This window comes from Gambusia affinis, linkage group LG13 (genome assembly GCF_019740435.1).
Source record: "Gambusia affinis linkage group LG13, SWU_Gaff_1.0, whole genome shotgun sequence".
Classification (NCBI taxonomy): Eukaryota; Metazoa; Chordata; class Actinopteri; order Cyprinodontiformes; family Poeciliidae; genus Gambusia; species Gambusia affinis.
This window is the reverse complement of record NC_057880.1, coordinates 17,977,240-18,265,597: the sequence shown is the minus strand read 5'-3', so window position 1 is coordinate 18,265,597 and position 288,358 is coordinate 17,977,240. Positions and strand designations below refer to the sequence as shown.

General features: G+C 37.7%; 12 protein-coding genes and 3 long non-coding RNA genes across 26 annotated transcripts in view; 6 read left to right on the top strand and 9 right to left on the bottom strand.

Moving 5' to 3' along the window:
• Nucleotides 1-62,412, bottom strand: part of LOC122842754 (cAMP and cAMP-inhibited cGMP 3',5'-cyclic phosphodiesterase 10A-like) — a 74,637-nt gene extending 12,225 nt beyond the window's left edge. Inside the window, exons 1-2 of the mRNA XM_044136895.1 lie at nucleotides 62,281-62,412; nucleotides 10,032-10,163 (exon numbers count right to left, since the gene is read on the bottom strand). Of these exons, the coding sequence (XP_043992830.1) occupies nucleotides 10,032-10,163; nucleotides 62,281-62,356 (208 nt within the window). The 5' untranslated portion in view covers nucleotides 62,357-62,412. The remainder of the gene's footprint in view (nucleotides 1-10,031; nucleotides 10,164-62,280) is intronic.
• A 1,855-nt stretch (nucleotides 62,413-64,267) lies between these two features.
• On the bottom strand, nucleotides 64,268-67,346 carry LOC122842904. Of its 3 annotated transcripts, none has more exons than XR_006372640.1 (5): nucleotides 67,265-67,346; nucleotides 66,122-66,213; nucleotides 65,534-65,592; nucleotides 65,203-65,396; nucleotides 64,268-64,564 (listed from the first exon to the last, which is right to left on the bottom strand). It is a non-coding gene; the product is annotated as an uncharacterized LOC122842904 (long non-coding RNA). The 3 variants fall into 3 exon arrangements; XR_006372639.1 differs by having other exon boundaries at nucleotides 65,213-65,396; XR_006372642.1 differs by having other exon boundaries at nucleotides 65,213-65,370.
• Nucleotides 67,347-68,285: 939 nt separating this feature from the next.
• On the bottom strand, nucleotides 68,286-74,025 carry LOC122842897 (T-box transcription factor T-like). 2 transcript variants are annotated; one of them, XM_044137192.1, is made up of 8 exons: nucleotides 73,803-74,025; nucleotides 73,454-73,718; nucleotides 71,397-71,531; nucleotides 71,112-71,173; nucleotides 70,983-71,044; nucleotides 70,721-70,897; nucleotides 70,234-70,366; nucleotides 68,286-68,556 (listed from the first exon to the last, which is right to left on the bottom strand). In XM_044137192.1, exons 1-8 carry the CDS (start codon nucleotides 74,006-74,008, stop codon nucleotides 68,286-68,288), a joined length of 1,311 nt encoding a protein of 436 aa, XP_043993127.1. In that variant the 5' UTR covers nucleotides 74,009-74,025. The 2 variants fall into 2 exon arrangements, with proteins under 2 accessions (XP_043993127.1, XP_043993128.1); XM_044137193.1 differs by lacking the exon at nucleotides 70,721-70,897.
• An 11,931-nt stretch (nucleotides 74,026-85,956) lies between these two features.
• On the bottom strand, nucleotides 85,957-88,616 carry LOC122842900 (proline-rich protein 18-like). The gene has a single exon (XM_044137196.1). It carries the CDS (start codon nucleotides 88,482-88,484, stop codon nucleotides 87,729-87,731), a length of 756 nt encoding a protein of 251 aa, XP_043993131.1. The 5' UTR covers nucleotides 88,485-88,616; the 3' UTR covers nucleotides 85,957-87,728.
• Nucleotides 88,617-91,219: 2,603 nt separating this feature from the next.
• Nucleotides 91,220-102,226, bottom strand: LOC122842903 (vesicle transport protein SFT2A-like). Its single transcript, XM_044137198.1, has 8 exons — nucleotides 101,799-102,226; nucleotides 101,192-101,278; nucleotides 99,599-99,684; nucleotides 97,691-97,772; nucleotides 97,363-97,398; nucleotides 97,210-97,268; nucleotides 94,926-94,955; nucleotides 91,220-91,937 (listed from the first exon to the last, which is right to left on the bottom strand). The coding sequence occupies exons 1-8, from the start codon at nucleotides 101,862-101,864 to the stop codon at nucleotides 91,898-91,900; spliced, it is 486 nt and encodes a 161-aa protein (XP_043993133.1). The 5' UTR covers nucleotides 101,865-102,226; the 3' UTR covers nucleotides 91,220-91,897.
• A 6,015-nt stretch (nucleotides 102,227-108,241) lies between these two features.
• lhcgr (luteinizing hormone/choriogonadotropin receptor) lies at nucleotides 108,242-118,173 on the top strand. Its single transcript, XM_044137191.1, is given in 12 exon segments — nucleotides 108,242-108,371; nucleotides 108,373-108,462; nucleotides 110,540-110,611; nucleotides 110,871-110,945; nucleotides 111,039-111,113; nucleotides 111,721-111,795; nucleotides 111,925-112,002; nucleotides 112,074-112,142; nucleotides 112,242-112,316; nucleotides 113,157-113,342; nucleotides 114,745-114,813; nucleotides 115,918-118,173. Coding segments are annotated over 12 exon segments (2,133 nt in total). The 5' UTR covers nucleotides 108,242-108,312; the 3' UTR covers nucleotides 117,128-118,173.
• Nucleotides 118,174-119,637: 1,464 nt separating this feature from the next.
• On the top strand, nucleotides 119,638-138,818 carry mertka (c-mer proto-oncogene tyrosine kinase a). Its single transcript, XM_044137190.1, has 19 exons — nucleotides 119,638-120,120; nucleotides 121,539-121,848; nucleotides 121,931-122,031; nucleotides 122,183-122,359; nucleotides 128,300-128,386; nucleotides 128,465-128,580; nucleotides 128,653-128,842; nucleotides 129,943-130,088; nucleotides 133,128-133,266; nucleotides 134,020-134,170; nucleotides 134,631-134,719; nucleotides 134,838-134,933; nucleotides 135,852-135,932; nucleotides 136,019-136,111; nucleotides 136,204-136,322; nucleotides 136,420-136,529; nucleotides 136,618-136,777; nucleotides 137,550-137,686; nucleotides 138,064-138,818. Exons 1-19 carry the CDS (start codon nucleotides 120,039-120,041, stop codon nucleotides 138,509-138,511), a joined length of 2,832 nt encoding a protein of 943 aa, XP_043993125.1. The 5' UTR covers nucleotides 119,638-120,038; the 3' UTR covers nucleotides 138,512-138,818.
• A 736-nt stretch (nucleotides 138,819-139,554) lies between these two features.
• Nucleotides 139,555-148,872, top strand: tmem87b (transmembrane protein 87B). 2 transcript variants are annotated; one of them, XM_044137187.1, is made up of 19 exons: nucleotides 139,555-139,773; nucleotides 140,501-140,561; nucleotides 141,065-141,156; nucleotides 141,244-141,369; nucleotides 141,461-141,511; nucleotides 142,326-142,473; nucleotides 142,587-142,648; nucleotides 143,002-143,185; nucleotides 143,471-143,570; nucleotides 143,660-143,753; nucleotides 144,258-144,329; nucleotides 145,615-145,723; nucleotides 145,898-145,956; nucleotides 146,047-146,150; nucleotides 146,232-146,305; nucleotides 146,382-146,452; nucleotides 146,633-146,685; nucleotides 146,788-146,818; nucleotides 147,028-148,872. In XM_044137187.1, the coding sequence occupies exons 1-19, from the start codon at nucleotides 139,627-139,629 to the stop codon at nucleotides 147,067-147,069; spliced, it is 1,680 nt and encodes a 559-aa protein (XP_043993122.1). In that variant the 5' UTR covers nucleotides 139,555-139,626; the 3' UTR covers nucleotides 147,070-148,872. The 2 variants fall into 2 exon arrangements, with proteins under 2 accessions (XP_043993122.1, XP_043993123.1); XM_044137188.1 differs by lacking the exon at nucleotides 144,258-144,329 and adding an exon at nucleotides 143,932-144,003.
• A 1,489-nt stretch (nucleotides 148,873-150,361) lies between these two features.
• On the bottom strand, nucleotides 150,362-162,501 carry LOC122842893 (fibulin-7). 2 transcript variants are annotated; one of them, XM_044137185.1, is made up of 8 exons: nucleotides 162,260-162,501; nucleotides 160,156-160,321; nucleotides 156,487-156,663; nucleotides 154,485-154,610; nucleotides 154,258-154,395; nucleotides 153,731-153,868; nucleotides 153,212-153,350; nucleotides 150,362-152,781 (listed from the first exon to the last, which is right to left on the bottom strand). In XM_044137185.1, exons 1-8 carry the CDS (start codon nucleotides 162,335-162,337, stop codon nucleotides 152,409-152,411), a joined length of 1,335 nt encoding a protein of 444 aa, XP_043993120.1. In that variant the 5' UTR covers nucleotides 162,338-162,501; the 3' UTR covers nucleotides 150,362-152,408. The 2 variants fall into 2 exon arrangements, with proteins under 2 accessions (XP_043993120.1, XP_043993121.1); XM_044137186.1 differs by having other exon boundaries at nucleotides 160,156-160,318.
• Nucleotides 162,502-163,886: 1,385 nt separating this feature from the next.
• Nucleotides 163,887-174,922, top strand: LOC122842888 (zinc finger CCCH domain-containing protein 6). 3 transcript variants are annotated; one of them, XM_044137183.1, is made up of 12 exons: nucleotides 163,887-164,150; nucleotides 165,861-166,074; nucleotides 167,149-167,271; nucleotides 167,358-167,601; nucleotides 167,694-167,836; nucleotides 167,933-168,061; nucleotides 168,143-168,257; nucleotides 168,870-168,979; nucleotides 169,320-169,552; nucleotides 170,229-170,587; nucleotides 170,685-170,867; nucleotides 171,677-174,922. In XM_044137183.1, the coding sequence occupies exons 1-12, from the start codon at nucleotides 164,101-164,103 to the stop codon at nucleotides 173,188-173,190; spliced, it is 3,417 nt and encodes a 1,138-aa protein (XP_043993118.1). In that variant the 5' UTR covers nucleotides 163,887-164,100; the 3' UTR covers nucleotides 173,191-174,922. The 3 variants fall into 3 exon arrangements, with proteins under 3 accessions (XP_043993118.1, XP_043993117.1, XP_043993116.1); XM_044137182.1 differs by having other exon boundaries at nucleotides 163,887-164,385; nucleotides 167,358-167,580; XM_044137181.1 differs by having other exon boundaries at nucleotides 163,887-164,385.
• Nucleotides 174,923-175,372: 450 nt separating this feature from the next.
• Nucleotides 175,373-182,392, bottom strand: LOC122842887. Its single transcript, XM_044137180.1, has 7 exons — nucleotides 182,283-182,392; nucleotides 182,029-182,212; nucleotides 177,701-180,964; nucleotides 177,436-177,615; nucleotides 177,189-177,361; nucleotides 176,600-176,717; nucleotides 175,373-175,815 (listed from the first exon to the last, which is right to left on the bottom strand). Exons 1-7 carry the CDS (start codon nucleotides 182,372-182,374, stop codon nucleotides 175,615-175,617), a joined length of 4,212 nt encoding a protein of 1,403 aa, XP_043993115.1. The 5' UTR covers nucleotides 182,375-182,392; the 3' UTR covers nucleotides 175,373-175,614.
• Nucleotides 182,309-187,386, top strand: LOC122842891. Its single transcript, XR_006372638.1, has 3 exons — nucleotides 182,309-182,395; nucleotides 187,066-187,210; nucleotides 187,303-187,386. It is a non-coding gene; the product is annotated as an uncharacterized LOC122842891 (long non-coding RNA).
• itga9 (integrin, alpha 9) lies at nucleotides 183,037-247,963 on the bottom strand. Its single transcript, XM_044137184.1, has 28 exons — nucleotides 247,508-247,963; nucleotides 247,180-247,307; nucleotides 243,621-243,727; nucleotides 241,611-241,734; nucleotides 239,596-239,663; nucleotides 236,239-236,368; nucleotides 235,196-235,281; nucleotides 235,061-235,123; nucleotides 234,473-234,610; nucleotides 234,177-234,282; nucleotides 231,533-231,627; nucleotides 229,702-229,792; nucleotides 229,364-229,409; nucleotides 229,098-229,252; nucleotides 226,070-226,230; nucleotides 205,315-205,467; nucleotides 203,817-203,893; nucleotides 203,086-203,233; nucleotides 197,271-197,357; nucleotides 197,093-197,172; nucleotides 196,150-196,233; nucleotides 195,284-195,392; nucleotides 195,084-195,191; nucleotides 192,894-193,019; nucleotides 192,689-192,808; nucleotides 192,511-192,606; nucleotides 187,296-187,415; nucleotides 183,037-185,402 (listed from the first exon to the last, which is right to left on the bottom strand). The coding sequence occupies exons 1-28, from the start codon at nucleotides 247,681-247,683 to the stop codon at nucleotides 185,304-185,306; spliced, it is 3,081 nt and encodes a 1,026-aa protein (XP_043993119.1). The 5' UTR covers nucleotides 247,684-247,963; the 3' UTR covers nucleotides 183,037-185,303.
• On the top strand, nucleotides 217,519-229,654 carry LOC122842890. Its single transcript, XR_006372637.1, has 3 exons — nucleotides 217,519-217,711; nucleotides 227,911-228,166; nucleotides 229,088-229,654. It is a non-coding gene; the product is annotated as an uncharacterized LOC122842890 (long non-coding RNA).
• Nucleotides 247,964-249,270: 1,307 nt separating the features above from the next.
• golga4 (golgin A4) lies at nucleotides 249,271-274,530 on the bottom strand. Of its 5 annotated transcripts, none has more exons than XM_044137176.1 (25): nucleotides 274,297-274,521; nucleotides 271,971-272,048; nucleotides 270,728-270,829; nucleotides 267,880-267,948; nucleotides 266,941-267,267; nucleotides 266,420-266,467; nucleotides 266,288-266,344; nucleotides 266,105-266,203; nucleotides 265,714-265,864; nucleotides 265,344-265,534; nucleotides 264,249-264,332; nucleotides 262,831-262,978; nucleotides 262,563-262,741; nucleotides 262,303-262,401; nucleotides 262,053-262,208; nucleotides 257,333-261,054; nucleotides 257,128-257,249; nucleotides 256,207-256,328; nucleotides 255,877-255,963; nucleotides 254,223-254,243; nucleotides 254,024-254,092; nucleotides 253,642-253,717; nucleotides 251,766-251,863; nucleotides 250,004-250,090; nucleotides 249,271-249,918 (listed from the first exon to the last, which is right to left on the bottom strand). In XM_044137176.1, exons 1-25 carry the CDS (start codon nucleotides 274,375-274,377, stop codon nucleotides 249,904-249,906), a joined length of 6,288 nt encoding a protein of 2,095 aa, XP_043993111.1. In that variant the 5' UTR covers nucleotides 274,378-274,521; the 3' UTR covers nucleotides 249,271-249,903. The 5 variants fall into 5 exon arrangements, with proteins under 5 accessions (XP_043993111.1, XP_043993109.1, XP_043993110.1 ...); XM_044137174.1 differs by having other exon boundaries at nucleotides 256,198-256,328; nucleotides 274,297-274,520; XM_044137175.1 differs by having other exon boundaries at nucleotides 256,198-256,328; nucleotides 265,344-265,531; nucleotides 274,297-274,520.
• Between the last annotated feature and the right edge of the window lie 13,828 nt (nucleotides 274,531-288,358).

Here is a 288,358-nt window from a genome sequence, read left to right as displayed (position 1 = left end):
TCTATGAAATAGTTTTGTCTTATTTTCCAGGCAGGGATTGCTCCTACTGTTGTACTTAATGTAAAACTCATTACAACTCAATGCTCAAAACAAGCATCCTTCGATAGAATTATAAACATATGCCATTCAGGTCTTTTGTCATCTACAGTCGTTTATCATAGCTGCCAGTTTCTGATAGTTTCATTTAATAATCCTAATAAATGTTTATCCTAAACAAAATTCTAAAAGTTTAAGATGTTTTCTGAATTAAAATCTCTGAAGCTGAACAGTCATGTGTCTTGACTATTTGAAATCTGGGTGTGTGCTTTTCTGCAAATAAGCACCATGATAGATTACAGTGAGCTGACAGCACAAGCTGTAAATAAGCAAAAGCATATGTGGTCCTCCCAACAGTAGCTGAATTGAAACATTTTGAACATAACCAAAAAGTGTGGGGTTGCAATACGACAAAAAATATATCCAACCAGATTTTGTCACATATTTCATGAACTGTGTAACTGCACAAATCAAGTTCTTCATCTTGTGTCTGTCGACAGAGATAAAGCTATGACTTCACCAGTTTAATTCACTGTATGAAGGTGATTTTGTAAAATTTGAGAATGTTTCACAGTCCACAATCAGCTAATCAAGCACTTTTAACTTTCTTTAACAATTACTTACAAAAACCACAATTAGTTTTGGTGTCAACTTTTAATTTAAAACAATTTTAATATATGCTACAGGAAAAAACTCTACATAACGAACAAAAATCTGAAATAGTTTATTCTTGTTTTTCTAAAAAGAAATACTTTTATTGTTAAAACTGACATATTGGGGGTTAAAGGTTTGTAAAACTGTAAATGCCACAGATTCCGAAAAATTTTAAAAAGAAAAAAATAATAAGCACACATGTTCTGTTAAACAATTCACCTGAAATATATACAATATATCTTGGCTCATACTCGGGAGGTATTCAATAAACTCAAATGTTAGCCTCCTAGAATATGCATTTAAAAGGTATTAGCTAGCTCATTATCTCTCAGTTTTGATATGACTCATTGATAATTCAGCTCCTTTTTTGTTGTTTTTCACAATTCAAGCTAATCATGTGCGAACAAACCTTACAGAAATTAGTTTTTCTCATGCTTCAGAAAGTAGGTGCTTTACTCTAAAGCCATTTTTTGATGACTACTGTTTCATGCTCACCCACACAGCTTTCGGTCTGAAGTAGAGATTAACTTTGGCTGACAAGGTGACACTTCAGAGACACCAAGCTGCAGCGGCCATTATAGTCTTTCCTTCACAGCTTTTCCACTATGAGCATTAGTGTGAAAGGTGACAAATACTGTGGTCGTCAGGGGAAACACAAATTTGAAATCACACTCCATATAGATGCTAAAACTATGTTATATTCTTTATATGTTCCTTCAAAGCTAACATGGTTATATCGCCCAAAATGAGCCCAGTATGCACTTTCACTTCATTATCAGCTCTAAAACACTGTCTGAATAACTTATGAAGGAATAAATCTGAAGAAAGAAAGAATATGAACTGTAAAACTTTCTGGCTTCGAGTGAAATTTATTCTTGCGATTTCCAGCTGTTGAAATTGGATGAAAATACTTTCAGTGACAATAACAAAAGTTTCAGCCAGTCCTAAAAGTTTCTCACATGGAGTCTTGGAGAGCTACTTGGGATGGAAATCAAACAAAACGGCTCCAGGGGCTCTTCATCAAATCAGGGTCAACAGCACACCAGAACAGTAACTATTGAGACCCCTTTGATAATATTTCATTTGAAAAATACCATGCACAAAGGTTTACACGTTTTAGAAATACAAGCTAAAGTTCTGACCAGAGTTGGTAAAACAAATCCCTATGAAGATGTGAAGAGGGCTTTTACAGCCAGCCACATTGTTTGCTGTTTTAAACATTCCTCCAGTATGCTATGAGTTTCCTAACTTAGCCATGAGACTTATTTTAGAGTGAACCCCTGGCCAGGCGTGACGTCAATCAGAGGACTGAAAGCTGCACTTGAAAAAGACTTCAAATCCCTTTATAAAGGGAGCGTTTGTTTTAGACACGACCTTTTCTGACTTCTAGAAGTCTAGATATTTCACAAACAGATGGCTTTGAAGACTAAATCTGACCAAACTAGTGACTGGAGAGAGACTGAAAGCTGTTAAACACCAGTAATTACAGCAGAAACTAAACTGTGTTAATAAACTGATGCATGCTGTATACATAATAAACACATACAAAGATTGAAATTATTTAATGATATATATGTGTTGTTATTAACGGCAGCTGAGAGCAGTATTTGTTCTCCTTGCATAAATGTCATCCGCCTTGATAGCCTCATTGTTTATACAACTAAAGGTACAATTTATACAACCGAGCTAAAACAAAAATATCAGAAGATATTTAGGATATTTAGCAAAATATCCTGATGCAGAGAATACGGTCTGTATCAGAGGACGCAGGGCATATTGTCGCCTTGTTGTTAGGGAAAATGCATTATTAATTGAAACGTTTGCACTCAAATCTCGTTTCTGCTAATTTGTGTGTTCTAACATCATTCCATGCTGGAAAATAAATATTGAAATGCATCACTAAAAGATCCAGAATAGTTTGATATTTATGATAATAATCCCTTTTGAATTTCTAGAAGATTCTGAATTAAAACTTGTTTCAGGAGCATCACATTTAAAATGCTTAGAGGTTCTTGCTCAGTACACGTTTCTCAATGGTAATATACAAAGCCCTCTTGTCCCTTGAAACCTCAGAGCTATAAAACCTGATGGCCTTTAAATTTGAGCTGTTATGCAGAAGCAGGTGGCTGCTTGGACAACTTCCAACGGTTTTCTTAAGGTTTGCATGCACAGCCATGCCCATTTTGCAGCGGCCACAGTCTCAGCATGCTTTTCCAATCACTGTTTTTCCTGGAAACCAGTAAAGCTTCAGTGTGTTTAGTTGGTTTTGTTTGGTGTGGGTCAAAAGGTCTACACACCTTATTCCACTTAGATGAAAGTGGGAGAAAATGACAATTTGCTCAACTTATTCAGCAAGAACAACATCTCTGTTTCATCAGATACGTTGGTGAATTAATCCCCACAGGGCCGCTAGTCCTCAGGGGCGTGCCTCAGGTGAATGCGTAGGTCATCATTTGAAACACTCAGCTATGCAACAGTCGCTTAATACCATCTCATATTTGCATGGAGTTGTTATGCTTTCAGTAAATATGAAAAGAAAGCACTGACACGTTCTTAGAAAATATCCTGGCAGCAGAGTTGGCAGTGAACACCAAACAGGACTGTGTAGCAACTCTCCAGACCTGTGGGATGTGCACTTCTTCTAACTTTATGGAACTGTTTAAACTTCTTGTGAACTTTTTGTTAGAAGATTTGTATGTGTTGTGTCACACTGGTTTAAAATTTATTACACAGTGTTCAGTTTGGAGGTCGACTTTGACATTTAACAAAGTTGTTCAATTCAAAGAACTTATTCATTAGTTCCTTTAAAACTGCCATTTTATAGCACAATTAAGTAACTATGATACTCAATTGGCATTAGTGTTTGTGAGAAAGTGGAAAAACTATGAATACTGTTGTGTCTCTTATCAATATTTCTTTAGAGAAATAAAAAATCTCCACAAAAGCTTCCATATGTTGTACAAAATAATACTTTCTTTTTCTGTTTTTAGAGCAATTTCCTCACACTGATGTCACATGTCAGCTGAAGGATAAAAGCACAGATCTGATGCATCAGCTCAGAGTTAATGATTTATAATGAGAAGTTGTAACCCATGATGTATAGATGCACGCAGAGGATATGAACAGCTCCATACATGTTCTTTAATGGTTCACAGGAAAACGAGCATCTCAGTCAGCTGGGTCTAATGTGCACAGCGCTTAATGGGAGCTTTATTGATCCGCCGCCACAGATCCACAGCGTCCCACAGGACGGTTAACCAGGAGTGACTCAGCGGTCAGCACCTCGTGGTTGACCTGGTGGTTGCTATGCTGCCATAGCCAAAGCTGGTGCCTTTGTTTTATGTAACGTTATATACCAATATGGCTATTATACTGTTATTAAAGCTTTCAATTAGGGCTCTGAGCTAAAAGCCTGAAAAAAAACAAACAAAACTAATTGGGACATTGTTTAATTGACATTATTACATGGCTTCTGTTAAACATCTTGCTACGACTGTACAGCCGATGAATAATGAAAGGATGTTAAGAGCAAACAAGCAGAAAATAATTGACTAGGTCACTAAAGTTCCACAGAGAGCAAGTGATTTGAGCTCTTGAAGCTGCATCCTCCTGATGGAAAGCCCTGCAGGTGAGCCAGGTCTGTTATCACAGTCCTGAGATGTGAGCTTCTGGTACACAAAACCAGCTTTGTGTGCTTCTGATCAGCCTCTAAATACAACTCAGGAAACAGCATCAGCTGCTAAAAAGCTCAGCCAGGCTTTTTCCCTCTGGTATTGAAACAAAAAAAGCCCAAGCCCAGTGATTCACTTATCCTCAGAGTTTTCCATTACCCATCCTTAAAAGCCAGTTAACCATTTGTTGCTTTAGAAAATGATAACAAAAATCAAAACATAAAATCAATTTTATTATGTTTAACTGAATTTCTAATAAAAGTAACCAGTATTTATCCTTCATATAAACAAGAAAGTAGTTTAAAAAATAAAATAAATGGTTCTTTATAAATGTTTTAGAGACGCTGCTGTAATAAAGTATTGCAATTTCAAACGTAAGCTTTTCGTAGTTCACAATCAGAATCCAAAACCAATAAAAATAAATTTTTCAAACAGAGATTTTTGAACGTCAACCAGATTTCACTGAGTAGCTCCACCTTCGTGAGCTGAAATTTCAGAACTGAAGCTGAACGGAAGCAGGCGTTAGATTTCCTCTATGAGCTTGTGTCTGTGTGTGAGGCTGCAGTCAAGTACCGAGGCGTTTCTGGATGGACGCAGCAGAGAGTTTGGAAGCAATTAATTATCCCACGATACATCGAAAAGCAACGTAAACAAAGTCAGTGACACATAAGCACATTCTCATTTGGGCTATAATGTTCTTATAACATGCCTAAGTTGTGTTTTAAAAATCATTTTCATGAAAAAAGTATGATGACCAGAAGGAAAAAAAAAAACAGATGAAATTTTGCCATTAGGAGAAGCTAAATTTCTAATAAAGACAGCTGCATAAAAGTGGAGGCTTTTTCTTGAATTACAGGCAGTTATATAACCTTTCTAGACACACACATACAATAATCTATTTTTACAAGGACTTTCTATTGACTTCCATTTGTTTATTTTTTATTAATTTCTATAGCCTGATCCTGACCCAAAAACAGCCCTTCTTATTAGGCTCAAAGCCTGGGTAGTGGGTCCCCACAACGTAGTATTTATTGCAAAATTGGACCTTTTAAGGTGAGAAATGCTAAAACACACACACACACACACACACACACACACACACACACACACCAATGCATGCAAACACACACAACTCGTGTGTTCATGCTCGGACAAACTGATTTATGTAATCCAATGTTGTCTGTCACATGATAAGTGAGAACAAGCCCGGCTGCAGGGATTGCTTCCAGGAAGCAGCGGTTATCTCAGTGACGATCACATGATGACAAGTCCTCCTCCTCCTCCTTTTGCTGCTGGTGGTGGTACACGCATAAAAATATCAGATCAATCGCTAAAAGACCTGGCCTAAAAAAACAATAACATATAAACAAGATATTGAATGTATCTTGTTTTTCCTCCCACCAGTGCCATCATGGACTGAACTAAACATGGCTGCACAACAAAAGAAAAGGGAAAAGTCTTCAGTTCATATATTTCCGTCATCAGTCTGACCTTTCAGGCTGTTTGAGGAACCAAAAATTAGATGTAACTTGTAATGTGAGTGGTTATGGCCAACGAGAGGAACCTACAGAGACCCGTCAGAGTGGAGCCGAGTGGTCTGCTCATCGTAGTCTAACAGAGGAAGTACAGTGAGTAATATTACTGAGGAGAGCACAGAGACAAACAGATGGTGCAATACTAGAGCTGCTACTCTGATTTAGCACAAAACTTCCCTCTTCTTCCTGAATAATAAACACATATGTATATGGTATTTATATGGTCATATAATGTGATTACATACATAAATCACATCTCATCTATGGACTGATTACATCTATAAACTAATTACTATGAAAATGGTACATCTTGCCATTGTAAATGCAAGAAAAGAACAAAATAAGAGCAATTTAGTGCAAGAAATAAGCTGTTGAAAAGAAGTTCACACAATGATCATCTCTAGCTAATGACCAGCTGAATGGAAATTAAAAAATCTTTTTCTTATCAGTGAAGGCAGGCTGCAGAGTGATGCAGTTGGTAGCACTGTTGCCTTGCAGCAAGAAGGTCCTGGGTTTGATTCCCGGCCCGGGGTCTTTCTGCACGGAGCATGTTCTCCCTGTGCGTGTTCTTTCTGGGTACTCTGGCTTCTTCACACAGGTCTCTCTCTACGTGTGAGTGTGTGTGTGCATGGTAGTTTGTCCTGTCTGTTTCTGTGTTGCCCTGCAACAGACTGGCGACCTGTCCAGGGTGAACCCAGCCTCTCGCCCGGAACGTTAGCTGGAGATAAGCACCAGGTCCCCTCCCAAACCCACTAGGAACAAGGGCGTACAGAAACACGATGGATGATCAGGGAAGTCACCACACAAAGAACTAAATAGCAACAAGCACTCGTGGAAAGAAGGCTCTTATATCTTTTCATACTATAATTCTGAAAGAAAAAAACATGACAGTCTTTTGTTGTCCTGGGATGGAGTGACCACCTGTCTGGTGGTACTCCTGCCTCTTAATGAAGGCTAGAGAAATATTACATATGTGCCGAATTCATATTAGTGAATATCTGTCTGGTACTTACCGTACTACTTTGTGATATCAAAAATGCTGAATATGTAAAATATTGCAGTGGGACTTGATTAAGACTCTTAATAGAGTTAATTTAATTAATTGCATCATATATTGACAAATATGCAATATTTTCATTCAAAAAGCCTTTATGCAATTATTGAATAAATAAACATATGAAAAAAACAACAAATATATTTGTGTTTTGAATCTGTTATTTAGGTTACTCAACCATTAAAGTGCTGTTATGCCTGATCAGCTATCAGGTTGTTTAGGATCATTCATGTAACTTCCTTTAAAAAAAAACTTCTTTAGAAATGTGGCCTGTGTTTGTTGACATTAGCTGTGATGCTGCAACACGTTTAGCAATGAGATTGCATTTTAGGCATAAACAGCTTCGTTGATAGAGCCAACTCCTTTTAGCACAACTTGCTCACAACATAAAAAATGTCAACTTTCATGTTGGGAATAAGACATTTCAAGACTGGAATAAAAAACTTGCATTTCTTAAGCTATTATACAAAGGTGTGAATTATATACAAGTAACTAATTTAATGGCACCAACTAAAAAATCTTCACTATTTTTAGTTGATTTATTTTTAATGAATTTAACTTTTCTTTTATTTCTCTAAACTTTTTGACAAATGTTTTGAAATCCTAATGAAATCCTGCCGCGGTACTTGTCTTAGTCTTTGCCTGTTGCACATCAGTTCGGTTCGGCTGCATTCATTGGTTGACTCTGTCTGAACAACAGACCTGCAGGATAAAATGTCCACTTCACTGCTGAATGAGAAATATTATGAAAGTTTTTCATGGTTTCCAAAAGTGATCTAAATTCAGGAGGCAGTTCAAGTCAGGTGAGGTTCACAGCACCAGATGCTACTAAAGATGCTACTTACGATAAAGCTGCTGAATTTCCTGTATGAAAACAAGTTGTCTGTTTGCCATATTTTCCCCTAATAACTGTTTTTGGAAACTTTGATATGTTCAGCTTATTGAATAACTTCATGTCTGCACATGTTGTGCAGACTTGGAGCAGGCGACCAAATTAATTTTTTATTGTCTTGTTCTCACAATTTATAATAGAGAACAGACAAGCTTCTGAGCTGCACGGAAATGTTAACAGTTTTCGCAATCATATTTTGTTACACTCATGATTCTTTTTTTTTTTTCCTTTTCTGTACAGTCCAACTCTATTTGCCATTCAAAAAAATAAGACTTCCCTTTTTTGTGCAAACATAAATCTCAGGAACTGTTTTTGTCAAGCTGGAGGTGTGATTCATACTTAAAAGTGAAAATTTCTGTTCAGATTTTATTTTGTAATTTGCAAAATTATTGTTCAAAATAAGAAAAACTAATACAACATAAAATTTCTTATGTTTTAGAATGCACAATCTGACTTAAAAAATTATTAACCTATTAATTATATTAAATTAGTTAAAAGGGAAAGCTATTAGTAGAAGCCCAAGACCACCTTCAAAATACATGCTTGTGATTTTCACGACGTTCAAAAAACTATAATTAACACAGACATTTCTAAGTGAGCTGTATGTTTCTTACATTCTTATTAAAACTATTATATTACTTTTACTTAAGTTTTTGCTATGTCTCGCTATTTAGCTAAGTAATCTTGAAGGCAGCTTCATTGTTGCTGCCAAAATTAAACTATAATTGGTTTATGACACTTTATTAGCTCTATTTGTTTGTCTTTTTCTAGTTCAGCCTTATTATATTTGAAATTCAATGAGTATTTCTGCTTTCTATTTTAAGTACTGAAAAAAAAAACATAATTGTATTTTTAGCTCTCTTAAAAATTAGATGCTACATCTCAAGAGGTTATCCCCGAAATAAATAAATTGAAATTAAATAAACATAATGGAATTAGTACTTTATACTTGTAGGCTACTTTTTTAATTAAAAGTGTTTCAACTTGCAATAAATATCAAATTCAGGTATTTAAAATAAATAAACAAAATTCTTGCTTATTATTTTTGGAGCAACATTAGTGGTTTTAATTACTTAAATTAACTGAAATATTAGACAATAGATTGATTTAAAAAAATCATACCATAAACTTAACTCAGTATAAATTTATCACAATTTCTTAATTCTATTGCTAACCCATAAATAAATAAAAAGCAATAGCAGAAACAATGAGCGGATTTTATCTCTGGTAATTTGAGTGTGTGTGTATATATATATATATATATATATATATATATATATATATATATATATATATGTACTTAAACCCATAAATAAAAGTTTTTACCATGTGAATATATCTTTTGTGAATCAGCGGTGTGATTTGAACAGGTTTAAACTGCGTTCATAAAACTTGGCGGGAGCAAGAGTTACTAACATGATCGTCTCCGTTTGGGATCAGTCAAACCAAACACGGACTCACACAGCATACAGGAAACTATTAAAAACACATTCCCAGACTCTAAACACCAGGCTCCCTACATGGCGGCAACAAACATGGAATACCTCATGTAGAAGGCAGCTCCGAAATGTGACAAATCTGTCCTATGCCAGTTTCCTCCTCCAGCAGGGCCCACGCCCCGAGCCAGCACAGCCTCCTCACCACCGCCACCGTCCCCACCCCTCCTCTGGGCCTCCTTCAGTAGGCTGCATGTCTCTGGAGGTCGCCTCTGACGTCAGCAGCTCGACTGGGCAGAGTGCCAGCCCTGTGGGCCCTTGATAGATGTGGTCGGTCTGAGAAACAGTCGGCTGTGTGTGGAGCGCGCACAAACTCAATTCGGCCCGCTCAAACACATGTAATGACCTGTAAAGACCCGACAGGCCCCGCGCACTCTCCCTCTCTTCTGCGTGTCGCAAATTCCCACAATTAAACAAAAAGACGCACGTGAAGTTGAGGTGTTTGAGCTGTAGAAGATCAGGGTATTGAAAAGACCTGCCTCCACCTTTGAGTCTGCTAAAAGCTACCTGAATGATCCCATGCGCTGCTGACGGAGAGCGAAAACCTCCAAACAGGCAAAATTTTACAGAAATTACAACTGTGCGTCAGTGAAGCCGAGTGAAATCTGCTGATCCAATCAGAATGTTACAGTGATCCCAAGAGCTGCAGCCAGCGTCTCTGCATGTGTCGTTCTGCGTGTGGGACGGCAGTACCTGCAGGCCTGCTGCTGGTCTTCCTCTTCAGCCATCTGTCCAACGTCTCAGCACTCACACTCTCCAACACAAATTCGTCCAGCATCTGCGGGTGCAGCGAGAGGTAGGCCTTCACTTTTTCATCTGTCAAGCCTGAAAAAAACAAAACACCAAACACATAAACATCTGCTAGTTCTTGAATTGTTACCAATTTTCTCCCGACCAACAGATTGTTTGGGCATGTTGCATAAAAATCACGGAAGTGTATGAAAAGTGCAGATAAGAGACACAACAGTATTCATAGTTTTTCCACTTTCTCACAAACACTGATGCCAAACTAACACAACCTATTGCATAACTAGGAAGTGAAGGGAAAGTGATGCAATATTTTTAGAGAAGAAATTTGCTAAGTGTTTCTGAAATGTGTCTTCTAGCCTCTGATAATTATAAGAAGATGAAACTGAAAGTTTTGCATATTGTTCTTTACAAAATAGTTCCCAGTGAGCAACTGAATTAATTTGTGACATATTTTCCATTGAATTTAGGCCTAACTATTTTCTTCCTCTAAACAGATTCTTGATTTCAGAAAAAATTATAATCAAAATTTTGATTAAAAATGGCTTTTTTATTCTAATATGATCAATATTAGAATCAACATTGTTTTTTAAAGGCATAGAGTATGGAAAATCAACAAATTTGTTGCACTTGGAAAATTAATTATATTTATATTTTAAAACTTTTACATTGCCCTCCAACACCTTCCTGTTAAACATTCACTCAAAATATCCAAGAAATTACTAATGCAAATGTGGAATACTATATCAAATTATATAAAAACTAAATTCTTCATCAATACTTAAAATTATTTAGAAAAAATAATATTCAAGCTAAATTACAATACATATCACAAACAACAAATAAATAAATAAAATTGAGCAACAAATTTGACCACATTTTAGTAAGATATCAAATATATTGAATAAATTCTCTCCCTTTCTGTGCCATTTTGTAAAAGATCCTTCCACATTTAAATTTCAGACGGTTGAACAGACTTTTTGTATTTTTTAATCCATGTTTGTGTGTTAAAATCCAGAGTTTACTAGGCACTGTTGCTGCGTTTGCTGGTCATTTCATGCTTCCCTCATTTCATGCCTTTGCAGTTTTGATTGTTTCATGTCCGACTGGCGCTGTCTACTGCGGGTTGTTTTGGACTGAGCATGCGTCGGTTCACACTCGCCAGGGTGACGCTTGGCCACTGCTCCTCTGCTCTTTATTGCTTTTTTGCAGATGCTGACGTTTCAAAGCAAGACCACACATCACATGTGGGTTGAGCCATCCTCAGGGGTGGGAGTGTGAATCAGTAGGGAGATGATACAAAGACAGCATATTTTTATAAAAACAAAATATACTAAAATGTTAACTGAAAATTTGAAAATAATTTTGATTCCTTACAACAGCTTGACTCTATTGTTGTCTTGCTGAACATTTAGGGTTATTATCCTGCTGGAAGGTAAAACGATTCTCTTTTGCAATCCCTAACAAGTTTTTGTTTTTCAGAATTTCTCTATACTTATCTCCATCCATCTTCCCATCAAGTCTTTCCTGCTTTCAGGATTGTGGGTAACTACAAGTGGAATTCCTTTAACATTGATTTTTATCACTTTTCCATTAATGAGCTTCCTTGGACCTCTTGGCTACTTCTCTAATAAATGCTCTCCTTGCCAGGGCTTTTCTAGTACTTATTTTGGTCTGTCACATAAAATGTAACCCAAAGGCACACTGCAGATTGTGTTGGAAACTTTACAAAATATGTAGAAGGTTCAAAAGGTATGAATAATTTTGCAACCAAACTGGATTCCAGAGTGTATCCTTAACCATCTCATCAGAAAACTTTTGTGTTGCAGACACCAGGTTTCATCTAAAACCTCAATGGGCCAGCTAGCTCTCTTATGTTTCCTGTAAAGCCTCAAAAGCAGGGCATAACAATAAAGGATAACTCGCATGCGCTCAATAACAAATTATGTTCTTGAGAACTCACTAAGTGCTGCTGTTTACTGACTTTGTTGTTAGAAAAGAGCCATTTGTCAGATCATTGATGAGAGAAAGTTGTTTTAATGGAAGGTTTGCCTGTGAGAAGAATTCGCACTCAGAAACCATGACCATTTGGGTAATTCGTGCAAATAGACAAAATCAAGCAGAACCGCGGCTCCATCTTTAAGTTTTACCATGTTACTGAGACAAGAGTGAAAACAACCACTTGGTCCATTCATTGTCATTTACTCAGCTGTAACTTAGCCAAAACACTAACGCAGACTGTGTGTTCGTGAGACGTCATAACTTTACTAGAACTGACAGTCAATCTGTAACACAAATTTGTGTCAACACAATAATAACCTCAGGGAAGCAACTGTTGCTGCTGCCAGCATGAAGGAAGGGTTTATAAGGCCATTTGCAAACGATTTTTAGTACTACATTTTATAGCAAGAAAGAATGTTTATAAGTGGAAAATACTGAACCCAAATGCCAATTTCCTCAGGGCTGAATGTTTCGGGATGTTCACCTCAAGTCAAACCCAGCTATGTGTGTTTGCGTGTGAGTGTGTGTAGGCCATGACTCCCACTTCTCAATTTTCCACCAGTCTTTGGTGGGTTTACTGGTATCTTTGGGAGGTATTGTCCAGTTCTGCTTCAATTGTAATATTTTTACAGATATTCTCACATGTTTTTCCAGCACCCTCTGATATGACAGATGATGGATTCTACCCATGATGATGAGCTGACAAGGTTCTGCTTCAGCAAAGCATCCCCAAAGCATGACACTTCCACCTCCATGCTTCACCGCTGCTATATGTTTAGATCTGTTGTCTAAATAATCCAGTTGTAGATTCATCTGTCCAAAGAAAATTATTTCAGAAATTATGCTTCTTTTCTACATTCTCACATGCAACCTTCAGGCTGGCCTTTGTGTTTTTCTTAGAGCGCAAAGGCTTCATTCTTGCACATTTCTCATGGAATTCAAAACTTGTGCAATTTCTTTCTAATTGGACAAGAATGAACTTTCACATAAACAGACTTTCAAAGACTTTGAATGCCTTGACAGAACATCACAGCAGCAATTGCTAAGTCAACTGATTAGTGTCGATTGATTAATTCAGATGCCTTTCCAGGCGAGGTTTATCTTTTGATTCAAGGTTAAATACATTTACTATTTGAATTTACAATAAAATCCTACAGAGTGGCCCCAACTCATACATTTCATAACTAAATAACCATTAACTGTATTTTTTTGGGGGGGCAGAAAATACATGATTTTACTCAGATTAAAAGTTAAACACTGCAGGGCCTTTTTTAACCATGGCAATGTCTCTGGTTTTGTTGTTTAATATTGATTAAGATCAGAAAATTTAAAAGATATAAAATACCTCTTGTTTTATAAACCCAGTATCATTCTATCGTTCGCTTTTGGAACTTTAATATATTTTCGAGACTACTTACTACCCATCCCTAATTTAGTCACCATGAGTTCCTCTGTAGAGAAAAGTAAGGCTAATGTAGCACCATATGTCTCAGCTGGAACTGGATCATGAAACACCACAATCATTGCAGAGTGACTGAAAATTTACAAAAACAATGCTGAAAAATAATATAAAATACCGGTACAGAAAAAGTTCTAAGTTAGTTAAGTCAAAACCCAAATTTCAGACTGGTTGAAATAATATGAAGGAATAATCAGAAAAGAATCAAAGAAAAAAAAATAAAATTGTTGTTTCTAACTAAGAATAAATGAAGTGTCAAGTCTTAGAAAAAAGTAGTATAAAAAAGTGAAAATTGCTCAATGAACAAAAACAAGTCAGATGTGAGAGCTAAAAGAGTTTTAATTTAAGGTGCACTCCTATTGTATGTGCTGTTAGATAACATAAATATACTGACTGCTGTGTTCAGACGGCCCTGATTGATGTTATGACGCTTTCTCACGGAAAGCCTGGTTATCAGCTGTATCAGTGCAGACTCAACCTTTGCTATGATTCACAGCAGAACAAGCAGCTGGAAGCCATGTGTCCTGACAGAAAACACACACATGTAAAGTGAAGCACTGCAGATATAAAGGTACGGGCGCTTGCATAAAGCAAAACTGCACGAGGGACACAGACAAAACAGAAGTTTTAATTATCGGATCAGATGACCAATTGAAGAGGAAACTTCAATTGGTGGCAATAACCTCTTCAGACTAAAAACAGATTTGTTACATAAAAAACTAATAAGGGATGCTTTTAATAATCTGAAGAACCAAAGTTTGACCATTTCACTCAGTCCATTGCAAATATGCTAACACACGCTTACTATTGCACTAATTGAAATAGATCATAGCTACACAGCTAATACTACCACATTTAGTTGTAGCAATAATGGACCAGAAAGTAAGCTCATATTATACTGTTTTGAAGCATGTACATCTTAGAACAGAAGTTAAAATGATAAATAGGTTTAGTTTAACTTAACTTAACTTACCAGCCATAAAGACTCATAAGATTTTTTAAAAGTAAATTATATAAGTGATTTTCTTAGCATGGATTTAATTCAGACTTGTTTAATTGACGATGCTTTAGCTCTAAATGTCACCAAAACTACTGAGTTGTGCTCTACAAGCAAGAGTAAATAATCAGATTGTTCTCTTAAGCCTTTGATCACCCAACGCCAGGCAGTGGAGCAGGTTAAGTCCTTTAAATACCTTGGCATAGAAATGGTCAATTGCTTCTCTTTTCCCAGCATGTGGGCCACGTTTACAAAAAAGCTACGCCTGCTGAGGAAAATGAATGCATTCCATGTTAATGAAAATGTTCTGGAATTGGTTTGCCGGCCATTGATTGAATTCATTCTCATATTGACTATCTCCACCTGGTACAATTTCATCACAATGAAGAAAAAAAAAAGAAATCCTCTCGTCATGGTTAACCAGTCTAGCAAGATTACTGGTTCGGTTCTAAGGCCTCTGAGTTCTATAATGTCTTTTTGGTCAGGAAACCAATCACATTCCCTTCCAGCTTTAGAAAAGGAAATACATTTATAAAAAGTCATTTGTTCCTAATGCAATTACCCTATTTAAGCTATATTACCCATTTTAGGACTGTTTTAATTTGGTTGCTTTGTATGATTGCGGGCTTTATTAGTAGTTATTGTGTCCTTGTCTATTTTCTCTTTATCTTGAATATATGTGTTTTTAAGGTGGAGCCCAGTCAAAGAAGAATTTCTGTCACCTTTGGGAAAAACCTTTTTATTCCTATTGCACAATTCTGCACTGCTCACATAAAATCCAAAGAAAATTTATTGAACTTTGTGGATGCAACATCATAAAATCCAAAGATGTTCAGGATTTTTCCAAGCAAAAATGATTTGATTTATTTCCTCAAAAATATTTTGATCTGCAAAAGACATCTCAAACTGCACTGAATGTGTGTGACGGTGTATGTGGCAATTTTGTGGCTGCAGGCGAATGAGGCGAATAGAGTATGGGGTAGGACAAGAGTCAGGAGGTGGAGGAGGGCGATACAGTCTGACACTGTCCAGACACAAGGCACCGCTCTTTAAGTGTGCAATGCCTCACGAGACTCCTGGCTGGCTCTGACGCACATCGAGAGAATTAAGCTTAATAAATCAGAAAAAAGTTCACGGGGAATGGGGTGAAGGTAGTTGCAGGGGACAGAGAGAAAGACTAAGAGAACTAGAAAGGGAGCCGTGTATCGCTGTCCTATTTTCAAATGTTCAACACAAAATTTTGCAAGGTTGTAACGTGCATTTATGATTACAACTTTTGTACATTTAAAGTAAGTATCTATCAGTACACATGAGTAAAAACAGTCAAATGCCTCATACCCACATGGAAAGGACAAGCAGTTGTGCAGAAGGCTATCAAGCCCTCATTTCTTTTTTGACCCTTAAATCAGTTATGACCTGTGAGCAACAAACACACGACATCAGTATCAGTATACTCAGTTACAAAAACAAATGACATTAACGTGTTTTATGACAGGTAAAAAAGTAAAACCCCAATTCAGTTTTTTTTTTCTTTTTGTTATAGGAATATGCTGTCAAAAACATAAACAGCAAAAAAAAAAAAAAGCAGTTGTACATTTCCAAACTTGACAAAAACCAAAGACCAGAGATTTGCAACAAATTTCTGGTCTATGGATCTCCAGCTGTAGGCCCATAGTTATATCTTCAGCTGGACAGTTTGCAGGCTGCTGCTTTTTGTGCTGTTCATTGTCTGATGAATATCTGACTGAAACATGATTTAAATGTGACATGTTGATTCTGTAAGGCAGCAGTAATCTGCAGCCTTTTTTTGCTTATCTATTTATTCATGCTTAAATCACCTCAATTAAAATAAGTCGCATTTTTAAATAAAATGCATATCAGAATTTAATTAAAAAGAATTAAGATGCTCTAAATATTATGCAGTTGTGAAACAACAATAAAAAATCCTTTCTCTTGGAGATGAAAATACCATAAATCCTGGTATTTTTTCAGGAGTGTTTGACAAAATTAAAGAAATGACACACCTCAAATCACAGACCATTTTTTTATGTTCCGTTTATGACTATTAAAGGCCTTTTTTAATGTGAACACCAACTAATTAGATGATATGCTGAGGTACAAGCAGATCTGTTTCCCAGGCTCAAATTGGTTAATGTTTGGAATCACAATATTGTAATTCCTAACAGCAAAGCCATGACCTGTTCTGGAAAGATCACCTTAATTGTTTTAATCACTAATTTTTTTAATACATGAAGAGGTTTTTGTATGTTCAGATCTTCCGATGGGCCTTTATGAAGATGTTTATGGTAGGACAATCATGAGTAAAAATGGCACTTTTACAAAATTACATTATTTATGCTTTAAAAAAATAATTCTGTCATTTCACTACAATGGGAGAGAAAAGCTGATATAAGCTAGTTAGCCAGTTGGGCTGACTACTCAGCTAGCCAAGATGCAATTAGCTGCATAAAAACAGACATTTAGCTCATAGCTTTCCAATGTTAACCAGATGTTAAAAACTGTTAATCTCATAAACATAAGTCGGTTTCCACACCATGGCTGTTTTGTTTTTTTTCCGCAAATGTGAGCAAAAAAGTGGAGCAGCCTTGTTTCAGTCAGTGTATAACAGCCGGTGGGGAAAGGGCAGCTAAGCTACGCATAAACAAAAACTTGGTGAAACTTGGACATTAACTTTTATTTTTTATTTTTTAATTCAATGTATTCGTCCCTTTCCAACATACAAGAGGAAAAAGTTCATTCTACTTATGCAGCTGGAATCATCCAATGAAATTAGGATTTTACATCCAATAGGTCAAAAGAAACAAATATTAACACCAGTCTTTACCTGTTTTTTTTTTTTTTTTTTTGCAGAAACCTTTATTCCTGTTAGTTTCTGCCAACATCTTTCCACTCATTCATCAGAGCCTTCTAAGCCACGGCTCAAGCTAATGTGACCACAATGACACTACGAACTGAGGAGTAAATGTCAGTTTGCTGGGCCAGCAACTGTGGCGACTAATCAAAAGGTGCAGCCAGATCCGTCTCGCATGCTGTGTTCCTGAGTGGTTGACCCCACTGGGAACCACATGTACTCACTCAATCACAGGAGAGACTCCTGTGGTAGGTGCCATGACTTGGTCACTGGTTTGAGCTGGGATTTTCCTTTTATTTTCTCAGACCTCAGTCAAATTTTCCTTCCCACTTGGGCAGTGCTTCAGAAGGGAAAGGCGTCATCATGATAAGCAGAAAAAAAATGTTTCTGAATTTAGGAAAAAATGCTGAGATGTTGAACAAACAAGCGAAGTATAACAGTAAAAAAAACAAAAAAAAAAAAACTGTTGTAAATCTAAAATGTTTTTTTTTTGTTTTTTGTTTTTTTTGTCACGTTTTCAAATTTTCTACATTCGAAAGTCAAGTATTCCAACTTTCTACCAGTTCTTGGAATGCTTTTTGTGTTTACACAAGCATAAAATTGTCTGTATAATTTGGACTGTCTAAAGTACACAGCAGGACATAATAGTCATTTCGCTGATAAAAGTTAAATAATGGTGGAAAGGATTAAGCACACTATCTTCAAGTAAAAGATGTGCTGCTTTTGTTGTGAATATATTTAAAGTTTAAGGAAAAGCTAAATTAAAAAAATAAACTTCATGAGGAGACAAAAATCACGGCAGGCTTAAAATAAGTGTAAAAATAGTCTTGAACATTAGACATGTGGAACTGTGTATTTCTATTTAGAAATTGGACTTTATGTTAGACTTAATTATTGTTTGCCACGTTTTGCCTGAGTGTTTGGAAAGAGGTTTGAGGATTCTGACCAGCTTTGTTTGGGGAGGTCAGGGAAAATAAAAATACAGTAAACATTTAAACAGTTTCTGCTCTGCTCTGCTTCATGTCTGCATGCCACATCAAGGCTACACAAACACTTCTAATTTCTCATCGGAACCATCTAATGGGTTTGTGTGGTTGCATGGTTGTTTTTGTTTTAGGACTCTGGTTTAAATCCAGCCGCTTTTCTCTGGGCATTACAGCTTTTTCTTGGCACAGTTCATAATAATGGACTTGTTAATGTTAATTAGTGACTCTAAATTTACTTTCTCAATTAGTGTGAGCAAGCGTGCATGGTTGTTTATTTGGTGTGTACCTGGGTCGGGCCTACGATCAGTTTGCAACAAGAATCGGACAGTTTTCATCTGAAATAGTCATGACGGGTTAACGGCCTGTCAAAAACTCAAAAATCCTGTCTTTTTCTAATCAGCATGATTCCTTAGCGCATCCAAGTCTTGTAAACAACACTTTTCAGTGTGGAAGTTGTTAAGGAAATAAATCTCAGTGGTGGCATTTTCATAATCAGTGAGAAGTTAAAAATAAAGTTAGATGAAGCACAAAAGGTGGGAAATACTATTTGAGGGCAAATTATTTTCTCTGTGTATATTGTATACTCAGTGTGCTACACTAGATCGCTAAACTTTGGTAGGATTTGGTTTCTTCGTATCTGACTAATTTCGGTACCAAAAGGAAACTTCTGCCACCCTAGTTTGACGACCTTCGAGACTTACATGAAGCCAGTGACCTGGACTGAACTCCAGTAGATACTAAAAGGCTTTAGGCTACAGCAAACTGAAACTTCAAACCTTACACTGCAATAAAGCATTGCTGATTTGGAAATGTTGACACCTTTCTGAAAATAAGGTCGGTTAGGATTCTCTCAGGAATTCACACCACATATATTGTTTAGAATTACTAATACTAGCTGTGCTAATTATGCTAATTAGTAATTAGCAGAATTAGATAACTTCTAAGCTACAAGAAAATGTGCCATGCAACAAGTGTTGCTTTTCAGCATTGCTGTAGCACAGAAAAAAAACTTACTTAATTTCATAATTAAGTAAGATCAAGGTGAATTCAACCAAGCTGCACTGATGAAGTCCTAAAAACTCTATTTTATTTAGGAACACAGGCAACAATTCACATTCTTGAACAGGAATCCACACCAGGAGTGGCAGCAAAAGAAGAGCAAACATAACATTCATCTTTAAATCTGGATAACATATCTTGTGTGTAGCTGTTTAAGTATAACTTTGATTTCATCCAAAAACCATGTCACTAATCACCAACACTCATTTAGACAAGTGTTATGTAATGTGTTTGATTTATATTTAGAACATGGACTTTCCTAATTCTAACTTAGAAAATTAGAAAGAACAGCAGAAAAAGTCTGAATTCCAACTTGGAAACCATTAAAGGTCACAAGCCATCTTACACTTACTATCCAACATGGCTGCCACATATACAAAACATATCAAAGTTGGAAGAGTAGATGTTTGTTTTTCTCAATAAGCTAGAGGAAAACATAGTAGCTACTATAAAATCTCAACACGTGAACATGCTCCTTTTGCGTTTAAATGCATAAAACAGAAAAAATATATACATCAGCTAGCAGTTAGCCACAACTATTAACAAATCCCATTGCTTTTCCCACTTGCAAATACAACTTGCTCGACTTGGTTGTGACATTGAAGACAGGAAATATGATCAGCCAGGAAAACCGCAAACGTAATCCTGAAGTTGAATAAGAAAAATGCAAATAAAGAAAGTTTTAGTGTGAGTTTGATCATACATGCAGAAATCAGTGTGTTGAGCATGCTTAGAAGTGCCTGGAGCCCAGTTGGCAGATGTTTCTATGGCTGACTCGAACTTGGGCTTCCTGAATAAAGGTCTGAGTTCATGCAGTGAGCTGTTGTTGCACAACACTTATCTTGACACCACACCCTGGGACTTGGAAGGAAAGGCCAAACCAGTAACAGTCCGTCTGGGTATCTGCCTGCTCGCATCCAAGATTCTTAATGAACCCGCTTTTAGTTGGACAAAAATACATTTGTAAACAGCGTAGTTGGTATTTTTTATACTGCCAGCACCATTTTGTAGTGTGAATGTTCCAATAAGAATGTTCCAGAATGGTAAAGTCAGTATATATATAAATTTATGAGCATTTTCATTCAGGAAATCAACTTAGAATAATTTTATTTTACATGGAAAACTTAGTAGTTTGTAGAGAAGCTGTGAATGGAAATTTACAATAAAATCGTACCTTAGTAACTTTTAAAAGACTTCTTTGTTGAATGAGATCTTAGTGTTTTTTTGTTCTTGTCTAATTCTAGAATGGCTAACAAAGCATTAAAGACATTTTGTGTTTTCGCAATTAGGGTGAAAACAAGCAGCATCTCAGTATTCTTACACTATGTACATATCAGAAAAAGATAAATTAGTTTTTCAGGCCAAGAGATTTCACACTTGGCAAAAAACTCGAAGGCAAAACTCCTGAAAATACTTCAAAAGAACCTTACACTGTAGCTGATATTATATGTAGTAACTACAACTACTCAATTATTATTTATAGAAATAATTGTGGATGTCACCATCTATGGATTGATTTTTAAATTGATGAGCAGTGGGAGCCGACAGTATTGTGACAAAATCAAACAAGACAAAGGGAGCTAAAAAAAGAACAGCTAACAGCAACAGCACTTTAAGCTAGCAGTGACTGCAATTTTTGTAGAGAAGTCTCTTTGGATGTGTAATCAAAGCCAGGAAAGGTGGGATTGTAATGTGATGTGTGTCACTATCGGCACTGTTTGCTTCAGCTGTTGTTTACGTCTCGATTTACTGCGTCTGGCTTTTCTGGTGCAGAATTATGATGCATGTTTCACGTTAAGATGTAAAAGTTGGATGAAATGCAACACCATTGTTCAAACTGCAGATGCTTTGAAAACTATACGCTACATAGAGATTTAGTACCACATATGGAAGTGTTTGGGGGTGAAAGATCAGAATTGGGACATTCACACTGCCATTAAAAAGTCGGATATGGGACACATATGGACGGGGGAAAACAAATTTGGGTCACATTCGCCTGCTTTGTGAACGCAGCAATATTTTTTATTAATGCAGCACAAATTTGTAGTTCTAATTTTACAATGGATTTGTGTCTTAAATCCACAGATTATCAAAATGCTTCCACATATCAAAGTTATGGAGGCTTCTTTGGCAACCAAGCTTTGTCAGTCGGTCCAATGTGGAGTATTTTCCCCACCTAGCCTTTACTTTCACTGTCACAGCTGTAACTTGCACCATGTGTGCATCTTAGACATTGCTGCCTTAAACATACACAAAAGGGAGAATTTGTGTATCTCTGACGTTCGTCACATATTATCACCTCAGTGCAGTGAGGTCTGGCTGTTACAGCATGACGGTGCATCTTGTGGGGTGGGTTTAGTTGCATGTGCCACATAATCTGCTTCAGAACACACACATTATCAATGCATGTATGCAGTGTTTGTCGAACTAGGACATGTGTGAAAAATACTTTTGGTATGACAGGAGAAAAGAGTGAGCTTTTATGAATTTTAATTGTGTAACAAGTTTCTTCTTTTGCTTGAGCCTACTGTGCTAATTTTAGAAAATATGACATAAATGGATTAGCTGGTACAGTCTTTTTAACTCTAAACACTACAAAATAAAAACATTGTCAACATTTTTAACTATAAAGGCAAATTTCATCTGCAAACTTTAAAATATTCTAATAAACATATGACAGCCATACAGGAAAAATAAGCATTGATTAGGACAACCTGAGAGCTAGCTAAAGCTGTATAATATTTAAGAGATTTTCTTCATCTCATCTAAACAAGATTATAAAAATGAAATTACATTTGTATAAAAAAGTACATGTGCATGCTAGCAGCTGTGGTTGTACTTAAGTTTGGAGTGGTTTGCTGAAAAGCAGCTAGTGGTTTGAGGAGTCGTTCCACCATAATGTCTTCGCTAAAAGACACAAGAGTCATTTCAGGTCTCTGTGTGAGGCAGCCCACATGCAGCACAGAGGTCTGATGCTCCAGAATGTGTGCACTTATAACACATGACAAGGCTACTTTTCAAAAAGTGTCACAGAGGACAGAACACAAAACACAAGCATGAGTGCAAAATGAAGCATCAGAAATGCTTTAGAATGACGTTTTTTGTGAATTATCAACACACTCTCACCTCCTAAAGGACTGGAGAGGGGGTTGAAGGTTAGTGATACATCCAGAAATGTTATGGTGACAGATGAGGAACCATATCACTGTGTCGTAACAAATAAAATAAATTTATCCACTTGATAAAGGATTTTTTTCTGTATGATTTAAACATCTTTATGGTAAAAATCTCCAAATGTAAGGATCAATTGTTCAAACAGAGGGAAGGTGTGAGGTAAGGCAGTGAGATGTTGTGCTTCACCACTGGTTGCGGTGTGCCACACACACGCAATGAAGCAGGCAGTTGGCGAAAGGCCATTGCTGTTTCTTTATATCGCCATTATATATGTCTTTTTTCACATTCATTTTCAAACATATTTAATGAATGTAAAAAACATATTTACTATTTCTGTTCATCCACAAATAGTGTGAAAATGCAAAGTGAGGCAGGAAGTACCATGCCGCACTCATAGAGGGCAGTGCTGAATCCCCTGAGGACAATTTTAGACAGGTGCTTTTCTTATTGAAAAAAATGAAAACAATCAGAAAAATACAAAAATTACACTCTTGATGGAACCAGTCTAGGAAGATTTATCTCCACTGTTCATGTAGCTGTTTTGTCGAAGTATAATGTAATTTATTTGTTTTCTTCAAATCTTATCTGTTTTTATTGTAATAATATGACTCACAACAGCACTCATCAGATTTGTCTGCTGCCCTCAACTCTCCCACATTTTTCATGGAAACTTTCAATAGGAACATATTTAAAATTAATATTTTAATTAACAAATATTTGAACAGAATTGGATATACATTTGATGATAAAAATTAACTAGCAATGTTTTACTGACTTTCAGTTTCTGAAGCCAGTAGAAACTAAAGAATTTAAACTAACTAAAAGCATTTAACAACTAAAGCCTGCATGAAGGCTTGCAAAATGTAGCTGTTTAAATATAACTCTGATTTCATTAAAAAACCACGTCACTAATCACCAACACTCATTTAGACAAGTGTTTGTGAATAAACCTGAACAGGATGAAATAGGAACAGGAAAGGGTGACCAGATATGTAATGTGTTTGATTTATATTTAGAACATGGACTTTCCCAATTCTAATTTAGAAAATTAGAAAGAACAGCAGAAAAAGTCTGAATTCCAACTTGGAAACCATTAAAGGTCACAAGCCATCTTACACTTACTATCCAACATGGCTGCCACATATACAAAACATATCAAAGTTGGAAGAGTAGATGTTTGTTTTTCTCAATAAGCTAGAGGAAAACATAGTAGCTACTATAAAATCTCAACACGTGAACATGTTCCTTTTGCGTTTAAATGCATAAAACAGAAAAAAATATATACATCAGCTAGCAGTTAGCCACAACTATTAACAAATCCCATTGCTTTTCCTACTTGCGACTTGGTTGTGACTTTGAAGACAGTAAATGTGATCAGCCAGAAAAACCGCAAACGTAATACTGACATTTAGTAGAAACTAAAGCATCTTTATTAAAGCCTGCATAGATGCTTGCAAAATAGTCTGATTAATATAATAAGAGAAGCAGAAGGCAGAATTTTGGCTAACTGAATATTAGCCAGTTAAACATTTCATACCAACTCTTCTGAAAGGATCTTTTGTGTAGTTGCTTGTTTTGACACTGTTTCAATGGACGCTTACAATCTTCTATGATGTCAATAATAACTCCACACATACAGGCAACATACAGTATGTTTTTAACTTGTCGCTATTCTGTCTACTTCTCACCTTGGTCATCATCATGTACAGTCTGTTTCTCTCTTTTTCCTCTCTCTGTCTTCTGAGTGTCAGAAAATATGTTGTAATTAATTATTGAATTATATACATAGTAAAAAAAACAACAACAACAACAAAAGAACAAGCTAACAAAAAGACCAAAACATAACATCAGTGAGTGAATAATTAAATTCAAGCACATTTTATCACTGGATTTCACAATGAAGTCTGAAGTTAAAGCACTGCAAACTCTCCTGACATGACAATCAATTTGTGGCCTCAACTCAGATCACCTGACAACTTTCTCACCTGCTTCCTGACTTTCTTTCCTCTCACTTGAACCGGCCTTTTCTCTTCCATTGTGTTCTATTGGTTAAAAAAATAAAATTAAATTAAAAATAAATATATGTATACGTATATACATATGTATGCTTAGATATAAAAATATTATTGGTAAATATTCTGATGAATAAATGAAAATTACCTTAATAAAACTGAGTTGCGACAGGTCACACGATTTAAAGCTCATTTATAATCGCTGACCTGTTATAATTATAAAATGTTTACAGAATATGAAAATATACCTAAAAATCTCCCCTTCAGTTCAGCCTTATAAGTGTAGACACATTGTTGATGTTACCATTATAAAATAGCTTACAAATAATATACATATATATTATATATATATATATATATATATATATATATATATATATATATGTATGTATATATATATATATATATTTATATGATATATATATATAATATAATCTGCTATTTCAAATCCAGTAGTCAGACTACAGCTATACTTGTTGAAATCACTTTGCGTTACTGTGCGTTACTATCTGCTTTTGGAATTTAATTTTATTTCCTCTACGCGTCTTGGGGAGTGATCGCCGTTTTCATGCGACAGTATGAACGGCGACAGAAACATAAACAATGGAGGGAAGAGGGAGATGCATTTTGTTGGTGGAAAAATAGGAACTATTTTGAGTTTTTGTCGCCAAGTCCGATTATTATAAGCAGGGGCGCAACTACATATTTTTGAGGTGTATGCAACATCTCATCCGTGCCCCCCGCCAGCCTCCAGGACATAAATTTGTACAAGTGAGCCAAAGAGCCGCTACTGTTAGCCTGTGTCTAGAACCTCCTATGAGCTGCAGGTCTGAAGCTTTTTGTTAGCTTGTTTTCTATCATTCTTATAGCTCAATAGGAGGCCTTATCCAAACTGGCAACCCAGATTAATAAAATGGTGAAATAATATTGACCACAAAACACTATTTAGAAAAGATATCAACATTTTTCCTACACAATCCTAACAAACGTATTTTATGTTCTCTTCACAATATTTTTTTTAAGTCGCTTGCAAATTTAATGAGTCACGGGTTGCGCCTTTTTCGGCTCGTTTTTAAACGTGAAGTTGTTCATTTGGGCTTGGAAATAACCAGAGACTCATAATAAATCCCAGAATTTGTCTGACATCCATTTAGTGTTAGTGCATCATTTCCTGGGTAATTAGAACCGCTGTGTCTTTGTTAATGTCAAGTTAATATATTTGCTGTGACTGACGTCAAGTTTCGCGTTGCGCTCCAGAAAATTGCAAAGCACAAAAAACGTGAAAACAGCCACAAATGAACGAGTCCGTAAAGTTGTGCAACTAAACACCATAATAATCATTAATATTAAGAAAAGTGTCACAAATCTGTGCATCTGAATTGTGGAGCTGCAGGAGGAGCGCTGTGTGCTGCGCTCTGACACTAAACGCAGGGTCGCTTTCAAATCCTTCTTAGAGTTTTCCAGACAATAGTGGAACACACAAAAACACACACAAATTACTAACGTGTTTTTTTTGTTTGTTTTGTTTTGTACTGTTGTAACCATTAAACAATCTCCCCTTCAGTTCAGCCTTATAAGTGGAGACACATTGTTGATGTTACCATTATAAAATAGCTTACAAATAAGTATTGGCAAAGCTCAATGTAATTTTCACAGCGCTGTTGTTAGCAGCTGCTGAAAGTAACTAAAAAAGTTACTTTTAATGTAACTTAGTCACTTTCCAAATCAAGTAGTCAGTAATCTAACTGAGTTACTTTTTCAAGGAGTAATCAGTAATCCGATTAAAGTTACTTTTTAAAAGTAACTATGCCATCACTATGGGTGTGTGTGGAAAAGACAAAAGGCATTGTGACTGGACAAAAATACAGACTTCTTCCAACCAGTGGCAGCACACAGCTGCATGCTAGCATGTTGCGCTAACAACTGGAGGAGATTTAATCATAATCAGCTTTATCCTTTGACAGGAGACCAACAGAGACTAAGGTTATACAAGGGTGTCAAACTGTTTCTGGTTATGGAAAAAAAGTACTTTCTTTACACAACCTTTAAGAACCAAAACTTTAACAGCTTAACATTGTTTTTGCAATATAGTCAAGTTATTGTTTTAAAAAAACACAAAAGAAGCTTTAGAAACAGTTTTGTAAGAATTTTCATTTTTCTTGTTTCAAACCCCCCAGAAAACTAAACAAGATGTACATCGTGTACAAAATACAGACAACATTCTTGAGAAAGCAGTGGCAGATGTAACACTATCTGAATCAAGTTCAAATTTACTTATGACATTTGAAAATTAAATGCCAACTCTTCTTTTGCAGAGTACTTAATTATCCCTATGACTCAAGCTTAAGTCTCTTTAGAATGAGTGACAAATTAATCCCACCTTTCCACACGACTAAATTTACATTTGGTCATCTCCCACCAACATTTTCATCCTGTTTTTATTAGTTGAACAAATATCAAACATTTAATTGTTATAGTCATATGGGGTGGCTTTCTATTTACTGTTTTCTAGTTTTCAGTGGACTAAAAAGGCTGTTGATGAGAAATATAAAAAAAATTCTTTGCCAATGAAAATTAACATTGTTGCCAAGGGCGCCTCGCTTCCTCCGAACGTAGGAGGAAGACAGTTTTTAAACTCCTCAAGCACAAAAGCATGTAGTGTGAATAAAACCCGTCTCAGCCTTCGCTATTTTCTCCTTTTGAGAGAGTTTCTTCCTTAACTTTCACTGTTTTCCTTACAATAAATCTATGTTCAGGTTAGTGTTAACGTCTGTCTGGTTTTGAAGACCTCTGCTCTAGAGAATACACACTTAAAGAACTAAATTGTGAAATCCCAAATACATTTGCCTTTATTAAAAATATTAAGAGAAATTAGAAATCATTCAAAAATGTCTAATTGCTGCATCTTTACTACAGATGAAGGATTCAATTGCTAAGGCTATGTTAGCCCTTAAACAGTGTGAATGGGTTCATCATCACTGCAAAAAGACAATTACACGTTTTTACCATCCTGCTAGATCTAGTCAAAAATTAAATGTTAAGAAAAGCTTTTATTTTGCAGCGTGAGACTGCAAATTCCCCTTCATCTGCTTTTTTTTTTCTCATGACACAAAACTGACACATGCAAACAAAGGATTATTTGCTGCACATCTAAAAACAAGTTCTACTCTTCCTACATCAGTAATCCCTCTCCCCATGCTGAAGTATTTAGCCAGGCGACAGCGCTGAACAGAGATGAACATGGTGCTTTCAGGAGCCCCGTCACACAATATCTAGGGCAGAAAAAGATCCCAACAGTGGCGACATTTAGCATTCAAGTTGTTCCTCCTTTCCAACACATAGATGAAAAGTGCACATGAGAAGAAAAAGGGAAAAGACCACTTCTTCTGCAGTGCACTCCTTCTGGCGGCAAGTCAAGGGCAAGCTGCCAAAGCACTACTTTTCGCTTTCCTGACATGAGGCCGAGGCAGGAGGGGAGGGCTTGGGGAGGTGATGGGGGACTGCTGTTGGGTGCGTGCGTCAGCAGGTCCGCCTGGGACTCCCTTGCCAGAAGGTGGGAAGAGCATGTGTTTCTTATCTTATCGATGGCAGGGCTGGATCGCAGCGTCCAAAACCGACATTCGGAGAGCAGCCGCTTAAAATTACGGCCCCTCACCTCCCGCCACTCACTTCATTCACTCGCTCGCTGAGGCTGTGCAGGTGCACATGTGTGTGTGAATGTTTGAGTGATCATCATTCACCCAACGCTCTGCACATTCCAAAGCCAAGCCATTACACGAGTCAGTGGGAATGTGTCAAATTAGAAAAATGCTGTTTCACTGAGGTCCTGTCATTCTTTCTAGACATGCAGATTCTTCTCCACAAACATGCAAGCTCACGTCACACTCGAGAAAGGGAGATTTCCACGGTATTTCGATTTGAATTATTTCCATCTGCACGGTTTAGGTACAAAGGGAAGAAGCAAAAGAATGGTTGACTGTAAAGTAGATAATACTTGTCCCTTAAACCACAGCCGAACAACAGCGGTGCACCCAGAAATCAGCTGTTGCCTGGAATAGGACAGTTTTCAGCTTCAGTGGAAGTGACGGGTTAAGGCGAGCTGGAAACAGAAAAATCCCATCTTTTTCTGATCAGAGAATACGCGATATCTAGGCACGTCCAGGCCTGTTTGTTACAGAGTAAGAAAGATCCAAAGTTAGCTACATTAAAAAACATTGCCCTGTTTAAAAATTAAAAAAAGATGTAGCACAGCTACAAAAAGGAAACAATCCACTGAGACATATATATGATTCATTAAGGCTCAGGAGAGATTAAGATTTAAAGCAGCTAACAGAAAGGCTAAACAGAGTACCGCAAAGATCCTCGGTATTATTCTTATAAGTTATTGATTTGTTATGGAACATTAGAGCTAAAAATAACATTTCAGGAATGCTAATGCCGTTACTGAAACATCTGATCCTACAATAAATATTTCTGCACATAGCTCCTTTAAAATAAACACTGGCTCTCAAATGTCCCTCTGTTAGAGTGCCAGATTTGGGTAGTAACTTTGTTTAATTTTTTCAAAACATTCTCCACCGTTCATTTACAAAATATCCTGTACAATTCAAATAAGATTCAAGGGACATTTTCAAAAAGAAAAAATTATTAAAAACAAGTAGGCTAACTCTTAAATTAATGCTAAATAACTTGAAATAAAGTTAACCAGTCCTAGCAGGGTTTTCCATACTTTGTTTGCCTCTTTTAGATGCAGCTATAATAACTAGAGAGATTTGAAAGAATAAAGAACACTTCATTGCACGAAGGTATCAGCCAGGAGAAGAGCACAAAAAACTCCACAGTATTACATAACCAGGACACAGTGAACGAAGTTGCCAGTAATAGTAAGGAGATTACAAAATTGGATTTTCCCAAAAAGTAATTAAAAGACCAAAATGAAACTTGCCAACACTGAAAGAGTTGCAGGAACTTCCATTAAGCAATTGTTTTGTTCTAAATATCACAATGATCTCCTGTATTCTCCATTTTCTCCAACGAAGAAGCAACGTCTAAAGAAAACATCAAGGCCAGGCTAAAGCTTCCCAAAGCTGATTTTAGAATGTGCTTGGGTCTAATAAAAATTTACTTTATCGTTTTTTGCCTCGCTTCCAAAAAAAACACCCTTGGTGAAACATGGGAGTGGGAGTTTTATGATCTGGCATTTCTTTTCTTGAAATGGAACAGAGGTTTATGTCAATGTACAGAATGTTATAAAAATTTCAAAATAACTTGAGTTTATTTTCAGCTAAAATGCTCAGCATGAAAAGGGGTTTTAGTTTTTAGTATTACAGTGAATCAGAGGATTCATCAAAGTTAATGTAAAATTGGTTCATCCGGAGGACATTTTAAGTTCTGCTATGGTCTTTGACAGCAAATTTGCAAATTAATCTGCTCAAGAAATGCTCCATCATATCTGGAAAACTTCAGCATCGCAGAGCGAGAAAATATGACCAATCCAAGAGGTAGGATGCTGACAGACATCTATCAAATATGAACACAAATCAAAACGTGATCAACACATTTTTAATTTAAGGGTGTGTACACTTATGAAAACAAGTTGGTTTTTTGTTAGTTTTAGTTTTTTTTTTTTCCTAACAGATTTGCCCTTCTTAAGATTAACTGGGCATAATATTTTACTTAATCAGTGGAAATTATTTACCATGATTTTGCATTCTGACGGGTTTGTGTAAATGAGGGTGGCATCTTTAGTGAGAGTGATAAAAGAAGGAATAGAGATAAAAAGAAGCTGAAAGTGTGACCAGTGGTAGATATTTTTTTAAAACACTACTTTGATGCAGCGCTGCAGCAGGCCCCCCGTCCCCAAACATTATCCAATACCACATCAGTAATATGGGGTCATGTTCCCCACTCCACATCTGGTCTGATGCTGAACTGAAGTGGGGCCTGTGGGGACACAATAATGAGAACCACAGATCTGTGCTCCTTCTGCAAAGCCGTTTTCTTTTATGAGCCTTTTCACAAGGACAAGCTGCACAAAAATCACTGAGCAAGGGGCCTCTTTCCCATCCTCTCTGATACCAACCCAAGACGAGATGAGGAAGGGGTCAATGGACTTGAGGAGAAATCTCATCTGTTTTGCTGCTCAGAGTGTGCCCTTTGCCCTGGCCCGCTCTCATCATAACGTATAAAAAGACTTCAAACTGCAAGAAACAAGCTAATTTTTCTTTGGCTTGAATTTCCTGAATAGGGTTCAAATCAACACTCAAGTCAAACAACAGTGAGAACATATTTGGTATGCTTTCCTGTAGTCGAACCTAAATCAGGCTTTTAATTTCTATATCAAGCACTTTACAGAATTATATATATTTTGTCACTTGTGCTGGGAGAAGTTCTCAGAGTGTGAGAGATGGCAGGAAATGTCTAGCGTGAGCACTTCCTGCCTGACAATGCAGCCTTCTTTTCTGAGTTGACAGTCGACAACCAACTGCACTTAAAAAGGCCTGACAGATTGCATTAGGGCTGACCCTGACCGACCTATCCACACACGCACATACGGATAGCTGCATTTTGTCCTCAAGAGAAACTTGCAGCTACAATATGTCAAAATTGACTCATTACAAATCAGAAGTGAACACAGTTAGCACTTAGATTGAGCTTCTTTACCATAGACTGAGTTTGAACAGCTTGTACTATTTCATAAATGACAAATGAAGAAAGATAAGATAACAAAATACCACTATTTTACATTGTTTGAAGTCCTGTACAAAAAAGACAAAAAAGTAAAGCAGATATTTACACCAAGACGTATTAATCCGGCATTAAACCCAGATTAACTCGGAACTGTAAAGCAATTTCAGAAGGCTGTTTCTAAACACCAACACAAACATCCACACCAGATGTGGAACTGGACAGATGATGATGAACTTGTGCTTACTTCCTTTCATGAATGACTCATTCATTAAAAAGCACACGATACACGTAATTCTTATTCTTCTCAGTGAAGTTATTACACCTTAATATCTAAACCACTGCTTTGCATATTTGATAACATTGGGAGCTTGAACAAGCTTTGAAAAGTATTCCTGTCCTTTTTTGAAAAAAAGGGGGAAGCCAGACAGTATCATACTGGATTAGTGCAGTTTGCTACGATCTGTATTCTTTTGCATCAACAACTCATGTCCCAAATTACACTGTAAAATGAATTTTGAGGGTATTAAATGTAAGCCATTTAAATTGTTTACATAAAATTAAAGATATAAATTAGTTTAATGTCAAAGTCAAACATTGTGTATTTTATTTTGACATATGTCGTGGCAAATTACATTTTATCACATTTTAAACATTTTGTTTTAATCAAACTGAAAATGTTGCTTCACTTAGCTAATTATCATATTCCAGTGGAGGATGAAAGGAATAGTTTAAGATGTACGTTTAGTAAAGATTGAAAACTGTTAAACATGAAGTATTTTTAATTATTGTGGTACAACAGTTTAAATTTCTTCAGCTTTCACTGATTTATCAACAAATTCAAACTAGCTTGCAAGTTGAAATTTGCAACCAATAAGGCTTGCAGCAGGAAGAGTTATTTTGTTGGACTGAGAATTTAAGTTTGTATCCTCTCTCTAACTTGCTTAGCAAAAGCACTAATGCTAAATTTAAACAAGTTAGCAAGCCAGCTGATGTGAAAGTAAAAATTGCAAGCAAGCTGAGCTTAGTGAGGTTAAATAAAGAACTGGTATAAAACCTTTAGTTGAGAGAGTTTTGGTGTTGAATTGAAAATCTAGTTTTGTATGTGTGCATCTTTTTCTCATTTAGTGACAGAGCTAATACCAAAGCCAAACTTACTAGCAAGCTAAGATTTGTAAAACCTGAGGTATCAGTACCAATCAAGAGCACATTTTGCTGTGATTATGTTTATCTTGCTTGAACAGATTTAAAAACTTTATTACCATTTCAGTCGCATCTTATCAAAAAACATTTCTTCATATTTGCTTTTTGTTTGTTTATTTGTTTGTTTACATAAGGGATGAGACAGAGGAGCAAGACAATACTATTATTTCAGAACTGAACAAATTTAGTTAAGTCAAAAGTGGTTGCAGTTACACCTAAACAATTTCTAATCAGAAATATTAGATCAAATTTATTCAAATAAAATAACTGCATATTGTTACACTAGCTTTCATGTTTCAAGTTAGAGAGGCAATAATCAGGCTTTTCCTGGTCAATGCCGTTTTCCAGCTTTCTTTGAGGTTGGATCAGCCTATTACAATTTTGATTTATTCTAAACAGACGATACAAAAAAAAAGAAAAACATGCAGGATGTTCTTTAAGCAGAATAGAAGTTTTGAGTTTAACACATAATGAGCAAATTACAACCTTTATCTATCCAACTAAGCTGCAACTGATGACTGTTTGTTTAATTAAATTAAAAAATTGCATGTTAATAAACATGTTAATACATGTTTTTGCACATTTAACACAAATTTTTCAATATTTGACCTGCCCAACTCTGTTCAGAGCAAGAAATGTATGAACAATTTCACTCTAAACCTATACGTGCCTCTCCAGTTAAAATCAGTACAAAAACTCATTCAACAGCAGCTACTATATTAAATATCCCCAAAACACTCAAGTGAGATGTAACAAAATGCAGTTAATCTCTAGCCAGAAGTCCAAAGGAGTGATGTAGACACTAAGCAGCAACATATACTATTAAAAACCCCCAAAACCCTGGCAAATTTAAATTAAAAGTATTTTCATTTAGACAAAAATAATATAATACTGGATACAAAATGGTGCAGACATACCTTTCAAAAGTAATAAAACTACATAAAAAGAGTATGAATTTTAAATTAAAAGGCATGTCAGAAACTAAACCCTTGATAATCAGTAGTAAAGCCTGACCCTTCTTATAATTACTGATCAGCTTTTTGTATGTTTCCTCAAGTATTTTGATTAGGTTTTTTTTATAATTGATGAATTTGAGGTAGAAAGGCCACCTTGCCATCACCCTAATCTTTACCTCCCTCCACAGATTCGCAATCAGATTCAACTTGGGACTCTGACTGGGCCACTCAAAATCCTCAGCAGCACTTCCAGCGTGTTTCTGGAAATACTGCTGGTAAAATTCAAAGACTACTAATATTAAACCTAAGCCTGCCAAGGTATGAATCATTTTGGGGTTAAGATTATATAGTACACCGTTGTACTGTGATTGTGGGGTAATTTATTTTAAATATGAACAGTAGGTATTTATGTTACACTGTAGTACTGTATGGATACAAAGTGCGATGTAATGCAAGAGTGGAGGCTGGGGGTTAAAAAAGTTAGGAAGTTGGGTTTGAAAGGATACAGGATATAAGTACAGGTTTATCGTTTGGTTTTAATGGCTTTTTTATTGATAGGCAAATTTATGATAAGGATAAATAAAACGACTATTTAGTTTCAAAAGCTGTAAAAATTTAAAAATACTTGCCCTACGATGTTTTTAGCAAGCTGAATAAAATCAAAAACGAGCAAAAACGTTTTGAAAAAAGTTGTTAGAGAAAAGTTATCATTTAGATAAATCATATTTCTTACATTTATAATATGGATATTGTGGTAATATATATGTTTCTAATTACTCTAATGAATATTATATTTTGCCCAACTTAATAATCACTTTGATATTGAGACACAGCTCAAATTTTTAATGGTGCATTAAAAGGTCTATTTTCCCAGGGGATTTCTGCGTAATTTATCCCTGTAAATGTTCTTATAAGCACTCTGCCCGGCTCATGCTGCAAACCTGGCTTTGCTTTCTTCTTGCGGAACTGCTGATTGTCCCCCACTATGATACACCAACTTCAAAGCCGACATCAAACCCGTCACCATGCTCTACATGCTGTTTAAAATCCCGAAAATATTATCTGACGTCCCGCTCCCCGTCTGTCCCCACTCGTCTAGTTCAGCTCTCGGTCTGTCATTCATAAAGTTGAAGGGAAATACGGTCTGCCTGCAGTCCCAAACATCCCAGCTGAGCCCCTTGTGTCTGCGCCCCGTGCTGACACACACAGCAGTTCATTTCCTTCGCATGTAAACCTTTGGTTTTCTCTTTCACGCCTTGTTAAGTGACTGTCAGTCAGAAACACCTACTTGCACCCAGGAAACAGTCCGTTAACCTTCTGAAACAGCTTGTTGAAGACGGACCATCTTCCATGTCGGATTTATGAGCGCAGAAAGGAGGAGAAGAGCCTCGGAGAAAAGTGCGTCTCTGCAGCTGCAACTTTGTGCGTCTTCTGGAGCACAAAAAAATGTAAAAAAAGAAAGAAAAAGAAAAAGAAAAAGAAAAAAGGGGGAAAAAATGGACGGAAAACAGCAAAAAACTATTCCAGGACGCGATGAGGTGATGATGTCCTGAATCCTTGAAGCTGTGCACGGTTTCAGGAGGGGGAAAGAAGAGAAGTGTGCTGCCGCTCCCCTCCCTCCTCCTCCTCCTGCAGCAGCAGCGCTTTGACCCAGCACCGCTGGCCGAGCTCAGCTACGATCAGTCCGCCTCAGCGGCGTGGTGGCTCCGCGGTGGATGTGCAGCGGCAGACTGAGCAGAGCGCAGCCGTCAGCGCAGAGCCACAGAGGGAAGGGAGTGAACACACCGAGAGGAGGGGGCGTACCGGTGGAGGATGACCCACATTGATCCGCCATAATTTTCAAAATAAAAGCTCCATTTAAGACTTACAACACTAGATGAAGCATCTTGAAATGAGTCAAGATTGAATTATCTTTATCATAAATCTCCACTTACTCTTTCAATTATGACTGAAATGCAAAAAGACACGCAAAAAGAAACTGATTGTAACCTAAACAGGCGGCTGATTGAAAAACCAATCGGTCCTGTTTCCGGTGTTTCTGAGCACTTCACGGAGTGTGGCCAAACTCACAGTTTGACGTTACTAGTCGCTGTTCCTGTTCCTGAATTTGGCTGCGTAAAAAGGGGGGCCGAGCCAGCCCCAAACCGAGCGCTCTCCGGGGGACGCTTTGCTGTTTACTCAAACCGCGATCAAGTGGGAGATGGCGACCACCTCCACATTTACAGCGGAGCAGGAGCACGCACTTTTAATTCAATTAGAATGTTTAGATCATTTATTTCATTTATTCAATTCAAAAAGTTGAACTGACAGGTTTCAGCTGTTATTATTTTTTTTAGATGATTGTGGTTTGAGACCTATGGAAAACAAACAGTACAAAGCAGATATGTCCATGATATGGCCTACGCAAGCTTGGTAAAAACTGCTGACTTGACAGTTGTCCAGAATACAATAACAGACACAAGAAGACAGAAGTTCACCGCTAAAAGAAGCTGTCTGTTCAGAAAGTGCAACACCAGCTGATTTTAGCTGTTTGTCCTCCTCCCAGAAGGTACAGGCTGAAATATGGCTAAAACGGTAAAAACATCAGCAATAAAAAACAGATAAAACAAGATAAAATACATAACATGAAAACAGGAAAAAAGAAGAAAACTTCAGGCAAGCTGTCAAGTTTGATGTATAAACTTAAAGTACAAAACATCAATATTTTATATTGTAACCAAACATTCCATAAAATCATAAGCGCACCCCCCCCCCCACACACACACACACAGCATCCATAACTGAACTCTGTTAGTTTTACTGTTTACTAATTTGTGTGCCTGATCCAATCCATCCATCCAGCTGTTGGTGGCCAAACTATCCAGTACCTTTTACATTATGCGTCCCCCTTTTAAAAACAATAAGATTACTGAAACTTAAGAAGCTGTACTTATCAACTCCAAAGTCAGCTCAACCATCTCACAGGAAATATTAGAGCACTTCATGCTTCCTTCTGCTGACAAGCTTTATGGAGATGCTGATTTCATTTTTCAGCAGGACTCGGTGCCTGCCGACATGGCCAATACCTGCTTTGCTGTGATTGATCGACCAGCAATCTGACCTACCCAAAGCCCCACGGAGAATCTGTGGAGTATTGTCAAGAGGAAGAAGATGCCTGACTGCATTGATCCAGTATTTTATTCAAGAGGACATACATTTAAGGTGGCTGGCACTTCTGTAGCAGTCCTCCCATTATTGGTCTAATTAAAAAAAATAAGTAAATAAAGAAAGGATTTGCAATTTTTACTAGTTATAAGCCATAATATCTGAAACAAATCAATGTGTGTGTAGTAAATCAAAATTATAGTATTGCTTTTAAATGATCAAAATAAATATATTTTCTCACTACAATTGTAATTTATTTAAATGTAGCTGGATTTTGATTCAACTCTCCAAAAAAAAAGAAAAAAAGAAAAAAGAAAAGAAAAGAAAGAAAATCCGGATTTGGGATGAAACATTCAAACCTAAACCTAGAGAAGAACATTCCTATTTACATTTTTATAATGTTGTTAGACAGGGGCAAATAATTTGATATAAAAAAAAAATAAAAGTGTTTTTTAAAGTAGGACCGCATAAAAGACACAAGAAAATGACAAAAGGATAAACAAATATCTTAAGCAAATCTTGCAACTTATTGAATTCTTCAGGTTTCTGATCCGAACCTGAGTTGTTCTGACCTGTAAACGAAATTAAGCAATAAATTAAATAATTTCTATATTTCCTTTCCTATCTGACACCTGAATGATTTATGTCATTTATTCAGAAAAACCTTTTATATACAATCAAGAACTGTGAAAAGAAATCTGTCTAGTTAAAAATATACATATAAAAAGGTTTATAATCAATTTGTATTGTTTTCTTTTATCCAAAAATACTTGTGTCTATCCATAGGAGTACCTGCAGAAACTTCCATTTTCAAATTAAGTTTAATTGATTTATTTCACCATCTTCCCTAGTTGAACATTTACATAAATTATAATTGTAAATATTGCCTGGAATTGGCTCAGTAAAATAAATCAATGTAATCCACTCCTTAAAGCACAGGCCTGAAACTCTTACACTATACATCTGCAGTGGCACTAACAAATTTAGACTCTCTTTCTCACTCTTGGGAATTAGAAATGCAATTCTAGAAGAAAAAAATCAAAAATAAAAAACATAAAAGAATATTCAAAATGTAGGTGAGCTGAGCTCCATGAACGTCCGCCATGTGGAGGAGAAAAAACACAATTCAGATGTGGAATGTGGAGAATGTGAAATAAATTTATGACTCCCAGTGAGCAAATTTTCCCCAAATCAGCAGCATCTGATGTGTTGAAATTGCATTTATAAGAAGGACTAGATCAAAGCATAAAGCACGTATTTTACCTCCGTTGTCAATAGTTTTATTGACCCGTACTCTTATCGCTCTCCTTGAAGATGAATATCAAATGCAGTCCCATGAAAGAAAGTTCATACTGCTTGACCTTTTTCACATGCTGTTATGTTGCAACCGAGAAACTCATTGGTTTTCATTGGTGTTCTACACAACGTGTAATAAAATAATATACAAATCTCTGAACACCTTCCAGTTGGAAGACAACAACTGAACTTCAAACCAACCAAAATGTTGCTGTTCAACTAAACTAACAAGGAAGTAGGAAGTCAGAAAAGTAACCATGAAACTCTGTAATGATCTACAGCTCAGGTGGGAAACTCTGACAAATAGAAGCAAAAATGGTACTGTAGAAAGAAAAAGCCAAAAGAGGTTTGGCATAATCTATTTATTCACGTATCCACATTGTAAACAATTCAAAATCACAGTTCCCATGTACCAGTGGTGTCAGTGTTTTCATGGATAAAAATCCCAATTTAGTTCAAGTAAAATATCCAAACTTTTTGGGATTATTATTAAGATTTTTAGTTCAGTTTACCAGAAGTGCGTGGTAATGTTTTTTTATGGTTTGATTTTTTTCTTACCGCATACACTGAATACTGAAAAAATTGCCAGGCAGATAGACATTACAGATGTATTTTCAAATTGGCAAACTATCATTTTTAAATACACCTACATTATGACTGATCTGCCTTTTCAAATATGCTGTCATCTTAAAAAACATCTTAAAACCCCAAACGTTTGTTGACAATACACACAGAATGTCACTGATTGCCTCACTTTTTAGAGCTTTTTGATTGGTCCAGTCGCCAGAACCATTAGAGATGTTTTCAGGCTATTTCAAACATGAGGCAAACAAAAGGTATTAATACTTTTGGAACATTTTCAAATAACTCCTGAAGATAATTCCTAACAAATTCATGGTAATTGCTAATAATTTTCTGATTGTCCCTGATCAATTCTGGCAGTCTGTGATATTTTTCTGAGCAGAGACATATGGTAGAAAATATTTTTCATTTTACATAAGACATATGTTGTATTTTATTTATTTATTTTTAAATATTCCAACAGATAACTACTGATTTTTTCATAATTATGGTCTTCAAAGGCCAGCAAGCCTGCACAAAGACCGCAGACCCAACAACACCCGGCCCTTCACCCCAAACCGCACACAAAAACGACACTGTCATGAATGAATCAGGTGATGATGGCGATGATGACGCAGGATATAAGATCTTTGACTATATGGACTTTGAGATTAACAGTAAGAAGTACCAGTTTCCTACTACAGTGTCTCTTTTGAGTAAGACTTTATGGTAGGTTCCTGCAACAATGTGATGTAAGGTATCGGTAATAAAAGTGGCATGAGATCACACTTGTATCTTTATTGTATCCGTAAAATTCTTATCCATGTATAAAGTACAGTTAAAATACGCAAATACCAGAGGTCACTATTAAATAGACATAAAACATTTACATAAGTCTGATAAGTAGATAAGCTTCACTTTCATTATTGTGTTGCTAAATGGGGTCAAGGTTTTATTCATTATATTAAGTTTTTTGGCTTTCTACGGAAAATGTATATACAAATTGCAGTTCAATTGCAATCTGTCTTAATAATTATAAAGATAAACTTGGGAAACATCTCTTAAATGACACACTGCAACAAGATAAATAAAATAAAATAAAAAACATCTAATTTATGGTAAAATACTGGCAGTTGTGATAGTTTACTACACAATTTTACTGTATAAATACAAGTTTTTAAAATTCTGGAAACCACAGCTGCTGGTATTTTACTGTAAATTACAGACAATTTTTTTTTTTGACATTGTAGTTTTGACAAATATTGCTTTTATTTTGGGGTTTATACTTTGTTAACATAGCTTTATTACTAGTCCTGTTTATTTAATTGTTCTTATAGTTGTTGTATGGTTAAATTAATCTATTTCACTCTTAAATTTATTGACTTGATTTTTTAGGCTAGCAGTGGTGAGATTGCTAGTTTTTTTTTCTTTTTGCCTCATCTACATATTTTGTTTATTTCTCTCTAGATTTGAAGTGAACTAATTCTGTTGAATATTGTAAAAAAAAAAAAAAAAAAAAGGAGCAAACCAAAAGGGAGAACAAATTTTAATATTTAAGTTGCTAAAAGCCATGTAGGACAAACAGCAAACATGTTTTAGAACATCCTCAAGTCAAATGAGATCAAAATGTAACTAAGGCTTCATGGATGTACAGCAGGACAAAGGAGCAGACAGAAAAGGAGGAAGTTCAAATAGTAGGCAATAATACAGCATCTCTGTTGCCAACTTTCTAACCATTCAGCCAGATACAGATTTAAAGAGGAGCAGCAAAAGCAAATGAGGGGGATTAGCAGTAATTGCCAACAACTGATGTTGTCATCCAGAACATGCTACTGTGGAGTATTATCTCTGCTGCCTGGAAATTGAGCTGTTAGTATGTTATGACAGTTATGAGGCTGTCATAATAGCAACGGTCTTCAGTCAGAGGCTTCCTCAGATTCATCGACGATATGAGTTACAATGTTTTATTTCCACTAATTACCTTTGAATTAGCCTAAGTAGCTTTATAAAGGCCACAAAATTAACACTACATCACTCTTAGCCCACCATCCTCATGATGAAAGATAGCGGAGGCAGCATCATGCTGTGAGAAGATGGATGGAGATAAGGCGGGGCAGCTTAGGATCTGTAGCGATACTTGAACGTAGATGTTCACAGACGTTTTCCATCCAACCTGATATTTGTTCTCTCAGTGGGTTTAACTATAAATGTTACAAAACGTTTTAGGGTTTTATTTGTTATAAAAATACACCTTGCACTTCTCCTTTTACTTTGCCATCTTGTACTTCTTTATGTTGCGAAATCCATTTATGTTTGTGGCCAAATTGCAAAAAAAGTTAATAGGGTGCAAATACTTTTGCAATTAAGTACGTTAAGGTTAAAAGTCTTGGAGTTTCATCCATCTTCCCTCAAAGCACCACTGCAGGGCTTTGTGGCCTACTAAGAAAAATAGTCCTTTTAAAAAAGAAAAAAAAAAAAAAATCCTAAAATTTATAAGATGGAAGCATCATGTTATATAGAGTGTTACCTTTGTGTTTACCTGTTGTTGCCTGTGGTAGCACCAGTCTTCTGAAAGCCCCCAGGGACCATTTTAAAGAGATTAACTAATTGATAAAGTCATGGGACGTGCAGGACTGGAGGTTCAGATTACATGATCAACTACTATCAGTATAAATGCTAATTAAATTTGCTTCAGAGGACAACGTCTTTCCGTTGGAGCTGTTGAGACAAAGGCTCAGCATCAGGTCCCCAAATGAAGTGAGTTTCCTATCTGTGCAACCTTTGCAGATGTGCTCTCATGCTATCAGCACTCAGAGCAGCTGAACGGCTTTGACTCTGCAACATGATACGGCGTAAAGCGTGTCAGACTCCCTCACGGCTGCAGCCTCACATACTGATCATATCGAGACACAGAGGGAGAGAGAGGTGTGTGAGCTGCGACGGGCTACGTCAGCAAGTGCACTATCAATCACCGGCATTCCTACACTTGTGAGCAGCTGGCCCGTTTAGAGGTCATGCACAACATTATGGATTCTCTCTGACAACCGCAGACATTTTTTCCTCCATTTTAACCCAATTAGAAGAAATCCTTAGAAGGAGAAAGCATCTTAAGTCATTTGTTAATAGGGATGTTGCCTTTTCTTCCTGTCTGTAAAAACCAGACGTGTTCTAATCTAACAAAAGTTTTTGATGTTACAGTGCTAGAGTAAAAGTAAAAAAAACAAACAAAAAAAAACAAAACATGAAATTCAGAAAACTGTTGCAAGAATTTCCTTTGCGCTCTGTTTCGCAAGTCTAATGCAACTTTCTTCACAAATTTTGGCACCTCTGCTATAGTTGTGACTCAAAGCAACAAAATAAATTGTTTCTACAGCCATTTGCTGTTCTTAAAATGCAATTCTTTGCTGCAGTTCTCCAAAATCTAACTTTGTAGGTGACTTTTTAAACCATCTTGCTTGCTGTATATGGTGGCAAGATACATTTGGCTCCTCATCCAGCTTTTTTTTTGTCCCATTTCAATTAGTTTTGACTCTAGATATTAGACACTTCTAGCAGCTATTATGCTGACTTCAGGCAATTACACTAAAGTTTTGTTTTTGTAACCAACATCTGCCTTTTTTGAACAACATGTTCTCTTGTTTTTCCCATTTTAAAGAGCCACTAACAGAAGCTGCCTTCTGTTGAAACTTCTTACACTTATACTTTAGCGAAGAAGGAAGTTATATATTACTAGTTAAAGCATTTTCAGGACTCTGATCTAATGATCATACATATATTACAAAAAATGATTGGGTAGCGTTTATAAATAAAAAAATGCAGATAAGAGCAGTTCTATGGATTTTCCCTCAAGTATTTTATTTTCTCTACATGGGATTACTAAAAATTATCCTAAATCAATGTTTCTTCAATCAGTTTCTTTTGGTAGTGTTTGACAGCAATAAGGACTTTATTTGTTTTGAGGCTTTTTACTTAGTCCAAATAAACAACCTCATCAAATCTACATCAGATAAACAAAAATGTTTTTTTATATTTTTTTTTAACACAAATTAAAGTGACAATCAATGAACTTCATGCCTTCTGTGTGAATCATAGTTTTGGAGTACTTTTGAATGAATTCACCTGAACAGTGACAGATTTTCATACAAAAAGAGGTTCTTAATGAAGCTCTGCAACAAATATAGGTTAGAAAATTTTATGTCACATTATGGTCATATCTTAGTTAAACAAGAACTCGTGGATTACTAATTTAAAGTTGCTAAACATTCTGATTAACCTAAAAACCGAGAGTATACACTACAAAAGTTTTGTTTTTAAACATAAATTGTTAGTGGTGCTAAAAAAAATGTATCCCTGATGATTATGTTAAAAAAACCAACATATTTATTTTCTTTCCTGAGTAAATTATATTCAATACAAATAAAAAAATATGCTGTTGCAATAAAATAAAATTATTCATATTACAAAAATGCAAAACAATCTACGACCTTTGTTATAGATCTCTAACAAAGGTTGACAATATTGAACAGTTTACTGTTCATCCATTCATTTTCTAACACCCTTGTCCCTTGTGGGGTCGGGAGGTGCTGGTGTCTATCTCCAGCTAATGTTTCGGGTGAGAGGCGAGGTTCACCCTGGACAGGTCGCCAGTCTGTCGCAGGGCGAATAGTTTACTATTTAGAATCAAATGCTTTGCAAGATGTGCTCCATAGTCTTCAAATGCAAGTTTCTGAAAGAAGATGTGTCAATTCTGGGTCCAATTCCCTGATGAACCCCCCACTGATCAGCAACTCTCCAGACGGACCGAACCACCATGTTTCCACTTGGATGAATGAAGATACATTGCGTAACAGGAAGAACCTGACCAGCCTGACCTGCGGATAACTCGGCTGTTGACGTGTTACCATGATATAGGAACTAAGAAGACATACAGTCACAACAATATTTCACTAGTAATAAAAATGTCCAACAAATAAAAATCTTTGGGTTCAGGTATAGATATACATTTACAATTAATAGCCATTATCTCAAAAAAAAAAAAAAAAAAATTGTGGGCATTCAGTTTATATCACACAAAAGACAATGAGAAAATATCAAAATAATTACTAACAGACAAACTTAGAAAAATCTTTTCATATAATTCAACAACAACAAAAAAGTATCTATTTCATAAATATTTAATTATTTGTTTTTAGACAAAACAAAGTCAAAAAAATAAATGTAATCAATTTCTGTGATAGATGGAAAAATATCTGTACTTGCTTTTATATCACAGTAAATTACAGAGTCTTGCAAATGCATTGACACACTTTAAACTTTTTCACATTTTGTTTCATCAAACCTCAAGAGATCAACACAATGAAGTGCAGAATCCAGGCAAATTTTACTCTGACACCCCTAAATAAAACCCAACACCACTAGTTGCTTTCAGAAATCACCTAATTATTCAATGTAGTAAAAACCTCAGCATGGATGTTCTGTTCTGCGAAGGCCTCTGAGGTTTGTGTTGCTCTGTCCCATAAAATCCAACTAAAAACACACTGAAATGTGTGTTTGCCAAGACAAAATGTGTCAAGGGGTATGAATTATTTTGAAAGGCGATCTGCTTGTAAAGTTGAAATCAGTCCAGAATTTTTCTCTTTGTGTTTTGGTCGACCACAGCTGCCAGGCTGATAAATGTTCCTCTTTTGAATTAGGAAGAAAGCAAAGGAAAACGTTCAACAGCCTTGGATGAATCCAACGCTGGATTTGGTTGCTAGACAAGCCGTTTTTAGGGGGGAAAAAAAATAAAAATAAAAAAAATGAGAGGAACGGTTTCCAAGACGGTTTTTCTTCCACCAAATTCAGAATACATCTTCTTATGATGCGCAATAGGCTAAAAAGATCAACCATAATCTCATCCCTCTTAATACGAGACGGTTCTGTTTGTGCTTTTACTTCTGCCCCAATCAACAGCTGACTGCTGGGCGAGGGGTCGGCCGCCATGCTTAGCTGTTCCCCCCTCTTGGCTACTTTTGCAAACACAAAGAGGCTGCACACCTTCAGACATGTGTGTGCACGCCTAACCCCCACCCCCCCCGGTTACACCCCACATGAGACCTCATCCACTTAAACCCATTTCAGATGCTAGGCACTATACATGCTTTTTGCACAATACGCACACACCGGATAAAACATTTACAGATCACATGCACACATGAAAACACACACACACACAGGAGCACACATACATCTACATAGACACACACACTCACACACATCACATGCAGCAGACACACCACAGAGACTTGCAGTCCCCTCCCCCCCAACTGAATAGTCTGTTCTGACAATCCACAGGACAGCCGGAGCATTGACGTCAGAGGCAGGCCCATGAAAATACAGGGTCCCTGGGGGGTTGAGGGAGTTATGCACATCTTCACAGCTTGGCTTGCAACTAGCTCAACAGCCAAAGAGCATATAACCGCCTCTGTTTACTCTTATAGACGTACGTAGGAGAACGCCATGGTGGAAAAAAACAAAAAAAACAAAACACACACACAGAAGGGTCCACATTTACACAAAGCCTGCCGTGCACAAATTTGTATGCGACTGCAATGCGGCTCATCTCAAATGTGACGTCAATGGACGTCACTGCGCTGTAATCCATTAGGACAAATGTGAGATAGGTGCATAATTTAGGTTAATGGAAATACGAATCACAGCACACCATTTACCTGCCCCGTGCCGTCTTAATTACTGCCGTTTTGAATAACTGCTGTCAGACCGTAGTAGACGCACCGAGAGGAAAGGTTTGTTTCTCCCTCAGACGTCCCTGTACCCCAGGGAGAAGATGACATCTTTGTTTGTTGGTTAATATTATGAAACTTGTTCTGTTTTTTCTTCTTCTTCTGAGACATCATTAGGACATGATGTCCAATAATCTCTTTGTTTTTATTCCTCTCATGAATTTCAAGCTTGGAACAGGTGAACAGTAGTTGCAGTTTGCCTGCAGGAGACCAAATAGTATTTGCTGCAATGGCTAAGGGAGAGAAAAAAAAAAAATTAAAGAATTACAAATCTAATCCAGTGGATAATATTAGTGTGTGAATAAAAATAAAATGCTTAATGTGTTTTGGATTAAAAAAGAGAATAAAGACATTTTCTTATTTTGTTGTAATGAGACACATTCTACCTACAATAAGGGATGCTTTTTATTTCAGGCTCCTTTTAAAAAGGTATTAAAATGGTTCATTCTGAAGTCTGGAAAAGATCAGAAGTCTGGCTTGGAAATGAAGAAAGCAACAATGCACCCAGCTGCTCTGACTCAAATTTACGCCTACAGTTCACAGACAGAGCAGTGAGGTTACAGCGGAGAATCAGCCCCAGAGTTTTGAAAACCTCCTGCAATATTGTGCTGATGCGTGGGAGCTTTTATTTGTTCTAAGCAAATGATTGAAGACGAATATTTTATAGATAAATTATATGTCATCATCAAATACCTGAAACAGATAATATATGAATTTGTGTTAATTTCCTGTGGTTTCCTCTCTTCTCTTGGGCTCTGTAAAAACCTTAAATGCTAAATACTGTAATGTGAAAAAAATGTGACATCCTACAACATCCCCCTGTGAGTTTTGCAAACATATTTGGATTTATTAATTTGAACAAAACAGAGAAGGTTCATTAAAACCGGAGGAAACATTTTTACCTTCCTTTGATATTTTTGCTAAATTTAAACAAACAATGCAATCACTGGAAAGGAATAAATTAGTACACCCTCACATTTATTCACACTTAAAAGAGGTCAGAAAATAATTAGAAATAAGCATTTCTACTGTATAGAAAATACACAGTCAAAGTAACTGCTAACATGCCCAGGTCCGGTTGACAAAAAAACTCGCTGAAGGCAGACTGTGAGATGCTAAAAGAAGTCTCTGAAATCTCTTCAGGAGACCAAAAGCAGTAACCTTTTTTGGAGGAGAGCAAGAAGGAAAACTTTACTTTCTAAAAAAACATGAAGGCATAATGTAAACAAATGTATAAAGATTGGAATAATGTACTTTGGACAGATGAGTCTAACACTGAATTTTTCGGACACTAGAACGGATAACCTGACCAATCCATCAACATGCAATCTGAATTGAATTCAATTCTTTGAATTGAAAAATGCTGCCAGTAACTGAAAATGTTTTTTCATTTATTCTTATAAAAGGAAAATGATCCAAAAACAATATAGATGACACAAAAAACAGAAAACAAATCTTCTCAGTCCTAAAGAAAACGTGTGGGATGAGCTGATGAGAAGGGGGCAAACCTGCAGAAAACAGCACATGATTGTTTATGGTGAAAAATGTTGCACTTCAAATTGCAGTTGCATTTTTGTACAAAGATCATGATTTTCAAAAAGCAAAAATTACCTATGAAAATATGCATGATCATGTTTGGCAACACTATGTAGATAAACAATGGTTAAACTCATCAGTGAGGTCATTAGATTGTTGTTAAATTAAATAATAAAATCGAGAACAGATGAACATACATAAGTCTTGCTTTCAAGCAAATGAAATGTTTAAAGATCAACTCAGAAAGTGCAGCTCACCTCACTCATTCACATTTGTTAGGACTGTCTGCCAACTGGTTTTGTGCTCCCTGCAGTCTGGAGTATTTCCATTACTAATTTGAAGCTTGTTAGCTAAATCAGCTCATTGACACCGTTTGGTCCTCACATGAGCATCTCAACCAAGACCAAAATGAGAGAATGGAAGGGATTAAATTGATTTCTTCTCATGCAAAATGTTACAGTATAGCTCTAAACCTCAGTTGAATGCATACAAATCTGTATAAACCATCATGCTCTGCATCGTAGTAAATATAGAGGATAAAATGTCTTCTTCTTTTAGAGTTCATTATCAGGACAGTTGTAGCTAGCTGTTCAGTGCACAGCACATTGGTTGTCCCTTTCCTGCCCTCCCCAGTGAAATCTTTACCAAACATGATTAACTGACCGCTGGTGTATTGATAAATACTTTTTCCCACTTTGTAGCCATTAGCTCCAAAAGTCAAATCAATGAGTGGAGTGACAAAAAAAGCAGCTGATGTTAGCCATAATGGTACTCTAATGGTTATGTATTGTCACAACTGTTTGCAACACAGAGTTCTTTCAAATTTAATAAAATTTAAAAGAACATGAACGTATTTAAAACCATACAAAATGTCTTTGGTGAACCTGCTCTGCACTGTGAGCGTAGCATAAAATGCTAAGGTTTACAGTGAATAGTAAATCTCTTAAATGGATCAGTCCACAGAGAAGTGGACCAAAATGTCTCATTTCTCATAGGACAAAGTTATTATTGTCTTGTAATAGATATATAATTAATATGAACAAAACTGTGTATGTGTAAATACTGTTTTTGGACCAAACTGTATCTACAGAAATAATGTAACAGCGGTATGAATGATATGAAACATGACGATAACAGGAATGTGTTTACCTTTAATAATTGCAATTTTTATGCATATTGTCCTAATAGGTATAGCAACATCTGAGGTGGAGCATGACAACTCGAGCTCCTACTGTCTGATTACAGCAGGACTGTTGCTCCTTTGTTGTTGTTGGCCGCTCTGATGAGGTGAAATTGGGGGTCTAAGCTGATGCACTTCTGAGTCAGCAGCTGAGGGTAAGAAGTCAAATCTCTGTATGTGTCTGTGTGCGTGCACGCGCGTGGGTGCCTGTGTGTATGTGTGTGATGGGAAGGTTTGGGTGTACAAAGGGCTGGCATGGTGGAGCACACATTTACAGACACCAGCTGCACACACTGATACAGTGCACAGTCTCTGATTGACAGAGACAAACTTGTGACACACTTAGGATTTTTTTTTTAAGAAAATGCTTTCGTCCATCTTCTAGGACTTGGCTTTTTTATTTTGGCTGCTATTATTTGTTTTTTTTTAGCAAAAAATAGCTTTTATAGAAATAATAAGATTTAAGAAATCCATTATTTCAGAAGTTGTTGTTTTCTCTGGAGTACTGTAACATTTCCTAAGTTGCTGCTAATTTTGGCAGTCCACTATTTCACAGGTTTTGTCTTGTGGGATGCTTTCAGGTCAAAGTCAAAGTTTATTTATATATTTAAAACAGCCTCAGCTTCCCAACAAATGACATCAAAACTAAATGGACTGAACTTATATAGTGCTTTTCCAGTCATTTTGACCACTCAAAGCGCTTTACAGTAGAGTCACATTCACCCATTTGCACTCACAAACACATTTATACAATGATAAGCAGATCGGTAGGCAATTTGGGGTTAAGTGCCTTGCCCAGAGGCACATCGACATGTGGCAGGAGGAAGCTGGAATCGAACGTACAACCTTCCGATCGCAAGACAACTACTCTACCATACAGCCACAGTCACCCAGATAAATTATAAAACAGAAAATAAAATGAAGTTTAGAAAAACTGGCAGACAATATGAAAAGTTGACAACATGAAGAAAAACCAAAACAGTGTTTAATTTCAGCTGCAGCTATCCATCATTTTTGAACAAACAATGGATCAATCTATATGTCCTATCAGGCTTAATGAACCAGTGCTTTTATGTAATTTTCTAAAATATACTCATAGTCAACTGGTTATGTGCCTCAAGTAGGTAATACAGCAGTGGTTTTGCTCAAATGTAGGTCATATATAGGACCAAATAAGGATCAGAACCACAATCAATAGAATCAGTATCTTCAGAAAATTGCTGACAACTAAATGGCATCACATTTGTGCCACATTTGTCATTATGCATCGCTATAAAATACATTACATTGCTAAAAGTATTCGCTCGAGTGACGTCCCATCTTCAATCCACAGGGTAAAGAGTGGAGCACATTCTCTAACTTTTGCATCTGGGCTGTTTAGCTAATAAATTTGCAATGTATTGGCATCTCAAAAAGCTTAAAGAATTTATTGACTAAATCCGATGTAATATGAAGCTTCCTGCATGCATGCCAGACGTAAAAGACAGGCTCATACGGACAAGGAATATAGGGAACCCATAAAAGGTTTCTCCAACTGAAATGCATCAGTTTGAAACCTGAGCTTAGCGTCACATTAAGTCATAACCTGCTTTCCCTGGAAAGAATGCAGCGATTTTATTCACAAAGCCTGAACAGGAAATGTGAAAGGTGTGAGTAAAGTAAACAAAAGCATCCAAACTTACTTATAACTTATAAAGAGGGATACCGCATGTCAGTGTTGTAATTCCTTGATGCATGTTTGATGTAAAATTGTTGAAGGGCAGCAGCTGTATTCATCAACACCAGAAAAAATACACTTTTAATTATGTTTTTCCTTTGAGTTCATATTTGATACCTGCTAGAGGCTGATGTGTTCTGGGAGCTATGTAAAAGTTCATATGTGCATCACTAAAAAGCAGAAACAGGATGAGAAGTCGCATGAGTGCGCACTCTGATGTCAATGTACCGCTACAAAAAACACTGTGGGTATCACAGCTCATAAGCTTCATTTCTTTTGAAAAGTGAGTCAACTAAAGCAGTTTTCAAGTGTGCAAATGCATGTCTTTGGTATGTTGTAGGGTAGACAAATAAACTGAAATGAGTTATTTTATCTTGTAATGTACACCTATAGAAAGCATGAGTGCTTGTATTCTCAAGTTTCATTTTTTTATGAGTTTCAATAAAAACCTGAACATTGAGTACAAATTATTACATTTTAGATGCTTCAATTGCAATAAGGTCTTTCGCACATTATGAAATACAATCCTGCAGTTGGCTTCAGATTTTTGGGGTGTTATGTAGAGGCATTTCAGTGCCCCTTTGGCATGGCAACTCAAATGGATCAACACCATTTCAAAATCAATTCATACTTGTCAAACAGTGTTAGTGTAGCGTCCTGCATTAAAAGCACATTATTTACACTATATTGGAAAACTTGCAAGGTTCTGCAATTTCCAATAAAACCAGTTTTAGTGCCTTACCTGGCATTTCAACCAGAACCCGATGAAAAAGAACAGGTCCAGTTCAGATGAATTTAAAGCCAGTAAAGTGAAATTATATATTTTTTATTACTGAATATTTTCTTTCAGATGTTGAGTATTAAATATATAAAAGCAAGTCATTTAAGGTATAATAAATCAATGTAAACATCAGTGCTCTTACTATGCAATGTCTTTTGACTCCGATTTGTGTGTTTGGTACAACAGGCACAGGAGATAAAGTAATCAGTTTACATAGACAAATATTATCCCGAGCAAGCTTTTTTTCAGAAGGATGGATTTTATCTCAATTAAATGATTATTTATGATAAAATAGCAAAGTCATCTTATAAACTGACCATGGCATCTTAAAGTGTTTAATTGGTTTTACCGGATACCTTTGCAAGTAGCTTTAATGTAAGTTAGTGGTATAAAATTTTCACCGGCAACAATATTAAGAAGCAAAATTTGCTTTGTGTTAAATTTTGAATGAACAAGAAGGGATGTGATGAAACAGGTTTTCTTTGGTTCATAATGGAAGTGAATAAACACATTAGTGCAGGTCTGCAGATGTTGAGCACTGTAGATTTCTTCAGCTGTAAATCAGAGCCTTCAGAGGGAATAGAAAATGCCAGTTTTTTGTTTCCATTACCTTTAACAACCCAGAACTCCGTGTCTTGAATTAGTTAATAATTTTATAGCCCAATAAATGAGAACTGCTCAAGCAGGGAAAATATTTTCTTTCTTCCTCTCTTTCCTTCTTTTTTTCTTTCTGTCTTTGTGTAAACAACTTAGCAAAGCTAAAGTGTGCAGTATATTTCATATAACAATGTTTTCATTTAAGGACTGTTCAACATATCATCACACAGAACCTGGAATAGCAGAAAATTAAAGACATAAAGAATTTAACTGTGCATTTCAATAGTAATTCATCACTGAAACTTATAAAAGTATTCATTTCCCTTCATTTTACCATTTTTTGCTGAGTTGCAACCCAAAAAAATTATGCATTTAAATAAGAATGTGCAGAGGGGAAACTAATGGTAGTGTATCCAATAAGTGCGCTAATAATTTGTTCAAATTTTTCTACTTACAAAGAATGAAAAGGTCTGTAATTTTAATCACCTCAACTATTAGAGATAGAATAATAAAAATAGAATAGAGATAGAATAAATAAAAACAAACAGAATATCGCATTGTATAACTTTTAAATATTTATTGCCAATTTGCTGCATATTAAAAATATTTGATCACAACCAACTAGCAGTAATGTTGGCTCTCAAAGACCTGCTAGTTTGTCTTTAAGAAGCCTTTCTATCCTCCGCTCATTACTTATATTAATTGCCCCTGTTTGATCTTATTGTCTGTGTAAAATACACCTGTCAATCAGACTCCGACTTCTATGGAACAGACCTTTGCAATGGGCTACAGGACACCGGAAACAAAATGACAGGAGGCCGCAGTGGTCAACAGGACAACAGGCAAACATGTTGCTGCTGCAGCAAATATTAGAAAATGGAAGAAACTCAATCTTAAAGGTTGCCATAGCAACACACTATGCATAGATTGAAATGCTGCAACCCAGTGCATGTACAGGCCAATCTGAAGCGTGTCAGGAGGTAATAGGAGGCATGGGAGAAGGTCACGGGGTCAGATAAGAACAAAGTAGAACTTTTTGGTGTAAACATCACTTGGAGAAAGAAGAAGGATGAGTACAGCCCCAAGAAAACCATCACTATGGTGAAGCATGGGATAGAAGCATCATGCTTTGGTAGTGCTTTTCTGCAAAGGGCACAGGCCGGCTGCACTTTATCAATTAGAGAGTGGATGGGGTCAGGTTTTGTGAGATATTGGGCATAAATGTCTTTCCCTCAGACCGAAAACACACAGCCAGGTCAACTAAGAAATTACTCCGTAAGAAGGATTTCAAGAAGCTGGAGTGGCCTAGCTGGTTCCCAGACCTGATTCCAGTGGAAAACCACTGGAAGGACTTGAAGCTCTGTGTTGAAACCTGAAAGATCTGGAGAAGGTCTCTACGGAGGGCAAAAATATCCACGCTGTGGAAACCTGGAACAATTTGAACTGGAAACAAAGGTTTCTGCACCTAACATTAGGTTTTATTTTTCTATTGCATCAAATACTCATTTTATTCCATAAAATGCTTATCAATTGTTTAAAAATTATACATTTCAGCAAGCATTTGTACTGCATTTGATTTCAGAAATGAAATCAAGAACAACTACAGTAGTTAAACATAAAGCAGTACCGCTGCAAACCTAGGTAGACATGAGCGCCCATCTAAACTAATGAGTAGGATAAGGAGAGCATTAAACTCTGAAGCAGCCAAGAGCCCCATGGTGACTCTGGAAGAGCTGCAGAGATCAACAGTTCAGGAGAGATAATCTGTTGGCAGAAAGTAGGGCTGAAACGATTAATCAGATTAATTGTGATGAATATTCAACTAATTTAGCAATCAATTCACCATTATCTGGAATTTCAGTGATTTGCAGAGCTGGGAGATGCCATAAAGAGGATGACAGCATATGTTTGAGTCTATGTTTGAATACTTTTGGAATCTCATTTGCATTCTGCGATGCTGACAATGCAGTTATTTCAGGAGCAAACGGGTTCAAATAATGCTGGCAAGTAAGAAGGAGAACTGATTTTGATCACGGCGGCTGGGAGAGAACACGCTCACAACACCGGACAGGTGGTGCAGCTTTCCAATGCCGTGTGAGTGGAGCTGCAGAAAGCACATAAATCAAAGGGAAAGAAACATGCGAAAGAAAAAAGAAAAAAAACTCGATGAAAAAAAGTGCACAGGGGTGGCGGTGGTTGTGGTGATGGCTGGTTGTAGCGGTGGTGGTGGTTGTGTTGAGTAGGGAGGCGAGGGGGGGGGGGGGGTTCATTTGCGTCAGAGCCGTAGCCAATGAAGTCAGAGATAGGGCAGGCTCGAGAAAGGAGATGCTGTTACTGCCACTCACAGGAACCCGCTCGGGCCTCATGTCCTCCACATCACAGCGCTGGCGCAAATTATGTCTGCCTGAGCATCTGTGACACATGCATGCACAGTAAAATGTAATTTATGTGCATTACACCCATGTTCTGCATGGCTCTCCTGCACTAAAATCAGCCTGCCGGTAAATCTCTGTGGAAGATTTTACCCGGAGTTTGTCTGGGGAAATTGATGAGAATTAGCTCCACATACCCTGAGTTACATGAGTCTTCATAAAGCAACACATTGTTTATTTATTTTATTTATAAGCAGCTAATACAATGTAAGATTGTTGCTTCATGTTTCAAAAAAGCAGCAAAGACACCAGTGTAACAGTAGATATGATATTAGTGTTATACAATGTGTTTTGTGGGAGGTGTCTCAAATGGAAATGATCAAATTCAATTTGGCCAAAAATGTAATTGCTACAAAAAAAAGAAAAAGAAAAAAGAGGGAGGAAAGAGACAGCGGCATAGCTATATAAAAACCCCACCCTGCTTTCATTTTTCTGTCTTTGACGTGCGTCTCGCCACACATCCGTCACAGATGTAAATTCTGGGTTTTTAGATTAGCAGTTTGAGTTTCTGTTGGCACCGGTGCTGACCCAGATTATTACAGCTGTAATTCTAGAGGATGATGAGATGATGATGATGAGCATGTGGTCAGAGCTCCGTGTGGGAAGGGGAGAAAGAAAGAAAGAAAATTTGCTTTGCCGATGTCATAAAGTCAAGCAAAAATGTCTCATTGTGCAAATCTTAAGCTGCAAAAATAAAATAACATAAATAAGAGGAAAACACGGAAGTCAAATTTGCTTCCTCTAATGTGCTCAGAATGTGCTTCACCAAAAAGGATCTGTGGCTGATCTTGAACAAAACGTGGGATTAAAGTGTGTTTCACTTTGCTTTTTTTCTGTGGCGTTAACAAAAGAGAATCAGCTGCAGCTCCACTCGCAGAAAACACATCGTGCAGCTGATGACGCAAGCAGGAGACATGAGCCGTGACCTCATCCGCTCCTCATCAAACCGTTACTCTGCTCTCTACCTCACATACACACACACATGCACGCCCACGCACGCACATGTGATACTGAGTTAGTGTTGGCTTCAGAGGCATCCATTCTCCTTCAGTGCTATATGATGCAGTCGCTTTGCTTGCTGAACACACACACACACACCAACACACACTGATGTGCTAACCATGACTTGGCCTGCAGCAGACCTTCTGCTAAACACATGCTGGAACCATTACTGATGCACATGATTGTTGTGTATTTTAGTGTTTTACAAAGAAAATGTGAGCACACCGAGGTACATGTACAAAATTATTCCCGTTAATATTATTATAATTATTATTGCTGCAACAATAGTTAAATATAATAATAATTCTTAGTAATAGCAATAATTAATAATGATGATGCAATCATAATAATTAATCATTTAAATAATATATTAATAATTCTGATTAGTTTTATTATATTATTGTAGCAGTGGTGCTTTTTTGAAGCAAAAAAGAAAAAAAAATACTGATTTTATTTTAAATATATACTGTATATATCTTGGCTGAATAGGTTTACTACAGTTAAATGTAGTTGAATACATTGTTATATATTTCTTGTAAGATATTAATGACCCTCAAACTTGATCACACTTAAAGTATTAGATTTAAGAAATATATTGTCACAACAATCTGAAAAGTGTGCTGTGCTGATGTATTCAGTTATTTTTAAAGTGAGATCCCTAAATCAAATCCAGTAGAACCAAAAAACTAAAATTTTATCTGAAGGAACTGTGGAGGAGCTGCACACATTTACAGCTCAGGGTGGAGAATCTGCCAATACATCAACTATACTATACACAAATCTGGTCTTTATTAAAAAATGTTAAGAAGTTATTTATAATTATTTCTGTTTGCAGAGGGACACAGCAAACAAACATGTGGAATTAGGTCCTCTGCTCAGAGGAAACTAATACTAAACTTTTAGGGCTACATGCAAAAGGGCAGGCCTATCAGAGCACATCACCCTGAACACACCATCCAAACCATACAACATGGTGGTGGCAGCATCATGCTGTCACTTCACTTTTCTTCAACATGGCAGAAAGTAAAAAGGGCTGAATACAAAACCATGCCACACATGTCAGATTTTTATTTGTATTATGTTGAAAATTATTCGACATTTCCCTTTAACTTTATACTATTTTTCAAAGGTCTAATAAAAAAGAAAAACATATATTGTAATTTGTGGTTGCAAATGGGTCAAAACTGAAGACAAGACAATTTCTGCAGGTCAAAGTTCTGTTTTAAAATACAGAGCTTCGTCAAATAATAAATTAATTTCGGCTTCAAAAATTATTGGAAACAAAAGAGAAAAAAACAAAAGAATTAGTTTTGCAGCTGCTGGTGTGAGAAGCAGCTGGTTTCCTGCAACCCTCATCCGAAACTAAACAAAGTCCGTATGAATCATAAGTGAGAATGTTGGTGCTGACGTAGAGGCCCGTCGATTTCTCTGCACAGTACACATCAGCACAGGCTGAGGTGGCCAAGCAGCCAGACGCCAGGTCTGCCTGTTTACTGATAACACATGGACACAGTCCATTCATGATGTTAAGCCTACCACACTCACACACACACACACACACTGACCAGCCTCGTCATTTGCCCCTGCCTCAACCTGAACTCCTTTGATAAGCTGTAACAACACTTTTATAGCTCCGGCTTTAATTGCTGCAACTTTGTGCTTGCTTATTAATAGAGTCAAAATTAGAAGAAACAAACTCAACATTATGGGTCAACACTTTTGTCAGCAAATCAATAAAACTTTTTATCTGCCTTTTATTGATTCATAAAAACTCAGATAATAAAGCTTCATTTAAAATTAGGGCACATATAAATCTGTCACATTGTGGGAGACTTTCCACATTTGTTACCAAGATTAGAAATAAAGCTGTTAATAAAAACAATTTAACAACCATAAAGCGCGAATGCCCTGCTTTGCTTTGATGCTAGCCTCAGCTCCGAGATGCTTCATCTTTATACTTTAGCACCACCTAGTGTCGGTCTGTGGAAGGACATACAATGAAGAAGTTAAAAGCTTTTAATTACACACAAAAGACACTAAATATAGCAAAACAGGAAAGAAAATGCTCTTTCCATGTGTAACTTAATTCTTGGATCTGCACTGAACTCAGATTATTCTAACCCCAGACTGTCAGAAACAACCATTTTTCTGTTAACGGGAACCATTTTGAAATTTATGGAACGACATATAAAGCAACTATTTCTCAACTATCTCTGGCATTACTTAACAAATATGAGACAAAATATTAGGAATGCTACACTACATAGCCAAAAGTATTGACTCAATGCAACAAATAATTGAATCTGGGTGCCCCAATCACTTCCATGGCTGCAGCTGTATGAAATCAAGCACCCACAGCTACAAAAACACATCTGTGAAAGAAAAGGTCGAACTTTGATGGCATCCTGCAACTTTTAGAAGTCTGATCCAACACACCTGAATCAAATGGCTGAATCAGCATGATAAAGCTTTTCAGATTAATACTTTCTGATAAATCTGTTTTATTCTGTTTCACTTATAAAGGTAAATCTTTGGGTTTCATTGTTTGACATAGACATGAAAAACTGCAATATGCTGAAACAGACAATAATCCGTACAATTTATGCAGGAAATTAACATTAAACAACATTTTTGAATCTATTACCTGTTTAACACTCTAAATAGTTTCAGAACTAAATAAAGAATATCAATTTTAAATTATTCTGGTTTGTAAAACCTTAAGCTCGGCTGGGAGAGCAGGTCATTTGCACAGCTGTGATGATTATTAATGAATAAGGAGTCGGGGGGACGCAGTCGGCACCCAAGGGTGGCCCTGTAATTGACAGGTTCACTCTGCACAATCAGAGGAGAGACAAAAATGCTTTGTTGTCCTGATTGGAATCTGAATGCCCCGGCCTCTACACCTCTCCATGGCCCAGGCATAAATATCTGAGCAAACAAAAACCATCGCTGTGAGAAGATATGAGCTTGAGTGTTCAGATGTTCTGGTGAATGAGGCAGCGAGACAACACAGCAACTGGCCTCATTTTACATGCAGATATAAAGGATCCCTCAGTAAATTAAGAAAGCACCAGGCTGTCATTTATTTCAACAACTGATTCAAACAGTAAAACCCATTTTTTATTTAATAATTAAAGCATTTTATTATTAAAACTTATATTAAAAACTCAAAATTAATAGATTTTACCGTTGAGGAAAGTTCAGTGGAAGGCAAAAATGTGGTAGATAAATGTATTTTGGTAGCTACATGCCGTAATTATGAACATTATCAACATTAACAGAAATAAATGCTCAAAATTAATGTATGAAACATATTAGTTTCACTTTTTGAGTTAAATGATTGAAATATTTTTACAATTATGAATACACTTGCATTTGCAATGTCCACAGTTTGTTTTTTTGATTTAGCTTGAGCAAATCCAATTTTTTTCTTAAGGATACTGTTATTTAAATAATTTATTTAGCATACTGGATGTGTGATGGTGCATTTTTAGTTTTCTCACACATTCTCCAAGCGACTGCACAGTGGCGCAGTTGGTAGAGCTGTTGCCTGGGTTTGATTCCTGGCCCGGAGTCTTTCTGCATGGAGTTTCCATGTTCTCCCTTTGCATGCGGGGGTTCTCTCCGGGTTCTCCGGCTTCCTCCCACATTCCAAAAACATGACTGTTAGGTAAATTGGTCTCCAAATTCTCCCTAGTGTGTGTGTGAATGGTGTTTGTCTTGTATGTCTCTGTGTTGACTGACTGGCGACCTGTCCAGGGTGAACCCCGCCTCTCGCCCGGAACGTAGCTGGAGATAGGCACTAGCAACCCTCCCGAACCCTCTACGGGACAAGGGTGAACAGAAAATGGATGGATGGATCGATGGATATTCTCCAAGCATTTGCTCGATACCACATTTAAGTTCAATTTAAAATCCGAAATTGCTATATTATTGTGCTTCTTTCAGTAAACCGCAGTGACGTAATCAACATAAAAGCACAGAAGAGGCCAAACCTTTGAGTGGGAGGGGTTCAATAGCTGTTTACCCGCTGAGGAGTCACAGATGCCCCTCACAGTTGGAGAAGGAAGCTCTTTGCTCTTTCCTGCGTAAGCAAGGGAAACTCTGATTTGGGCAAGGAGCCCAGCAGCAAAACACAAAACCGAGGAAGCAGGTCTATCTTCACCGCAAACCGAAGGCAAAATTGACCAGAAAGTCTGCAAAGTCCAGAATGGCATCTGTCTAAGTAGGTAACAACGTACACAGAACATCAGATCATAAAGAAAAGCTCTGCTAGGTTTGTTAGAAATGAATGCTTTTACTGCAGAGTTGATTCTTGCATTGAAATTTAAATTTGATCCAACAAGCTACCAACCTTACAACGTTCAGCCTCTAATTATTAACCTTTAGTTTATGAAACTACAATTTATGTTAATTTACTGATTTGTCTAATTTTTTAAAAGTTTTCTGGGTACAAAATTAGCGCTTGAAGCAGTAAGACAGAAATAAACATCAATATAACACTCCGATTAATGACTCATGGGCTCATTTTAATTCTAATTTCTAAGCTGCACGATTCAAGTTCTGTTTTTTCTTTTGACTTTTCCTCAGCAGGCTTCTGTGTGCTTTCTAGTTTATTTTCTGTAATGATCTGGTGAGAACTTATTTAGCCTCTTTGGGGCTTTTTAGATTTGTAATTTGAGCTTTTCATGCCTGACTTACTGTTCCCTTTTAAAGACCTCACTGGACTGTATTGATATAAGAAATCAGGGATGGCACAGTTTCTCTTTGTCAAACTCAAATAAAAACATCTTCTGCTGAACCTTTACACTTAGATTAAACATCACTGAATATATTTTTATCTAAGTAAGATGTACATTTGTTTACATGGTGATGAAGATGTTTGTTCTCCAATCTGGGCTCTTTTATATTTATTTATTATTCATGCCAAAATGTTACAACTCATATAGGTTTTTAAATTTTCTCAGATTCTCCTAAGTAGTTTTGATTTTTTGTAGAGCAGCAAAATCTATAAAAGCATAGCGCTAAGAACCTCCTATTGCTATAGGAGCAATAGGAGGTTCTTGGACATTGCTCTTGATTTTGAAGCACCTCTTAACCAATATGGCTGGTCTAACTGCAGAGATTTGTCTAAAGATGCAGATTGAAAATGAAAAAAGATTACACTTTAAACCCATTAAGCAGCTAACGATGATGCGCCACTGTGTTTCATCAAGTCAACAGGAAGTTAACAGAAAACAGTGACATCTGGTGGTCAATTAAAGCTATAGCAGCAAGAACTGACGCCTTTGTCTGATTGTGGTGGTTTTACTCTGATTATGTTTTGTTCATTTATACAACCTAATTATTATGTCATAATTATGCATTATGCATGAGGATGAGCTACATGTTATTTTTTTTTATAATAATTTTAATTTAAAAAAAAGCTTCATTTCTGTATTTCAAACCAACTGAGCATAAAGTGGAGTGACACTGACATTCACTTATAACTTATAGATGTTTTCTCATATGTGAAATAATCTGTCAGAGAAACTAGAACTTTTTGAAATCAATGTTGAGGAATTGATTACTTAAAACAAGCTTCGGTATCTTGCTCAAAAGTTACTTGTTAGTTAGTTTTGTCTTATTTTAAGTATAAGATATTTGCAATAAAAAGTAGAAAAAAATTCTTGATAAGAATTAGTGTTTTTCTCAGTATCTACACCTGCTGTAAGGCAAAATAAATGCAGTAGAAAAACTAACCAAAGAAGAAGAAAACACCATATTTGGTTTGAAACAGCCTTACATATCATTGACTGTTTAGTTGTTACTTTTATTTTAATCAAACCACCAAAGACATTCATCAGGAGTCTGAATGTAACTCCATTAGATGGTTCGCAACGTGAATCCCACCTTCACAACTGAGTAAAGACAAACTCATTCTCCAATTTAAAACCAGTTTTCCACTTCAACATATTTTTCTCCAACAGAATGAAGACCAAACTGAGCCGACCTCCATCTTCCTCTTTAACTCTGCTGACACACTGAGGATTTCTGTTTTATTCTGTAGCTAAAATCTAAATCGGTTGTCTCACAATTGTGACCCCACAGGCGACTAAGAGGAGATTAAAAAACATAATCCTCTGCATCAAAATTTATTTTTCCAGAAATAAAGTTGCTGCTACCACTTCCACGTATCTGTAGCTCCTATAATGAACATGCTCCGACTGCATGGGTTTATATAAGACATTTTGGAGACACCGGATTACTGAATTGACATGATTAGTGTTGGGTTATCTGTAAATTGATCAAATGACTACATCCTTTGTGGCTTTTATTCATCTAAACCCATAATATGTCAAGTTGGCAACCTCTGTTATTTTTTGTTTTAATTTCTCAATTCTTCTTTTCACAATTTATCACACAACAACCAGAAATGTATTTATTAGAATGTTATTAATAAACTAAATACAAATAAAAAATGACATGTTTCTGTATCCATCTACCCTGAATTAATATTTTCATAAACTAGCTCCAGTTTTTAGTGTGCCGCTACAAGCTTTGAACATCTAGAAACAATTTTTTTTTTTGTCCATTTGCCGATAGATCAAGTTCGCTCAGATTGGATGGAGAATGTTTGTAAACATCATTGTTCAAATCCTGTCACAGATTCTCAATTGGATTTAGGTCTGGACTTTGACTGGACCATCTTAATTTATGAATATGTTCAGATATAAACCGGAGGTGATAACTCAAGTCTTAAAGAATTTAGATTGTTGTTCCTTTAGGGAGGTAAACCTTTGTGTAGATTAACACTTGCCCTGAGTTATCTCCATGCATCTAAACATCAGCTCTGACAAGCTCTCCTCTTCCTATTGAAGAAAATCAACCCCAAAGCATAATTCTGCCAGCACCATGTTTCCCCATGTCGATGGTGTGTTCAGGCAGAATATGACAGGATGTGTTTGCTTTTTATCTCATTCTTGAAGACCAAAAAGATACATTTTTGTCTTTTCTGAGAAGGTCAGAAAAGACAAGGTTTAGTGGGTGGGTGTGGCTGCTGCTCATGTAATGCTTGATTTTATTTATCTCTGTGAATCAGTTACTCTTCTGTGCAATGGATTGATCCTTAGGGATGATACGGTACTCAGAATGAAATTTAATTGTGAAACTTCTCCATAAACTTAGCTGCTGGTTCCTTTCCAGTCATGATGGCATTTGTTCAGTAATTATCTTGATAGACATAGTTAACCCCTTAATTGTCACAAATTCACCTCAAACCACCACACAACCTAAATGGCTGATGTATAACACTAATGCCTGTTGATGTGTATCTAAAACATACCAAGGAAGTTAATGTGAGCCCTTTGGCTGCAGAATCGTCTTAAATTCTGCCAGATTTCGGTAATTTGCATATTAAATGCTACAGATTGTGAGTTGAATTCAAATAAACAATCTCTTGAATAGCAAAATCTGATGAATGTTTTTATTCTTATATGGACTGGTGGAAGGCGGTTCAACTACAACCATCTGAAGGCAATTAGCATGTATCAGAGCTAGAAGGGGGATGAAAATCAATGCATGCCACAATTTTCTGATGTATTTGCAAAAAACTTTTTGGAAAATTATGCATAATTTTTATTCCACTTCACAATTACGTGCTACTTAGTGATGATCTGTAATATTCGGCGAAGTACGTGGCTCTAACTCGCTCAGGTGTTAAGAAATGCAAACACATGCGTTCTCCCAACAGTTTAACTTTTAAACAGCCGTCTCTCTTACCCTGCTGCTCGCTGCTGCGTGCCGGGGGGGATTCCTGGATGCCCTGGTCATCAGGACCTTTCCGTTTCTTCGACATCTGCCGCTCCCCTGTTCGAGTGATGGACCGATGCGCCGCCGAGTCTTGTGTTTATCTACCCGTACAGCTGCTAATAGCACGAGATACGTTCAACCCGCGGGATATAAAACACATTCAAGAGTCTTGGGGAAGCGAGATAAGAGATGCGAGGAAATTTCAGCCGCATTCATTCAGATCCCGTCTCTGTTGTGAGCCTCTTTCGGCGCGCAAAGTTGCCGAGCACCGGCCAAGCGGGCATCTGGAGACGCGGTGAGGCATGGAGCCGATCAGCTCTTGCAGCTATTCACTAATAATCGGACAAGATGATTTCACAGGATTGTCCACGGCTTATTTTTCCCCCCTTCGTCTTCTTCTAGTCAGATGAGATGGGGAAAATTTGCAACCGAAGAGATTTTGTGGATCACGTGTGTCGCTCTCGGATTATGTTTGGACTCTGGTCAGATGGAAATTACGCACTGACTGCAACTTGTTGATCCGCGTCTATTAAAAAAAAAAGAGTGAAAAGAAAAAAAAGAGACATCCGTCACTCCGGATGTGATTAAAAAAAGATGTTGGACTTTAACATTTCTGTGAGGTATTTTCTTCTTGAATGCTGCGCTGGCGACGTCAGACTCCAAGTCTAATCAGGAATGACGCACGGGAACTCTTGGGCATTTTTCAGTAAAGAAAAGGCCAGTGTAATAGTAGATTATCTTGTTGCAGTCTTCCTTCTTAGCGCACACCAAACCATGGGAGGAGTTTTTCACCTCTTCCCAGATGAGCAGCAGGTAAATACGCAACGTTTGTCAAAGTGGTGAAAGAGCAGAAAAGAGCTGTTTTGTCTATGACTCCCTGAACAAGCCTGATCCGAAAGTCAGAGTAACATAAAAGGGAACAAACAGGCAGCATTGTGTTGTGAGCGCAAGTCCTTGGACGAACAGGTTTGTTTTCACTTGAGCCACATTGCAACTTGAGAATAAGCTTTGAATAAATGCAGCAAGACTCCAGAAAAGAGCCAGTGACGTCACCAGCCTGGCTCTTACAAATTGCCCTGATGTCAGTTTTCCTTCCCTTTCGCTCCACTCATCTCTCTAATCTATTTTGAAGAAAAAAATACCCTTTTTAGAGTAAAACTCTACATATCTCCACAGATTATTTCTTTGACACGTTAAATTTGCTGTCAGGGGGACATATGGGTGCCTGAAGCCTCTCTTTCATTCTCTCTTCTGCTGATTTATTTATGAGCACCCCCAGGTCAGAGGATCGTTTTTCCATTTACTACAGCTGGTTTAGATATCCGAAGCTGCAGCACCTACGCTGTTTCTCTAAAATGTGCACGTCTGGACGTCAGGGTGAATGTTTTTCGTTGCTTTCTTGCAGTTGCATTCATGCATTTGACGCTGGTATTTTCTGAAGGGAAGGTAAACACGCCTTTCTGTCCCCCCCCCCCACCCCTCCCCTCTAACTCTACCCTCCTCCCATCCCTCATTCACTGCAGCTGCTGACGTCAAGAAATGCTTGCGTCAATGCGCCGTGCTTTGACTGAGAGCTTTTTTTTCTCGTTGGGATCATAATGGGATTATTAGGCTTAGTGAAATACCCTGCCTTCCTAGCTTTTATAGATTTTTTTTTGACGAATCTCTCCATTTTCCCTCCTCGCTTTGAATACAGAAAAAAGATACATAATTAGCTCCAACAGAAAGGTCGAGTTATTTCCTCAATCTAATGATAATAATGTTTCCTTTGGCTATAAAAGCAATGGCCATACTTTCAGAAAGAACCTACTGAAATAATAATTTTCAATAATGCACCAAGACAACATGGTAATAGGATGAGAGTAAAAAGTAATCAGGAACGTCATACGTTATTCACTTAGTCTCGCTCCACCATTGAAAGCAGATATTTGCACATATTGTACAAAAACACAGTGTGTTGAAATAATGAGAGGTATTTTATTTTAGATATATTTTACTTGCATTATTGATGATAGTTTTCTAAACTGTATCTTTTGCTTCCACCCGATTCACATAGACGTTTGCTGAAATTTTGGCCCATTCCTCCTGACAGAACACTTTTCTATATGAGTAATATATCAGTGCTTTGTGATGGGCAGTGTGTAATTAATTTGGCAGTATTCTTAGTCATTTGGAAAATCCAGTTGCTCTGAAGCATTAACTTCTTGACTGATGTCTTCAGATGATGCCTCAATCTGATAAGATGTAGTGAACCCTGCAAAAACACAAAATAAATAAGTAATTTTGACTGAGTTTCTTGTGCAAATATCTTAGTATACATGAAATAAGAGAAAAAAAATTTTCAAGTAACTTATAAGCGCTTGTTTTAACTCATTAAGTTTTTAATATTGATGAAGAACTGCTTGTTCCATTGGCAGATTATTTCACTTATAAAAAGACAATTTCCCATATTATAAATGAAATAATTTACCAAAGGAACAAAATCAATGTTGCTTAACAGTGATTTTTAAAATCAATTTTAAGGAATTATTTACTTAAAATAAGCTCCTATTTCTTGCTAAAAAGTTTCTTGTAAGTTAGTTTCATCTTATTTCAAGTGTACTAAGATATTTGAACCAATCCTTGGTAATATTTTGTGTTTTTGCAGATTTGTGTTTTGAACATTCAACTTTTGTGAAGCCATCTTGTCTATATGAACCAAAATATTTGATGTAGTTTGTTACAAGAGGATCCAACCAGGTACCATTAATGTCCACCAAGAGTAACCAATGTTACTGGATTTACTGGAGCAGAGTGGAGTCTATAAAGACTCCAGTGAATAATGTGGGTGATTGGATTTATGCTCTGTTCTCTGGTGACTGCCTGAATGTGGGGGAGGATGTCATAATGTACCATCGCTGACCTTGATCCCCCGGGCTGAATGGGTTCTTGTGCCTCTCGGACAGCCTTGGAGCACTTCAGACATAAAGCTTCTTTTCATGCTCTGTCAAGCTTTCAGTCGCAGCACATTTGTGCTTTTCCTCAAACAGTAAACCCGCTGCAGACATCAGCGAGTTTTATCTGTTGACAGATGGCCAAAATGTTATCTGAAGAAGGAAAGCAAGGACAGAAATAAACAGAAATTAATGAAATCTTAAAGGTGGCATATTCTGATCAGACATAACATTATGACCACCTGATGTTTTGGTGTCAAAACAGCCAACAGGCATAAAGTCCACCTTACCTCTGAAAGTGTGTGGCGATATCCGGCACCAAAATCTATTAACAGCAGATACTTCAGTCCTGTAAATTGTCATGACTCAGTTGAAATTGGTAAAAGTAAAGAGGATAGCTTGTTTTTTTGTTACAAATTGTCAGTATCTCCTTACAGTCACTCAGAATGAACTCAGTTTACAAAATAATTTCGGTTTTTGTATGAATATGTAAATTTGAGATGCTGAGATGATGTAGCATATTTAAAAAACACAGATATGACCCTGAGTCCTAATCTCAGAGTTGGATAACAAATTCAACACCAACAACCACCCATGGTGTGCAGAAATGTTTTCCTCCAGTAAGTAAAGTGTTCATACCACACAGGGTCAACATTTCCTGCTCTCAGGTCATGTAAAGAACAAAAACAAACAAAACAGAATACCACTTTGCTTCTGATTGCTCTTTAGACATAAATTTTGCTACAAATTTAACTAAAAAGCATCTGTGACACTAAACATGTTGTGTGGCCAACTTGTTGTGTTTGATTCTAACTATTTTTTCTCATTCATAAAGTTCTTAACACAATAATTACGCTCATACTTAATGCTCTACTCACATGTTTTGAGAAAGATTTCCCCAATTTTCCAGTGGAACATCTTGATCAACATCAGATGTTGTGAGGACAAATCAAATCAGTGAGATTTCATTCTGCAGTTAAAAAAAAGAATCATTAAGAGTTTTGCATTATGATCCTTCATAAAACCTAGAAAAATATGAACAGTGACAACATCAATCATGTCTTTTCAGGATTTTGATCAACACTTGTTTTTTTCCTCGACATTGTTAATAAAATACCCTCTTGCTCTCTAAATGACTGGCTGGTGGTTAAAAGCTGTAGCAGGAAACAACAGTGAGCAATTACATTCAGGCCAGACAGACTGTAGAGCCTTTTGTTTGTTCAGATAAGAGGGTAATAAACATTCAAATTACACATATAATGATTTATGTCACCACACTGTCTATTGGAAATTTATGCATGGTGAATTTAAGCATTTTGGTGTTTTTGTTTTTACTTCTTTATATATTTTTCCCAGACTTGTGTTCCTATTTGCTATTTATTTAAGAAATCCCTAAAGAAAATGACAAATAAGCATTTTTTTTTAACTTCATTGCTGTTTTACTGCAGGATCTCCACTTAATGAACAAAATACTATAAACCTTATCTGCTGTTAGTCTATTGCTAAGTGATGCATTTTATTTTTATGCTGTTGACAATCATATTGTTTCAAATATATGCTCTTTATGCCCACTGGTACAATTTTTACTTCCATTATCATCTCCTGCACGCACAGCGGGGAAAAAACAAAACAAAACAAAAAAAAACAATCCACCTCCAGCCATTTCTTACCCGTGTTATATATTTTGTGCAACAATGGAAGTCATGGCCTCTTAACTAAATAAAGTACTGTGTGATTTATAAAATATTTAAATTATTTGTGTTGGGAATGATTTGATAAGGGTGCCGATAATTGTAAAACAATTATTTCTTACATTTTCCAGAAATGTTTCGTCTGGGAACCGATGGCAGACATTAAATATCAATTTGTTTTCTAGCTTCTTAACCAAAAGAGACAGTTATTGTTTTTCTGCGCAAATAGAGAAGTTTATTGTTGTTATTCATTCGTATTCCATCCAAACTTGTCCTGTCCATGGTGGTGTAGGAGCTGCTCAATCAGCTAATGGCGGAAAAACAACTTACCATGTCAGAAACACTGCTAATACGTCGTCATTGGTCGCCATGCTAGCAAGCATTAGCATTTACGCCAGGCTAATAATGTGGCGAACCAGCTGTAGCGCAGCAGAGCACAAGGGGGATTGGCCAACCGGTGCATAAGACCCGCCCCTGGCTCTGATTGGTTGCCTTTGACCTAGCAGCGTGCACTTTCTGTACGCATAGGAGCTTCATATTTTATCAAATCAGTGATTAAATATGAAGCTCCTGTCATTACAGGTCTTGTCATATTTTTACAAATATGTAAAAATATCCCCCCCATTACATACTTTATGAAAACAACATACTGCATCTATAAAGTTAATATGTAAAGCTATAGAGTTCCTGAAGACCTGTTAGTAGAAATAATAATAATATAAACCACCCAATGTACATATTAATGCAACCGGAGGCTTGATTTGTGGGAATAAAAAACTGGTTGGGATTAATTTACAAACAAATTACATTAAATGTAATCTGAATGCTTCCTATTATGTACCCACAGATCCAAACATTAGAAAGCCAGAATAACATTTTAGTCATCTTAAACACAAATCTGTTTTGATGTAAAGGGGAGAAGAAAGAAAAACAACAAACAAAAGAAGTGTGTTCTATTATTAAATCACATCTTTTTAAAAGGCAACAAAAAACAAAGCAAAACAAAACATAGAAAACATTTATTTACAGAGCTTAAAAATGATTTCCCATTTACAGTATAAACATTCTTAATTCCTAATTCATATTATTTGAGCTTTATGAGTCCCTGCTCTAAATTTTTGCAGTTATGCTTAATATAAGCAGATCTAACAGATCAACTAATTTAAAAAAAAGCATGTTATTCTTTAGTAATAAACTGAGATTTGTTCAGAGGCTGATTCAAGCCTCTGCTTATTCTTCTTATAACACCGTGAAATACTCCACACAATTTGTTTAAAAAAGTTTATTCCTTCTTAAAGTAACAAGAGGTTACTCAAGAGAAGGTCTCAATCAATCCTCAGTGACCCTCTAATCAAAGGGATGGAGGCGTGACGGGGGTCCAAGCTGAGGACAGCCGGCCGTGGGGTGAAGCTTCATACTGGACAGCGTCCTGCACCTCTGTGGCAGAGCTGCTGTCATACATGGGAGAGACAGGGGGAGGCGCTGTGGCGGAGTGAGGCAAACTGGGATAGTGACTGGACGATCCTCGGAGAAACTGGGAGCCGAGGCAGCTGCTTAACCCCCCGTTCTGGGACACTGGAGTCAGCGGGGAGTTACTCACAGACCACAGGCTGGTGTACTGACTGGAAACACAAACACGCAGCAGCAGCTTCAGTTTCAGCATCAGATGAAACATTTTAATACAGCTGATGAAATCCTTTTTTTATTTTTTATCTCACTCTGATATATTATCAAATCTTATGGTCCAGATCTCTTTTTGTTTGTATATTTGTTTGGATATTTCATTTATTTACAATTTTGTAGACACAAACAAACGTTTTGAATGAAAAGAAGTTGTTAGAAAACAATATTGATTTATACGGCTGTTACCTCATCTCTAATAATATTACACATTTCATATTATTGTTTAAGTTCCGAAATTTTGTGCATTAAGGGTGAAAAGACAATTTTTTTACTTGCCTTTCATAGTCACACTGTTGTACCTGTTGTTGTTGCACCATGTATTACATTGTCTTGAACTGAAGTGGGCAGAGTAGCCTACTCAAAAATAACAGCACCACTTCAACACAGTTTTACTCAAGTAAAATTTAACCATCCAAGATATTACTTAAGTAAGACTAAAAACGTTTGGCAACTCAAGTATTGAGTAACTGATCGAAACATCATTTAGTATTTAAAAATACATCATCTGACATCAGAAAATATAAAGCTATGTGGAAATGTTGGTATTTTAAAGACTAAAATGAAAATAATTCAATTAACAAAATCAGGCAAAAGAAACATTTTTGAAAATTAGATCCATTCAATTAAAATAAAACTTATAAAACTTTATTAAAAATTGCAGCTATATATTTTTGTCTGGTGAATTTTAGATCTTGTCATGACAATCTGAACAATACAGGTCGGATTCTTTTCGAATGCGATCCAGGCCACCTGGGTATCCGATAGTATCCGATTCAAATGTGACCTAACGTCCAGGTCGCATTCATCCGACCTGATACTCGACAAATGTCTCTATTCTTCGTCTTGATACTCGCAAGCGGGAAGAAAAACAACAACCCTGACGGAATATAATGAGGATTAAGTTGTTAATATACTGGCTCCAGTCGGACAACAACTTCAAAATTGTAAGCTATGCTTCACCGTTAGCATCCATGTTTACTTCTGCAAAAACTGAGCACTTCTTTTCATGGCAGTTGGCAAAATACTGAGAACACTGACGTTATTGCGCCCTCTACTGCGGATGAGGGACACTTTCAGGTCGTTTGCCCATTCGCTCTGGAGAGAACACATACAAGTCGCACATATTTGAAAGTGTGAACGGCCACGGCAAAAAAAGTCAGATTTGACAAAAGATTCGAATTGGGTCATTTCAGGCTGCAGTGTGAACACATTCTGAACTTAAAGGTGAGTGAGCTTTGTGAAATATCCGTTAGTAACAGGATAATGTTATTTGTAGTTGTGAAATCTAAACATATTGCTACATATTTTAGAAATTTATTTTTCTATCAAAAAATACATTAAAGTTTGTGGTTATAGTATGCCATCGTGAGAATATTACACTGAAGTTTGTTGGTTCAAGGAGCATAAATAAAAAGTTTAGAAATATTTTTAAGCTTCATGTTTTTATTTTGTAGTTTTAACTAAAGCTGCACCGCTTGTACATAAATATTATTACTTATGTCATTTGTAACCATCATTGCATATATTTTTCTTTTTATTCATTTCCCTTTTCCCCTCTGACTTAGCTGGTTTATGTTTCAAAGTATAAATAAGGAAATAAAGATGGGGAGCCAGACCTTGAGTTGGCTGCACAGGTGGAGTTGTGGGTCATGGGCATCATGCTGGAGTGGGTCGGCATCTGCAGACTGGACCAGTTATCGTGGCTGGGGAGCATCGACAAGCAGGATGATGAGTTATCTGAATATCCGGCTGCAACACAAACCCCCCCCCACAGTTTTACTGGTTTCAGCTTCAGCTCAAAACAAAGAATATTTTATCTATAAGTTCAGTATGGTTTAGTTTTATAAACACCAGTTCAAGATAGCTGCTGTTTTTTCTTATTGATTAAATGTTTTATTTATTTCAGTTAACGAAAATGTTCTCTCAATTTCAATTCTTTGTTATTTTGTTAGTTTTAGTTAAGTATAATAACCTGAAGACACACATTTTACAGCTCTGCAGTTTCAAACACACAACGGTAGGAGGAGTGTGGACAATTCCTCGGCTCAGAAACATTTTGTTAAAGTTTCTTGTTAAGTACGTCTGGATGCAGGAGGGACTCACTGGGGGAGTTGGACCGATGGGCGTACGGGCTGCTGTAGGGCGCAGAGCGGTGGCTCCTCAAGCTGGAGTAACGCTCACAGCCATGGGAGGGTGACAGGGCGATGGGAGTCCCATACTGGCTGTGTGGACTGGTGGGGGGGCAGAGGGTTCCCGTGCCGTGAATAAACCAGCTACCCACTGGCTCCACAGAGAAGAGGATACATATTATTAACACTACAAAAAACTGAAAATATAAGTTAAAAACGTAATTTAAGAAGATTACACTGGGAGTAACCAGACTGGGGATTCTCATTAGCTTCTTCCCTCATGTCTTTGTGATCATTCCTGCAGAAAAGAGGGAATAGTTTGCATATTTTGCCTTTACATCAATATTCTTTAGTCTCATTCTTACCTTTCCTTTGCATCTAGAAAGGCCTTGGCAAAAGGGTTGTACTTTATTTTTAGAGCTGTTATCTGAAATTCAAGTGCATATGAAGCTCTTTACAAGCATTAACTAAAAGTGTGTTTTGTGCAAATACTGCTAGCATGATTTCTGATTTCTTCCAGTGACAGTTTTTGTTATATGAGATATGGCTGACCGCTCAGGGCACCACGGAAAAATAAAAAGGCAAAAATCAAGATACAAGAAACTGCTTCAAAAATATGGGATTAAAGCAAAACATGTATTTACACAAACCTCTTCATTTTGATATGCTGTTACTGCGATGAACTGCGTCTCTGGGAAGGAGTGGCTGGTGATCATCCTACGTGGGCCTCCAACCCTAACGATGTGGATACGTGGCTCGTATTTGTGCAAAGAATTTAACATAATCTTAAGAAAAGTGAACAAAGCAAATAGAAATTACTTTCGATTAAATCATCATTTATTCTTGTATTTCATTTTTTTTATTCTTGCATTTTAAAATGGAAAAGAGAAAGTATACTAAAGAAGTGAATTCTACGGACAAATTTTAGAATTGGTAAACTTTAAATCTAGCATATCAACTAGATGTAGCACATCAACTTGTAAATATAATGTTAAAACTGTTTCATTTCTTAAATTTATAACCAAACCAGCATAAGATGATTGGGCTGCTTATGTACATTGTATTGTGTGAAAATTAATGTAATAAATGTAAGAATGATGATAAAACTCATAAGAAGATTTCGGTCTTGAGGCAAAAAAATTTGATTTATATACACTATTGCCAAACTTAGCCGCAGTGCTAATGCTACAATTAAGATAAGCTACTGCTAAGGTTAAACTCGTTACCAAGCTGAGATTAGTAAAACTCAAAATCTATATTCAAATTTTGTGGTTTAAAAATTTTTAGCGTTGAAGCAAGAACTTAAGTTTGTACCCAGTACAGCAATAGTGCTAATGCTAAACTGAAACTTTCTTGCTAACACTTTAGTCAAACTGAGCTCAGTTCAGCAAGAATACTGCTTTCCTACTAGTTAACGACAGCATTAATACTAACACCAAACCTGCTAGCAAGCAAGCTTAGTGAAAGTTACAAATGTTAGTAAGACTGATTAGAGAAGTGTCTGTGTCAAAATTGATGGCAAGCTGGGCTTTGTAAAACTACAAGCTGCATCAAAAGTTGTTGTGATACAGCTCAGTAAATTATCTCAGTATGCTTTGCTGAGATAATTAAAGTTTTTATTCTGCTTTAGCTATCTTATGAACCCTGTTAATGCTAAGGTCAAACTTCCTAAGAAACCGAGCTTCTTCACCCTGAGGTAGAATAAAAACATCCATGGCAGAAACTGTGAAGGAAAAGCTTTTACTGCCACCTTGTTAGGCTTTGATAGAAGAGGGTAGCTTTATGAGTATTTCTGTAATGTTTTAGGCCTCTAAAGTAAAAAAAGAGCAAAGGTGATTTAATGGAAGAAACAAAAATAAACAAACACACAAATTAACAAACAAACAGAAAAATAATTGTAGCAAATCAATGAAACCTGCCTTCTTCTCTTTTAAATTCATATTTATACAATTATAATATATTTAATTAAGACTATACCTGCACTAAATACTGCAGCTGTGAAACTGCGTAATTATTGGTCAGGTGTATTGATTTGAGTTTGAAGGTTAGAAATAAAAAATCTAATTCTGGATTGATTAATTCAGAATTGCATTGTTGTTTATTAACTCTTAATTGTGCAGAATCTTATTTATAAAGTAAAAATAACAAAAACTATTGTGTATGTTTATATCTTCTTTTCTGATTCTTTTTAATTTTTATTTCCACTATTTACCTTACATAACAAATATTTTGAACATTTAAAAAAAATTAACCTATGAATGCCAAATTTTAACATTTCAAGTCCTTCTCTCTATATATTGTTTTTTTCTTTTTTCACAAAAAGTTCCACATTTGAATTCTTTTGGGAGTGATGGGTCATCCGATCCCAGCAGGTCAAAATTGTCAACATTTATTCTGGGATTAAAAAAGAAATTACAGCAAAAACTTTAGAAAGTCGTGAACAATGTGTTTTTGCCCTTTCCCTGCATGATAAAAGAAAAACATCACGAGTGGAAATCAATATAACAGAACATTTTGAAAACATGGCAAGAATAGAAATCAAATTGTAGTAATCAAAAATGTATTGTGCGAATCAGAGAAACATAAAAGTCTCCTTAATTTAACAAATAAAGAATGATTAAAAATGCTCAAATAAATCAATTATATCCAAATGGATAGATCAATTTAATTGATAAATTGCAACAGTTTGCTTCAGCTCCACGTTTACCTGACCTCCGCCGTTGAGCTTGTTGGTGAGTTTGACTTTGCTGAAGGAGACCGGAGCCTTCATCCAGTGAGCCCCGAAGTTTGGAGAGTCTGGGTGGATGTACACGCAGCTGGGGGTCTGGGGCTCGGGTTTACCTCCCGGCACCCACTCCCCGTTCACGTACTTCCACCTGTGGTTGTCCGCCGACACAAAGTCCAGCAAGAAGGAATACATGGCGTTTGGATCCAGTCCAGAGACGTTGACTTTCAGAACCGGGAACATGCGCCTTAAAGGAAAAACGACATAAATACTAGTAGAATAGTTTGATTGATTGATCTATCATCCATCCAGCCATCTATCTGAGGCTCACCTGCCGTTCTTTGTAACTATCATCTCGTTTGTGAGGTCCTTAAATTTTTGCCACAGCTCCCGTTCATCCAGTGACACTTTCAGGTCCCTCTCGGTGGGGTCTCCCTTCTCGCTGCCGGCCTGCAGCTCACTCTCCACCGCACTGAGGAGGTGGTCCACCCGGTACTGAGCGGCCTTGCTGGGACACTCACCAGCTCCAGTCGCCATCAGGTCAGACAGCTCCAGGTTTGACAATAGCTGCGACTTTATGAGGAAATATTTAATTACCTAAGCTGTTTTGTTTCCCAGGATGAGTTTCTGAATATATAGTCGGATGAGCGGCTCCATGGCTGGACAGCTGTTTGGGGCAGAGGTGGTTGGCTCGTCTCTCCTTTGATCTTTGCGGGCTTGTCGCTGATTGGCTGAGAGCAGCCATATTATTCAGGGCCCACAGGATGGCAGCGATTTGAATGAAGCTTTATTACATCGACCTGTAAATATTGACACTTAGATCAAAGCCACACCTGCAGCAGCCAGGCCACTGCAGGGCTGACCAGGGCCAGTCTTCAGCCGCACAAGGCCCGAAGTTAGCCCACTTTTATTCATTACTTCCTCAGCTTTTAGTTAGCATTAAAAATAGTTCTTAAGGAATAGTTCCTCTTTTAGCATGAGCGCAACCCTAAGCATACAGCTAACGCAACAATGGTTTAGATTAAAGCATAATCATTTTACAGAATAGTCCAATCAAAGACCAGAACTAACTACAACTGTGGGAGACATCTCTTTTCATCCCAAAATTATGCATTGCTTTGTGCAAAATACCAACCAATCACATTGCAGTTTGTAGTTGTAACCTGAAGATGCAAATATGTCAGCAGTGCACTATTTTTTGAGCGTAGGGACACGACTGTTTAGTCCAAGTGTCAAAGACTTGTTTTAAATCACCGGATAAGAAAGAGGGTGGAAAAAATCCTTCCACTGACCACAATAAAACATATGACATAATTTACTTCTGAGTAACACTGCAGTGTCATCCTCATAAATAACAACTGCGTTACCGTGGGGACCAGCAGAGGAAAAAACAGAAAACAAACATTAAAACCAGACATTAATGTAACGGCTACATGGCAGCCTCCATAGAGCTCTGAGCTGTTGTGTTGTGGCTGGTTTATGTTACTAACCAAACCTTGGACGTCCTGTTCATCCTGTCAGCAGAGCGAGTCTGTCTGTCTCTCTGTCCAACTGTCTGGACAGGAGTTCACAGCAGGCGTAAAACAAATACCACTCAGGTCAAACTCTGAAGTTTTGGGGCATTTTTTCAATTATGTTTCAGGCTAGTATGCAGCCAGTCTATGGAAAAGTAGATAATCCTACATTTAAAGTTATTGTATATTTGTCTCAAGTATCCTGCTCTCCTCAAGAATCTCCCTGATTATCCAAGCTGAATGTAAGAGTCCTCTGGTATTTTCTTCTCCACTACACACACAGCTCACTCGCAAATCAGGATTCCTGATCTCCCGGGGTTGTAAAGTTGTAAATGTGAGGGCTTTTATCTGTGGGTGGCAGATATTACGATTATTTATCATTTCCTAATCCATTAATCGTTTTGTCATCAGAAAAGAGACTCCTTTGTGTTGGAGGTGAAACCACAGTGTAAAAATCAAGGGTGTCATAACCAGTGCCATTTCAACAGTGCTGGTGTCTCAGTCGGCACCTGAGTCTTTTCCTTCAACACCATCACCCAACACCCCCACCATGAGCCAGCCCTCACATGTTTGCAGCATCATAAATGAACATTATTGATCTATTTCTACAGCGTCAGCCAAAACCAAGAGTGCTTTTATTAGGATTTTATGTCTTTAGATTTTATGACTGTTCAGGAAGAAAATAAGTAAAGTGTTAACTAAAAAAGTAGTATGGATTTTTATTATTTTTATCTTTATTCAGCCCTTAGCAATACTTTGTAGAATAAACTATTTAATTAATTAGCTTGGATTATAGCTATACCAGCAATATCATAAAGTTTTACTAAACATTTTTGTCTACTTTCTAGTGCAAATATCTTTATACACTTGAAATAAGATAAAACTAACTCACAAGTAGCTTTTGAGCAAGATAGAGTATGCTGTTTTAAGTAGGCAATGTCTTAATATTGATGTTAAAAAAGTGAGATTATTTCAACAAGACATTTTCTCAAGTTATAAAAAAAATGTTTATCAATATTAAGTACTAAGATAATTGCACAAGAAACTAGACCAAACATATTTAGCACAAGTTTGTGTTTTCGCTATGCATGACATATGGAAAGTTTGGTATGCTGTTTTATAACAGCTTGAAGTTCTCATCAGCTGTTTTAACTGGTCTTCATGATGCTGTTTGTTGGCTGATGTTTTCTGTAAAACCTCTCTGGCTGCTAAGGAAAGGAAAAGAGTAAAATATTTAATAGTTACAAAGACTAGAAAACACTGGATCTCTGAAACATTTTATTTAAACTCACAGAGGATTGAATGAAGGAATAAAGAAAAACTCAAACACCCATACCTGGAGCTCAACCCTGGATGACAATGATAAAGGGAGCAGAGCGACTGAACTGTCCAACAGTTTTTAGTACACACCTGGGATAAGTAATATGCCTGCATGCCAGCTGGCTTTGACCAACATGTTTGTCTTCTCCAGCGCTCCTTCCAGCTCTTCCCTGTTTGCCTTTGGTCCATCTTCACACAGAAGTGAGAGAAGAGAGGACTCCACTAGCTTGCCCATATCTCTGCTCAGAAACATAACCCATTCTCTTATGCCTTTTCTAAAATGATCTTTCTATTTAGTAAATATTTTGGGTCAAGCAAAAATAAATGCATAAAAAGTATTCCAAAACCGTGAACACTGACCTTAACTGAGGTGCATAAGGTCTGCAAGGCTTCAGTCACTGGTTTGGGTTTGTGTAACCTCCTAGATAAATTGTTGATTGTCCCTCTGGGAGTTATTTTTCAGATGGAAAGGCCTACTACTTTAACATATTTTCTTCCTTTGTGGATAATGACTCACAACAGTTAACTTGAGTTACAAAGACTTAGAAGTGTATTTGTAACCCTTTCCAGACTGAAACGTGAATATGTTTGATTCTCATATTTTCTTGAATTTCATTACATTGGGGCAGCAGGTGTTGCTCTTTTAGATATTTTTAACTTATCATCAGACAAATCATATTTAAGTTTGCTTACTTAGTGCTAAGTCAGTTTAAAAACTCTGTATTTGTATTTACTCATATTATCTTTGTCTGATATTGCAATTTTCTTTGATGATCTGAAACACTTAAGTGTGACAAAAAAGTTTAACAGAATAAATCTGCAAGTGGGCAAGCACTTTTTCACAGTGCTGTATTACTTGTAATTAGCAAGTGACATAAAGCACGTCTCTTACTAAACACAAGATTGAAATATTTCTGTTTTTTACATTTAGTTTGGGGTTTGAGCCTTTCCCAGTCTGCAGCAACCTGGCTAACTTGATTTCTGTGATGTGTGTCACCTGTGCACACAATTTGTTGTGTTGTTAAGATATTCTTAACAGTGTGCTACTTCTCAAGAGCAGCCATAGTCGTGCCCGACAACACAGCACACTCGGGTGACAACACACTTTGCCTGCTGGGTGCAAACTTGCTTCAGGGAGGACTCTGTAGCGAGGCGCGTTTACTCACCAGACAGCTGCAGCAGACCTGTTCAAACCCCATCAGCTGCAGACAACACAGGACGACATGTGTTTCCACATGTTCAATACTAATGCTAACACTTAGCCTTAAATTGTAGACTGGTATGGAAAAAACTGCCTTCAAATATAGCTAGCTAGCTTAAGTAACTATCTTAAATCTTCCTCTCATTGAAGTTTGTGTGAATAGACATGGTGTGTTCTAGTCTAATCTCATTTCGCAGACCTGTAAAGCACAGTTGTGAAATTCAACACATTAAAATGACTATGACCAGATGGCCACGAAGATAGCAAATTACTGCACCAAGTGTCCCATAAATCATCCCAGCTAATATTGAGCAAATAAAACCCGGGCAGGTGGGATGAATTGGCTTGTTATTTAAAAGCCCAACCAGGGGATTCGCAAACTCTCCATTTGACTTCATCTCTAATTGCTTTTATTTTCGGTATTTCTCATGGATGTGGGGAATGTGCTTATGGTACAGCCGGACGGTAGAGGCAGGAGAGGCCGCCGTCTCGTCATGTTTGTTTGTGGGGTCAATGGGATTTCACACCGAGAAGTTGCCAGATCAGCTCTTCTTTTCTTTTTTTTTTTACATTTCTTTTCTTGCCTTAAATTTGACATGCAGGTTCATAGCTCATAGAGATTTCTCACTAAAAAGTTCATGTTATAAAAACAAAAGACGTTTACCCTTACAAATTCACAACGTATGAAGTCCCATTACGATTTAACACCTATTTTTCAATTGAGGAAGCAACAGCTATACAACAATAATAACAAAATTAAATCCCATACAAATAAATATGTGATCAGGTGAATCCTTTGGGGATTTTTCCAGGTGAGTCCCATTGGAAGGAGACTCAGGTGCTGTTCTTGGTTGAATGGGAACATCTTCGATCCCTCCCAGAATGAGCAGGAAAGTGAGACTGGAGGAAGGTATGGATTGGATTCGCTTGAATCTTTAAAAATTTCTTTGTATGAAAAGCAACTGGGTGGAGGTGAATTGGGAAGACGATGGTAGATGTTGGTTGGGTGGAAAAGTCTGTATAGCCACCATCAGAAATCAACTTCAGTGGGTTGTAACATCAGTTTATTTATTTTGCCTAACTTCATAAGTGAAAATTCACATTATTAGGATGAACACATTAAATGTTTTCCCTCCTGTGTCAAACTGCCCCAGCGTGCCCATGTGGTTAAGTCATGAGCTGCAGAGCTGCAGCTTTCAGAAATCCTTTATTTGAGAGACAGTCGGAGTAGGACAGAGACAGAAAGTTGTGGGAATCAAGATTTTAAAGCGACCCTCTCTTGTTTCAGGGGCTGGGAAACAGAGCCCACAGAACAAATGAGAAGTAAACACGCAGCCACAGGAAGCCATTTACTGCAGCAGGGGCCAATTAGGCCCCAGCAGGTGTTCTGGACTGGGTCCTCTTTGGTCCTGCCTTACCTCCGTCTGGCAGAGCGCCGACCCAGGCTGAGGAAACAACGGGCAGTTTCATTTGCTCAGCAATTTGAAGCAAAGTATTCCTACAGGAGGGCCCCTAAAATCCTTTATTATACCCCCTTTGTCCTCTGCCCCACCCCCTCCAAGTGCAAGTCATTAGAGAAGACAATTACATCCTCCTTATGAAGCTTGACTTTTACAGGAGGGGAATATAAGACAGGATCTCTCTCATGGAAGACCCCCGGAGCGTATTGCTGTCTTCACACCCAGACAGAAGTGAGACGAGACGGTCAAAATCAAAGTCAATCCTTAGGGAAGAGAGAGCAGACACAACAGGGGCTGAAATTAACATCCATGAAGAACCTAAATGATACTGTCTCTTACAAACAAATGGCCCTCCAGCTGTTTATTACATCTTCATGCGCTGTTCTTCTTGAACTAAATAAACAAACCTTGACTATTGCCAATTAGCTTGGGGATCATTTATTTGATTTAATTATAATAGCAATTTTAAAATGTATATCCTTTTGTCAATTCGAAAATACTTGAGTAACCCCAAAGGGAGATTGAAAGTTGTTGTAACTCAAATTATTTAAGATTCTTCAGAGTTGTTGTTGGAGATGGTGATAGGTGTTGGCAGGAAGAATCTCCTGTAGCTTTCAGTTTTACAGTGACTTTGAAGAAGCCTCTGACTGAAGACACCGGTTTTCCTACAAAGTCTCATTAAGACGATGCTCAGGGATGTGAAAACATCAAATGTAATTTTATTTCCATGAAATAAATTGAACTGAAATTAGTCTGACTAGTTGTTTCTTATTGAAAAAAAAATTCCCCCATTTTATTGATTCATTTTTACAGTTTTTATCAGTTTCTCTTTAGTCCAGTGATTACTTTAGTCAACTTGCAAATAAAAAAAATGACATAAAATATTCTTCTTTCATATTTTTCAAAGCTGTATATCATAAAAGCCATACTGTTTCGTTCATTTGGCAGCTTGATCCTGCTGTGAAAACGGTGAGGGGCCAATTGTATGGCTACAGAGAAGAATCTCTGCTGCCCCCTTGTGTTCATTCCGTCAAAGAGCGACCATAAAGCCCCAATCCAATAACGTTCAGTTACATTTCCACCATATGGTGTCCCCAAAGTTTATTTAAATGGACCAAAATGTGGGCACAGATGGAGAACACGCAGCTACGAACTGAACTTAATCTGCATTTGGTCCAAGAGTCTCTCAGTTATTGTCCTTCTATAAGTTTACTGTGTTTTCTGCATCTTTAAGATAAATTTAAAAGATGTTTGTGGGACAAGGGACCATTATCTCATTTATGACTCAGTGTAACAATGTCTCACTGAGATGTAACTGTATTGCTAAAAGAAACAAAAAATCTAGCGAGACTGAATTAAGTAACAACAAATTGATTTTCTCAATGTCACAATGAGCAACCAACAGCCTAAAAATAAACTTGACAATTTAAGGATTGAACTGTATTAGTTGTGTCTTTGTGTTTGCTGCATATTACCTTTGTGAGGAGAGAGCAAGTCTTAGGTCGTGTATCTTCAAACATTCCTCCAGGTGGCGCAGGAGGACTGGAAACGTCAGCTGAAGACAGCTAGAAAAAGAAAAAGAAAGTAAACAGTGGAAACAGAGATGAGTATGAGCAGACATACTGTTGAAACCAAAAGTTTACATACATTAAATCAAAAGACACTTTTGTTTTTTTATTTTTTACTCACTGTCTGAAGTTGAATCAGACTAACTTCTCTTGTTTTTAGGTTGGTTAGAATTAACAACATTATTTCTATTTGGTAAATGCCTCAATAATGAGAGAATTTATTTCTTAAAACATGGTTTTTCTTTTTTGATAATGATTTGAAAGTCAAAAAAAGAAAAAAAAAAAAGAAGAGAGAACTGTGGAGCTGCACACTTCTGGTTCATCTTTGCTGATAATTTCCAGATGCTTAAAGGTGCCTCATCCCTCTGTTCAAAAAGTTATATGCAAGTACAGACATGATGGGAATGTCCAACCATCATGATGTTCAGGAAGGAGACAGGTTCTGCGTCCCACAGAATAACTTGTTTTGGTCCAAAATGTGCAAATTGACCCTAAAACAGAACATAAAGCCCTAGTGAAGATGCTGCTGATGACATCAAGCTGATGTCATCATCCACAGTGAAACGTTTCCTGTACCGACACGGGCTGATAGGCCACTCAACAAGAAAGAAGCATTTACTTCAAAAGAAACATAAAAATGAACACAGGAATAAAAATCTTCATTTTTGGAGACTTGTCCTCCCGACCCCACTGAGGGACAAGGGTGAACAGAAAATGGATGGCTGGATATGGCCAATGGGTTCCATTTTGGTTTTATCAGACCAAAGTGGAACCCTTTGGCCATATCCATCCATCCATTTGATGCAAGTAGAAATACTTTTGATAATTTTAACCAAAAGCAAGAGAAGCTTGGTCTGGTTTAACTTCAGATGGTGGGGAAAAAAGGCAAATTTGTATTTTTATTTAGTGTATGCAAATTTCTGGTTTCAGCTTTAAGCACAGATTACAGATCAGAGGATCTTAAAATTATACTATGGAGATCAGTAAATGCAGACTTCTTGCTTCATTATTCGGCCATTCCTGTAGACTATGAGGTGCTTCAAATATACCTGCTCCGGCTGTATTTTTAATAAGCTGCTTTGAAAGAGCAGCTTGGGATGTGTAGTCGGAAAACGGCTATGAAGTGTCAGTATTTGGGGATTTGGGCTGCTATCTTGAATTGGCCTCATTCTCTGTCTCCAGGGTCCATCTGTGCTTTCATTAGCTGTCTATCAAAAGACGCTGTTGAAGAGAGAAAAAAGAAAAAAAAAAAAATCAGGAACCCATCTTGTTCTTTTTTGGTAATCCCTCTCGTCAGCCAAGAGCATCCTCCCACACCGCAGCTATCTTCAGTTTTTGCAATGAACAAAAAAAAGACAAAAATAAAGGCAGGAGGAGTGAGTCCACCTACTCTCCCACAGAGCTACCATCCTACTACCTGATCCCCAACACACCTCAGATTTTAGAAGCAAAAAATGACTTCAGAAACAGCAAGGAAGGAAAGAAGCAGCAGATGCAGTGACTGGCAAAAGTATTCATACTCTTGGAATATTTTCACATTTTATCATTTCACAACCACAAAAGCAAGTAAATTTAATTAAAATGTGATGTAATAAACTGTACATCTTTGTAAAAAAAAATTAACAGCAATATTTTTGGTTCATTTTGCCCAACATAAAGACAAATAAATGTGGCTGTTCATGTTTCAAAGTCATGTTTTCACCATGTTATATGAACATTTCGAACAGGTCAGACGTCCAAACTAAATATTTAATTCACCAACAAAATATTTAGTACTTAGAGGTATTTTGCTCACAAACTAAATATTTAATTTGGAGTTTACATAGAGATCTGAAGCACTTTTATTTTCATAATCCACTTCTGCTTATCTGTAAGCCAAATTTCATATTACCGTAACTAAATATGTAGTTTGAACCTAAACATTTAGAAACCTAAATGTTTAGTTAGCTAAATCTAAATGTAAACATTTAGAGATCTAAATGTTTAATTAGCTAGCTAAATATTTAGCTTGCTAAATATTTTCAGCCAACACGATGGAATGCTTTAGAGTTTAGACCAATGTTTCCTGAACTCTTCCATTTTCTAACTCACAAATTAAAATATTGGAGGCTTGTAACTCTCACTCTTAACTCAAAAACTAAATATTTCATTTGGAGTTTACATAAAGATCCGCAAAACTTTTATTTTCATATTCCACTTCCACCAATTTTCATATTAATTAAATATTTAGTTTGTAGCTAAATTTTTAGCTACAGGCTAAATATTTAGCTAGAAATCTAAATGTTTAATTAGATAGCTAAATATTTAGCTTGCTAAATATTGTCCAGAGCTAAGATGGAATGGTTAGACCAATGTTTCCTGAACTCTTCCAGTTTCTAACCCACAGATTAAAAAATTGGACACTTGTGACCCTGACTCACAACTAAATATTTAATTTGGAGTTTACAAAGAGATAACTGAACACCAAACCAAATATCAAAATATACAACATGGTGCTTTAATTTACTTGAAAGTCCTGTTTTGAATTCTTTTCAACATTTCTGAAATGCAAACACTTTCTCGTTATCATTGCTGGTATTTAGGTTAATTTCTGACCCCAGTTCTATACATTTTGGGTCTGGATCTGAATGTTTTGAACTGGTTCAGATCACAAGTGACAAGCTAATTCCCAAGAGTCGATGACCACAGCTTTTAAGATGTGGCTCTGCTTCAACACATCTGACTCAAATATTTATGTCATTAGCAGGACTCTGTGGTACTGGATCAGGGACGCATGTAAAAGTTACAGAATGCTGACCCAGGAGGACAGGAGTTTGACAACTCTGGTTCAAAATAAAAATGGTCTAGTTAAAGACCATTTTAACTAGCTCTGGTCTGATTTAGTTCAGACTAGATTCTGAACTACACCAGTTCAGAATCTGGAAGGCTAATTAAGCTTTTATTTTTGCAAAGAAGAAAGTGCTTAAATTTTCTTCTAGACATGCAAAGTGGTAGAGATCTAATCCAAATGATTTACATCTGCATCTTCTGTGAATGGTGGTTCTAAAACCCTTCAGATTGAAGACAAGTCGAATATCAATACATGGCGCAAATTTTACATTTTTATTGTTACTGAAAATCCCAGTAAAGTACATGGAAACTTGTGAATCTAGCATGATTAAATGTGAACACTTTTACAGCGCTGTAAAAAGCTAATATAGATAAAAGTTGTATGAAACAGGTTAATTCTTCTTTTAATGATCCATAAATGAAGACGAGTCATGGTTCTGATTTCTATTGGAAGACTCTGCTCTCTCATGCCGCTCTGTCCTTGAGAAATTTCTCTGTCACGGAACATTACAGAGCTTTTTGGGCCAGGTCCCTGCAGAAAACATTCATTTCTTTCCTTTCTCATAAAGGTGCCGCTGGTTTAACAGTTCAGTTGCCACAAACAGAAATACTATCACTTCTAGGGCAAGAAGGACTGGCAGTTCTCTTCTTAGTGCTGCAAAGTGTTAACGATGAGGCGGAGGCAGGACCCATCTGTTCTTCTCTCTGACACTATAAATCAGCTCCAGATAATGTTGCTGTGTCACTGACCTAGAAAGTGATCTTAGGGCTGAGGAGGATTACAGCGATTTCCTTTTCATTTGTTATCCAAAAAAGGATTTGAATTGCAGACAAAAAGTAGCAATAAAAGCACAAGAAAATGATGAAAACAACTGTAAAAGTAAGAAAATGAACAGATTGTTGCTTGCTCCTTGCTGCTGAGATAGTAAAGCCGCCCATAGAGAAACAGAGTCATGAATAGCTTGGCTTCAGGCTTAAATCAGTCCAACAGACAAGGCTGCAATTGAAAAGACACAATAGACAAGGAGATTACATAACTTTTGGTCAACAAGCCAGATGATGATATCTGTACAGGAGCCACTGAGGACCAAACAGGCCCTCGTACAGACTGGTTCGGTCCTGATATGATCCGAGTCTGAACCCATGTGGAGCATCTGTCCTGCAAGTTGCTTTGATTGTAACAAGGTGTTTACTGTGTGGACATGCATGAGACAGAAAGTGAAGTATTACACTGGACCACATTGTGACAAACTTTGTGGCAATGTCTGAATATTTACAGTACTGCTTTCCAAAACTGTTGGTGAAGAACAGAAAATTCCAGTTGCCAATGAGCAGAGTTTGTTTCCAAAACCAGCAGGTCGTTCCTATGCATCTAAAATACAGGGAATCGACTGGAATCTCATGGAAAAATGCAATCAGATTTCATCCTTGAGTAAAAACCATGTTGATGCTACTGCCATTTTTTTTATATTCAAAGAAATCAACTAGGCAAATGTTACCTGAGGATTAATGTGAATGTTTTTCATACAACTTTGGTAATTATCAATAACAAAACCCTGGATGGATTGACCAGAGTGATAAAATGGTCAATATTATTGAATTTTCAATAGTTTAATGGGTTTTATTAATACATTCTGGTCCTTTAAGAACATTCAGATCTTGGATAGGGCCCAAAATGACAGAGTTTGACACCCCATTCTAGTCATGATGGGTTTTTTTTTGGCAATCCAAGTTTCAAGCAGCTGACCCAAATTGTCCAGGTCAGATGAAATCAAAGTAGTAAGGATGTTCAAGATCAACCCAGGAGCCACCGAGGCGTTGGTCGATGTTGAAAACATTGAGAGTGTGAAGACTGAGAAAGGAAAATCGCCACTAAAACAATCACCTTCAAGCATCTGCTGCCAAATGGGACAAACTCAGTGCACTTCAACAGAAAATGTTTCATAACCAGAAGAGATAAAGATTCATCTTGTTGATAAGATAACTTTCTCAAGGAGCCAAGGTGAGAGTTTACCAACTAGCAAGCATGATAGAGGAAGCATTATGATATCAGTCGATTAGCTTCTTGTACTGTTGGTGCGTTGCACAAAGTAGGTGGATTAAGAAAGAGCCACTATTTCTAAATTATTCAACTTTACATCATATAAACAACTAGTCAGTTCAAAGAATTTAAGCCAGAAGCTTATTAGTGGTTACCAAAAGTTTTCCTACAAATTTCCTACAGATATTTGGTCAAATATTAGTCAGGTGTGGTTAATATAATTGAGCAAATTTTGAGCTCCTGTGGAAACACTTGATCAAGCTGCAGTCTGTCATTTGTTTTCTGTCCATCTCCCAGTCGAGAAGAGCTCAAATTAATCGATAAAATCTCAAGATTCTGAATAAAAATCCAGATTTTATGGAAGCATTTACAACACAACAATGTAACTCATTCATTCTGATTGTTTCAAACAAACCACAGATGACAGAAACACCTTGTTACCCAGTTACAGAAAGTGCCCGAATGAACTTCCAGTTGAATGTAATTATTGTTTGGTGATCTAATATGCACAAACACACAGGATAAGGTGAAATTAATCAATACAGAAGCGCAAAGGTCCTTCTATAACTTTATTTCTCTTCCACTGTGACATTGACTGTATTTCATTTCCTGATCAGCTGTTTTTCCCTGAGTAAACACTTCCAGGGTAAAAACAAAGTTATTGCAGAAAACAATGGAGAACATCAAGGCTGCAAAATACCTAACTCTAAAAAAAGAGATACAGGAAATAATAAAGTGTCATTCTTGTACAAACATTAGTGGCATGTTTAGTTTGATGTATCGACATATTTTGGAGGTAATTTCCTGCAGGAATGGTGCACCTGGGAACGCATGCAGCACTCATTGGTCAACCCTGCTTAACAGGAAATCTAAGAAGCTTAAAACGCTAATGCCCAAATGGCTCTAGGTAGCTGCACGGCAGAAACAAAGAGCCTTTATGAAAATGCTGTCTGGGAAACAGCGACAAGAACAGACCTAAAGACCACAAATCAGCAAGAGAACAATACACAAGAAGAAACTAATAAATCTAAGCAATTTAATATGGCCAGTTTGTATAAGAACTTTTTTTTTTTACGTCAAAATGAATACAAAATTTCAGCTGATAAAATATTTGACCGTATCAATATTTTGTGATAAGGGTGAATTCAGGTAAATTGGGGCACTTTTTTTCTTTGTAATCAAATTTAACAATGAACCTATAATGTGTTTTATAGCTTTGAGTTCTTCAGTTTGTGAGAAAAGTTAAGTATGTTATTTTATGAAAGCATGGCTCTCTGCTTTTATCATAACTGAGACAAAATTATATTTGACACGTTTAGCAAATTGGCACAATTTAACTGTAACTGTGATACTTATTATGAATGCTCACCAGTTTGTTAAATAAAAATAGTAAACCATATTTGCGTTGATCTGTCACTAAAATGGTCAAAGTTTTACAAGCTCTGTAAAGCGCTGATATAATTACCAACAGCTTGACTCTTTTCTCATAACTTTAGATAAATGTAAATTCTGTTAAATAAATAAATTCATTTGAAAATATGATCCAGTCTTCCTTGCTCTTTCTTTTCTCTACCTACCACGACAACCCACATAATAAACTTTTACTGCGTTCAAAAATGTGTAAATTTAAATCTTTATATCAGATCTTATGTGCTGACAACAGTGATATATTTCGTTTAGAACGTCTCAATTTACCATGTCATTTGGTAAAATGGGACAAAAAGGTACTAATTTAGAAAATATATTTTACCGACTAAAAGGGGTTTCGTTTTGATGCTCAGATCATACATTTTTTCCTGTCCCATTTTTCCTGAATTCACCACATCACTGATTGATCAAGTGAACCCAATTAGCAGAAGATAAAAACCAAAGAATCCGCGCTGGGTTTCAGTCAGTCTGTGCTTGAGTCGCTGATGTTCTCCAGCAGTTTATTGTTCTCCAACAAAAGGAGAAGAGCGCTTTGGCTGCCTCCGCTGACCTCAGCCAATCCACAGACGCCCACTGGAAATAAATCCGTGTGCAAAGAGAAACTGAGAAGAAAGTGAGAGCAAAATGGCATCTGAACTTGAACCAAGACGATTTAAAAAGAAAAAAAAACGTGAAAGAACGTGACTCTTCTAAACCTGAACTGTATTATTGAATGTTTCTTATCTAAAAGTAATCTGCCCTTTGTGGCATTTTAAACTTAGTGACATCTTTTTAAATCCTGACATCCTCTTAGAGTAGATCTCCTTCACTTGTCTGAAGTCTTGTAAATAAAACGAATTAGTCCGTCATGCCTTTCTTCCAACTTAATAATAATGATAAAGATTTGAAGTCAGGTGTCAGCAGCCTTTGAGGTGCGGAAGTGCTGAAAGTTTGTCTGCTTTCACCAAAGCAGCTGCATTTTCCACTCCTTTCAGCCACTCTTTGCATTTCCTCACAACGGTCTCATCCACATCCCCGTCCTCATCCTCGTACTCCACATCATCGTACTTGTATTGATCGTTCAGCAGAGATATTTTAACAATGGCGGTAATGTCCTGCTGTTCCGCGCTGTCCGTCTTGCCGCCCGGAGCGCAGCACTTGGACGCTCCGTGCGCCTTTTTGGACGGAAAAACTCGCCGGTGCCGAAAGTCCGCGGAGGCGCAGCACTTCTGCTGCTTGGCCATCATCTGCTTCTCCAGGTTCCGCTTTTTAATAACTAGAATGGCTTCAGGAGTGAGGCTGAGCGAGAACTGGATCTCCTTCTTTGTTTCCTCTTTCCCACTGAGATGTCTGGCGGAGTCCATTGAGCTGGAGCGCCTTATTCCCAAGGATGGCTCCTGCGGTTTGGGCACCGACAGCCAGGAGGACTTTCCCTGAGTCTCTTGCCCTGAACTGGGCTTCTGAGCTTGGCTTTTATTCTTCTCCGGCTGCGATCTTCGCCCCAGATTCCGCAGGTTTGCTGATGCCCAGGAACTGGGCTGTTTTCCCTTTTCGGATCCAGATTTGCCGGCTTGTGCAGCCTGAGAGTGGTCTGCGTTGCCCTTCTTTTTCCCAAATAGTTCCCTGCCAGGAGAGGAGATCCGCTGTTGGAGGCTGATCGGAGGAAAAGGCATCTTTACGGTCAGAAATAATGAAGAAAATCAAGACATAAAAAGCAGCGAGTGTATCCTGAAAAGCCCAGCGCAGAGCGAATACAGGCGCTCTGTAGGCATTATTACCGGAGCGGTGGTGCACCTGTTGTCCACACACGCTCGAGTAACACACACACAAAGACACACACACATCCTGGCTCTTTTATTGTGGATCTGGTGGAGGAGGGCGTGGCCAAGAGGCGAGCCAAACAAAGAAACGGAAAACCTAATTACGTCATTTAAGTTTTTTTAGGGCCTTCCCTAAAACAATGAATCACATCAACCTCCTGATGGTCACACTGTTCATATAATACACTGTTTCTATTTATTCTCCCTTTTTGGGGATAATGCAAAGTTGTGCTTGAAACAATCTCATGTAGAATAATTCATCTGTTTGTATTTGTAATTTTAACACTTAGGCTATCTCAATCTTAAATTTCTCAGATTGCAAAATGACATAAAACACTCTCTAATTTTAATGTCAAATAATCAAGTTAATTTAGACCAGAGATAAGATTCAAGCTACCTAAAAAAAAAAACAAAAGAAAATAAAGAAACCTTTTTTTGTCAAATCTATTTTAGATTATTCAACTCTAACAGCTGCATTGCACAGTTTTTTTTTTTTTTTTACATTGCTTTCATCTTGCAGTCCCCATTGACTGGACATGCAAATAAGCAGTAATTGTATCCAAGTTATTGAATTGGATGGCGGCACCATTTCTGGATCAATGGCAGAGAACCATGTCACCCTTATCAAAAACCACGGTTACCAATTCGCCGGACCATGATTGGTTTAGACTTAATGGACAGTTTTGACAAAATGAGTCATTTTTCCAACAGTTGTGGTTTGAATTTTCAAAGGACTTTTTAATGAGTTCAGAAGTGGTGTTTTTTTATTATTATAATTTTCCACATTTAAAGCAACATAAAATGTCTGATTGGAAACCTCAACAGGAGTTAATATGAAAAGTTATGAATATAAATCAATCTTTCAAAAATGTATATGTAAAGTTGAGTGGAAGAAAACGGACTAGACTTTATCTTTAAGACATACTCCATGTCTTAAAGACATTATGATTATGTAGGAAGGTAATTAAATATGGTGGTGGACCTGTGATGATGTGAACTAGCGTTCCTTTCTTAAAGCAACTGGTGACATCACAAACTCTTTAAAACCCCACAGCATTTTAGATAAAACTGAAAGCAGTTTCAGTTTCCCAAATTTACACAGAAACAAACTCCTTCTACCATGACCAACAGAGTTCTCAGATAGAAATCCTATAGAAAACCTGTGAGATGAAGAGCAGCAAGAACAGGACAGGCAGGATCTAGAGAGGCGTTTTGAAGAGGAATAGTCAAAGTTTATTGTGAAACATGAAGACAGGGAAGGGCTTTCAGGTTGAGATGATGTTACTGCACTCAAAGCTGAACTCCCTACTTCCTACAAATTGGTTTATGCATATAACTGTACTTTATATAAAGAAATGATTACACTTTAAATCTTTAAAATTTGTTTCTAAAAGCATGAACATGAAAATGAGTGACATTTTCTAATAATAAACTTGCAAGTTTGACCTTGTGTGATTAAAAGGATTTAAGGTTCTAACACATTTTCACGAAGACTTCCAGACTTTTCCAGGTTCAACTTTCAGACTTATTTTTTTTAATAGTAATCAGTGTTTAAACATGCAACCTGAAAGAAAGGATAAGGAAAGAGGAAGGACACAAGGGAAGCAAACAAGAGGAGGAATAAAGGGTACAAGTTAAAAAGATGAGAGGAAAGAAGGAGGTAAGCACAAGATTAAGAAAGGACAGAGGGAAAAGGGAAGGACAATGACAAGGATTTTCCAGAATGTGAGACCCTGGTTCACTACATTGGAAGAGATTTAAATTTTGTTGGAAAAGTGTAACTGTAGCTCTGAGGTCTCCATTGATGCTACAATATCACTACTGAGAGCAACATAAGGGAAAAACTAACAAAAGTAACAAACAAATAAAAAATGACAAACACACAGGAGACTGGCCAAGTTATTTATTAATCTTTGCAAGAAGATTTGGAGCACTAATCTAAAGAGGAAGCACAGGCGTGTGGGCTCCCTCATCTCTGACATAACCGCAGATTAAAAACTGGAGGAAACAGCTGGGCCTGAAGCAGATTGCGGAGGTCAGAACGCTTCGCCCCCTTCAACCTCAAACTTTACAACAATCCAAAAATAGCAGGCAGATGAAAACAATCGCAAAGACACCCAACGTAGAATAATTTCATCCCTGAAATCACAATGACGGATTTTAGTGGATCCCTGCCAAATGAGAGGAGATTGCCTGAATGCAAACCGTTAGCGGCCGTGTGGGGGATTACAGAACGAGAAAAAGGAATGAAGTGAAGAATCGGATGTATCTGGAGAAGACGGCGTCTTCGTCGTGTTGAGCTGAAGAAACTGTTGGTCCAAAGGATTCCCATTTAACAAAAACCCACATCGGCATAATGTGAACATCTGCTCTAAAAAAAGAAAAAAAAAAAGAAATGGGGGTAGGCAGAGGCACTGCATCCTTCAGAGGAGGTTGTCAAGGCAACCACATCCTCAAAGGCTACATGCCAACGCAACAGAGGGAGTTGGGTTATTAGGTCATGTCAAAATCACAATGCTCAGGGAAGCGTAATTAACTGGGTCATCGCTGCATATGGCAGGAAATCACATCTGAAAGCAGAGAAAAAGTGTTTCTTTAACGACATTTATTAGTTGGGGGTGCAGCGTGTTAGAATGCACACACTTAAGACCAGTAGACAAGAGAAAAAGGCAGCATTTACAAATCTCATTAGCAGCTGAGAAAAAAAGGAAATCTTTTATAGAGATGTAGGTACTATACATCTCAGTGCATAATCAGTAAAGCATTGACTCAAACCCCCCCCCCCCAAAAAAAACAACCATCAGCACCAAACATCCAAGAAAATGCTTCTAACTTCTTCTAAGTCTTTAACATCACTTTAAATATTCAGAAAAACGAAAACAGAAAGCTTACAATAATCGAAAATGTGTGTTTGGTATAAATACAGTTATTTCATCAAGGTGTTAAGGCGCCATTGTTACAGTTTGTTGTGCATAATACGAATAATTTTCCTGCATATGACTTGCATAAAAACTTTAGAAAGCATAAGAATCTCACAGAATCCCCTTTTCTTAAATATATCAGGCATTAGGCATGATTGGAGAAAAAAGATGATTTACAGTTACATTATAGTTAAATTGCAACACCTCTAGCTAAAGGTGAAAGGCAAGAATTCACAGTATGAGGCAGAAAGAGGTGAAAAGTGAAACCGAATAGTGTACAGACATATTTAACAACTGCTTTGCGTTTTGGGGCCAGCTTTCGTGGAAACCGCAGCATCCAGAGCTTTAATTCAGGCAGGTAGTGAAGCACTTCATCACTGCATCTCTGCAAAAAACAAATCACACAGAAACAGCAGGAATACATGTTTAAAACATCACTTTTTTCTGAAATAATAACCTGAATAAACAAATCAACTGAGTTCATCTCCATGAGACTAACATCCTTTTCCACCAGCATTTCAGGTACGGTTCGTCATGAATAAGTTAGCATGTTTTGACGGGGAGGAACTCCACGCTCTCAGTCGTGGGGTTCTCCCCAGCTCCAGGTGCGCCATATTGAATGGTGATGCAATGTGGGAGCCTCACCATGGCAACCACGCATTGTTGCCAAATCCATCTCCTGCCTCTTTGCTTTTCCTATCAGTGTGTTGCTATGCAGACTTCACCTGACCAAGCTGTAAAACGCCATCAAGGTGAACCCTCCAGGCGCCACCTGGAGGGTTCAGGGGTCGAGAGGAAACCAGTGGATTGTTTCAACATGGAGCTGTTCTTAACCCACGGCTCTTTACAGCAGCGCTCAGCCATCATGGTTTCACTATTTTTAAGCAACTGAAGCTAATTTTAGATCTCTATAAATAGACACATCTCAGCTTAACAGTTTGTCAATTTCAACGACTTAAATGTTGAGATGTTCAGTAACATCTGAAAACTGATATGTAAATGTTGTTTTGGCATTTAATTTAACTCTATTTCAAAATAAATATATATATATACTAAACATAGACCTGTCACTACATCAAATTTGCTGGACAATAAATTGTCCCAGTAATTACTGCCATCAACAATAATGTTGCTTTGGGGGCATTTTCAAATAATGTATTTATAAGGAAATAATAATGCAAAGATTGGTAAGCACTAATTTGTAAAGAACAGTTTCAACTGGAAATTTTAAATATTTATGAAAATCCACATTAATGTCTAAAACAAGCTTTTAAAAGCAACTAGCTTCAAACTATGCAACCTATCTTTCTTTATTTTCCATATTTATAGAAAACCCTCGCCTCATCTTCCATGTGTTTTAGTAATAGAGGAATTATTTTATTCTAAAATCTGAAACTAGAAATAAGTTTTAGTTTACCTTTGTTGGCTTTCATAATTTAACTTCATGTAGCATATATTTAGAAAATATTTTTTTGCGACTCGAGTTTTGCTTTGATTTAGATGATTTAAACCTCAGTTTGTGATCTTTGACACGTTTACTGTGTGAACTTAAAAGTTTACTGATATACTTTTCATTGAGATCAAGCATTTTCATAAGTTATGGGGATAAAATTACTTAAATCATTACACTCTACAGCTTCCCAGGATGTCAGAGCTTAACTTCATATTCACAAAGTCAAATTTTAAAGTTTGGTTTTAGAGTTTGCTATCTAAACAAACAGAGTCTGAGTCCAACATTTACATTACAAAACTATTTTTCCATTATGTTTGCGATTTAAATTTGATTGCTTTGGGGGATTTTGCAACTCCAGTTTTTGAATGCCACTGTCCTGAAACATTTAGATGCTCTCCTGCTCCGACACACCTTAATCAAATGAACGGTTAATGACCAGGCCTTTGGAAAACTTCCTAACACGTCAAGGAGATTCAGCCTTTAGATTCAGGTTTGTTGGATGAGAGGAGGACTGAAGTTGAGGACTCCTGCTTTCATGACCCTCAGAAATTCAGATTTTCAGTTTTTCACACACTAGAATAATGAATAAAATCAGAAAATTCTTTTCAATTTGCTCAGCTTTCCACTCTTGAAAAATGATCAAATCTAATTCTGTCCTCTACAAGTTGAGTCGAGCAACAGCAGCCTAACAAGACTATAGGAAGTGCACATGCAGCAGGTTTAAGTGCCTCCATCTGTAAACCTTAGAGGTTATTCAAGGTAACAAGGTAAAACACATTAAGGGATCAAGCATATTGGCCATGTGGTGCAGAGTCTCGACAGGTATGGGTTCGCGGGACCAGAGACGGGAATGTAAAGGTTTAATAGGCACTCAAAGGAGATCAGTGCATTCTGCTGCTCTACAACAACAGTGAGGATGACAAAAAGCCAAGTGATCGAATCAAAATTAAATGAAAAATGGATTACCGTAAGCAGCTTAGGGAGGGGGAAAAAAAGGCTGACAAATAACAAAAACTGATCACAAGGATTTAAATAACTAACAAATAAATATGTATTTCTTCAAATGAATCTGCTTTTCAGGAGGCTGCTGCGGCTCCTTTGTCTTGGTTTTGTTTTGTTACGTTTGTGTTGGGGGAGGGGGAGCTCAGGGTGGTTACATGATGTCTCTCAGCTGTCAGGAGAGATTATAGGGGTCACCCAAACACACAAGGCACCTAATGGGGATGGGGGATCCAGACTGCTCACCAAATGAGACGTAACCCCGCTTACAGCTGGACTGACAAAACGACATCACACCTTCTGCTCGGCGCACTCAGAAAGAACGACATATGGCCAGTTTTAAACTGGAAGAATAAAATGCATTTTTACACTGAGAATCCTTTAAGTTATCCAAAAGAAAAGCAAAAACAAGGACTTAAATCCAGACTACGTCTAATCAAAAATTTGCCTCGAGCGTTAACCCTCGAGAGCTTACCCTAAGCTCATTACACGCATAAAAGCTGAACTGAAGAAAAATATTTGTCAAATCTGTCAGAAAGAGCTTTACGCCACTAAAAATCAATTTATTTTGATATTAGGAACATATTAACATTCCAGGCCTAATACCTAGAAAGACAAAGAAACAAACAGCTGCCATTTGTTTGACAGACTGGTCACACTGGCTATAGTGGGCTGGATTAGAGCCATATGGTGGAAGCAAACAGTGGTAAATAAAAACATGTTTTCAAAGACGACTCTAATCAAATTCCTCCCATTTGTTGTGTGCGCAATCATTGGAGAATATCCATGTTGCATCTGACAAGATTTCAATCAAATGACGTGAGTGGGAGGCTTATTTTTAACATTTGAGGAGCGTTCAGGAAGGAAAACATTAATATTGACATTATGAAAGGTCACATGCAGACGGAGCACTGGTCTTACCTGGCGAAAGGAATGTAAGAGATGCTATACCTGAAAACACAAAAACAGGACATAATTATGATTATAGTTATTGAAGCACTTTATACTGAAAATTTATTTTGATTATATTAAGTAGCAAATCCATTTTTACAGAATGTATCTAATAAACTAGTATTAGTTTTATTTTCCTGACATTCTGGAGTCGGCTTGGGATTTTAAAATAAGGATTTAAATCTAAAATGTAACTTTTATAAGTTGCTCAGCCTCAATAAAACAGGTCCTTGAAATGTAGTTTGTAGCAAACTATTAATAGAAGAAATCTTTATTTAATCATAAAGCATCGCAAAAGTATTCACACCCTGTTAATTTTGTAACATTGTGACACTTTACAGCCATAAACTTCAACGCAATTGGTTTGGATTTTAAGTATCACCAATACAAAATAAAGTAAGATTGTAAATGGGAGGGAAAATGATACATATTAGCAGAAGTCTGAATAAAAAAGGTTTGCATATAGATTCAGTCCTCAAGGATTAATTAAAAAGGTAGACAAGAGAACAATGACCACTTTGCTGGTCAGACAATCCACAAATCTGGCCTTTGTCGAAGAATGGCAAGAAGACGGAAATTGCTTAAACGCTATGAAGTTCATTACAAACCATATAGGATACGCAGCAAACTGGCCAGCTGACAAAAATGCTCAATAACTTCAAAATTATTCATCAGTTTGTAGCACAAAATTCTCCAACCAAATATATATACCTGCAGTTCAATCAAAGAAACCATGAAAAACTTTAAGGGTTAAAAAGTAGTGCGTTACAAACCCAAATGTAAAAAAAAAATAAATAAAATAAAATATTAGATTTAGCAGTTAGTTAACTCTTTTCAGAAAACAATGATCAATAAAATGTGTTGTCGTATGATTTACCATAATCACTGCATTAAGTGTTTGACAGACTTCCACTGCAGCCATCATTTGAGCTCTTATTTTAATCTTAAGCTTTTATATTAAGCCTCTAAATATGTGAGCAAATGATAAAATAATCAACCAAAGACTGGACGGCTTCTTAACCGGTCTTGTTAAGTAAATATTTAACCTGTAACAAAAGAAAAACAAAGAAAGATTTTTTCTTTAGCAGCTCCTTTTGCTGAATTGCTCTCAAGCTTCTGACTCAGTCATGAATTAAGTTCAGTTCCCAGCCTGACAAATGGACTTTACCCACTTTTCTGAGGGTCAGTGGTGACTTCTTACAAAACAACGGTCACACAAATGTCTGAGTGTCTGTGTGGGAGCTCGCCAAGCACAATATGTGTGACTTGTGGGTGCCATGGCAACAAATCTGAGGAGATATGCTGACAGGAGATGAAGGTAGGAGATGCAGGTTGGGCTGAAGCATTTGTAGCTGTGAGCTACTGGAGTCACACTGATTGTTAAACTATTGGTGAAAAATCTTCTTAATTCCAACATTTTAAATGCTTAATGTTCTTAAATCAGACATTTATTTAGCACATATCACATCAATATGTAGCTGCAGTAAATATAAATCTGCATTGTTGTAGGAAGGTTTTGCTTCTGTTTTTGTTTTTGTGTCTTTTCATAATTTCTGATCAACTTCTGTTACATCACAATATCCAAACCAGGCAGGATTTATGTGAAAAAGTAATCAGATTACTTATTTAGAACCAATTTGACAACATGAAGTAGGTTCCAATATCATCATAAATGGTGAAACATCCTGTCTCAATCTTACAGCTTACATCTGAATGCTTCAAAAGAAATTAATAAATAGTTTTAAAGACTAATGAACTTGTATTGATTAGGATGATGTGTCATGACCTTAAACAGGATGTTCATATTCAAAACCCCTCCAATGTGGCTAAATTAAAACCACTCTGCAAAGAGGAGCATGCATTTTGTACTCATTCTCGATATATTTCTCTAAAATTAAAACTTCAGTTGTGAAAAATAAAAAATATGTACAAAGGAAATCACTTTTTTTGACCTTATGGCAAAGATCTTACCTATTTTAAAGAATCCATACTTTCCCAGAATCAAGTTGCTAGAGTGCATTGTGTTTTTTTTATTTTAAGATAAACAGATTAATACTAAACCCTAAAGTTCACAAATTAATTTCTATTCTGTTTTAGAGACAGAATAGGCAGAAATGATAAACTATATGGATGGACGGCTGGAAAATTTCACGGCTTAAACTAAAGTTTTGGACATTTAGTTCAAGTAAACTCAGACAGAGCAAAGTTTGTTCTGATAAGAAACAGCTGAGACCAAATTGAAGGTCAGTCTTACCAGGTCATTGCCAAAAACTGCAGAATAGAGAAGAGGATTGCCAGCACATTTTTATGCCACTGTAAAACATAAATGTGTAAGAACAACAGTTTCAGTGAGAGAAATAAAAAGATCTGTACGTTTTCTTTGGCTCTGAATCTGCTGAACTCTCACCCAAAACGCTGCACAAAGTGTTAAGACAAAGCAGAGCTGGTGGGAGGAGAATACAAAAAAATCATCACTGTTGTCACATTTACAGGAAAAGTAAACTTCAACACACAAAATTTACTAAGAGAAAGCAGTAAAATAGATGTTATTTGCTACAGCAAATGTTTAACTGTTTCAAAAAAGATCACAAGATAACAACCACCAAACCATTAATAAACTTTGACCTACTAAACACAAACTGGATATTATTGTAAGATAGTGTCAATATACTGAAACATATTCATTTTATTTGATTTTATTGGATAAAAATCGAAGAGCAAAAGTGGATATTTACCAGCATAACAATGGTTGCTATGAGTCTTGTTGGTTCAAACATCCTCTTCAGTTGTTTTAATGGTCCCATCAAGAAACAGGTGCTTTAAAAATAAAAAGAGACATGTCTGTAGTTAATAGGAAGCACAATAATTTAAAGGTACATTGTGTATGGTTTACTTTTTAATTTGCCGAAATAAGGCAGCACACATCTTACCAATTTAAACTTTTATCATATCTTGTTGTATTTATTGCAATAATGATAAAAGTGACTAAAAGTATTTACCACTACTTTAAATCTGAAAATACTGTCAGTTTTGGGATGTATGACACCTCATAAATTGGAATATACCATTTGTTACAATAAATTGTAATTCCTATCAAAACACAAAAAAACTTTGCAAAAGACGGTGAATGACACTAAAATTGGCTGCCCTTATCTTAATTAATAGTCCACACAAGATTTACTGGAGCCTCAAGCAAACAAGTTATCATCGAAAGATCAACAAGGCATATCAAAATAGAAAAAGCAAGCCAAACTCAGCGCAAGTGAGATGCTTACTATAAACAATTTAATCTTTTATGGGGACTTTTATGAACATATTAAGATTTGTAGCTTAAGGTGAAATTACATAATTTTACATTTATATCTGAAGTTTTTGCTTTGTATTAAATAAAGGATTTTAGAATTTTTTTAAAAAGGACCCATAATTATATATACAGTACAGACCAAAGGTTTGGACACACATTCTCATTGAATTCAATGAGAAAGTGTGTCCAAACTTTTGATCTGTACTGTAAATAAAAGACAAACAATAAAAACCACTTATTTTTCTAATTCAGCATCAATCAGAATTTTCCAGAATACTCTTATTGTTTAGGGTAGCTCTTAAGTCGTGTTTCCAAAAAGTTAACTAGGTTATAAAAATCCAATCAATGGTTGAAAAAGTTTTTTTTCTTTAAAGGTGATATCCAAAAGAACAATTAACTTTAAGTCCATGCCTGCAGGAGCTTGTTGTTGGAAAAAAGTATTTTCTCAACTGGACTCGATTCTTGACTGAAAGAATATAAAAGTGGTTCAGGTGTAAAAATGTCTCATTCCAATTAAGCACAGAGATAACTCAAATTTCTCTTTCCAAGAGCTGAGAATACTCCACAACAGGAGAACTACTCTAAAATAAACACACTATCAGTATGACTAACATTAAATGGTTTGTCCAAAGGGTTCAATTTAACTCAACATGCTGTGGTAATTATGGGTTCGGCGCTTCCTGTCCATCAGCACGATGACGCAGTTAGAGCCGCCTTGCACATGATGGATGTTTTACGTCAGTGTAGTTAAATAGATGAAGGCTTTCCCAACTGGAGAGGCACAGCTGAGTGGGTAGCAGGAATCACTTGGGTGTCACATCTGTTAGATGAGACATTAAGAGCATGTTGACGTAGACTGTGTAGACTGATCAGAAGAGAGGGTCTGCTGCTGTCTTTCCCTCGTTACTCCAACTGTTCAGTGTGACAGAGACACGATGTCCACGCACATGCTGCTCCTGCTTACTGACAGAAAGGAAATCTGTCGTCGCCGAAATCTACGGCTGACTGTAAAAAGGACTCAGACATTCAGCCATAAATGGGGTTTGCTCGGATGAGAGGAAGTGTTTTTCTTTATCTATTTTTCTAGACACAAAAGAGGACTTTTATAAACATATTTTATTAAAAGAGAAAGAATTTAAAGTAGTAATTTCACTGTAAACTTTACCATACGTGCACTTTAAACTCAAAGTCTGATGGGATGAAAAAAAACTTACTTTCAAGTTTTTTTTTCCATCCCTACCATGGATAAAATCTGAGCAAATAAAATGGCTAAACTTGTCATTAAGTGAAACAAGTCATACTTTTAAATTGATATGCTCCATTACCTACAGCGCCTTACCTGGACAACGCTGCAATATTTCCAAGTGTGTAGAAGACAGCAAAAAGCTTGATGCCGGCACCAGGAAGGAAGAGCAGTGCTGAGCCCTGGAAAAAAAAAAGAAAAAAAAAAAAACTGTAGAAAAATATGCGCGAGCTGCAGAGAATAACATCCTCACACATTCATTAGAGGTCAAAGACAAAAGAACACAGTCATACTGCTGAATCAACAATTAATAATTAGATTATAACATTTTGGAAACTTTGTAAGAATGTAACTAAGTTAAAAAATGTTTGGTGTGTTTTATTAATTCATAGCAGCATGGCTGGCTCCCTCTAGTGACAGAAAAACAAAAGATTGGTATTGAAGTGTTTATATTTGTTATTATGTAGATATCTAATGGACAACTATCCATAATGAAAACAAGGAAAACAGAGCAACTAAGCACAAACTTAATGTTCAATTTCCTTCAAGGTTTGTGCAGTAAGTTTAGATCTTACTAAATTAAAAATATATTAAGCTATTATAGTGTCCAGCAAAAGTATTCATGCGTCTTCACTTTTACCTTACGGTCACATTGTCATGGATTTTACCTAAATTTTCACTTTTTTCTTCAGTGTGTGACAAACATTTGTCAGTTCTTATAAATGAATATTTTATATAGCCACATTTTATTGCAATTGCAGCTGCAAATCTTTTGGGATGTTTCTTGCATTGAGCATGTAGAGACAGAAATTTTGGCCCGACCGTCTCAGCATAATTATTAGCCCAGTCAGACCGGATAGACAACTCACATGAATATAAAGTTTCAAGTCAAAATGTCAGCTAGATTTGGGTTTGGGCTTTGATTGGGCCATTTTAACATAACTCTGGCTGTATGTTTAAGGCTGAAAGATGAGCCACTGTCCAAGTCTCAAAACATCTGGATCTTCTAGCATTGCCCACTACTTAGAAACATCCATGCTTCCATCAGCTATGAGTAACCTTGTTTCTCTGCTGAAGAAAAAACAGAGAAACCAGGCTAGCATTCAGGGTGAAGTGCAACGTTAGTTTTCTGTCACATACAGCATGTAGGTCAAAAAGTAAACAGTTGGTCTCTTTGACCAGAGCACCTTTGAATTTGCTATGGATATGGCTTGTGGAAAGCTGTAAACCTGGTTTATGGGTTAGCTCTATCTAATAACTATATCACTAAGGTATTTGTTACTTTAGATATGTATTTAGTGGTATCAGAGTAAAGAGGGTTGAACAGAAAACAAAGTGTAAAAGTATGTGAGAAACAATGCACTAACTATGAGAAACTATCACAGATTCATCTGTCATAAAATCCATTGAAGCTTGCAGTTTCAACAGCAAACAGCTGCTTTTGGAGTCAATGTGAATTATCACAATTAAGTGTGTAATACCAGACTTCCTCTATTATGAACCACATGCACCAACTGATTATGTCAATGTATTTTAAGTATTAGTTCCTGGTGTGACAATCTCCAATGCAATGATTAGAAAACAATTGCCATTTTAGCTGATTTTAGTTTACAGTGAAACAAAAAGAACAGGAACATAAAGATTGTGTGCATTCTCTGTGTTTCCTCTCAGAGCTGCAGAGACACTCACGAGTATGGAGCACAGGATGCCTCCAGCAAATAATATGGCAAACCATTTCACCCTAGTGCTGAAGCTGAGAGAGCTGGCATCAAGAACCTGGTGAGAACAATGGGAGGATGTCACGCGACAAAAGTAATGACCTACAGTGAGAACCGCAGGCTTTGCACGGATATTCATGTCTTGTTGGCTGAAGCCAAGCATTTTTACAGCTACAGAGCACACAGCGGCGCTGTTTTTCAATAAAAGTCAAAGCAAAAATACATGAGCAAATGTACAGGTTGTAAAGTAAAACTTTAGCTGGGATCAAAGTGAAACCAAGCAGCAACTTACCTTGTATCCTCTTAAATGTGAAAGCATGCAAAAGTGTAAACGAAACAGTTAGCAAGTAGAGCTAACAAGAACATGGAAGCTAATTTAAAAGCAATATGGCATACAAATAATGTGGGAAACACGTATAACTAACGACTAAAAGGAGAGCATAGGCTCTTAAATTCATAAACCGCAAACAATAAGAAAACTAAATTCTAAGAAATGCAGTGTTGATAACGCAAATTTAAATGTGCTGTCTGAGACAGGAAACTATACTTTCTGAACGGAGTTAGCATTAGCAGCTGACCTGTGCAGTTAGCCCCAGTTCTTCATTATCCTCCCGGCCGCTCAATACACGTCGAAGCTTATCCATCGCTAAAACTCAAATATGTAAACCTGTTAGGAGATATATTCACGTCCTATTGTCCAAACTAAACACTGTCCGTCAGTACGTAATGACTACTATCGCTGACATCAGTAGCATTACACGCTTCCTGGCTTCCTGAACGTCTCCTCAAATAGCTGACCGGGGATCAGTTTAAAGACAGTCATTATGAGACTTGTTCCGCAAAGAGGTATTTTGCTAACAGACCCCGGACCAGACGCTTACAGCAACTAAACTACACTTCCTCAGAGCTGTTTGCTGCTGCTTTTTCATTGTGCCGGGGAGAAAAACGGTGTTGAAAAACTTTCTGAAGATGAATTAGCGGAAGGTTTTTTCAGCTTCGTCGAAAACTGTTTAGATAAAGTAGTGACATTTTGTTGACCCTGCATAACCTACTGTTATAAATGCAGGGAGACGTCACACATTTTAACATGAAAAAGTTTCACTTTTCACTAATATGACAGTTGACAAAACTGTGTTCTCCTTTTCCATTGTCGCCATCTACTGGAGATGTTACGAAAATAAAGCACCACCGACGGATAATCTTCTATGGCGTTTACTGACAGTTTGTAAATTCTGGATTTAGCGTAATCCAGAATTTCAATTTCCTATTGAAAACTTATATCTTTAATACGCTAAAATAACTATGTGACCCTAAAATAACTACCTATATGTAAACATGCATTCACATACATGCTAAATCCTCTCAGCTAATTTTGTGTCTTTAAATATTTAATAAGTGCTTGAATGAAATCTTGTTACTTATTAATAAGTGCTTGAATGAAATCTTGTTACTTATGTTTTCCTCAACAGATAATCCATTCTTAGAAGTCATGTGTATGGCAAGATGATTGTGTGTTTACTTGACATTAACAGCTGATGAAAGCAGTCAAATAAACTTTGCACTCCTATTTTTGTAATCATGAGTTCTGATTTCATGCCAATAAACTAGACAATTTGTTTTTCTTCTCGATAGACTTTATGGTTCAGTATTCATGGATATTTCGTATTGACTGATGTTTTTTTGTACAGCATATGTAAAGTATATTAAAAATGCAGCTTGGGCAGCTGAGATATCTAGGTGGAATCCTATTTCTTACAATATTTGCTGATGTTTACAAGGCAGCCGATCTTTTTTTTTTTTCTTTCTTGATACTGATCGGCTGTATTCCCAAGAGTGGAAGTAAGGCAAGTTACGTTCTGCAAAATGTCCCTTTAAATTCTAGGGGGCCACAAAAAATTATGGAAGGGCAGATTTGAGATTGGCACATGCGCTCAAGGCCAAGACTTCCAACATGAACACTTATGGTTCATTTGGGGGCGCATGGGAAATCGCATATACATTCCTGTCTTCTTGTAAACCCACTGAGTAAATAAAGTGAAAACAAAAATGAATAATTCTTGCTTGGGGAGCAAAATGGAATGTAGAGGAGCTTTAATGGAAAGCAAATTTAACATAAATTGTCATTCAAAAGAAAAAATTGTCCAGATAGCAGTCAAATGTCCAAACTAATTGAGTAAAATGTTAAGTTACACAGTGAAAACAAGCCTAGAATTTATTTCCCCACATTTTCTCTCTCTCCCTCTCTTTACCTGTCTCTCTCATTCCCTTTCTCTCTCTCTCTCTCTCTTTCTTTCTTTCTCTAATACATTCAGCTCTTTGCCCTTATTTTAGTTTTTTTTCTAAATATATTTTTTGTCAACATAACTCTTGTTAAAATGCACATTGCTTTATCAATCTAGTGCTTCTAAAATTTCAGGTATTGAAGTAATGGGTAATGAGAATCTTGGGTTAAATTTTGAAAATTGTTCCTGCAGAATGGAAGTTTGTAATGATGATGTCACTGAAGAAATGATACTCTAAAGATGTTATATGTCATAGTGATGTCACAAAGTCTTCTGTGACATCTCACTTCTGAGCTGCTTGAATAAAAGGAATTCCACTGCATTTCATTCTACTTTGGATCGTGGTGACCTGTACACACTGAACTGGGAACAGTCTGTGAGGTGAATTTATTGGATTGATTATAGTAGACATTTCTGGATTTAACTTAGACTTGCTTTTTGTGTCAAGTACCTTGAGATTTAGATCATTGTGAAATAGCTTCACCCTTACTGAGAAAGAAAATGGAAAGAGCTATTGGAATCCTGCCATCATTTTGCTGGGAAACAGTCCAGAAAATCTCGGCGGCACATAACAAGGTAGCAGAAAATACCAGAAAAGGTTTAAATCGCTTGCGACCAAATCTTCAAACTTTACAGGAAGCACGGACTGCACTAAAAGAAAAGAAAGAAGCACAGAGACAAGAAAAGGAACGGCAATTTGAGCAGATTGCTGCTGAAGAAAGGCAGGTAAAAGAACAGGAAAGAAATGCCATACTCGAAGAGAGCAGATACAAGATTCTGCTACGAGACAAAGACGTGGAAAATCTTAACAGAATACTCGGTGAACAAAGGCTGAACAAACAAAACAAGTTGTTGGCCGCAAATCAGAGAGAGAAGCACGTAGCTGCACCTAAAGACAATGGGAAGCTGAATCCTTGGTACCACATTGTTGAAGAACGCATTATGACTGAAGATTTGGATCGGAAGAAGAACCTAAAGGCTGATGTTGAATTTTTTAATGAGGTGGTAGGCAAAAAGAAACAACTTGCGGCAGAGCGACTGGAACTTGAAAAAGAGAATAAAAAGAGAGTTATGCTCGAAGATGCATACACAACCCAACAGCAAAAGGAGGAAAAAGAGAAAAAGAAGGAAGAGCAAAAGAAATTCATCCAACAAAACGTTATAAAGCCCAAACTCTCTAAAAGTGAGCAGGTGGCTAAAGCCAGAAAGGAGCAGCATTTCAAAGAAGTGGAAACTTTTTTCAGCAAAACAAAAGAGGTAAAGGCTGAGAAATTAAAGAGGAATCAGATGAAGATACAAACTGCGTACGATCATCTGGCAAAATTAGGAAATGAGGAAGCCTCCAAATTAGCGTCAACAGAGAAAGAAATGATCAAAGTCATTGGACTACGGAGGGCCAAAGATAAACAGCAATCAGAGAAAGAAAATGAGAAACGGGCTGCAATGACAAAATCAGTTCTGGAAGCAAATGCTGAGAAAGCAAGACAGAAACTGGAGGCAAAGCGGATAGAGAAGGAGAAGAGCAAAAAGAGGTTGGATGATTTGATGGAGGCAGACAAGATGCATGCAGCTGAAACAGAACAAAAAAAGCAAAAAAGACGACAAGACATGCTTGAATTTTCCAATTTCAACTCTGAAATGGCAGCAAATAAGCGCGCCAACAAGATAGAGAAGAGAAAAAGAGAGACTGAAGAACAGCAAATGAATGTTTTGGACATTATACCAGAGCCAGTTCAGCAGTACATAACGTCTGAAATGCAGAAGGCTGAAGAGGAGGGGCTGAATGTGCCATACGTAAAAAAGAAAATGTCAAAGACATTGTCAAAGCCAGCTTGCTCAGGGAATGTCAAAACGCATTCCAAGGTTTTCGATCATTGTTCAGATCTGACAGATATAAAATTGTCACAGACAGAGATGCCTAAAAATAAACCTTATTTCCTGCCACCTTTATCTTCTCCTCATAGAGTGGAGAAAACAGCTCTCCTGGATTTACAAAAGCCTATAAAAGTTCCACCGATTGAGCAACTTAAACAGGAGCAAAAAACTGAGACTTAGATGTAGATTTGCTATATTGTCATTACACAAAGACACTACAGCAAATTTACACAAAGTACACAAAAAAATTCTAAAAAAACAACCAAAAAAATCCATGAGCGTAACCATAAATACATAGACAAACAAGTGCAGGTAAGAGAACATAAAACGAGACAAATTTCCCAATACTTCTCATGCTGCCTGCTCCACTTAAAAAGCCACAATACAACACCCTCATGAAGTTCCTGGATTTAAATCCAGTCTTTGTACGTGGAGTTTGCATGATCTCCTTTGATGTGAGGTTTCTCTCCGGGTGCTCCGGCTTCCTCTTCCAGTCCAAAAGAGCAACATTTAATTGCTTACTTTAAATTTCCCCACTCACAGGGTTCTTGTCATGTTTTAAAAGAAGTATGGATGGATTTAAAAAATGGGTTTAAATCCAATCTTTCTGCGTGGAGTTTGCATGATCTCCTTTGATGTGAGGTTTCTCTCCGGGTGCTCCGGCTTCCTCTTCCAGTCCAAAAGAGCAACATTTAATTGCTTACTTTAAATTTCCTCACTCACAGGGTTCTTGTCATGTTTTAACAGAAGTATGGAAAATAAATGGATTTAAAAAATCAACTTATACAAAATTGGACAAAATAGAGGTCACAAGCATTTCATTAGCTTCTCTCCGGTGCTCCGCTTCCTCTTCCAGTCCAAAAGAGCAACATTTAATTGCTTACTTTAAATTTCCTCACTCACAGGGTTCTTGTCATGTTTTAACAGAAGTATGGAAAATAAATGGATTTAAAAAATCAACTTATACAAAATTGGACAAAATAGAGGTCACAAGCATTTCATTAGCTATACAATGTTTTAAAACACAAACAAAAAGTAAAATCCACAGCTTTAATTCAATAGACAAATTTTAAATATGCAGCAAGTTTTTTCCCCTTATGATGGAAAACTACTTTGGATTTGGTGTTCACTCACCCGGACGCGGGTCACTGGGGCCCTGGAACCAAGCCTGAAGGTAGGGCATGTTGGCAAGCTCCTGGTTGCCGGACTTTTACCCATGGAGTCCAACTAGGCTCAGCCCGAAGAGGAGACATGGGTCCCCTTTCCTATGGGCCCACCACTTGTGGGTCCCTTAGAAATAGGGTGAGAAGCTCGGCCATTCTTCACGTCGAGAGGAGACAGTTGAGGTGGCTCAGCCATCTGGTCAGGATGCCTCCTGGACACCTTCCCGGGCATGTCCCACCGGAAGGAGACCTTGGGCAAGACCCAGAACACGCTGGAGGAACTATGTTTCTCGACTGGCCTTGGAACGCCTGGGGATTCCCTGGAGGAGCTGGAACAAGTAGCTGGAGAGAGGGAAGTCTGGGCCTCCTTCTTAAGTTACTACCCCCGCGACCCAATGCCAGATAAGCGAAAGATGGATGGATGGATGGATGAATGGATGGATGGAAGACTACCATCTCATTATAACAAGATAGTGTCTCATTATAATGGGAGAGTATCTTCTCATTATAATTAGATACTTGAGATGCTATTATTATCATTATAATGAGATTCTAGTTCATTATAATGAGATGCTATAATCATATCAACATTAATATATCTTATATTATTGCTGATATGATTATCAACATACCAACATGTTGATAATCATGTTGATATCAACATGTTGATATCATATATGCATGTATATACTACCATCTCATTATAACAAGATAGCATCTCATTATAATGGGAGAGTATCTTCTCATTATAATTAGATACCGGAGATGCTATTATTATCATTCTAGTTCATTATAATGAGATGCTATAATCATATCCACAGTAATATAAAATACCGTTCTTCTATAATGAGATGATATAATGGGATACCATTATATCATTATCTATTATAATGAGATGCTATTATATTGAGCATCTCAATATAAGGCATTGAATATTGATTAAATTATTAAATGTATTAAATTTGATTAAATACGGTTTTACTACATTGGAAACCTTTTTGAATCAGTTGCTCAGACTATAGTATTTCTACGGAAGAGGATTAGGGTCACCGAAACAAAATAAATAAATAAATAAATAAATAAATAAATAAATAAATAAAGTCAGAATTCTGAGATGAAAGTCAGAATTCTTTTTTTTTTCCGGTGGCCCTAATCCTCTTCCATATATTTCCATTTAAATATCTTTTCAGCAAGAATGGCATCTTCTCTTCAAATGTAATATTTGTCAAAACATCTTTTGTGTCAAAGTTCAATAAAGTGAAAAGCAAAAGAGAAATATTTGTGGGAAGATTTAGAGGTCACGCTGTCCTTCTTAGTAACTAGATTAGGCTTCTGGTTGCTGCAAGAACGTTATTTCAAAACAATAAGAATATTTTTTCTGTGGACATAAAATTTCTCCAAAATTTGTTATCTCCAGTTTGCTGCATATTTCTTCAGACGCAAACTGCCCCAGATTTTCAGTGAAGTGCAAACTTTTCTGAATCTCAAATAATCTAACTCATTCAAAGTATTTAATTTGTGCAAAAATGACATGTCAATGCATCAAAAACCCATGCGTAATATTATAATGCCGTGCATTACTGTAAAAACAGTAACATTTATACATTTTTAACAACTCCTGGTTAGTTCAGGAGGTTCCGAACCCCCTTTGCGCTGTCAGGATGATGCGCTTCGACAGCAGCAGGCGCAAATAGCCTATCTCCATGCGCACTGAGCGTTGAGTGGACAGCCCACCTTCTGGGTGTTCGGACGTTTCACAGACGCCAGCAGCGATGCGGACGCCTCTCCCAGTATTCTCGCTCTTGTTAGTTTCGTTCTTTTATGAATGCACAAGTTTGCCCGAGGATCTGCCGATGTTCCTCCGAGACGATAAGATGCAAGCTTACAGCAGAGGCGGGAAAGGACCAGCGGAACAAAAGACTGTAAGTACATACTGTCTTAAGGAATCAAAGTCAATAAAAACACGTGTATGTGCCCGCGTATAATACAATTATATCTGATGTTAAGGCGCTGTACAATCATATAACACTACTTTCCAGATCAGTCTGCGCGTAATTACGCACAAAATGTTTAATTTTGGGTTAAACATCATTTATGTGGTTTGTTATCAGTTTTATCAGTTTTCAAAGAAAAAATTTTTACTTGATTAATTTTTTTCTTTGGCAGAATAATGTCTGAACATTGCCATTTTTAGCAACGTATTCTTGTAGAATCTTCTGAATTAGATGCAAGGCTGCTACTAATTTAGAAAAAAAAATGTAAATACCTTATTATTTATTGTATTCCACCTAATATGTATTTGTCTTACATTTATACATTACATAGACAGCCATTGGCCAACATAATGAGCACAAATATGATATCTTATTGTATAAACAATAGTCTTAACTTTGTTCTAGAAGACTTTATAGCAACTGTGCAGCTGCCTCCCACACATTGTTTATGTTCATAATAAGAACAATTTGGATTTAAATAACAGCTGAATAAAAACATATGCACAGACCTTCATGGCCGCTTCAGTCAACAAAAAGAATCTCAATGTGTTTTGAACTTAATTACTTCTGAACATGTCAAGTTGGCCTCACAAGGTCATGTACATACAGCATCCTCTCATCCTATGTCTTACCCGACGGGCCTACCAGACTGTGACGAACCTTGAAGGTTGGGAGTCTTGACCCCTGCTTTTAGAAATCGCAAGACCTTGAATCTGAGCTGATAAGTGCCTGCACACCAAGGCTGGCAGTTTCATGATTGGATCAGATGCCAAAAACATTCCTAAAGCACACACACATACACGCATGCAGAAACTTTTCTACTTGGCCAATTAATTGTTGCCAGGAGGAAATGATGAGACAAGAAACAAATTTGTAGAATGATAACAGCAGAAATGGAATTCACAACATTGGATTTTCTAAGTCAACACTGTCAGATTTAAAATAGCGCATTCAAATCAAAACCATTTTATTTATCTCAACTGGAAATTAAATGTCTTAATTCATATCCACAAAGCGCCATTGTGGATGAAGATACTGTGGGCATAGAGGCTCTTTGGTAGGAGTCAGTCTTACAACAAATTTGTAGATGCCTCTGACTGAAGACTGTTGCTGTCTGACAGTCTCATGACTATTATGACATGCTAACAGCTCGATATCCGGGCAGCAGAGAAGATATTCCACAATAATATGTCCTTGATAACATCATCAGTTGGTGGCAAGCACTGCTAATCCACCTCATTTGCTTTTGCTGCTCCCCTTTAAATCCTTTTCTGGGCATATGGTTAGAAAACCGGGTGGTGATTAGAAACTCTTCAGCTTCACAGTTGATGAAGCTGAAGAGTTTTTATTATTTGTCCAACGACTAATACACAAGATTTGTCCAATAGTGTGATGCTCCCCCCACCAAGCTGGACAGTAGTTACAGGGATTTCACATTTGAAAGCCTCATTTCTCTCCACCAAACATTCTTCATGTCATTGTAGTCAAATGCTTTGTCGTTGTCTTATGAGATCGAACAGTTCTTTTCTCCAGAAGGAACTTCTTGTACTTTGTGCAACTGCAACTTTTAGATGAGCTTTAAGGTATTGAGGTAACGTGGAGCTCTTCCTTCATCAGTACTTTTTCATGATGTTAAACTCACTTCTCTGCAGACAGTGAAATGATTTGTTCCAATTCCTGGAAAATATTTTGTTTTTAATAATATTATTGCTTTTATATTTGGATATATATTTATCTCCTGGAAAACCAAAAGTTTTAATGTTCTGTAAATCATTTAAACGGCCAAAATTTTAAAAAAGGGTTCATGTCCTTTATGATTCTCTACATATTTATTACACCAAGTCAAAACTGATCATTTTATTTACAAAATAAAATGTTTTTATTTTGTAAATTGAAGCATCTAATGCTTTTATTTACTGAAATTTTATTGACATTAAATCAAGGTGATTTGTCGTTTTAATGGTCGCTGTATCATAATCTAATGGCCATCTTCCATCTCTTGTAGGTTTCTTTATCACCTTTCTTTTAAAACTATATCAAGCCATTCTTTTGAGGATTTGAGAGGAGTTCAGAGGATGTATGTATCTGTCTTTTCTTTTAGTGCACCAACAATAATCAGACAAATTTAAAATGTGAACTGTATATTTTTTAAATTTAGTGGGAACGTGCTGCATTACTAATTATGCATCGTGTTTTTAGCTTTAAATTTCTGCTGTTTTTGTTTTAGAATAAGGTATCCTCCAGTTTTAGAAGTCATGTTTAGTTGGCACTTAACAACTATGGGCACACTGAGTTAAACTAACATCTTAATCATGTTGTGTTTGTGTTATTTGCAGTGCGATTGCTCAAAGTGTAACCCTGGAAACCATTGAAGCGTTAGCGTTCAGCAATCTTCTCAACCTTTCTGAGATGTAAGTCATGTCTTTGTGATGCTATGAATGAATTTCTGTCCCGATCACCGCAATGCACCTCAGCTGCTCTTCTTTTTCCTCATGACTGAACAGTTCAATTCAAAATGCAAGGAGTCTGATGCACATTGACAGAAGAGCCTTCAACAACCTACCAAATCTTCGCCTCTTGTAAGACAACTTGAACTTAAATACACAACTGTTCAGGTTTAATACCTAAATAAGTGGGATTTCATTTAATTGTGAAAGTACTCATCCATTTGACTTTAACATGTCAGATTACAATCACAAACTTCAGTACATTTTATTAGCACTTTAATTAACACAAAGTGGTGCATAAGTTTAAGCATCTTTGAGGTATAGGTTGAAAAGATTGCTTCAGTCCTTTAAAACCAAAACCACAGTGATGGCAGAATCATGACGTGGGGATGAATTTCTTCAGGAAAATTTGAGAAGATGGTTGGAATTCTAAACATTTCAATTGTGGAAGAAAATGTCCAGATATTTACAAACATGGCTTCCATTGAACCCAGATTCAGACTCCTCACATTTTCCTTTGTAGAAAATGTTGAAATCTATGTATCCCTTTCCTTAAACTTAATAACCATACAGGTATCTCAAATAAAACCCACTTTGAGTTTCCTTGAGTATGAATAGTTTTGCAGAATGCACTACACATACTATGAAAAAGGCAACATTCCAAGAGATTTTTTGATGTTTGGTTTACAAAAAAGTCTAAAACTATTGCAGAAACATTATGTCTTCTTTATCACTGTAGGAGCATCTTAAACACTGGAATAACCCTCTTCCCTGATGTTACATCAATCACTTCTTTCAAATCAGACTTTATTCTGTAAGTCACAGTAACATGAAAATCAAGCATAACAATGATTTGTTAACCTCATGCAAAATACAGAGCTATGTTCTGTTAGTGTCTGTAATGATACAGAATGTTCCAGTCTGGACTTTGCTTCTGTTGCAGGGAAATATGCGACAACATTCATCTGCTTGAAGTGCCTCCAAATGCTTTCACTGGAATGACTGAGGGTTATGCTACATTGTAAGTGTGCCTCTGCATTCATGATCACTTAATGAAAATCTTTTTTTTCTAACATACCCTGTTTATTACAGGAATCTCTACAACAACGGTATCAGAGGAATACACAATCATGCCTTCAATGGGACAAAGATAGATAAGCTGTATTCAATAGACTCCTACTTTATAATCTTTTTTATTTAGGAATTTCTGTACAGGCAGTGAGAAATGGGCTCACTGGTCCTTTACTGTGTCTTGTCTAGGGTGCTGAAGAATAATCGAAACCTTGAAATAATCCACAGAGATGCTTTCCAAGGAGCCACTGGTCCGGAGGTCTTGTAAGTTATACTTTGTGTTTTTTAAAGGCGACCTATTATGCTTCCTTGAAGAAGTTAGGATAGGTCTATGGGCTATCCAAAGCATGTTCACTGCATTTTTTTGCACAAAATCTTTCTTAGATAATAAGATTTTATCCTGATGAGTTCCACCATTGTGAAGTCCCTTCACAATCATCTGTTTTAGGGCGTCTTGTCACTTTAAATCCAAACAAGCTGCTGTTGGCCATGGCTTCTAACTCAATGTTTACAATCATAAATTTGAAAATGGTCAATTATACAACAGTATATCTTTGAAAAGCGTAAGTTGATCCTCCTGTACAACCAACAAGAATGCAGCAAGTAGTTTCTGGATGGTAAGCCAACAGCAAAACACTTGTTTTTTCCAGCAGCCACGCAGCATTAAAAACAATTGACCAAACGTGGTGCAGCTTCACTTGGGTTGCTAGGCAACAGGCTGACCTCTCTGGGGTTGCTAGGTGATGGGCCGTGACTCCTGATTTATGAGGCTATATTCTGGAAGTTTTCAAAACACTTTAACATACAGCTGGGGGGTTTTGTCTTAAAAAAAAAAACACTTGGGATGTTTTTTGAAGCAATAGAAGTACAAAAATTTGCTAAATGTAAATTTTGGACAACACGTCCCCTTTAACTCAGGTGACGTAAGAAGAGAAACATTACTCACACTCACTCTTTAGATAACAAACCTTTAACCAGTTTATCACTACTCATCAAGTGCTGGTAGCAGGAGCTTTCTGACTGCTGCTGTGAACTTTTACAAGCCAGTTTTCTCGTGCAAAGGTCCAAAAATAAAATGTTGCTCATGTGACGCTGTTCTCACAGGGATGTTTCTGCAACAGCTCTCAGAAGGTTACCTGCTCATGGACTGGAGTCGGTTCTGGTGTTGTTCGCTCAGTCAGCGTACGATTTGAAAAGGTTGCCTCCTCTGAAGGGAATGGGCAGCCTCCGAGAGGCCCATCTCACCTACAATAGCCACTGTTGTGCCCTTCTGAGCTGGAGCCCTCACAGGTGACCTACTCTGTGAATTGTGAAAGGATAAAGTGCCCTGCAAATGTATCCATAGCCATTGTAGCTTTATGTACAGAGCTGTTGTCTTAAAAAGTGAAAAACCTTCTGTAAATTGGGCTGAATAGAAATCCAAGCCACACTTTTCAGACATATAACAATGATGTGCTAACTTGTTAGATTCGCTCACTTAAAATCTCATTTGTTTATTTATTTATTTATTTATTTTTACATAAAGAATGGAACATTTCACTGAGTTGGAATACTTTTGCAAGAAATAAATGTTTTCTTTCTTTCGTCCCAAATCATGAAAATAAATAGCGGAAAATTAGAATGCTCAATATGGTAAAAGCAATTTAAAACAACAGAGCCGCTTTTTATCCTCATCTTCTTTCCCACGGTTGTGAACTCTATGATCATACTTAGAAAAGGCCTAATTACAGTATGAATGGTTAAACTCATGAACAACTATCCCAGAGTGTAACTCTCTAAAAGTACTTATCAGACAGTGCTCCTGTATGTTTGCAGAATATCCATGAGCAATCTTGGTGGAACAATCAGCAGCCAACATCATTGCAAACAGACAATGAAAAAAAAATGAGATCGCACATCTATATTCACTTTTCTCCAAATAAATAATAAAAAAATATCCCACTGGAAAAATTCCCAGAAGAAATCACTCATGCATCCTTGCAATAAAAATCACCGTATTTTTATATGACAGATACGATTTAGACACAAGTCTTTAAGCGTCTCTAGATGCAATCAAAACAGAACTCTTTTTTTAGAGTAAAAAGTATCCAGTTTCTATAGCTCACTCTCCTAACTTTTCAGCACAAAACTGGACAGGTGTAATTTCTGGCAGACCTTTCAACCTGAACAAGTAAGAAGGCTGTATTCCTCATCTGTGTTTTTACACAACATTTGTTTGGTGGAATGTGAAGAAAACCAGAATCTCAAAAATGGTTCCCATCCCTTTCTAACACATTTGTGTTCTTCCTGTTTTGTTTTATTTTCTGATTTCAGACTGAATTCAGATTCAGTCTTGAGCTTAAACTTAAAACTATTTTAAAAATGTAAATACAAAAACTTTTTAAAGCTATATTTGTGGTTAGCACTTGAAGAAATCCCCATAATTCAATGGTTTGGAGCCATTTTGTTGTAAAAATGATCAAAAACACTCCCAATTTGACCTGGCATATTTAGCTGATATGAGAACCCAAATGATCATCTGAGCTTACAGGGTTTGTTGCTGTTGCAAAAAAGAAACAAATTCAATCTCAAATAATCTTTTTTTCTGTATTGCACATTTTGAAATTTGGTGGGGTTTTTTTACACTCTTAGCTATTCCGTTCAAAACAGGAAGTATGTAAAATGAGATTATAGATTTCTTCTGTTTTTCTAGGGACTTCTCAACTAAAGCTCCATGGGATAATTTTTCTACATCTTGTAAAGAAGGGAATCCATCAGCAAGGTGAGATATTTTTCTGTTCATGCTGAACTCATAGTTCATACCAGTTTCTTTGTATTATCTTCTTAAAGTCATCAACTTTCTGAAAATGTAATTTAAAGGAATGGTTCGGATTCTTTCAAGTGATGTTCTGTGAAACCTAAATCAGTAATAATTTCTTTATTTGTAACAGAAGGAGGTCACATTTCTGCAAGCTTTTAAAAAGCACTGCTTTTAGCTCATGTTAGCAATTTCAACCACTCACATGGACAATGTTCAGATCTATGGGACGCAGTGCTGTGTCAGTGGGTATTAAATAGCTACACTTACCCTAGCAAAGTGTTTTTCAGCTGGCAAAAAAAGCATTGACCAACAGTAAGTAAACCATCACAATATAGATATAAAAACATAACTACTGGCAAACAAAAATATTTAAAAGGACCATAATAGCAGGTAAAAATGGATTGTTAAATCTGTTGGCTCTGCAGCTTGTTAAAGCAAACCTGTATCCTGATGTTAAAAGAGAAAACTCTGAGAAAATGTTAGGTTCAGCTAACATTGCCTGAGTTTTTGTTAGGGATCTGCTTTGGTGGAGAGTAGAGCCTGACAATGAGGTTTATTATTTAATAGTTATTTTGCATAATATATATTTCATTAAACCAGGGTCAAACATAGTGCTGTAAGATATTTGCTGTGGGTAGAGAAACTACAGTGTGTTTGTATTCGCTGAGTTTTGGGTCCACAGCCACATGTAAATTGCTGAAATACGTGAATAACTGAGACCCCCTCTAAAAACAATTACTATTGCGTATTTTAACCTTAATATACATTAATACACACAGTGGAAAGCGTGTATTAATGCATACAGGTAATATTTACAGTCTTTCTTATTTCCACTCTGTGGGGTACAACCAGTCAGATAAAAGGAAATCAAATGGTGCTTCTATGGAAGTTTTGGCTGCTTTCGGTATTTCAGCTTCCCAACCTGCATTTTTGGGGGAGAATATTTTTAGATGCTATGCTATATGTAAAAATCTGTGAACAGGCAAATTTTCCATGAATAATTTAGAGAAAAATAAAGTCTAGAGTCTTTATTATCTGTGATTTGTCTTTTGGTGTCTCTTACAGATTTCAGAGGGTTATTGGAGGCACAGGTGACACACCTCCGCTAGGGGGTTGGTCGTTTTATTCTGACTCTGACCTGCAAGACACCGCCTTCCAAGATGTGGATGATCTCTATTCTCAGCTGGTGGACTTCTGCCGCTCAATCATCTGCACCCCTGAAGAGGACGCCTTCAATCCCTGCGAGGACCTTGCTGGGTTCAGTTTTCTCAGAGTTGCTATTTGGTTCATCAACATACTTGCTATCACAGGCAACCTGATGGTGCTGCTGGTTTTCTTTAGCAGCCGAAACAAGCTAACCGTGCCTCGCTTCCTCATGTGCCACCTGGCCTTTGCTGACCTCTGCATCGGTGTCTATCTTCTGGTGATCGCTACGGTAGACCTGAGGACTCGTGGTCATTACAGTCAACACGCCATCGAGTGGCAAACCGGACCTGGCTGTAATGCTGCAGGCTTCCTGTCTGTGTTTGGCGGCGAGCTGTCAGTTTACACGCTGTCCACCATCACCTTGGAGCGCTGGCACACCATCACCAACGCTCTGCATGTAAAGCGCCATCTGGTCCTGACAAAGGCTGCAGGTATAATGGCAGCGGGTTGGTTTCTGTGTCTGGGGATGGGGATGCTACCCCTGGTTGGCGTCAGCAGCTACACCAAAGTCAGCATGTGCTTACCCATGGACATAGAGACCCCTCTAGCGCAGACTTTCATCATCATCATCCTGCTCCTCAATGTGGGGGCCTTCATCGTCGTGTGCGTTTGCTATGTGCTTATTTACTTGGCTGTGAAGAACCCAGAGGTCCCTGAGAGAAGCGCGGACACCAGGATAGCAAAACGAATGGCTGTGCTCATCTTCACCGACTTCCTCTGCATGGCGCCCATCTCCTTCTTTGCTATTTCTGCTGCCTTTAAGTTTCCTCTCATTACTGTCACCAACTCCAAGATTCTGTTGGTCCTCTTCTTCCCCATCAACTCATGCGCCAACCCCTTCCTGTATGCTATTTTCACAAAGGCCTTCAGAAAGGACGCCTATCAGCTCATGAACGCAATGGGATGCCGTAAAAGCAAGGCCAACATTTATCATTTGAAGGCCTGCTGCTCCGAAAATGCAGTGAATAGCAACTTGAGATCCAACAATAAAGACGCACATACTGGAGTGAACATGGCTCCCGTATCACAACAGGATCTGCAACGTAAGGATGAGCAGGAGATAACCTGAAGACAGAAAGGGACAAAAATATCTGGACATGAAGGACCTCTGGAGGTTAGGGAATGTTTTGATTTTAATGGGATTCCTTTCTTGTTGTCATAACTCTGTATATGACGCTCCACTGTTAAATACTTACTATTTTTATAGGTTACTATCTAAAACATCAATGTAATCCTCTGACATATGATGGATTTCTTCTCTGTCAGATCAAAAACCATGCAAGTCTACAATGAAATACCAGCAATTCATTATTCATGAACCTTCTCGTTTATCAGATCTACAATGCCTTGCAAAGGTATTTAAATCCCTCAGAGATTTGTTAAATTTGTCATGGTTAGACTTAAAACTCGACTTAAAACAGCATTATCAGGATTGTATCTGATAAATGAACACAAAGAAGTAAAAATCTTGGTTTTATAGTTTTAGAAGTAAAAATCTGAAAAGTATAGCTTGCATTTGTTTTCAGTCCCCCTTTACTTTCATATTGCTAAATAAAATCCAGTGCACTGAGAAGTCAGCTAAGTAACAGAGTCCAGTATCGTCGAATTTAATGTCAGAGTAAAGATGCCTGTTGTGTGAAGGCTTCAGATATTTGTTTCAGAAAACTAAAAGAAAACTGACAGAGCTGGGGTAAGACTGGAGGAGCTGCATCAATCCACAATAACAGCTGTCCACAGAAAATGGGGGATTCATATGAGGAGGAAGGTGCTCTGATGACATGAGTCCAAAACTGATCTTACTGAGATACAAGGTGGTGGCAGCAGCATGCTGTGGGGACAAAGTTAGGTGGTAATTAGTTACATTTACTTGAGTAACCTATCGAAAAAAAAAAAAACTTTTCCAAGTACTACTTTGTACTATTACTTGACTTTTATTATGAAGTACTGCTACTCCTGAGTAAAATTTCTGGATACTGTACCAGTAATCTCACTTTTTGTTTAAATCAAAAATTCTCCAGACACTGACACACATCTGCAGTGTCTGTTAAAGTTTTATATAGAAAGAAACTGATTTGGAAAAATGTTTATTTTGCCTGATTTTTGTTATTTTGTATGTTATTTATATGCATTATTTCATTCTGATCTTTGAAATACCAAAATTTCCACATGACTTTGTATTTTGGTGATGCAAATTTTCAATATTAAATGATTGATGTTTTGATCGGTTACTCCGTATTTGAGTAGCTTTTTTAAATTTTATTTTATTTTTTTATCAAATACTGTTTTAGTCTTATTCGAGTAATTACTTTACTATTACTTGAGTAAATATGTTGAAGTAGTGAGCTGCAAAGTGTCACAGTTGATAGCACTGTTGCCTTGCAGCAAGAAGGTCCTGGGTTCGATTCCCGGCCCGGGGTCTTTCTGCATGGAGTTTGCATGTTCTCCCTGTGCATGCGTGGGTTCTCTCTGGGTTCTCCGGCTTCCTCCCACAGTCCAAAAACATGACTGTCAGGTTAATTGGTCTCTCTAAATTCTCCCTAGGTGTGAGTGTGTGCGTGAATGGTTGTGTGTCCTGTATGTCTCTGCATTGCCCTGCGACAGACTGGCGACCTGTCCAGGGTGTACCCTGCTTCTCGCCCGGAGATGGGCACCAGCAACCTTCCTGACCCCACTAAGGGACAAGGGTGAACAGAAAATGGATGGATGGATGGATGTTGAAGTAGTGCTACTTTTAATTGAGTGCAGTTTTTAGATACTTGGTTTTCTTTGACAGAAAGTTGGTCAGAGATGATGGGAAGATGGACGAAGCTAAATACAGAACAATCCTGGACAAAAAGCTGCTATGAGTTGCAAAATACTGATATCTGGGTGAAGAATCAACTTCCAGCAGAAAAATAACTCTAAAATCCAGCTGGAGATACCATGACACAATTTAAATCAAAGAATTCATGTGATAGGATGGCCGAGTCAAAGTCCAGAGCTAAATCCCATTGAGAGCCAGTGGCAAGCTCTAAAAAGTAACGTTTTCAGGCATTCCTTGTGTAGTTTGACTCAGCTGAAGCCATTTTGAAAGTCTTTCAAAGTTTGTCTGTCTCCAAATTACTGACTCAGGGGAGCTAAATGCAAATGCACCTCTGATGATAATAATAATAATAATAATAATAATAATAATAATAATAATAATAATAATAATAATAATAATAATAATAATAATAATAATAAACTCTGCTAATAACTAATTTTAACGTGACAATAATTACGAAAATAAAAATTTATTTATGGGGGGAAATCACCACCTCTTTTTTCCAAAATTTGTTTTAGACGAAAATAATCGCTTTTAGGGAAAAAATTACATTGTTTTCTTCTAAAAAATAAAACTAACGATGCATTACTACTTCTTCAAAACTTAAAATAACATTTATTTGTAAAATTTGGTGTATGTTTTTTTTTTTTAGCTGTTCTTTAGACTGAAATACAATTAATGTCAGCAACTTATAAGAATCGGAGGAAAGTCCATAAAGTCTGACAGCGAGGGACATTTAAACATTTAAATGCGGGGAGACGGAAAAACCAAGGTTGTCATCTGAAAGTGGCCACGTGGTGGAGCAGTTGAGCGCAGAGTTTTATTGGCTTTAATGTGTTTAGTAACTGTCAGGGAAAGGAGCAAAAGTTAAAATTAAGTATATACTAAAGCTTTTGACGGACAAAATGATGGAGTCTGTGTAGCTTCACTATTTTTAGTTCCTCCTGTGTTCAGCGGCTCCTCAGTCCCGCCTTTGTGGGCCACATCTGCGGTGACGTCCCAAACTCTGAACTTTTCTCTCCAGCTATCTAGCCCTTCAGTCAACAGCTCCACTCAGACAGCGTTAAACCCTCTCCTCTGGGGAATGTTGTCCTTTCTCGGAGTTGAACCAACGCAGTCTGCGTGTATTTGATAACTTTTCTCAGCCTGTTGCCGCTGCGCTACCAAAATATTGTTGATGGAAAAGATGTTAAACTCTGGCTGGTTTGTTGTTGTTCTCCTGGTGATCACAGCCTGTCTTCTGCGGAGCTCTCTTAGCGGTAAGTTGTTTGTTTTCTTTGGGGGAGAATACGTTTTCCTGAGCTTCTTCAAGGACCCTGAAGTAGCCGTAGAGTTGATTTACTCTTGATTTAAAGATAAGGACAGGAGTCTTCGCTGAACAATGCTGCTCAGGTGCGATTAAATTCAGATTTTAATGGGTATATAAAGCATTTAAGCCCTCCAGGAAGCCTTAATTGATTAGATTAGTCTGGGTTTGGAGGCTACCTGGCACCGCTTGTACAGGTTAGTGCAGTACAAAGTACATTGTCAGTTTCTGATAAGACATAAGCTGTAGTGGATGAGTAAATTACCTTTTGGAACTTACAAGCTTTTAGACTGAAACAACTTTAAATACTATGTATATATGTTTACTTATGAAAGTAGTGAAGCCCTTAAGCTTTTTGCTTTTTGTCACATTGCAACTACAAACTTTAACATACTTTATTTGGATTTTATGTGTAGTTCATAATTGTAAAGATTAGGGGAAATTAGCATATTTCTACAAATAAAAATCTAAAAAATTTGACACTGTGCATATTTCACCCATTCTTTAAGCACAGCCATTTTGGATGTAGAGTGAATGTGAACCTATTGGATCTAAGTCTGAACTTTGACTGGGCCACTCGCACATGAAAGCTTTGACAAAAGCCATTCCATTCTATTTCTGGCTATGTGTTTAGTGTCATTATCCAGCATTTAGCTCCATCCATTTGTCACATTTATGTCCAGCACAGCATTACCACATCATGATGCTGCTTTCTCCACCATCCACTATAGGCATGTTGTTTAGGGTGCATTCCTGGATATCTTCCGCACAGTGTTTTGAATGGAAGACAAAAAGTAAATATTTGATCCCATCTGATCAGAATACCGTGTTCCACGTTTTCACCACTCCACACATGGCTTTTTTACAAACTGCAGATGAGACTTCACACGATAAATGTTTTTTTCTTGCCGCTCTTTCGTAAAGTCTGGATTTTGACGATCCCAACCAATAATTGTTCTGAGGGCTTCAGATGATAATTTGTAAAAATATTTGACAACCATCTATAATTATTATTTCCCTTTACAATCATGAGCTGCTTTGTGCTGAACTGCCACAGAAAGTCAATGTTTCTGGCTGGAATGTGATCAAATTTAGGGAGTGTAAATATTTATGCAATACATTACATTTAAAATACAGGTGGGAATAAAAAAGAACAAGATTAAAATAAGAGAAGAAAATAGAAATATACATTTTATAGAATTAAATAGTGTTTTTCAACAACAATAAAAACAAAACGAAAACGAGTATATTATATTAGTACAATAAGATTTTGTTATTAAATGTGCCCGACAGCAAAGCAGCATTTTTCTCCTGTCTACTGCTAATGTAGTGTGGTTCAGAGCATCCTAACATCTCGTCCTCTGTGCACAGTCCCACAGTCCAACGTTCGCAGATCAACTAGGAGCTCAGAGGCTGTTGTCATTCCACGCCATCTTTCTCCAATTCACCTGAGCAAAGATCAGCTCAGGCAGCTGCAGTTCAAGCCCACCATCCACTCCATCGAGCTGTCAGAGGGACACCAAACTATCTTCAACTGCTCCATTGACATCCCCGATACGAGGCTGGAGCCCATCATCGTCTGGAAGAAGAACGATAAAGACCTCTCCGCTGATGAGCACATGGTAATCAACGAGCTTCAGACCTTCTCCGATGGAGTCACAAGTCTCACGTCCACTGTCATGTATGTTGCACTCTCAGATGAAAGGCAAAAATAATGAATTACGAGACAAGTAGGGAGATTAATATGTCACTATGTGCTGCAGCATTAAAAAAGTACAGAGAGCGGATGCTGGCGAGTACCACTGCACACTGAGTGTCAACAATAAGACAAGGAGGTCTCAGTCCATCGTTCTAGGGGTGGAAGGTGGGTTTTAGTAAGATTGTAACAACAGATGCTTCTGTGTCATTATATCTGTACTTCAAGTGTACAAATATATTAACACAAAGATAAGTTTTATGATTTTATATTTTTGCAGTGTGATCAATTATTGCACCTTTCCCCTGCCCCCTTGCAGGTCTGCCAGGATTTATACACGAACCAGAGGATCTGAATGTGACCAGGAATACAAATTTCACGCTGACCTGTGTGGCAAGGGGACCTCCAGAACCAGTTTCTATCCGCTGGTTCAATGATGGAAAACCTGTTGAGGGAAAAGAAGAGGAAATGTCTCCCAGCAGGTTAACTGTGGAAGGTAAGCCCCGTCAGCATGCAGTCCAGCCAGTCTGCTTTATTTTTCTCTGAGATGTGTGATGATCAGCATCTTCCTGTTCTAGCTGCTCGCTTTATATTCTATCTAATAAAAGGTTTAATATGACAGCAGAATATCTTGGTGACTCTGTGAATGTGTCAAAAAATACAGATAGTGACTTATCCCTTTCCCGACTGTTGTTTTTTAAATTAGAACATTTAAATTCAGCATTTATTTAGAAGCTCTGATCCATCCATATAAATTAAATGAAGCGTGTTTTAATGAACCTCTATTTGTTGGTTTCCAACCAGTAAAATCCAAATGACTTTTCAAAAGGATACCCTGGTTTCTATGACTGTGATGCAATTAAACCAAAGCAAGCTGTATAATCCTTTAATGACATCTAACTAGTTTTGCTTTTAATTGTTCCCCTTCTGGAACTCAGAAGGGGAATCATCAGCACATATAGATATTCAACGTTTCTGGACAGCTGTGTTTAGTCATGCCGTCCCTACCCCGTCTTTGGTTTCTGTTCTGCCTCGTGTCTGCTGCATCAGCAGCTGCACCTTGCTTACGGCAGTCAGATTGCTCACCGCGTTGCTCTGCAGCACGGTTAATAGTGGTCATTCACATGCGGTTGACACTTTTTGTAATGCTGCTCAACCAGTGCAACATTGGACAAAGAGCTGATTGCAGGAATAGCATACTTCCTGAAAGCTTCTTGAGACTGTGCTTGATACCAGTGCATGGTTTGCTTATGGAAGCAACATTGGAAACTTGCACAGTAATGTGTAAATAAGGTAAAAGTTTTCAATGGGAAGAGGGCTTGGAATATTGCCTGAGCCTTGAGGGGAGTTTAATGTTTTGGCATCTTGTTAATAAGGAAGCTTTCAGATGCAGCAGCTGGTAGATTTTGTTGGTTAGATGTGTTTTCCTGCTTTGTGTCATGAAACCAACTCAGTCAGTCAGCTTCTAGGTTTATCATGTTTTTAAGAGACGACTGTAGGGGTTGGCGACACCCTAACTTTTTAACGTCTTGTAAGACATCAAAGGTATGCAACTGTAATTGCTTTAAAAGAAACTTCAGCAAGTCATCCATCACAGTTTGAGGTTTTTTGTGTATAATTGGTTTCTTTTCAGCCCCTCCACCATTTCTCAGGGTGTTATGATACATTAGTAATCTTCCTGGGAATACCGCAACTTTCAGTGCATTTTACTGGGATTTTAGAGTTTTGTAACTTATAGAACTTTATCCCTGAATGGTTCGTCACCAGGCCTCTGCAGAGCTGAATCACCTGCTGATCATTTAATTCAGGTGTGTTGGACAAGACATGCATCCAAAGGTTACAGTATGGTGTTTCTTGAGGACTAGATTTGGGCACCTCAGTGATACATCAACAATAGCTACAGTCCCATTAATCATAAAATTCTCCAAATGGAAATTATGGAAGTAATTTTGCTAAATGGAAATTTGCTCCAAAGTAAGAGGGGTTTGTTGCTGCAATGCCTTAATAAGTCACCAACGTCTCCTCTGATGGCTGATAGATGATGAGCTCACGGCCGAAATCTGAATGTATCTCATGTAACTGTTTACATCCATTGCTAACCATTACGTTTGATAACTTATTGCGTGAACAAGCGTATTCGTGTGTGATTTTAATTTTGTTTCTCATTTCATGGACTCTGCAGTTGCAAAATTTTGTTGTTTTTTTTGGCAGAATATTGACAACTATTCACATTTGTAGTGGAAAAACAGCTGTAGTAGATCTGAAGAGCAAGTGAGATGCACTTTTTAGATATTTTGACATGTGTATCTGAAAAGTGTAACAGGCATAGATTTAAGCCTTTCTGTAGACTTGCATTCAGCTCCCTTGAGTAAATACTTTGAAGAACCAGATGAAGCCTTTCTGGGTCTCTACCACCTTTTCACATCTAGAAATAGAAAGTTTGACTTTTCTTCTTCACAAAATAGCTTGGTTGAATTGGATGGAGACCATGTGTGAACAAAAATTTAAAGTTTTTTTCCATAGATTCTCAATCAAATTTTGAGCTGGACTTGGACTAGACCATTCTAATTATTAATTGAACTGATAATTAAAAGAACCTCTGATTGCCATGTATGCTTTCCATCAGCTCTGTCCAGCTTCACTTTTATTGCTGAAGAAAAAAATTCCCACTGCATGATGCTGCCACCGTCATGTATCACAAAGTGTATGCTGGGTTCAATGTGATGTGGAATGTTGGTTTTTTTTACCACATTCCACATCAATTTCTGCATGAAAGCCAGAAATTTCGGTTTTGGTCTGATCTGACGGCAGATGTTTTTGTCCCTCACATGACCTGTGCCTTTGTTTCAGCAATGGTTTTCTTCCTGCCACTGCTTGCTAGATTTGGGGAAGCCAGTTTAGCAAAGCAGTTTATATGCATCATCAGATCCAAGTCAGCTTTTTTCAATTTTGCATTTGTTTTTGTTTTGTAGTTTTAAGAGTCTGATTGATTTGAGAGGTAATTTTTACCTTCAGAACAGTCAAGTGACATTTAGTGTCTGATATTAAGCTGGAAATTAGACCTGATTTCTCAAGTCCTTCCCCAGGACACATTAATAAACCAGGTTTAAATTAATGACCAAGTAACAGCGAAACACTAGATTACATACAGAGGAGTCACTCAGATCCATTTGGTGGCAGCAGTTAGACTGAAGGCTTGAAGTACAGAGCAGTGGGTTGAAACAACTGCTTCAGAGACACAGCCATAGATAAAGTATACAGATAGCAGATTTTAGTCCATGTTCCTGTAGAAGTTAAGTGAAATCTCTAACTTATGATAAATACAATGCAAAAAAACCTTATGTTTCTGAAGTGTATGCTACAGAATCTATCGCTACATTTCAAAAGAAATGAAAACACAAGCAGAAGTGTGACTAAGAGAGTTCAAAACAAAAGTACTAAAAAATATTAAGATTAATTTTTTTTAACATGTATCCTGTCAAATCTAACTGAAATATCAAAAAGATGCATCAAAAGAATTTAATAATAATTGAAGTTAGCAACCATACTGAGAGAATGTTTTTATTTTTTTGTATCCCAAAATTTTCTTTGAGTCTGATTCAAAGTCGTGAATTCTTTGAGACAGTAAAGGTCAGAAGAGTATCTGCTTAAAGAAAAACAGAGCTGAGAGAGTAAACGAAATGACCGCTCTGCCTGTGACTTCTGGGCCACTTTACAAGTTTCAGGGCAGCGTTATTGGATATTGTTGTGGCTAAACTGGCTTCTATAGCCTGCTGGTTTCTACATGAGATGTGATATGACTTCATTATGACATCAGTGCAGCTGGGAATAAAATGCATATGGATAATTTTTACTTCCTTGGTTCATATTGTGCATATATTTTTGATTGCTTTCCATATGTTGACTCTCGGCTTTGCTCTTGTGCTGCAGTAAAAAGCTGTGGTTATCTGCATTACTCTGATGTTGTGTCCTGCTCTCTTGTCAACACAAAGTAATGTCCTCGAATGTTACACAAGAAGAGGAATACAGACATTTCTGGTATCTTAATGTCTCAGTTTCCCAACACACATGCAGACTTTATGAACCCTTCTGTGAGTAAACATTATCAGAAGCATAAGATTTAATCTATAGGCTGTAACTCTGCGGTTTGCTACAGGCAAAGCAGATCCACCATTGCCAGAAGCTGAGGGGTTAAAGGTTTAGAGCTGTGCTTTGGTCCGGCATGTGCAAGGGGCCTGGCTGTTCAGAGGTTGGATCTGCAGACAAAGGCCTCTTTCACAGGACGGCCCACTGCCCGGTAAAGAGAACACAGAGGCTGGCAGGCTGCAGGCAGAGCTCTGTGCAGGACCAAATACTGGCAAACGTAACGTAGCTTGCTGCAAACTCAACCTCATTGTACATAATGAGTGGTTAAGGGCCTCTCATCAGAAACAAATTTGGTCTATTGATGTAATTAGAGTGGTGTTAATACAGTTGTGAAATATGATTTGCATGATTTCAAAAAGTTAGAATTGCAATGCAGGCTCACTGTCATTCATAATGTCTGTTTTGTTAAATATGGAGGCTTTTCACAACAATCTAGAGATAAAGACAAGACAAATCCATTCTAGCAGAGTTTCTCAGTTCCCACAGGTATGTGGAGAGCTTCTGGTATCAAAACAATGAAAACTTCCTTTAATATGAGATTGTGGCTGAGCCATGTGACCAAAAAAAAAACGAAACAGTGATTTTAGGATCTGGTTGTTCTAGTTTTATGAAATGATCTCCAGAAAGTATTTTTTGTTTTCTTTTCCATATTTGGCATTACTACTCTAGATTTGAAGCCCTAGTGAAAAACATTAAAACAAATGCATCATGTTCAGAGCAACATGTGCCTCAGAGGATAAAGAAAAAGTCCATCCAGCATCTTAAAAATGAAAGGCGCAGTTTTCAGAGGATTTAAAGGGAATGGTAGAATCCATCTGTGTGGAAAAATACATATTCAAAAATAAGTTTTTACCCTTCAGATGTATGTGAAGCCTTTCTCACCTGGAGGCTTTACCATTGTAAGGAGTAAAGTCTGAACTACTTTACTTTGCAGTTTTAGCTATGTTAGAACTGAGTATACTTGTTATTTGAGATTAAAATTCTCTAAAAGTTTATTACAGAGAGAAGTATAAACACTGGGAATGGACTGTTGTAACCTGACTGTGTAGTTTGTGACCGTATTCGCTCCCTGAATAGAAAATGGAAAAACGGCTGACATCCCACGCTGCTCCGGGAGCCGGAGGAAACCCAAACCTGAAAATTAGAGGGTGCCGGATGCGTGTTACACGTCCTCATCGCGCTGTTTAGCTATTCTGTCTCACTCTGATCCGCGTCCCAGTTTCCTTGTGAGGAAAAACCCAGAGATGTACTGTATATGCTTTTGCGTGTGTGTGTACTGTTTTTGTTTTGATTCACTTCTAGAGTACAGTGAAAGCAGAAATGATAAGACATGATACTGATACATTTCCTTTTTTCAATAAATACGTGACTAAAAACATACCTTTCTGTTTTAATTTGTATTCATCCCACGTGAGTTGATATTTTACAGAAACACCTTTGGCTGTTACTACAGTTGCAAGACTTTTTGTGTATCTCTTTATCAGATTTACACGTCTAGAGCCTGAAATGTTTCCTATTCTCAAGCTCAGTCAGACTGGATACAGAGATTTAGGCTTGAACTTTGACCCACTCACTCCAAAATGCTGAGCATGTTTTCATCTAGCAGGTCTTAAAGGAGTGTCCGGTGATTTATGAAGACACAGAACAGCTGTATTCCTATTCATTTTATTTAGTCATCTGAATAAAAGCACAGCAAACTTTGTCAGATGTGAAATATTTGGAAGCTATGTATAATTCTTTTTCTGCTTCACATTTAAATGCTTCTTTATACTGATTGATTAGCGTGAAAGATTGATCCACAGTTCAAGGTGGAAGTAAATGTCCAGATCGGCGTTCTTGCATTCAAAACAATTGATATCTAATACATTTACCCTGATGCATCAATCTGTTTTGCAAAAGGAAGGTTAGGTGCACAATTTCAGTAATTTTCCCAGTGTCTTCAGGGTGCTCTGGGATGAGCTTTGTGACAGTGTTTCTGAGACGTAGATGCTGGAAAACACAGCACAAAAGGGACATTATTTCAGAGTCCTAATCTAGCCTAGCCTGGCTGGGCAGATATGGGGCTCTCGAAAGAAAACAATTGCGCATCCAGGAAAAAAAAAAAAAGAGCCGCATCAGAGTGGAAAAGTCTGGCTGTTGTCTGCTTCCAAGGGAATTTGACTTCTTGGCCAAAATCTAGAGAGCAGAGACAATGTTTCCCGCTTGTTCTTACTCCAAGGTTTTTCACACCATTGTAAGAAAATACTACCTGAATTCTGCAACTTTGTTGACTTTACTCTTCCATTTGCAGGTGTGGACAAGAAAAACCAGTACAGCTGTGAGGCTCACAACGCAAAGGGAGTCTCTACATCCAGAGTAGCAACTATTAACATCAAAGGTAAAAGGTAGAGCTTTTTAGGGATGTTTTTGATGCTCCTTGTGTGGATTTTCATCACTTTTACTGGTGTTACTGTAGTTCTTCCCAGTCCTGTGACTAATCTTACGGTGACGGCTAAAGAGTCCAATAAGCTGATGCTGAGCTGGGTCCCTGGACACGACGGCTTCTCTTCTATCACCAGTTGTCACGTCAGGGTAAGTCCCACACATGGAAAAAAAATGCTGCTACAGTTTTTGATTGCTCACCTGATCTCTGCTCCATCCAAGGTCAAAGAGATGAGTCAGAGAAAAGGGGAGGTGACCATAACCAGGCTCGATAACGTCACAGTGCCGCCGTTCCCCTGTGAAGTCTCCGGGCTGAAGGCTATGACGTGGTACAACATGAGTGTTTCCTGTAGCAACGAGCTGGGAGCGTCTCCGCTCTCCATGTGGATCCAGAACAGCACCACAGAGGGAGGTGTGTCATGAGTTCAGCTGAGGCTGAAACAGTCAGGTTAATCATGAAGAATCAGTTATCGAAATAATAGTCAACTAATTAAGTAATCGATTCATTTTTCCCTAGAGTATACAGACTCCAGTTAATAAAAAAAGACTAATAAGTGAAAGAACAACAGCAGTAATTAAGCAAAAACTGCACAAAAATATATACCGTACATTTTGTATTTAAGATAAAAAACAAATGTTTGTCTGCAAACCAGAGCTCTTCAAGTGGCATAGTTTTAGCTAAAGGAGTTTTATGTTACTGCATTTTAGGCAACAAAAACTTATTTTAGTTTAAAAAGGTATTTAATCATTTGTTTATTTATATGCTTAATGTATTTCTGCAGAAAATCAGCAGTATGTTCCAATTTTTGTAATAGATTGTCAGAATAATCTATTACTAAAATAATCCTTTTAAGAATAATATAATCTGATATTTTCCTTGCAAGTTGACTCGAATCAAGGCTGAAATGGATTAAAAATTAAAGAAATTTAATTGGATCCATTACATCTTCGAGGAAACTGATAATAATTTGACACTGCTGATGTATTTGCTCTCCATACCCTCAGATGTTTCTGCCTCATCTCATCATTCCTCTTTGGGTTTTAGGGATTGCAACACTGTGTAATTAACCAGCTTCCCATTCCAAATGTGCTCGGTGTAAGCCTCCTGCGTACTGGAGTATTCATAACTTACACAACTACTGCTTGTAGAATTACCACAAGTGAATTCAGAAAAACGTGGTATTCACTAAATCCGTTGTTGTCTTGATGGGTCTCTCAGGAAATAGGAGGGGGCTGATAAAACAGAAAGTTCTTACTGGGTGGAGCTCCTTTCAGTTTCCTTCCTAAAGCCACTGCAGGGAATATTGTAGTTGAAAGACTTAATAGGACATTCCTGGAAGTCACCGAATACCAAACTGTATTCAAAACAATTTAGTCATATCAGGAAAATCGATGTGGATCTTGTTTTGTTTTAATCTTAAGCTTCGGCCCTGTAAGAAGTCAATTAATTTTGTTATGATGCTTTACTGCTGTCTTAACCACTTTATTTCTTTTTACTTGTCATGCCCTCAGTGCCATCAAGTTACCCCAGAAATGTGACCGTGCAGCTGAATGAGTCATGGCTGGTAATCAAGTGGAAGCCTCCGCCAGAGGACAAAATAAATGGCATCCTGCGAGGCTATGAAGTTATCGTTAAGCACGGAACAGATGAAGATAGGGTGAGTAAAATAAATTGAGCTTTTTGCTTTCTTTAAATTCCTTTCCCTATATATTTCCTGAGGACAGATCCACAGATCCAAGATTGAATCCGTCCTCAAAAGTTTGAACACAAAAGTATAAATACGCTTTCAAAGAAGATGAGAGTCACTGAAGCTATTTTGTCTGGAGAAAGTGCAGATGACTTGTTCAAATTCCAAGTCTCTGGAACAGATGTTGTTCCTCATTTGTACGATAGCAGCTGTTCTGCGGCAAGATCACATATTGCTGCAGATGTGATCTCACAGCTGCAAATGGAAAGCAGAGCACTGTAAATGAGGGTCTGTTGAAAGCACTCAGGAGGCAGCATGTATTACACACAGAACTTGCTGTGGAGCCTGAAGTTTTGACCTCTATAAAAAGCAGAGAGCTTGGTTAGGTCCGACTTTGTTCTCGCATCAACTCATGTAGCTCACCTGTCCACTAAGCCAATAAGTGCAAGAAAACTAGCAGGAACATCGAGTAATGAACAAGTTCAATGAAAGTTAATGCTTCAGAAAATCTGTTTTTTCTTTATTTTTCCTACTCTTCCACTTGTTTTCCATTTGGGAATAATGGCTCCAACTTTGGTAGCCTTAGTAATGGCTTTGAATCATTTTCCTCACTAATAAATGTGAGTGAGTTTGATGTTTTATCCTACTTCATGTTGTCAGACAGGCTCCATTTAGATTCTACGTGTGGTTGTAATCAGACCTGGTTGTTGCAAGTGAAATCAAAGTCATCTATGTGTTTAATCTCAGTTGATTAATGATTTAGCAAAGAATTATGGTTACTTTTCTACATATGGTCAGGTTGGTTTGGATATTTTTCCCCAATAAATGAAATCGTCATTTGAACACTCCAATTGGTATTAACTGTGATATAAAAAATATGAGAGCCTGAAACATTTAAGAAAAAAAAGGGAGCAAATATTTTTTACATGACTTTACATTGTTTTAAGATGACTAAAAGTACAAACATGTAAAGGAGTGTGACATAGTGAAAACTGATTGATCCTTCCTTTGTCCTGACTTGTGAAACAACAGTCAACTTCCTCATTACTTGTCACCAAGAGTTCAACTTAGGGTATTTTTTCCCCACTTCTCTCAATAATTACAAAAGATAAGAAATGTCACTATTTGTTATTCCCAGGGCAGCCTTAAGATTGGTTTCAATTTCATTATACGTTTAATTCATCCAGCGAAAACAAATGAATCTGAATCTGATTCAGAATCTTATTCATAATAATCCTTCCTGTCGGCTAAAATTAAACCATCTTATGTTCAATGTCTAACACTTGTGCATAAGCAGTCATACTTGTGTGTACAATACTGCTTCCTGTCTTTCCCCTATGGTTGGAAGCCAAAGGAAGCTGACAGCTTTTCAGTTTTCACACTGGATACTGAGTCATCTAACTGAAAGAAGTATGAATACAAGAGTGTACCTTTATGGCAGGGGTCTCAATTACCTCCACCTTGTGTAGATCAGTTCTCCAGAGCCTTAATTATTCTATTCAGGTGTGGTGCAGCAGAGGCACATCTAAAAGTTGCAGGACTGCGGCCCTCGAGGACTGGAGGTTGAGACCCCGGCTTTATGGGCTAACTATCCTGTACGAAAGCCATCACTGCATCTTATGTAATTCTCAGTTATCTGGCTAGATGGGAACCATTGAGGTGGAGAAGTTTTGATAGGAGAGTTTCATAGGGGAGATGAGGTTGAATCTGATATTTACGTAAACTACATTACCACATACTTAGATATTAAATTAACAAAGCTTTTTCCAGGCTAAGGTGAAATGTCAAATTATTTCTACTGACAAAGTGTTAAAATAATGAGTGAGGGAGTTTTTAAAAATTCCATCCAAGATAAAACAACCTTTTTTAAATTGTAGGACTTCAGCCAAATGTCCATTGAGATCCATTAATTCCCAGCCTGTCAATTCGTGGTTGATGTTTTTCTTCAACATGTTCACATGTTATCCTTTCAACATTACACCATCTATTTTGTGAAATGCACCAGTTCCTCCTGCAGCAAAACATCTACACATGTTGTTCCCAACCTCGGTTTCTCCAAATGTAGCAATGGTCGTAAAGACCAACCACTTCATTTTTAATTTCATCAGACCACAAGAGTTGCCTCAAAAATTAAAGTCTGTATCATTGAGTGCATTTACATGTAATCTGGGTTTTTATGTTGCTTTTGGCTAATGATTTCTTCCTTGCCGTGTAGCATTTCCACTCATGTCAGTACAGCACTGACTTCATTGCAAATAAATGACCATTTCTTGCAATCTTTAGCAAAGTTTAGAGACACATTTTACTCCAAAACCCTTTCATTGTTTAAATCCTGTTTATGTAAACATGTGGAAATAAATGAGGTGATAAAATATCTCCCTGTCGTTATCCTGATATTTATCCTTTATAACTAATTTTGGTAATACTAACTTAAAGCAGAAAAAGTTTAGTCTGATTTAATGAGAAAGAAAGGTTATGATCTTTTATACAGTGTAAGTAAATACACTTGTTGTTTCAGATGAAACAACACCTCTTCTAACAGTTTGATGCTGCAGGAATGTTTATTTGCATGTTTTCCTCCATTAGATGTCACAAACATGTTGGCTCTCAATCATGGGTTCAGTGGCCTCCGTCAGCACTTTGGAAAGCAAACCACCTCCAGATGGCACCATGCGGTGTTGTGAAATTTAGAGCCGTGTCCGTCACATGCTTCTTCACATTCAGCACAAGCTACTTCAGAGAATAAGTTTCCTTCCCTTTTTGAAAGAGGTTTACAATAATCCCTCATGAACACTTCTCAGGACTTTTCAAAAAGGTTTCATACTGGAAGTGCTTCAAACACCTCCACAAGTTAAAGCTTTTATGTTTTTACTTTTAATTTCATTTAAATGGTAACGTTAAAACATGGCTTTGTCTCTTTGTTCTGCTGACTTAGCCAATGTTTTGTTTCCAGATATTTTTTTAAAGAGTGCTACAGGTCTTTATTATGGCTGTTTTGTTTTATTTTAGGTGCACACTGACAACACCACTACTTTAGTACCCGTGAAAGAATTCAACACCACCTACCGCGTGGCGGTCGCTGCGCGTACGCAGGCAGGGAGCGGCATGGTCAGCCCAGAAGTCCGGTTCGATGTGCCCCCTTCAGACAGTAAGCAGCTCTGTTGTTTTTATTTTCTGGTCTTGTCAACATCCAACAATTTTTTCGCTGATAGATTTGTGTTGTCCGTCAACTGTTGTGGTTAATGTAAAAGTTATGTAAAAATCACATTTTGCACATTTTTGTACTTCCATTTGGGTCTCTGCAAATTCTAAAATCACCCAAAGCACTTAAAATAACACCCTGACAGTTTTTGGCAATAAGTTCATATTTTTTGATGTATGGAAATTGACTCATTTCAAAAATCTTTGTAATGTCACAGAGATTACTGCCCACCACTTAGCAACCCCATTGAAGCCCAGCCCATCACCAAGCAACCTCTGCTGAGCTCCAGGACATTTGATCAGCTGGTTTCACCACTGTAGTTGCTGTACAATGGCTGCTGGAATGAACATGTTATGTTGTTGATTTAGCAGTCAAAACCACTTGCTGCATTCTTGTTGACTGTGCTTTAGGCTCTACTTCTGCTTTTCGAACGTGTGCATTTGTATAATTGCTCATCTGTTTGAAGCCGTGTTCACATGTAAGTGTAGACGTTTGGTTGGGGGACTTGGCCAGCAGCAACTTAATTAGATTTAAGGTGACAAGAGGCTCTAAAACAGCTCATTCTGAAAGGAGTACAAAATAAGTAGAACTAAAGTCTGGTTTGGTTAGATATTTTTTTATTAAATATTAAAATAAATCAACCAAATATTTCTTTTTCAGAGCTCTGATCTTAATTTTATTGTTATATTCTCGTTTCAGCTTCAGGGGTGATCCCTACCTCCGTCCCAGACACAGGCGTCCCACACGTCGTCTCGGTCATGGTGGGCCTGTTTTGTGCCATCTCTCTTCTGCTGATTATCATCTTGGGGACACTTTGTGTACGGAACAAGACGCCCAGATCTTGTTTTGGGTATGCTGAATCTCCTACTTTTGCGTACTCCTATTTTTGTTTATTCAGCCTTAGAAGTTGCCACCTATGGGTGTTATGTTTGAGTTCATTTTAGTTCATTTATGAATAATATTTCCTTAAGAAGAAATACGGGAAAAAATAAATAGATTAAGGCTTATCTTTTTAAACTGGATGTAGTTCCTGTTAGTCATGACAGCATGCTGATAATAATGGTGCAGCTGTGTGCTTTATATGGAAATCATGACTCAGGGTTATGTTTCAGGAAAAGGACACGGGCAGCTGCACAGATAGAAAAAACACTATATCGCAAAGGAATAAACTGCCCAGATTGCTTCCTCACTGCATTGACCATTAGATGTGAAGAATCCTGCTAAGTGTCTGCGTGTGTGTTTTGTTTTGTTTTTTTCAAAATTCAATGACGTCAGTGGAAATATTTTTCCTCTTCTGTCGCCCTCTGCAGGTTGGAGTTTGGAAGTGCAGGAAAATCACTCGCAATCATACAGTACACAAACCAGAAATCATACAGCCGCAATGCCGTTGCAGTCACTTGTATGTTCTTAAATATTTCATTGAAATCAATAAAATGTATTTATTTATTTATTTATTTATTTATTTTTCAGAACAATATCAATGTAAAAACACACTTTTTTGCACCTCTTTTGTTCAGTTGGGAATCTTGGTATAAATGAGGAACTCCAGGCCAAACTGCAGGATGTCATGATCCAAAGGAACTTGCTCTCAATAGGAAAAGTTCTTGGAGAAGGTGAGGGAAACATTTCAGGATGTACAGGGCCACTAGAAAGTATTCACACCTCTTCAGTTGTCTCACATTTTATGATGTCACTGTTTTTGTTTCTTTTTATACTATAACTGCACAAAGTAACTTAAAAGGGACAAAACAGAAACAGTTCTGTGAATTTATGAATATTAAAAGAGTTAAATATCCAAGTAAGACAATCTTTGCTATGACACATATAATAGAGCTCAGGTGCATCTGGTTTCTAGAGCATATGTGTCAAACTCAAGCCCCATGGGCCAAATCTGGCCCACCGTAGCTTTTTATGTGGCCCACAAGACTCCAAATTATGTCAATATCCCTGCTGTTTGTTTTTTTAAAATCTGCAAAATTCACACAAAATCAACAGTTCCCCACATTTTTCTTCTGTTTTTACTGCAATTTTTCTCAAAATGTATTAATGACAATGGGGTTTTGATAAATTTCATAAGGTGATTAATAAAAAGTTATATTAATGCAAATATTGTAAAAATTTCTTACAAATATTTATTTTAGAAAAAACCCACAAAAACAATCACACAATCCTGGAGGGTTGATCAATGTGAAAAGATGTTCATTATTCTTTAATTTTAAGAAACACTTATTTAAAGCTGAAAGAAACATCTGTTTATTAACTTTTTAACAGTGTAATGGGTTTTAATACATTGTGGCCCAATCTTCCCTTTAAGAACATTCAGATTTTTGATTTGGCCCAAAATGAAACTGAGTTAGACATCCCTATTCTAGAGGATCTGCAGATAAGATAAGATAAGATGTCTGTAATTGAAAAATGTGTAGAAAAACCTAAGAGCGTAAATACTTCCTGGTGACCCTTTAATTAAAGATATTTAATATCACATTACTTACACAGTACAGCTTTCATGAATGGTCTCTGTTGTTTTCCAGGTGAATTCGGCTCAGTTGTCGAGGGACGATTAACAAGCTTAGATGGCACATGTGTAAAAGTTGCTGTGAAGACAATGAAATGTAAGCTTTATGATTATATAAAGACTTAGACATTTATTATCTTTAAAAAAGAGGAAAATAAATATTTAACTCTTCTTTTCAAACAGTGGACAGCTTCTCTCAAAGGGAAATTGAAGAGTTCCTGAATGAGGCGGCTTGCATGAAAGATTTCAACCATCCTAATGTCATCCGTCTGCTCGGTATGAGTACTGAATTATGTAGAATCTCACTGCTCTCCTTGCCTTTATCTGTTCTTATTTGGACATTTTCTGCGTCGACATGTCCTTCTAAGGTGTGTGCTTGGAAGTTGGCGCTGAAAATTTTCCCAAACCAATGGTCATCCTCCCGTTTATGAAATATGGAGATCTTCATAGCTTCTTGTTGCGCTCACGCCTGAAAGAGAACCCCAGGGTAAGATTTCAGCCAACATTTAATACATGCAAATTATGGTTAGGATTGCATTTTTATTTCAGCACCGTTGTCTATCGTTTTATCTTTTTGTGCACAGTTCTTACCAACTCAGACTCTCCTGAGGTTCATGGTTGACATTGCTTTGGGTATGGAGTATCTCAGCAGTCGTAATTTTCTGCATCGAGATCTGGCGGCTCGTAACTGCATGTAGGTTTCTTTCTGTGAAATTTGCTTTCATAGGAAAATCTTCATTTCTCAAGAGGTTTATTTGACTTATTATTTACTTGTCTTGCAGGCTGCGTGATGACCTGTCGGTGTGTGTCGCTGATTTTGGGTTGTCGAAGAAGATTTACAGCGGGGATTACTACAGGCAGGGCAGGATAGCCAAAATGCCTGTGAAGTGGATTGCAGTGGAAAGTCTGGCAGACAGAGTTTTTACTGTAAAGAGTGATGTTGTAAGTGTAATGTGGATCCTTTCCTGTAACACTACTCCCTGAAAATCACCAGATAGCAATTTCACATTTTCACATCAATGTGAAAATGTGGTTTTGCTTGTTAGAGCTTCCAAGTTCCCTTAGAAAGAAAGTCTGAATAGTCAGTTGTTTTATGTTTCACATGCCTTTATGTCAGGGTAAAAGGACTGCTGACACATGCCAAGAATATTATACCATGATTTTTTATTTTAGCATTTTGTCAAATTTAAGAAAAGCCCTAAAAGAAAAAAAAAGACCTTGAAGATTTAGACAAAAGAACAGCAGCTTTTTCTCAATTATAGTCAGTAACCTGGGGGCCGATTTCTAATCAAGCCTTGGGATTAATTTATCCCTCCAACTCATGAGATGATATGCAATATTTGAATGAAACAAGATGAGATCTTAGAGATATGTTTGGAAATCATAACACTCTAGTTTCACAGAGAATAAAATGTGTTTTGAAGACTTACCAATGTGGAACTAAGGTCTGCCGTTCCAGCTGTCGAGTGCCAGTCCCTGCAACTTTGCTGCAATACATTTGAATTAAAAAGCATCAGCATGTTTTACAAAGAGGTGATCTTTAACCATTTGATTCAGGATTGATCGATTTGAGAACTGGACATTATCCTGGTGGGGAATAATCCAGTCCAGCTTTTACCAGTGTATGCATATTGCTGTTTTTATGCAACATTATCAGATCATAATGTGGTCCCAGTTATCAAAAATAATGTTTTGCTTTTTAAAATGTTTGCAGTGGGCATTTGGTGTTACCATGTGGGAAATTGCTACGCGAGGCATGACGCCATACCCAGGAGTTCAGAACCACGAGATTTACGACTATCTCGTTGAAGGCCACAGACTGAAGCAGCCGCCTGACTGTTTGGACGAACTGTGAGTGTTTCAGTAGTATTAGCATGCTCCAAAAGGTTTTATTTATTTTAATTAAAAGAAAAAATTGATTTTATTGTGTTTTTCATTTACCTGCTCAACAACAAATTAAATTAATTCATATAAACATATTTGTGTGTTAGAATAGCTATGACTTCTGGTCTATTTTAGTTATATTTACTGTCATAATTTCCATTGACTAACGATGTTATTAAAAGATTTTTTAGAGGATCCAGGCCAGCAAACACATTTTATATAAAAAAAAATTTGAGTCAATATTAATGTTTTATTTAGATTGTTTTTAGTTGTGCTTGTGGTTCACTAAAACAGGAAATTGTATATGATTTGTGTCTCTTTTTTTCTCTTTTACTTTTATGTAGGTATGAGATCATGTACAGGTGCTGGAGAGCCGATCCGGTGGACAGGCCACTGTTTCCTCAACTCCGGGAAATGTTGGAAAAGCTTGCAGAAAAACTTCCTGAGTGTTCTAGCAGGGAAGATATTATTTATATTAACACCAGCTTTCCTGAAGAGGACCCCGACCTGGAGGAAATGACCACAGCAGAGCTGGAGTTAAGCTCCTCCCCTTTCTGCAGCCATGAGGCAGCAGCAAACACAGTAGTTACAGCAGACATTCATGGGCAGCAGAGGGATGATGTTGATGATGATAGAAGTGGTCGTTACGTAGTGGTGGTCCCCGCTAACAACTCCCTGAGCTCTCCCACGGTGGACACGCCGCTTTTGTCAACGGATACTTTGAGTCGAGCAAATCGGGCAGCAGATGCAATGGAGAACAGTTCAGATGACACTTCATGCCTGTTAAAATGATTTAGATCCTAAAATTCATCCAGCTGTAAAAACATCTCACCAAGGTTCACCAGCACTAACTGTTCTTCCTGTTTGCCTCTCAAGCCCCTCCGTTGTTATTTAAATGAGCATTGTTAGCTTCACATGGTCAGCTTATTACATGTATGTCAACTCCAAACATGTTTCAGTAAGTAACATATTCAATAAGCCTCCCTGAACTGTGAAACTCGTTGAAGTTTTGAGAAATGTGTTTCAATGTATATATGGTAATGTACAAAATGTCTATAAAACAATCCTGTGTTGTACAAATAAATTTTGTTCTCATAAAGAATGTTGTTCATTTGAAACTAATTGTTGTAGCTTATCATTGTGATATTCAGAGGAGATGACACATAATCTCATGAGTTATCTACTTTAAATAAAAGGATAGACAGGTATATGTTTTATGCTTTTAAACATCCCACATTTTGCTTTTTTAATTTGTTGCATGTGAAGTTTCTAGTAAAGAAAGTAAAAGGACCCTAAAATGTGAAAATATAACATTAGGGGATTTTTTTAATACTTCAAATTACTTAGTTAAAAAGACACCACTAAAATAGCAACAGCTTGTATAGTGGTATAAAACTGCAACATTCTGTATACCGTAATTATTCTGTGGAGATTTCTTCTTTGCAGAAGATTAATCACTATAATTTATCTCCAACTATCCGAGTCCAAAAATACCGCTAGCTATATGATTCATTTAGACTAGGGATGCTGAAAAACAACTATTTTTTATATATTAAAAAATAGATTTGTAAAAATCAACATTTCTTGTGATTTCTCTCTAATTGCATGGTTACTTATCAAGTATCAATCTAGATTATGTGTGTAGGGCATAACAAACATTGAATTTAAACATTTACAACCTAATTATTTTTGTCCAAGTAACAGCTTAAAAATCATAAGGATAATAATTTATCCAAGTTACTTTAAGCAACTTTAATTGCTTAGAGTTCGTTAGAAATCTTCTATATATTTGAACAATATGTTAAACATTTTTTAGATTTGCTGTTGATGTCAGGTCACTCATCTCAGTTGTGTGCTGCATTCAGGGCGCCTCCTAGAGGCCAGTATCGGAAAATCAATGAGGAAACATGGCAGCTGCTGTCAGAATGAGGACGTGGAGTTGCCCGAGCCTGGGAGTTATTTATCCGTGGATGGTGTTTTTTACAGTTTTACTTGGCACAGTACATGAAACAGTCGCGGCACCAGAAAAAGGGCTATGGAAATTTGTGGTTAATGTAAGTATTAGCCGGAGGTAGTAGATAACTGCAGCACCTCAAGCTAACGCTAGCTGCATCAGGCTATAGATTTTAACTTGTAATGAGTTTAGTGTGTGCTGGTGATAGAACTCATTCATTTTGAGTGTCGATTTAACCTTATGCTATTATCAGCTGCTCTTTTTTGTTGTACTAATAAAAGTTTAAATAAAAAGCAGACGGTTTCCTAGCATTTAGCCTAAATGCTAGAAAACAATCTATGGGTAGCTAAGAGCTAACTAGCTCCAGTTAGCTCTAGGTAAAAATAACTTGTTTAACCATGTATTGTAGTGAACCGTAAAGTTATTAATTACCCCTTTTTTCCACGTATCTGTAATTGGGTTACAATATAACATCATGGCTGTTTTTCTCTAAAAACTCTTGTAATTGTAACATTTAAAGCTGATCCTTATCTTATTTCTCAGCACAATTCTTGAAGTCTGCCCTTGGAAAACATCTTGATCAATAATTCAAGTAGAGATCTGAGAAGATCCAGTTTCCTCTACTTTAGTTGCAATATTAATTGAGCTCTAAGTCTAGACTAGGTGAACCATATGGACAACATTGAAGTTTGCTGTTTACTTCCATCCAAAGATGGAACTACAATTTGTTTTAAATGTAAATTAGCGTCACTTTCAATCCTAATTTAATCTTTGCCTCACTGTCCTCCAGTGTTTTTGCTCACATGCTTTATTTGCTTTTTGTGCAGGACTCAAAACCGATCACATTAAATAAAGCCATGTTTACAGACACAGATGTTGTACTTAAAGGTAAGATCTGATATTGCACACACTGGTATTGTTCTTTCTTGTATGCCTGTCACAACAAGCAATAAATCAATTTATCACTTGATAAATCAAAAATTACAGAAATCATTTCCATTTTCATGCTTGTTTGTGTCCTGTTGAGAATTCATAATATTGAATATTTAAAATGTCTTGCAGTTCCAGTGCTAAATGTTCTTTGGAAATTAGTATTTGCATTATTATGCATTTATCGTTGTATTGATTGAAACTTGTTTCAAAACAAGAATATATGCCTATCTCAACAATTCTTCTTCCAGCAAAAATACGTTATTGTGACCAGCCTACTTGCTTGACTCTTGTAGTTTTAAAACTGTCTCTTTAGAAGAGTGAAATTTGGTGCTTCTTCTAGTTTGCACACCATGATGGTCTGAAAAATATCCAGACAGCTGAATTTCTTTTCATCCCAACCTTAAACTATAATGTTGCCTGTTTTGTTTCCTCCATTAAAAAGTATCTTCATTTCTCAGTTGTGCATTCTAGTTGTCCCAAGCAGGTGAACTTCACAATCCGCTGGCTTTTAAAATACCACCCCTGTTATAATGAATACAGTAATATTGACGTAAGTACAGTTCTTCCAAGCCATCAGTTTCACTAGTTAATTTTTTTATTTATGCCTTTACGACTAAATGTTTGGTTGTGATTCTAGGAGATGTACGAACGGACGCCGCTGAGCCGAGGGGCGAGCCTGGACCCGAAACCCAACGCAGAGGGCGAGTACATAGAACACACACACGGTGCAATTACGTGTAGCAACGTCTTTCCTGGGCTCCGCGTACGTTTCTCTATGTTCTTCAGCATTATTTATCGACATATTTAACAGCTTGACTTTTCTCATTACCCAGCAACTTTTCTCTGTTTCTCAGAAAGCCAAGGCAGCACCACGAGCTGTTCTAGCAGGCGGGAGTGAAGGACCTGTAAGAAAACTTAAATATTTTTCACTCCTTACTTTACATAAAGACATCAAAACTAAAGGTTAAGATCAAGAATCCCTACACAGTCTAAAAAAACTACAATGTTTCATGTACTATTATTCCAAATCTGGATCTGGATGGGAAAATGGTTTTCCAGACTGTCGTAATATGTTCATTCACTGAGAAAAACAACATTTTATAAAGTATTTTTATCTAGTTTCTAGTGCAAACATCTCAGTTCACTGTAAATAAGACAAAAGGAACTTACAACTAACTTTAGTGCAAGATATATGAGGTTTTAAGTCAATAATTCTTTAATATTGACAATTGATATTATTTTGCTTATAACAAAACATTTTCCCATGTTATAAGAGGGGACAAAAATGCCAGTGGACCTAGTAATTCTTTTATCAGTATGAAGGATTATTGAGTCCTATATATTTGTTAAAATTTGCTTGTGAGTTAGTTTTGTCTTATGTCAAGTGTACAAAGATATTTGCACTAGAAACTGAGCACAAAATAGATCTGTAATAACAGATGTTGTGTTTTTTGCAGTGTTTGTATGTCCATCTGTCTGTCCATGGCTTTTGCATGTTCTGCTTTTAAAGAAGAAATCTCGGTAGTGAATTTCATAATGGACATTTGAATTTATTATAAGTCAGAGAATGTACAGAAAAATGTGCAGGAACCCTGTAGATTATAATTAGTGCTAACGAATCAGAACAGTTAAGTTTATTATCTGTGCTACTTTTGATTTCCTTGCAGTTAAGTCTGTCCAAAGATTTATTGCTTCTGCGTTACTTATAAAACTTTGCAGGAAAAAAGTGACCCTAACTGGATTTATGATGAGTACGACATTGACAGCGCTAAAGAGAACGTCATAGTCACCACATGGAGGAATGGGCCTTATCTGCTGGTGCTTAAGTTCATTCCTGATATAAACGAGACTAACTGGAATTTAACAGGTGAGATATTTCACCATAAAAGCTTGGTTTGGAAATCAGCCGGGGCTCCATATGTTCCTTAATGTCAGATATCTATTTATGTTTATGTGATGCTTGGATGTTGTCGTTTCCAGTTAATGTGGTGATGAGAGGGAAACACGGCTACATTTCTGTCACAGAGTGGCCACTCATGATCGTAAGTACAAAACTCTAGGAGTTAGTTTTGCAACGTGTGTCACAGACACATTTTCATGTTCATTTTAAGATTATTTTTCATTCCCATGTGATATATTGCTGCAAACATTAAGTCTGTCTCTTTGTAGTTAAATTTGAATCTGTCAATTGAACAGTAGATCTGAGTTTTTGGATGTTAGAGTGAGGTGCAACTTATAGATCTAAACCTAACTCTGTAGTCTGAAGAGGAAAAAAATGCAAGGAAAGCTTCTTCTCAAGACATTAGTGGAGATTGTCTTGAGAAATTTCTAATAAATGGAGAAAAACTGCTTCCATATATGATTTGATTATCGACTAACGTCTTTCCGTTTGCAGTTCTACATGGTGATGTGTGCCGTGTACATCCTGTACGCCTTGCTGTGGTTCGTCTGGGCAGCCTGCTACTGGAAGGATCTGCTGAGGATCCAGTTCTGGATAGCTGGAGTCATTTTCCTCGGCATGGTGGAGAAGGCTCTCTTCTGCGCCGAATATGAGAACACCAATGTCGTCGGCTCTGCCTGTGAGTGTCTCTAGATGACCACACAAACTATATCTGACTTTGTTATTTAAAACAAAATTTGCAAAATTCTTTTGATAAATTTGATTTCCTATCAGCGAAATGGGTTTTTATATATCCCCTTTCAAATACCCTGGTTGATTATTTTAGGGAACAATAAAGGAACAGAAATAAGGCATATTAACAACACTGCAAACGTTGGGGGAAAAAAAAAGCAAAATACACATTTAAAACCATGAAGCAAATCTTGAAATTTCCAATTCTGTTTTCTTTTTTCCATTTCTGCAGCTCTTGGCTTGTTGATCTTTGCAGAGTTGCTCTCCGCTCTCAAGAGGACTTTGGCACGACTTCTCGTCATCATCGTCAGCCTGGGATACGGCATCATAAAGTATCTCATTTTCTGTAACGCAGTCATACTTGTTTTTGGTTTTGAAATATGAAGCGTTTACCGTCATGTTTTTGTTGTGTTTCTTTCAGGCCGCGGCTCGGGACCGTGATGCACAGAGTCGTGGGACTCGGCGTCCTCTACTTCGCATTTGCTAGCCTTGAAGGCGTCTTGAGAATCACAGGGGTGAGTCGAGCTCTCACGTCTTTAATTTGAAATAATTTTTATGAAACAAAACTGAGGGGGAAAAAATCTAGTTTTTTATAGAAGTTGTTTCCAAATAAACTATTATTGATCATGTTTAGACTTCAGCGTGACATCACAATCTGTTTTTCCTCAATACGTTTTGGGATTCATACTGAAGGGTCCAGACAATGGCCCCGCTCTCATTACAGCCATTGTTCTGGCTGTGTTTGATTCCTGCGCCATCTGGTTCATATCCTTCCAGTAAACTCATCAGCTGCAATAATCAGCGGTTAATGAAACATGAAGTGCTCATGGTGAGCCAGTGGATTTTGGAAACTCTTGCTTTTGGGGATTGATGATTTCTTTCTTTTATATCCATTTGGGTAAATAGTCAAATGTTTTGGTTGCTGTGTTGCTTTTCTTATCTCCCATCCAATCTGAGTTTTTTTTTCCTTCATCTTTCTCTTCTTTTTTTGTGTCCTTTGCACTCTGATTCCCCTCCAGACAAAAGACTCTGACTTGGCCCTGCTGGCCAACATTCCCCTGGCTCTGCTTGATTCTTCTTTATGCTGGTGGATATCCTTTTGTGCTCCTGCAACTTTCCCCTGTGTGGTTCCCTTCTGCTCCTCAAACCTTAAATGGGTGAATTGTAACATAATTTAAGTATGGTTTCTCTGTTATCCTGCATCTGGGAGGAAATAATTCATGTTAATCATTGGTTCTACATGTGCTTGTTTTCTTTTCTTCTGTTAATGATTCAACTGTTCTCCTCTAATCCTTTCCTGTGTAATGATATTTCCCTGTATTTAGTCTGGCTCGTTTTGTACAAACTCTGCATTTGGATGTCAGACTGAACTATCGAGGATCTGAGTTTCACAATCAATCCTACTGTTGTTGATTGCACAGATGGTATTCAAGCTTTAACTTAAAGTTGTGCATTTTTAGAAAAAAACAAAATACTTTCTGGTCATAAACTGACATATAGGCACTAAAATCCATTTGTTAACCCACAACAAAGTTGGATTAATGACTGAAATGTAAAAAAAAACATTATTTAATAACCCGTGAACCACCTAACTTCTAGTAATATTTTATTTTGTATTTGATAAAAGCCACATGTCAAAAATAGAAAAGTTTTACAGAAGATTTTGAAAAAAAACCTGTCACTATTATGTCTGATTATGAAAGTATTTACTGAAGGTTGTACAATTCAGGGTCTAAATATAAAGATCTAAATAATCTGGTACGGTGGACCCGCGGTATTTGCTGGGGGTTAGAGTCCATAGCTGCATCTGAATAAATAAAATCGATAGATACTGGAGACCCCATCTAAAAACATTTAGCACTGCCTATTTTAAAAGTTCAAACACCAAATATATGCCTAATATTTGATGACACGCACAGTGGAGGGCACAGCCAGTCAATGCTGAATGGCACTCTTTGATTGCAGTAGCATTGCAAATAGGTATTTCAGCCTCAGAAGCTGCTTTTTCTTTTGACTGTTTTAGATGTCCTGCATAAAACAATTGGTAAATTTTCCAAGAATAATTTTGAGTCACTTTGTAGAAAAATTTCTGAATACCGAACTGTGAATGGGTGACGATCCCCTGTAATAATAATCTATATATATATATATATTAAAAAAAAAACACATCTCTCTACAAAATCAGACGTTTCTCAGCACCAAGGATCTCAAACGCCAGTATGGCTGCCAAACAAATAGGTCAGTAATGGTGAACTCAACAGTTTATTCTCAGCTGCAGTAAATAAATCAAACTAACCTGTAGAGCTCAAATGGACCTTTTATTTTCACTTTGGTTTCCATGTGATGCCAGTTGTTTCCCTTGACTACCACTGCCACATCTTTGTCAGCTTAGCCCAAACCATCAAGACTCTGAAGCTGAGGAGAAACCCTGTGAAGCTGTCGCTCTACAGGCACTTTACAAACACGCTAATATTCGCCGTCATTGGTAAGTGCCACACCTGTCCTTATACAGCTGTAATAAAGCGAAGTTACCATGCCGACCAGGTTTGTGTCCAGAAAAAAACAACCTTTGAGTACATTTATTAAATGAAAAAAACAAAAACCTTAAATGAAAAATCACACAATAATGCAGTTTCTCACCGTCGTCTTTCCCTTTCAGCCTCTATCATCTTTATGGCTTGGTCTGCTAAAAAGTTGCACTTAGCAGGTTGCCAGTCTGTAAGCATACTTTTTTTTCTTTTCCAGTTGTACCTCTGTGGCTTTTGCTCATTTATTTAGTTTTTTTTAAATCTACATTTTAATTCTTAGGACTGGATCGAGCTTTGGGTTGAGGACGCTTTCTGGAGATTCCTGTTCTCCTTTGTTCTGCTCGTCATAATGATTTTATGGCGGCCGTCCGCAAACAACCAAAGGTAAGAAGGAGTTCAGACAAGTTATTAAACCACCAATAACTAATGTGTCCACTGCATTAATTATTATTTCTTTGACAACAGGTATGCGTTCACGCCTCTCATTGATGACTCCGAAGACGAGGAGATTGAAGAGTTCGTCGCGTCTTCAAACATCGGTACGGTTTTATCGTAGCAGCTTTATCCGAAAGGTGTGTAAACATTTGTTGACAGATTTCTCTCCTAAAATTGTAGCAGATGGCATAAAGTTGAGATCAGCCAAGGTTGAGACAAACGGCACGGCGAAGCCTCCAGAAACAAACCCAGTGAGTAACACTGCAGCGTTCAATTTATTCTGTCTTAACTTATTTATTCAGCATCTTCCTTAAATGATAACTTCATAAAATAGGAGCAAGGTTTAGATTAAAAGTCTTTGGGGTTTGTTGTATCAGCAGGTGGCAGTATTTGCTCTGATTCTCTGTTTTTTTTTTTTTTTACTTGCTCAGGATGAAGACTTGAAGTGGGTGGAGGACAACATTCCAAGCTCTCTTACTGATGTGTAAGCATCCTTAAAAGTGCAGTGAATTATTCTCTTTTAGATTTTCTTTTAATTTAAGGCATGTGTGATTGTAACTGTGTGCTTCTCATTTCATCCCTGCAGAGCCCTTCCAGTCCTGCTCGACTCTGATGAGGTATGAAAAACTTTTATAAAGATTGAAACCACAAAATAAGACACACAACTACACTCGCCCCAGTAATAATTACTATCTAATCTGCAGAAAGTACTGCTTTTCTACTTCTGTTTTATCAGTTTGGCTTTTGAGCCTCAGATGATTGGTTTAAATAAATGCAAACAAAGGAAACAACTTATAAGAATTATTGTTGCATTTTTATTTTCCAGGAAATCATGACGACAAAGTATGAGATGTCGAAGCTGGAGTGATGCAGAAAACCTCCAGTTGGTGGAGAAACACAGAAGCTGCTCCTGACGCTGAAGCAGTTTCCACTAGGATTTTTCTAGTGGACAATGGTGGAGTGCCATTATTTTATTTCTTTTATTCTTTTCTTTTTTTTCAGGGCATCTTCTTAAGTAGGTGCTACCTCTCAGAGTTGTGTAGGCAACGCAGTTTTGGGGGGAAGCTGTTGCTGCTTTCCATGTTTTTCTTACCTCGTCTAACAGAAAGAAACAGTTCTTGTCTTTTTACAGACCAAAAGATTTACTTTATCAGTCTTTCTTCGTCCGTTTTGAGCTTTCCAAAGAGAGTATTTCCTGTTATATATTTATTTCTGTCATACACTATAGATGTATTTTGCTGGAGAGAGCCTCATGGATAAGCGTACTCTCCAATATATGATAGGATGATAGGATTTAACTCTTCAAAATATCTGAATGCCTATTTTTTCCCCACAATAAGTATTTAAAAAATGATAAATGGAAGTTAATTTTACAGCCACAAGACAGATTTTAACTACAATATTTAACATCAAATCAGGATTTTGGTTTATATCAAAACTTGCCGATGTTTGTAGAAGTTGGGGAAATACGTTTTGCATAAATCGGGAGCGTCCTGAGCATCCTGTTTTTACCAGATGTAAAAACGACTTTGTAAACTGCAACACGGTAATTTTGCATAGATCTTTTGCTCTTACGCACTTTGAGGATCAAAGCTGTGCCTACGTGTTCGTCTTTTATTTGTGAGGCCTCGTTTGGTGGGTTTCTGAGAACAACTTGAGTGAAAGTATTTTTTTGTGTCTCAGTTTGAAACGAACCAACATCCTGAGGGTTAATGAATGTGTGTGAGGGAAAGAAGAGAAATTAAGGATTTGTATAAATTTAATTGTAGGTGGGTTAGTTGAGACGTGTAGAATTAGAGTTAATGTTTTGGAACTACTGTGTGCGTGAGATGTGGAGCAATATGCTGTATGTCCGTTAATGCAAAGTTTAGTGATTTTTTTTCATTATTTATTTGTGTCTCAAGTGTACTTATGCGTTTATTGTATGTGTTTTTTCCATGTTTACTGTAATGTGTGTTTACGATGTGTGCTTCCATATGCTCTGCACTGTCCTAAAATATTTTCCAGTCTGCAGTTTTTTTTCTTTGCAATGTTTGTGTTAATTACTGATAAAATTATTGAATTCACAGAAACCTTAGTAACAAACATGTTGTCTCAGTCTTATTCTTTTTCATTTTCTTTTCAAAAGACCTGCCTGATTTTTATTTTTGTCTGGATGTAGTCTAAATCTAACAGCAGAGCTTGTTTTGGTTGTCTTGGCAACGTCATCACACATCATGAGTAATGTGGTCAGCACTGGCTGACCACTTGAATGGGTTTATAATGTCCTCATTGCAATTTTTCTTTTTGTATTGGTTGGAAACCTGGAAATATTTGTGCTTATGATGGCGAATTATGATGTTATTTAAAACTGCAGACACCTGAAGCTGACCTCGAATTATTTGTACAGGTTGGTTTTGGCCCAGTTCTGCCTTTTTTCTTCTTTTATGATTCCACAAGTGGGAAGTGTTTGGATAAGAAAACTCATCTTTTTTGTCATTTTACTTTTCTGAAATCAGCCTGAAGTATTGCAATTCAACGAGGCAATATCAAGGGTTTCCTTTTTTTCCTTTTCAAACTGTACAATGCACTCAATAAATATTATTATTGCAATTGAACGAGGCAATATCAAGGGTTTCCTTTTTTTCTTTTCAAACTGTACAATGCACTCAATAAATATTATTTGAATTCAGGAGCATGTTTTATCATTTACGATTTCACTGGTTGTTTTACCGTACCAATTTAAAGAAGTAGGAGAATTCTACTAAACAAGCTTAGATCAAAATGACAAAAATATTCACTGAAACATAAAAATAGTACCCTAAGAAACCTATTTGGATAGTTTATCAGCAAAAAAAAGTTGATTGGCTCTTTAGTTACACTTTAAGATACTGGTTATAATTTTGATAAGTTTACATACTCTCAAAAGGGACTTGACAATCTCTTTTTTGTTTTTGTTTTTATTAAGGCATTTGTTCCCTTTTTGCTGTAAACTTGTATTAACTATTAACAGAAACAAGATTTTGAATCTGTTGTGAATTTTCTCTTGCACATACATGCTCAAATTTAAACCACCCACTAATATTTGGTTTAACACATTTCCACCACATATTTTTTTTGTTGCCATCAACACACTTCATTCACAATTCTGGCTCAACTTCTTATGAGATTGTAAAGCTCACTTATATTGGCTGGTTTCTTGGTATGAACCCAGCTTTTGAGATTTGTCCAAGGGTTAAGGTCGTGAATTCTGGGAAAGTTTTTTGAGTTTGAAAACCTTCTTAGCACGACCAGTGAAACTTATATGGAGCTACAGCCAAACACTACCAAGAAAATTGAATGGCGTTTCAGGATTGGCTGCTTTGCAAACATGTCATTTAATGTTATACCTAGCTTTAATTTCCCAAGCTGCGTTTTCTTTCAAATATTTTAGAAAAAAAAAACTAACAGTGAATGTCCCAATCTAATGTAATCAAATGTAAAAAAAAAAAAAAGGAGTTTCAAATATTATTTTAATGTCCCGTGAGGACCTCACTGCACTCCAGTGGTAAGGTCCTTTCAACTAAAAACGTAAACTTAAGACTGAAACATAGCCCTATGCATACATGCAAAGAAATAAAATAAAAAATGTTATCACTGCCACTGAGGCACGTAGTCATTTTAGGAGCAGAGTGTATCTTTTGGACACGTGTTTTGATTTTCTGAAAGCATGCGGCTCTCTCGGCCTCTTTTATTGCTAGTAAACCCCTGGATGGAGACACGCGAGGAGGACGACACATGTGGTGAGCATTAGCCCATTTTCTCTCTCCCCGACAAAAATACGCAGTGAGATATGTTTTTAAGATGTGACAGTTGGTGTTCCTTCTACTTATATCAAATAAAAATACTGTGAGAGTCGTCTTTTCTCCTTCCAAGACATTTGGGAAATGCTTTGACTTGCATCGCCAAGGAGTTTTTCCTTCGTGGGTTACATTATTGAACACATATTCTTCTCTAGTCTTTCATCCTTTCATCAAGAAAAGCTTTTGCAGCCATCCAGCCTTCATTTATCAGCTACGCACATATTTGCGTTTCACTCATTAAAATTCAGTCCCCAGTGGCAGCTGAATGAAACAAATACCGCCAAGAGGACATTTAATAGTCCACTGTCTTGCATCAAGAAAGGCTCTGTTAATGCATACTGAAACCTTGGACTGGCTTTATTGCAGTAATGTTGGAGTTATTTAAAAATGACCAGAAAGTATGTCAGTAAATGCGCCAAATTCAACTGCATTGTGAAAAAAATTTAAGTATTTCTGCATAACATACAGAATATGACAGAGAGGTAAATGCTGCAGCGGCTGTTGGCAAAACATGAATGCAAGCTTGTACAAAACGAAATCAAAATCACAAATATACAGTATATGATATGATTTGCAAATAATATGTTACACTTCAAAATCCAGCAACAATATTTCCAATAAATTAGAGCCACACAAGCACTAATGCCATGTCAGGATGATTATGAGGCCCCTGTATGAGATCCTCTACCGGGGGACTTTAAAAAATGATTAATTTGTTACATGTAATCAAATTAAGCTTGTCAAACTGTCTTTATTTATGCTTGTTTAATGTGACAACTTAATATATTTACTTGGATAAATTTAATTTGATTACTTGCAACAAATTGACTGTTGACTGTTTTTTCCATTGTGGCCCCTGAATCAAATGACTGAATCTCCTCCCCGCAGGCAGTAAGTTCATCCTGATGCTGCTGACATCATTTTTTGACTCAGGCGTGTTTCTGAAGCAGAAATGGACTTAAAGGTTGCAGCACACCGGCGGCCCTTGAGACCTGGATTTGAGGACCGCTGTCATACAGACGTAGTGCTTTTTCTGAACCACACTTCATAAACCACAGTGCTGTGAAATAGTATTTTGCATTTGGCAAAACATAAAATGCAGTTTTTTCATTCATCAAAGGAAAAAAAGCCATCCAAACCAAACCTGGCAATGCGTGAAAAAGTAATTGCATCCCTGAACCTAATAACTAGCTGTGCCAATGTTGGGGATCAAAGGTTTGTGATGACAAGCAATGAGATTTTTCTTTGGCAGAATATTTTCTTCTTCAGCCACGTTGCAGGGTTTTCCAGCATAAATTGCCCTTTTCAAAGTCATACTCATCCCACCACATCTTTTTCTTGCTGCAGGTTGAGAGCAGAATTTGTGGTTCAATTAATTGAACTAAGTCATGCAGGTCCTGCAGCAGCAGAGCAGCTCAGAACATCACATTACCACCAATATGTCAATTGACGGGTTTTTCTTTTCTAAAAAGCTGTTTTTGTTTTATGCTAAATGTATCAGGTCACACACCTCATAAAAAATTTCCAATTTTGTTCCAGCAGTGTACACAATACTGCACCGATTGCAGTTTTGTGGCCGATCATCGCACACAATCCGTAAAAAGCCTTACCTGCTGTTTCTGATTTTGCTGCTACAATTTTTTCTGTCTAGAAAGTTGCTAACTATAGCAACAAAGCCCCTAATCTGGCAACGGTCTCTCACAGCAGAGCAACAGGGGACAGTACCTTTGCCGAGGTAGATAAGATTGGTGGATAAAATCTGTTTCTCATTTAAATATCTGCCGATCACCGATCCCCCAAAATTAAGAAAATTGGGGCCGGTTTAAAAGTGTATCCCAAATTTTCATAAATGTCTAGGTGGTCATCAAAATGGATTATTTTAAACAAATGTGAGAAGTATTTTGCTCTTTTTTGGTCCACAATAGTTTTGGCTTTGCAGGATCCCTTGTTTTACTCAGCCTCTTACTAATGGATACTCTAAGTATCTATTGCTCTCCAAGTATAATTTTAAAAGGTTCACTCTATTACATATTTTCTCCATTTGCGAATATAAGCTCTCATTACGGTTGTCGAGAGGAGTACCAATTCCTTAGAAATGCTTTTACTGCGCATAGAGCTAGGCAGGTGGTGGTAGCTTTTTCTCCTTTAATAAATGAAATGTTTGCTTTAGAACTCCATTTTGTATCAACTCAAATTATCTTTTGAGCGTAAGGCGAAATTTATGCTTTTAAACAGCACTGTTTAAGACCCTGGCATCATTCTTAAAGCATACTGGATAGAAATCTGTGACCGGTTTGCATCATTTTCTCTTTCCCCTCAGTGGCCTTTGTTCACTCTTCCTTGTTCCTGTACAGGCTTCAGTCTGAGCTCTTTATCTCCTCCAGGTTCAGAAACTGTACGGCGAAACCAGAATGTGGACCCTCGCCACGTGCTTGGCCTGAAAGCTGCGGTCGGCGTACTCGGACATCTCCACGTCCACGCTGACCTCCTGAGGCCCGCGGAGCTGCTGCACCAGAATCAGCTCACCGGTCTGTCTGTCTGAGCGCTGCATGACGAAAGTGCCTCTGGAGTTCCCCCCCGCTATGCCGAAGCGCAGGCTGTCTGGGCCGGTGCGACCGGGGGCAGCTGCGGTCGCCATGCGGAACAGCGTGGCGGGGGTCTGCAGCGTGGAGGGCAGCGACAGGTAGTGGAAGGACATGGTCTTAGGAGCCAGATGGCAGGAGCGGCTGTCCATGGGGCAGGGGTTCCTCTCACACTGACTGCAGCACAAGAGACAAAATGTGTCCACTTACGGAAAATACTTATATCATCTCATTCTTTCAGTAATAAAATAAAGTTTAGTGCAGAAAGAAGACGTAATATACAGTTTTAACTAGGGGAGGGCATTTATTGTATTGTTTTTCATTTATCATGATACATTTCTTGTCATGATAACAGTTTTGAGTTATTGTTGTCATGATGGATGTTTTGGATCTCTGTAGCTTCTATTACAAATTAGATAAAAAATACCTGGTAAGATTTTGTGTTTCTTCTGTAATGTTTTCTAATCTAACCCTTCCTGTCTTTTTATTTGGTGTATGCAAATATCTGGTTTCAACTGTATGTAATGTTTTGTTATTAATTTACTTTGACAAAAAAATAAATAAACACGATAAAACAAATGATCCTCTTTGGGTCGTGCTCACTTACAAAGGAGATGTCTTGACGTAGCTGATGTTGCCATGGGAATGGGGACACTCGGGGTTGACACAACGAAAGCCTCCCCCAGTGTTGATGCAAGATGTCCCTCTGCTGCAGTTATGCTTCTGGCTCAAACACTCATCCACATCTGGAAGAGACAACACAGCAGTGGCGAAAGACCGACTCCCTGATTCATGGTCACCACAGTGTGGACATTGGGGTGGGAGTGGAGTGCTGCACCCTATTTGGGTTTTTAAGTTTAGTCTCCGTTGAACGGCCTTGTGAAGGAAAAAGCGTGAGGTCATTTTTTCCAGCTGTGAGGCACCATTACCTTCAAGGTTGAAATATAAAATCCGGAGCGAGGCCTGAGGCAGACACCTTTGCGGAAAGCAGAAAATCTCTTCTGTTGAGGACTTCTTGTCTTACTAAAACACAGATATCACGCTCGGTGGACGTGCATACCTCCACGGGTTTGCAGCCAAAGCCCCGTCAATGAGCCTTTGTCCTCAGCTCCACCCTGTCACTCACCTTCACAGCTCCGCCCATCTGGAAGCAACTTGTAACCGCCGGGACAGGAGCAGTGGTATGAGCCGGGGACGTTCACACACTCGTGGACGCACAGTTTTCCTCCTTGGTCCAACCGATACACCTCACATTCATTAACGTCTGCAGAGAAACACTTGTTAGAGTTACTTTGATTCTTTTCACCTAAATCCCTCCACTTTTACAAAGTTACTCAAGACGTAAAAACATAAACAACTAAACTCTGACCTAAATGTATGCTAATCAGCTTTTGGCCTTACAAGAGGATTATTTTGTTTGCCACAGACCAGCTTCACATATTACTCTCCCTTTTGCAGCCAAATGAGGAAAAAAAATTGAGCCTTCAGTGATATTTTTCTGCTGTAAAGTCTGCGCAACATCTGCTACTTGCAGCCAACCATGCAGCCACAGGGAGCTGCTCTGTGGCTGACCTCACATCCTTAAGGGGAAGACTAGCTAAAGGAGAATTTCCCTACAGGGATTAATTAATTTAGCACATAATTACAGCTCACCCTGACAGATACTGTTGTCAGACGTGCCACTCATGTGGAAGCCTGCGTCACAGCTGCAGTGCTGGGCTTGGTTGACTTGGGCACAGCGAGGTCGCCGACTGAACGCCGGGTCGTTCATAACGCTCCACTCGGGCGGTGCTGCGTCAGGGAGGGGACATGGTTAAAAAGTTGGATCGACTTTGCAGACATGCAGGTGCAAACAAACCGAGCAACATCTGGTTACTGACCAGTCTGGGTTTGGTGCTGGCAGTGAGAGCCGCTCCAGTTCTGGGGGCAAGTGCATTTGTACTGGCCGACACCTTCCACACACGTACCTCCATTCTGGCAGGGGTTACTTGAACACTCACTTATATCTGCAGATGAAAAAAAACAAAATATAATTTCATTTTTATTAAAAAACAAGAGGCCTCCTTTTTACAGGCCTTCTTAAAACCCACGAGGACTAGGAATGTATTGAAAATGGATTCATTGATTGATACATTTTATTCAGTGTTTTAACACATCTGATTTATTTGTCATAGACCACTACTTCTGCTGCTGAAATGCTGCAGGTTCCGTCCTCTGGGATGATTAAAGCCATATTCTCACGGGCGACAAAACTTATTCTTCTCACTGTTACCTATGCACAGAAAAAGTGGTCTAATAGTACTTTAAGCCTTATATTTTTTTTCCTCTTGTTAACTCTCAGAACTGAGAAGATGGAGAAAATACAAAGCAGCTGCTACCCCTTAAGCTATAAACCAAATGGCAAGCAGTTCCTTTCATTTTTATTTGGCTTTTCCAGTGGTTACCACTGGACCAGTCATGAAAAGACAAGCTGCACTTAGATATTTTTAAACTGCTTTCAGTATTCAGGTTTTTCACCCTCTGTCGTTGCTTTTTTGGAGAATGAGCAAACCTGGGCCTCTTTTCCTGAGCAGGAATCCTCTACTGTGCAGAGTCAAGCCCCATCGTGTTGCTTTAGCCAGAAAAGTCAATAAATTCATGTTCATGTTCGACTGAGTGTGCTACTTTGAATATTTTTGGAACGCTCGCCATCACTTCAGGCTGAAATGACTATCAGTAGCATGCCTGGCATATTTCTGCACTATCAGACTCTGCTGGTTATAATGGTTGGCCCTAACCCCATCTATGGAGCGCTGACAAAGAACCGGAGAAACATGAGCAGCAGGGAGGGGAGCTGGTGGTTTATCTTACTGTAGCCTGGGCTCTGATGGTAATGAAGAAGAGAAACAGGGGAAGGCACCCCACAGTGGAATGTGGTACAGGTGTTATTCTGTGTTCAGAGACATTTAATCCCAGTTTAACAAGTGCTTCTTTCAGTTCACCCAAGAACTGCCGTCACTCTGAAGCTTTATCTTTTCTCTCTTATCTGCGAACAGCTGTTTTTTTGTTGTTGTTTTTTTTAGCTGAAGTTTCTCTCAGCACCTTATAAATGAGTGAATTGCCACTTACAGATGGTTTTGAAATTGGAGGCAAGATGCCATATAATCTTGAATTGGCACCTCAAAACATTAGACCATGAAATAATTTATTTCAGGAGCTTTGGTAGACTTTAGTCATATATTAGCAGGGTTTCCTCCAGTGTATCATAAGCCTGGCGGACCACCAGGCTAAGCATCGCTTATTTATTTAAGTCTTTTTAAAATATTTGCATTTTTTAAGGCTTTTGTAGTTGGTGTTCAGGTGTTGATCTTCCAATCTTTCAATAACATAATTATAAAGAGATATTTTAAAATTTCCTGTCAACTTTAAACATTTTTAAACTAAAAAACATGATGGGCCGGTGGATGAACGACTGCCCTAACACCCAAACACCTGGCTCAGCAGGTTTTCTAGGGGAAACCTTGTGGAGGAAACCTTGCATTAAGACATGTGGGCAATCTAAAGTAGCTTTAGTGTACTTAGAATGATATGAATTTTTAAAAGTTTGGTTAAGATGGTAGTGGCCACTGAGTCATCTTCACCCAACGCCCCCAGTCTCACTTTCCGCAAAAGCTAATTGCTTAATAAAAATCGAATTAGACTTTAACACATTTTTATATTCTTCCATTTGGGGGGGAAAAAAAAAAAAGATTTTCCTTCCACTTCACAATTATGTACTTTGTGTTGTTCCGTCACGTAGAAGACCCCAAAAAATACATTGAAGTTTGTGGTTTTAGTTTGACAAAAATGTGTAAAATAACAAATTTTTTGCTGTTATGATTTTCTCCATAAACTGCTGCTCACCTTTGCAAACTGCACTGACACCAGACCAGGTGCCGTTGTCCCGACAAACCCGCGTAGAAGAACCGAGAAGCTGGTACCCCTGCGAACAAACGAAATGGACTTCGTGTCCGACGAAATGCTTCGAGCCGAACTTTGTTCCATGTGCAGGGGCGTCCAGGGAGGGGCAGGTGGCCGGAGCTGTGGAGGAAAGAAGGAGAGTAAGGAGGGTCACATGTGGAGTAAGCCTCCCAGCATCCTCTGGCATTCTTCGCCCGGGGATATACACGTGTCACTGGGCAGCGCGGAGCCTTCATGGGAAACAAATGTTCAAATGCCTCATTTACAGTCAACCGGCGAAGGATCAGCCACTGTTATGGGTCAGTGAAGCCCTACAAGTCAGAATTTATTTCATTTATTATGCTTTAAAAGTTGAATAATAATCACATTATGTAAGACTGGTTACTGGAAAAGATTTTTATTAGGGCTTTAATGAGACTTTCTATTCTTCCCTCCCAAGTGTTGTGGAAACTTAGCCAGCTGATTTTTCCCCAAATACTGGTGAAGTCCAAACCATAGTTTTAGGTCAACAACAGGACAAGTTAATCCTGCTAAACACTTCTCTGAACATGTTGTATGTTTATGTATCAGAATCATAACATCATATTACTGGTGAACTATTAATTCTGTTGTCAGAACACTCTACTCTTATTGGTGCTTTTAGTAAAGAAGTGAAGACAACCTTAAAATGAGATCACTTTTTTTTGTAGAAGCACTGAAAACTTTCAGTTTGTGTAAATCTATTTGCATGAAAACCAAAAAAATAAAATAAAACTCATTGTAGGAAATAGTTTTAGTTTTTATATACCACCTGCCACTTTGTTCTTGTAAAATACATTTAATTTTTATTTATTCTTTTCTGAGTTGATCAGAATATTAAACTAGTAACTACATACTTATTCCTTAGGGTCTAAATATTATATAAAACAGATTTTATAGCCACTCTTTAAAACAGGAAAATACAGCAGATCATGCCATGTAAGTAAGGCAGACGTGGATTGATCTCAGTAAGTCGGAAACAAACTAAAATAAATTTAAAACACCTGAATGTACCCATATCTGCAGTCGTAGCAATAATTCATTTGGGTTAATAATAATGCTCTCCTTAACCCCCACTAAAAAAAAATTGTGGTCCCTAAAACAACTACTTGATGCTATCTACATGCTAAGGCAAACCAGAAAACTGACTTTTCTGCCCTACCATCACAAAAGAAAACATAGAGAGTTTGAAAACTCTACTGGGAATTTCATTGTGTGTTTCAGTCAGATGACATTAACATGCTGGTGGCTTTCCTTAAAGCCCCTTATGCTCACTGTTTTGTAAGGTGGAGGATCTGTGATACTGTAGGCCTCACAAGCCTTGTTACAGTGCACAGCATCATGAACTATTTGAAACAAAATCACATTTATACTTCAAATATTGGAGTATAATGCTGAAAAATTTAAAATTGTTATTCTACACAGAAGTGTTTCATCAGGCAAAAAATTTTATATAAAATATTGTGGAGTTAGCTGAGTAGAGAAATTCATGAACTCTTAATTCTGTACGATCGAGAGAGATTTTTTTTTTTTAAGGAGGAAAGTTAAAAAATGTCTTGCTCTGTGTGTGTGCCAACCTTGTGAAATAGCGTAGAAGAAGACTAAGAGCTTTTCACAAAACATTAACAAGGATAAGATTTGTTTCAAGGCTTTCTACTTTACTTATCTTTAGCAGAGTAGCTGAAAATACTGAGCTCCAAAATTCTTCAACTGTTGTTATGAAAAACAAATAAGGATTTCAAAGTAGAAACCTATTCACTACATTATTATTCCTAAAGCAAGTGAAATAATATTATTAGTCACTTATCCAACTTCAATATTTAAAATACCGAGGTCGTTCCTGAGTGCAATATGTTCTGTGGGAAAATAAAGCTGGCTTGTGAATGTGTAAATGCAAAAATTATTTGTTTTTTGGGGGGTTTCTGTGAGTTGTTATTGAGGTCTTACTGCTCTCTATAAAATACCAGCCTGTTCCTGCCTTGTGCAGCACTCTTCAGAGAGTTATGAGCTGGAGGGTCCATCACAAACAAATTTGTCCCGGAGTCTGCCGCCAAGCAACACAATTCCACAAATCCACTTCCCCTGTCAAGTACCCAGCTCTGCAACGAAGAAAGTCTTGAACTGCAGGATGACTCCATTACACAACAGCACAGAAAGCTTCATCTGGCTTTCTGTTGTCACTCACCGAGTGAAACCTCGTTTGAAGATCATATACAACTTGTGAGCTTTTCCAAAATATTGCAAACCCGATACTTTGGAGTATTCGGTTTTCCTCCACTTGGCCGTCCTTCACTGAAAACCTCAGACAGAGCACACATCCAGAAACTTGTAAAAGTATCTATACCCCTTGAACTTTTTTTCTTTTTGTCACGTTACAACTACAAAGACAGATTTGTTTTTGTAATAATCTAAGAAATATCATGTGCATCTGTATAGCTTTTTTTTTTTTTTTTGCTACAATTATAGCTACAATTTTGACACCATTTCCTTCAAGCATCATAGCATGATTCTGGCATGTTTCCCCATAATTGTTCAGTCTGATATGCTATGCTAAATATGGCTCTTCATATGCGGGTAAAATGTTTTAATTTTGATCTTATTTTGCAAAAGCAACTTCTTCCCAAAACGTGGCTTTCTTGTCATCACTTTTCCTTGAATTCAGGTCAGATCTTTGGCATTTCCTCTATAACAGTCAATCTTGCAGCTCCTTCAGAGTTGCTATTGGCCTCTTGGCTGCTTTTCTCATTAATACTATCCTCAGCATTTATGCAGTACCTCCTGCTGGTCTCTCACATAAGATCCCAATCATATACATTAAAGTTTGTGGTCATAAAATGACAAATTGACAAACTTTTCAAATACTTTTTAAGTTTTGAAGGCACAGTTTCACAGCATGAGATTTTGTTTTGCACTGACTGCATTGTAAACGACCTGATTGTTGGAACTGTTCCGAAAATTGGTCTGGATGTTTTGGATACTTTTCTGGCACATTGTTGTTTCAAGATCCATTGAAAATATCTGTTAAAATAAAATACTGAGTATTGCGAGTAATAATGTAGAATATGAGTCAAACTGAAGGCTTGGGGTCCAAATCTGGCTCGACATAGCTTTTTATATGATCCTCTGCACTCTGCAGGCACACAAAAAAGAACCTTCAAAAAATAGTTGTTTTATCAATCACATCAGTTTTTATCTGTATACTGTCAAATCATGTCAACATGAAAAGATGTCCAATATTGTTTAGTTTTAAGAATGAATGCATAGAGAGCTCTTTATTCATATTTTGACAGTTTAACAGGTTTTATCAATGCAACAACCAACCCTTTGAGGACATTTATGATCTTGATATGGATCCAAAATGAAAATAACTTTGGCAACCGTGTTTCAGAAAAATAAACGGTGGATTCAGCAAACATACCAAAAAATTAAGGTTGTGTTTTTTGTTCCTTTATACAAATCAAGCCACATAATATTTTAGGATAAATAATAATTCAGTCTAATCAAGGATATTTAAATAAACTGAGCTTTTCTTGAAGTTATTGTCAACAGAGGAACATCTAACAATAATACTGATGATGATCTGTTTTTACTCACCAGCTGACTGATCAGCTTGAGGTAACTTGGAGACGGAGTTCTGAAGCGATGCCAGCTTTGACTTCATGATCCGGAGACCTTCTGTGAACCGGATCTCCTGGCCTTTCAAGAACTTCTCCATCTGACGCAGCACTCCCACCACCTGGTGCTTATCCATGCAGGACTGCTGGTAAAATGCAACGGGCCGTGAGCCGAGCTAGCAGTAAAAAGGAGTCTTGACAGGAAAGAAAATCTTCGAATGGAACGAGGGCATGAGTTTAGAGGTTACCTCAGTTTAATGGTGGCAAAACATGACGTGAATAAACACCGTCATCCAGATGTGAAGCATGATGTAATTTGTCATAAAAATATGGCAGCACGGAACAGAGTTCCCATGATGGCAAACTGTTTTCCGTGTAATTAGAACCATATTAATGACATATTTCTGTTGTGGTTAATGGTTCGATTTTAGACCCCACAGCTGAACCATCTCGGTTTCTGACTCCCCTTACCTCCTTTCGCTTCTACTACCACAAACCCAGTGGCAGACACAGCTGGACTAAAGATGTCTGGCAGATGTCAGAGGAAACTAAGTCCAAAATGTTGTTTCTCTGCCTTTTTTTTTGTTTTTTTGCATAACTGCGGGTAAAGGTACATGTTCATTGGATAATCCAGCTCAAAAATAGCACGGCTGCCACAGTCGCTTTGGAGAAAAAATGTCTTTACAGAATTCCTCAAAGAAAGTGCCTTTAATCCTTTCAGTAGGGTTATTAATCACAAGCTCACTGGGACAATTTCCCCTTCCAGCATACCTTAAATTCCTCTGCTAGCATATGGAAGGCTTTGTACAATTGCAATTAGTCTCAGTACATTAGAAGTGCAGCTCAGAGTCTGGCCTGTGCTTATTTTACCTGCTCCAGGCAAAGGGGAAATGCCACCAGCTGACAAGACATGGGAAGATTCACATCCAGATGTAACTTTTTCTTTTCAAACAGTATGAAGTAGTTTCCCAATAGTGAAAACTGTAAAATATGATCACAGAAGTGACACAGCCAATGTGCCTTCCAGCAGCTGATGCAAGTAGGAAAAGAAAATGATCTAGACAAACTAAGATGTGAGTAAATTGTGAAATATATTTAACAACAAATACAGTGACTTCCACAAAACAAACTGCAGTTTGTCAGGATTTTACATTAGACCAAAACAAAGCTGGGCAAAATTGTGATGTGGAAGAGCAACAATAAATGTTTTTCCAAATGTTTTCCAAATAAAATTCTGAAAAGTGTGATGTTTATTTGTGTTCAGACCTTCTAAAAAAGCACCACTTCAACCAAGTGCCTCCAGGAAGTCACAATCTGCGAATAAATCAATTCATACATCTATTTGTTTGGGCTGTCTATCTCCAGTTGTCTTTGAATGAGAGGCACATTAAACCTGCAGAGCACCATGCTACACAGTGTACGTAGTTTATTCTCAATATCAGTAAAGTTGTTCAATAAAAGCCTAATAGCCTGTTGGAGAAAATAGTGAACATCATAAAACTCTTGGTTTTATGGGACAGAAAGTCAACTCACATTTTCTCAAACACACCATCCCACTGGTGAAACATGGTGATGGTAGCATCATGCTGTGGGGTTCTAGGACAGGGAAATTGATTGGAGTGGGCAGATGAAGAAAAATACAGGGTAATCCTAGGTGAAGGCTGGGGTCGAGTTTTGTCTTTTAGCAGAACAAAGACCCCAAACATTCAGCCTGAGCTACAGTGGAGTAGTTATAATCTCAATGTTTTCATGTCTTTCAAAAGGCACAAATAAATTCCTGCCAAAGGATTTGCAGAAGTAACAAAAGGTTACTGGAGGAATTAATAGAAGAATGCGCCACACTTTTCAAATGATCATTTATGGAAAAAACAGGGGGCGGAGGGGAGGTGCGACGTATAATAATTTTCTTTCCATTTTACAAGTATGTTACACTGGTTTATCATAAAAAATGTATGTGGAAGAGAGTTCAAAAAGTTTGATTTTGTAAGATGGTGTATTATAACAGAGGTTGTTGGCAGACAGGCATTGTATCAGTATTGTTTACCCAGATTCTTCAGACATAAAGCTGACTAAATTTCTCCTACCTGAAGCGCTGCAGGGCCGCAGTGAACAGCTGTCAAGCACAGCAAAACCAAACACCTGCTTCGGAGAGACAAAACCATTTCTGAAACACCAGCCGTCCAGTTGATATCCCTCTAAATGTTTGTCAGACTCCCGTTTTTTACTGTGCTTGAACAAATCCCCATAAAACAAAGTCGGAAGGTCCGGTCTTGTCTGAGGCGATGCTCATCGGGTACCCGAAACAGAGATGCGCTTTTCTCTCCGCCTGAACTCTTGGAAAGTTTAACCCAGCCTCTCTGAGCACTGCGGGATACATTGGTTTGCTGCGGCTAGAATCCCTCCCACCGAGGCACTTTATGCACTTTCTCATTCTTACATTTCTTTAACACTGACAGAAAAATAGTTTCATTAAATACAGCTACAGTAAATAAAAATAATTTCTACAAGTTGATATGACAATGAGTGGAACTGAAGAACAGTTTTTTTTATTTTTATTTTGCAGAGTGAATGACTCAAATAATTTTCTAAATTTTCTAAATAAAATACCTTAAATACCGAATTATATTCAATAAACATTAAAATCCCGCATGGATATCAGTGTGTTGAATCTCTGCGTAAGCAGTTTTCTTTTTAATCTCAAGGATTTTCTGACATCCACTGGTCAATTTTGGTATTGCAAGGCATAATGTATAACAGAAACTCGCCACTTAAATACGAAACATAGACTTGCTGAAATATTTGTAAGAATTAATAATAATAATAATAATAATAATAATAATAATAATAATAATAATAATAATAATAATAATAATAATAGTAGTAGTAGTAGTAGTATTAAAAATAAAAGACTTAATTTTTATGTTTGTAATATTTAGTGTTCATACAATAGTCTTATTCTATTTTGTTTTATTATTATTATTATTATTTACTATAATTTCATTATTATTATTATTATTATTATTATTATTATTATTATTATTATTATTATTATTATTATTATTATTATTATTATTATTAGAAAAACAAGATTTAAAGGTTCCACATTTGTTCGGGACATTTTCAGGGGTAAAATAATGTCCCTATATTTTAATCACAATATGTTATTTTATTTTCTCGATATTATGTCTCAATGATAACACCAAAATGAACACATGCTATTTAATACAAAACCAAGACATCAAAAGTAGTTGAATGAAGTCTGTAATGTTTCTTTTATTTCGAAAATCCAGTTTCCAACTGTGCTTGGTTTTCCATATAAAACTTGCCACTTACAATATGGCGGACACGTTGACGTATCTTTTTTACGGTTCAACAAAGCCAATGGTCTGTTGTCGACTTCGACACGGACAAGCGGAGACATATGGTGTTGCCGATAAGGCGATAAGTAAAGAAAACATCGTTAGGAGTTTTACACATTCAGTGTTTTTTTTTTTTAATGTATAAAACTAACAGCTAAAGCAATAAACAGCTGCGATGGAAAAACTGATGGCGATTTCGCAGCGAACATGTTGAAATTGAGTGACATTTCTACGAGCCAATCAGAAAAGCCGATTTATCTGCCCGTGCCATTGTTAACCAATTGCTGAATGAGAGTTGCTGTTCCCAAGTTAGGTAGATGGGCCCCACCTATAAATGGGCGGAGGAGTCATTGTCGAGGAATGTGCAGCATAACTCAGAAGCCATTTTGTGATGATATCCCTTGTTGAGAAAGCCTGTGAGGATGCTGAAACCAGCGAACATGGTTTACATTCCTGTCTGTTTCTCCCTCCGTCTCCTCTATTTTCACCGTGGCAGCTGTCAACCGACGGGACATTAGCAAAGCGGGGTGTCGAGCTGTGCTCACAGGGTTAAAACGCCACTGAAAATGAAAGAGGAGAGTGTCTGTTTACTGTCTCTGTCGAGACATGTAACACCGTGAGTCTTTTCCAGTCTGAAATCTTCCAGCATCTCTCACAAACCAACCGTCTCCTTTGAGTGACCGTGTTATAATTCACTCTTGTTACCGGGGGAGAGGGAGAAGCAGATCCGTTATTTTTTATTATTTTTTCTTTCTCTCTCTCCAAATGGCTTCTGTGAGCCTTGTTTCCAGTCCCCCAGCCCCTGTTCTTGACAAAAACATGACAGACTCTGAGCTTGCAGGGGATGAAAGGTCGAGTAATATTCTTAATGCAATTCTTAATACGCTCATCTGTGCTATTCAGTGCTGTGAGTCTACATGCTTGTATTGCTGTTTATTGCAGACATTTCCAAGGTTCCTCCCCCTCTAAATTTTCTTTTTGCATGTCTTTTTGGTGCATATCTGTGCAAGCGGCCTATATTTTTTATCATCGTGCCGATGATTCATTATCATTTCCATGCGAGGTGACAGACCTCATCGTCCTGTTGTAATGCTGCTGGGATTCATAGAGCTGTTGTTGCCATCTGCAGGGTATTATGCAAATAACTAATGACGTAAGCGCCACGCCCATCGTGCTGACACACTCCCCCTGGCGGCCATCTGATAGAACTGGTCAAAAACGGTTCATGCAAGGTTGACATTTGTTTCTTCAATGTCCAGGCCTTTAACTCTTACTGTTAATTTTTTATTTTTTGCAAACTTTGAATTGTTTTAAAAACTTTGAGCAAGAAACTAACCATGTGCATATGATGAAGAATTAGTCTAGCAGGAAATGCTTACCTTTGGGTGCGATTTTGTGCCAATTTAGTCTATCAAAAATGGGATTCAAAATAATTTGCAATTAATTTGCAGACACTAAATTTGACTAAAAGTTATCAACTCAGAAGATTTATTGCAGGTTCTCATTACTTAATTACTGTAGTATCAATGGGCTATAAAATTAAATTAAGAGATATGGTTATTATTTAAATAAGAGTGTCAATATTTACTTTAGATAATATTAGAGTAGGATAACTTTGAGTGTAATACCACAGTATTTACACCAAAAAGTTAAAAGTTACACCTAATCTGATTGGTTTCATTTGATACAGAAAGGCAACAATCGTTCTTGAAATAATATATTTAATCATAGAGTTAATCTATCCTTCTGATACAATGTAGAGTTCATGGTATGTTGATGGCCAGGTTCTACTGAAACAAAACATCCCCAAACCATGACACTTTCAGCTCTGTGCTTCACAGTCGATATGACATTCTCTTTCTTGAATGATGTTTGCAGTTTTTTCTAAACATGTCCTCTGCTCTGGTGTCTGAATAATTCAGTTAATTAATTCAGCCTTCTCTGTGGCTGTAGTCTGGCATACATGTCAGACTACAGCCTCAGTTAACCTCTGCAAACCTGTAGAACATTATCCAACCTTCAATAAAGCAGCTACCGAGGGGTTCATTTGAAGACAAAAAGAAAAGAGTTATATGCTGTTTCTGGTGCACAAAATCTTAGAGGCGAAGTAAAATTTGAACTTATTGCTCATCCAGCTGAAGGTGATGAGTATATTTAATCGTATTTGTTAAAATATAAAATTTTTATTCTGCCAAATTTGTCAAAAAAACAAAACATTTATGGTGCATGAGAGACTGACTATACTTATGACTTGTAAAAAGTATTGATATTTCTATTTAAAATGATATTGAGCTGTGCATTAATGTAAAATTTTCCTTCCTCTTAGGGAGGATGGTGAACTGGAAGATGGAGAAATAGATGATGAGGGAATTGAGATTGAGGAGGAGAACAAAGAGGTTGCTGAGGTAAAGGATGACAACAAGAAGGAAAAGGAGAAAAACAAAGAGAAAGAGGAAAAGGCACGAAGACACACAAGGAAAAGATACAAAAAGACCAGAGAGAAAAGAAAGTCCAAAAGGAGGAAACGTGAAAGGCAAAGAGTAAGTCAAGAAAAATCACATCTCAATACACTGTGTTCCAAATTATTATGCAAGTGATATTTTCTCAGATTTTCCTAAATGGTCAATGCAAATGATGGTCAGTATAATTTTCAAGTCATGAACTATTACAGTGTAAATCAAATTTTACTGAACAAAGCTCCCCAAGAGAACAGTATTTTTTTCAAAAATAAAAAACTCAAAATGCACTGTTCCAAATTGTTATGCACAGCAGATTTACTAAACATTTTATGGATTATAAAAAACTGCAAACGGTCATTCTTTGAATGTGCAGCACTAAGTGGTCACATTTACTAAAATCCCAAAATATTTCAATCAAAAACATCTGAACGGACCGAGTTACATGTTAACATAGGACCCCTTCTTTGATATCACCTGCACAATTCTTGCATCCTGAAATTGTTGGGATGTGGTGGCCATCCACCACCAATCCACTACTGCGTCCATCTGGACCATCCAGGGTTGCACAGCAGTCATCAGTGATCAAGTCTGACTGCTTTTTCAAGTCTGTTTGAAAATTAATCTTCATGTACGGCTGGGCCCATTGTGACCGTTTTTGCTTTTGAGCACTGTTTAGGGGCCCAATAGTAGGTTCATACACTGCAAGCCTCTGGAGGATCCTCCACCTTGAGGTTCCAGAGGCACCAGCAGCTTCAAATAACTGTTTGCTGCTTTGTAAGGGCATTTTAACAGCTGCTCTCTTAATCCGATAAATTTGTCTAACAGAAACCTTCCTCATTATGCTTTTATTTGTTCTTTGTTCTGAATCAGCCACAAATCTCTTCACAGTACGATAACGCAGTACAAAATGCTTCGTAAGACTTAGTTTTTTCAGTGTTGCCTGAAAAAACTTAAGACTTTTTTCAGGCAACTCTGAAAAAATTGGCAGTCAGCAGTGAGAGATAAGATCAGATTTCTATATCTAGGACTCATAGTTGATCTTTTCTAATCCTTTAAATCAAAAACAGGCACAGTTTTGCTGCAGCTGAATATTTTTGCATTAGTTGGTAGCTGGTTAATTCAGAATCTGGTTTTCTTTTGTCCTTTTCTCCTCAGCATCATTCCCCCTCCAGCAGCTCTAGCTCAGACAGTTACGACTCGGACTACGACCGATCAGAAAGGCCCAAAAGCAGGAAGGGCCAAGGCTACAGCCGTGACTCTGATAACCAGCCCTCTCAAGTGAGTTTATCACCACTTCTACCTGCCTCATTAGTAGCTTTTTGAGAATTAAAAGAAGATGTTACTATGTTTGTTTCAACCAACAGCATTCCAAGGGTCTGAAGAAGTCGTCCCCGCAAAAGAGCAGCGATTTTGATAAATACAGCGACGATTACAGCGATGATAAGTATGACTACGACGAAGAAGAGAAGGATTATGAAGACGACATGTCAGAGTACCAGCAGTCTAAAGATGGGAATCAGGGGAAGGGACGCTACTCAAAGGATCAGATAAGCAGAGGAAGCTTGAGAGGGATGAAGCAACAGCAGTGTACGAACCGGTTTAAAATATGTACATGTTTTCCTTCAGAAGTTTATCACCATTTACTGAAGATTACTGAAGTTTTTCAGCTAAATATTGAGAAATATTTATTTTATTTTCAGTCGGACAGAGAGGAAGGGGCAGAGGGAGCGGACCAGGAAGAGGGCGAGGGATGCTCCTCAAAAACAAGAAACTGAAAGGCAAACCCTGGGGAGGACGCGGGCGTGGCCGGGGAGGAGACCAGGGAATGGAAGACATGGGACCAGTTAGTATCGAATAAACTCATACAATTTAGTGTGAGTTTTAATTTCTATATCTCCCATAGAAATGAGGCTTGATTTTTATTTATTTTGTGCTGCAGGAGGGAAAAAGCTCCTCTGGCTTTCAGAAGAAGCGACCAATTATGAGCAAGGAGTTCATCAGTCAGCATACGGTTGAGCACAACGGTAGATACATCTGCAAGTACTTCCTTGAGGGTCGCTGCATCAAGGTAAGTAGAGGCCTGGCCGTCCAGCTTCGTCTCACAGTGACCACTGGTGATACTTAAATATTGTTTTTTGTGTTTGCACAGGGGGAACAGTGCAAATTTGAACATGAGCTGGTTGTGCCTGATAAGAAGAAGGAACTCTGTAAGTTTTACCTGCAAGGATACTGCAGCAAAGGAGATCACTGCATTTACATGCACAATATCCTTCACTTAATGTTCTTATTTCTCTCTATATGCAGAGTATTCATACCCCTTGACCTCTCTTGCATTTTGCCACATTATAACTACAAACTGACTATGCTTTAAACTTCTTTGTAACTTCAATCCCTAACTTGTTTTCTGTGGTTCTTGGTGCTGTTTTTGTCTAGTAACATGGTCTCAAAAAACTGTATTAGTATTAAATTACACAAAGGTAGATTCTATTTGATAATTAGGTGACTTTTTGCAATTGATTGCACTGCATTGAATTTAGGGGAGCCAGGGAGAGGCGGGGAGTTAATTGTTGAATAAGTGCATGCCCTGCTTTTCCAAATGTTTGTAAAACAATTCAGGAAACAATGTATCTTATTTAATATATTTTACTTAATTCCCCTTTGGGATTAGTAATGGTCTTTTGAATCTAAATTGGATAACTACTTGTATTTATGTGATTTATTCCCAATTACAATAAGATTCCAATGTTGCACCAATAATATGTATTGACGTTTAGGGCTTATATTGCAACAAACTAGAAGGTTTATAGTGTGTAAATGTTTGTTTTTAACGCTCTGAAACTGACATCCTGATTAGTTTCCTTAACTTTTGTTTGCACATGAATACCCCTGCAAGTTCTTTCACACAGGAGTCAAATGTTATCAAGGGGAGAACTGCAAATTTTCCCATGATGCTTTGAATGATGTCACGAAAGAGCTGCTGGATAAGGTAATCTTTCCTAGGAAAATGGAATATGGAAAATGTTAGCTACAACACAAAGTATTCATCTTTTTATAACCAAGCTTTCATAAAAGGTTAAACTGTTTCTATCTAGTGACTTTTACTAAATTCTCTGAAGACATTTTGAAAACTAAATGCCTTTATGTAAATATAGAAGATATGCAAAACCTTTTTAAAGTTTTATATCTACAGTTTTATACTCCATTTTATTTTGGCCAATAATTTTTCCCCATTTGACTAAAACTTTGAACACCCCTGTTTTAGGCGCTCATTCTCCACACTGCCAATCTTAGATTTTAATGTTTCCTTTCTCTGATTCACATGACAGATAATTAACACAGAAGAGGAGAACGCCCGGGAGGATGAGTTGGAGCTGGAAGATCTGAGAAAGCAGGGAATCGCTCCACTACCAAAGCCCCCTCCTGGAGTGGGGTTGCTGCCCACCCCGGGTCAGAGCAGTCCAACAGATGGGGCATCTGGGCAGGGTGGAAAGAAGATTCCATCTCTGTTTGAAATCAAGGTTCATCCCACTGTGGACTTGGCACAAAAGATTGCTTTGAGGTAACCGATTCTTAAATCAAAGTGACATAAAAGGTGACCTGTTAGGCTTCCTTGAACAGGTTAAGAAAGGCCAGTAGCTGTAAAAAAAATCATATTCATTTAATTTCTTTCACAAATTTATTCCTAAATGATAAGATTTTAGTCTGGTCAGTTCCGGCTACTTTGAGCTTCATTAAGAATGAGAAGTTTTAGGGCATCTTGTCACTTTAAATCCAAATAAGGTGCTGCTGGCCACGCCCCCCAACTCAATGTCTACACTCCTTTACACAATTATACAACCATATATTTTTGAAAAGTAAAAGTAGAACCTCCTGCACAACCAGAAAGAAAGCACCAGGTGGTTTCTGGTTGACAAGTCTTTTCCAGCAGCCATTGTAGAACACAAACAGCAGTAAAACAAGTTGACCAAACATGCTGGAACTCAGCTCAAGTTACTAGGTGATGGGCGGAGCTCCATCAGGGTTGCTAGGTAACGGACTGGGCTTTGCTAAGGTTACTAGGTGAGGGGTAGAGCCTACTGATTTGTGACACTATATTCAGAAGATTTTTGAAATAGGTCACTTTTCAAAAAATTACTTTTCTTTTAAACAACTCGAAGTACAAAAATGTACAAAATGGGAATTTTGAATAATATTTTTAACATTTCTTCACTGTAACAATCATCTTTGTCTTTCAGCGGCTCCAACTTCTCCCAGAATCAGGCGGATGGGTCCGAGGACACTGCTGCGGCTGCGGCTCCGGTACCAGCAGCTGAATCAGCTGTTCCTATGGGTCTCCCCACAGGACCAACGATGCCTCAGAGTCCCCCGGGAAAGCTTCCCCCTCACGGGTTTCCAATGCAACCACCACCCCCCTCTGGCCAGCCCCCACCATTTCATGGAGCCAGTATAAACCAGCAGATGAATATGCAGAAGCTTCCGTTCCCACCAGACGTGCAGATGCTACAGAACATGTTATCCTTCTCTTCGTTTGGTCAGAACCCAGTGGATTTATTAACCAGCTTCTTTCAAAACCAGGCCGTCGGTCAGCAGGAAGGTCAGTAATAATTTAAAACTGCAATTAAATCAGTTTATTTCCCTTTATTTGTTACTAAATATATATATATATATATATATTGTTTTCAACAATGTAGTGGAACCTGGTCAGGCCTTCATACAGAACCTTCAGCAGCTGATGGGTGCAGAGTCACAGCTGCAGTCTTTGCCACCAGCGGTGCAGAAGGCCATCTTGTTACACCTGACACAACAGCAGCAGGAAGCCCAGAGCAAAGAGCCACCCAGAGCAGATGGACAGCCCGATAAGAACGACAACAGAGGTGAGGGGATGTGTTTATTTGCTGACTGGAAGATGTACTGATGGTAAATAACATCAAATCACATCATCTTCCATTTAGACTTATTAGTTATTACAGTAAATGAAGAACATTCAGTACATTAAGACAAACCATGGTCTTGCCAATTAAATATTCATGCCCCTTCAATGTTTTCTACATTGCAGGAACATTTTCTGCAACAAACAATTGTTTTAGTGAATGGTTATACTATCTGTTAATCTGAGAATCAAGTAAAGAAATTGGCACATTCTGCAGATTGTTCATTTAACCATTTAAGTCTTTTTTACACAATATTTGCAATGCATTAAAAACACAAATAATCAAATAACTCAGTTTCTTTTTTAAAATCAGAAAATAAACATTTTATTGGCCAAAGTACAATAATACAGAATTTGATTGTGGAACATTTTATCATTTGTGAATTTTTTATATATTTTAATAGTGTACAAAATAGGCTGACATGGTTAAGTTAAAAAATCTGCAGAAATTTCCAGTTTTTTTAAATCGTTAAAATAATTGATAGAATACTCAAGTACTAAGATAATTGTTAGGTGCCGCCCTACATAAAAGTAAAATGAGACTGAATATAAATGTTTACTTAATTTTTGTGAATTTATTAATAGAAAAGAAATACAAACAAGTATAATTTTTCTTTCCGCTTCACATTTAAGTAGTAATTTTTGCTTGTCTATCCCATATAATATAAAATGAATTAATGAACAAAAACAGTGATTATATTGTGATGGAATGTAAAGTGTTAGGTTTTTTGTTTATGACATTTTCTTCTGCAGATGAAACAACAAACTGGTACTCAAGTGATGATGAGGATGGGGCCTCTTGTGTCTCCTCCATCTTGAAATCTCTGAAGAAGCAGAATGAAATGCAGCAGAGTCAGTCCAAGCCCCTCCATGCTGCGTCGGCCACCCCAGCTCTGGGCGACCCCAGGCTTATGAAGGAACGAGCGCCACCCAGCGACCCCAGGGTCAAGATCGACCCTAGACAGCGACTCCAGGATCCCAGTAAGGAGCTGGATGGAGCAGCAGATCCAAGACTTCCCAGGGATCCCAGGAAGACGAGACCCGGTGATGTTGGCCGCCAGCAGAGTCATCCTGCTCCTCAAAAGGCTCCAACAGGAGAGGAGGATGAGGAGGGAGAGCGGGAACTGAAGGACAGAGCGGTTCCTATCCCTCTGGAGGCCAGCCCTGGCATGGTGCTGCGGGACCCTCGCTGTCAGCTAAAGCAGTTCAGTCACATTCGGGTCGACATTCTGCTCCAGCGCCCCGCCTTTGCTCAGACCGTGGTGTGGGCGCCGGAGGACCTCATCCCTTCACTTGTCCCCAAACAGGAACACTCCATCAACCTGCCGCTCCCCCCGCTGATCGCCGATGCTCAGATGAACAGAACCAACCAGCCCGACCATTTGATAGTCTCCAGCCCGCCGCTGTCCGACCCCAGACTCGTGGCCGCCCGTTTAAAGGAACGTTTGGGCCGGATCCCCAGCGGATCCTTGGAGACTCGATCCACCACGGAAAGGCCTGTAGATCCGCGGCAACAGAAATCTCTGGACCCCAGAATCAAGCGGAGAGGGAGTCTGGACTCCAAGGTGCTCGGTCAGAAGGAACCCCCCTCAGCGGGAGGACTGGTGGACCCCAGACTCCAGAAAGCCGGCGCCAACTCATCTCCCCCAGTTGCCCAAGGCAAGTCGGACCCTGAGAAATTGCCGCCGTATGCCCCCCGGTTGGCGTCGTCCGACGGAGGGCTGGAGAGTCCCACCACGATCCTCGGGGGCATCAGCTTGTATGACCCCCGTTCTCAAACCGACCCGTCTCGCAGGGAGCCGCTCGATCCCCCCAAAAAACCAGGAATTTTGAAACAGTCATCGAAAACGGAGAACTCTCTGGTGCCATCTCTCTCACCAACCCAGCGAAGTGGCTCGTTTGAGGAGGTAAAAAGCACAGAGGTCGCCTCCCAACTGATTCCTCCTGCTACTTCCTCCAATGGAGCTCCGCCTGACTCACCAGTCAAACCCCCAGCGGTTCATAACCTCCCCATCCCAACGCTGGCCGGGCTGATCCGACCACAGTACGTCGACCCCAGGCAGGCTAAACAAGGAGGACAGGGGACTGCAGGACCGCAGGAAGAGACAGAGGTCAGCAAGGACCAGGAGGGGAATATGGACAAGGACAAGGAAGAGGAAGACGTTATGGAAGAAGAACCAGAGCAGAAAGATTCAGATGAGACGGACAGGACACTGAAAGACGTGTTCAAGACTTTTGATCCCACTGCTTCTCCTTTCTGTCAGTAGATTCTCCAGCGTGGAAATTTACAGCAACAAGTAAAGCTGCAGGATGTAACGCTTATAAAAATGTGTTTGTTTTTTTTTACATATTTGTTAAAACTGTCACCATGTTGTGACAGTTTGAGACAGATAATGTGTGAAAAGATCAATCTCCTCCACCTCCTTCCCGAGCTGCTCTGTTCTGTCTGAAGAAATGCACTGCTCCAACCAAAAACAACCAATCAGAGCCAGGAGGAGGGTCTGAGTGCTGTCAGTCAACTTCATGTAGTCGCTGCTCAATGTGGTACTGGCAGACTGACAACTTACTGTTATAGGAAAACCATTTATCCATCATTAATGGCTATGGTAACAAGCCTGAGAGAAGGAGGATGAGCAGCACCACACTGAGAGTGATTGACAGCACTAAAACCCTCCTCCTGGCTCTGATTGGGTTAGCACTGGGAGTACCTGGAGATGGCAGAGGAGTTAGATTTTTTCCATAAATTATCTGACATACTGTCACGACATAGTGACAGTTTCAACAAATATGTCAAAATATGCATATTTTTTTTAATAAAAATTACCTACTGCAGCTTTAAGTTTTGCTAAACATTATCACTTATCTTTATTTAGCAATACATGGCTCTATTTATTTCTGTAAATAATCTTGTACAGGTTATCACAGCTTCACATGAAAGCAGGATTATGGGAAAAGTTGAGGTGTTGTACTTGATTCTCTTCATGCAGGCAGACTATTTTGAGTGTACTCACTACTCTGACAGTATTTATTCCTTTCCACTGAGAGTTAATTATGTGTCCTTACTTTTATATTTACATTTTTTTTTACCAGAACCAGAAATTACCTTTTAATTTGTCAATGACTTGACCATTTTAGAAAATCAAGAGAGTCCTTTCATCATATGCATAATGAAATAATTCTGATTATCAATAAATCGGAGCAAAGGATTAATCTGCAGCTAAAACAACATACTTCCAACATGTAAAAGTTCAGTCCTCTCTGAGCTTTTACATGTTGGATTATCTGATTCATATTTGGATTAATCAAGCAAAGGAGCTGAATGCAAATACATGCCACACTTCTGAATTTGATTTTTGTTAAATGGTGTTTTAGTTTCTCTGTCGCTTTTAGAGTTATACACTACTTTGTGTTGGTCTGTAATCCCAGTGGTTATGAATTGGCAAAATGTGTGTCATTTCATGGATTACGCTCACTCTTTACTTACCATTTTACAAAAGAAAAACACTGACCACCTTGGAGGTAGCAGGTAAATATTTATTTTATGTCCTAAAAATGATAAACAAAATGATGGAAACATTTTTCCGTGTATTTTCTGTACAGAAATATTATCTGAAAGACATTACAAGTAAATGTATATATGTAACAAATGTGGCCCTTATTGCAGTTTTTATCTCTTTTTGGCGTTTGTAGAGCACTGTATTTCAGACTGTATTCATAAAGTGAGAATGTTATAGAATGAGGCATTTCAGTAGCAGCTTTTCTCAGTAACGTGTGCTGCTTTTTGTTTTCCTAAAAAGTGAAATGTTCCCGTTTTTATTTTTTTCTCATATTTTTCATTGTAAATGTGCATTTTATATTATGTGTACAGTGTGTTTTACTGAGTGCTTCATGTATAAACAGATTTTTATTCCTGTGACACCAGCTTTTCGGTTTTAACTACACATGCTCATCGTTTAAGTGGTTTTATTATGAATATATTGAATAAAGGAGTGAAACAAAGTCACATTGTAGCTTTTATGCCTATTCCTGTCCTACATGTACAGTTTGACATATTAGTTCAATTTTAATATGTGACACTTTCATTGACTGTCTACCTTAGTAATATATTGTAAATAAAATTTTGTGTTTATTTTACAAGCAGAAAGTGCTGTTTGTGATATACAAAAACAGCAGTTTTTCTCCAAAATATTCTTTCAGATCTAGCCAAAATCTCATATGAGGCGACTGGCGTTTCAAAATCTCAAAAATATGTTTATATGGCATCCAAAAGGGTTTGAACAATAAATCTCTGATCATATTTTTTTAAATTTGCCATTTGTATTTTTAATGTGCAATTTGCTAGTTTTGAGCTTTCCCTCTTATCCTTTTTGCAAATAGTGTCTTATCACTTATGTTTCTTTTAACTTTATTAAAACAATAAACAATAAAGTAAACCTTAGTGTGATCAAGTATAATCATTGATCACCTTAATAGCTAACTCTCACTTGTTATTCTTGTCATCTTTAGAAGATCCTAAATTATTCCTGGAGTCTTCATCTGAGAAATAAACAGAAATTTCATTGCTACTTTAAACTTCAAGATCATTTTATGGGAAAGAAAAAAGTTCATCCTCTAATTGTTTTATTTCCTTCAAAGATTATAAGTCTAATTTGACCACATTACATCTAGTTGTTTTGAAAGTACAAAGCTGTTTACTTGAATGTTGTTCTTACATTAACCTGGGGGGCGAGACTGGGAGCTAAAGTGTGTGACGATGTTTTTCTTAAACCAAGATCATCAGTTTCTGGGTTAGTCGTCTGCTGGGCTCGATAGATTTCCAAGTTTTTCTTCCACTGGAAGCACAAGGCTGTTGCTTCTGCACCATCTGAGTTTGGCTCCGGCTGCTTCAAACCCTGGAATGATGGAAAAAAGCAAAACTCAGAGAACCAATGAAAAAACCCATCATGTAATAATTGCAGTTATCTAAAAGCTGTGGTGAAAAGTTTACTTTGGAATCATAATCAAGTAAATCAAAATTTATGTCAATTAAATATAATTTACTTATTAATTTTCTTATTGTCGGTATTTATTAGTTATAGTATATCTGGATGGTCTCATGTTTTTTGTTGTTGTGTTTTTAAACTTACATTAATTTTGTTGTTTCCTCTTACAGACAGTTATGGGGAAACTACACACAAGTATGGTTAGGATTTTTTTATTTTAAGTTTGTTTTTAACTGTATTTTTCTTGGCTTCTGTAAAGCACTTATTGTTGCATTTTATTTGCAATATCAACATGACTGAATATATAAAATATAATTGAACGCAAATGGGGAAAAAACAAATAATGAAGTCATTAGTTCAGTGAGTGGTAAAGAGTTGAAACAAATAATAATAAAAAAATGTTAATGGCAAAGTGGAAAGAAAAAATCTATAAACAGCAGCAACAATAAATCAACTGCTTTTTAAAAAAGCAGTTGGCTTAAGGCCGCATAGACAATCTAGGAAAATATTTGAAGATAATTTGTGTAAGAAAAAAAAAATCTGAGGGACAATTAGTTACAATAAATGTGATGGGCATCATTTATGTTCAAGTTTAACAGTTTAATTTTGTAACATCTAATTATTTGGTTTCCTAAAAGACCTGAACAATATTTTATATTAGTGTGACTGTGTGGATGTGTGGTGTTATACTGACTGTGATGCAGGCTGTTTCTGCAGCATGAACCCCTCTCAGAACAGTCTGAAGAAGATTTTGTGCGTTCTTCACCAAAATCTCATCAGACGATTTGCAGCCAGGTGTTACAGCGTTCACACTATGTAAAAAATAAATTCAGTAAATACGGTGACAGTGGCATTTATTATGTAATCTAGTTTGTTTCATTTGTCTCCCTGACAGATTTCTTCTGTTTTGCTTTTTTTTGGTTATGAAAAGAAAATCTTTGGTATCATATAGAGATAAACTGAGTAAATACAAAATGCAGCTTTCGTATGATGTTAATTTATACAGGGTAATAAACTACATCCCAGCCACCATAACCCTGTGTGAAAATATAATATTCTTTTTTGTGGTTGGTGAGCAAATACTTTTCAAATGTCAACAAAACGCCATGTTGACATGGGTAGCCTCTTAAAAAATGAAATACTTCAAAAAAATGTTATAATTTGATCAATTTATCCCAGTCTGTAATAACATTTGTTTGATGATGTGAAGTATAAACAGAAGCAAAAACAGAAGAACTCTATATGCCAACAAATATGGCACCCAACGCTTAAAGATTCCTAACCTGGAAATGATGCTAAGCTGATTAGTGATGGTCAGAATCTGCTCAATGATGAGGGACAGTTCAACTGTGCAGTGTTTGTCCAGGCTGTGGTTGGCGATAACTCTAATAAACTGAGTTACTGTCTGACAGTTTGAGATCACCTCTTTGGCTGCATTGACAAACCCATCTTTGTTCTGCAAAAAATAAAATAAATGAATTAGTGATGCCTGAAACACTGAAGAAAGAAGTAACTTCTGTTGGTCATTACCAGTATGGGGCCTTTCTTCTTTAAGTACTGTGTCATGTGACTTATTGTGTCTGCCATCTTTCTCGTCACCTGGACTATTTTGTTGTCCTTTGGATCCCAGCTGTCACTTTGTTGCTTCAGAAAAATGGAGGTGTAACTCAGAGGAAAATCTTCCCTGTATGCAATAGATGTGGCCCCAAACTGTAAAGAAACGCCAGTTTCAGATTTTATTGTGACACTAAATGAGGTTTAAACTCTTAATTCATTCTAATATTGAAATTCTTACGTCTTTTTTCTCATCTTTGGGTTCATGCTTCACAGCAGCTGCGAGGAACACATTAGTTTCTGCTGCATCTACTATTTCTGCATTGCCTCTCTGCAGTGGTGGCATTTTGTCAGCATATTCCACATCTTTGACTCTAGATGGCGTCATTGCCAAATCTTTGTTGAAATCCTCATATGATTTTCCCTGTAAACCAGCCTTGATGCTCTCCTTAACTTCTTGTTGAATACCATCTTGCTTCATAATCTCTGCCACGAGATAATGAGCTTTTGCTGACCAGCACTGGATCTGCACATCTAAACTGAGGGTGTCACAGAGAGAATGGGTTTCTACAATGAGCCTCGCCCTGCTGATTATATCTGAGATCTGAAAGCACAAGTGATCATTGATGGACCTCAGGTTAGACCGGGCCCGTGGGTCACGGATGTAGTTCAAGCAATCCTCCACTCTTCTGGCTGCTAACTGAACGTTTTCAACAAGTTTCTCTGCAGCCTTTTCAAATTCCTGTTCTGCTTCTTCTGCATGTTTAGATGCAGATTGAGTAATGGCAACAATGTTTTGAAAAGCGCAGACAAAGTTTCTGTTCTCTTTGCCTAGCTGATTAGAAAGCACTCTAATTTCAACAAAGAGTCGTCTCTGTAGGAATTCTGATTTTGTAAGTTGGATCAGATTTGGGATTGCTTCAAGTTCTTCTAAGGCTTCAAGATAAGCATCAGTGAGTGTTTTAAGCTCATTCTGGCAGGTCGTCAGATGTTTTAACTTGTAAGCACTTTTGCAGTTCAGGCTAGTGAGTCTTGCAGCCTCTTGGATCCTTAAAGAGTTCTCTGAAAGAGCCGACAGTCGCTTCTGAGGGTTCAGCTGATTTATTGCAGCTGATGTGCCTAAAATCTTATCCAAGGAATTCAGCAAAATCTGAACAGAGAGACCCCAAAGGAGACAGAGCCCTTCAAGATGATCCACATGTCTTACAGGTAAAGAGGAAAGCTCTATGAGAAACTTTGTATTGTTCTGGGTTTTGTTCAGCTTGTTGTTCAAAATGCTGAATGTTTCCTGAGAATCAGCGGATTTCAAATCAGACGACGTCAGGAACTGGACCACACGGGTGCATACACTCATCACTTCATTTAGATTCTCTGTAGTACTGGATGTGGTGGTTTGCAGGTCTCTTCGCAGTTCATCACATGCAACGTGATACCATGCTCCAGCTACAGGCAGTAAAACCTTTCGGATGTTGCTAATGAGGTCAGAGAACTGCACGCTGTGTTTGTGGAGAGCCTCAGTGCTCATTGATGAACTCATTGCCATCTCTTGTGCTGTCTGGACCAGCAGTGGCGTCAGCGACACCAATTCTGATTTAAAGCTTTCCAACGTCTGTGAATCAATGGTGTCGACAATCACTGAGCTGTCCTTCGCGGCCTGGACGTAGCAGTTCGACAGCTCAAGAACTCCAGTGCAGACCTGGTTGAGAGTGGACACATCTTTCCCCTTAGTCACAGTCAAAACTTCATACAGAAGGGGTAAAAGGTCAACATGGATCAGTTTAGGTTCATCTTGGACAGCTGCCTTCTTTAAATCATTGGTGTCATATTTATGAGCTGCTTCTGCTTCTACAGTTTCCATATCTGAGGGTTCATCATGTTTTGTGAGAGAATTCATTTGCACCACTTCAGAAATAGGAGAGTTTCTTGCCACATGATCCAGGCTCATCCCATGAATATCCTCTAATTTTGAATAGGACTGTGAGATTTCTGTCTTGCGTGCTGCCTCTCTCAGCGGGCTGAGGAGATGTGGGTGCTTGTGTCCATCCAGTCCTTCTCTCAGCACCTTAAAATGCTGAATTGCTGCTGAAACATCGTTTGTAAATGTGGAATACATCTCCACATTCAGAGTGGATGCAAAGTGGAGCATGTGTCTGACCGATTCACCCACTTTGGTTTGAGAGGACTGAGCCTGTTTGAGGAGGACCAGCAAGCCATTCCTGTAGATCGGATTATTGCTTCTGTCCAGATGCCTTCTCACTGACTGAATCACAAGCTTCATGTAGGAAATTAGGTTTTTAGCATGTTCATCAAATACCTTATAGCTCGGCTCTCTGTATGCTTCATCGCATCCATGACGCTCCTTGACCATTTCATCGACCGCAAGACTTGTAAACTCTCTTAAATCCATCACATCACTTATAGCATCCTGTAGCTCACTTGTCTCCTCCTCCCATTTCAGGCACACATCATGAAGCTTTGGAAGGGTTTGCCATGAATTATTCCCCAGCTCCAGGGAAAGAAGGGCGATCTGAGCTCTTAGTCTTATAAGGCATGCCTGTGAGTTCTCCACGCTCTCCAAGCTCTTTGCATCTTCAGCAACAGCTGAGACAAAGGTTGCTACTTGGATTATGCAATCAGTGGACGATATGAAATCCTCAACTGCTGGTTGGAGAAAAGTCAGATCCATGATTTCAGCAGGTTCGGTGTCCAAGAGCCGTTTTATTGTGCCTAAAAGATCACTGTCTGTACAAGGGGCAGCGAGAAACGTGTCCAAGACTTGATGAAGAACTGCAGTTTTTAGTACTTTATCCAGGATTTGTATTTGTTGGATTAACAAAAGGCACATCTTATTAGATCTCAGTTCAGTGTCATCACTTTCTTCTGAGGATTTTAAGATCCGTTTTATGTCAGACCAGAAGTGCAGAATGTGACGGCAGTGGCTCACTATTCTTTGCTGAGACTCTCTTCGTGAAGAGTTGGCTACAACCATGGCATGGAAGACAATGTCTCTCACCATGCTGTCAAAATCACTGTCCTGAATCAGTGAACTAGAGTAATTATCAAGTAGATGCAACAGGCTGTGATGCCTCCCAGTGTAGAACCCGTAGGGACCCAGTGGTCCTTTGTGGCCGTCGCTCTTGAGAGTTACAGTGATGTCTCTAACCGTGGTTTGGACCTTGTCTAGAATGAACTTCTTGGCAGCTTGGGCCTGGTCACTTGCAGGGTGTTTGATAGTGGTGCACATTGCTGTGTGCAGCATGGAGATGCACCTCCTCAGTGTTTCTAAGGAGTCAAGAAGTTGCTTTGTTTGTCTGGGATCCAGTAAGGAGTTGGCCCTGTCCACTGTGAGATCATTAAGGGTGAGCAAAGATTCAGAAAAGTCTTTAAAGGACATGAGGAGAGATTTAATATCCAAAGAGGAGCCGAGCTCAAAGAGGGACTCTAGAACCCGATCAGCTGCAGCCAGAACTTTCCTCACAACCGCACTGTCCTCCACCAAAAGGACCTACAAGCAGACAAATCACTGTCAGCAAAAATCAACATATTTTTACATTTATTTGACACATAATCCAAAACAAACAAAGACACGAGCAAGAAAGTCTATGTATTTCTATTTTATTTACTTTTTTTAATATAACTTATTGAAATGTCGGCATAGAAAGAGTCATAAAAAGAAGGTAAATTTTGCTTAGTGATGGAAGAGATGAGGGGCTTTCTGATATAAAACAGTACAAAGTGATTCAGAATAATCATTACATCTAAATTTATAGAAGCAGTTGGAGTAAGAAAATCTCTCCAGTTATGAGAGAATTCAAATATGTTCCAAAGTAACATTCCCTTTGAAGAGTTTCTGTTTTGAGTTATCTGTAGGTGAAATTAAATGTGAGCAATAAGCACATAAATTAAGATTTATATTTTTTTAATGCTCAGTTTATATGCAGACACTAATTTAATTCATTGCTTTGAAGATTAAGTTAAAAAGTTACATGCAAAGCCTTAGTTATAGTCAAAACCTTCAGTGCATTTTGTTAGGATTTTATGCAATTTTTGCAAAGTGGTTTTCAAAACTTCTCAGAAACAAAAGTCAGATAAAAAAAAAAAATCTCCCAAGTGAGTATTTGCATTTAATTTTCAAGTCCTGCTAGATTCTTGTTTGGATTTACGTCTGGAGTTTGACTGGGTGGGACATTTGATAGGGTCTTTGTTGTGCTGACAGATGAATGTCAAATCCTTTGCAGCTCTGTAACCTAAATTTTTGAATCATCTCTAACCAGATTGTCCATCCATGTTAAAATGCATCCCCAAAGCACTTTGTAGTGCTGCCACTACAAAGTTGTATAGTGGGAATGATGTATTCAGTGATGTGAACTATCAACTTTCTGTCACACATAGCATGTCAGCCCAATCTCATCTGACCAGAGCTCTTTCATGCTGTAGGGTGATTTCACATCTGATTTCACAACTTTTTTCCTTGTCTCTCTCCATCAAAGCCCAGATAGAAAATGTAAAAAAAATAAGGACAATTTCAAAATATCTCTTCTCCAAAATTTGCAAAATTAAACACTTTACTTTGAGAACTCCCAGGAAAACATTCTGAGTTGCGGTGATGAGTTCCTCTCTGTGCTCAGGCAGATTAGGCTGGATGCTGAGTTTCTGCGCCGCCAGCAGGACGTGGCGCCCGGACACGCTGAGCGGCTCCAGCAGCGACGACATCTCCATGTGCAGAACTTCGTCTTCTGTATTACTAATTAGCCTGAAAGTTGAAGGGTCTGCATTAATCTGATCACACAGCTGCGGAAACCAGCTGACTAAACGGTACATACCTGGAGACCACTGCCGCCATGTTGTCAGTGACTTTAGCTACCTCCAGAGCCGCTGCCTCCAGCTGGCTGAACTGCTCGTACTCATCATCCATATTGTCACACAGCAGCACCAGGTAACATAAATGAGTTGCAATGGGAGCCACCACTCTCTCCAAAGCTACAGTCCTGACAAAGCCGTGGTCCAGTAACGAGGACATAGCTCTGGCAGTAGCTCTTACCTGTGGTGCTTCAGCTCCTGTTTTAATAATTCAGCAGGTGATAGATTTCAGTGTTTCATAGCAACTGTTGTCACCTTGTCAACTTTACACATTAGCAAGTGATAAGGTATGAATAATTTTTCTTTAAGAAAAATTTTGTATGGATTTAAGAAACTCCACAGGTGTAGAGGTGTGACTGTAAAAGAATAATCGACTATTTTAAATTAATTTACTGCAGTATTGTTTTTAAATGGACCATTTAGCCAGTTTAGAAAAATAGAAATTATTATTTACTAAAAGTATGAAAAGTATGTTTTGGCATACTGCATATTTCATGTTGTGGGGCTGGCAGTGCTGAATTCAGAAAACAGGAAGTTAAATGTTTGTAACTATTTAAATTTCACAATTTTAAATGTAAGCATTTTAATGGTTTGAGTGGTTAAATATTATGATCCATAAAAAGAAACTGTAAGAAACTAAAATAAAATAAAATATACCACACCAAAAATAATGACTGGACATCAAATTTATCTGGAACTAGAAGACACTTATAGCAAAATCCTTTCATATTCTGAAATGCCGATACTGTTTCATTCCTCAACATTTTGTCAATTTAAAAACAGCGATGCTCCCAGCAGGTGGCGCAAAACTCCACGAAAGACAAAACACTCAACCAAAAAACTAAACAAGCACAGTTTGGATATTTCAATCTGAAATTTATCAACAGATAAATATACAGCTCAGTCATGACTTTAAACATCAAAGGCACAGCACACTATAATGGAAATGATACTCACTGACAGTAGTACACTCAGAACAAAAGTCCAAACATTGGTGTGATTAACAAAGGCATTCAACACTGAATCATCACAGTTAGACTTTTACAAAAACAAACAGAACAAAACAAAAGTCAAGTGTTGGTTTCCTAAATGAATTCATAAATGAAGTTTAGCATCTTTGACTTTGGTGCAGAGGAAGGACGTGAAGGTGTACAGTACATGCTGCTGTGATGCCAGTGAAATTCAATAGTGACAAAATATTCTGCACAATAAAAGACTGAAGCAGCCATTAGTAGCTATAAAGTGGCTTAAAGTTTAATTCTAAGCAGGTTAGGAAATATTTGAGCTCTTAAGAATTGCACGTTTACTGTAAATCTAAAACATACTGTTCGGTAATTTTTCTTTTAATTTGTCATAATTTAAAAGTGGGAATGTGGGGCCAGTTGCAATAGGTTCACTAAGTGTCCTGATTTTAAAGCTTGATTTAAAGTTTTTATTCTCAATCTGTGAATATAAAAGATAATCTACCATTTTGATCCCTTTATCTTTAGATGAGTTATTCCCATGATCCCCAAAGAGCTTGTTTATGTGTAGTTGCTGAGTGCAGCCAAGTTCCATTTATTTTTAGGACATTATTCATGCCGTCAAGCCCTGTAAACAACTCTTAGTGTAAAATTTTTCCGGATTTATCCCTCAATGGGAATTTCCTACTTGACTCTAGAAATCCAACATTTAAAAATAAAAAATGGAGTCTAGAGTAGGTTTTAAAAAAGCAAATGAACCTGAAAAATCTGATGCATACTTTTGATACAGCTTGGTTCCATTTTAAATGTCAAAATTCAAAAAGTCAGGAAAGAGCAAAGGGCTGGTCACACTGAAAAAGCTTGAAATTTGAATGCTAAGATTGAACAATATTTTGTATTTTACACATAAAAGAAAATAGACTAAAGAAATAAAGTTATAACTGATAACTCTACAGTGCTTGATGACATAAGATTGAACAATGCTCCCATCGTCTTTAAAGGGCATTTTTTGAATTATTTCTAAAAGGGATGTAGAGTCAGATGTGATAAAATTACACAGAGAAAGGTACAAAAGAGATACAGGCGCATCTCAATTAATTGGAATATCAGGAAGAAGTTTATTTATTTCAGTAATTTCAATTAAAAAATGGAAGTCATATAAAGGATCTTGTGACACTGACTGGAATATCCCTTAAGTCTATGATTATTTCTGTTATTTGTGCATGATTCTTTGTCACATGTTTTCCTTCCATGAAACTTTCTTTCGCAGTTTCATGGCTTAGTCTCTTCGTGAAGGTTGTCAGAAAATGTCTAGTCTAGATGACAACTTAATGATTTTGTATAATTTCTTGATCAAATATCCCTCTTTTTTTATTGCAATTCTGATACAACACACTGAAGATTTTTTAAATTTGAGCATCAAATCATAAAAACAATAGACAATAATGCTTCAGATATGTCATCTGAACAAACTTTTAGGGATGAGCTGAAAATACGGACGACTCCACTCAGGTTAGAAATTAAAAGCTTTGGAGCAAAATGCATTCATTCTCTTCAAACATCAGTGCTTTTAGGAAGAAAAAAAAAGAACAAACTGCAAATACAGAATGTTTCTAATGGCATTAGTAACCTTCCTTTTTTATATGGCTTGAAAGTGTATGTATAAAAATAAATTTGCTATGTATCACAGCCCTGAGGGTTTTGTTGTCCACTAGTATTCATGCCCTCTACATCCACAGCTCGGCTCCACCGGGGTGGAGTTCCCTCATCACAGAATAGCCGATTTCCACAGCAAGTATCCTCCTGTGAGCCCCGTATTCACCTCAGAAGCCCCTTCGCCGGACCCCACCACCAACACCCCAAATAATACAGAGTCTCCAGAAAATATGGAGAATAATCTTCTCTTCCACATATGAAAGACTTTGAAGAATCTGGTGCCACCGGGGCGGCTGCGCTCCCAGTGCTATTGGATCCGTCTTGAGCCTAATCTCACTGGCTCCGCTTGGGACCCAGTTGAATGTCTCAGTGGTCCTTGTCCATCCAGTCCCAGCTTTCATCACTGTCCTTCCGGTTCTTTTCAGCTTCAATGATCTCTCTGTAGTGTCGACGGAAGAAACCCATCTGTTAAGAGAGAGAGAGAGAGAGAGGGAAGATCCGCTTTTAGAGAGGTGGACACAACTGACTGCAGAGAACGATGCACACGCTGCAGAAACACAAAATCTGACCCAAGTATTTTGGTCTACTTTCTAGTGCAAATATCTTAGTACAATTGAAGTAAGACAAAACATAACTTACAAGTATCTTTCCAGTAAAATATAGGAACTTGTTTCTATCAATAATTCCTGAATATTGTTTTATTTTTGAGTACTAGGTCTGAGCAGTTTTTTTTCACTGATAATATGAGAAGAATGTCTTATTATTAATTGGCCAGTGGAACGAGTACTTAATAGAAAAATCAATATTCAGAAATTATTGACCAAAACAAGCTTCTATATGTTGCTGAAAAGTTGCTTGTACCGGTAATTTAGTTTTGCCTTATTTAAACAGAGATATTTACAGTAGAAACTAAAGAAAAATACAAAAAATAGATCTTGTTTTTGCAGTGTAGTTTTTTGTTTTTATCCCTTTGCTTCAAATCAAATCTATAGATCTATCTATAAATCTATCCTGTTTTTATTTGGCAAACAATTTTGAAAGGGGCAGTGTGTCTTTATTTTCAGCCTCCAAAATTAACAATTAAAGTCTCACCACAGATACCGACTTAGATTCAGGTCTAGACTTTGACTAGACCAAATGAACATATGCATATATTGTACGGTAGCTTTGGCTGTAAGTTTCGGGTCGTCAACCAAATGGAAACTAAAACTCTGCCTCAGTTTTTCTTCCATGATTGCCCTGTTTTTAGCTCTTACCACAAACGCTGAAGAAAAACATCTCCATACATGTTGCTCTTTATGAAAATCTGCAGTGTTTTTTTTCCACCACATGTAGAAGGTTGTTAAATACAATACACCAACATTTAACATGAAAAACTGAAAGTAGAAATACTTCTCCAGCTGACTCAGAGAGGCTGAGTTTCTTTAAAAGCACCACCAGCAAACACTTATCTACAACAGCTTCCTGTTTCAGCTGCATTACTCCAAAAATAATACCATGTTAAACTGCAAAACATGTAATACCCCAAGTGAACGGTGATTGATTATATCTTTGAATGAAACATCCGAAAGCTGAGACTACTCCCACTGAGAAACAGATGGAAGACAGATATCTTGGGGACAGGAAATCAGTTTGCACTTCAGAGTCGGCCATGCTGTCCACAAGCATCCATAAATTGGAATTAAATATAAAACCATGGGATGTACAGCTGCAGAGCAAATATTTCTCTTCTAGACATGTATTGTTTATTTAGGGAAGCAATACTGCACAGCAGCTTTTATTTAACATTACTAGGTCAAGCAGAAAAGTGATGCAAAATTCTGCCATCCATTTATCTACATTTGACGACTAACATGTATTGATATAGAGCTGCACTCCTCTCAAGGCATTTCCTGATAAAAGGAATACAGGACATGCGCCGGACTTGTAAGCAGGGTTTGTTTTGGCAGGATCTGAGCACTTTGGGAATAGGTCAGATAATGTGTCCCTGGACCGACATTCCAAAGTTTTGTTGCAGTATTCCCGACGGAAGATGAAGAAGTGAAAAAGAAAAGGCGTTTTGTGCTAACAGGGTCTTTGGGTATCAGCGTAATTGCCATTTCCTTTTTAAATTCTTCTTTTCATGCAGGCGGTATGGTGTGAATTACTGCCCAGTCTATGATTTGTCCTTTTCATGGTTGTCAAAGCACTTAAGAAAGCTTTGACCCCCGCCTCCTTTCCACGACCTCCAGCTGCCTCTCGTCAACTGGATCCCGTGCTGACATCTGACCAGTGTACAACTGACTGTCACACACACTATTTGTTTTTGCACACTGCATGTTGAAAAATATCTAAATATCTGTTTCTGTGTGTGATTACCTTCCAGAGTAGCACAGCCAACAGCAGAAAGATGAGGATTCCCACCAGGAGGCTGATGGCGATGATCCAGCCGACGACGTAACCCCTCGGCTCCTGACTGTGGAGAGCCTCGAACACCAGCTGAAACACAGCAAGATTTAGGGAGTCACACTCGAATACAAAACACATGCACAAAAGAATGCACATGAAGTCACGCGCTGATGACAAAATAATATTGTGTATAAAAAAAAAAAAGCTCTGGTCCAGAACGTTGGCTTAATTCAGGAGGAGCTACTTGTAACTCTGGGACCGAAGAGAAGGCGTATTACAATCTAAATCAGTATAACTTAAAAATTCATGAAACTTAATTTGATATAATTAATAATCACTAATTTCCAGGCTGTACTTTTTGGTGAGTGCAGAGCCAGGATAAGACGAGGAGGCCTTTGGATTTCATGCTACACCAGCTGTTTGCAGCACCAACTGGAAACAACTGGCAGGATAATGTGCTTAGTTACTAAAAATTGTCCTTATTTTAATCTTTTCTCATTTCTTTTGAAAGTTGCGTCTCTCCTAAACCCATTTTTGTGCTACTTTGCATAATTATCATTCTAACTAAACTGAGATGGTGGTAGCTTTAGTTTATCTTAGATGCTAGTTTGTAGTAATAGTTGATGTTAGCACTTAGCTAACAACCCTTGAGGACTTCACATAAAATATTTTCCTGCCAACAATATACCGGTATATATTTTTTGATAAAATAGTGTTTGGCTTGTTAATACACTGTCCTTGACAAGGGTTTTTTTTCTCCTAGGATTCTCAGTTTTCACTGTTAGGTTATGTTTAACTGTTATGTTTAAATAATAAAAATGCCATATTTTAATATTTGTTCAAAATTTATCCATTTGTTATGAATATACTGCACATGTGCATCATTACAATGGAACCATTACTCAAAATATGTTACAACAACGACATAATAATAACATAATAGCTGCACCTCTAAAATGTTTTTAGTAATTCAGTATCAAATAACCTCATAATTAGTTGAATAATGGGATATAAACCAGCAGACCTTTCCAGCCATTATTATTACATTAACACATATATGCTGCACACTCAGAGCTGTTTAACTTCAAATCTTTCTAATCAATTTCTTTACTCTATTTAGCATGTGATTATTCAGCATGCTGCATCTGCTTGCGGCTCTACTAGTAAAGACTGGTTACAGCCATAAACTTTGCTGTTTCAGGAATTAGAAGCTATCATTGACGTTGTGCTAATTTGCTAAGCAAATCCAGTACTGTTGAGCAGGTTTGCTTCCCTTTTGTTTGACATCTCCACGTTTTTCCTTTTACTGTATCCCATCTTCTGCAGACATACTCAGTGTAAAACAGAAAAGCATTTTCTGTTACCAGAGTAAAGTGTAAATGTCCCATGTGAAACACTGAACCACTTCGCAGTATGTGGTTGCATGAAACAAAGCATTGAGCCAGAGATTTTGCTTTAAGAATTAAAGGAAAAAACGTGAACATGACCTCATGCAATGTCACATCTACGCTCTGTTTACTCTGCATTTATGAAGATACATTCAGCTCAACTTGCCAAAGTGACTTCAACGGTAGTGTGAACTACTTTCTAATTAATTCAGCTAATCACTATTTAGTCACTTGTGAGACAATCATAAATTTTGGTGATGTTGTGGCAAAATTAGCTTCTGTCCTAAAGCACAAGCTACACTTAAGCACACACAGAAACACATCAAACCCGTTTGTGTTTATTGATTTGAGAAGACCTAATGTGTCTCCAAATGCATTTAATTTTCTAAAGTACAGGCCTGTATAAAGTGTGTTTTAGACAACAGCTCCAAAACTAGGTTTGATTTCTTGAGGAAAGCAGGTATTTAGATTAGAACAATTAATAACATTACATCACCTTCTCCCTTTTTTGATTTGACGTGATGGTAAGGGAGTTCTTTGGGTTTAGAATCATTAATTTGCAAAGAATCTGGCAGCTATTAAAGATATCTAAGCTGTGCCATAAATGGGAGCAATCTGAACAAGTTTCCCATGACTCCAGTGAACGCTGCCTGCTGGATAATAAATCACTGACAGCAGAGTTGGTCTACCTAAAAAAGTGCTCTCTGATTTAAGTGAGACATAAAAACAGTGGAAGGAAGATTAGCTGTATAATAAATGTGGCAGCAATTATGGAAACTATGTAAATGGTTTTAATAATTTCATAATCTGTTGCTTTAATACTTTTACAATCTGTAATTCAAACATCACATTTCTTTGATTTTTGTCTTTCAGTGACCATGTTCAAACCCAGCTGACATGAAATAGGTTTCTGATCAATGACTTTGATTTATTAAAATAAAAGTTGATTTGTAGTGAATTAATTAACAAAAGCGGCGGCTGCTTAACGCTGCATTGAAGCTTGTAGTGAAAAGCCACCTAGATGGATATATTTTCTAAATATCTTAAACAAATTGAAACAATGCTCTCTCTAAAACATCACAGCCCTGCATGATGTGCTTTAGACAAGAGGCAGCAGAGTCACATAAGAGATGAACATGAGTCTCCCTGTGAACTGAAATGTAGCCGGAGACGCCAAGTGTGTGTCAAGACAAAACCAAACACAAAAGTGATGACGAATATTTCTTCTAAATATTTTCCCACGCTAACACTCCAATCACTGGATCCAGATTCCTGGAATTGAACTGTTGTTACGCATACCAAGGTATTTATGTGAACAGAAGAGATTAAACTGGTCTACTGGTCATTGGTCTCAACTCCAAAAATCCCAGTTCAACAGCTGAACTCACTTCTGTATTCCTAAATATGGAGAGTGGATTGAATTTACTCCTTAAAAGTGACCTAATATGCAAAATTCACATTTTGCATGTTCTTCCATTTTGGTCTTTGCTGCTTTTAAGAACAGCCCAGGTGCTTTAAAACCACCAAGATGTTTTCTGGCGACAAGTTAATGTTTTTTTAGTGTCTGGAATGTAAGCCGCTTGAAAAGCCTCCCGATTGTTGAGCAAAACCCATCCAGTCACCTAGAAACCCAAGCGGAGCTCCAGGACATTTGGTCAGCTCGTTTTACTGCTGTACAATGGCTGCTGGATAAATACAAGTCTTTTGTTGTTGACTTACCATCCACAAACCTGCTGTATTCTTGATTGTGCAGGAGGCTCTACTTCTGCTTTTCAAAGATGTACGGTTGTATAATTGCGCTTCTGTTTGCAGCCATTTTCATGTGCGAGTGTAAACGTTGAGTTGGGAGGCGTGGCCAGCAGCAGCTTATTTGTATTTAAAGTGACAAGAGGTCTTAAAGTAGTTAATTCTGAAAGGAGTTCAAAACAGGCAGAACCAGCTAAAATATCATTACCTAAGAATGTTTTTATGTAAAAAAATGTAAAGGACATGTTTTGTATAGGACAAATTAACCTGTTGAAGGATGTATAATAGGTCACCTTTAATCAATTAAATAATTTCAAAACATGCTTTTAATGTTTATTCTTTGATCAAAGTGAAACATACAAGCATAGCACAAAATCAAAAACTGAAGAATGCGAATCAGTATTCACTGGACTAATGGCATGAGGGTTTGCTAGCATGTCCTGGCTGATAGAAACCAGGGATTTCAGGACATCCTGGGATCAGAGACCACTGTGTACTCTGGCTCGCTGTGATCCCAGGGGAGAGAGCATGAGTGTTTACCAAAGGCCATGAGAGCAATGGTCAGGGGACAGAGCGCACACTCTAAGTGCTGAAAGAGCTGTGTGGTATGGACGTATTAATACCGGGTCTGAATTTTCCTAGCACCATCATAGCTCGGGGTCAACCTGGTGGCAACCCAGTCAGCACACCAATCTCTCAAGAGATCCCCATAAGAGTCGCCTCCATCCTCGGCATAATTGTCAAATTTAATCTGCTGAACCATTTAATCACTCAACAAACAGCAGAGGGGGAGGGAGGCGCCTCGTGTGCAACTGAAGACCCTCGAAGGATTCGATTCAAGTTGAAGCACAGTATAGCAGCTGGTTCTTGTTCTGCTTTTCTTTATTAAGCTGATCCACATTCGAGCTCTTTTGTGGTTTAAAGAATGCCTAATCACAACCGGATTAACCATATATATTATGGTAATAAAGCACATTACTGATTTTTATTTTGGTAGTTGGCTTCTATTCTCAGCCAGAACAAAAAAGGTTTGAAAGGCAAACTCTTTCAAACTGACATCAAAGGAAGATTACTGTTTTCATCGCAACGTACTCAAACTGTGGTATAAATAAACGGACCTTGGATTCCCTTTGGTCGTACTCAGCCAAACAGAAACTAATCTAAAAAGATGTGCAAGGAGAAACATTCCAAGCTTAAGCTGAAAGGGATATCAAAGGACCGAGAACAATTTCTGCTGGCTAGTTATGAAGGCAGAACATGTGAATAAAATCAAACCCAACCTATCCATGTACCAGTTATAAGTCAGAAAACCAAAGGCTGCCTCAGTGACCAGATGACTAAAACATTTAATCTAACAAATGTTTCTTTGAATTTTACACCAACGTGTATGAAAGATCTAAGGATATTTAAATATCTAAACATGCAAATAAGTATTTATTATTGCAAATGCTATGTTTTGAACACATGAGCCATGTTAGGTTATAAAGTTGGGATTTGTTAGAAACTTCTAATTTTTCCACTCGAAATTAAGACTAGAGGGACCTTTTCCTTTATTTTTACAACTTAGATAATTAATGCTTCAGCAAAAATGTAGTGAACTACATGTAGAGTAGAAGGATAGAGATATCTATGGTCTATGGTTAAAAACACACTAAATAAAATATAAATCCTGTCCTGACGTAAACGCTTATCAATACGGTCGTACCTGGAAACTTTAGGATTTAGTGACAGAGTATTTGTTCCAAAAAGTTTGAGAATCGCTGATCAACTCTCACTTACTAATGACTCTAATTAAACAAAAAATCATGAAATATGCATTAAATACATCACCTTTTCGACTAAAGAGTGCTGCAAGATCTCAATATAATGCTGCTTCAAAGTGATAAAGATTGTTTTTGAAAATATTGGTTATTGCCTATTTGTTAAAGCTAGCAGAATGGAACAGTTGTCTATTTTAAATTTAGATGAGAAAAAAAAAGATGTCTGTTTATGCATATTTAAGGAAAAATAAATTATTTTTTCCAATTTTGTGAGAAGAACATAATACTTACTGAAATATCTTCTGGCAGCCCATTTGGCACCTCTATTGCCCTGTGATTAACTTGGATGCTGCCTCTTGTCACAAACTGGATCACAGAGGAACTATCCTGTAGGCACAAAGGTCACCATTATGCTTCTCATTTACATAACATTCAACCAAATTTAATGACTTATTAAAGCGCATCTTACTATTTTTAAAATTTCCGTGTTCAGCAAAAGTTTTATGTCTATGTTCAGAGCTTCCTCTTTTAACTGTGGGCCCAGACTGCAGGAGATTACCATACATGCTCTTCCAGGCCGATCACAATCCTGGGAAAGAAAACCAAAAAGGTTTTGATAAGCAGTGATAAAAATGTGTGATAAAACCAAAGAAAATTTTGAGTTGCCTATTTACCAAGACTTTGCGTCCAGATTTGGTGAAGAAGGAGAATATGGAGTGGAAGATGTTTTCTTTGTCCTGGGGTATGGTGCAGGGCGTCGGGTTCCTGTGGGGGGTGCAGTTCCCTCGACCATCTGACACCTAAACAGATTTCATAACGCAAGAATTAAACTAAAATTACTTGATACTATAACTTCTTGGAGGTGTGTGAAAAAATGAATTTTCAGCAAATGAATTACACCGAATATGTTAGCGTTAGCATATTGATCGCTAGCATTCGCTTCTTCCGTCTCCTTGGTTTCATGTTTATTGGTAGCCTCGTCTTTGGGTCCATCTTTTCCAGTTGTTTTTGGTTTATGTTGCTGTTTATTTGGTAACTTGACTTGTTGTGTCGGGTCAGTATTGCCCTTTGGGGTTTGTTTAGGTAAAAGGTTGAGTTTAGCTGAGGAGTGTAAATAAAGAATGCTTTGGTCAGAGCTCAAAGCTTAGCTGCTCAGATTGATACCATAACCGAAAACCCAAATGATAATTATTAAACATTTTCATCAAAAATAATTAAACTATTCATTAAAAAGTTCAATAGTTAGTTTGAAGTTTACATCTTAGTACAGAATCTCTGAATTAACTCTGTGACATATTTTGACCAAATTCAGTCATATTACAATACAATAAGCTTTGTTTTTCTGTGTCCTAGACTGCTACAATATTGTTTCTGGAGGTTTCAGCTCTTTTGATCTTTCCATTGTGTTCACCATCTTCAACAATCAGGAGCAAACAAACAAAATGTATTTTTTTTAATCATATTTTACAAATATTTTTTAAAAAGTTCTTCAGTTTTAATTGTTGAGATTTTCAGTCTTGTTGACACAAATATTTGAAACAAATATATGTAAATATCGTATAACACAAAGCCTTTCATCAGCTGTCCTCATTTTTTCACCAAACTGTGAAACTCTAAAAACTTAAAACAAGAAAAGATAGATTACGTGTGCAAAGATGTTAAAACTGTGAGTTAAAGATCAGCAGGTGGGGTTTACTTTACTCTCTAAGAAGTGTGCTCTAGTTGACAGACGTAACTAAATCTGCAAGAAAAAAAAGGCTACAGAATCCTGCTTTTGAATTTCCTTTTAGTTCAAACTTCAAACAGCTTTTGGGCTGTTGAGGACAAAATAGGGCATCTTTTATTTATCAAATAAGCATCTATGACCCAGGTGGAAAGCAGGTTTGAAATGTTTAAAGTTTTAAATACGAGTTTAACCCCAGAATGTCAACACAGTACCTCTGCCACCACAAAGGGCCCATTTCTACTGTTGTTATGAGTCTCCAGGGCTCACAGGAAGTTCTCCCTGCAACAAGCTGGCACGCCTCCCACAGATTTCCCATATGGAGTGATTTAGGAGGTGTATGTTTTACTGCCCTGTTGCCCCTCTCCTCTGTCAGATCTGAAGCCACTCCTCAGTTCTTCCTTATTGTCCACCCTGCTGCTTCCCAACATGACTGTATGTCTGGCCAGCGAATTGGCTAAAGTGAAGATTCATGCTCTCTTTTTGTGGCTGCACTAACTTTAGGGATTTTTTTATTAGACATTTGGGGATTTGGGGGCCTAAAAACGGGAACATGTGGGGTAAAAGCCAGAAATGTAAACACTGTCTTTAATGATGTATTAAATGGAAAGATACCTGGCTATAAAATACAAAGGTAGGACTGCCCAGTGAGTTGGGAGCTGGAATATGTTACAGCTTATGATATGTGGTTCCAGGCTTGGGGTGGTACGACTCAGTAGCCCGCTCTGCAGGTTCCTGATCCTTTCAAGCTGCCTGACCCCAGGAAAGTGATTCCAGATGGACTGGAGAAGGTGGGATATACCACCACTGTCTGCCCATTCACGCAAGTACAATTAACAGCTTGAGCTCCTCCATGATCTAGCTATGGAGAAAAGAAGCTGTGTAAAGGTTAGAAAAACACCTAAACGCACCGGGAGGATTGTGTTTCTTTGTCTAAATGAGAACTATTGTGAAACAAAATGGAACGGTAGTCTCAGTGGCAACACCAACATTTTGGCTTTGGGCTCCTGATCCCATCATGTGTGGTAAAAAGATATGGGTAAGGAAAATAGAAAACTTGTTGTTTTCTCCTGGCAAAGTAAACATTGAATAATAACTCCTGCTGGATAGATAATGTAGATGGACAGCTGTTGGTACCCACTTGAGTTTCCACCACATGGAACATGTCGGGTCCGTTGCCAGCAAGTCGGTTGGGTATCCTGATGTCCACAGTGGAGCCGGGCAGCCTGCTGGGCCCCTTGTTTATGGCCTGAACCACCAAGAAGAAACAAGAGAAGAAGAAAAGAGAAAATGAAACAGATACAATGTAGGGAAAGATTTTAAAATAGAAACTTGAAGTACCTGGAAGGTCAGGTTGAGAGGCTGAAAGTTGCATTTCATGTCTTCTAACTGGATGAAACGAGAGGCATCGACGGAGTTTCCATACGAGAAAGAGCCTGGTGTCACCACGCTGCAAGATTGGTTCATTAACGCATGTATACATTTACTCCAATCAGGATTCACAGACAATTCCCAAAGCAAATGAGCTGTACATTTTTAGGAGATATTTGTGCATTGGTCAATCTTCAAAATTTAACAGAACATAAAGAGAGAAATGATGGATGGACGGATGGATGATGGTAGATAAATGGATGATGGATGGATGGATAAATAGAAGGATGTATAAATGGATAGAGGTTTGGATGGATGAATAAACAGATGGATGGATAAATAGTTAAATGGATGGTCAGTAATGGGACAAAGATTGGATAAAAACAACTTGTAAACAGATGTAGAGGTAACAAATCTAAAATGAAAATAAATTTCCTCACTTTTCCAACTTGCAAAGTTCTAAAAATGAAACTCTGGACGGTTCCAGACAGTTTGGTTCAGAAATGTCCAGAGGGGTTTTCTATAGCAACTGAAAAATGTGTCCAGTTTTAGTCTGAGGCCTCCTTCAACATCAACCACAGCTGCCTTATCACATGTCAGAGTTCTGGCAAATATGGGCTGTTTTACATCTTTCTTCTTCCTCTGTGAAGCAGAGCTATGATAAGGTAATCAAAGATAAGGGTTTCAGAGCTGATATCCTCCACAGTGAGAAAAACACTCCCTCTCTTCCTGAACAGATGGAAATCCAGACAGTGTGTGACTCAATTGTCTGTTAGACAGCTTTGGGTTTGTAAAGCAGGAACTGTTGCATCATGGCTGATCCGGTTTGTCCTTACCCAGTAATCGTGGTGTCTGTCTCGTGGATCAGAGGGATGGATAGGTCTAAACTGTTGTCGGAAATTTTGTGCTCCGGGTTGGCGCTAAAAATACAAAGAGCAATAAGGTTGCAGTCTATTTGTCATGTTAACATTTTTCATAGTTTCTCATGTTAAAACCAGAACTTCCATGTATTTTACTGGGATTTTATGTGACAGACCATTGAAAAGTGGTGCTTAATTTTGAAGGGGAGGAAAGATGTTCCAGTTGTGTACAAGTGTACAAAGTGTGGTATGCACATATTGTTCTGCCAGATTTGCACATCCAGGGACTGTATTTTCTGTCCATTCTTCTTTCCTCAGCTAGACTGAATGAACAGCTTTAGTGGACATAAATTTGTAAGTCAGGCTACAGGTTCTCAGTTGGATTTATGTCTGGACTTTTGACTGGGTCATGATAGAATAAATAAACTTGAATCTAAACTAAACTCTGGCTGGATGCTGAAGGTTGTTCTGCCAGGAAGTAAACCTCAAGTCTCAAGTCTTTTGCAAACTCAAACAAATTTTCTTCAAGTATTGTTTTGTGTTTATTCCATCCATTTTTATCATCAACTCTACCTAGCTTCTCTGTCCCTGCTGAATAAAAGAATCCCCACAGCACCATGTTTACCACCATATTTGCTGTGTCACCTTAACTTACTTGTGGGAAACTACAAACTAGTCTTAGCAAAAGTTGGATGAGCACATTTGCACAGCACACTTTTCTAATGTTTATTTGCACATGTTTTATTTTTCCTCAGCTTTGCAAATATGAATCAGTTGGATTATCTCATTAAATCCCAAATTAATTATATTTTTCATTGTAATGTGGTGTAAGGTTAAAAAGCGTAAGATGTAAAAAATATTCACCCTTTATTTTATTCAACAAATTTCAAAAGAGGTAACTTCTTTGTGACAGCCATACCTTTTTGCTTGAACCAAGAACTGCAATGTGTCGTTTTCCCCAGAAACCTGACTTGTGTCAAAAATGACTGCAAAATGGTACTGCGGAGAGCAAAACCAGAACAACAATGAGCAGTTTTCAATAAAGCAAATCACACAAACTCAACTAGAGCTAGAAGCTTCATGTTAGACCAAAGTACCTTTGTTTGAGCTCTCATGAAGGGAAATCCCACACTACATTTAAGGAAGTCCAAATCGACGAGTCCGCAGGAAATACCCTTTTCTTCCTGCAAAAAGAAAGATAGACAGAGAGTAAGAAGAGGCGATGAGAACAGACAAAGTGGAGACAGGCTGGGTGACAGGCATGGAGACAGATGACAGCAAGAGGAAGAACCAGCAGGCAAGACGTGGACTGCAGCACAAAGAAATCAGCTCTGATAAGTTAGGGGGGAAAAATGCACTGGCTTTGAATGGCAGACTAAATAAACAAATTAGCTGCAAGAGAGAATCATCAGGTGCAAATCCCTCCTAATATTTACAGTACGATCAGAGAATATCATGTTTCCAAGCTGAAGGAATGGGTTTTGAGTTTTACACGGAGTTCTAAATCAGGTTTGAACAAAAAATGCACAAAGCAATGATGGCACACACGTCTTAGCGGGTGGGTAATTGGACAATGGCCAGACTGTGTGTTTGGAAGCTTGTCTAAACAGTATAGAGCTTCGCAGGCTGTGCTGTGTAAACACTGAGGGCTTGACCCCATGAGGAGTAAGAATTCTTTTAGTGAGAGTTCACTGAGAGGCTTTAAGCTGAGCTCAGGTCTGGGAGCAGAGATGCCTCACAACAGCAGGGGTAAAAAAAGAAAAAAGAAAAAGGGAGGCTGCACACTCTTGGAATATTGAATAAGAGGCCAATGGAAGAGGTGATGATAGTCTCTGTTGCTGTAGTTAAAGGCAGACATCCATTTGCGTTATCATCCAGCTACCTCCTGCTTAGTAGTTCCCCCAGCTTCATTGAGTCACCTTAAAGGGTTCCTATAAAATTCACAGTTTGCACATTTTTGTACTTTCATTTGGGTCTCAGCTGCTTCTAAAAACTGCCCAAGTGCTTAAGAAAAACACATGAAACACAGAAAAACATATGTTTTCTGGAAATAAATTACCGTAATGTTTTTTGGTGTCTGGAAAATGACCCATTTTAAAAACTATTCCTATACTTCTACAGGAGATATTTCCTGCCCACAGCCATCTACCTCAACTCTGTAATTAAATGAGTTACATTAAGTTTTCCTTCGGGATCAATAAAATATTTTTGAATTGAATTGAAACCTTCTGAATATAATGTCAAATAAACAGGCACTGCCCCTCACACAGCAACCCCAGTGAAGTCCAGTCTGTTACCTAGCAACGGCAGGTGAGATTCATAACATTTGGTTAGCTGGTTTTAATGTATGCGCTGTACAATGGCTGCTGGAAAGAGTGGATTAGCTGCACTCTTTATGTTTTATGCTTGGCTTCCATGCTGGAATCTTGTTGGTTGTGTAGGAGGCTCTACTTCTGCTTTTCAAAGATGTACAGTCGTATAATTGCGTATTTGCTTGCATCCATTTTCATGTGCAAGTGTAAACATTGAGTTGGGGGGCGTGGCCAGCAGCAACTTATTTGGATTTAAGGTGACAACAGGCTCTAGAACAGCTCATTCTGAAAGGCGCTCAAAATAGGCAGAACTGAGCAGACTAAAATATAATTATCCAAGAATTATTTTGTGCAAAAATGTGATGAACATGTGCATAGCCCAACCGAATCTGTTGAAGAAAGCATAATGAGTCACCTTCAAATAAACCCGTAATGGAGACCATGGTGAGTCCTGCAGACGGAGGTCGGTAGAGGGTTGAAGGTCCCCAAGCAAAGCTGGCAATAATGGAATTTCCTCTGTTTCCTGTTGTGCAAACAGTGTTGATCCCATGGGGACGGGCAGGATTGAGATTAGGAAAGTCATTTTATTTACCCATCAACCACCTGGCTGGTTGAGAGAAAGCAGAGTGCGCTGACATGTGGCACAGTATGCCTCTGCAGTGACGGGAGAGATGAGGTCTGTTTGTTCAGCACTTCTTCACTTTCTCTCTCTGCTCTTTCTCAGTCAGGATTGGGATTGTCACAAGTAGCAGGGCTATTAAATATCACCAGCTCTGTTTATGCTGCTCTGGAGAATACGGAGGCATCTTGTGGAGTGGTGTGTCAGTGTGAATGACAATACACAGGAGGCCTGTTTCTCTGCATGACTTCCCAGTGTTTTAATGTTTCCATCAATCAGAGTATTTAGACATTTGGCTTGGCTTCGGTCTTTGCAGTCCAAGCCATAGTTATCACCTACTTAATGCTATTCTTTGTAGGTATGCAGATGAATGTTTTCATCGCCTTAACTATGAAAAATGTCACTTTATATAGCCAAGAAAATCAGTGAGTCAAATATTCTTTGGTTTACACTTTCCTCAATCACATTCCAAACCTCTGGGCTTTTTACCACAATGTTAATATGCTCCAAATGTCAGAGCATTCAGCAATATGAAAGCTGCTGTCATACTGTTTCCTATTTCACCATGTATGCTGATGTGCTAAAAAATGTGGGTATAAACATGAGGAAGTGAGGTAGATTTTCTGAAACATCAAGTCCTGTCACCACTCTGAGGTAATGAGAGTTATAGGACAAATAATACAGGAATATCGAGATTCTTTCATATTTAGAGATTAACGTGGAATGATATTTATATTTTCTGTGATTGAACCGAGAGATTTGTATTAACTAGCTACATTACATGAGTTACTTTTAGAAAAAGATGCTGATTAGGAGTATTTTTATACTTTTTACTTTTACTTAAGTAATATTATTAAAAAGCTATGAAAGTAATATTTCTGAATATTCTACCCACTGTGAGTAATTTCCCTGAACAAATAGCAAGCTTATTTTAATCAGAATTTCACAGAACAAAATGAGTTTTATACTGAAATAAATTGTTTTGAAAAATAACCAATATCTGATTTGGTTATTTTGCATATTGTTATGTAATTATTTTCCTTTTAGTCTTTAAAATAAAAAGTCCACATAACTTTATACTCTGGTTCATTTTAATCTTAAAGGTTTGAAGTTTTGATCAGTAACTCAGTTCTTGATACTGTTTTTGAAACCAGTTTTAACAATTTTAGATAGCTACTTTACAACTACTAAAATATGTTGAAGTAGTGCTGCTTTTACTTAAATACAATTTTTGGGTACTCTATCCACCACTGACTGAACCCAGTTGGTTATAATTCTATTTATTTTATAGCGCTCATTTATAGCACAATTTTCATAAACTTTGGAAGATAATTTGGTGGCATAAAACATCTGCTCTTCTTTACAAAAACATAGAAGAAAAACTGAAGATCTGAAGAAAAAATAAATTTATATTGGAAGGAAAGAATTGCTAAAACTCTAACCTAGCGTAGGATTTTCTTGTTCTCCTTAAGCCCCTTCATCTCCACAGGCTACTGGCACCTTGTGGTGCCGGAACATGAGAGAAATGATTCAGTCCAACCTTAAATCTGAGGGGAGACACGTGTCTCACTGCTGCTTTGCCAAATGCAGAAAAAGGCACAGAGGGTTTGCTGACTTTAGCTCAGGAAAAGAGGGTCACATCATCACCTCAGACTTGTAAGTTAGTAATTACATTTCTGCTTAGAGCATACGGTAATAAATCTGCTGTGGGCCTCTTTGTAATCCTTTCCTACTGTTCACTTCCTGTTTGCTTTCTGCAGCAGACCACCCTGACTTATCATCTTCCTTAGCAACACGAGGCTTTGGGGCAACCTAGTAAACTGACTCCAAATGTCAGCTGTGCTCATTAGATTTACTATGAAACTGAAACGCTTGCACTGGTGTTTTAATACTTCCCTGCAGTGTGTATTCTGTTTAAATTCAATTTCACCTTTGTGTGGAGCTTTCAACTCCACCCCAAGCTTGGTGTTTTGTGGAGTCAATCTCCTGTATTGAAGCGGTGAAAAAAGGGAGCTGAAGGAAAAACAAGGGGCCCATTATGAAAGAAGAAAAGCCTTCCTGATGAATATTGTCAGAGCGTGCCGTCTGACCTGCTGAATCTCTGAGATGTGAGCGGATCCTTGCATCAAGTGAGCACACAGATGCTAGCAGAGGCAGATGCTGTTAAATCTATTGACTCTACGTCTGTGAGATGGAAGTGGGCAGATATTTCTTTTACAGTAAGTATGTTTAAATCATCAAAACTGTAAAATTCACTTTTAGCAGGTTTTTGCTCTTCCGTTTGGGTCTCAACTGCTTCTATAAATACCCCAAGTGCTTAAAAAAATAAGTTAATGTTTTTTAGTGTCTGAAAAACAAGCCATTTAAAAAACCCTCCTGATTGTTAAGTCACATTTGACGGACACTGTGCTGTTACCTAGCAACCCCAATCAAGCCCACGTTACCTAGCAACCTAAGTGGTGCTCCAGCATGTTTGGTCAGCTGGTTTTACCACTATATGTGTTGTACAACGGCTGCTAGAAAAAACAAGTGCTTTTATGTTGACTTACCATCCAAAAACCTCTTGTTGCTTTATTATTAGCTGTGCAGGAGGCTCTAATTCTACTGTGTAAAGATGTATGGTTGTATAATTGCTTATCTGTTTGCAGCTAATTTTATATAAACATTGAATTGGGGTTTATGGCCAGCAGAATCTTATTTGGGTTCAAAGTGACAAAAGGCCCTAAAACAGCACATTATGAAAGGAGCTATAATTAGGCTGAACTGAGCAAACCAAAATCTAATTATGGAGGAGGAATTTTGAGTAAAAAATGTAATTAGCATGTTTTGTATCACTCATGGACCTATTCTAATCTGATCAAGTAATATCTTTAACATGTTAGAGTTTTTCTAGACATGAATAAGGTGGTTTAAAAAGTCCAGGAGCCAAACTTGTTATAGGAACTTGGGTAATATCTGTTCTGCCACGTTCCCACACATATAACTCAAGCATGGTTGACTTGAGACGTCTGTGTTGAATGAGTCACAGAGGTGAACGTATGACAGGTCGGCTGAAGGAACTGCCCTCAGAGACAGGACAGCTGTTGCTGCTCCTGCTGCGGCTGCCCTGCTTCTTGTCCTTTCATCTTCTCGTCTACCTTCACAGCTCAGGAAGTCTAACTCCTAGGTCATCACACATAAACATTTCTTTTATGTGCTTCACTATTCACTTCTCTTGTATAACCCTAGATAAGCTTTGCACAGACGCTGCATTTGAGAAAATGCACATCTCATGTGGAGGAACACAGCTCAACAAACTGTGAAATGGAAGAAAAAATATGTATGCTTTTCACATTTTTAATAGTAAAAATCTATAAATTCTCCGCTTTCCTTAATTTACTAACACTAAATAAAGTGAAATGTAAATGAGAAAAACACATTTCAAATTTCTCACAACAAACATGGAAGAAGGCCTTCTGATTGGATGAAGAACATAACTGTTAAGCAACATACAAAATTTAAGTCAACTCTGCACGGTGGTGGCAGTATTATGCTACTCTTCTGCAGAGACAGGAACGCCAATAACAGTTGACATGAAGATGGATGGAGGTTAATCTCTGAAGAAAAGCTGCTGGAGGCTGGGACTGGGACAAAGCAGGAACATGGACCGAAACATTCAGCCAGAACTACAGTAGAATGCTACAGATCAAAATATAACATCTGTTAGCCAGAGTTTATTACTTTTTATTAACAATTTCCATCTAATATTCCAGTCTCAAGTTGTGTAAAGCTGGTATTGCAGCAAAGTTTCTACAAAGTAATGACCCAAGGTGGCGGACACAAATGCAATCCACGCTTTTGAGATTATTAAATGCCATTCATTTTCTTCCATTTCACAGTTATTCACTACTACATGTGAAACATCGGAGAGAGAACTGCATGGTTTACAGAGCATACGTGAGAAACGGTAAATAAACGGGAAGTACTCAAAGACCTACAGACCTTCTGCCAGAAGTTGATGTAGAAAACTTCTCTGGAGAAGTTGAAGTAGATGTTGGTGTCGTAGGCATCGTCTCCAGAGTTGGAGATTGTCACGTTCAAGGAGACGTTACGCACTGCGCCAAGAGCCAAATGCGGTCTGACATGAAGTCTGGCAGGAATATCAGAGAAACAGGAGAAGTGTTAAAATATATTATTAGTAGATTAGTAAGCACACACAGCTGTGTGTCCAAACTTTTGGTCTGTACTGTATACTTTTTCTTTTCTTTAAATAAAAAATAATGTTTAAAATAAGACACATTTAGAAGAAAGGGGGCAGTGTTAAATAAGTTTATACTTCTGCCTATCTCCTTTTTAAACAAGCAGTTATCTAAATATCTATCACAGTATTTGAATGTGAATATGATTGAAATAAATAATCTAAGCTAACTAAACTTTGAGTTTGAAGCAAAGAGCAATGTTTAAAGTTTCCTTTAAATTTGTGATTTTTGTAGAAAAACGTTTTGATAGATTGAGAAACATATCCAGGGTTTTTCATAAAACAGAAAGTAAAAGGTTCAAAAATGTGAAAAGGCACCTCCCCGTCTATGGAAAAACATTTGGATGTTCTCCAGACATGCGTCATGGTTCCCCTACCCACACCCACAAGGCTTATTACATCAGTTCAGTGTCTCTGAACTGAAAGCAGAGACACACAGATTGAAGCTCAGCTACAAAGCAGAAGGTTTTTTCACCCGGAGAGCAGGAGCTTCCCATGAAGCCTGAGGTCTGCAGCGCAGTCGTCTGACAGGCAGTTCTTCTCAAACCAGGTCTGGAGAGGACACGCAAAGCACACAGTTCAAATGACCTCATGCTGTTCATGAACTGAACACAAAGCCTCAGTGATCAGACAGGGGGCGCTGTTGTCTAGCTGGAAGACATTGAGTCGATTTTATTCCAGGAAAGTTTACCTAATTTCTCGATTTTAATTACTGTGGTATGAGGCTAAATGATGAAAGAAAATTTAAGACGAGTGGTTTAGTTTGATTACTTTCCGACACATGGGGACTGTGGATACTTAAAGAAAAAAAAAAAATTATTATCTAGTAAAAAACACTGCAGAGAATGGAGAAACATGTGTGGAACGTTACAGGGGGTTGGAAAGAAATTAAATGGGTCTCTCTAGATTCCTCTCAGATAAAATAAACCTCTAAAAGACAAAGATAAGTAACTAAAACCAAATTATTTTAAGCTCTGGTTGATGTATTTTCTACATTCTTGTGATGGCCAACAGGGAAACATAACTGTACAGAAACAGGTGTGACGATAATCTACTATAGAGTCAAGGTGACGAGGGAAATGAGGTCATCTTAAGAGACTGACATATTTTTGCAGAAACAATAAAAAACAGAAAACTGTTAAAATGTGATTTGCTGGAAACAAGAAAAAATATTTTACACTACATTTTTTCTGTATTCCGTGACATTTTATAGAAAAGCAACTGACTGAAATTTTTGTGACAATATGTTTTTATAATTATTTCAGAAGTAAACACAGCAACAACACAAAATCTTACCAAGTTATTTTGTCTAGTTTCTAGTGCAAATACGTTGGGACACTGGAAATAAGACAAAACTACTTCGCAAATAATGTTTCTGTGAGATACACTAGTCTTTTAAGGCAATAATCCTTCCTAAATATTATTTAAACGTCTTAGTTCTACAGGCTGATTTTTTTTTTTTGTTTTTTTTTTGTTTACATCCCTCATGTTATAAATGAACATGCAATCAACTCCTTTTAAAACCTCATGGTTATTACACCAAATATTGATTTCTGAACTCTCCTTGGGTTAAAACTTTAGTATTGTTAATTAATATGAACCTGTTTTCTTTCTATTATTTGATGTCTGAAAGCACTGCATTGTTTTTGTTATTTTGACCATTTCTCATTTTCTGATAAAAACAACATTTTTGCTTGGAATTTCAGAGACATGTTGTCAGTAGTTCATAGAATAAAAGAACAATCTTCATTTTACTCCGACATATACCTATGAAAAGTAAAATCAGAGAAGCTGATAGTCATATTCAAGAATACATAGACATATACATATATTATATAAGATGAAAACTACAAATGAAACTAGAAAAAAAAATACTTGGTAAGATTTTTTTTTCAGTCTGGGCTTTATTTCAAATTATTTGAAGCTTTACACAATTCATGAATCCATATTACCATTATGTCTCAGTATTGTACCTCATTCTTTACAGCAATTTTGTTTCCTTTCCTCCATCGCAGAACTGGTGTGAGCGCAGGCAGATCTCGGTCCTGGTGTCCTGCCATCACATGCTTCCCCAGGCTGTAGGCCACTTCGAATGAGATGGCTGTAAACACGTCCTTCACTTCTTTCTGCAGGGAACACAAACAACCAGACAAATTCTAAGAATCTGTACCACGGTGTGCACAAAACACACACAAAAAAACTGTAAAAACTGAACATAACCTCAGAGAAGTGACAGTAATTTAAGTGTCTGTGTGATTACAGTCATTTAATGTCTTTTTCCAATTAACATGTGGTGCAAAAATTGAACACAACACATTTTGAGAAGATCCCGCAGTCTGGATGTGATGTGATAATATCTCACAAGGCTGAAATGCAGATCATGTGAAGCTGTTTAAATGGATGAGTAACACGTCTCTCTCATCAATGGCTCGATTTTTTTTATATTTTATTTTTTGCCTTTTACTTGACGAAAGTAATAAAAGCAGAACCTCTGTGAGTTCCAGGCAGAGTTGATCTTTTTTTAAACCTGCTGGCACTGCCTCTGGGAGATATCGCTTTGCTTTGGCTGCTCCATCTGAGACCCCAACAAGGACTGTTTGATTTGGCATCGAGTTTGGAAATAATGCAGACAGAATGAAAACAGGGGTTTAACTTGATCAGATCTTTAATCTCTAAGAGATGACAATGCTGGAAGACACATGTGGGAAAAGCGGATGGTGATGAGGGGTTTTGTCTATCAAAGCAACCCTCCGCTCTTTGAGAGGAGCTGGATAGGCTTTATTTTGGATTCGCAATTTGAAAGCTGCAGCAAAAACATTAACACCGACCTCAGTCTCTGAACCTGATGTCGACCAACACAGAGCCAAACCCACAATGTCAATAGAAAGTCCTTCCTTTCATCTTCCGGTGGCCGTCACAGCCGGTCGTTCTGTATCGCTTTCAACGTTTTGTTTCTTATCACTGTGCCATTTACCCACCCATCCTCTGTCCACGATTAGGAGCAGGGTCAGTCTGGGCTTTGAGCACATCACCAGTGTCAAGCACACCCGAACACATCAGGGCTGAGAGATTTATGACAGGAAGGAGTCATTGTTAGCAGGACATGAACAGACAAAAACTAAATTATTTGAGGTACATTCGGGAAACGGTGCCACACATAGATAAGAGCACAGCTTTGAAGGTAATGTTAGCTCTACATCTTTTTGATGTTTCAATGGTTTGACTTCAACAATTTTAAAATCTGTGCACAAAATAGACAAATATAAAAGCCAACATGGTTAAAGTGCTAAACTTTTCAATCATATCCTACTCAAACTATGAAATCAGCAAGATTGCCTGAGAATTTGCTGGTGTTGGATCACGAAAAGAGTAAATGAGTACTTGAAATATAATGCCTATTCCTTTGTTTGGTCTGGATCACAATAGGGGCCTTTTTGCCTTCACATTGTGTTTTTTATTTTGCAGAAGGACTATAATTTGTAAATAAAACCATGCAGGTGACGATCACTGCTGTCACTGGTTGTGGGACAGAGCACAGAACCGGAAAAAAACAACATGGAAGTTTCAAGTTGCATTTCTGTTGTGCACATTTGGCTCATTTTTACCATGATTCCCAACAACAGTGGCTCATGAAGTCCAACCAGATGTACATTTCCTGTAGCTGGTTTGGATGGAGTCCAGTGTATTCACACCAGAGGTTCTTTGAAAGCAAACTGAGATCAGCTGAAAACGTGAGCCTCTGTCCTTTCTCCCCATATTTGGACCATTGCTGCTCTTTTGTCTTCCGGATTTCTGCACATTAACCAATCAAATTTGGACTGTGGTGGTGGTCACACGCCCCGATTAAAATGGTGTTTGGAGTGCGGCATCGGCGCACCCAGTTTGCCTCCTGCTGCAGCCTGGCCAGAGGGTCTCACCTGGTTCTGATGATGTTTTAACTTGTAGTTTCTATGTTTTTTTTTTAATTTTTATTTTATTTCACGCCTTTTCGGTTCTTTATATAACTGTTCATTTATTTGGGCTGACATTGTTTTTCTTTTGTCGTATTAGGTTCAAGGTTGTTGCATTTATTAACTGTCTTTTCTGTTGGCAGTTGCTGAGGTCCGGTTGCGGTGCTGGTGTGGTGACAGTGTCTTCCTCTCCTGTGTGCCGTGATTCCTGTGTTTGGGTTTTCTCACTGTGTCTGGTGCTCTTAAGGGTTTTTGTTTGCTGTGTTTGGTGGATGCCGTCCCTATAGTGGCCCCTTCTGCCGGTAACCTCAGCTACTGTAATTTCTTCTGTTTTTCTTAATTTTTTGTTATAAAGAACTGGTTGTGAAAAGGATATTTTAAAGGAATTTAATAAATAGCTTTTTGTTAATTTGAAACTGTCTCAGATGTCTCAATTCCATGGATATCTGAACCCGTGTGTCTTAAAAAGAAGATAATATTCTCTGGGTGAAATTCCCAGAGGGACGTTGTTGAGCAACTTATTTGGGTCCGGAAATTTAAATTGCACAATATTCCTGAGTTTCATCTCGCCACAGTTACTTTGCAGAGCGGTATTTTGATCTTTAATCTAAAACACACTAAATAACTTAATGAATCAAAGAATCAGGCCCAGATTGACACAATTATTATGTAGAAAAACATGTAAATTTAAAAAAGTCTCATTACTTCAATGAGGGATCAACAAATGGTTCCAGGATGAGTGACTGATTGAGACACGTGACGTTCACAGTCCATCTGTCACAACTTCACGCCTCATTTGAAAGTACAGAAGCGCTGTTGTTCCAGCCGTATGTCGGCTTATTCTCTTGGTAACATGACACGGTTATTTAGTGGTGGTGCACAGTGCTAAATGCTGGCAACGCCTTCAGCCTCAGTGGCAATTAAAACAGGATGCTTGAAACAGCCCTTGTCCTTTGTCCTCTAACTGAACTGACCTCCTGGGAGAGGACCGCTTCAGTCTCGATCTCTAAAGTTCCCCCCTGCTTATCGCACATTTTCACATGCCACTGCGGACAAAACGGTTTAAAATAGAACAGGCTGCTTTTATACAATTCCATATTTTATTTATCGCACAAGTAAACAAGACCCGATCTGAATTTACAGTGGAGGAAATTTTACCTGAATTTCTAAACAGAGAATCTTTTTCTTCCTGTTTCAAACAGGAAGGAGGACTGAGAGTGAACTGGAGAGGTCCCAGGCCAAATAGTGTGCATTATAAGCACCAGAGAGGCTGTTCGGTAACTTCGGGCCTGAGCTTTTAATATCCCTTGATCGGTGTTGCCAATTACCCCACCCAAGCTCACACCCCTGGTGGGGTCATTTCCCTCCTCACGGTGCTGCATTTATGGAACAGAGGAGTTCCTGAGCTGCAGCCGAGACGGAGACACTGGCCAGCGTTTACTGGGCATTACGAATTATTTTATGAAAGGCACCCCAACAACTGCTCCTCACATGCTAGTGGAGTCCTCTAAGAGCCGGCTATTCTATAGTTAACAGGCATTTACTGTGTTGAATGTTCCTACAAACACATGCTCTGCTGGGTGTGTCCCTGTTTGTTCAGAGAGTCAAACATCCATTGTGCTTATGATTAGTTTCTTTTTTTGCATTCAGAAACAATCTACCAGTGAACTTAAGATATGAACCTTAAAATAAGTAAACTTGTTATCTCAACACATTTATGGAGAAATAGATATTTAGAGCACAGTACAAAAACATTACTACCTCTTAAAGCTTTCCACATTTTGTCACATCACAACCACAAACTTCAACGTATTTTACTGGAGTTGATTGCAGCAGATCAACACAGAGTAGTGCATAGTTAGAAAAGTGGAAGGAAAACAATGTGGTCTTTATTGTTTGTTTGTTTTTTCTTTTGCAAGGAACTATAGAAAAATTATCAAAATGTTCAAATCACTTGACTGATGTGGTTGCTGTTATAACCATTAGTAGTGTGAACTTCATGACTGTTTCCAAGAGGGTGGAAGGAAAGCTAACATTTAGAAATCCTACATATTTAAATCTGGCTTGCGATTTAGAGGAATGATGCTATTAAAAGTGTATATGGTTCATTAAAAATATCCCTGACACTTTTCAGCCCGTTTGTGGACAAAACAGTTTGTTAAGGTTTCTGTTGTACAGAGCCGAGCTGCCAGAAAACTCCAGTGAGAAGAAGCAGCTTTACTTTTCAGTCATAAATTTTTCTGCCACAGTAAAAAGAAAATCTGCAAGCTCCAGCAGTTTCGTTCTTTAACGACACGTTTGGCACAGCGGCTTCTCGCCTGAAAATAGAAATGTTTTTCATTCACTGGATGCACGTCAGCCTGCATTTCTACATGTTTTAAATGAAAACAATATTTAACATACGTCGCTCTCGCAGCCTGGAAAACGTTTCTGACAGCTTACACTTAAACCCCTTTTATTTCACACAACACTGCATGACTTACACCTTTCTGCTGCCTCTGCATTTCTTTTACACACATCCATAAAGTTGCAGTGTACGCCTGTGGAAATCTAACACTGCCACTGTATAGAAACAATTTGATTTAGTTGAAATAAATTGCAAATTTGGTCCTAAGTCTAAAGAGGGATGAAGTAATGTGGACATGTGCATCCACCTGAACTAACAGTCTGGAGTGGAGAGCATTAATCAGAGAAGCAGCTAAAAGTCCAAGATTACTCTGAAGGAGATGCAGGGATCTACATGTGTATATATTAATATGCATTTATTACTATTTTTCATTTACATATACATTAATTTATAAATGACTTTATACCCTCTGAACATAATTCTCTGATTTCAAGAGGGGACTATGGCCTCCTCTGGTCCCCCACGTGGGGCTGCCACTGTTGAAAAAAATGCTGTTACGCTAATCAAAAACTATTTCTTTCCATTTTTGAAAATGAGGTCAAACAACAGATCAGAACTATTGGAAATTCCACCAATATCAAAGCCATTAAAACATGCTCTTCGTGTTCTCTCTTTAGTGTATTTATGTAATGTCATGGTGATGTATTGTCTCAATGTTTATCAAAAGACAACTAAGTATAATTTCCATCCAATTCACAATTTGTGTGCCGCTTTCTGTTGGTCCTTCACAAAAAATCCCAACAAAATATGCTGAAAATATGATGAACTTCTAAGCTGAGAAGCATAGAAGAGTACCTCCATATAAAATTTTATCTCTGGCGCTAAAGTATTAGTGGGATTAACACAATGGTAACTCACCAAACTGCCCACTTTCTGCACACAGAGCAGCTTCACCACAGTGGGTGTTGGGAGGCTGACGTCAAGCTCCGAAATGCTGTGATGCTCAATTTAAACACCTCATGCTTGGCTGAAACACACAAGAGCTTTACTCTCAGCCAAACCACTCCCTCAAAAGTGTCCAGCTTCGTCTTTACTCAAAGAACTCCTTGTAAGGGCAAAGGATGTTGAGATGATTTACAGGTTGAAGCCATTTTATTTAAGAGCTAAGTGCTGAGGAATCTTTGTCTAAATGGAAAAAAAAGCTTTTTTAGTCAAGTGATGAAAGGATCCAGCTTATCAACAGCAAGAGTGTACAGTGGGATACAAGGAGATACTGTGAGATTTAACAAATTTAGAGCAATGTGTGCAGCATATGGTCGTCAAGTAGATAATGAGCTTATCTTATATTGGGCTTAATGTGTACAATTTGCAACATTAAACTGTTAGTTACAGCAGATTATCAAAGAATGTTAAGAGATTTGGGAAGACAAACTGCAGGCATAGGTAAAAATGTCACTTCAGCTGAAAACTACAGATGGGATTTGATGCGATCCGACATCATTCATGCATTCATCTTCAGCTTGTTCATCTTTAAACTGCAGACGTGCCCACATCTCACCCAACATGTCTTCCCTTCATTGGCTTCCAGTGTAAATCTTAATGTTGGCTCATAAATGCCTAAATGGTCTTACTCCTCCATACCTCCCTGATTTATCTTCCTTCCTGGGCCCTTAGATCAGCTATTTTTAGTTGTCCCAAAAACTAGCCAGCTTTTTCTGTAGTGGCTCCCAAACTTTGGAGTACGATGCCTTTAATTTCTAGTCCGTAATATTTTAGGATATTTGTTTTATGTCTTAGATTTTATCTCTTTGTTTCATCCGGTTTTTGCAAAAACACTTGCTGTTTTTCCAGCATGCTTTATAAATAAATTAGATCTGAATTTAGGGAGTTATTGCTGTGGCACGTTGCCACTGCATGTGCTAAAATATATTTTTTAATATCTTCTTATTTTATGGAATTGTCTAAAAATGTACATCTTTACCACGAGGCCACACAAAAGCATAAATCAGAAAATGGCCTGAAACTGAGAGCATCTCTGCAGAAAACATAGGGAAGTATTAAACCCCTGTATCTTTTCAAAAATATTTACACTTCTGATCCAACAATGTTTCGGAAAATCAAACCACTCCTGGTTAATTGTCCACAAAAGCTTTAAATTATAAAAACTAACATCTGTGACAAAATTCTGCCTTTCATTCGACCCCCACCGGCGTCACTTATCTAGAACAACCTTCCATCGAATCTAACAGCCAGCTCCCACATCCTGTTGAAATTCCCCAGAGTTCACCTCCTGAGATCAGACTGTTGTTGTCGGTGGTAGGAAATTTATTTTTTCAATCTAAATAACTTCCTTCAAGGACTTGCTGTGACAATGATCACTGCCACTCATAAACCTGGGTTTCCTCTTGTTTTTCTTTGACTAAAGCACACAATCGCTTTCTTTTAACTGGTGGGCTTAAAAGGGACAAATTTTGCAAAACATATTTTTATACTTTCTTTCTGGGTCTCTACTGCTTCTAAAAACAATCCAAATTCTTCCAAAAATAAAAATAAAAACCACCAGTCTTTTTCTGGCAATAAGTTGATGTTTTTTGGTTTCTGTAAAATCAGCCTTTTCAAAAACCTCCTGATTATTAATTCACAATTAGTGGTCACTGCCTCATTACCAGGCAACCCCAGAAAAGCCTAACTTCGTTACCTAGCAACCCAAGCCTAGTCCATCCCCTCACCTGTCAACCCAAACATAACATGTATTATCAGAGTTTGTTAGAAAATAATTATTTTACAGAGATCACTAAAACTAACTCCATTTATATGCCATGCAACATTTTTTTAATCTACTACATGAGTCAGTGGCAAAACAAAATTTTTTGGACTTTATTACCCTGATTCTGTCCAAACCAATTCTGAGAAATGCAAAAACACCAGACTACTAGTCACACTACACATACACAGTTTGAGCCCTTTTTACTCCAACTCAGAGGAGAAAAATTCTACTCAGCCCGATGTTAGTAATTGAACCAGATGTCTGGCCAACTTCAAGGAAAAATGTGATTAGTCAAAGAAATCAATAAAAAGGATTGTAGGTTGTAATAAAATTACTCAAAATAAGGGTAAAAGGGATTCCTAAACTTTTCATAGAAAGTACCACCTCACTTAACACAATTTTTTCTCAGTGACACAACATCGTAAAGACATTCAGGTATTGCAATGGGAGTTGCCCATTTTCTTTTTATTGGGTTTTCTCAAGAAAAAAAAAAGAGAAAGTGATTTTTCTCACAAGCACTATTCTCAAAATCAAATATGAATGATATGCATTTCAAACATGGTGATTGCCACAGGTAAAAAGTTAACAGCCTTGATTTATAAACATATTTCTGTTGCTGTTTGAGTGCATTACTTCAGACTTCCATTACTATTACCTTGAATTGCTAATAATGTTGAGAATACTGATTTGGTACAAAAACTAGCACATCCTTCTGGTTTTTGAAATATGGCTCAGCATTACCACCAATGAAAGCTGCTCAACTTTCTCCCACCTGTTTTATTTTTCTTATTTTTATTTATGATCATTGATAAACTGCACTGTTGTATTGTTTCAGGACCTGAGAGTTCTCTGTTTTCGTGAGAACACACTGGAGATCAACCAAAGCCTAACCTTTCACAGGATAACGTGCTTTTAGAAAGGATGGTGCGTCGCAATGCCTCCCATGAGCAAACATACATTTCCTCCTGAATACACAGACAAGCACATTACTTCAGTGACAGGAAATGTGTGCCATCTGTAGCGTCATGGATGAATACATAACAAACATAACAAAGAAGACTGATAAATATTGTGGTGCTTTTAACAAGGCATAGACAAAGATAATGTATGTTTTCTTGCTGCTCACAATTGCTTTTCTCACAGAAAACTCAAACAAACAGAACAAAGAAAGATTTTCTCAAACATAATGTAATAAATTCAGATTGTAAGGGTGGGCATAAGGAAACATGCCTGCTTTACACAAGAATTAGGCTACACTAGTTTCACTGGCTTGAAAAACAATGCTCACATAAATGGAAATTACAGGAAACTTTTACAGCCTCGTCCGCATCATGAAGAAAGCATTCAACATCTGACGGTTGGACAGCTACAGACACAGCTGGGATTTATAAAGGAGCTGAGAAAGGTACCTCTCTTCCCCCAGCGCAGCTTGCCAGATGGAAATGGTTAACTCCTCAAACATAGAAAATTCATCAGCGTGTTTTTTTCTTTTACTACGTTCTCTCAACAACGACTTGATTTAGCGCCAACGCTAATAACTATAACTGCTTCTTTGGACTTTCTGCACGTGGAATTCAGTTAAGTCTCTAATAATTACGCAGATGTGTTCCTGCATATCTCAGTTCCTCCTCACTCAGCGCCCCGCATTGTGATGTTTTCAACACGTTATTTGCTTTCTGTTCCATTTTCAGTATCTCAATTACATCTTAAAAAGCAAGGTCGCACTAAAAGCATTAAAAGAAACCAAGGCTGTAGCAGCAGAACAGGGGCAGAAGTGAAGTCAGTTATTTTTGGCTGATTTCTGTTAGAATAAATAAACAGATGTGGAATCAGAAAAATAATCTTTCCTCTTACAAGATGAGAGACAAAAGGAGATTTTAAAGAGCTTTTTTTTTTTTAAATGGGAGTTTTCACAACAAGGAATCAAAAAATTCAAATGATTTTGAGTTTGTCATATCGTTTAGACAATAAACAGCTTACAATATAAAGCAATATTATAACTAGGTAACCAAAATTTTATTTTAAACAATACTCTTTACCATTTTCAATTTTAGTTGTCATTAACTTTGAGGTTTCTTTCTGGTCTTTCCACAGAACATATCCTGTTAAAGCTACCAAGTTCACTCTACTTTTCCTTGTCATACAATTGTTCTTCAAGTGCTTCTAAGTTTAACAGTCTCTGTTTCAAGGAGGGAGACATTGATAAAGCTGCTGCCGCCTTATAATATGTGTCCTCTTTGGTTTTCCACCAGTAAAGGTTCTCTATGGTCTGTATTTGACAGTGTCTCCTTTCTGAATAGAGACATTGATGAAACTATTGGTGGCATTGACTTTCTTTTCTCTCTTTTTATTTTTTCATAGAAAGTACTTTAATTTTGAGTTACAATAGAAAAACATTCACACTGCGCCTGTTCTCCTAGACCTCTTCCTGTAAACTAGCGTTTTTTGTTTTTTTTACTGTCAACACATTCTCTTTAGGATGAGGGATCACTGCCAAGTTGATGATTCAATACAATCAGCCAATTTTCCTTTAACGTTTTACCAAATGGCATCACATGATCCAATACAGATTCTAATTGTGTTAGAATCTGTATTGAATTAGACTGGATGCAATTGGATCTAAATCTGTCAATATGTTTTTTAATTTTTTTGGAATATAACACAGATTTATCTGAATTGAATTTGTACTAAATTTGTTTCTGTTTGTTGGGATGAATTTAATCTGTTATATAAAGTGTGAAAAATGAGATGGCATTTATTGCTTACGATCAATGTTAGCGGTCAACCTTTGTAGTTGTACCCAAAGTATTTAGTCTTATTTCTCAATTAACTATTAATATTTTCTGAAAACTGTGTTAAAACTTTCTTTGGTTTCATCAGTTAATGTTACAAAGTGTCCATAAAGCACATAGCAGAATCATCAAGAGAGCATAAAAAAACATTACTTTTATATACATACATTGGTTATATATGAGTACTTTCTGAGATTTAGATCACACGGAGGAGAGCAAATATGCTGTGCTTTGTTGATGTATTATGGAGATTAACTAAATCCATCCTGCTAATGGCATCATAAGTTTTATTTCTGAATGTTGTTGTTTGGAAAGAACAACAAGCGTCAGAAGACTTCCTGAGCTTGAGGGACAAACTTCCTTGAGCATCCTGATAAATCTTTCCCGTGAATAAACAGGAAGTAAGGGATCTGCATTATTAAACAAGAAAGTGCCAAAACTCCACGGAATGAGGATCCTCTAAGAAATGTGCTGCAGTGATGTGACAAGAGACATTTATTATGAAATGGCTATTTCAGTCTCAAGAGAAAACATTCTGCTGATGAATGGGATGTTGGCAGGGGGAGCATCTTAAAATGTGCAGTTTGTTAAACAGAGTTCAGTGTGTTTGTCCGTGAGTTTGACACGACTCCATCCTGGTGATAGAGGAGGTCTCCAGATGCTTCCTGCAGCTGATTTTCTTACTTTGTATGAATCTGGGACCTTTATGTTATTGTTTTCCAGACTGGGTTGTGATAAAAACTGCATCTTACAAAGATAAATTTTGTGTAATCCACCTATTGAAGGACCATGTCGGATGCAGTCTTTGCAGAACTTACACAATGGAATAATGCAAGCTGTCGAATTTCATTTGCGACAAAATTAGTTTGTTTCTAAAGAAGAAGAATTTGATAATGGCACCAACAGAATTAAATCCAGACCTTTAAGCACTGCATAAAAAGACAAATAACGCTTACTTCTTACCATCTGACATTAAATCAGACTAAATGTTTCCTGTTTTAAATCAGTAAGGACCACAAAAAATATTTAGACAACAAAACAAATGGAAACACTAGGAAATATTGAAGCAAAACCTCAAGATATTAGCCAGGAAGCTTTGACTCAAGTGGGGATTACAGGTGGATTAATTTGGAATATTAACCCCAAATTAGCTAGGAAGTGGTTAATTGACAATAAAATTAATGTTTAAGAGCAGCCATCCCAAATCCCTGATCTCACATAGAAAATTAATGGTCAGCACTGGATGGATGTATTCCAGCAAGGCCGCCTACAAGCCAGACACAATTACATCAGTCCAGTGAGGAATAGCAGCAAACTATTGTGAGAAGCTTGAGAAAGGATGTTTGACCCATTTTGAAAGGCTGGTTTTCCAAATATTTGAGAAAATGTATGCAAACGTATGAGTTTTTCTGGATTTATGACAACTTCGGCAAGCCTAACTAATCAAAAGTGGGAAAAATGAGAAAAAAGGTTATGTGTCTTTTCATACAATTGCAGTCAGTTTTCAGCTGTAAATATTAACTGATTGTGTAGTAACGTTGATCAGACTGACATCACTGTGCAACTGTCAGAAACTAAGAAACACTCAGCAACACTGTCTGTGTTTCCTCAGCAGTGGAAGAGGAAATCATGGCCCGGGAGACTCTTTCATTGTGGTCAGACTTGGCCACCCATTAAGTTGCCTTGCGGTGGCATCATGTGGCAGCACTGTGGCCGACAGGCTGCAGAAACATTCTGCCTAGCAAGCTGCCAAAATCAACAATTCATCAAATCTGCACAACCTCTGATCAGGTTCAGGAAGCAGAATAATGAATTTGCCATGGCAACAAAATACAGTTTGTTTAATGAGCTGCCTCACCAGAGGTAAAAACCTGACTTGTAGCTTTTATGCACATAAAAGTAATGAGACTTGTAGCTGAAGCCTGTGCTCTGCCCTGAAGAAGAGTCTCATGTTCTTGCTGGCACGACCATGTAAGGAAATCCTGATGAAATCGTTAGCTGTGCTAAAATTAACCCAAATGGTGCCTCTTTAGTATCCTGAATATATTGCAAACATTAAAAACTGCAGCCAAAACATTTAGCTGAACCTATTTTTGTCAGTGTTAATGACATCCTCTGCTTGATTTATTATCACAGTGACTAGCTCTACTGCTGTTTTTCACATTTTTCAATCCATTCTTCGTAAAGAGTTGCTTGACTTTCTGCCATGTGAAACAGAGGACAGCTGGATTTGATTACCTTTCTGTTATATACTTTCACTGGATTGGCTCTCTTGGCCTGAGCTGAATGAAACAAGGAGGGGGGGGGGTAGCAGCAAGGGAATTGCACATTTGAGTTAAAGATGAAAACAAAAAGAGCAGTGTGACCGTCGCTCAGGGATGTCAAAAAGTGGAGAGGCTCTGTGACTTTTTGGTGCCACTGGAGAGTGTTTGGGAAGCAGCGACAGGAACTCCTCCTTTACATTTCTCTCCTGAGTTTCCTGTTTGTCTGCAGATTGCAGACTGGGGTCAAACGGTGAGTGCAGCTGATATTCCACATTAACTTCAGCTTACTTTGATGAGCGGGTTTGTGGATTTTATGTGAGAATGCAGGTCAAATACAATACAGTAATCTGTCCACCACAGAAAAGTGCAGGAGTCCAGGGGCCTCGTGAACAGGCTGATGATGTGCACAAAAATGTGTTTTATGTTCTTTCCCACACAAACGTTGAGTTGACTCTGCTGAGTAGCTGAGAATGAAAAAGTGTGCAAACCCACACCAACTTCAGAGCTATTAACCTCTCCAATGCTCTGAGCAATTTCATAGATAGTACTCCTTATATGTTTATTAATTTATTCTTTACACTTATAAGTTTTACATAAGGTGTGAGTGCAACTAACCAACATTGTTAGTATCTGCTGATTCATTCATTGTGCTTCCCAACAGAGTTTGAAACTGAATACAACATAGCAGATTGGGTGGCTTTGTGGGTAAATTAATTTATTTGTTCTAGTATTAATTTCTCTGATTCAGTGAGTTCGGCAGCAAGTTGCTATAGTTGGTTGCAATGTTGCCTTGCAGAGAGAAGTTGCTGAGTGTGAGTCCAAGCCGCAGCCTTTCTGCTGGAGGTTTTTATGTTCTCCCTTTTGACATATGGGTTGTCTTTGGGTTGGATCAATTGGGCACATAAATGGGTGTAGAACACAGTGGAGGGACATTGTTTGTCATGTGTGTCTTTGTATTGTCAAAGACAACAGCTGCATCATATTGTCTTCAAGAAATCATGATTCATAAATGATTAAATGAGTTATTTGTTAATTTTTGCTGGCTAAACTGCAGTTTCAGACAACCAAGCCCCTAAGTGGCTCTGTGCTCACTGTAGTTATGTGAATAAACACATACAAGAAGTTTGAAATGAAAGTAAACGCACACTCTACTTCAATACAAAGTCCATGCAAAGGTTTGTACATGACGCCATGGATCTTCTAAAGTTAAATTTCGCATCCTTTCATACTATTATTTTGCACAAAACTCTAAAATAGAATCTGAATCAATAGTAAAAACTCACTGAAATGGGGAGCTGGGGCAGTTATCTTTGCATCACAGTCCTGCAGTTTATCTTACTAACAAATAAGCCAGAAGTCCATCAGTAAATAGATTTAGGGTTACTTTAAAGGTGAATGTTATTTCACAAAGTATAAATGAACTACTATCTCTGGTTTTTAAAAATCTCATGCACAAAACTGCAGAAAAGATTTTCATCTGTATGAGAGCAGAAAGGACATCCCATCCCAATCGTGGCCTCTGGAGCAGCCGCGGTCATTCGAACAAAGTTTACTGGACTTTTAAATACTCCAGTAGTGCCATAACAAATGTTAGGAGGACATAAGATATGCATGCTGGACACTGGTGTAATGTAGGTCAGTGGAAAGTGGGGTAGGATGCCTTTCCAGCTAAATAAAACAGACAACTGTTAGAGGGAGGGCTCTGACTGCTTATTTTAACTCCTCTTCAGAGGCTGCGAAGCGTCTACAGTGTGGCGCTAAACTTCTCCTGACCACAAATGGAGCTGGCTCCTGGCAGGATTTCAAGGCTCACGTGGGCTTGGCTGTAATGGGTCTACTGGAATAAGAACACGCATGATGATGGATGAACAATCAAAGACGCAAACACGAACAGAACATTTAACAAAACAGTGCTTACAAGCTATTTGCTAAGAAGAGCAATAAATCAAGACCAACCAACTGAACTGAACTGAAACCAAACACTACCGGACTCAAGGAATCATGAATGCTTTACAGGTTGTAGTTAAATATACATCACAATGTAATGTTGACATGACACCTGTTACACTTTAAATCTGTGCGCATGTACACCCTGCACCCGACATGCAGTGGAGCTTGCATGCATGAAAAAGTTAAATATAGAGCATAAACTGAATACTCTTTAAAATTCATTCAGCTTGCTGCCAGCTAATTCAATTACAGTTAGTATAAAAGGTAAATATCTTTCTCCTGCTCTGTTTTTCTTCACAAAAGCTGAAAATTATGTAAGATTTAAAAATCAAGTCAATACTGTAGATGACATTTTTTGTGAGTCTGAACTATATTAGGGTGTTTTAACACAATACAGAAAAAGATTGTTGTTACCAAAGATCTAAGGGAAGTAACTGTGGCTCATTAATTATCATGGTATTTTTAAACAGTTTGAAGTTCCTCATTCTACAGACACATTTAAATTAGGATATATTTATAAGAGAAAAAGAGCTAGATATTCCATCATGTTAATTTAGAGCAGGGGTGTCAAACTCTAGTCCTCCAGGGCCACTGTCCTGCAACTTTTCGATGTGCCTCTGCTGCAGCGGCACATCTTTTAGATGCACATCTAAAAGTTGCAGGACAGTGGCCCTCGAGGACTGGAGTTTGAGACCCCTGATTTAGAGGCTCGGAAAAGTTTCAAAACCCCAAAGAGCTTCATCTCTATCTTCAAAGGGCTTATTTTATACAAATGTACACAACAATTACAAAAAACTAAAACTAAACCTGTTTAGGAAGTGCTACTTAACTGACAGATTTGCTTAATTTGCTAAGTTTTATCTAGACAAAAAACAGAGACACTTTATAGCGAATGTCTAGAGCATACAGTATATGGGGTTGTTTTGCAGCCAAATGCTGATAAAAATGTTGCAAAGGAATCTTAAGAGCTCAGCATAAATGACGACTCACTAACATTCATAAACTGAAGCAAGCCACATGAAATGAAGAACAGGCCAAACCTCCTCCAAAGCCATACAAGATAACAAAACACATATGGCAATTATTGTATCTTTATACAATTAAAAAGGCTCTACAAGCTACTGAATTATGGGGGTGGTTTCAGTCTTTCAGCATACTGCTTAGGTTTGCAAACACCACATAAAGAAATGTAAAAGTAGAGATAACTTATTCCAACAATGAAGTACTGTGGTGGGGAGCTGATGATATGGGTTTGTTTTGCAGCCAAAGAACCCAATAAATTAAATGAGCACCATTCTGTTTAACAAAATATTTTAGAGCCTAATGGTAGTTCACCTTTTCAAAAGCGTAACACAGCTCTCGCAAATGCCTGCTCAAAATATGGACCAATAATTTTGTAAAATAGCTTTGCACAAACTATTTTAACAGCTGAAGCAATAATACACATTCTGATGAGCTGATCAAACTTTCTCTAACGATAACGTCATAAAAAATTACAACACTGAATTACTGCATGTTTAGTTACCGGTACATTAAATTCAAAAACAATTTATTAATTCCAAATGGAAAATAAAATGTTTAACTTAATTAACAATTTCTGGGAACTTCTCTCCTCTGCAAACTGTTAGAAGCATTTCTCATACACGTTATGTTATTACGTTTTTTAGCTCCAGTTTCCAACTTAATACTATTCATGCAACAAATATTCAACTATTTTACTATGACGGACTTTGTCAGCCTCAATAAAACGAGACACAATACCTGAAACTTATAACAAGCCTACGGTACAAAATTACTAAACACACTTCAAACAACAAAAATCCTGCCTAAATCCAGGGATTCGCTTTTAAATTATTATTATTTTCTTCATCTCATGAACAACACTTGTGGCTATCTGAATGTCTCACATTCCTTGACTATTTTTTACAACCTCAGTGAAAGTCTGCATGTAGTTTATTCCTCTAAAAATAGCCAAAAAAAGGCCATCTGGAGGACTAGTATGTTGTTAGTCATTGCCAAAGAAAACATATTTAAAGTGATCAACATGAAAGACTGGTGTATTAGAAAGAATGACTCCTGAAAGATGTTGGATGCTAAATGCATTAGCTGTGCTCTGAGTAAGTCTGGTCCTGCCCTGGACTTCTCAGCATGATTTATTGGCGGGCAGATCCAGGATTTTGCATCATTTCAGATAAAATGAGCATATCTACCGAATGCACACAACTTTGACTCATGAAGTTTGGGTTCTGGCTGTTAGACATATTTCCAGTACTTTATGCTAGAGACTTTTCTAGAGAAATTATGTCTGATAATTGGCTAAACAAACTCACTCTTATCTTTTACAGGTCATTTTCATTCCCCAGCTGAAAGAAATGTGTTTTATCCTGTTCCTTTACAGCACACTTCTCTGATTGGCTGTTTTAATCTGATAAACTAACCTCTGTGAGCCTATCAGGCATCAGCACACAGTGTTTGCTAACTGCCTATACTTTGTGGAGGTGGTTGTGTCTGAATATTGACTTGTTAAAGTCAATGGCCTGAAAAAACTAAAAATGTTTTCAACAATTATTAGGTGAGTTTGAAAACCTATTTTAAGTGACTCAATCTATCCATATACACTTTATAATTATTGATACCCTTAGTAGAGTTAGATAAAAGAAATACCTAAAAGATTATTAATTTTAAATAAAAGTAGATTTATCTCAGTTTGAACAAACCGACTTTTTATTTAAGTAAAAAAAAAGTTTTATTGACACAGCAGCTAAAGTCACCCCCTATAATATTGATAAAATAAATATATTTAAAACAATTCAAATGAGACATTACTTTTTTTAATTTTATTGGATCATCTTTAAGGTTTTACTTAGTAGTTCATGTAGTCCAGTTTGCTATCCCAGTTTTTTCATATTTTATTCTAGAGTTGAGGCTTGGTGAGGTTTAGCCTTATATGTTTAACTCCGTTTGGTCAGTTCAGCTCAACTATTCACCAATTCACAAGACAAACAGATTTAAACTATATATAGAAAATAAACTGGACCATATATTACACTATTCAATGTTCAGACCGTGTTGATAGCTTTAACTTATAATGCCAATTGATAAAATAATTAGATTAAAGGAAATCCACTTGATCTTTGCTGAAATCTTTCCTATTCTGCAAGTATGTGGCGACAGTGAAAAGTAAAAACTCACTTTTAACATGAGGAAATCTTCAGATCTCTCAGTGTGAGCGGCCATCTTTGCCACCTTCTGGGAAGCGTAATTAACCTTTTCACCTTCTTTTTAGTAGTGATACATCTTTGTACAAGATGGCAATGTTGCTGACAAAGTAGCTAAATATTCTACTATGTATAATCATAGGCCAGAGAATAAGGTGCTGTTTTTACTTTGTTTAAAAATGTAGCAAAGTTTCAGACTCTGCTTCATTAATATTCATTCGTATTATCTTCTTCAAAAATCCTGTAGCTTCTGTGAATCTTCACAGTTAATATAAAGGTATGAGTGGCTGAATGGACAGAAGAGCTGACGATCGGCCCAGCAGCGTTCCTCCCATATCAACACTCGAGCAATCAACCCTGACGTGGGTTTTCCATCGGCGGCGCCAGCGTACTGTTACAGTTGACACAACAGCAGCCGAGCGCCCTGCTGAGAACGGCAGGCTCGGCCTAGCGAGTTTCGTGTATGTTTTTGTTTGAGAACAGGATGAGGTGGGAGCGTGATCCCCCCGCCCCGATCCTGGAGGATGCAGTCCGGCTACCAGCTGGTTTCCATTAGCATAACTCTTCTGAGGAATGGCAGGTCTGGCTCATGTGGGCAGGAGTAAGAGGAGGCAGATGATACCAGACCGTCTTTCAGAGAGGCGCCGGCTCATCTGTGATTGTGGTGAATTTTTAGCTTTCATTTAAAGATTAGGACTAAACCCATACAGTTTAAAGACAGAAAAAATCACGTCAAGAAAATTACAATGCTGAGACATAATTTTTGGTCTTGTTTGTGCACATGTATTGTGGGAATAGTCGGTTAAAGTTGCAATATTTGTACCACACCTTCAGCTTTCTGTGGTTTCACAGTTTTTGTTATGTCTGTTGTTATGTCTGTGTTCTGCAGCTTTGGTGGAATCAGTGGGCAATCTAGCATAAAACAACTGTATCATAAATTCATGCTCCATTTAAACATCAGCAAAGCATGTCAAAACTACTTCAGATTTCACAACTATAGAGGATTTATCATCAGCAAATCTAAATATCAACTTAGAGTGACAGAAATAGCTTAACATTCCTGAGGATGCTCTTATCTGCTTTCTTCTCCAATCAAATCCACTCAGCCTGAGGCAGGTGCTTGATGAAGTTTAGCATGAAGACTGACAAACAGGAGGAAACACTTAGCCTTGCACTTCTTAGGTGTAATAAAATCTGCCTACCTGCGCCTCTAGAAAGGGCTAAAGCAGTTTTTAAGGTATGAGTAGCCCTGCTTTTCATTACCAGCATCAGACTCTATTTTCATCAGGCAACTTTAGAGCCTAAACTAACCAAAAAGAAAAGTAAAATGAAGTCCATCCCAAAAGTAATATGCGCGCTGAGAGGCTGCTCTTTAAAGCAGAAGTGTGTTTATCTCACACAGTGAGAGAGATGCCACAGATATGTGGCAGCTTCAAGCGATTACTCAGCCATACTTTGCTTGGCCACCCGCAAACCTGAAGATATTTGGTTTAAGTGTTGAAATGAGAGACTTACTCTGTGGAGAAAGATACCACTTACAGTTGTATATATAATGTTAAAACTAAGTTTGTTGTGGCTCACAAAAGTGTTCACACCTGTGCACATTTTTCTACATTTTCTGGCAATACAATAAAAAACTACAATCTATTTTATTGCGATATTACATGAAGAACCAACATGGCTTACCATTTTGGTTTATATGTTTAACCAACACAGAAGTGGCAGAAAAACAATAAGTTAATATTGAAAATTGGCATGCATTCATCACTCTAGAGCCAACAATTTGAATAACTATCTTTTGCTAGTCCATCACAAGAGAACACGGAAACTCAAATGGAACAAGACAATCATTGGAGACACACACTCCTCCACCTCAGGGCATGCTTAGCCAAACATTTTAACTGAACATTAATGTTTCTGGACTGGTGGAAGTACTAAAAGAGAACCAACATAGACAGTGGAAGAACATTCAAACTCCATGCAGAAAGCCCTCTAGTCTCTAAAAGTAACTGGTTGCACTGGATTCTATTTATGTGTAGGGTTGGGTAGTAAATCAATAACAATATATATTTATATATCGTGATGAATATCCAATCAATATCAGTAGAAAATACATCCAATTCAGAAAATACATTCAATTTCACGATCTGGAACCACACAGCCTTCTGGGGAAGGCAGTGAGTGAGTGAGTGAGTATCAGCTCACTCAATCTTTGGTTACCAAGCAACAACCTGTTCAGTAACTTGGCAGCAGCAGTTTCAGGAGTCCCCCCCCAAAAAAAAAAAATGACAAGGAGAGAATGAAGAAAATGAGTACAACAGTTTGAGAAGAAACTGTGTATCAAAGAGGAAAGGCCACATCATCAACGTGTCAGTATTTCAGGCATTTAAAACAAACAAAAAAAATACAATTATTGATATTAACTGGTATGAAACACATACAGTGATACATTTATCAGCCATATTATTAAGCCCTTTCTAGGTGTATCAGAGTAAAAGGGCTGAATACAAATGTGCATCAAATGTTTCAGATATTTATTTGTACAAAATGCTGAAAAACATTTATCCATGCACTACTTTTGCTGGCCTAAAGGACAAAAGTTTCAATAAAATACACTTCAACATTTGTGGTGTGAACAAATACAAAAACAAACAAAGAAATAAACAGCGAAAAATTTTTAATAAATGAATAGTTTTAGAGGTGGAAAAAAATATATTTCAATGTGAAGTGTCAGATTTTAAAGTTCAGCACCATCTCGGTTTGGACACAAACCATGAATGACCTCACAGAATAAACAGCTTTTGCTGGAGCTGGTTTAAGCAGCCGGAAAGGTTGAAGAATGAGATGAGAGAGCAATAATGACAGACCTGCTCAGCTGGGGGCTCTGCCTCCCACAGTGAACGAGTCTGAAGACCCCCATTAGAAACGGAGGGGGAAATTTACAGGCCTCGTACCGAGGAGCTGATACATGGATGATGCCCTTAGGATGCGGACTCTCCCTGTAGCCACAAGACTAAGTCATAGAAAAACACAATAGCTGGACTATGCAACGACAAAGGAGAGTCTGTTTCCTGTGTCTCCAGGCACACACTTGAGCTGCATGGTTTCAGGGATCATCAAGCTCCTGACTGCTACCTTTAACCCAACCCAGCAGGGCGACACAAATAGCTTCTCAGCACATGACTGCTTATATGCGGCAGTAAATTCTCCAAACACCGTGAGTAATGCTGTTACTCCCACTATATGCATGTGTTTTCCCCTATTTCACTCACAAAAAACATCTGGATATAAAACAACAGCTCTAAAACCTCCATCCAAAAAGAGCTGTTTAATTAATTAAATGCTCTCATATTCCAATTCAATTCTAGTGGAGCTGTCAGGGTAAAGCAGAAGCAGGTGAAACATCAGCTGAGTAAAGGTCAAACACAACCTAAGCGTACCTTAACGTAGGCGGTGTAGCGCTGGCACTTCTCTCTGTTGATTTCCAGACTCAGCTGCTGGTTCATTTGGCTGATCTGAGATCCAGCTTGAGTGAAATAAATCCTGGAAGGCTGGCTTTTTTGTCGCTTATCCACATCAGCAGTCAGGTTGTACAACAACTCTGAGAAATGGCAGAAGCACAGTCACATAACATTAGCTTAAAAAAATTGTCAGTTGAGCACAGACAGTCCTGGGAAACGCTTTAAATATGCATGGTTTGGTTTTCTGCTCGTTGCCAGCAGAACATGGGAAAAAGTAAATTATTGCTTATTGGAAGCAAATTAAACAAAATGAGTCATAGGGGAAGACGGAAACATTTTTTGGTCAAATCATCATGTAGGGCTTTAATGTAAGAGGATGACTGCTGCTTGCAAAATGAGAATAGGAGCAATATTTCAGTTTGCTTAAAGCAGTTTATCATAGTTCTTTAATTAATACAGCAGGTAAAGAAATGAATTAAAGACAAGTTACAGTTTTTATTAGAAATAGTTCAGAACAGAGATTGTCCAGCTGCTGGAGCAGAACTGAAATGTTCTTACAATGAACATGAAAGTATTTATATCCTCTTCCATATCTTGTTGCATTACAAATACAAGCTACAACCCACATCATGATGCTGCCACAATCATGTTTCACAGCAGGGATGGTGTGTTCAGGGTGACATACAGAGGAGGTTTTCTTCAATTTGCAAGGTTTTCCATATGGGTCAAAAAGCTAGGTTTTAGTTTCATCATGACATTCACTGCAAAAACCCAAAACTGATTAATCAAACTAAACTAAAATAATTAATTAATATTGATTCATAAAAAAGTACTAGCTCCACTGACAGACTATAACAAGAAATTTTTCCCTTTAGTGAAACAATCTGTTGGTGAAACTAATACTTTTTAAATCAATATTAAAGCATCATTTACTTAAAACAAGTTCTTGCATTTTGCTGAAAATGAACTTGCAATTTAGTTTGGTCCTATTTTAAGTATATAGATATTTGCACCAGAAACTAAACCAAAAATACTTGGCAAGATTTTGGATTTTTGTGGTTTTTCCTCATGTTTTCTGTGTCCCTTACAAACTGCAAACAGAACATTTTGTGGCTTTCTTTTAACAATTCTTTCCTTTCTGAGACTATTCCCTAAAAGCAATATTTGGCAGGTGCAAGGCCAGTACTTTTCCTATTTTTTCCAGCCTAAACCTTTTTAGTGCAACTTCAAAGTAACCATGCTTCCTTGCTCAGGCTGTCAGCTTAGATTGAAGGTTTTTTTTTTCTTTTTTTTTGATGGTGTGGGGGGCGGGGGTTGTTGTTGTGCTACTCTCGTTCCATTTTTTATGAGGTGGAATATTTAATGCAATGCTTTAAACTTCTCAACAACTTTATCCCTGACCTGCCTGCTGTGTCCCTTGGTTTTCATGACGCTGTTTGTTGACTGTTCTTTAAAAATACTCACACTTTTCAAATAACATCACCCTAAATTTTATCTAGGGTGTATTTCCCTTAAGCTTTACAATTTTGAGGTGTTTTTTATACTCTTGCAGGTCGCCGTTCCCATCCTTTGCATACAGGAGGAGCAACATGAGATCTATTTGAAGGATTGAAGTCATGAGGATGATGTAAAACTTTGCTAATGTTTCTGGGAAAGCCATATATGGACTTTTGGCCTTTTAGAAACCATTTCTCTGAATGAATAAGCCTCATTCTGCAGTAATTTCCCCATGGGGCTGTCTTACTGGTAAAACAGTGGGAGGGGTAGTAAACACACCCAATTCGGACCAAACTAAGCTTTCTGTTTCCGTTATCCAACAGAGCGAATGCCATGAGCTCATTCCAGAGGAGGTGCAGGAAGGTTTCACTCTGGGAGTCACCAAGCACACAGTGCTTCACTTTCCATGGTGACGGCCAGATGGGTAAACAGAGAGGCTTTCTTTCTCCTGTCCAGCCAGGACAGTGTCATTATGCAACCAAAGGGCTGCTGCTCCCCTTGGGGGAGGCTGTAAGTGACCACACCCAAACACTAGAACAGGACTGCATCTCTGCTGTCATCAGGCACGCCCAAGAACATGTAAGCAAACGGTTGATCGGTACAAACACTGTGCAAACTTAAAGTCAGGAATAGGCAAGTAACTTAGTCTCCAAGGAAGTGATTTCCAAAGCAAATTTCCCTTTCTGCTGCACCTTACGAGACAGATTTCATTACCATGTTACATTTGGTTACGTTTACGCACTTTATAAACATAAATTTGACATACTTTATGTTTCACATAAAATATTGGATTTCATGCTTAATAATGACTTTTAAAAGCATTTGAAGTGCTTACAATAATTATTGTAATTAAGCCAGATGAATACGTCTTAAATATAACTGAAAAAATCAGTCTCCTCCACCTTCTCCCTATTGCTGTGTGAAGAAATGTACCGTTCCCAATCAAAAACAACCGATCAAAGCCAGGACGAACATCTTACGGCTTTCAATCAACTCGCTCCTAAAATGTGCTAATGGCGGAGAAACAACTTAACGTTAAAGAAAAACAGTTTATCTGCTGTCATCAGTGGCTGTACTAACTAGTCTGAGAATTTATGACAATGTACGCAAGCTACAGTGTAGCACAGAGCAAGGGGTGCCAGGGAGAGGATGAGGAGCGCCACATGGAGGGTGATTGACTAACCCTGGCCCCTGGCTCTGATTGGTTGTTTCTAGGTAGCACTGGGAGAAATCAGAAGAACTCGTTTTTTATATAGATTATGTGTTTCATGTCGTACTGTCACAACATAGAGAGAGATTTAACAAATATGTACAAAAATATTTTCTTTTATAAAACTTACATACACCAGATTTAATGAGACAAATGTTGGTGGATGGATGGATAGATGGATGGGTTTCTTTAACCTCTTGTTGCCTGCTGTATCTAATGTAAACATCGTATCATAATCAGCTCATTTTTAACTCATTTTAAAACTTTTTCCATCTTTTCCCTCTCGTCAGAATTATTCACCTATTTCTCCAGGCACTTCTCTCCCCCTGAAGTGCATGCAGACAGTGATGTTGAAGCAGTTCAGGTTCTGGTGACCTTCATGGCACTGCGGCACGGAGATGTTGATGGAGACGGGCAGGAAGATGGAGATGTCCACTGTAATGACAGGGCGCGACCTGCGACCACACAAACCCAGACAGAGAACCGTGTGGGAGAAACCCTTCATTTAAACCACGGTGAGGAAGAGAAAGAATCACTATTTAGGTTTTCATAGGTAGAGAACTCACCTCAGCAGAACCACACTGTCTCCCATAAATGCTCCAATGGTGACATCTGCAGCAAAGACATGATGGATTTTGAAAAACCATTAAGAAGACACAACGCTAATGCAACATCAGCAGTGTTTACACCTGCAAATTCCAAAACAATGCACAAACTGAGGCCTTCCAACGTCATGAAGGCTCAGTCTATCAGCAATGGAATGCAGTAAACAACATGCTTCTGTCAGTCATGGGACAGAAAATATGCTATTGTTGATTCCAAGAAACTACAAATGTTAAACAGAAAAACAAGAATGTGATCCGTTTCATTTTTGTTTTTACATCTGAGGATGGGGAAGCTGTACCTGCATATCCATTCCCGTCCATGTCCACTTTACCAGAGATGGACTGGCCGAACATCTGCAGCCCGGGGCTGATGCTGCGCCCAGATAGTTTCTGAAACAAATGATGGCAGCCTTTAAATAACATCATATGAAGAAACTGTGCTTCATATGTTTTCAGTAGGTTTCTCAGAAATGAAAGCTGACTCATTGATATTCATTGCAACAGAGGCAAGAGTATTCATACACAGAAGAAAAGTCAGTGTGTTTTATTGGGATTTTATGACCAACACATACGATTTTTCCAAACAATGGTGAAATTTGGTGTGTATTTGGATTTACTCTACTTGTGTCAACACTTAGTAGATCCTGGCGCAATTCTCTTTCCATATCTACTGACTGAACTTTTTGTTTACTCCTCTTTGCAAAGTAGCTCAAGCAAAGTCTGATCCGACCAAGCTCAATTAAGTAATTAATTAAGTAAATGCAATTAAGTCTGGACTTTGACAAGGTCTTCATAACACATGAATATGCTTTAATCTAAAAATCATTGTTTCTCAACCACACACTGTGTTTTAGGTGTTTCATTGCTTCAGTACACCTGATCTCAATTGAAGTTTTGTCATCTGAATTGGGTGTGTTGAAGCAGGGAACCACCTAAGTCATGCTGAGCAGTGCGCCTTGGGGACTAGAGTTGAGAAACATTGGCATAAACCATTCTTTTGAAACTCTGGTTATATGTTTAGTCTCTTTGTCCAACTGGAAGATGAAAATTCACTCCAGTGTAAAGCCTCTAGCAGCTTTTCTTCTTCATTAGTGTGCTCAGAGAAACATGTAAAGGTCAATTCTGGTCTCATCTGACCAATGTAACTTCTTTCACATTTGCTGTGTGATCTACATGGCTTGGAATAAACAGGAAATAGATAGCTTCATAGCTTTCATTTACCACTTTGACATAAAAACCAGATTTTTGAAGGGATCAACTAATAGTTACCCTAGAGCTCTGCAGTTCCTTGAGAATTATGTTGGCTGTTTCAATGTTCTCTAATAAACATTTGAAATCCTTAGAGAATTAATTTATGCTGACATCAAAATAAAAAAAGGTACACAATTTACTGAAACTGGAGTTGGGTGAATAAATTTAACCTCGGGGGTATACATAATGAACAAATGCATGCCAAACTGTTCAGCTTTTTATTTTCCCACAATTTAACAAATATCCATTACTTTGTTTTAGTCTATTAAATTAAAAAACATTAAAGTTTGTGTTTATATGGGAATAATCTTGACGTGTATAGTTTTGAGAAGCACTGCACAATTTAAATAATCAAGTTGCGTTGGTGGAAAAGATTTGTAAGTGGTTTGGTGAAAAGCTTTAGTAACCCAGATTTTTTCTGTAATTAAAAGAGGCAGAGGAGGTACTTCAAGAAGCATTTTTAGGGGGGCAGCTTAAAAAAACCCTGAAATAGTAAAAAGGATTACACCTTATGACTTGGAAGCACAAAAAATACACCATTGCCTCTAGGGGGGAGGCAGTGGTTTACAGAGTGGACAAAAATACAAAAATCTTGGTTTAAAAATGCATTTACCCTCCCAAATGTGGTCAAAAAGAATAATTTCTCCTCATTTTTCAGGAGCTGTGTGGGTCTAACATGTAATCCTGAGGCTAAACTACCACCTGCAAAGTCACCATTCATCACTTAGCTACTAACAAGCAAGTAAAGGCAGCCATATGGTCCTAATCAGAATAGTTCAAAGTGTGCATGACTAAAGCCATAAAAACAGAGAAATGTAGAAACAAGAAAAAACTGATTAGATGATAACATAACGTCATGTGAGAATCACATCTATTTACCATTGAGTATTTTCTGGTGATTCCTGCGGCGTCTCCGTGGTAGATATACACCGCTCCACCATAGTCGTCCTCTTTAGGTGCTCCTATGGCAACATCTGAGGAGACACATAGGGAGAAAGTTATGTTAAAAGTTGATCCTTTTAATTGGGACTTGATGAAACAGTACATCTGTTTGTGAATGTAAAAATATTTCATTAACCTCCTGTTTACGTTTAGCTGGCATGTGCATGGGAAACAAGCTCTAAAAAAGTCAAACTCGTAATGGACAATTAAACCCTGTTAGGGACTATAAAACCTGTGTGACCCCTGGGAGTGGAAACAAGCCTATTAAGTTCTGGCAAATTCACTGAAATGCTCTCATCAGCTTATTGTAGCAGAAAGTCTATATTTCGAGTTCCTCTTATAAACCAAAGCACTTCCATACAAATTGGTGCTGCGTACCAGGCAGAAATGGAAGAAGAGACATTACGCAAAAGCTAATTTAGAGTATGGAGACGAAATTAAACCCTGTTGGCAATGGTTTTACGGTAGCTCTTTAAAATTAAATGGCAGCAGTTAAGTTGTAAATAATTATCTGTCAGTCAACAGCACATCTGGCTCTTTCCCACATTGTGAGAGTGATGAGTTACAGGATGAGTTATAATTCCCAGCTGCCATCTTTCGCTGTGCACAAACACACCCGCTGGTGCCAGGCTGCAAGCCTTGAGGCATATCTCACACAGAGATGAAACCAGGCAGAAGCTTCCAGCCGTGAGCGAGCGATGGATGCCAAGCAGAGTTCTTTTGTAGCCAACCCGAGCAAGTGCCAAGAAAACAAACAGCGTAACGGTATGTGGCTAAGTGTTAGCGGAGAACTGGCTTTGCGTCTGCATGGATGAGTGCATAGGAAGGTGAGAAAAGTCAGCGCACTGAAAACATTCGGGGTAATTTAAAATATCTGTGAAAATGACTGGTTTTACAGCACCTACTTAACATGTCAACCAACAATGCTGTGATAATGAACTTGACTACGGAGTAATGTCACTCTGAGTTGAATTCAAGAGGTGTTGCAATTGTGGATGGCTTTTAAAAGCAACTTAAGATGACCTGAAGATAAGACATTGTTGAGTCTCACAAAAGCATTCCTACCACTTGAACTGTTGTCACTTTTGTCAAAGGATTACCATGAACATCATCTGTTTTATTGAGATTTTGTGTAGTAGGCCAACACAAACAAGTCCATAATTGTGAAGTGGAAGAAACTTGTTGACACTTGTTTTAGTACCATCTATTACTGCAGTGATAGCTACAGGACTTTCTGGGTCTATCTATATCAGCTTTTCACACCTAAAGAATTACATTTCCTCATTATTGTTGGAAAATAGATGAAAGGGAACATATCATGCAAAATTTACACATTTATGTGCTTTCTCTCATTTGGGTCTCTATTGCTTCAAAATCTTCCCAATGAGTTTAGCAATGAGATAATGTTTTTTGGTGTCAGGAAAAAGAGACATTTTAAAAACTTCCCAATTGTCCAAATGCTCCAGCAAGTTTGGTCAACTGGTTTGTACAATTAAATTCAATTTAGTTTGTATGTAAAGCACCAAATCATTGCAAATGTTGTCTCAAAGCACTTAACGAAAAATAAATAAATTTAAAGAAATCATTGGCAATGATGCTGGAAAAGACAAGAGTTTTGTTAACGTACAATTTTAAAACCACTTGCTGTATTCTTGCTGGTTGTGCAGAAGGCTCCACTTCTGCTTTTCAAAGGTGTACCATTGTATAGTTGGGCATCCATTTGCAGCTATTTTTATGTACTAGTGTAAATGTTGAGTTGAAGGTTGTGGCCAGCAGAAGCTTATTTGGATTTAAAATGACAAGAGGGTCTAAAACAGCTCATTGTAAAAGGAAAATAAGTAAAACTGAGCAGATAATCTAATTATCGAAGAATGATTTTGAGCAAAAAATTTATGAACATATTCTAACCTGATCAAAGAATCATAATAGGTCACCTTTAAGAGTCCACCATTAAAATAACTGATTACAGCAGCTAAGACAACAGTTCAGTTATAAAATGAGCATGATATGAACAAGCCGATAAAAAAGCCTGTAGTGGAGCTAAGTGTAAGTAATAAAATACCAATAAAATAAATTCAGGATTGAGGTTGCCACATGACAAAATGTGAAAAAGGTCAGTAGGATCATATTTACACAGTGGAGCATATTTTTGTGTGTATTTCATCCAAATACACAACCGGTACCAGAGTTTGGTCTAAGTCTCAGTAAGTCTGGCTTGTTTCTGGTGAGAGTTGGACTCTATCAAGGTTGTCGCCAATTGTATTCCTAACCTTTATAGACAGAATTTCTAGGTGTTGAGGGGATCCATTTTGGTGGCCTCAGGATCGGGTCAGGCCCTGATCTCCAGCATTGTGTAACTGAGTATGAAGCTGCTGGGATGAAAGTCCAAAACCAATAACATGGTCTAGAGCCAGAAAAGAGCACAGTTTTTTCTCTTGGTTGAAAGGTGAGGCTCTCAATTTACCGGTTGATTTATGTTCCTACCTTTATCTGTGGTCATAAGCTCTGGGTAGTGACCGAAAGAACAAGTGGCTGGATTTAATCGGATGGAATGGAGGATTAATGAACCCTTTGGACAAACCTTGATAACCATCGTCATCAATGTCTCCAATTGCTGCAATGGCCTCTCCGAAGTGTGCATTGAAAGCACTGTCGCCAGTCAAAACTGCATTCTCCTCCATCACCCCCTGAAAGATGTAGCAACCAAAGTAGATCACGCTTTGATCCAAACCCCATAATAAAATTAAACTACCCCACTGCAAGAACAAAAACAAATCCAAACATTTGGATTAAAGGCAAAAACGAGACATGTTCCAGTGAGATCAGCTTGCTAGCGATGGTATTATGTTCATTTCTGCTGAGCCATGTCCCACTCACATTGCCCCTGCTGAGGTACACAGACACCTGGCCCTCGTCCCGGAGCTGGCTGTGCATGGGTGCCCCCACCAGCAGGTCCGACAGGCCGTCCTGGTTCAGATCAACTGCACACAATGAGGAGCCAAAGTAAGAGCCCATCTGGAACCAAGTTGAGCCACAGAGCAATGGGTCAGATCACAGGCAGTTCCTCAGTGCATATAAATGAAACACATCATACTCTCTATAACATTTGCTTTTATATCTCTATAACTCACACACCAGTTATCTGAAAACAAATGCTTATAAGGTGATCATGATTTTGCTGTAACTCTGTATGAAAACTTCCCAAGTTTTGGCTTGTCGCCAACATGTTTCTGCCTAAACACTAACACAGACATAAACAATGTGGCTCTAACAACAAAGCAATTACAGTAGTGGGCATTATATCTGAAGAGCCAGTTACAAGATCCTAAAGCAGATAAACAAATGTGTTTACATTGTTTCTGCTGTGAGAAAATAGAGTAACACAACAAGTGTACAACTTAAAAAATATCCACAATGAATACAAAAAGATGTTCTGAAATCTTTAAAACAGATCTAGGTACATACCATTTTCCCCGAGGCTTGAAAACTCTTCACCAAGGACCCAGCTTCAAGTTTGAAAATGTAAACCTGTCCAGGAGTGAAACAAAATTAGCTTAGCACCAAAATGAGACTAGAGTACAAAGATGGTAAAGTCCATACCTTTCCAACGCCGTTGTGCTGTGGTGCCCCGGCAGCTACATCTATCGCATTAGGAGAGGAGAAGTGCCCAGCAGTCACAGCATAGCCTGAAGAGACAGACAATGAATTAATCATTGTATCGTAGCTGTAAGGAGTTCATGCTAAACACGAGCAACTCACAGTGAAACCACACACTTTAAGAAGCCATCCACAAGGCTCTACAATTTTTCTGGAAGAACATTTGACCACTTTTCCTATTAAATTTGGAACAGCACCTCACACAGACTCGACTTTTAGACCTTCAATATTATAAAAATACATTCAAAATAACCCTGATTTATTCATTCCTAAACTAGTTTTGACTTTGGGATTAAAGTCCAACTGGAACACCCAATCGTGACCAGCTTTTAACCATTTGAAAGATGGAAGTTATTGGTTAGGATCTTTAAGAACAACCCAAGAACCACCAAGGGTTAATACCTTAAGCTACAAGATCCTGGAATACATGAGGAAAACCCAAATACCCTCTGGAGGAAAGTTAAATTGTCAGAAGAGACACGATAACAACATGTAGACTCAGTTTTGTGTCCCAAGCACACATAAAAACTGGTTTTAGAGATTGGTAAACAGACAAACATTAAGCTTCTATTGAAAATATATGGATTGTGATTACAAACGAGGTCCAGTGTCAGGAAACAAATACATTTAAATGAGCTCATTTGACCGGAGAGTGGGCAAATGTCTGGTTAAAATAAAACCAGAACCACAAAGAAAAGTGTGTGGCTTTAATAAACCTTGCTCAGGGACAATTATCCAAGTATTATTGGAGTCTAGATATATCTGAGCATGTTTTTATCATTTTCATTCTATGTGAATAACCAAAAAAAAAACAAAAAACTATGAACTCCAATTTGTGTACCAAATTCTAACTTTTAAACATTGTTCATCTGTTAGTAAAGTGGTTTGCTGAGTAATCATTACACCTAAAAAAAAAAAAAAACTAATTCAAATGTATTACTGGAAGCTAAAAATGCCATTAAATCTTTTGCACAAATGGCTCTCACCAAGGTAGCTGTATCGGTGTGAGTCAATGCTGTCTTTGTTCGGACTGTAGAAGGTGTCAGACGTCACGTTGTACACCTTAACCGTCCCGGTCCAGTAGTACGACCCCGGCGCACCCATCACCACCAGCTCCTGAAGATGAAACAGCAAGTACATGTAACTGCAGAAACCTGCTATAAAGACAGAGAAAGGAAAGAAAAAACACTGCCGGGTGGATGTCTGGTTAACCAGTGACCACATACTGGTTTGTGCAATCTGCTTATAAACACGTCGTGTGCCAAGAGAAGCCATTAATTGATGGAATTAAGGAGTGAGAGAAACTTGTTAAATGAGGCGGGCATCAGTTGAGATACTCCCTCTGATTCAAAACACTCCAGGAAAGATGCTGCATCCCTTGGTTATTAGACTTGTCAGTTCCACCGGGGAATGTGGATTTACCGCCGGGAACACTTCCTTTGAACAAACAAACTAAACAACACAGTCAGGACCTTACTCAGCAGTATGCCGTCCCTGTGCTGTGGCGTCAAACATCTGGGCACCACCAGGCACATGGAGCAAAAGTTCAGACAAGGATAAAACCTGAACAGTTGGATGCCTTTTCTTTCAATTCTTCACATTCTTTCAAAGGTAGGGGGGGTGTTCAAATGGTTTACCAGATCCTCTCTGACAGTCTCCAACCATGGAAAAAAAAAAAAGCTGGCCTGATAATGTCTCGAGTTTCCATCTTTGTTTTTCTACGTCTCTAGCCTGGGTCTGTGTGCAGCTTTCACAAGAGGCGATTTAGAATATCTCCCACGACAAATGTAAGATTTTTAGAACAAAATTTTTAGCACAAAATTTTAGCTCAAAATACTGCTTTAAACTGGCTTAAGCCAGTACAAACTTTTAACTCATGTTTGCTTCAATATCTATTTTCAAAATGTTTCTCCCATTCCACATGCAGACTTAACATTTTTAATTTCTCTATTAATCCTTCAGCTATCTGTATACTTTACTTACTTTACATTTTAAATAAAATGTCAAAAAAAGTTCTTGGTTACTTGTATTTCTCAGTATTTTGTTAATAGAATTAAACATCAGTGTGCACAAATAGGCATGGAAATCTTTTTCTCATCTGATTTCCATGCCGATTTCCTAATTATTAATTTGAAATATCAAGTAATTTCTGCTTAGAGGAGACATCCAGGTTACTTAAAGTCCACAGCACATTACTGTGGGTCTAAAGTGAATGTCAAGGTAACCTGAGAGATAGAAAATAGTCTACAGCACATGGCACACATGCTAACATCAGGAAAGTATTTTAATGTGACTGTACAGAAAACAAACAAGTTTAAATTCGTTGCATATACAAGCTGTAAACCTAATTTTGTCAGTAAATGTATATTCTAAAAACTTTTCAAAACTTAATTTCTCTGTTTACTGTTGCATTTCACTGACTAAACAGAAAAGATGTTTTTGACACCAGATGTTATACAAAAGGCTTCTCTGCATCCAGAGATGATGTCATGTAAGCTTCAGAGGATGGTCCTGCTTTTTTAACCATTTATCTTGTGGAAGCACACCAGCCACAGCCTTTCCTACCGTCGCTGCACATGGAAACATAAGCTAACACTTATCAGCAGTTAATCAGCTCAGCGTCTGTGGCTTTGATATAAACACTGGTGCAAATCCAACTGGATAATTCGTATTTTCCACATCATTTGACTTCTTAAACAAATGTGAAAAAAGATCCCGTTCTGTTCACCATGGAGGACGTCTCTGCTAACTATCCTTGGAATACCAGAGTTAAAGTCAACAAAGAGCACAGGAAGAATAAAGATGCCTTGAAGTTTTTGCTATGTAAAGACTCCTTTGAGAAGAAAAAATGCACAGTAAGGACGATCACGAGGGGCAATCTGGTGCATAAATTAAAAATTCAAAATACTAAAAGAGATCAGCTGTCCAAATACCAAACCCATGTTACATTTCTGAGGGCTATGAAGAGTATTTAATTACAAAACAGAGTTTATTTTGTGAATTATGTATGGAATGGTTCAGAGTAATAAAGTATAACAATGTTTTAAAAAGTTACGGCTTTAAAACCACAAAAAACTTTCTGTCCTACTGTTCCTGGAATTTAAAGTAGTTTTAGTGAGATGTTAGAGAAATGAAAACTTAATTTGACTTTTCTCTGGCTCTGGACAGTATCATGGAACTGCACATGTTGCTGTGCAGCTTAAAATTTGTTACTGCACTTTTTTCAAGCTTAAAAGAAATACAAATTGAGCTTTATGTTAATATTTTAGTTCAAGTGGAAACAAAAGGATTGGCCCCAAAAGTATGGGTGGTTACAAACTGCAGACTGAACGATCAGAGCAGGTAGCCTGACTAACAAACAGTTTGAATTTGGAGAATGTCAACAAGGTCTAACATTATGGGCAATAAGCACTTGAAAATAATTGCTAAATTTTGCAGGTGTTTATTGTATCGTGTGACTTTAACCTAACCAAAATCAAAAATAATAGTAATGCTTATTGGTAATGCTTTTCTAACTTTTATAATTAACATGCAATTTCAGCAACATTAGAAAAATTTGTTGCTTTATTGTTTAAAGCAACACTAGTTAGATCTTGTTAAGCATTTTTGTTTTATTTGTGTAAACATCTACAATTTGGGGTATTGAAGCAAAAGGTGGATCTGACATCAGTCTGGACTTTAATTTTGCTAATCAGATCAGCTGTTGTCTTTTTCACTGCTCTGCTTGTGGGGTTTTTTTCTGGTGGTCTTTGAGGTCCTGTTTTAGTCGTCAGTTAACCTGCAACAAACTTTCATGTCAAAACTGTAAATCTAACATATTGAGAGAGAAGACCAACTATAAAGCATAAATCTGACAAGTTATACTTTACTGAGACTGAGCGTGTGATGATAAATTATCTCTATAGTCACCAAACATCACTTATCACGTCGTACTGTGAAAAACTGAGGTTTTAGTTTTTCGATTAGGAGGTATACTTACACTCGTGTGGAACTGACTCCTTAGTAAACATTTTACTAGTTGGAATATTAAACTGAAGATGTATACATCTATTTGTAGATGTATACATTTACAAATAAAACCACATTCTGAAGAAAAGTTTGACTTTTGGTTTATTTGAACTAATTCTTAGTAGTTCATGTGAATTAAGATGAAGGTCACATTTAATATGACAATCCGCCACTTTGATGTTCTGTTTCTATCCGGAAAGTCCATCTTAAACTTTTGATTTATCAAAGAGACAGCTGACTGATGACGTTTCAGAGCCGTAAGGCAATGACATCTTCCTATTACATGAGCAGAAACAAGGGATTAAATATGAGGATGAAGAAGAACTGCTACTGACCTCTGTGAAAACTCCCGCTATCCCAGCTTGGCACGAGCCGTGCTCTTCCCCATACTTCTGCTTATAGTCTGCAAGAAAAAACAAACCACAAATTATTTTGCTGTTTGCTCGAGCCAGCGCTTACTGCTGTTTTCCTCCTGCATTCCATATGGAGCTAGTCAAAGTCCAATCCAAGAGGAATCCAGCGGCACAGAACAGACTGAAGGAAGGGCTGCAGCTTCAATTTGAACAAAACGACCTTTTACTTGGGAAGGGAGAAGGGGGGCTTTGCTCTTAGGTTACAAAAATATTGAGCTTGGATTTAAGGAAAATGCGCTGTAAATACAGTTGCATGCTCCGTGTGTCAAACTGCTGGCAGTGAGAAGAAGGAAAGGAAGTATAATTCTGACCTGACAGCACAGTTACGGTGCGAAGCGAAATTTGATATATATCTCAATACATCACCTGGCACGACTTAATTCAAGTTATTCCAGGGTGGACATTCTTTTTTTTTCACCACATGTGTACAAAAAAAGAACAATCAGGGAAAAAATAGATTTGATGTATTATAATCAAAATCTTTTTCAAATTCACAGAGCTTCTGGGAAACCAAGCTGAAATCATTGCTTGTGTTGCACCTTTGCCTAGAAGCGTTTCAGATTTAAAGTCTTTTTGGACGGCAGGCAGACAGATTGATGCTCGCTCCCCACCAGCTGCTCCTGCCAGAACACCAATTACCGACCGGAGGGAGAGATCGGCCTCCCTGGTGATGAGGCTGGCCGTTGAGATAACACACCGTGATGAATATCCCAAGAAAAGTTAGTGAGGTCCGGAGATCTCAGAAATACGCGGGCAGCAGCCATGTACAATCAGACTTAGCATTTTTAATTATCCAGGCAATTTGTTTCTGTTTTTAAAGAGAAACTTTTTAGACCACACATGTCAAACTCAAGGCCCGTGGGCCACATCTGGTCCGCCTTAGTCATTTGTGTGGCCATTTGGAAACTAGAAGGCCACATAAATAAAACTGCCAAGATAACGGTTGCATCCTTAAATAATTTTTTATGACTCAAATCAAATGTGTTATTTGCATAGTGCCAAATTGCAACAATGTCAAAAAGCTTCCGTTTTATTTATTATTTTTATCAGGACTTTTTAGCACATCTTGATTTGGCCTGCAATGAAAATGAGCTTGGCACATCTCTGTTAGACAGTCCAAACTTTCAGTGTCTTGTAAAGACATTCATACTTCATTTTGTCATAATAAAGCCACAAACTGTGTTGTATTTTATTGAGATTTAACATGAAAAACCAACACAAAGTAGAGCAAACTGAGAAAAATGATTCACAGTTTTCTGATTTTTTTCACAAAGAAGATAGAAAAAGTGTGACGTGACATATTTATGCAACCCATTTTTTGTCTAATACTGCTTAATAACAACAAGAATAGAGTTTAGATTTATGATCCGAGTCTGACCCTTACTGAATTTCGGGTTGGGTCAGAAGTATTTACTTGATGGTTCATACTGAAATACATGCAGTACAGAAAAAGCCAACGGCAAATGCACAAAATTAGGTTGTGTTTTATTTTATTTATTGTAGTGTAAGTAGATTAGTAGACAGTTTAACTTGCTAAGGTAATAGAGAAAGTAAGTTCATCAGAATGTAACAAGTGCAGAGATATAATCCTCTCAATCACACATCCCTAATTATTTGGACTTAAGTCACTCTGCAGTTACAACAAGCGACAGGAAAAACCTGGAAGATGTTAAACAAAAGCTAAATGATAATTGAAACAATGCTCTAATAACAAAAGTAGAAAAAAATTACTTAAAATAATATGTCGGGTTTACTTTAAACCTAATTAGTCAGGTCAGACACTTTTCTAAACCCTACTATAGAAGTAATCCAATCTAATCTGCAGATGCTCTGTGATAATTTATTTGACCCTAGTGGTGCTGACGCACACCACACTTTTCAGATTTTCTCTTCATCCATTTTCATTTGTAAATATTGTGAAGCTCTGCTTTGTGTACCTTCATAACAAGGGATGAGTGGCATTGCTCTTCCCTGCAGCGTCGGGGGGATGACGGAGCAATACCCGTGTGGAAGGATGTGCTCTGAGTCGTAGTAGACGTTTTTCCAGCGGTGAGCACAAGCCTGTGAGGGGAAACAAAGAGAACCTCATTCAGCAACAACACAAGCACTTCAGGGCTCCTTCCACCGCGCTAATCGCCTCAGCAGCTTCCTCCTTGCTGAGCTGGAGTCAACGCGTCTCTGTGGCCGTCCGATGATCGTCAATGAGAGGGAGGGGAAATTAAAGGCCGTCCATAAGCCCCCGACCATGCTGTAACAGCCATGGTCTGTGGTGTGAATATCTCTGCTGCAGCCCGAGATCTGCGCTTGCCAAGATGTATTTTCTCATCAACATTTGTGCTTTTATTGCAGAACAGCAAACCGGAGAAACCATGAGGTCAAACAGGCAGGAACCAGGACCAGATCAAAAAGACAAGAGAACGACCCCCAAATAGGGAGCTTGTTTTGTTGGGTGACATTGAGCAATACTGCAATAATATTTTGCTGTTCTTTTTCCAAAATGAGACATTCCACAGATCCATAACCAAACAGGATAATCGTGTCTGGATTTTGGAAATTGGCTGCATGCATGCGCAAATGTGGTAATAATTTAGTCCCCCTGGGGATTGATGGTGGGCTCCTGGGGACAGTCCTGGAAACCTCTGTTCAGACAAAGTACGTTTAATTCCCCTCTCCCAATAAAGAGAAACCAACATCCCTCCCTTGATTCCCCACAGAAACACACACACAGTCATTCAGACTGCAACACCAGAGCTCTGCAGCCTGCAGACATAAACACAGCATCAGATGACTCTCTGGAAACAAGAGGCAATGTTGAGAAACATGCTTTAAACTTTTAAAGTACGACTTCACCGGTGGGAAAACGTAGCATTTCTGTCCTTTTCTAGTGAAAGCAGAGATAACTCAGCTCACCTTTGGGACAAATAATGAGGGCTGCAATGTTCTTGTTTTAAAAAGCACCATTGTCACAAACAAAGCTTTCACTGAAAGCTCGCCTGGATGAAATCACCACTGTACACATCTGCCAAGCAGCCGTTTTTTTTCTCTGCTGAGTCCGCTTGGGTGAAATTTAGAAAAAAAAAGAGAAAACGTCCGTGCTTTTGGAGAGGCACGGAAACGCGTGGCTTTTACAGAGCCGCCTCCTCTGTTTCATCGCAACGCTGTCAGAACTGTGAGAGAGTGCGCCTAGAAGGGATTTTTCAGTTACACAACTCGAGTCCCATGTCCAAGACCTGTCGAGGTTTTGACTGACAGGCTGGCGAAGCGAAGGTTCAAAGCCAGAGCATTCCTCTGTAAACTGGACCAAACAACGGAGGCTTTAGAGATCAAAAGCAAGCTGAGCTCCGTCTCTGACAAGATTTGTTTTTGATTTCTGTTCAAATCAGCCGGCAACAAGTTTTTCCAAAGTATTCACCTGTCAGGAATGCTTCCACATTGGTAAGAAACCCCCCTTTCTACTGACTACCCTTAGCAGGAGACAGGGGTTAATATTTAATGAAAGGCTGCCCCTTGCATGGGATCTCCGCTGTGGGGGCTGAGGCCTAAACAAACTCTGTGTGCAAACGAGCACGTCCAGGATCTATGCCACTCTGACCTCATCCAAGCCAGTAACAACCGACTAAAACACTCCAAACAAAAACTGAAGGTTTTGTAAAATGATGTAAAAGTCATTTTCAGGCATCATTCCACATTCCCCGACACAAGGAAGCACAGAGAAAACTTGTTTTAATTCCTTCACTCTTATTATCTGTGCCAGGCGGAGCTTGAGAGGATGGAAAGAGAGGAGTTTTTACCCAAAGCGAGGGAGTAATGCTTGGGCCAGCTGTGGTTTAACAGTGCGGCTCGGGGTAAAACATTTGTAACAATGATGTGGGCATAATCTGGTCTGTGCTTTACGAGTAGACATGGTTCCTATTAAATAAGCTGCAGAAGAAGAAACTTCGGCCCACCAGTATTTTGCCGCTGGCTCGGTCCTGGCGGGCCAGGCTGACTCCCATCCACTCGTCATCCCTGTCTCCTTGGCACGTCTTCCCGCACGACTCTCTGGGCTTGTTTCCTGAAAGACAAAGAGAGTAGTTTTCAGACGTTGAGTCATCAGGACGGAGGGAGAAGCCGACTCTGATTGTGGAAGTGATTTTACACAACTCACAGTTTGAGACAATCACAAAAAACTGAATTAATGCTACTCTGCACAAATGTTTCCATTGAATCTTTCAGCCAAATCCATAAACAACGATGTCAAATTCACCGTAACACAGCAATACTTGACTTTCTGATCAACATCACTCTGAATACAGTGCCCTATGGACACTGAAGTCTCTCTAAACAAAACTGCCCATCAGGAAAGGGGTTGGCTGAGACCAACGCAGTAGAGTGAAGACTTTTGTCATCTCTTTGGTAGAAAGAGAGAGGGAGAAGAGAGAATCCAATCAGTTATGCAGACGGAAATTATTATTTTAATTATTCTAGAGCATGAAGGTCAACAGAGCACTGATGTTAGAAAATCAAATGAAACCAAAACGTATCATTTTGGTCTATGTGCCAAACAGAGTATGTGGAAAAATAACACTGCATACAACATCAGGGAAACATGGTGGTCGCAGCATCACTCTGTGGGGATGCTTTTCTTCAGGATTGAGAGGAAAGCTGGTCAGTTGTGTGGGAAAGATGGATGAAGTATTCCAATATGTGAAAAGCTGATAGAAACTCACCCCTCATAAAACTGCAGCTGCAAAGAATTGCCTCAACATGACTTATTAAAATGACCTATCCAATTTGATATCATGAAATCAGTTGTTGCAATGTGACAAAGCTTAAAAAAAAAAAAAATTTTGAAGAAATATAAACACATTTGCAAAGCAAAACCAGCCCTAGTTGAATAACATGCATTGTATTCTTAGGACTTGAAAAACCTATGTATTCAGGATTGGTTTTAGCATTAAAAGTAATAACCATTCCCATAATTAAAATAGTGTTGAGTCTGGTGAAAGTGCTGTGGGCATGTCACATGTTTAGATTTTTATCCATTATGCGATTTCCATCAGATGAGGCATTCATTTTAAAGTGTGAGAATGGCTACAAACTCATGAAGAACTGCATTCAGAAGATAAGCAGAAAGGACGTGATCCCCAGATCATGACTGAGGTTTTTTGATGATGAGACACTGATACTGAAAACGTACTTCAGAAGTATTGACAAGTGATGTATCTTTAATAAGAGATATATATTTAATTAGAAGTGATGCGATATGCAGAATGTTGAAATGCATTTTAGAACCAAAGGCATGAAAACACGTGCTTCAATTTCATTTTCTGTGAAAAAAAAATTCCTCTATTATAGCCACAGACAAATTAATGTGTAGCAGAGAAAAAGCTTTATTAGAATTTGTATTGCTGATTTTAGCTCTGCCTTCAAATCAATTATTCCCAACAGACCTTCACTAAAATTGAGCATTAATCTGTTCTTGAGCACAGATTGCTCTCCAACTCTCTGACTCCAGTCGTCCAGAGCTAGTCCTGCAGCTTTTAGTTAAGTCGCTGCTTCAACACACCTGAATCAAACAAATAGCGTGACAGATAAACTTGATGTCATGCTAAAGAGGTGATTCAATCATCTGATTAAACTGTGATGGAGCAGGAAAGTGTCTCACTCTGCTGTAGCTCCTGAAGAGTTGGAGACCACAGAATGAGATTGAGCTTAATCGTCCTCTTTGTCCTTGTTTCGAACAGAAGCTGACCTCAAGGATGTGTTCATGACCGACCCATCATGTAACATGACTAAAAAGTATTGCACCATAGTAGGTCTGGTAATGGACAACATGGAAGAGGTTCAGTTCTTAAGAAAATTGTGTCATTGATTGTGTAATCAGAATGAAATATCGCCAAAAGCAAGGAAATGATAAGTGGTCTTTCACCTCGAGCTGATCGGATAGAGCACAAACATGTTTCACTTGGAGAGGAAAGACCAGCGGACTTCTTCCTTTCTTCCTCTGGAAGTTAAAATAATCTTACCCCTTATCTAACCTTCCCCTGTTCGCCATCTGTATCTGTAATCGGGAACCTTTTGACCTACTGCTGCACAAAGTGGTTTTCTAGTTGAACTGCAGTGGGTGGTGAGGAGGAGAGATAAATGACACGCCACGACTCTCCAGCAAAGAAATCTGCACCGACAAACCACAAAGGAAGGAAATATGTATTCTGAGGAATCACTCTCATCTTGGGCTTCATCCGTTCTCACTACTTCCTTCTGAAGGAAGAACATCAGAGTCCATCAAACAGATTGAAATGCACCAGAATGTATTCATTTGTTATCTTACTACTTTCTTTTTCTTCATTTGATTTTCTTTATTTTTGTTTAGGAACCAAAGTTTAACTTTTTTGGCCTACGCGTAGCGAGAACTATGTGGTGTAAAACTAAATCTGCACATTAACATCTCTACATCTTGCGTCTTCTTATTAGATTGATGAAAAAAGAAGGCACTAAATACATGAAAATAGTAGAAGAGAAATTGTTAGATTGCTGTTGCTGTTGAAAACTTTAGATTGGGTTGGTGGGCTAACAGCAGGAAAACAACCCAAAATGTATAGCCACAGTTACCCAGGATTGATTTAGAACAAAGCATATGCAAGTGTTAGAACGGTCTATTCAAAGACAAGACCTAAATTCAAAATGAATATCAAGTAATTACAGCAACGTTTAAAAATGCATGGCTGGTTAAAACCTCAATACACCTGCAACTGAAATTACAGTGAAAAGTGGTTCAATAAAGTATTAACTAATATTGGAGCAATCTGATCTATCATTTAAATTGCAGACGTTTGTATTTTAAATTAACCTGACAAACGAGAAAGCCCCTTTGCAACACTGAATGGTGCCTTTTTTATTCTTGAGGTAATATTTTACTGCCATTGCTGAGTAAATGTTTAAGAAACAATGAAAATAGCAGTTAATTCATTTCTGCGTTGTTTCCACGAAGATCAGAGTTATTACATTTTACTAAGTGCTTCCCTGGGACTGTTTTTGCTTGTCTGCTGTGTTTAGTTACACATTGGCAGAGAGCAGAGTAAATATTAAAGCCATGCGTGCACCCTCTGCGCCTTGACCAGAAGAAAAGAGCATGATGGGGGCTTTATAAGGAGAAGGGAATGCTAAATCGCAACTTTCTTGGCTCATGTGCTTGAAAAATATTAGTAGGAACATAAATCATATTAATCAAAAATATTTATGAACTTCTGCACACATTACTCCTTTGTTTTGAGAGCTAAAAAACAAAACTTGAGGGTTGTTAAGAGCAGAATATAAGGCGACATTATTCTGATAAAACAAAGCAGATGCTTGAGAGGGGAGTGCATGCAAAGAATAAAGAAGAGAGGGAAATATGTGGACTGTAGAGCACCAGATGGAGCTTTTACTTGAATTACATTTATGAGCATGCGTCGCAGAGGTACGGCAGTGAGAATGTGTGAGGTTGCGCTAAAACGCAGCAGTGGTTGCGTTGCGGTGACTGACCTCTTCCCAGGTCCATCTCTGTGCAACGCCTCTCAGGGTTACTGTGAACCCGACACTTAAACACAGCTCCGGGAGAGCGCACCGAGCTGCTGTAGGTGGAGTTTGCCTTCGGTGCTCCCACTATTAGCCTGCGCACATGAAGAGAGGGGAGAGCATCTCGAAACAAACTCAGTTCATCCCCAAAAATGGTGAAAGAAACAGAATACCTTTTGAAATGATAAAGCACATCAAACTGTCGTTTATGTTTACATTTATAAGGTTTAAAAGACATGTCTTGATATTAAATTACAATATAATAAATATATTTTCCAGAAACTCTGGGACTCACCAGCGTGTGTTGTCATGAAAATGCTCCAACACAGAGTAGCCAAAAAAACTAGAACTTGGTCCGTGAAACACCAAAGGATGGTCTAAGTCAATATTGTAAGAACAAGCCAGCGAAATAGAGAGAAAGACATAAAAAGTTTGCTGCACGCCCGATCTGTGTTTTAGCAGAGGAGCCATCCCTTTGCGCGTCGTGCGTAATAACGCGGTAAACGTGTCCAAAAACTACGAAATTACACAAAGTAGGAATAGATCCTAGGCTCTCCACTGGTTCCAAGTGTTGCAAATTAACTTTAAGATAGTCTTGCTTCGTTTAGCGCCTCATTTATTCTGCGGTGGCACAAGCAAAATGCCAGATGAGGGAAGTTAACGGTCCGGTAAATAACGTGCGTCAGCTTCTCTCCATTCTGTGTCAATCTGGGGAAGCTGTTGCTCGCAGGGTCGCTGTCGATCTGATAAATGCAGCCAGCAGTCAGGTCCGAAGGAGGTAGCCTGGAAATAAAGAGGCGTTTCTTATTTCTCAAAATAAAAGCGTCAGTATTTCTGAACTGATTGCCCAACTCCTAATATGAATGTGGTGTTTTATTATGAAGGTTTTGACCGGAAATGTGTGTTGTTGTTTTTTTTAAATTGTGGACGGACTCATAAAAAGAAGTGAATGGTTTTGAGGCGCACAGCTTCACATTACGCCCATGAGCTTTATTGGGGTTCAAGCTCAACAAGAGAAAAAGGAGCGCTTACTGCCGCCCCCTATAGGCCGAAAAACACTAAACATTCTTCACTTTGCTCCCAGTGGCGTATATTCAAGAGCTTATCTGATAAAATCAAGTGTATTTAATTTTTAGTAGGCATTTTATGAAAATATCTTGTGTAAAGGAAGAACTTTCAGTTTCTACTGTTCTTTATACTTGAATTTATGAAGTCCCCTACACATTTTTTTTTAAAGATTGTCATTACAGCCAGTATTTTTCATTTAATGTGATGGACCAACACAAAGTATCAGATTATTGTGAAGGAAAATTATACACAACACACACATATATATATAAAGATCTGCTGCAAAGCATTTTATGTGTACAGGCCCCCTTTACAGCCATATTCACTCCCATACCCCTAAATAATCCAATCACTTAAGATGACATCTTTAAGGAGTGCATTGTAATCAGAGTATAAATCCAGATGTTCAGTGACCACTTCAGATGTTTATTAAATAATGTTAGTGGACAAACAGCGTCATGGAAGACATCAAACAAACATGATTCAGATCAAATGTATGTGTTAGAATGGTCTAGTTAAAGTCCAGACCTAATATTTTCAAAGAACCACGAGCCTCCAGCTGGTAAAGACATGCAGACCTGAAGTAAAATGTAATTCTGTCAAACTGTCAAAACCCATTTAATACTGTACAATATTTTCCGCTTCTGCTAGTTTTGACAAGTTCTTGGAAAAACATCTGGTCGAAGAAACTCCCTGCTTCTCTAGTATTGTCAGCAAATAGCTGCACCTGCTGACTTACTGAACCTCAAATAGTTAAGGAGAATTACATTCAATAGTGACTTCATCTTCTTGGTGTGAATTTATGTCCAAACCTTTAGTGGAATAGGGGGAAAAAAGAATAAACCCAGACTTTCTGTAATCTCCATGTTCCAGCTGTCTTTTTCTTTTAAGTACTACTTTGTCAGAATGCTTTAAAAATATATAAACACACCAATATTAGCTATTTCTACCACTGTACATTAGAAAACATGAAAAAGAAGGGACAAAATCTGATTTGTAGATAACATTTAATTTGTTAACCTCAAAGTCATGGCTCTATGTTACAGTCTTTTATTTCTTTACAATTTACATTTTGTGTAGTTTTGAAATGTCTCAGTCAGTGTCAAAATATAAAGCATAAAATATGCTGCATTGAACAAACCGGGTCCAAAGGCCAGTCTTCATGTGGTACAGTGCACAGTTAAAGGGTCGTTTAGAGCTTTACAAAGGAAGCCAATCAGACGAAGGAACTACACAGGAACATATAAATCAAGTGACTGTCAGCATTAGTGTTTGATATTATTTATTGCACAAGCCTTTCTTTATATAAACACATCCTAAAATAACCCAAAAACATTATTTAAAACAGAATTTTAACTTAATCTTGAAGTAGAAGTGGATTACGGAAGATTTGTGTTTCTATTCCCTCATAACTTTATAGATTTTCACACACACTGATGTACACCAGCGTGCTCACAAACACGCAACACACACACACACACACCCACGCACGCACACACCCACGCCCACACACACACACACATAAAAAGACATGATACATTGGGAAGGACTTCAAATAATCCATGGCAGTCTTCCCCTTCAGCAGCAGATGTTCATAATGAAGTTCCCAAATCCAACAGAATCTCATCGTAGCCACGGCTGTGGAGGAGCAAATATGAAATGAATTATCAATAAAAATCCAGATTAGAGCTACAGAATCAAGTTGTACTGATGGGATACTTACAACAGGTTTGGAGTCTTCTTTATCCAAAACTTTTTGCGCTTGGTCTGGAGGAAACTTAAGCATGGAGGTAATCACTTTGGCCATAGTCTGCAGATGAAAGGAGCAACAAAGCTCTTTATCCCACTGAAAACACCACAATGTAGTCACTGCTACCTTTGACACATCACAAAACCCTATTATAGTTCCTCTGAAACAATTAAATCCCAGTAAGGCAAAGGAAGAAGAATGAAAATAATCTCTATAATCAACTTCAGGTCCTTCTGCCACAGAGTGTGCGTTTCCCTATAAACGCAGGCGATAATCAGAAACAGCAGTGCCTGAATCCAACCGCTCCACCAGCTCTAAACAAGGCCAGCATGGCTTTAAATGGCAAATCTGCGTCATGCAGGATGCATGTGCTTGCAGGCTGCCTGCATGACATCCTCCACACAGGGAGGTCTGCCATGTTCCTATAAAATGTATTTGTTGAGAAGCAGAGAAAATCCTGCAGAGTTTAGGACCCTGTCGACAGAGCTGATGGTTAAAGAGATCACTGTTATCAGAAACTAGATTAGAAACAAAACAAGTTTGTGTGACGTGTTGTTAACGGCCTTAGAGAGCAGTGACTCGGTTAAATCCCTCTGCAACATAGCTTCCGTTTATTAGTTGATTTCCTAAAACCAACAAAGTTTTGCAATTTAAATCAAATCCTGAGAAGTGTTAAAAACAGTCAACCAGAAAATAAAAAAACAAAAACAAGAAACCAATGATTATTATTCAGGATCTGACACAAAAGGTTAAATACAATCTTAATGTGGGTCACTTGTAACGTTTGTCGCAGATTTTATTCGCAAGCATGTTCACGGATGCAAGTCCTGAAAAAAAGCATTCATACCCCATGTTTTACAAATACATTTTCTGAAAAATGCAGAGTGCATATATTTATCCCCCTTTACTCTGGTACCCTAAGTGAAATCCAGTGGAGCTAATTTGCTTCAGAAGGAGAGGCAGAATGCTGTGTGGTGGAAGACAAACAGTGATTATGTTGTGGTGACTCTCTTGTCACTGAAAGGTGAGAAGATTGATGGAGTTTTACATACAAGCATTCTGGGAAGTAAATCTACTGAAAGGCAAAAGACTTGGACCTGGGGGAAGAGTTTTCTCTTTTAGCATGACAGTGACCCTAAACGTACACCTAGAGATGTTACATCTCCTTCTGACTGGGCTTGAGCCGGTTTAAGTAGAAAAATTAAGTAGAATGAGCAGAAATGTCAGACTCAATTTGTGCAAAGATGTACTGCTAAATATATGCAGACATTAATGAAATGATAATATCTACAATAACTAAACACACTTAAAATGAGTCATTAAACACACTTAAAATGTTTAGTGAAAAAAGTTGAAAATCACATAATTTTAATTCAACTTCACATAAAATCCCTTAAAAAGCATTAAAGCTGGCGGATATGGCAAAACAGAAAGGCAAATATCAAACATGCAATGTGATTCTATCAACCAGTGCCTCTGCTTTGAAGCTGTTTTGCAATTTGTTTGAATTTTGTGCATAAATTTAAATTTGTTGAACCATACATCAATTCAGTCAGCTGGATCTTAACAACCAGTAACAACAGCTGCAGCAATGAATCACTGCTTGATTCACCGAAATGACTTTAATATGATCACGTCTTTTTCCATTTCTGTGATACAAGTCTGTCTGGGTGTTCAACTCTTTTTTTTATTATCTGTGGGAGTAAAATAACTCATGAAATAAAGAAAAGCTTACTTTTGTTTCCCGTCCCATCATGTATTCAAACAGCACCTTCCTCAGGTACTCCATCTCTGTAGACTCCGACAGAGAATCTGAGGTATTTATCCCAGGATCTGTAGCAAGAAAGAAAATGTTTCCTCTTTTGTAAACACCACTGAAGTTCTAACTGCAAGCTTTATAAATTAAACACATTTCCTATTAGCTTTCCATTAAGTTATTGCACCATATAGATAAACACACACACACACACACAAAAAAAGAAACGGCAGCAGAATAACAGAGCATTGCTGGGCAGTTTCTATTTTTCTTCTAGCTTTTAAAGTGGTGGTCATTTGTGCATTTATTTTGCAACTATACCTGCAGACAGAACCAGTGCACGGACAGGTACTGGTTCAACTTTACCTCAGGAACAGGAAATAATTGAGTCTCAGCGTGAGAACTTTAAAACCACATGATGAGAGCAGTCACTGCTTTAATTCTCTCCCCAAAGCTACAAACAGTATGGGAACAGCTACGTTTACGGTCTGGAAGGAGCTGGTAGCACTTAGGTTGCAGCTTTTCTCACCAAAAGCTAGATGAGAATAACCTACGTGCTTTCTGCTCAAGTGTAATTATCATTCAGAGTTTAATAAATGTCCCTGCTTTTCTAAAAGAAGAGTCAATGAGAAGGAGGCATCCAAACATCTCTTTGATCTCTGACATGGATTAAAGGGCCACCAATAAATCCTGTAGCCTTTGTCCTCTTGACCTTTTCCTGCCCTCTGTGAGGCGACTACCCGGCCAAACACATCTATTTGAAACCAGCTATCAACAGCCTTCACATCATCAACATAAAACCACAACTTTAGGCGCTTTAAGCAAACTAAACATAGATCTAGCAGAATAAAAGCAAGCTTCACAGATGTAATTCCTCCAAACAAAAACTAAAGTATGTTAGATATAACTTGTTTTCTAAGAAGGGAGGATTTAAGAAGTCAGTGAATAGCAGTAAAGTTGAGCAGTCTGCAAAACCCATTACGGTAAAAAGGTGGCTTCTTCACCACCCCTAAAATCCCTGGCAGCAGATTTTCTTTATTGCACCAGAAGACCTCACTCAATGTCTGCAAATGCGATTGGGTTTATGATAAGAACACTGCGGTCCCTCAGCTTATATGGACTTCTCGGCTGCAATTCTGAACTGGATCGAAACCTCATTTGCAATTAAACCTCATTTACAACTGTGTTACCGTCAACCATCAGATATCTCACAAAGAGACTTATTTTGTGGCAGTTACTACAACCTTGGCAGGATGTCTGCGGATCCTTAAAAAGTCTTATAATTACTCGTTTAAAATTAAGGCCTTAAACTATGTTAAGCACAAGTCTTAAATTTTGTCTAATTGGTCTAAGTCAGTAGTGGTGTTAGATTAATAGCATGGTAGATTGATATTTTAGCTTCTCTTTTGAAATTTAATTTTGTTTTTGAGTTGTAGTTTCCCAACTCTACCTTAAAAAAATGTATTCATTTTCTCTAAAATTATAATTGTTTAGCACTTTATTTAGGGGGAAAAAAGCACATAAATGAGTTTTGTTGTTCTACGGTTTCTGCTTATCTTGTTAACATGTTATTAAAAATATTTTGTAGATACCTACAAACTTTGTTCCAGGTCATTTTAAGGTTTTAACAATACGATCCACAGGAAAAGACCTAAATGTTGGAAGTTTAATTTGAAGCATGACATATTTAATTCAGTAGCATGGATCTAAAATTCCATCAAGTTGTTTTATGTCATTGATTTCCCTTGGGAAAGATTAAATGCATCCTTAAAAGTCAAAATAAATATGACATTCATGCTAAAGTTGAGTGAATGTAAACCTGTAGAAGCAGAACAAAGTGTTAATGCAAAATTACCTTTGTATGTCCCACCAAGATGAGTTACAACAGGGCTGCGGTGGAGAAATTTGATCTTGTCTTCAAGAGAGTGAATCTAACAAGCATAAAGACACAAGCATGGACGCATTACATTCTGATCTCCGTGGGTGAAGTTGTTGCACTTTTCCTATTAAATGGGATACATGGATTTAATGGCCATCCTTAGGGGTAGTTTGCTGAAAAATGAAACCTGTGGGAGGTGTTGCTCTGATTGTTTATAAGGTTAAACCAAATGTAAACAGATGTGTTGCGCAATTAGAATCGATGCAGCAGGAGGGCAGTGACTGTTTCTGCCAGAGGCAGCAGGTTTCTGGGAACACGCACTGCTCTTGGGTTATCAAACGGAGGCTCTGTCACTTACTCTCTCAACAAACTCCTGCTCCTTCAGCCGAGCCTCGCTCAGAAGAGTCGTCTTCTCAGCGAGCTGAGCCTGCAATCAAAGGGACAGAAGATAAATGCCCGTACTAATACGCGAGAAAAAAAAATAAGACACTTAAGTTTTGTATTATAATAATATTGCTTTTAATGACTCATTGGAATTATTAAAGCAACATACATACCTTCAGATCCTCAGGGGTCGCCTTTATTGAAAAATACAAAAAGATTTTGGTGAGTTTTTCCCCCATTTATAACCTTTGTGTACACACAGAGCTGGGTCTTTATAAAAACAAATATCTTTCGTCCACATGAACCCTCACAAATATGCATCTGATTGTTGATTTAAACATGCCAAACCCATAGGGGGCAGCGTAGCGGAAAGGTAAAACCAGACAGACAATAAAATTGCTTCAAAACAACTAAACTTCCTGTTAGGAATTAAACATGGCAGCAGGATGTTCATTTGTGTGGACAGATAAATAGGTTGAACTACTTTTAAACAGGATAACTGCATATACAGTTATTAAAAACACAAAAAAGATCATAATTAGGAATATTTTCTAAGCAAGTATGTGGGGCGTTATTTCTCTCAAACTAATGAACTCTGACTTTTCATGTAGACATGCAAACACAAAGTTTCCTCATATCTCAACTTTGGTCAGAGTTTGTAAATCCTTTTTAGTGACATTAGACACATAAAAATTAATCAATTTTCCCAGATATCCAGTTACATGTGGACTAGACAAAATAAACGCTGACAAATAAAACAATTCTGAGCACAATTCTAAAATAAAACCAACAAGATGGGTTTTATGGTTCAGAAGAGCATTCAAATATAGATCACAAGAACTTGGTTAACTTTCTTTAATGTGGGCAAGAAGGATGCAAGCATTCAATAAAGTCAAGGAAATCATTCAATGATAGAAATACAGATGAATAAATACTTTGGTGGGAAGATAAATGGATGAATGGTTGAGTGGAAAAAATAATTAATACACATCAATCATCCATCCTTTGTCATTTGGAGAACAAATTCTGGATTCATAATGGATGTCTGTAGGTAAAGATGAATAAAGGAGAAAGCAAGGTCTGCATGGAGATAATGCCACAGAGTCCCCCATTAAGTTATTACCTCATCTGGGAAAAATGCAGCAGTCAGAGCAGTAAAACACTTTGTGTTTATTTTTCTACAAACGTTTGTGAAAGGAATAAAACCCTCTAGTAGCACCTGGAGGCATTTCTGCGGAGCCATAATTGGACTCCTTCCAGTTTGCGTGTCTGAGCACCACTGCAGTATAAATTTGAACCTATGGAAGCAGCTCTTGTGATGATAATTGAGAACAGAGATTGCTGCCTCCCAGGCTCCGTTTCATGAGGAGAGCATTCCTGAGTGACTCGAACACAGTCTCACAGCATCGGGCGGCCTTCGGAGAGCGGCCACAAGATGCTACTCAAAGAAAACCATCCAGCACAGTTGTCCCTGACTTCAAGACTTAACCCAGAGAAAAATAGGGATGATGACTGAAATGCACATTAACCTGGATGGGTGCTTCGTCCGTCACTCAGAACTGCCAATGCTTATTTCAGACTCTGGTCTTATCCCAAAGGAAAGCTGAGAATATGAGAACTTTATGTGACCTCTGCTGTTTATGGCAGCTAGGAGAAGTGACTTATGAGTTGAACAGCATTACTATAGAAATTTTATCTCTGCCTGAACCCCCAGAGGTGTATACATAATGCACCATATTGGCTGCAGCAAAGAACGTTTCTGTGAAACTAAAAATGCCCCAAATGCAGCAGCAGACTGTGACGCAGCTGTTTGAGACAGGGCTTTACCTCTGAGGCGCTTTCGCAGCGTGACTGGAGCTCTTCCAGCTGTTTCTGAACCTGCCACACTCTGTCTCCCATCTCCTCCTCGCGATTCTAAAAGCAATCACATAAATAAATAAATGAAAGAAACACTTCCTGTGTGTCATCTCAACTATATCAGCCCACCTAATAGTTGCTTCTGTATTAAACTATATAAGATTCTATATAACAACTTTTGTTTATGGTAAGATGTGGCATGTTCATTTTTAAACTGCAGATAAATGAAATAAACAAAAAAATAAATAAGATGTGGCCTTTAAGAACACATCTTATTTTGATTCAACTCACCTGTATTACCTGCTCATATTTCTGCACAGTTCTTTGCAAATCGTCTTCCTTCTGAGAAATGAGCTTCTTCAGCTGGCTGGCTTCATCTCGATGGCTGCTGATGAGTTCAGCCTCAACGGCCTGGGCCTTGGCTGAGGAAACAGCAGAAGAAGTCAGAGATAATTACCTTTCAACTTTAGCTTTAGTCTGTATGAACCCCTCTAGAAGACCAGGGAGAAATTTTTTCTTTTCCATTCTCTCCCAATAATGTACTAGTCAGTCCATGAGGCATCTTGAATACTGAAAGTCCTTCTGCTACAACATAAGGTTTTTGAAAGGATTTCCCCATGTATGTTAATACCTTATCTAATATTTGAAGTTGTACATCGTTCTCTTTAGGATACAAATTCACCACAAACTTGTGTGCTAAAAGCAAAACACGTGCTTCCCATCCCTTATAAGTTATCCATAAGAAGGAAAGAGAGCAAATACATCAAAACTATTTGGAGTATTTCTGAGTTACTTTAACAGTGTAATAAAGTCATCTGACAGTTCTGATTGTGTTTTTTTCATGTTTCTGACTGGTTAATAAAGTGTTTCATACAGAGTCCCATCTCCACCTTACAAAACCAAACATGAATTAATGGATCAATTTTAAACATGTTTTCTCCACCACAGAGTTCAGAATATATAAACAGGTTTTCACTGAGGATCCTTAGATGTGTACTTATGTGCAATTTTAAAATGAAAGTTGTCATCACCGTGACTGGATACAAAATAGAGCAGGGTGTATTTGCTAATTTACTGCTAGGCAACGGAAATGAAAACATTTCCCCCATGCACAATGGAACATTGTATTTTTGATTTCCATTTCTAAAATATTTCTTTAGATCCGATCTTGAATTTGCCATTTGAGCTAGTAGACAGGAAAGGTAATTTAATTTATCTCACCTATTGTCTCTTTCACAGAGGAGTCGAGCTCTTTCTCTTTCAGAGCCATTTGTGTGTTGAACTCCCTCATTAGTTGCTTTATAGCAGAGTTGTGCTTCATTTCCAAATCTTCCAGCTCCAGTCTATATAAAAATGAATCCAGATTAACATCATAAAATACTGCATCCCTGCACATATTGTTTATAATGATGCATTAAAATCTTACTGTAGCCTTTTCTCGTTCTCCTCCAGCAGCTCTTTCTTCACATACTCCAGGTCATGTTCATGCTCCTTCCTCAGCTGCCTCATGTCTTTCTGCAGCCTGGAGAAATCCCTCTGGATCTCCTCCTTCTCGTTCTTCATCTGGCTCACTTTGTCTTTAAGAGTTTGCAAAGAGTCATCATCGATGTCCTCTGCTTCTTGCATAGGAGAGTGATTTGCCTCGTTTTCCATCACACTCATAGTTTGCTGCACACTGCTACGCTCCACCTTCACCTCCAGTTCTGACGAATGCTGGACCTTGTACGGAGGAGTCACTGGTCTCTGAGTGAGCTGGGCATCTTTTTCACTGATTTCTGCTTTCAGACGGTTTATTTCTGAAAGGAGGTTTTCCTTTTGCTCCTCCACTTCCTTTAGCTTTGCCTGGAGTTCTTGCAGCGTTGTTTCAGTTTCTCGGTTCTCCACCTGTTGTGCCGCCTCCTTCTGGAGAGACATCAGCTTGTCTTCATATGCGACTCTTTGCTCTTCTAAACATCTTTCTTTCTCTAGCCTCTCATTACTCACAATCTGCTGCAGCTTGTTCTCCTGCTCTTCTTTAAGCTTCATAAGAGCTTCTTCGAGTGATTTTGTTTTCTCCTCTAATGTTTCTATTTGCTTTTTGCACAAAGTTTCGCTGCTCCTGTTTTCCTCCAGGCTAGTCTGGAGAGATTTAACCGTCTCCTCTTTTCCCTCGAGTTCAGCCGTCAGCTGTTTTCTGATCTGACTAATTTTCTGCTCAGCTTTCTTCTTCAGCTCTGATATCTTCCGAGTGCTCTCTGCAGATAACCTCTCTTCAGTCGCTTTGAGACTCTCCTCTTTGCTCTTGTTAATCTCGTCTTTCATTCTTTCAAATTCCTCCCTTTGACTTTCAAGCGCAAGTTTACACTTTGCGTTCTCCTCCTGGAGGGAGCTCAGCTTTTCCCCCAGCTCTTGTTCCACATCGCTGCTCTGATTGCGCTGCATCTGGATCTGGTGCAGCTGCTCCACTAGCTCTTTCTTTTGGCTTTCACTGCTGATGTGCTGCTGTTTCAGCTCCGAGGCGAGACGCTCGCACTCTTTTGTCTTCCCCTCAAAGCGCTCCTGCAGCTCCGAGAGACGGCCGATGCAGCCGTCGAGCTCTGAGGCAAGGTCACTGACTTTCTGCTCTTTTTCACTCAGCACCTGGTCCATCTCAGACTTGCTGATGGACTGATTGTCAACGCTCGCCACCAACTTCTGCAGAGATTCGTTCTTCTCTGAGATTTCTTTCTCCAGCTCTTCCAGCCTCATCTGCAGGGACTTAATCGTGTCTTCGTCCTGGTTGCCCTTCGCCTCCGCCCGTTTCCTCTCCTGCTCTAACCTCTCCATTTCCTCTCGTCTCTCCTCTTCATGCTGCTGCTTCAGCTTATTTATGGCTTCCTCCTTGTCTTCCATGCTACTTACAAGCTGATTTTTCAAGTCGGCAACAAGAAGCTCATTGGCTTTCAAACTTTCCGACATGATTCTGTTGGTTTCGTTCAGCTCCTGTATTTTCTGAAGCTGTTCGGTGATTGAAAGAGAGCTGTTCTCCCTCTCTTGTGTTAAGGCTTTGATATGCTCCATGTGAACATCTACCTGAGCAGTCGTCTGTTCTAATGAAATGCATAGATTCTTGTTCTCCTCTGTGTGCTGGAGGAGATTCTCCTCTAAAGTGCAAATTCTTCCCAACTTAGTGTGGAAAATGCTCTGTAAGCGCCCCACGTTCTCCTGACTACACAGCAGTCTACCGTTCAGCTCTTTCACGCGACATTCAACGCGGTGTTCGAGTTCATCAGAAGAAGACTCCATTTTAGACTGAACCTCCTTACAGTAACGCTCCATTTGGTCGAGGATTATATTTAATTGCTGCTGGAATTCAGCTTCCTTGGCTTGTAGTTGTGTGGAGGTTTGCTCAATTTTACTCTCCAGATCTTTAGTGTCTGTCAATCTGGAGCTTTCCAATGCTTCCAGCTGCTTCTCTGCTTCGTTCAACTTTTCCGACAGCGTCTTCATGCTCACTCTGCTTTCTTCTTCTGCCGTCTTTAGCTGGTCTTGAAGGACGTTTCTCTCATTTAGAGCCTGGTTCAGGTTCCTTTCCGTCGACTCCATTTGCTCCTTCAGCAACGCTTCTCCCTGAGACAAACCTTCGAGTTTAACGGCTGCTTCGTTCAGCTCTTCCTGCAGCTTCTGCACAGTGGTTTCCCGGATTGCCAGGTCTTCCTTTAGGTCCTTTAATTCTTGAGACGATTGCTGGTTCTCGTCCCGGCTTCTGCTGAGCTGCTGAGACGTTTCCTCCAATTCCTGAGCTTTCTCCTGGAGGATGGCTGAATGTTTTTCTGTCAGTTCTTCCTCCTGTTGTGCCAGTTTCTCCTGCCAGCGACGCTCCAGCGCCTCCATCTCTTCCGTTCGGGTTGTGAGCAGCTTCTCTAGCTCCTTCTTATGGTTTTCCTGCAGTTCTGACATAGCACTGTTGAGGCCCTGCGAACTCTTCTGAGCCATCTCTACGATTTTCTCTTGGACTTGCTGCTCTTTCTGCTGAAGCTCCGCCTCTTTTTTTGCAAGTTCCTTTTTCATATTTTCTTCATTCTGTTGTAGCTTTTTCTTAAAGCTCTCCTGCATTTCTTTGGCCTTCTGCTTGAACTTCTCCATCTTTGTTTCCTGTTTTTTCACCTTTGCTTCCATCTCAGATATAGTATTCTTTAGTTTGATTTCATGAGCTGCTTTTTCATCATCCAGCTGTTTCTTAAGGCACTTTTGCTCCTCTTGGTTTCTTTCCTGTTCTACTACATACGCCTTCTTCTTTTCTAAGAGCTCCTGCTTGGTTTCTTCTAATTGAATCCTCATTTCTTGGAGCATCTTCTCTTTTTCCTGACATTGGTTGTTTGCTACTTCCAGCTGACTGTTCAGATCTGTCAAACTTTTCCTACACTGATCCAGATCCTCGGATGTTGTGTTTAACTGAGTGTTAGATTCCTTTAAGCTCATAATTTCTTGCTGAGTTTGCAATAAGCTCTGCTGCAGCTCTTCAACCTCTCTAATCTTGGTTTCCAGGTTTTGTGCAGTGGAATGTGATTTCTCCTGTACAGTTTTCTCTTTAAAAAGAATGTCTTCAACCTCTTTCTCCTTTTCCCTCAGAACAATTTTTAGTGCATTAAGCTCCTGCTTCAACGTTTTTTCTACACCTCCAAGAGACTGTTCATGCGCAAGTTTGATATCTTCGAGCTCAACTCTGTGCTTTGATACCTGATCCTGCAGCTTTTGCTCACATTCTTGTTGAGCTACCTTCGCAGTCTCCTCAGCTGCTGCCAGTTTCTCCTCCAGAATCTGCCTGCTGCTTAAAACCTCTGAAAGTTCAACAGAAAGCGCCTCCAGCTCTGCCTGCTTCCCATCCAGTTTCTCCAACATTTTCTGGTTCATGTCTTCAACGTGACTCTGGAACTGTGACTCTTTTTCTTTCAGCAGAGTCTCCATTTCCACTCTGTGTTTCTCCTTGACTTCCTCTAAAGCAGCATCTTGCTGATGGATCAGAGCCTCCTTGTCCTTTTCCATCTCCTCTTGGTGTTTTGCTTCTAGTGCAGCGATTTGCTCTTTGTGGTTACTCTTCAGCTCCTGCAGCTGACTGCAAAGATCTTGAGATAAACTGGATTCATCTTGTGAGGTCTTGTTCACGGTGCTCTCCATCTCCAAAATCCTCTGAAATCGCATGAAAAGTAACAAATGTAACAAAGAGTCTGAGCAATTTAAGTAGAAATATTTAATTCTATTTAATTTCTATGCACTTTTTTTCATTTAGTATGTGTCTTTTGTCATTTTTAAAGACAGTAATGAGTTTATTGATGTTCTGGTTTCATATGTTACATACCAGTTTGTTATGGTTTATATTATTTGTAATAATTGTTTTTAATTCATTTAACTATATTAGTAATGTCTGACAATAAAGTTTAAATGTAATCAAATCTTTTAAGCCATTATATTTCAAGCTGAAAAATAAAATGAAAGAAAAAAAACTTAAATAACTCTAAAATTTTAGATCAAATAGTAAAATGTGAGAATAGAATAAAATGGGAAAAAATTGATCATATACATTTGGTATTTATTTTTTACATTTAAATTTTTTTTGATTTCATATAAATGTTTGGAATTTAACAGTTAAAATAATTACCACTAATATTTTATAATATACATGAAATGTTCATTTGTTTTAAGTTGAACATTTAAATCAAACTTAAATGTGACAAAAACACAAAATTAAGATTATATATGACTAGCATTAATTTATTTAGCTTTTTATATTATTTTCTAATTTTATCAATGTTGTATTTTTTTTAAATATTTAAAGCCATTATAAATATTAAAAAACAAAACGGAGGAAAATGAACTATTGCTTGTTAATACTAGACATGTGAATGTTAAAGCCTAACAAAATGACAAAAGTCAAGACTAACAGGATCAATTTAATTATTGGTTCTTTTATGAGATATCTAAAAATATTTTGTCCGATAGATAAAATAAAGAAAATATAAATTACTTTTTTTAAATTGAACCTTGAGTGAAATAAATCACATTTTTAAAGACTAAGATTTTAATTTTATCTCCATTTTACTTGATTTTGGCAAATAAAACTCAGAGTCTTATATTTATCAGGTAAAATCAAGTTAATTGCTTGAATAGAGAGGAAAACCATAACTCACTGTTCTTGCAGCCTCCAACTCCTGCTGCATCTCTTTCACTTTATTGTCAGCTTCTGTCCTTATAGCCGTCTTCTGTAACTCTGCATCCTCCAGAGCCAGAGACGCCTGCTGCTCTCGTTCCTTTGCCAACTGCTGAAACTCATCTTTGCATTGCTCCTGGAAAATAGAAGAATTTAAAAAAAAAGCCGATTTGTATTTGGGCCATTTATGACAATATTCTTCAAGAATGAATGAAGAAGGTAGCACCAACCACTGCTTTGCTGATTCTTTCCTTAATTTCTTCTTCTTTAGCAGCTAAAGCTTCACTGTGGGTTTTTTCCAAATTAGCCACAGTTTCTTCTGACGATTTCTGAAACCAATAGCAACAAAAACAAACATGTATCCGTCAAAGTATTTCACAAAAATATTGGAATAGTTTAAATATTGACAACTGATGAGAGTAAAAGTGGTAATGTTAGTGCTATAACAACTTCTTTTGGATAACATTAAATCATTGAGTTACTTTCTGACCTTCATGATGATGACGACTTCCTGTTTCACTCTGCTGAGTTCCTGCTGAAGACTCTTCCTCTCCTCCTCGCTCGCTCTCTCCACTTCTGCTACTTGCTCCTCCAGCTGGACCTGCAGCTGTTTTCTGGCTTCCTCGGCCCTCTGCGCCACACCCAGAGCGCGTTCAAGCTCTTCAAATGCTGCAAGAAAGCAGCTCTGTTACCCTTTACTGAAGGTGAAGTGGGATTTTTTTTTCTGCTGCAGGATTTCAAACTTGATTTGAACTAACCTGATTTCTCAGCCTTTTCTTTCTGCTCTTGTAATTCTTCCTTCTGGGCGACAGCCTGCTGGAGTCTGGAACGTAACTGTGCAACTTCCTCTTCTTTCATTTCAAGAGTCTCATGCATCTGCCGCTTGGTTTCAGCGATGACCATTCCCTGAGAAAAATGCAAAACTAATTAGAAATATGTAAAGATGCACCACCATTATTAAATTGGCCAAATTTGCCCTGACTGGAAGACCAAATACAGTCGCACTCAATAAAACAGAATATCCGATGAGGCTAATTTGTCAGATCTTTTGAACATTGAAAACTCTTAATCAGCTAGTAAATTTACTTTTTTTTTTTTTACTAAGGCTACATTTCTGTATTAAATCTTTCTATTTGTCTGACATAAAAGACTAATGTTAAATGTCATGTTCTCATTAACTGTAAGTATAAGATCATCATAATTAACAGAAATAAAGGCCTTCCAACATCCATCTGTGTAAAGTTAACCTACATAATGTGATGAACTAAATAGACTTTACAATAATATTCAGGTTTATTGAATGGGTCTGTATTGAAAAAATGTCTTGCAACTCAAAAAATAAAGAAGAAAATAAACAAATACATAAAGAATCTGCACTGGTGAAAATCAGAATCGGCTGATCGATCAGCATTCAGGAAAAACCTGAACACAGGATGTTCATCATATAGTGTATTTGCTAATATATGATATAATTTAATAATGTCTTTAATAATAGCTTGTGACAGCATCTATGTTCTAAAAAACGGACAAGGTAAAGTAAAATATAACAAAATTTTACATTTGAAATTTTTCTTACACACAACCTATAAACCTCACTGGTCAAAGAAAGTTATAAAAAGTCTCTAAAAAATGTTGTAAGATGTCTGGAATTTACAAAATATAAATAATTCTTGTAAATCTATCTTAAAACAAGAGAAGTTTGGACTTGATTTAACTTGAGACAATAAGAGAATTGTGTAAATGTCTTTTTATTATTTATAAATAACTGCTTTCCAAATGTAGGATTTTAATCAAACGTTCGATTGCACTTGTGCAGTTTGAATATAAAGCACTTTTAATAACTATAACCACATACAGAAATCAATCATTTTCCAAATCTTGAAAGCACTCAATTGAAATTCAAGCATTTTCAAAGGTTTCAAGCACTCATACAAAACCTGTAATGCATCAAGTGTGTCTGCATTTTACACCTCTTTTAAGCTGTTAATAGTGTTTGACTTTCATCCATCACAGTGAACTCCTAAGTGGCTCTTCACCCCGCAGAGCTAGGGTCAAAGATTAAAAGAAACAACGTGGTGCTTCACCGTGTCCTGCCTCTTTAGCCAAGGGCAGAGAAACACATCCCACAAACCCTTTAATCAAGACGTGACAGATGCTATAAAAGCTCCTAACCCACCTTGTCCTGCTCCAGTTGCTCAATGAGATTCTTGGCATCCCGCAGTTGAGTGATCAACTTCGTCTTTTCTGTCGTGTGGAGATCCTGAGAACACAAAACATTCGACAAATTTTCAGATAAATACATTGCACATGCATAACCAGAATGACATTCCTGTCTATTCATAGCAAATTTGATATTCTGACTCATTTCCTGTACAGGTTTTGGTCAGAAAATGTCAAAAATAAGATGTTTTTTTTCACCTCCCAGGTTGGTTCGCCCACAAACCAGCTAACATAAACCCAGCAAACCCAACAAATAAGCCCAAATTATAGCCCAGTATCCACATGTAGCAATCACCACAGATGGTTGCTGCAGGGGTAGCTGGACTGACTGAAGCTGGACAAGGCATTCACTTTAAATTAAATGTCTGAGAAAAAGATGTCTAAAACTGTTTTAATCTGAAAAAGATGTTCTGTTTAATGACCTGTTTCTCTGCTGCTTTAGAGGATTGTGTACCTGTTAACAAAATGAAGGGAATAAATGAGATTCAACCAACATCCGACCACTGACTAGCTGTCTGACGCCAAGGTTTGCTCATCTGCTTCTAACAGATGCAGCAAAGCATCATAGCAGATATGGACAAGCTACAGAAGCCAAACATACCACTGAAAAAAGATGTTTTTGAGTGTAATAAAAACAATAGTTCAGTTGTGTCAAGCTGACATGACGCGACCCCTCGCCATGGAGCCCGGCCAGGGAATTTGGATGTTTGGACACTGAGTACCGCGGCTGTCCGCTGTGTTACTGAGATAATGGAGTGACATTATCAGTGAACCGAAAAGACTCTGGCAGACGTTCATTTCTCAAACACACACACACACACACAGCTCGGTCATTTGCAGCGAAATCCTCATTTAAATTCAAACAGCATTTTATAGAGACATAAAAATCCAATGTGAGCTACTTACAAAAACTCATTTTAAATATCAGGGCTCAGACTTAAAGTATTAAACAATACAGTATATAACAATAATAACTTTATAAAACTGTTTAACTAACTGCAATGTGATGTAGTCTCTTCCATCAGACTGCTTTAAAATCTAGTGTGACCACCTTCATTTTCTCCAGCTCCTGAAGTCTCTCCTGGAGCTGCTCCTGCAGAGCTTCATTCTCGCTGCTCAGCTGCACGCTCCGCTCCTTGTGTGTGCGCATCACTTCTTTGCACTTCTGCAGCAAGTTTTCTTGCCTCTTTACCCTCTTCTGGAGAGCCTCCATGAGTTTGGTTGGATCATTGTTGCCCTCTACTGCCCAGAGAAACCAAACGCATCAGTCATTGAGATACAGATAAATCTGCAGGACACTGCATGAGCATTCATCCCCATAGAACCATATCACATTTTGTAATCTCAATGAAACAACAAAGTTTCCAGTTGTGATGTGATATTTTCCAGGGGTATGAATACTTTTGAAAGGAATTACAGACCCTCAGGCATCTCTGGTTCCAGTCCTTGTTCTTTCGATGGACTCTGAGCAGCAGCAGTAGAATCTGAAGACGCTTCAGACTGAAGGGCTTCACCCTCAGAGGGCAGCGGACCATCAGAAACTCCCTTTACTCGCTTTTTTAACAAGGCAACCTTTTAAAGGGAAGGAAAATAACATAATCAAAATTCTCCCAGGATAGCAAAAGATTTTATTTTCACTCTTAATCATAGAAACTTTATGTGAATTAGGCATTTACTTATCCAAAAAAAAGTTTCTTTGATTGAGTTGCTTCCATATAGACTGTTCAGAAGAATAAATATTTTGAAAAGAAACTATCTGTAATATTTTGAAGTTATATCCCAACATAAAATATTTATTCTAATTTTACCGACCTGTGTTTGAAGGACAGTGATCATCTGGTCCTTCTCCTCCAGCGCAGCATCAAACTCGTCTTGCAGGTGTTTCTTGGCCTGCTGGTCCATTTGAAGCTCCTAGAAAAAAAACATCAAGTTAAATTTCACACACAACCTTCATAACTAAAATGGATATCAGCTATTATTCATAACAAAGGTTACCTCACGAAGCTCTCCTATCCTGCGCAGCGATTTATCTTGACTCTGACTGAGGATGGCCTGAGAAGAACACAAAACATCCGATTAGTTTCTAAACAATACATGAGCCATTATTATACTCTCAGTTGGAAATACCTGTGTTTTCTCTTTTTCTCGCTGCACTGTGCGATACGCAGTAACAAGCTACAGTACATGACAAAGAAATTAGCATAAAAAGTTAGATTTGCTGGTCTTACTCACAAAACCTTGCAAAGTATTTTTGGTTTGTTTCTAGTGCAAATATCTTAGTACATTTGGAATAAGACAAAACTAAATTACAACCAACTTTTCAGCACTATAGAGGAGCTTGTTCTAAGTCAATAGTTCATAAACTTTGATGGCAAAAAAATACTACTTTTAAGTGAAATAATCAGTGGAGCAAGACATTTTGGCAGATTTTTATCACTTATATCTGGTACTTTTTCATCAAAATTAAGAAACTATTTATTTAAAATAAAAACCCACATTGTGCTAAAAAGTTAGTTGTGTGTTAGTATACTTGGAATAAGACAAAACTAAGATATTTGAACAAGAAACTGTAAATAAATCCTTAGTAAGATTTTGCGTTTTTCCAGTGTAGGATTTTTAATCTCCAAAAAGTCGTTCCCGTCTCTCACCTCTGAGTATTTCCCTCTGTACTTTCCCAAACTCCTCTCCACCTGAAGCAATCGATGCACCAGCTGCTCTTTAGAAAGAGCCTCCACGCTTCCTGGTGGCTCTTCAGCTTCGCTCTCGATGTCCGAGGGCGGATCGTACGCGGGGGCCCCAGACGGCTCGTTTTCTCCTAAAGGTGTCAGTGATTCGCGGGAGGAGCTCCGAACCAGGTTTTCTTTAGACGAGGAGCGGAACAGATTTTCCGCCCGATTGGCACCGCCACGAATCAGCGACTCCATTGAGGGAACTTTCAGCTGTAGCTTCTGTGCAAATGACTGCGACTCCTCCTTCTGTAGGTGGGAAAACACTAGGGAGCGTTCCCTCAAATTCTCTGAAATAAGCTGACAGTCTTAGAGCAGGGGTGTCCATACTTTGCTACATGGGCCAAAATAGATGAATCAAAAGCAAATAGACAAAATCAAGTAGTAGTCCGATTTTGTTGTTGTAGCTGACATGCAAAACTTATAAAGGATTTTGAGTGGTTGTTTTTTGTATTAAAACAAAGCTCATTTAGTTTTTTTATTTGTTTGGGCTTGTATAAACAAATTTATTCTGATTTAAGAAAAATATTTAGGTCACTTTCTTTCAAAACACTTTCTATATTTAGCCAAATTTGGTTGATTAAATAAAAGCCAGAGGAGTAGGCTTCTCAGTAAAAATCCATGAATAGACGTGGTATTACTCATTATAAAAGCTTAGTTATGAAAAGACATTTACATTTTCCATTCTAATAAAATTATGTTATATACCTTGATTTAAAAAAAAAAAGTTTGCATTTGCATCAACCACTGGTCAAATTTTAATTATTCCTGAATAAGGCTGCACAAAACCACTTCAAGGCCCACAAATGGCCCTTGAGCCGCACTTTGGACTCCCCTGTCTTAGTGGATGCATAAACATACCTGAGGAGAAGCACTTCCATCTCCATTGATGCTGCCTCTGGGAGATCTTGCAGCTCCTCTGGACGCATTCTGCAGGATATAAAGAGACGGTCAGAGAAGAGGAAGTGATGGCAATGATCCTGGGCCAATTAGTCATCCACACCCAGCAGGGCTCTCCCTGATTACTCTGAAGGGAGCAATATTAGTATTGCTGGGAGCAATGCAGGGGCAATGGGTACCCTCATGCAATTTGGAAAAACAGAGGGGTTAAATACACAAAAGAAGGCATCTCTACTGTACAAGAAACTAAAAAAACGGTTAAAAAGTTACTATAGAGAACAGCCAAGAGCTCAGGACAGACAAACAATTAAAGTCAAGTAGTCGGGCCGGTTTTTGAATTGAAGATGCTTAGCAGAGCTGTGTGAAGCTGTATTAGAAGAGGACATCGCACAACAGAAGTAAGTGAATATTTAGCAGCCTAGTTGGTTTGGTCGACTTGTTATCAGCAGCTTCAGAGAAAAGCAAGTCTTCTCCTCACTTGTCCAGCTCCAAAACACCCTCACTTCTGGGTTACAGCGCAAATAAACACATTTGTTCCTGATTTCTGCTTAGTTTTAGTCGTTTTCTCATGTGATGGTTAGTAATTTGTGATTGGAATGTCTTAGAGGCATATTTTTCTGTTTTACAAAATTTATATGGCACAATATAACGACTCCAGATATCTCCATTTTATTTAAGGTTTCTGTCTCAGTTGGCAGATCAGACTTTGTGGGAGTTAAAGATGTAAACAATCCAGATCTGAACTTTATGAGAAATCTTTTGGTGCAAAACAAGGACAACAAAACTAGTAATTAAAACCCAAAGTTTTAATATAATATCAAACAGGATCACAGAGAAACAAAAACAATCACTTATGTTTACTTGGAGATAGTTTTGTAATGTTCATTTTTCTCTCTTTAGTCTTTTGCTCCCTATTTCTTTTCATGTTAAAATCTAGAAAATGACTCAGCAAAAAGTACACTGAAAAAAATACTTACAAAGACTTTACTAAGCTAATTTCTTCAGCAAAAATAAAAAAACACCACATCATTAAATCGGGTAGGAAAATGCTGAAATCCTTATTAATAGAGTGGCTATATCTAAAGTAGTTGTGAAGCTAAACCTCTGAGTCACAAGTGTGGTTTGTAAGAGCAAACTTTAAAAAAAAAAAATAAAAATTAATGTAGAAAACCCCAATATAAAACCAAATCTTGTGAAATAATTTCATGATAAACTGCAAGCGATTTAGAAATCAACATTATGTAGGAACATAATGTTGTAATATGACAGAAACGATGAGATGAACTGAAGGTAATGTCTCAAACCTCAAGGCTTCAAACTACACAATACAAAGTAAATCCCCGTCAGGTGTACAGTCTTTAGTTGAACTGTTAATGATTACATAAATGTTTTTTTTATAAATAAAAATCCCTTAGGCAAGGCTTCAAATTTGTGTTGTTCAGTAAAAGCCTGATTGCTGCATTTCTACTCAGTGCAATTAATCTGATTCCCTTAAAGAACCGTGCAGATCAAGTAGAAATGCACCACGAAATCAATCAAGTCTAAAATCAGATTATTTTTGTTTAGTCCAACAGGTCATGTTGTTATCAACACAGTTCAAATCCCAGAGTTTGCAGAGCTAAATATCTGAAGACCACTGAACATTTAAACTCTGTTTAAGGCAGGAAGAGTGCAACGCTTTTTTAACTTTGATTACTGTCAAATATATTATTAAAGAGAAATTAGAATCAGATGAAAGTCAAAATTACCAAATCAAAGCCAGATTAAAAAGAAAAAAAAAAAACTGGCCTGGAAAAAAAAGAAAAACAAATATGGGCGCATCCGTAATGTCCAAACCTCAATTTGCTGCAGCACAAAAATCTCTTAAAATCAAAACGGCATTTTTCAAACTCAGCATATGTCTACGTAACTTACACCAGGAGTTTGTTATACTGGTCATTAGTTAAAACAGGCCTTTATCTTAAATAGTCACACTTTAAAGCGACTTTTTTTAAACTTGTCTTCTACTTAGACTGCAGTCCTCATCAACAGCTGACACTAAACTTTCTGCCAGCTCATTATTTGCACTTTATACATATTTACACATCCTGGACACTGTTTGTCTACCAACTAAGCATGTAATATTAAACACTCACTCAGACAGAAGAGGATCATCTTACAAATAAGGCACCCATCAATTTTAGTAGCAACTTTTCAAACAACCTCAGGAGTTCTTCTAAAGGTTTTCTGTTGATGAAATTGCTTGTATTCCTCCTAAAATCATTCACAACAACAAAACAAAATGTTAACACTAAATAAAAGTGATAAATATAACGCTCTGGGTTTGTTTATTTCAAAGAGTTCTGCTCAACTTAACATTCATACCTATACAGAAAATGCTAATTCTCCAAATAAACAGACCTGTAGAAAGAAGGGGCAAAGGAACAAGGCAAAATAGCAGGATGTTAAGAGGCCTAAAAGACAAACAACTAAGCCTACCAAAAGAGACTGAGGCAGTATTTCATGTTTCACCAGGTTAAGATAACTCAAATTTGGGCAATGAACAAACACAGGGCACAACGCACAGAAGAATCTAACCCACAATATAAACCACATCTCCCATTAGATGTAGGGTCGTGTTATTGTGTGAGATGCCTTCTTAATGCTAAATCCAAAGCAAACAGGACCAGGGAACAAGCTGTCCCTACTCGAGCCACAGTCCTCTAGCGGTCCCCCAAACGCGCAGAAGACGGGAGGAAGGAACGGGACAGGACGAGGAGGAGCAGGAGGAGCAGGAGGAGAAGGAAGCAGGAAGTGAGGACAAACTCACCACACTGGCTACCTGGGCCGTTTTGGGTCGGTTTGAATGGTCCAGAGCAAAGATAGTATACTCAGAGAGAAAAGCGGGCTCTGCTATCATCCCGGCCAGCATCTGACCCCGTCAGTGCAGAAACGGGACGAAAGGTGGGGAAAGGAGAGGAACACAGAGAGCAATGAGAAAAACAACACCATGAAAGTGAAGTAGCCCTGAGGTGGGCCTGGGAGGGGGGATTTTAGCCAGTCTGTCCAAAGTAAGCTGGTAAAGAGAGGGAAGGATGAATGGATGGAAGAGAGAAAGCAGAGTGAGATAGAGTGAGAGACACAGTATGAACTGGAAAAAAATTGAAACACTGAAAAGTGAAAGATTTAATTAACATCAATGTCATGAACAACAGTTTGACATCTCTTTAAAATTTCATGAATTTTGGACAAATCTGTTTCCAGTAAACCAAATAAAACAATCTAAAAGAGACAAAGATGTCAAAGTGTTACAGAAACGTGAGATGGAAAAAAAGATGTTACGATGCCTCCAGAAACTTTCTGTTCTACGCTGACACTATGGTGCAAAAACAAAATACTGTATTTCCTATGAAATGATGAAAACTAATGCACAGAATATTGACCAAATAGGCATTGTTACTGTCCAATCATGTGGCACGTGTGTCTTTAATAAGTAGATAATTTACTTAGACCAAGTCACATCTTTTTTTTTAAAGAACAAGCAACAAAGATAAAGTCTTAGACAATAAACATTCATATTTTATCTGGTCAGGAGGCACACAAAACATATGTTGCATCATTTTGCAGCAATGGTCAGAATGTCTCTGCATCCCAAAGCGCTTCAGATTTATCTAAAAATACTTGCACAGACTAGCCCATATCTGCTGGAGCAAAACAAGCAGTCACCAGAAACAGAAAAACCCTGAAAGCAAGGAACATACATTATTAATGAGCACTGTGAAATACAGGCTGCTGTCCTAAATGAAACCGTATGTTGGTTATATTGTTCTACATTTATTCATAATAATAATAATAATAATATGCTGTTTTGTTCACCTTCTCTTGGCAAAGTAATGGGCAGAGCTCAGTGCGTTACTGGGGTAGCAACAAGCAAAACCAATGAGAGACTTTTAGGGACACTAGAAAGAAAATCAGTGTGTAAGCTGGGTCAAGCTGGCTGTTTCCACTCAAGCACAAACAATGTGCATTTATTGCAAACAAACACATCTGTCACACAGCAGCTCCATACTCACCTGTCTGTCACTGGGAGACGGCGAGCCGTCATGATGGAAAGGCGGTGTCTGGCTGCTGCGCCGCTCTCCGCTGCCCATCTGTTAGGACAAATTGATCGGATTTTAGGATCTTTAATTTTAAAAACAGGTTATTGATCAGAGATTTGATATATTATCAATATGCTACTGCTGCTGTGCACTGAGTGCACTCCTAATCATCATCGACCTCAAGTGTGTTCACCTTCAAATCCTATAATCCAGACACTCTGGTTTTACAGACATGCAGTGGGCATTACAAGTGGCAAAACAGACTGCAAAATAAATTGATTACACAAATATCTATTTAAAGATCTTAGCTTTATAAGCCACAAAAAAACAAGATAATCCAGTAATGTGTCACATAAAATGGGAAATGCAAGAACAGGGAATGCATGAGCCCCACCTGTATTAAAGACAATATTGCAAATATGCAATCACAAATCTTCATTTATCTGCGTCAGATTCAACGTGGATCAGCGTTTTTTCCCAGATCAGATGGACACTAAAAGATTATCCATTTATTTACATAAGTGAATATGACAAAAAAAAGATTCCTTTTCTGCATAACCAAATACACAAAGCTGCACAATTAACATTTAAACAAAGCAAGTGTATAACAAATGTATAACAAAACAATATTTATTACACCAGTATTACACCATCAGTTCAATAAATTCAATCCAAGTCTATGAAACAGTAACAAAATGTCACCAAAATCATGGTGTCCCTCAAGTTTTTCAGAAAATCTTAAAAATGTATTGAATTATATCGTTTGCCGAGTATTGTGATATATATTGTATTGTGAGCAGAATATTGTGTATCGTATTGTATATTGTATCGCTATACTGAAGCCTATCTTTCACCGTCGTTTTCCACTGTGGTTCAGTCCTAATAATACAAATAAGAAGTGTAACAAAAGTGCTCTGTTTTCTGTTTTTGAGTTTTTATTTTTTGTTATGAAAGATGCTGGAATCCATTCAGAAATCTTCTAATTAGGGGTCTATATTCTCTACACAATACATGTAGTAGTGATGTTAGCTGGAATAATGGCCAATATAAGATGGTGAAAAACATTTGAAATGTAATCTCACTTAATTTTCTCTTCGCCATGAGGTAATAGTAACATAATCAATAACTGTTCATAGTAGGAAGGTAAGAATAATTTCAGTGTTTTACTAAAATGTTATTATATTCTTCTTAAAAAGGCATCTTAGTTGAACAAAATAGGTTTTAGCTAGGGAGGATAATGACAACCGATAATAATATTACTAGAATGGCCAATAACCAATATTTGTCAGTATTATATACTTCTCTACCCTTTCAATAGAATTTAAACACCCAACAATCCTGCACAGCATCACTTCACGTCCAAAACACCCCCTTCCAAAATCTGCAACAAACATCGGCTTTTCATATTAGACAGACAAACACAGTCAACACTGTAAATAATGCAGATGTATCATGCATTCTTGGATTTGCCAATGATTTTATATATATATATATAATTTAGGATATTACATTTTTTATGAAGACAGATTTGAAAGACCATTTGACCCAAAAGATTTTAGGCGTAAAAGGTGATTAGCAGTAAGGAAGTGTTTCACCTTGAAGACACTCCCTATTAAACATGACTGCTCAAATAGTGAATCATCAGAAAACTTATGACAAAAAGCTAATAAATGAATCAGGACAATTGCCAGCTTCTAAGAGCTACAAGGGACTTTTTTGAAACAGTAATATTTTGTGTTTTTATCCATGCATAAAATTAATAGGTAAATCACGGTGACATGAATTGAATTGCAGACCACTGCAGATGAATCTTTAAATAAAATATCGTACGCAGGACAATGTGCCAGCCTACATAATCAGACAATGGGGGCGTCTGACAGCAGCAGGATTACTGACGGTCAGCCTGGGAGACCAGCGGACTTCAGGCTGCAACCAAAACAAATCCCACAACAAAGTCACGCCCAACTTGTCAACGTGTTATGAAACTTGAAGCTGGTATGTTCTCCAAGAACAAGTCATGGTTCACTCCTTATAGGTTTTTTTTTTTTACCTGGGACAACAAGAATTACCAGTTCAAGTTGTGTTTTAACTACCTATTCAGCAGCTAATCTCAATGAATGTCTTAGCCGGGTGCTAACATTAACATTTTAAGTTTAGTAAAGTTGACTGCGTATTAAGTTATTTAACTGGAACATCATAGAGGACTACCTTTAAATCAGAAACCACTAAAGGTAGCTTCTGAGCCGACATCCTTGCCGTAACATAAACAGATGTTATTAGCTAAGTTAGCTCAACTAACCTGGGCCTGCTGCTGTGGTGTCTGCGCATTCTTCTGCGGCGACTGCTCCTCGTTTATCTTCTGCTTAAGTTTTTTAAACATCTTGGCACGCAGAAAGCAACTGGACACGTCAACTAACTATCAGTGAACTGCTTGGTTTTATTTTTTCAGCCTAGCATCCAGTCTTGAGGGCCTGACTTCCCTGTTCGTTTGTAATTTCCAGCAGGTGACAAAGATCTCTGCGCATGTGCGGCCAACGTGGAGGAAAACTGAATGTCCAGATTTAAAGGGCCGGTGCGCCTTAAATTCCCTTTGCATGTCCAGCATCAGAAAAACCAATGAAAGGTCAGCGTTGTGGATAAATCTACTGCAACGATTAAAATAGAGTGAGATTATTAAACAATACCCTGTGCTTTGAACATCTCACACAGTGTTGCTCAGTTCTTTCAATACTTTATTCAACCCTAAGGAAAAATTGCATCCAAAAGTTTTAGAAAATCCAAAATATAAGCATGAGTGTGAGCATCTAAGTTATGCATTTGTCCATTTTTATATTTTTGCAAGCAATGTATCGGCATAATAAGTAAGAAGTTTATACAAACACAATAAAGAAGATGATGCAGTGTGGATTCATGCTGCAGTCTCATTTGTCCAGAAGAGGGCGCTGCTTAATCATACCACGCTGAGATTTTCCTTCAGGCCAGCTGAAAGCACATCTAACAAAATTTCCTACAGTATCTAAATTTATGGTTGCCTTTGTTTTCTTTATGATACAACCTTAATTATTTTTACACTCAAAATGAATATTGCATAAAAAATCTACAGCATTACTCAGTGTTGCAACCTTTGCAGCTTACTGTGTGATAATTAATGCCTCTTTTCCTCATTATTTGCATCAGTGCCAGTTTTTCCACTGCAAAGCTGTTGAATGAGGTCCAAATGATTGCGTCTTAAGAACCAAAGTATCTCTTCCCATGCTTCCTTTATTCACATTTTTTGCTGAGCACAAAGAAGATTTAGTGCAATGGAAAGCAAATTTAAAAGGCTCTTATTTAATATCAGTAATCTAGTGAACTGCTATATTTTTAAGAAGAAAAAGACATAGACTATTTAAAATGCTAGGTCTTTCAAATGCAAATATGCAACATTTAATGAATAAATTTTAATTAAATTACCGAAATAACTACAGAAGTGATCATTTATGAAGTGATAACCACACTTATGATTAATAGCATCTTTACGTTATAATCCATCTTCACCTGCTCTTTCTCTTTCTGTATTTGTATTGTACACACATCAAAATGCTTTTGTTATGTATATGATCTGTGCTGAAGTCCCAGCACTTTGATGGGTCATATTAATCTCATATCGATGCACATCTAAAAATAGAGCATGCATCTTGCTCTCCTGAGTCATAGTGTCCTCGGGTAATGCAATGAAAACAGCAACAGACAGAGAAGTTGATGGAGAAGATCACATTGTAGGCATGAGTCACGGTTTAAATAGGTGGTATTTTCCCTCTTCTGGGATCTGGCCATGTGGAGATATTTGAATCTCTGAGTCACACTTGTCTTCCAACTTTGGAGGGAATATGAATCTTGCAATCTTAAGCTGCAATTCCTTTAAAAATGAAAATGACGATGTGATTTACATTTCAGTGTTTTGATTCTAACGCTTTCCACTCAGCGGGGTGACTCAGCAGCCACCCATTGGAGAGCGGGGTTGATCTCTGACGGGCGGCTGGTACAGTGAGTGCAAACTATGGGTGGTTAACGGCAACTTGATGTCACTCCCGTTTACTGTGCAGCAGCTAATGCTTCACACTCTGGCATTCAGCTCAGGGATATGAAGTCAAAGGAGAAGAATCGGTTATTGAAGTTCTCCTGGCATTTCTTTGGAACATCAAACAGTGAAACTGTTAGATTTTTTTGAATGTGTTCTGGGTGGTGTATAGTTGACTAAGAATTTGCTACAACTTCTCTTCTTTTTGAATCAGCCAGAGCAGTAAGTAATTTGTTGTTTGTAATTAACAAAAACTCTCATTACTTGATTCTTTTCTGTGTTTTGGCTACATACAGCCAAAAACTTCAATGTATCTTATTGATTTTACATGTGAAAGGTCAAGATAAAGTAGAACATAAATATGAAAATACGCTTGCTGTAAACTAACTTAACTGTATTCACATGGGACATTTAACAAGGATGCATATTTTGGGTAGTGCCAAGAACTGAAGCATGTCAAAGTCAAAATTGCAACTGAAACAATTAATTTGTTATGCATTGTTAGAAGCATATTCCCAGAGGCATTTAATTTGAAACATGCTGTGATAGTGGCTACAGACAGCAGGATCTGAACAGGATAAAGGCTTTTACTGATACAATAGGTGTGTGGCCAAAATCCAGAACTGAAGTCCAACCTTACATTTCCTGTTTCTGGACCCAAAACCCTGCATAATCTCATTAAATAGCTACATGCCTAATTGTATCTCTTTAGGGAACCACACTGATTAAACATTTATGTATACCATCCCTGTTGTTGCTTGCTCTAGAAGCTCATTCTCTGTCCTTTTCCTTAGGCACAGATAAAATTTAGTTTTTCCCCTCTACCGCTCACATTTCTTTTTCCTTATTTTGTATTGAAGTGAAAAGCTGCCAGTCATGAACTAAGGTCATGAAAATGAGTCTTTTAAAAACAGATGGATTTAAGGATAAAGGCTGGTAGACTGGTAGATCCTGCTCAGCTTTTCCCATCTCCCATGGTGTAATCATCTGGTTGTTCTGTGCTTTTACATCCTGTCACTACAGGGCTGTGCCAGCTTTGAGAGCCTATTTCAGCAGTAGTTTCTGGCCATGTGTCTGCCATTGGCATATGGAGAAGAACTGCACAGTGACGAGGAGAGCCATGCATTTTGATAACCAGCTGAAAGCAGCAACCATATAGTCTTCAAGAGCATCTGACTGATCTAGCTGCAGAGGTGAAGAGGTTGAATGAAGGCCAGCATAAATAGAAATACGGCTGAAAACAACACAAGAAATTACGTTTAAATCAGCCGTTTAAATCAGCAGTTTAAATTATTGGGAAGATGTTTAAATCTTACCAATAATTTTTTTCTATGAACTGTCAAACCCACATAGCCTTTCCAAAAAAGTAAACCAAAAAAAACTGAGCTTGCTCAGGTATATAAACACTATTTATGTAAAAAATAAAATAAAATAAAAAAATAAAAAAATTGTGTGTGTGTATATATATATATATATATGAGGCTCATAGAGTTATGATTTAAAGGATCAGTGAAGTCACTGATCTATTGTAAATAATTTCTATTACTGCAGGCTTTTTGTGTTTTGCCACACAATTCATAAAAGGAATTTTTTACAATTGTATGTTATGTGAATCCCAAATACTGGTATTTTGTCATTGTAGCTACATTAATGTTCAGAAATAGGAGAATTGTAAACATTTTGAACCAGAGTGTCCCCTGCATCCTAACACTCCTGTATTTTTGACAGACTGAATAAGATTTTGCACCATGTTTTGAAAGAATAAAACAAGTAATAAATTATGCAGAACTGCTGGTTTTATTGGATGATATGAAAATGAGCTGCTTCCTCTGAAATTTTGCCTGAACCATAATAGACCTTTCTTCAGTAGGAGGGCAGAGTTAGAAGCATTTTCTTGGTTAATTTCAAGTTACAATAATGACTTTCATGTCAGTTTGAGAATCAGATCTTGGTTTGAGCTATTTTATAATCACAGCCATCACTGTAAGCTTAATTTTCTTAATATTTTAAATTCTTCTAAGCAAACAAAAACAAACATGTTTTTCTCAGTTTAAAGTAAGTAGTTAGAAGAACTAGAAGACAACATGTTATCTCCAATATTTTGTTCTTCCAGGCAAAGAGACGATTACAGTTATACTGCAGGACTGAATCTTGTTTACAAAATACACATTACCTATGAACCACTTACTGCGAGTCCACATACATCGAATTAGTGAAAACTTATCAGCTTCTCACCGGAGTGTCCCATTTCTCAGTGGAATATTTTAACCCCTATCTGAAATAAGTCTCAAGTGAAAGGGGAGACAGGAATAAATGGCACTCCTCCATTAAACTGAGCAGATGAGTCACAGCTGTGAAACAAATTGTACAATTTTCACAGCAGGCCCTTTCCTAGTGCAAAGAAAATGCAGATGTTTCTCTTTATATGCTAACAAGGGTCCTGGGACCGTGCAGCAGGCTCATGGTGTCATGTCCAATCCATCTACTCGGTTTGTAAAACAGCGGTGGCTAAAGAGCACTTCCTGTTAATTAGGAACAGGTGTGTGTGAATCAGCTGATGGCAGAGGAGGAACAGAGGAGAAAAACATACAAAGAGCAAAAAAAGACTAAAACCTGATGACAAACAAATATAGTTGTTTAATTTATTGTCATGTAAGTTGGTAGAACATTTCTAACCACTTTGTAGAGAGCGCCAAAAATGGTTGCCGCAGAAGTGGGCTGCCTCAGTTAAGCTTGTAGCTATTTATGAGGTTAATAATAGCTTCTTACAATTTTGCCAGCACTGGCAACTATTTTGCACCTCATGTGGCATAATGTCACTTTAATGAATCCTGGTCAGTACTGTGCGACAAATTACCTTTAGCCAAGATCTTTCTACACTGATGTTTTCTTTCAAGATTACTTTGTGTAAAAGTTAAATCTTCGACTCACATTTATGAAATCTGAGCTTGATGGTGGAGCTTTATGTCATGACCACACCAGTGCCTCCCAGATCTCTTCTGTGTAAGTCTGTGGCTGCAACTTGCATTGCTGCATGCAAGTCAGAGTCTCTTTTGATGATGCATAAAAGCTGAGAGAATGTGACGGTAAAGAGTTAAACTGCAGTCATTTGCAGTGTAGCAAAAGTTGTTATCATGCATAATATTGCAGTACTGGGTTCACACAGAGCTGCTCAGTCAGCCCAGAGGCATTATTGTTGTTTCTTTTCTCAGTTACTTTGATTTCATCAACACCAATATATCATAATTTTACATAAGGGAAGTGTGAAGGAGAATAAAATTGATCCAGCTTCTTGGAAGTGCTGACATTAGATTTTACAAAAACAAAACTTGAACATGTGGCATTTAAAAGAACAGAGTTTAATCTCCATGTGTTTGAATTTTGTGAGGTGTGCTGGGAATGAGGTTAGCTAATTGTTTAAATTCCCCAGTGACGCCACTTGAGAATGGAGAGTGAGTAGATGACTTTGAAAGATTTTAAAGGACAGTTTGTAAAAATAAAACAACATAAAGTGTTAAGTCTTAGTAAATTTTGCACATTAATTTAAAGAAGATAAAAATCAGTGCATTCATGTTCAGATGATTTATCTGAAGAATCAAGTCAAAGCAGACACAAAATTTTGTCCTAAATAGATATAGAAGAGATGCAATACATGCAACAATAACAGGACATAACCAATCCATGTCCCAAATAGATACACCACTTCATTATCAATTTTGATCATCCAGACTTAAATAAACTGCGTTAACTGATAATGTTACTAACAATATGCAGCAAGGGAACCGTACTTTCTGTGTTCACGCCTGTGTCAGAGTAAGAACTGATAAGCCGGCCGGAGTGTCTTATCTGACCCGTCCTGTCAGGTCTGACCCAGTTAGCTGCTTTTATCTAAAACACCAGGTCACAGCTGAGGTTTCACATTTTTTTGTTCCCTTAACCTTTGACTTAGAAAAGTATCCAAATAACTCTTACAGGATAGTTTTTCTACCTTAATAATATTCCGCATTGAGGGTTTGAGTATATGCTGCTCCCAGTATTTTTATTTATCCATTATCTCTTTATCTTGCTTTTGCTTTTTAGCACCTTATAGCATCTACCATGCACATAAATTCTCAGATCTACACAACTTAATTTATAACTTTGTCTATTTTCAAACTTCAATAGAGTTTATTTCAATTTATTTAGTAAAAAAAAAAGTTAGAAAAGCACAAGCAGTCATATTTCACAGCACAATGTGTCTGTAATCTTACTTAAGGCTGTAATTACTACATATTAATAACTCCATTAATTAATAAATAAAAAGAGTTTCATCAGAATTTCAGTAGCTGTTTTTAAATCACCAGGAGGTTTTTGACAGTGATTACTTCAAAGAAAGTTTTATATTTTTATCTTTTTGGAGCTTTTAATGTTTAGTTTCCATGTCTGGCTATTTAGATAGACTAAGTGTAGTTATTATCTGTAGCTCTCAACATGGAGATTAACTTCAAAGTATGATTACTAGTTAATGTTTTAGAAATGAAATTTACAAGTTACAAATACATTTTCACAAAGCAAAAACATTTGTAACCTTTGAAAACCATTTGTCCTAAATTATATGTTAATGTAATGAGTAACAAAGCACTGTGTGATTGTCAGGCACAGTAAAATGGATGCTTTTTATGCAACCTGCTCATAAATTAAATCACAGATGTGAGGAAGCCTTGCAATGTATAAATCATTTCACCAGTTTCACCCTATTATTCGTTGTGCCAACAAAATGTGAAACATACATTTACTGAGCTGAAGCATTAAGCTATTAAAAGAGAAGCCATATAATCCAGGGATGTCCTTGTGTGTTTTATAAAAAGACCATAATGAATAATAATATTTCTCCAACTTGCTAATTTCTTTTGCAGTCGTGTCCATATGGATGCGAGTCAGTAGGGAGATTCCGAGTTTAATGTTGCGTTCACTTGCAGCTACTGAAAATGAGCAATAACTCACTGATCTATTTGCAAACAGTTGCTGTGTGCATAAACTGTTCTCTCACCTCACAGTGAAGCAGAAAAAGACGTTGATTTGGCTTTAAATAGTGACTTTTATAATATAAATTTCAGGCTTTAAATGTTTAAAGCATAAGCAATACTGATGGATTTTTTTGTATGAATTCAATTACTCTCAGGACTTTAAGGGCAACAGGCGACTCTAAGCAGTCTCGAATGTTGCGCTACCTGGGGTTAGAGGAAAAACTAAAACATTCAAATGTTTTAAGCATTTCTGCTTATTTTTACTGGTTGTCTCACTGAGATCCAAGATATCATTTACAAGAGAGAACTGAATTGATGAAACAAACAAGATTACAACCACACAAAACAATCAAAAAATAAAATGTACTCAATTAAATAAGCTAATAAAATGTAAGCTAAAAACAAGAACAATTTTCGTAACATTGTTCTTTTTATCTTAAACATTGTAGAGATTTCCTCCCTGGCTGAGCTATTATGTATTGACTCATGTTCAACCTTGTCATTATGAAACCAGAAAACAGTCTGGGATCTTCTTCACCTTTATTATGCAGATGTATGAGGATGCTGCTGTGCCTATATCCCAGACAGGCATAATAAGTGAGCCAAAGTTAGTCACTTATCTTATTTATTCATGAATTATATCAAGCAAGTTCCAATTAGCTTCTGCACTGATATGCATATGTGTCCAATTAGATCCACTTTCATGTTTTTATACAATAAGGCATCAGCTGCCACAGATAGCAGCTCATCTGTTGCTAATAATGTGATTAGTCATCACTCCTGTCATTGAAAATGTCTCTAGCCTCCTCACTGTGTCCACGAGGGAAGAGAAAAGGTTTGGTCTGGCGATGAGGCAGGAAGAGCTGTCGATCTGAGCTCTGATCACCATGTTGGTGGTAGTAAAATGCTGCTTTGTGGCAGAGAATGAGAGCAGCCCTGCTGGTCGCTCTGATTCCTCACTGCTGGAGCTCATGGAGGCAGGACTGAAACAGTCGAGCCATTAGAAGAAGAGAGAAACTGTAATCTCATTTTGGCCTATTGGGATAAATGCTGTATTTGTCAACAGAAGAAAAATCTTAAACATCTGCCTTGAAGCAAACACGGTTTGCATCATGTTAAAATCCAACCTGAGACGTGAAAACATGGTTTAAATGTTTATTGAAGATTCAACTAGTGAATGGAGCTCAATAAGTAGTTTTCTACTTTAAGGGGGAAGTATTATGTAAAATAAACCTTTTAAAGCTTTACATCATGCTATAATGTTATTTCCTAAAGAAGCTTGAAGCTGCAGTCTCCTGCTGGGTTTCCACCTCACAGTGCACCCTCACTGTTTCCTCTTAGCTCCTTAAGACTAGCAGCAGCAGGAGCAGCAATTAGCAAACACCTGGTGGAGCAACGAGTTTGTTGAGCTTAATATGTAATTTACTTCTCAGTACAATGCTCCTAAAAAAAACTAGAAATGACAAAATGGAGAAATGTTGTTATGATGACCTGCTGAAGGTTGTGTGGAGCCTCTTAAAAAGAAAGATGCCCGGAGCATGCTGTGGTGGTGCAGGGGGTTAGCACACCCCACGTTTGGAGGCCTTAGTCCTCGACGTGGACGTCGCAGGTTCGACTCCCGGTCCCGACAACCTTTGCAGCATGTCTTCCCCCGTCTCCTCACCCGCTTTCCTGTCTGCCTACTCTCACAAAAATATGGGCCACTAGCGCTGCAAAAACTCTTTGGAGAAAAAAGAAAAAAAAGAAAGATGCCCAATTTCAAAGTCTCAAATTACAAAATTTAATTTGTAATTTGATTATTTCCATAAAATAAGCTGTTTTTGATATACACTGCATTTGTATAACATAGATACCTAATATAGTTATTTCAATTGATTGTGCTGTAAAATGATGCTATGTGCATCAACTATCATATTATATTATATTTATTTCATTTCAAAGTAAAAAGTAAATTTAATGCAGTTTAAAACATTCCCAAAGGTTAAACCAAATAGAGGTTATAATGTGTTTACCCATGTTTCTATATATATACTTGGTCTCATATATAATTATGATCTTAAATGGAATGTTTTCCTTGAAAACTGAAAATCAAGAGCTACAAGAAGAACAGTGAGGAGACCTTACAAAAAGAAGATTGATCCAAAAAACAACCAAGATACAAAAATAATCACAAGAGGCACTAATGCAAATGTGAAAGCATCAGAATAAGTCATAAATTTTCATCCAAAACAATTATTTTAATCATTATCAGACCAAACCTGCATTTCTCCTCTTCAGTGTAAAGCCTATTTTTTCTGTGTAATATATAATTTACCTCATCGTTACATAATAGTGAGAGAATAAATGTCAGCATCATGTATTTTGACAAACTTTGCCCAGGGAGATGAAGAAAACTGTTTTGTCACCATTTCTATATCAACATTTTGAGGGTGTGCTGGAATGTCACAGTCTGCTGACTGAGAAACTTTCACACTTTACTGAATCTGCTTTAATATATTTTTTAGTATTTTTTCCCCTTGGTCTCTGTTCAGCTAGCAAATTTCAGTTTGCAATTATTTTATTTTCCAACAACAAGCAAAGGAATGAATGTTTAATTGGATCAAAAATCGTTTTCTTTCTTTTTGGAAATGCAAGTGTGCGACTTTATTTGTGTGTACTATAAAGCGCAGTAATGGAATCACCCACACAAGACCTCAATTAAAAAAAGTTTGGGAAAGTGTTGAAACACAGAGACCTTATGAAGCGAGAGAAAACCTATAGGCAGCCGTGATCATGATAAATGAGCTGTGGGCAGAGACAGATTTCCTTCACTCCTGTGATGCCTCAGTGTTTCAGACCATCAGGTTTTAATGGACTCTGACTATGCATTATTAGTAAGCATCTATAATATGCTAAGATTAAATTACTGCAGATCAGTCTGCAGTGTGGTTTGGATGATATGAGGTGTTTATGGGTAAAAACTTAAAAAGCTTGCAAAAGCTGAAAAGTAACCAGTTTTAGATTCTATTTTTACCTAGAGCCATGATGTTTGTAATAAAATTCAGCCTATAACATGTCAGCCATATAATATGAAAATAATGAAAGTGAAAGAAATGTTTTGAGGGAACAAAGAATATCTCAAAGAGGATTTCTAAGATTTCTTTAACCTTTTTCGCATTTTGTCACATTAAAACCTCAAACTTCTATGTATTTTAATTATTTTTCTTTCAACAAAGGCAATTGGATGACTGTGAAGAGAAATATTTTTGTTCTTATACTTTCAACATATATAAATAACCCCAAATACTTTGTGTGAACATCCTTTCATCACCTTACAAAGCCAGACACCAACATTTTTCTCCATTCTTCTTTACAAAATAGGTCAGATTTGATTAAGACTGTCTTTGAACCATACTTTGATTTTTCTTGCTGTATATTCTGTTATATTTATTTCTGAACTTTGACTTGGCTGTATATTTAGAGTTGTTGTCTTGGAGGTAGGCTGCCTCTTTCAGTTTCTTGTACCCTTCCAAATTTCAAAAGAAAGCAAGTTATTTTGTTTCCTAAGGATTTTTGTTATCAAAGCATTTCTATTTGTCATTCAAGCTGCTACACAGCTGAAGAAGGGTAGCAAAGTTAAAATATTTATGTCCAATCAGTAGTGAAGGAACATTCTACTTCATTTAGCTCAAACACTAAACAACATGTTGGAGCTCAAACTAAAAGTAATTTGTAAACATATTAGTAATATAGATTCTTAATAGAAAATGATTGCTTTTGGTAGAAGGGTAGCCACCGCATAAAAGAGTTTCATGATCAGCAGCCAAGGATGTGAACTGTCTATAAAGAGACAACAATCAGGTCTCATTTATTAGAAGTAAAATGCAGCCCAGAGAGGTGTGAGAGAACAAAGAGAAATTTCACAGACGTGAATGTTTGTTTTTAACCTTTTGCTTCTGGCCGCCCTTCAGATCTGAGAACTGCAGGGAAAGTAAACAGGTTGGAAAAGTAGGAGAAATACCATGGACCACAACAGCCTGGAGCTGCTACTCAGGAAGCCCGCCTCCAGGTTTGGAGCGGGCCACTGTCCAGAGTGATTAATCAAGAGAAATATGCTACAAGATCCTCTTCAAAGCCTTGGCTTTAGATGATGTATGAAAAGCTTGGACTGCTGTGGAGAGTCCTCTTAATGAACATGTTGCATCAAGCCATGCAAACAGACAGATATGCACTTTGTGACTATTTTTTATTTTTATTTTTTTTACTTTATAGATGCTTGACAATAATAATAAAAAAAATGTTACAGAGAGGCACAGTCCAAAACGAAGGGATCTGTTTGCTTCTCCAAAAGACAACAAGCTGCCTGGAGTTTGTTTCTCATTAGATCATTTTAGCAGCTATTCACAATTTTAATAAAAATGAGCTGCTGTGCCTCAGTCTGCCGCTAATGACCAGCAAACAAACAAATCAGAGTAAAGTGGACATTAAAGTTGGAAGAGAGGAGAGAAGCTAAACATTATAGAATAGCAGGGAGGCTGTCGGATTTTGTAAAACTCACAATTGTAATTAAAAGCTAAAGTGTCTTTACCTTTTTTTAAATGTTCAAGTTAAGATCCATTCTTAGTCTCCAATAATTTCCAAACATGTGAATAGCAAACACCAGTTTTTGCATCTTTTTAAACACACAATTCTTCTTCATATCACAGCCAAAACAGATTTACCCTTTCCGAGACGAAAATGCACAGCAGGTAGTGTGAAGATTAGAAAATAACCTGTTGCTGAACAGGACTCACACCGACCCCTTGCTGAGACGCTGAGAGTGGCCGACAGGATACGTTTCTTTAGCAAAATAAAAGGAAGGTGAGCTGAATGAGACGCATTAAATCAACCCCTCCAAAATAATTTGCCTCTCAGGATTTCCTGGAGGAACTGTTATTGTTGAGGTGGAAAAGTAATTTGATACTTGCTGGTGAGCTATTCATTGTGGGACGAGTTGGGAGTTGCTTTTCATTTGTTGCAAATCCATGCAAAAATCCCCAAAAGGGTAAATGACCTACAGGAAAATCATATAGACGGAGTGAGAATTTGTCAGCCCAGAATGCTCCTTAGTAAGTAACAAACATGAGAACAAAGGGAAAAACAAACACCCAGATACGTCAAATTACAAGGATATCATATGTAAAATGAATGCATTGCTTTCAGTGCATGCTCCACATGTCTGATGTCCACAAAAGGTAAAAAAATAAACAAATTGTTCGGGATGCCTTCAGCTGTGACAAAATGATTGATTCCACCATATGGTCTCAATCAGTGAGGGTAAATTTTGCTCAGAATGCTGAGGGGAAATCCCTCACTTATCCCTGCGTGTTTAACTTCACACAATTATTTAATGGACGCTTGTCCTTTCGCCTCCTCATCTATATTCTTTGCAGGAGCTCTTATTGCTGCACTCTGAAGGATTGTCTCCTTTCCCTTTTCATCACCCGTCCTTTCTCATTCCTGTAAAGGCCCGTTTAGGGTTGAGGTGCCCTACTGTCTGGATCAAAAGATCCAGTAATGCTACACTGGGTCTTTTTCTTTTCACAATTATTGATTTTGTAAACTAGAATTTGTTGCAAAACAAACACACAAAGCTTTTCTTCTGTGCATCTTTTTTATTATTATTAAACTTTGAGATTTATGGAATTGACCAGTGAGAATCCTTACTTCTTGTGATGTGTTTGTAGTATTTTAGTATTTCTGTTGAAATAGCTTAAGAAATAAAATATAAGTCTAGGCAAAAGGACAGTTTGCTTGCTGTAAAATGACTGATTCACCTTTGAAGAAACATTTGTCATATACAGTACAGACCAAAAGTTTGGACACACCTTTTAATTGAATTCAATTAGACTCTTCATGAGGCACGTTTGCACTTTAAATTTTTCTTTCATGCATTTACTAATAACAATATTAACAGAAAAATGTAAAGGATGTTAAGAAAATGTGTTGAAATCAATGCATTTTTTTTAACCAGATTCAGTTTTACAATTTCTGACAGAAATGTCATTCAGAAACTGAGCCAGTTATTTTAACCATTCACATTTTCTTTGCGTTTTCTCTGAGCAACGATGTGTTTAGTGTCTGTGGTTTTTTTTTTGTGGTGCTCCAGTGCCTGAGGAATATATATTTTTCTGTTGAAGAATGGCATCAGCTTTTAATGCAGTTTCATCTGAAGGCCTGAGGATCACTGTCATTCAGTAGGGGCTTTTGATCATGTTTGATCCAAACAAGTTTTTTGTATTTTCTATAAAATTTTGCACTGAAAAGTGATGACATCTACACATTCTAAACAACTCTATTACTGATTCTATAAAAAGTGTTTTTAAAGGTTTTTAACCCTTTCAAAAGAGGTTTTTCTCACACCAATTTACATTACAATTGACCTTATAATTCATCGAGTTAATGAGGTATAACTTATTTACACAAGCTTGAATATTTTGGGAATTAAATTAAATTGAATGTAAATAAATAAATGAAAAAATAATTTATAATAATCCCATTTTATCCCGGAATTATCATTCTTTGAAGTATATTTCTGACTAACTTGAATCACCTCCATGGATTCCACTCAGTGTAGCTCATCAGTGTAAATTCAGGGTTGTGTTTTGGTGCATTTTCTTAACGTTTTCTTCACCATGACAATATCTTGTTTTACTAAATATGAGGGTCCAATCTGCTTGAGGTTGTGACTGATCCTGTAGGGAATTTAAAAGTTCAGAAAACTTAAAAGTTGACGGGGAGGGAGAGTGATTCTGTGATTCAGAAAACCCCATGAGTTTGTTAGGTCAATTATTCTTTGTGTCTTTAAAGACCAAATCACTGGGAATTTTGAAGCGAGTGTTCTAATTACTTGAAAAGTGTTGCCTGCTCAAAAAAAGCATCAGTTACAAAGAACAGATTATTATTAAGTAAATGTGTCTCTGTGGTTTATTTCCCTGAAAACACAAAGAACTCAGATTGGTTTGTGTCAGGCAGGCTTGTTCTCACCCACACTCTGGTGGACTGGGGACTCTAAATGGCCTGCAGGTATGAATAAGCGTCTGGATGGCAACTCTAAGAGCCTAATGACTTTCCCACCTTCCTGCCAGTGCATGCTGAGAAAGTCTTCATCACCTCCACCCCCACCCTACCACCACCCATGACCCTGAAAAAAAACGAGTGAAGAGGAATAAAAAGCAACTGTACATAAAGAACAAAATGTATTTTTTTCATTCCTCCTCATGCTTTTTCACCTCCAGTGCTGATGTTCTGTCCTTAAAGAAAGCCTATGACATAGA

What these genes read in the sequence shown, in the direction of transcription:
- mertka (XM_044137190.1), top strand. Translation starts at nt 120,039, where the DNA reads ATGGAAAAGATGTTAAACTCTGGCTGGTTTGTTGTTGTTCTCCTGGTG. An exon ending in ACGGAACAGATGAAGATAGG is followed by an intron (nt 130,089 to 133,127) that starts GTGAGTAAAATA and finishes GTTTTATTTTAG; the next exon opens with GTGCACACTGACAACACCAC. An exon ending in GCCTGAAAGAGAACCCCAGG is followed by an intron (nt 136,323 to 136,419) that starts GTAAGATTTCAG and finishes TTTTGTGCACAG; the next exon opens with TTCTTACCAACTCAGACTCT.
- LOC122842887 (XM_044137180.1), bottom strand. Translation starts at nt 182,374, where the DNA reads ATGGATGATGAGTACGAGCAGTTCAGCCAGCTGGAGGCAGCGGCTCTG. An exon ending in AGAAGAAAGGCCCCATACTG is followed by an intron (nt 177,362 to 177,435) that starts GTAATGACCAAC and finishes TATTTTTTGCAG; the next exon opens with AACAAAGATGGGTTTGTCAA. An exon ending in CAGCTTAGCATCATTTCCAG is followed by an intron (nt 176,718 to 177,188) that starts GTTAGGAATCTT and finishes TTTTTTACATAG; the next exon opens with TGTGAACGCTGTAACACCTG.
- LOC122842888 (XM_044137181.1), top strand. Translation starts at nt 164,300, where the DNA reads ATGGCTTCTGTGAGCCTTGTTTCCAGTCCCCCAGCCCCTGTTCTTGAC. An exon ending in CTGATAACCAGCCCTCTCAA is followed by an intron (nt 167,272 to 167,357) that starts GTGAGTTTATCA and finishes TTCAACCAACAG; the next exon opens with CATTCCAAGGGTCTGAAGAA. An exon ending in TCACTGCATTTACATGCACA is followed by an intron (nt 168,258 to 168,869) that starts ATATCCTTCACT and finishes TTTTGTTTGCAC; the next exon opens with ATGAATACCCCTGCAAGTTC.
- tmem87b (XM_044137187.1), top strand. Translation starts at nt 139,627, where the DNA reads ATGGCAGCTGCTGTCAGAATGAGGACGTGGAGTTGCCCGAGCCTGGGA. An exon ending in TATGGAAATTTGTGGTTAAT is followed by an intron (nt 139,774 to 140,500) that starts GTAAGTATTAGC and finishes CTTTTTGTGCAG; the next exon opens with GACTCAAAACCGATCACATT. An exon ending in CGTCGCGTCTTCAAACATCG is followed by an intron (nt 146,306 to 146,381) that starts GTACGGTTTTAT and finishes CTAAAATTGTAG; the next exon opens with CAGATGGCATAAAGTTGAGA.
- LOC122842903 (XM_044137198.1), bottom strand. Translation starts at nt 101,864, where the DNA reads ATGGATAAGCTTCGACGTGTATTGAGCGGCCGGGAGGATAATGAAGAA. An exon ending in GCATCCTGTGCTCCATACTC is followed by an intron (nt 99,685 to 101,191) that starts GTGAGTGTCTCT and finishes TTTTTTTTCCAG; the next exon opens with GGCTCAGCACTGCTCTTCCT. An exon ending in CAGTTTTTGGCAATGACCTG is followed by an intron (nt 94,956 to 97,209) that starts GTAAGACTGACC and finishes TTGTGTTTTCAG; the next exon opens with GTATAGCATCTCTTACATTC.
- itga9 (XM_044137184.1), bottom strand. Translation starts at nt 247,683, where the DNA reads ATGGCTCCTCTGCTAAAACACAGATCGGGCGTGCAGCAAACTTTTTAT. An exon ending in ACTCATCCCTTGTTATGAAG is followed by an intron (nt 239,664 to 241,610) that starts GTACACAAAGCA and finishes TTTTTCTTGCAG; the next exon opens with ACTATAAGCAGAAGTATGGG. An exon ending in TAGCGGGAGTTTTCACAGAG is followed by an intron (nt 236,369 to 239,595) that starts GTCAGTAGCAGT and finishes TTTCATCTTCAG; the next exon opens with GAGCTGGTGGTGATGGGTGC.
- LOC122842900 (XM_044137196.1), bottom strand. Translation starts at nt 88,484, where the DNA reads ATGCCTTTTCCTCCGATCAGCCTCCAACAGCGGATCTCCTCTCCTGGC.
- golga4 (XM_044137174.1), bottom strand. Translation starts at nt 274,377, where the DNA reads ATGTTTAAAAAACTTAAGCAGAAGATAAACGAGGAGCAGTCGCCGCAG. An exon ending in CGGCCCAGGTAGCCAGTGTG is followed by an intron (nt 267,949 to 270,727) that starts GTGAGTTTGTCC and finishes TATATCCTGCAG; the next exon opens with AATGCGTCCAGAGGAGCTGC. An exon ending in AGCAACTGGAGCAGGACAAG is followed by an intron (nt 262,979 to 264,248) that starts GTGGGTTAGGAG and finishes CATTTTTCTCAG; the next exon opens with GGAATGGTCATCGCTGAAAC.
- LOC122842893 (XM_044137185.1), bottom strand. Translation starts at nt 162,337, where the DNA reads ATGGTTTTGTCTCTCCGAAGCAGGTGTTTGGTTTTGCTGTGCTTGACA. An exon ending in GCGGCCCTGCAGCGCTTCAG is followed by an intron (nt 160,322 to 162,259) that starts GTAGGAGAAATT and finishes GCATTTTACCAG; the next exon opens with CAGTCCTGCATGGATAAGCA. An exon ending in TACGTCAAGACATCTCCTTT is followed by an intron (nt 152,782 to 153,211) that starts GTAAGTGAGCAC and finishes CTTGTGCTGCAG; the next exon opens with TCAGTGTGAGAGGAACCCCT.
- LOC122842897 (XM_044137192.1), bottom strand. Translation starts at nt 74,008, where the DNA reads ATGGCGACTGGAGCTGGTGAGTGTCCCAGCAAGGCCGCTCAGTACCGG. An exon ending in AGCTCAACGGCGGAGGTCAG is followed by an intron (nt 71,532 to 73,453) that starts GTAAACGTGGAG and finishes ACTTTTCTTAAG; the next exon opens with ATTATGTTAAATTCTTTGCA. An exon ending in TTTCTAGATGCAAAGGAAAG is followed by an intron (nt 71,045 to 71,111) that starts GTAAGAATGAGA and finishes TCTTTTCTGCAG; the next exon opens with GAATGATCACAAAGACATGA.